Source organism: Pseudophryne corroboree, chromosome 11 (assembly GCF_028390025.1).
Source record: "Pseudophryne corroboree isolate aPseCor3 chromosome 11, aPseCor3.hap2, whole genome shotgun sequence".
Classification (NCBI taxonomy): Eukaryota; Metazoa; Chordata; class Amphibia; order Anura; family Myobatrachidae; genus Pseudophryne; species Pseudophryne corroboree.
This window is the reverse complement of record NC_086454.1, coordinates 42,149,405-42,437,762: the sequence shown is the minus strand read 5'-3', so window position 1 is coordinate 42,437,762 and position 288,358 is coordinate 42,149,405. Positions and strand designations below refer to the sequence as shown.

Here is a 288,358-nt window from a genome sequence, read left to right as displayed (position 1 = left end):
CACAACTATGCTTAATTACTGTATAAACATTAGCATCGGGTACCCAAACACACACAACCTGAATAGTGACCAAATGTTGCTTTTATACCTGTGCACAGGATTTTTGGATTGCAATCCTTTGATAACAACTTGATTTCCATGTAATATGTAGGGACTGGCAAGTATCGTGTAAATGTCACCAATTGCTGTATCTAGGAGGAGCCCCAACAGATCACTATTCAAATTGGAGATCCCAAACTGGTAGTCTGCTGAATTTCCTCTCTGTATGAGGGATATAGTCTTGTTAATCTCTATTTGTTCTCAGGTGGTGCCCGCAGTGTGGAGAATCACTTCTAAATGCTCAATGTATAATCAATGTCAGTTTCACTGAGATAGCAGTGATTTACCTTGTAAGGCAGTGTTCAGTCATTCGTGACCAGAGTCTCTCTCTTATATAGGCTGCCAGCCTTGTAGTCTACGGAGGGGCAGAGGGGGGCCTTTATATTACTTCACTCTTCTTTAGAGGCTAATTATGAGTCTTTACACCAGGACGCAGCTGTTTAGTATAGTGTATGCAGAGCCGGCCTTAGGCATAGGCAAACTAGGCAAATTCCTAGGGCATTTGGTATGCTTAGGGGCACCAGCAGGTTCTGCTGATTAAAATGATATGCAGCATGCCTATATTCTGTGTGTGACAGCTGCTGTATCTGCATACAAAATGCTACGTTGCAATGTATTCCTGGAAATCACTGAAATGTAGCATTTCGTATGCAGATACAGCCGCAGTAGCACACAGAATATAGGCATGCTGCATATTATTTTAAACAGCAGAAGCTGCTTGTGTATCCTAACCACATAGTAATGCAAATAAGATGCATTTTCATAAACAAAAGGCGCCCAACTTTAGCAGAGCTGCCAGCTGACTCATGCCAGGCATCTCCTGCAGAACTAGCGGCGGTGCTAGGGGGCACCAGCCAAAATCTTGCCTAGGGCATCATATTGGTTAGGGCCGGCTCTGAGTGTATGAGACTGTCCCAGTCATTAGGCTACTCCAGAACTCAGTGGCTAACTTAGCCAGACTCGCGTGTCCACTGTCCTATGACTGTAGTGATGATCTGTTTACTCCGGGGCTCCACCCCACACGAACTCCGTTGTCTCACCGTGCAGCGCTGTTTCTCCTCTGTGCATAAGAACTATTGCTGTCTCCGTATGAGCTGCAGTAAATCACAGCCTGTGGAATGTTTACTTCAAACCACGCTGATCACTGCTTGAATCTCTCAGACCCTCTACGTTTCACTTTGGCAGATGCAGGCTTTCTCAGCATACTGGCGTCTGACGTCACATCCCCCTCTGCAGCCTATAAATCCTCTGCCCTTTTGAAGATTTTTCATTGTTCTGGTGATCGGAGTGTGATTGACAGGATGTGGGTGTTTCTGGGCGGAAACTGACCGTTTTCTGGGTGTGTGCGTAAAAACGCAGGCGTGTCAGGGAAAAACGCGGGAGTGTCTGGAGAAACGGGGGAGTGGCTGGGCGAACGCTGGGTGTGTTAGTGACGTCAAACCAGGAACGAAAAGGACTGAACTGATCGCAGTGTAGGAGTAAGTCTCGAGCTACTCAGAAACTGCTAAGAAATTTCTATTCGCAATTCTGCTAATCTTTCGTTCGCAATTCTGCAAAGCTAATATTCACTCCCAATAGGCGGCGGCTTAGCATGTGCAAAGCTGCTAAAAGTAGCTAGCGAGCGAACAACTCGGAATGAGGGCCTTAGATTGGCTAAAAGTGTGAGCCCTCCTACCACGGCAAGGCAAACTTTTATCAGGTGGGTCCCTACAGCCCTAATATTGACACAGTATATAGTATATATTTATCCAGAACTTACCTTTCATAGTGTCCATTCTAATGTATAGACTGCTTTGCTCAGAAACCTTATTACTAATCCATGTTAAATTGTAGAGTTTATTATAATTATTCTGATTATCAGTAATCTTAGTGTTTCAAGTGTGCACCTGCATTTTTCTTTTTTCTTCTTTTTTTCTGCGTGGTTAAGTTTGATGTAAAGCTTACTGTGGGGTTTGTGCTTCTGTATCACAGGTTCCTGCAGTTACAGCATTCTCTGCAGTGGAATATACCCCACGTTTTCTTTGTAACTGAGGTTTGAACTAATTCTTTATTATTCCTAAAATGGCTCTTATCTGGTCTCTGTTTTAAATCGGGGGCTTACTACATCTGATTTTTGCTGGAAAGTTTCTGAGTTGTGTGTCCTTATGTAATATATGTCAGTCTTGGTTTTGTTCGCCAGTCATTGTGGATTGGATGCGGCACTGGTCAGGGCTGCCATCAGAAATTGTGGGGCCCAGGACAGCCTGATTGGGCAGTTCCCCCCATCATTTTCCTCACCCCCCACATCATCATCCCCACCCCACCGTCCAGGGCCGTAACTAGGTGTGTGCGGAGTGTGCACCGCACATAGCGCTGTAGGATAGGGGGCGCTGTTGGCAGGACTTGTCAATTATCTGTTTTCAATACTTTTACTTGCAGCTTCCCCCCTTTTTATACCCCAGCAACTCACTTAGAATTTACATAGAAAGATACAGAATTCTAACTAATTTAAGCTTACCTTGTACTTTGAAAATGTGATCAGCATTGCAGCTGAGCAGATCTATGTAGTGTGTGGCTGCTAGGGATTGGATGTGTGTCTGCACATTACATAGATCTGGTCAATTGCAATGCTGATTATTTTTTCACAAAGTACAAGTAGCTTCTTATTGTTAGAAATCTCATAGTTTCTATGCAGGATCAAATAGACCAATGAGCAGGGTGTTTGACTGGAATGCAACAGGTTATAGGTTTGAATCCTGGGTATGGCAGTATATTAAAATGTGTTATTTAAAAAAGGGTATTGTAACTAAATAACAGTGAGTTCTCAAGTTAAGTGCATGAATGTGGTGTAAAGAGGATTCGTATACAAATCCATTTTCTTGCACTGTTCCATACATGTGTGTGTATGGGTTGGGTTCGTTTCACTAGTCACCTTACCGACACCAGGATCCTGGTGGTTAGATGGCCGGCAGGGGTGGCGAGCGCAACGAAGCCCCTTGCGGGCTTGCTGTGCTCACCACAGGTTCTATTCCCACTCTATGGATGTCCACGATACCCATGAGTGGGAACAGTCCCTGTTGGTCGGCATGCCGACTGGTGGGCTGGTCACCGGCCAGGATCCCGGCGTCGGTATTGTGCATGGGCTTTGGGATCAATTTTGTCATGCCCCTTCCCCACGAGGCATGCGCCTTATGCCTCTATAGGAAAAATAGGTGAGGGAGGAGGCGCCAATTCAGTTTCTGACACAGGGCACCAAAAAGTCTGCTTACGGCTCTGCCGCCATCATTTCCCACGCCTCTTTCATCATCATCCTCCTCCCACAGCCCCTGACATCACATCCTCCCCACCCCACCATCACCTCCCCCCACCATCATCCCCTCCTCACCCCACCATCATCTCCAGCAAGCACAAACCTATGCACTTTACCGTTCACCCATTACTACATCTGTACATTCCTATATGGACATATATAGAAGCTGCCTAAGCGCACCTAAAGAAACGCTCTGCAGCTCCAGCCTCTCTTTCTACCCCTCCTCCCTTTGCAGCCCCCACAGCTTACTGTTCTGGGCACCAGTTGCCAGTGCTGGGAGAAAGTCACAGGAATGAGGAGGGATGCAGGCAGGATGCGGCGCTCAGTCCGGCTTTGGTAATAAGCATAGAAGTGAAATGATAGTCACCAAATAATATGTATCCAGGTGTAACGGACTCTAATGTAATTCTAGGGAATGTCATAGTGATTGGCAATTGTAGCACAGAATGTCTATACGTCCCGTACCAGTATCTTCTTATGTTGTACACTACAGTATACGGTGGTGATTATGTATACTCTCCTCACCCACTGTATCCAGCCAGACTGAATATTAATGGAAAATCCTTTTGGGGCCAAAATCTCCTCCTGGCCAATTCGGTTGTTCACTGTCACTTGCTATAAATCTCAAACCTTCAGGGTTACAGTCATGTTTCTCTGCATTATGTCGCTGAAATCCTTTTCTTATATTACTTATATGTTCCCCTGTTCTTTCTACCCATAGATCCTACTGTCCGCCCCGCGTGCTGCCAGTTGGAGCTGCATCCAGCAGATATACAGTGTTGTGTTGGTGGAGGCACAGGTCAGTCTCTGTCTTATCGTGTACGGCTGTTTGGTTTGGTTTGATGTGAAGCTTATGGTGGGTTTTGTGCTTCTGTGTCCCAGGTTCTTCAGGTTACAGCATTTTCCGCAGTGGATGATCCGCCCGTTTGCTCTGTAACTGAGGTTTGTAGTAATTCTTTATTACTCCTAAAATGGGGGTAATTCCAAGTTGATCACAGCAGGATTTTTGTTAGTAATTGGGCAAAACCATGTGCACTGCAGGGGAGGCAGATATAACATGTGCAGAGAGAGTTAGATTTGGGTGTGGTGTGTTCAATCTGCAATCTAATTTGCAGTGTAAAAATAAAGCAGCCAATATTTACCCTGCACAGAAATAAAATAACCCACCCAAATCTAATTCTTTCTGCACATGTTATATCTGCCTCCCCTGCAGTGCACATGGGCCCTCATTCCGAGTTGTTCGCTCGGTAAATTTCATCGCATCGCAGCGATTTTCCGCTTAGTGCGCATGCGCAATGTCCGCACTGCGACTGCGCCAAGTAAATTTGCTATGAAGATAGGATTTTTACTCACGGCTTTTTCTTCGCACCGGCGATCGTAATGTGATTGACAGGAAATGGGTGTTACTGGGCGGAAACAGGCCGTTTTATGGGCGTGTGGGAAAAAACGCTACCGTTTCCGGGAAAAACGCAGGAGTGGCCGGAGGAACGGGGGAGTGTCTGGGCGAACGCTGGGTGTGTTTGTGACGTCAAACCAGGAACGACAAGCACTGAACTGATCGCAGATGCCGAGTAAGTCTGAAGCTACTCTGAAACTGCTACGAGGTGTGTAATCGCAATATTGCGAATACATCGTTCGCAATTTTACTATGCTAAGATTCACTCCCAGTAGGCGGCGGCTTAGCGTGTGCAATACTGCTAAAATCGCCTTGCGAGCGAACAACTCGGAATGAGGGCCATGGTTTTGCCCAATTGCTATCAAAAATCCTGCTGCGATCAACTTGGAATTACCCCCATGGTTCTGATCTAGTCTCTGTTGTAAATCAGGGACTTTGGTGTATTATTGTATATAAGGAGCAAGGAGGTCACATAACTTGCAGCTCACTAGTATGTACTCTTCCAAGCTTGCTGATTTAGAATGTTAAGGACTTTGGACCTAATTCAGACCTGATCGCAACAGCAAACTTTTTCTCTAATGGTCAAAACCAAGTGGGGCAGATATAACATTTGCAGAGAGATTTAGATTTAGGTGGGTTATTTTGTTTCTTTGCAGGGTAAATACTGGCTGCTTAATTTTAACACTGCAATTAGATTTCAGTTTGAACACTACCCACCCAAATCTAACTCTCTTGGCACATGTTATATCTGCCCCACCTGCAGTGCACATTGGGGGTCATTCCGAGTTGATCGCTCGCTAGCAGTTTTTAGCAGCCGTGCAAATGCTATGCCGTCGCCCACTGGGAGTGTATTTTAGCTTAGCAGAAGTGTGAATGGTTGTATCGCAGAGCGCCTGCAAAAACTTTTTGTGCAGTTTCAGAGTAGCTCAAAACCTACTCAGCGCTTGCGATCACTTCAGACTATTCAGTTCCGGATTTGACATCACACACCCGCCCAACGTTCGCCCAGCCAGGCCTGCATTTTTTCTGCCACGCCTGCATTTTTCCGCACACTCCTTGAAAACGGTCAGTTGCCACCCAGAAACGCCCACTTCATGTCAATCACTCTGCGGCAAGCAGTGCGACTGAAATGCATCGCTAGACCCTGTGCAAAACTGCATCGGTCGTTGTGCCCATACATCGCACGCGTGCATTGCGCCGCATACGCATGCACAGAACTGCCGTTTTTTTTTGCCTGATCGCTGCGCTGCGAACAAATGCAGCTAGTGATCAACTTAGAATGACCACCATGGTTTTGCCCATTTGCTAACAAATTTGCTGGTGCGATCAACTCTGAATTAGGCCCGCTGATCGCCGCTTCCCCCCTTCAACAAGCAGAAATTGCGATCGCATCGCAATCTCTGCTTGTTAGCAGGAATTAAGGAAGCCTCTTGCAGGAGGCCCGCCGCCATGTTTCCGAATGCGGCGGATGCGTGTGACATCATGTAGCCACCGCGATCATGCCCCCATTTGTGCCGCACCCCCCCCCCCCCCATTTGGCAGCCTCTGCCCCGCAACGCTCCGTCTCCACCCTGGAAATGGAGTGTTGCCTCCCCAATCCCCCCCCCTCCCCCCGCGTGCGTGCTCCGCAACCTTCTCTGGCTGAATAACAGGCAGGGGCGGACGCATCTTCTGCGCCCCCCCCTCCGCAGAAAATGCGGGCGCATGCACAGGACGGGCGCTGTTCATGCGCCCACATCTTTTTGGTATTTTTTGCGGTTGGATTGTGATCTGCGATCAGACCTGAATTATGTCCTTAGAATGTTCAGGACTTACATCCTTATATACTGTACGATCATTGCTTTCTTGACATGTGGTTGTAGAAATTAATCGTTGTATTCTGATAGATTCGCTGTCAGTGAATTTATATGTGATGTAGGGGGTTCTCTCCAAATCCTTGTGTATTTTGGAAGAAATAAAAATCTGGGGTCACTTGTTGTGGGTTATTGAGGAATTCTGACAGGATTTCTCCACTGGGGTCACTTGGTGTGGGTTATTAAGGAATTCATACTCTTATTTGTTGAGGATACCTTCTTCCTTCACTACCTGGAGTGGACTATGAAGGACTTCCTGAAGTGTTGTTGCGGGGTCCTATTTCAATTTACATTATGTGTCTGTGGACCTCATTCAGTAAGGATTGCAGTCTGGCCGATTATCGAATGCAGCATTCTTATTGCACATGCACTAGCAAAAATAGCGACTAAAAAGGTGTACACGTCGTGATCGCAATGCAGCCACTGTTTGACTGACAGGAAGCCGGCGTTTCTGGGCGGAAACCTGCCGTTTTCTGGGTGTGTCTGAAAAAACCCAGGCGTGCCCGGGCATTTTTAAGGAGGACCTCTCACATCAGCGATGACCGCTTCCAGCCTCTTGTGTAACAAAAATTGTGGACGATCTTGCCTGGCGCAGATAGGTAATGTCTTTGAAGTTAATTGCATATGGTTTTGCAATCAGCCCGCATATTGCGATGCATTTGCAATTTTTACGATGGTCATTTTTTCTCTGTTTCTGGGCGGCAACTATTTGAGCGCAGAAACGGCTTCTAAGCAGAATTTGACATTATACTGAATAGGGTTCTGTATCTCCTAATGTCCAATGTGCTTCCTCTACTATTGGGACTTCTTCATCAGTACAATACCCCCTCCCTTCCTCTTCTAATGATTCTCTCTGATTTTGTTAGATTCAGACATTTTTTATATTTGCCAATGTCACCCAGCACCGCCTGTACACGTGTTGGCATAACGTTACCCAGCAGATGCCTTGGGCTTGATGCTAGCCCTGAGTTGGTGTGTGTGTGTGTGTGTGTGTGTGTGTGTGTGTGTGTGTGTGTGTGTGTGTGTGTGTGTGTGTGTGTGTGTGTTTTTGTAGCTTTGTTTGTAAAGAAATACTTTTTTTAGTGTTAACGTTCTTGCAAAAATGTTTCCATCGAAATATGTTTCAAAATAGTTTTTTTTTTATTGGTTGGTTCAAATTTTAGGGGTCAATTTACTAAGCCTTAGATGGAGATAAAGTGGATGGAAATAAAGTCCCAGCCAATCAGCTTCTAACTACCATATTACAGGCTGTGTTTGAAAAATGGCAGTTAGAAGCTGATTGGCTGGAACTTTATCTCCGTCCAAAGCTTAGTAAATAGACCCCTATTCCTTTGTTGAAACGTGAGATGTGGGATTCTGACAGGATTTCTCCACTTAATTGAAAGGTTCCTATTGGTTTAGTGTCAGATTTCTCTGTGATGAGTGTTTTGGATCCCTCTCCTCCCCAATCTCCTCTTCTAGTTTCCTTTTCAGTGTTGTGTTTGTCCCTCCTCCTGTTGTTCTCAGTTGTGTTGATATTGTTGGGTTCTGACTTGTGTCTGGTGTTTTATACACACCTAATTCAAAAAAATTGGGGTCTGTGCTTACAGTCTCCCCATTCCTCTGTGTAAGTTGCCCTCCTCAGTGTAGTCAGGTCTAGGTCCCACCATCCTTGTTCTAGTGATTGTCTGGGCTTGTTTATTTCTTTTGTGTAGATTTAAAATGATTTCATTTTGTCTTCACTCTCTGTGGATTCCTCTAACTACTCTTCCTTATGTGTATCATTTTCTTGTTGCGGCATCTTAGATACTGTAGTTTGCAATGTAGTTATTTCATATACTACAGGTAGTCCTTTGTGAATGTCCTCCTGTAGTTTGTTCCATTCTAAGCTGTAGATGTTTCACAGTAGTCTCATTTCTTTCTCTAGTATTTTGTAAATCCATCAGTGGCCCTATCTAATCTTCAGCGGCAAGAGTCCAACAATCCCATATGCGCTCCTTGTGTTATGCTGCAGGTGTTACTTCCCTGGGCTGCTATAGTCTAGTGCAGAGGTTCCCAGACACGTTCCTCAAGGCACCCAACGGTCCAGGTTGTAGGTATATCCATGGCTCAGCGCAGATGGTTGAATCAAATGGACTGAGCTACTTATTAGGTCACCTGTGGCCAAGCATGGATATACTTTAAACCTGGGCCGTTGGGGTGCCTTGAGGAACTTTTTTGGGAACATCTGGTCTAATGGGCTAAACATAAATGGTAATAGAAGGAGCTGACTTTAGCGCTCTGGATCAGTAACAGTCCGCATAGCGCCTCGTTGTGCCGCCCGCATGTGAGAGGGGTCCAGCCTCTGTGGTACATATAATAACAGAATGCATGCGGCGCTCAGTCCGGCTTTGGTATTAAGCATAGAAGTGAAATGATAGTCACCAAATAATATGTATCCAGGTGTAACGGACTCTAATGTGATTCTAGGGAATGTCATAGTGATTAGCAATTGTAGCACAGAATGTCTATACGTCCCGTACCAGTATCTTCTTATGTTATACACTACAGTACACGGTGGTGATTCTGTATACTCTCCTCACCCACTGTATCCAGCCAGACTGTATATTAAAGGAGAATCCTTTTGGGCCCAAAATCCCCTCCTGGCCAATTCGGTTGTTCACTGTCACTTGCTATAAATCTCAAACCTTCAGGGTTACAGTCATGTTTCGCTGCATTATGTCGCTGAAATCCTTTTCTTATATTACTTATATGTTCCCCTGTTCTTTCTACCCATAGATCCTACTGTCCGTCCCGCGTGCTGCCAGTTGGAGCTGCTTCCAGCAGATATACAGTGTTGTGTTGGTGGAGGCACAGGTCAGTCTCTGTCTTATCGTGTACGGCTGTTTGGTTTGATGTGAAGCTTATGGTGGTTTTTGTGCTTCTGTGTCCAGAGCCGGATTAAGAGGGGGGTCCCGGGGATAAGTACCCCGGGCCCCCTTTTTTTAAAGGGCCCCCCGTCGCCGCCGCAGATCGGAACAGAGATCCGATCTGCGGTATTGCGCTGCACTCCCGGGAGCTCAGCGATTGCTGCCCCTGGCGGCTCTGGCTCCCGGCTCCACTGACTGTCCGCTATCCGGATGGGCTGTGTGGTATGATTGGCATATATGCAACTTCCGCCAACCACGTCTGGGTTTCCGAGCACTTCCGGTGGCTGGAACCAGTGCTGTGGGGTTGTAAGTTTACCCCTGTGATCGGCGGTGCACACGGCGGATGTGGTGACGTGAGTTGCACCAGACGGTGTGCACATCCGGGGGCCGGAAACCAGCGCTGTGAGGCTATTATATTCTCAGCGTGTTCGGCGGTGCACAGGGTGGAAGTAGAGACGTCACTTCTGGTGATGTGGGCTATACGAGATTGATTTAATGAATACTTAAAGGGAAACACACAGTTGCCGGATGCGGAAGTCCATATATGGTATGTGTTGTATTTAGTATGCTAATGTTTTACAGATGTTTGGAGTCTCATCATGATTGCAATAGGTATATATACTCTGTGTGTTGGCATTTGCACTTTAGACAGCCCTGGAGGAAGGTGGCGAATACCACCGAAACGGTATCGTCGGCTGTAACATGTGGGCGCATGTAACCCTAAAAAAGTGATGGATTGGGTGACTATTTACTATACCCACTTTTGCTGTCTGAAAAATTATGGATTTATAGATTGTTCTGCTGAGACATGGTTTTTAAATTAATTAAAAACTGCATATAAATTTGATTGGTGTGCTGGCTACCCGTGCGTCATATTTATTATTATTTTTGACCTTAGGGCCCCCTTGTTTTAAGTACCCCGGGCCCCCCAAAGCCTTAATCCGGCTCTGTCTGTGTCCCAGGTTCTTCAGGTTACAGCATTTTCCGCAGTGGATGATCCGCCCGTTTCCTCTGTAACTGAGGTTTGTACTAATAACCTCTAAAGTGGTTCTGATCTAGTCTTTGTAGTAAATCAGGGGCTTTGGTGTATACTACATCTGGTTTTTGTGGTAAGTTCTCTTTGAATTGTGCGCCGTTATGTAATATATGCCAGTGTCAAGTAAGAATTATATGTATATCATACACATACCAACGGCAGAGTCCCACTCACACCACAGCCCATGGAGGAGCAGAGGAAGTGAGAGCAGCGACACGGGTAATGCACAGCTCATCTTCCACTTACCTGCCTAATAGCGTCTGTAAGAACTGATACTGTTCTCATTAGATAACGTAAGATGCTGTGTAAGAGGTGTGAGACATGGAGCATTGCAAACTGCGGACATTACCGTGTGCAGAATCCCCATATACTATATACAGTGTCAGTGTTTCTGTTACCACTAAGAGGACTTGATGTTGGTTCAGACCCGTACACAGTGCAATTTCCTTTACAGAATCTGGAAAGCGTTTGTGGTGTAAATCTAAATGATGAGGGGTCTCCCCAAAAGTACCTTTCCCCATCCCAGGAAAGAAAAATGAAAGGCTCATTTATTTTATTTACATACTTTTAAGCTACATCTCAACATAATCAGCATTAAGGGCTAAACACTTGTCATAACATGACGCCACTCTCCATGGATAGGAGCCACGATTTCACCTAAGCCTTGGCATTGTCCATGTTGCAATTCAGTTCATCACACAATATTGGTCCAGTTGATGAGCGGCTAATGTCCGCGTTCAAATGGTCCCGAATGCACTTTGCAGTCGGACTCGTTTTGCAGTGGCGGCTCCATAACGCAAGACCACACGTCACTCCAAGCCACAAGCTACTGTACTCGTGTAACCATTGTTATTCCCCTGCAATAGGGAAACTTACTTTTGAGAAACCCCTTGTAGATTAAAGCAATTGTGCCAGTTCCATGTATTTGGGATTGTAGTAAAGACACATTTGATGTGGCTTTTGCTTTCACAACCCTTGACATTGAAAAGGGGTGGATGGGGCGTGTAACTTCCAGGTAAGATCCCCGGTGGGCTGCGAGGACGGTGGGACCACCTGTCGCATGGGGTCCAGCCCTCAGTAGTGCTTCAGCTTTCTCGTATGCCAAGTAGCTCACCGGTGCCTGTCAGTGGCCCACCCAAGGAGAAGCACCAAGCTACTGTCATCGCAAGAAGAGGCTGTCTTCTCCTGAGACAGAGAGCTCCTCCAGTCCAAGACAGAAATATACAACAGACACGCATCGGAGGTAGAGCAGTCAGCGTCCAGTAGTCTGGTGTAAGTGACCTAGAGGGACAGGAGGTTGGAGTGACAGGGCAAGAGGATTAACTGACAGGGGGTAGGAGGTTGGAAAGACAGGGCAGGTGGCTGGAAAGACAAGGTAGAAGGCTGGAGTCACAGTCGGGAGGAGTGACAGGAGATAAGAGACTGGAGTGACATGGCAGGAGGCTGGAGTGTCAGGAGATACGAGACTGGAGACATAGGGGACAGGAGGCTTGAGAGATATGGGGCGTAGGAATTTGGAGTGACAGAGCAGGAGGCTGGAGAGACGGGACAGGAGCCTGCAGTGGCAGGAGGTTAGAGAGATGGGGCAGAAGGCTGGAGGAACAGGAAGCTGGAGTGACAGGGGGCAGGAGGCTAAAGTGACCTTGGGCAGGATGGTGAAGAGACACAGTAGGCTGGAGGGGGCACAGGGGACAGGAGGTGACACAGAGGCCACGAATCTGGTTGAGCCTCTGTTGTATGATCATGACATTGGATATATTTCTACACAAAGATACATCTCCCGACATGTGATGTACATGAATAGTGAATAGCGGCTGAAGACACTGTCTGCCCTGGGAGGATCAATTTCTTCAGAGGTTCCCTGCTGCAGAGAAACCACCATATACAGTAGGTAAGGTGTATTTATATATAGTGCACACAAAATACCAGTATATGGGGGTCATTCAGATCTGATTGCTGCTGTGCGTTTTCGCACAGCAGGCGATCAGGTACTAACTGAGCATGCGTATGCACCGAAATGCGCACGCACGTTGGACAACAACAACCTGCATCGCCGGTCAGCGACGGGATGGGGCAAAAATTCCATTTGCACAGGGCATTCGCAAGGTGATTGACAGGAGGAGGCCATATGTGGGTGGCAACTGACCCTTTTCATGGAGTGTCCGGAAATACGCAGGCGTGCCCAATCATTTTCAGGAAGGGTGTCTGACGTCAGCTCCGGCCCCGGTCAGCCTGATGTGATCGCACTGGAGGAGTAAGTCCGGGGCTGCGCAGAGACTGTACAAAGTAGATTTTAGCAGCTCGGCTACACATGCGATCGCACACTTGCACAGCGAATATACACTCCCCCTGGAGGTGGCAACTATCTGAACGCAGGACTGCAAAATTAGCAGCCCAGCGATCAGGTCTGAATGACCCCAAATGTATTTTTTTTTATGGGGGTGCTATTAGAACCTTTCACCCTGGTCCCTAATTGGTCTAAACCGGCCCTGCAAGGAGTGATACACTTGCATGACTGGCAGTCTGCCGACGCCTGCCATAGCAAGCAGAGTGACCCATGACCCCTGTCTGTCTACCCCTCCCCTTTAGAATATAAGCTCTCACGAGCAGGGCCCTCTTCCCTCATGTGCTTATCCTTTCTTACTTTAATAATCTTCAACTGCATCAACTCCAGCAGTCTTCTGCCACCTGATACTTATTCCAGTGTCATCTGCTGATGTAGCTATGTTTAGTTACCCTGTACTTGTCCTATACTGTCATCAACTGTAAGTGGCTGTTTTCCTGTTTGATTATTCATGTACTCTGTAATTGGGCGCTGCGGAACCCTTGTGGCGCCATATAAATAAAGGATAATAATAAATAATAATAATGAAGGATATCCTAACATCATGAGATCAGGCCATCCTTGTCATGTGGGGAAGAGCTCAGTGGGAGGGCGGACAGGGGTGGGTGGGTTTCGGAGGCCCCTGTCACCCACTGCTCTACCTAGCAGAGCAAGCGGTGAATAGATACCTTGCACAGCGTCTATTCCATGGAGAGACTGACTGGGAGTGGAGTGCTGGGCATGCCCTTAGTGTGGCTCGCAGGCGCTGTGCTTCACATGAGGCCATGCCCCCTTTTTCTGGCATGCACCACCGACATGTGTAAAGGTCCCAGCCGCTGCTACTAGAAGGTTGGGAGGTATGCTTTATAGCGTTTCCTGCAGTGCTATCAGCACTAGGGCTAATGGTCTGCAAACCTCACCAACATTTTCTCCTGGCCATGCCTACATATATCTTTACTGCAGTCACACCAAACAGCCCCTCTTGGCATGCCAGGTCACATGACAATCTCCTAGTGTCAGTCATCTTTTATGTCACAATTACAGGACGCACGAGGAGACTGTGCTGATTGATTTGATAAATGACACTGGTATATTGTGTGTGACGGAGTCTCTGACTGTACAATGTAGCAGCTGCAGCTTTCTTCCAATACAAGTTCCGCAGTGCTCTGTATACAGACTCAGTCACACACAATATACAAGTTTAATATATCACATTAATCAGCACAGTCTACTGCTATGTCCTAGTCACATTGCGTTGGTACTAAGGCTGGACCTACACCTACAGATTTATTGTCAGATCTGGCTGGCTGGAATGAAAATCTGTTAATGGATAAGAGCAAATGACAATGGGCCATTTGCTCCCAAACACTGGAAAACAGACAAAAATGGTGAAACAGACAAATTGGTTAAATCCACGTCCGTTTCTGACAATAAATCTTTAGGAGTATGGGCAGCATAAGATGCATTTTCAGCAAAAGAAAAGACGCCCAACGTTAGCAGAGTGGCACGGGACCTGGTGGCTCACTCACGCCAGGCATCTCAAGCTGCATGGAGTATTGAGGCTGGATGTATGAGGACACATCTGTAGGGCCAGTTTCAGAATTTTCCAGGGCCACTTTAAATTCCCAATCCGTCCCTGATGTCCAAGTAACTGTACTCAGAATTTCTAGATATTAAATGAACACAAAGGATCTTCTACTCCCAGTAACAGAAAACAGCCTCCTATTAAGTCTTTTGTGGCATCTTTGTGACCTTTGGGGGGTAATTCTGAGTTGATCGCAGCAGCAAGTTTGTTAGCAATTGGGCAAAACCATGTGCACTGCAGGGGAGACAGATATAACATTTGCAGAGAGAGTTAGAGTTGGGTGGATTATTTTGTTTCTGTGCAGGGTAAATACTGGCTGCTTTATTTTTACACTGCAATTTAGATTTCAGTTTGAAGACACCCTACCCAAATCTGACTCTCTCTGCAAATGTTACATCTGCCCCCCCTGCAGTGCACATGGTTTTGCCCAACTGCTAAAAAATGTCCTGCTGCGATCAACTTGGAATTACCCCCTTTATTTGGTCTTGAAAGCCTTAATATAAAAGCCATTTGAACATTAACAAGATGCCTCCCTCAGATCTCTCACTTATAGTACTGTTCTCTTACAGCGACCGCATCTGCTTGGGGAACTTAGTTCCTGAGGAGACTTTTCTAGACATTTATAAGGACAAAGTGGTGAGAACTAATCCTGCTTATTGACCTCAAGTAGTTTCTACTGTCCGTCTGTCCACAAACATCTAATAAGGAGAAATGATTTCATACTCTGGATTTTGTTACAGATGTTTATCATTCTAGAACTAAACAGATTACAGATGTTATTACATAGAATTATTAGGGGACCAGGTGTGAAGTGTCTCAATTACTAAAGACATATTCTATGAGAGTGGTGACATCTTCATGGATTGCTTCCTTCCTTTTGAACAATAAGTCTGGAGAAACCAGCTCCTTGTGGTCTTGTATGTCAATGTTCCATTGTGCTATGGATGGACATCGACCGTCACTGTTTCCAAAACATTGATGGTTTATGACCAATGGTGAATACTTTTGTCATCATTGGGGGAGAACCAGATGGTTTCCCACCATCAATGGTACAGAACCACCCAATGTTTTTTGTTTTTCTACAAGGTGCCAGGACCCGGCGCATAGCTCTGCCCGTGACACCCATAAAACCCCGCTCATGGGTTGATTGGCCCACAGGCAATAGTTGGCCACTTGTCGTTGCACCATCCATGGTAAACACACGGCTGACCATCCCTACATTGTGCCACCTTCACCAGGTCTAACCATTGTCTCAGAAGAGTCCTCAGTCACTTCTACCTCCCAGGAGGAAAGGTTTATGATACCTATGTCAGGAATCAGCGGTCAGCTGCATTTCACTTACCAGCGCGCTGGTGTGCAGGCCTCCGGAGGTCATGGCCCCAGTCGCGGCTGCATGGATGCGCTGACAGCGAGCGTCATCTCCCGTGCCGCTGAGTACCCCTGAGTCTGGTCCTGCGTATGTATTCCGCTGTGTGCCGGCATCCGGCCTGTATGGACGCTGCCATGACATCTGCACTCAGCTGATCCCGGCATCCAATCCAGCGCTGTGCTTTCAGCCAGAATCCTGTGACCAATCACTGCAGAGCAAGGGGTATAAGTTCCTGTCCGGGGCTCACTCACATCGCCTCGGACAACGAGTCACATACCCTGTGTCTAGTTCTCCCGGTTCCTGCGTTCCTGTTTCCAGCGTTCTCCTGTGCTTATCTTCATAGTTCCAGTTACCATCTCTACAGCTCTCCTGTTACTCCGGACTTCAGCTACATCCAGTTCCAAATCCATCAGCAGTAAGAGACTCTCCTCAGGTGTTCTTTCTCATTACCTTACCTGTGCATTCATTATCAGCATACCATCTGTGCAACTCAGCAGTAATAACATCTACTTGCTTAGAGACTGTCTCCTGCTTAAGCCTAAGTGTGGCTATATGGACTTGTGCTTTATAGAGACTGTGAGTTTCTCAAATATACCGGAGTTCTGCTTTTCCAACCGTTAACAGTTATCTCATCTTGTGTTATTCAGAGACTGTGGGGTATATTTACTAACATTCGTAATTCTCCCGATTTGGTGGGAGAATAATCACGAATGACATCGAAAGTGTAAAACTGCAACTTTTTGAATTTGTTACGACGGATTTACTAAGCTGTCGTATTCGGGTTTTTCTTTTGTTCCGATGTCGATGTCATTCGTGTTTTTTTTTTTTTTTTTTTTACGGCAGTGATTAGCAAAACACTGCCGACTTTTTTACAATGAATCTCGGCCGGATCTGTGTGATCCGTGCTGGGGTTCTTTTTTTTTTTTTTAAATTAAACACTGTAAAATCCACAAAAAAAAATTGCGTGGGGTCCCCTCTCCTAAGCATAACCAGCCTCGGGCTCTTTGAGCCGATCCTGGTTGCAAAAATATGGGGGAAAAATTGACAGGGGTTCCCCCATATTTAAGCAACCAGCATCGGGCTCTGCGCCTGGTCCTGGTTCCAAAAATACGGGGGATAAAAAGAGTAGGGGTCCCCCGTATTTTTAAAACCAGCACCGGGCTCCACTAGCTGGACAGATAATGCCACAGCCGGGGGTCACTTTTATATAGTGCCCTGCGGCCATGGCATCAAAAATCCAACTAGTCACCCCTGGCCGGGGTACCCTGGGGGAGTGGGGACCCCTTCAATCAAGGGTTCCCCCCCCCCAGCCACCCAAGGGCCAGGGGTGAAGCCCGAGGCTGTCCCCCCCCATCCAATGGGCTGCGGATGGGGGGGCTGATAGCCTTTTGTGATAATGAAAAGATATTGTTTTTAGTAGCAGTACTACAAGGCCCAGCAAGCCTCCCCCGCATGCTGGTACTTGGAGAACCACAAGTACCAGCATGCGGCGGAAAAACGGGCCCGCTGGTACCTGTAGTACTACTACTAAAAAAATACCCAAAAAAAGACAAGACACACACACCGTGAAAGTAAAGATTTATTACATACATGCACACAAACATACATACATACTTACCTTATGTTCACACGAGGGTCTGTCCTCTTCTCCAGTAGAATCCAAGGGGTACCTGTTGAATAAATTCTACTCACCAGATCCCGGGTCCCAGGGTCCTCGTGGCAACCATTTGTAATCCAGGTACTTGAATAAAATAACAAAACGGAAAGCCGAGCCACGAACTGAAAGGGGCCCCATGTTTTCACATGGGACTCCTTTCCCCGAATGCCAGAAACCCACTCTGACTGATGTCTAAGTGGGTTTCTTCAGCCAATCAGGGAGCGCTACGTTGTAGCACCCTCCTGATCGGCTGTGTGCTCCTGTACTGTCTGACAGGCGGCACACGGCAGTGTTACAATGTAGCGCCTATGCGCTCCATTGTAACCAATGGTGGGAACTTTCTGCCCTGCGGTTGACCTAAAGTGACGTCACCGCTGAGCAGAAAGTTCCCACCTTTGGTTACAATGGAGCGCATAGGCGCTACATTGTAACACTGCCGTGTGCCGCCTGTCAGACAGTACAGGAGCACACAGCCGATCAGGAGGGTGCTACAACGTAGCGCTCCCTGATTGGCTGAAGAAACCCACTTAGACATCAGTCAGAGTGGGTTTCTGGCATTCGGGGAAAGGAGTCCCATGTGAAAACATGGGGCCCCTTTCAGTTCGTGGCTCGGCTTTCCGTTTTGTTATTTTATTCAAGTACCTGGATTACAAATGGTTGCCCCGAGGACCCTGGGACCCGGGATCTGGTGAGTAGAATTTATTCAACAGGTACCCCTTGGATTCTACTGGAGAAGAGGACAGACCCTTGTGTGAACATAAGGTAAGTATGTATGTATGTTTGTGTGCATGTATGTAATAAATCTTTACTTTCACGGTGTGTGTGTCTTGTCTTTTTTTGGGTATTTTTTTAGTAGTAGTACTACAGGTACCAGCGGGCCCGTTTTTCCGCCGCATGCTGGTACTTGTGGTTCTCCAAGTACCAGCATGCGGGGGAGGCTTGCTGGGCCTTGTAGTACTGCTACTAAAAACAATATATTTTCATTATCACAAAAGGCTATCAGCCCCCCCATCCGCAGCCCATTGGATGGGGGGGGGGACAGCCTCGGGCTTCACCCCTGGCCCTTGGGTGGCTGGGGGGGGGGACCCCTTGATTGAAGGGGTCCCCACTCCCCCAGGGTACCCCGGCCAGGGGTGACTAGTTGGATTTTTGATGCCACGGCCGCAGGGCACTATATAAAAGTGACCCCCGGCTGTGGCATTATCTGTCCAGCTAGTGGAGCCCGGTGCTGGTTTTAAAAATACGGGGGACCCCTACTCTTTGTGTCCCCCGTATTTTTGGAACCAGGACCAGGCGCAGAGCCCGATGCTGGTTGCTTAAATATGGGGGAACCCCTGTCAATTTTTTTCCCATATTTTTGCAACCAGGATCGGCTCAAAGAGCCCGAGGCTGGTTATGCTTAGGAGGGGGGACCCCACGCAATTTTTTTTAAGAAAATAACCACTTTCCCACCCCTTCCCACTGATATACATGCACGGATCTCATGGATCCCTGCATGCCTATACAATCACGGATTAAAAAAGCAGGTCTGTTTTTTTTTAGCACTTTTCTACGAGTTGTAATTTTTCACGGCAGTGTTTGTTTTTTTTTTTTGCTTTGCACTTCTTAGTAAATTACCGAGATTCATACTTAAACAGCCGCGTTTTGACCGATGGTGTATTCATTTGTATTTTTTTTTGTTGGACTTCCAAAAAATTACGAATGCCCTCATCACTGCCGTGATTTGAGTTTAGTAAATTACCGAGATGACACTTTGATGAAAAAACGGCATCTCGGTCAAAATCGGGACCTTAGTAAATTTACCCCTGTGTGTTTTCAAATACTATTGGAGTTCTTTTATTTCACCTGCATTCAGTATCAAGTTATTTTACGTTCTGCTGCAAGAGACTTTTCAGTTGTTTGGATTCAGTTACCTGTCATTGTTTTCCACATTACTGGTTTTCAGTTTATTCAGTGTCATACCATCTGCTCTGTGTTAATAAACATCAGCGCTTATGCGCAGGACTTTTATATTGCCTCCCCGCTTTGTACATCGCACCAACACTGACCCACTAGCGCCCCCGCCGGGGACAGACAAAACCAGAGACCTGACAACCTATAAGGACTGGACCACTGTCATCAGCAACAGCCAGCAGCTTGACAGATGCATTACCAATTAAGATCCCCTCAAACACATGATAGGTTTGAAAGCCAAGATGTATCGGGTCATAGGCAATGTGGAATACATAGGGGCTGCTTCCGAGTCATACTCTGCTGCGACCACTGTTGCCTCTTTTGCCGTAGTCGCCTCTGCAGCTTTGTTAGTAATAGCCTTTTCCCTGATATGAGGGCTGATGCACCCACATTGATCGTCTTTGGACTCTGTTATACCACTCCTTGAGTCCATTGGTCGCACCATCAAACTGACCCCAGCCCTATGGTCAGTGCAGACTCTCAGTCAGAGTATGGCCTCCAATGTGAGCGATGAAGCATCTGAGGGGTTGATGTATCAAGCAGTGAAAAGAGTGGAGATGTGGACCAGTGGAGACGTTGCCCATGGGCTTGGGACGCATGTGCAGTGGCAAAACATTGCTTAACTGCATCCAACATGGACATAGCGTGGGGCTTACATGGTGTGGCCCTGGCGCATACCTCGGTTCACTGGCTCACTGCTACAACCATTCATCAGAAGCGACGCAGAAGGAGACAAGGATAACGGGCCAATGCCTTATACAGTAAAGTGATGTCGCAGAAAGCAGAAGAGAGAATATGCAGCATGACAGCGCAGCCAAATAATGCATAACAAATGCATGCAGGGTACAGTATACATACATGGGCACATAGAGAAAGTGCTATATGTTCCATATTAATGCAGGGCACAATATACCTAAAAGGGCACAGACATAATGTATGTACAGAGCAACAAAAAAAAGGATAAAGAGTATAGAAAAATCCTACATAGGGCTGGGATGTGTAGGATAATGGTGATCACAGTCCTTTACATAGATCTGTATTCCTAGGCTGAGCAATAAGTGGTCACTAGGTGGCAGCACTTGTACTATATATAGAAATGAATATGAATTATAATGCTCCAAAATAGTTGCAGTAGATAATAAAAATGTATCAGGACAGTAGTCAGATGTTCAGGTGCTCGGGGAAAGAGCGATAATTTGTGGTCCCCACTGACACATCCAGATCTCAACGCATCTCATTATGTAGATTATAATATGGGATGAAGGAGTGTAAAATAGGGTGGCCAGTTAGCAGCCATCGATTAAAAACAATTGAAGGGCCTAATGGTGGAGGTTTGTGCGGTCGGAAACCATCAATAGTAGAAACTTAGAGGTGTGTTCCCCAAAAGTCAATTTTTATTGCTTTGAAATTGATCTAAACCAAAGTTATGTTTCAGGGGCTAAAACATTTTTTATTAGAAATTTATATATGCTCTGCTCCTGGACTTCCCTCTTACTGTATGATTGCCATCACCTGTGCCGAATGACCTTTCTTATCCATTACCCTGTTGAACACAGGTGCCGGCAATCATAAATTAAGAAAAAATTCCAGAAGCAGAGCATTTTGTCCCTCCTGGAGAGGGTCATGTTGGGAGGTACGGTATACCCCCTAGAGTTCTCCAAGCTCCGCTATTACAGTCCAGGTTTTAAGGCTATAAAATTAAGTCACCTGTGATCAAGCATGGATATCCTTAAAACCTGGACTGTAATAGTGCAGTTTGGGAAACTCTGTCCCTAGTGCGAGGCAGGAAATAAAAAGGTGTAATTGCAGAAGGTGAGCACTAGGTGTCAGTGTGGTATTGTAAATGATAGTGAGCAATGCTGACGCAATCAAAGCAATAAAACAATCTTTGCACATGCCCCATAGGAGATGTAATAAAATGAAAGGAACCACTACTCTAGGGGGCATGGAGTATTATTATCTCACACCTCCCAACTGTCCCGAGTCCAGCGGAACAGTCCTGCTATTGGGACACTGTTCCGCTGTCCCACCTACAGGCATACCTCTCAAGTTTGTGAACAGGGGAACCGGGACTCTGGCACGGCATAGCCGTGCCCGCCCGGGAGAAGGGGTATGGTCTAAGTAAAGGTGCGTAACCTTGCTGTAATGCAATTCTCCGTCACTATGGGGGTATGGCCAGCGCTCTGTGAGCTGCTGGCATGCCTCCTCTCCCTCTTGCCTCTGTGAATAGACGCTGTGCACATAGCGTCTATTCACCGCTGCTCTAAGCAAAGCAGAAGTGACAGGAGCCTCCCAACTGCCCCACCACCACCGCAGGATACTGCGCCCCGCGGGTGGGACAGCAGGACAGTCCCCCCAAAAATGGGACTGTCCCGCGAAAATCGGGAGTTATGCCTTGGGGGGGGGGGGTCTGTGAACTCCGCTGCTCTGCAATGCAGCCAGTAATTACTGAATAGATGCTGTGCAGGGAGATGAGCTGGGGGATGCCCAGCTGCTCAAAGAGCGCTGAGCACACCCCCAAAATGACAAAAACGGGTTGTGCACTGAGGCCCCGCCCCCTCCACCCTGCCCTCTTTTCGGGCGCAACTCCGGAGTGCCAGGTCCCGCATTGCTGTCTTCTGAAGTTGGTAGGTATGTTATCCTGATCTCTTCCCAGCCGTGACGGCATCCTGAGAAGCGCCGGGTGCTTCACCCAGGTTCCTCCTTCATCCGTCTGGTCGCTCGATAGGCGTTTGCATCTTTAATCAGTAGGAAGTTTTATGGTTTGTGGATTTGGGGTGTGGATTACGGTTACCCATGGGCTATTACAGCATTTGTTTTTAAGATGTAATACATGATTGAGATTCCTTTAATTAATTTTATTACATCTTGGGGTGGCATCTGCATATGAGGATTCTTGTGTGCGCACATTGAGGCCGATTCTGAATTGGACACAAAGTGGCTGTAATTGCAGACGCCATGAAAGTCAGGATTACTATCTTATACTAAAGCGAGGACCCGTGCGCTCCAGGCTGTAAACTGCAGGAGTCAGGATTACTATCTTATACTAAAGCGAGGACCCGTGCGCTCCAGGCTGTAAACTGCGGGAGTTAGGATTATTACCTTATGCTAATGCGAGGACCCGTGCGCTCCAGGCTGTAAACTGCGGGAGTTAGGATTACTACCATATGCTAATGCGAGGACCCGTGCTCTCCAGGCTGTAACCTACGGGAGTCAGGAACAGGAGTCAGGGTTATTACGTTATGCTAATGCGAGGACCTGTGCGAGTCAGGATTACTACGTTAGGGGGGTTTTAGGACAAGGAAAAAAAGACAGGCTGGAGTTCAGTGTGACCTGAGAATTGGGAATGGAAAGCACAGGCTAAGTGTCCAAGGATGAGAGCCCATGCTAGGGCTGTGGAACATGCATGGTACTCCACAGTCCTTGGCGTTATGGAGCAGCATGTAGGTGCTGCTAGGAAGAGCAAAAGATATCCAGATTCGCAGTGTGAGAGCAGCAACAGCATGAGCAATCAGTGGAAGACACAAAGGGGATCCCCACTTGCAGGGGTACCCTAGAAGCAGGACAGGAGGTGTGAGCCTTCAGGAGACCCTGCAGCTCTGAGAACCAATGCCATCTGGGCCACACTGGAGCGACTAGAAGTGGTATTTCTCCTTCTTGTTTGAACTTCCGTAGTACCCTGGGCAGGAGTAACACTGGAGGGAACACGTAGGGCAGGCGAAAGTTCCATGGAATTACCAGTGCATCCACGAACGCTGCTTGAGGATCCCTAGTTCTTGATCCGAAGACCGGAACTTTGTGATTGTGTCGAGACGCCATCAGGTCTACATCTGGTAGGCCCGATTTGTCCACTAGGAGTTGAAAGACTTCCTGATGAAAACTCCACTCTCCGGCATGCACGTCCTGACGACTGAGGAAATCAGCTTCCCAGTTGAGAACTCCCGGAGTGGCATTCCACCCAACTAAGGATTTTTGACACTTACATCATTGCCATGCGGCTGCAAGTGCCTCCTTGATGGTTTATGGCGTTGTCTGACCATACTTGAACAGGCCTGTTCTTTAACAGAGGCAGGGCGAGAGACAAAGCATTGAACGCTGCCTGCAATTCCAGAAAATGTATCGAAAAGGAGTGATTCCTCCTGGTCCACCGACCCTGGAAAGAGTGTTGCTCCAACACCGCGACCCAGACCCTCAGACTGGCATCCGTAGTCAGTAAGATGGGAAAAAAGAATAAGGGTGTGCTAACAATAGCAGCTGGTAAGGGGGTGGTGATTCCCCTAAGTAGATAAAAACAAACAGAAAAAATTCACCAGTGCTGGCTACTCATGGATTACACCTGCTCCTGAAGAAGCTGGAATCTATCTACCAGCGAAACGCGTTGAGCCGATCAGCCTGCTACTGTCACATACCTTCTACTGGCACTTATTGGTCACTCCTTTGCAAACAAAACGGGACTTTCCTCTGCAGTTTCTACACCTTCCTGGATCTGTCCGATACTCCAAGGACATACAATACAACTCTTCCAGTGCTATTAAAGGTGGATGGTATCTGCATCTGGAACACTGGTAACAACCTCATGATTGCCTAATATCGGATACATGCAAAACTACCGATTAATGATGGTCCTATCCAGTGACATTGGTCCTCTCTGAGTGCTCCCTAGCCAGTATTGTGGAAATTTTAGACACAGGCTCTTCATGTGGTCAATTATATGTATTTTTAATTTATGGTCTTAAATTATGCAGTACTAATAAATGAGTTTATTTTATATAAGCCTTCAGAATTATTAATTCTATTTTTCCTTGTAATCCATGAGCAGCCAGCGCTGGTGAATTTTTTCCATAGTCAGTAAGACCCAGTTGGAGATCCAGAAGGGACAGCCCCTGTTGAACTGCTGGTCCTGTAGCCACCAGGTCAGTGATAGACGAACCTCCGGAATCAAGGGGATGAGACCTGATCCGATGAGGTAGGCCGTCCCACTTGGAAAGAATTAACCTCTGCAGAGGGCGGGAATGAAACAGAGCGTACTCTGCCATGTCGAAAGCCGACCCATCAGGCCTAGTACTTGCATCACAGAGTGTATCGGCACTCTTGGGCGAGAGAGGAAGTAGCTTATCCTGTCCTGAAGCTTCAGGACCGTCTCTAAAGACAGAAACAACCGTTGACTGTGTGTGTCCAGTAGTGCCCCCAGGTACACCATGCTCCGAGCAGGGACCAGCGAGGACTTCTTCCAAGTGATGAGCCATCTGTGGGATTGTAGGAAGGTTACCGTCAATTGCAGATAACTGAGGAGGACATCGTGGGAGTTTGCCAGGATCAGCAAGTCGTCCAGAGACGGCAGGATCCTAACTCCCTGGCGACGGAGATGAGCAGTCATCACGGCCATAACCTTGGTGAAGATCCGAGGGGCCGTGGCCAGTCCAAACGGCAGAGCCTGGAAAGGATAGTGAAGGTTGCCAATAGCAAACCGCAGATATTGCTGTTGCGCTATGGCAATAAGTATATGCAGGGAAGCATCTTGTATATCCAGGGATACCATATAATCTCCAGGTTCCATGGCCAGTATACTTGAGTGCAGTGTTTCCATACGGAACTTGGATACTCTCACAAACTTGTTCAGTGATTTGAGGTTGAGTATAGGCCGGAAAATAAGAATTTACTCACCGGTAATTCTATTTCTCGTAGTCCGTAGTGGATGCTGGGACTCCGTAAGGACCATGGGAATAGCGGCTCCGCAGGAGACTGGGCACAACTAAAAGAAAGCTTTTAGACTAACTGGTGTGCACTGGCTCCTCCCACTATGACCCTCCACCAGACTTCAGTTAGGATACTGTGCCCGGAAGAGCTGACACAATAAGGAAGGATTTTGAATCCCGGGTAAGACTCATACCAGCCACACCAATCACACCGTATAACTCGTGATACAATACCCAGTTAACAGTATGATAACAACTGAGCCTCTCAACAGATGGCTCAACAATAACCCTTTAGTTAAACAATAACTATATACAAGTATTGCAGACAATCCGCACTTGGGATGGGCGCCCAACATCCACTACGGACTACGAGAAATAGAATTACCGGTGAGTAAATTCTTATTTTCTCTGACGTCCTAAGTGGATGCTGGGACTCCGTAAGGACCATGGGGATTTTACCAAAGCTCCCAAACGGGCGGGAGAGTGCGGATGACTCTGCAACACCGAATGGGCAAACTCTAGGTCCTCCTCAGCCAGGGTGTCAAACTTGTAGAACTTAGCAAATGTGTTTGACCCCGACCAAGTAGCTGCTCGGCAAAGTTGTAGAGCCGAGACCCCTCGGGCAGCCGCCCAAGAAGAGCCCACCTTCCTCGTGGAATGGGCTTTCACTGATTTAGGATGCGGCAGTCCAGTCGCAGAATGTGCAAGCTGAATCGTACTACAGATCCAGCGAGCAATAGTCTGCTTTGAAGCAGGTGCACCCAACTTGTTGGGCGCATACAGGATAAATAGCGAGTCAGTCTTTCTGACTCCAGCTGTCCTGGAAACATAAATTTTCAGGGCCCTGACTACGTCCAACAACTTGGAAGCCTCCAAGTCTTTAGTAGCCGCAGGCACCACGATAGGTTGGTTCAGATGAAAGGCTGATACCACCTTAGGGAGAAACTGGGGACGAGTCCTCAATTCTGCCCTATCCATATGGAAAATCAGATAAGGGCTTTTACATGACAAAGCCGCCAATTCTGATACACGCCTGGCCGAAGCCAAGGCCAACAACATGACCACTTTCCACGTGAGATACTTCAATTCCACGGTTTTAAGTGGCTCAAACCAATGTGACTTTAGGAAATCCAACACCACGTTGAGATCCCAAGGTGCCACTGGAGGCACAAAAGGGGGCTGAATATGCAGCACTCCTTTAACAAAAGTTTGAACTTCAGGTAGTGAAGCCAGTTCTCTCTAGAAGAAAATCGATAGAGCCGAAATCTGGACCTTAATGGAACCCAATTTTAGGCCCATAGTCACCCCTGACTGTAGGAAGTGCAGGAACCGGCCCAACTGAAATTCCTCCGTTGGGGCCTTCCTGGCCTCACACCACGCAACATATTCTCGCCATATGCGGTGATAATGGTTTGCGGTTACTTCTTTCCTAGCTTTAATCAGCGTAGGAATGACTTCCTCCGGAATGCCCTTTTCCTTCAGGATCCGGTGTTCAACCGCCATGCCGTCAAACGCAGCCGCGGTAAGTCTTGGAACAGACAGGGCCCCTGCTGCAGCAGGTCCTGTCTGAGCGGCAGAGGCCATGGGTCCTCTGAGATCATTTCTTGAAGTTCCGGGTACCAAGCTCTTCTTGGCCAATCCGGAACAATGAGTATAGTTCTTACTCCTCTTCTCCTTATTATCCTCAGTACCTTTGGTATGAGAGGAAGAGGAGGGAACACATAAACCGACCGGTACACCCACGGTGTCACTAGAGCGTCCACAGCTATCGCCTGCGGGTCTCTTGACCTGGCGCAATATCTTTCTAGCTTTTTGTTTAGGCGGGACGCCGTCATGTCCACCTGTGGCCTTTCCCAACGGTTTACAATCAGTTGGAAGACTTCTGGATGAAGTCCCCACTCTCCCGGGTGGAGGTCGTGCCTGCTGAGGAAGTCTGCTTCCCAGTTGTCCACTCCCGGAATGAACACTGCTGACAGTGCTAACACGTGATTTTCCGCCCATCGGAGAATCCTTGTGGCTTCTGCCATCGCCGTCCTGCTTCTCGTGCCGCCCTGTCGGTTTACATGGGCGACCGCCGTGATGTTGTCTGACTGGATCAGCACCGGCTGGTTTTGAAGCAGGGGTTTTGCCTGACTTAGGGCATTGTAAATGGCCCTCAGTTCCAGAATATTTATGTGTAGGGAAGTCTCCTGACTTGACCATAGTCCTTGGAAGTTTCTTCCCTGTGTGACTGCTCCCCAGCCTCGAAGGCTGGCATCCGTGGTCACCAGGACCCAGTCCTGTATGCCGAATCTGCGGCCCTCTTGAAGATGAGCACTCTGCAGCCACCACAGCAGAGACACCCTGGTCCTTGGAGACAGGGTTATCAGCCGATGCATCTGAAGATGCGATCCGGACCACTTGTCCAACAGGTCCCACTGAAAGGTCCTTGCATGGAACCTGCCAAATGGAATTGCTTCGTAAGAAGCTACCATCTTTCCCAGGATCCGCGTGCAGTGATGCACCGACACCTGTTTTGGTTTTAGGAGGCCTCTGACTAGAGATGACAGCTCCTTGGCCTTCTCCTCCGGGAGAAACACTTTTTTCTGTTCTGTGTCCAGAACCATCCCCAGGAACAGTAGACGTGTCGTAGGGACCAGCTGTGACTTTGGAATATTTAGAATCCAGCCGTGCTGTTGTAGCACCTCCCGAGATAGTGCTACCCCGACCAACAACTGCTCCCTGGACCTCGCCTTTATCAGGAGATCGTCCAAGTACGGGATAATTAAAACTCCCTTCTTTCGTAGGAGTATCATCATTTCGGCCATTACCTTGGTAAAGACCCTCGGAGCCGTGGATAGACCGAACGGCAACGTCTGGAATTGGTAATGACAATCCTGTACCACAAATCTGAGGTACTCCTGGTGAGGATGGTAAATGGGCACATGCAGGTAAGCATCCTTGATGTCCAGTGATACCATGTAATCCCCCTCGTCCAGGCTTGCAATAACCGCCCTGAGCGATTCCATCTTGAACTTGAATTTTTTTATATATGTGTTCAAGGATTTCAAATTTAAAATGGGTCTCACCGAACCGTCCGGTTTCGGTACCACAAACATTGTGGAATAGTAACCCCGTCCTTGTTGAAGTAGGGGCACCTTTACTATCACCTGCTGGGAATACAGCTTGTGAATTGCCTCTATCACTGCCTCCCTGCCTGAGGGAGTTGTTGGCAAGGCAGATTTGAGGAAACGGCGGGGGGAAGACGTCTCGAATTCCAGCTTGTACCCCTGAGATACTACTTGAAAGATCCAGGGATCCACCCGTGAGCGAGCCCACTGATCGCTGAAATTTTTGAGACGGGCCCCCACCGTACCTGGCTCCGCCTGTGGAGCCCCAGCGTCATGCTGTGGACTTAGAGGAAGCGGGGGAGGACTTTTGCTCCTGGGAACTGGCTGTATGCTGCAGCTTTTTCCCTCTACCTCTGGGCAGAAAGGACGCGCCTTTAACCCGCTTGCCCTTATTGGGCCGAAAGGACTGTACCTGATAATACGGTGCTTTCTTTGGCTGTGAGGGAACATGGGGTAAAAATGTAGACTTCCCAGCTGTTGCTGTGGAAACGAGGTCCGAGAGACCATCCCCGAACAACTCCTCACCCTTATAAGGCAAAACTTCCATGTGCCTTTTAGAATCTGCATCTCCTGTCCACTGCCGAGTCCATAACCCTCTCCTGGCAGAAATGGACATTGCACTTATTTTAGATGCCAGCCGGCAAATATCCCTCTGTGCATCCCTCATGTATAAGAGTGCATCTTTAATATGCTCTACGGTTAGCAATATAGTGTCCCTGTCTAGGGTATCAATATTTTCCGACAGGGAATCTGACCACGCAGCTGCAGCACTGCACATCCATGCTGAAGCAATAGCTGGTCTCAGTATAACACCTGTGTGTGTATATACAGACTTCAGGATAGCCTCCTGCTTTCTATCAGCAGGTTCCTTCAGGGCGGCCGTATCCGGAGACGGTAGTGCCACCTTCTTTGACAAGCGTGTGAGCGCTTTATCCACCCTAGGGGATGTTTCTCAATGTGACCTATCCTCTGGCGGGAAAGGGTACGCCATTAGTAACCTCTTAGAAATTACCAGTTTCTTATCGGGGGAAGCCCACGCTTCTTCACACACTTCATTTAATTCCTCAGATGGAGGAAAAACAACTGGCAGTTTTTTCTCTCCAAACATAATACCCTTTTTTGTGGTACCTGGGGTAACATCAGAAATATGCAACACATTTTTCATTGCCTCAATCATATAACGTGTAGCCCTATTGGAAGTTACATTAGTCTCATCGTCGTCGACACTGGAGTCAGTATCCGTGTCGACATCTGTGTCTGCCATCTGAGGTAGCGGGCGTTTTAGAGCCCCTGATGGCTTTTGAGACGCCTGGGCAGGCACAGGCTGAGAAGCCGGCTGTCCCATATTTGGTATGTCGTCAAACCTTTTATGCAAGGAGTCGACACTGTCGCGTAATTCCTTCCACAGAACCATCCACTCAGGTGTCGACCCCGCAGGGGGTGACATCACATTTATCGGCAACTGCTCCGCCTCCACATAAGCCTCCTCATCAAACATGTCGACACAGCCGTACCGACACACCGCATACACACAGGGAATGCTCTGACAGAGGACAGGACCCCACAAAGCCCTTTGGGGAGACAGAGAGAGAGTATGCCAGCACACACCAGAGCGCTATATAACACAGGGATCCCACTATAAATGAGTGTTTTTCCCTTATAGCTGCTTATATTATATATACTGCGCCTAAATTTAGTGCCCCCCCCTCTCTTTTTTACCCTTATGTAGCTTGACACTGCAGGGGAGAGCCAGGGAGCGTCCTTCCAGCTGAGCTGTGAGGGAAAAATGGCGCCAGTGTGTTGAGGGAGATAGCCCCGCCCCTTTTCCGGCTGACTTCTCCCGCTTTTTCTGGAATTCTGGCAGGGGTATTTTTACACCTATATAGCCTTCCTGACTATATATGGTGTAGATTTGCCAGCCAAGGTGTATTATATTGCCCTCAGGGCGCCCCCCCCCCCAGCGCCCTGCACCCATCAGTGACCGGAGTGTGAGGTGTGCATGAGGAGCAATGGCGCACAGCTGCAGTGCTGTGCGCTACCTTGTTGAAGACAGAAGTCTTCTGCCGCGGATTTTCCGGAACACTTCTTGCTTCTGGCTCTGTAAGGGGGCCGGCGGCGCGGCTCCGGGACCGAACGATCGAGGTCGGTGTCCTGTGTTCGATCCCTCTGGAGCTAATGGTGTCCAATAGCCTAAGAAGCCCAAGCTGCCTCCAGTCAGGTAGGTTCGCTTCTTCTCCCCTTAGTCCCTCGCTGCAGTGAGTCTGTTGCCAGCAGATCTCACTGTAAAATAAAAAACCTAAAATATACTTTCTTTCTAGGAGCTCAGGAGAGCCCCTAGTGTGCATCCAGCTCAGCCGGGCACAAGATTCTAACTGAAGTCTGGAGGAGGGTCATAGTGGGAGGAGCCAGTGCACACCAGTTAGTCTAAAAGCTTTCTTTTAGTTGTGCCCAGTCTCCTGCGGAGCCGCTATTCCTATGGTCCTAACGGTGTCCCAGCATCCACTTAGGACGTCAGAGAAAGACCCATTGGGTTTCGGTTCTAGAAACAGGGTCGAGCACTATCCTCTGCCTCTTTTGGATAGAGGTACTGGCACTGCCACTCCTGTATCCAGGAGGGAACTCAAAACCATTTGTAGAGCTTGCGCCTGTATCGGATCTTAAGGGATAACCGTTGTGCAGAACTAGTGAGGGGGATGCCTCTTGAAAGAGACAACTTCTCGCACCCATGCGTCTGAAGCGGTCTTTAAGCAGACCTGGGTGAATTGCAGAAGTCGGCCTCCCACCCTGGGATCCCCCAGGGGGAGGCTTGTCCCTTCCCGCAGCAGGTTTGTGGTGTGTAGAAGCAGGCTGACGAGATGGGCAAGATTGTTTAGCCTTGGGCTTTGTAAGCACAAGATTGTCTCGGGTATGCCTGACCTTTTGCTTTCCCTTGAAGCCGAAAGGAGCAAAAAGTGGTACCTTTTGCCTTCTGTGCAGTAGGAGTAGTGTTAGGGAGAAAGGCAGTCTTAGCAGCCGCTAAGTCAGTCACAATGTTATTGAGGTCTTCCATAAACAGGATGTCTCCCTCTAAAGGGAGTACCTCCAAGGTCTTTTTGGAGTCCAGGTCCACCTTCCATGACCTCAACCACAGAATACTGTGAGCCAGGATGGACGTAGTCAATGCCTTGGCCACCAACTCACCTGCCTCAGAGGACGTCTCCTGACTGTAATAGGCGGCGGTGGTCATGTGAGACTAGTACTGTCTGGCAGTGTCAGATATATCCAGAGGCAGCTCTTCCTCTAATGCCTGAACCCACGCTTCATTCCTTTTCGCAGCCCAAGAGGCTGCTAAAATGGGTCTATGTACAGCACCTGCAAGGGAGTAAATAGAATTCAGGCATCCTTCCACGCGCTTATCGGTCGGTTCCTTCAGTGAGGCGACAGTGGTGCCAGGCAGAGTATACGTAGACGGGTGACATGGGAATCCACCAGTGGTGAATTTTTCGGGATATGGCCACTTAGGTCGACATGTACTAGGTTACCAGGTCAACATGAGTTTTTCAATTTTTCTCTTCGATTTTTGGACTTTTTCATACTTTACGATCCACGTGGACTACGATTGGGAATAGTAACCTGTGCCAAGTGCAGCGAGGCACCTTGCCCGAAGCATGGCGAGCGAAGCAAGCCATGCGAGGGGACACTGTGCACTAATTGGGGTTCCCCGTCACTTTACGAAGAACCCCCCCCCCCCCCCCAAAAAAAAAAAAAAACACCAAAAAAATCATGTCGACCATTTGACCTGTCGACCTATAGTGGTCGTCCTAATTTGTGTCAACCCAACAACCCATACCCAAATTTTGCCACTTGTTACACAACTCTGTAGGGAGAGGATAGCGAGCTACCATCCTTTTAGACAGGGAGAATTTAATTCCTGGAAAAGACCAGGGTTCTTGCCGTATGTCCAACAGATGGTCAGAAGTAATAACGTTTTAGTTACCTTTTGACGTTCAAACCTATTAGGTTTCTTCGACACCGTAGTGGAATCCTTATCCGTGATTTGTAGGATCTGCTTAATAGCAACCACTAAGTTAGGGACATCAACCTGAGTAGCGGATTCCTCGTCAGAAGCAGCTGTGTCAGTGTCTGACGGGACAGTATACTCCCCATACTCATCAGAAGAATCTTCTGAGAGATTAGTGGATTGAGGAGGAGAAAGCCCGCTTAGATGACGCTGTGACACGAGAGTGACTTGGGGCAGTTTTGTCTAACCAAGGAGTGACTGCTTTGCTGCAACTGGGAAGACAAATTATCCGCCCAAAGCGGGTTTACCATAGGGACAATATGTGGCCGTAATTGCACAGGAGGTCCCATAGGGGGCGTAAGGCGTGTAACAAGCGTATTGAGCATAGCTGAGAACGCCACCCAAAGTGGCTCCTGATTGGTTACAGGAGCCGCGGACTGACTGGGAGATGTATGGCACATAGTACACAGACAGTCATACAAAACTTCCCCATCAGGCAAATCCTTTGGGCATGCACAGCAGGAGCGTCCTCGGATGTCCCGCCCTTTGTGTTAGACAGTATTAGTGAATGCAACCGCAGAGCGTATTAGTACGATACAGCCAGAGTACAATACATGCGAAAAAATTCCCTAGTATGTGACTGCGTACACAATACACAAACACCAGAGAATAAATCCGGTATTAGGTGACTGAGTACACAGTAGAGTACACTTTAATCGGTAAATACTGTGAAGCACTATATACAGACCCTGACGCACCTAGGGGGTCATTCCGAGTTGTTCGCTCTCAAGTGGATTTTAGCAGATTTGCTCATGCTAAGCCACCGCCTACTGGGAGTGAATCTTAGCATCTTAAAATTGCGAACGATGTATTCGCAATATTACGATTACACACCTCGTAGCAGTTTCTGAGTAGCTCCAGACTTACTCTGCATCTGCGATCATTTCACTGCTTGTCGTTCCTGGTTTGACGTCACAAACACACCCAGCGTTCGCCCAGACACTCCCCCGTTTCTCCGGCCACTCCTGCGTTTTTTCCGGAAACGGTAGCGTTTTTTCCCACACGCCCATAAAACGGTCTGTTTCCGCCCAGTAACACCCATTTCCTGTCAATCACATTACGATCGCCAGAACGATGAAAATGCCGTGAGTAAAATTCCTAAGTGCATAGCAAATTTACTTGGCGCAGTCGCAGTGCAGACATTGCGCATGCGCATTAAGCGGAAAATCGCTGCGATGCGAAGATTTTTACCGAGCGAACAACTCGGAATGACCCCCCATGTCCCTTAGGGTACAGAATACAGCGATAGCTATAGCAGAGATACACTGAAAGTGAAATCCACACAGCAGATACAGGCACACACAGTGACAATGCAAACAATTATTTTAGTAATATGATAAAACTGTCACGGGCCCAAAACGTTGGTCACCCCATTCCATTACGGATTAAATAATTTTTGCACTTTATCTACTTTGAATGAGTCTCCTGAGTGCCGCTGTTTGTCTCCTCCTGGATAGATATACATATACACACAATGCACGGTCTGAGACCAGATGTATATATCAGAATACTCGTACAATATATTCTGGCACAGGTACACTTGTTCTTAATTAACGTTGTCTTAATATTGACATGTAGAATACTTAAGTGTTTGTAAAAATAGGATTTTAATACCTACCGGTAAATCCTTTTCTGAGTCCGTAGAGGATGCTGGGGACACCAAAAAAAACAAGGGGTATAGATGGGATCCGCAGGAGACATGGGCACTTTTAGACTTTCAAAGGGGCGTGACCTGGCTCCTCCCTATATACCCCTCCCCAGACTCAGTTTGGAACTGTGCCCAGAGAGACAGACATTTTGAGGAAAGGAATTTACAACAAGGTGAGCATAATACCAGCTCACGCCATAAACATGCCATATAACATGGCATTCAACTGAACACGTCAACGGACATGAACCAAAAAAGTTCAGCAACTAGCTGAAGAACAACAACACAACCTGTGGGCAACCAAAACGAAACTGCAGATACAATATGCACTGGGACGGGTGCCCAGCATCCTCTACGGACTCATAGAAAAGGATTTACCGGTAGATATTAAAATCCTATTTTCTATTTCGTCCTAGAGGATGCTGGGGACACCAAAAGAACCAAGGGGTTATACCAAAGCTCTATAGCGCGCGAGAGAGTGCGGATGACTCTGCAGCACCGATTGACCAAACTTTAGGTCCTCATCGGCCAAGGTATCAAACTTGTAAAACTTAGCAAACGTGTTTAACCCCGACCAAGTAGCAGCTCGGCAAAGCTGTAAAGCTGAGACACCCCGGGCAGCCACCCAGGATGAGCCTACTTTCCTAGTGGAGTGGGCTTTAACCGAATTAGGCAACGGCAATCATGCCGTAGCATGAGCCTGCTAACCAGTTTGACATATCCAGCGGGCAATGGTCTGCTTAGAAGCAGGACACCCAATCTTATTGGGAGCATATAGGACAAACAGAGCCTCCGTTTTCCTAATAGGAGCCGTCCTGACGACAAATCTTCAAGGCTCTGACCACATCCAGAAACCTAGACTCAACCAAAGAGCCAGTAGCCACTGGCACTACAATAGGCTGGTTGATATGAAAAGAGGAAACCACCTTTGGCAGGAATTGTTGCCGAGTCCTCAATTCTGCTCTATCCTCATGGAAAATCAAATAAGGGCTCTTGTGAGACAAGGCCGTCAACTCTGACACCCGTCTAGCAGATGCCAAGGCCAATAAAATGACCACCTTCCAAGTGAGGAATTTCAACTCCACCTTACGTAGAGGTTCAAACCAATGTGATTGAAGGAACGTTAACACCACATTAAGGTCCCAAGGTGCCACCGGAGGCACAAAAGTAGGTTGAATGGCAACACCCCTTTTACAAAAGTCTGAACCTCAGGAAGTGAGGCCAACTGTTTTTGAAAGAAAATTGACAATGCAGAAATCTGCACTTTTATGGAGCCTAATTTCAGGCCCGCATCAACTCCATTTTGTAGAAACTGGAGAAAACGTCCAAGGTCAAATTTCTCTACTGGAGCTTTCTTAGACTCGCACCAGGAAATATATTTCCTCCAAATACGGCGATAGTGCTTCGATGTTACACCCTTCCTAGCAAGGATCAGGGTAGGTTTGACATCATCGGGAATAACCTTTTTAGCTAAAATCTGGCGTTCAACCGCCATGCCGTCAAACGTAGCCGCTGTAAGTCGTGATAGACGAACGACCCCTGCTGCAGCAGGTCTTCGCGAAGAGGAAGAGACCAAGGCTCTTCTATTAGTAATGCCCGAAGATCCGGGTACCAAACTCTCCTTGGCCAGTCTGGAACCACAAGCAGTGCTGGAACCTTTGTTCTTTTCAAGATCCTCAGAACCTTTGGTATGAGAGGAAGCGGAGGGAATATGTACACCAACGGAAACACCCATGGCGTCGCCAGTGCATCCACTGCCGCAGCCTGAGGGTCCCTGGACCCGGAACAACACCTCAGAAGTTACTTGTTGAGGCGAGATGCCATCATGTCTATATGGGGAAACCCCCCCCCCAATGACTTGTCATTTGTGTGAAGACCTCTTGATGGAGGCCCCACTCCCCTGGATGGAGATCGTGTCTGCTGAGGAAGTCTGCTTCCCAGTTGTCCACTCCTGGAAGGAACACGGCCGACAGAGCGGCTGTGTGTTTTTCCGCCCAGCGGAGAAACTTTGTGGTTTCTGCCATTGCTGCTCTGCTTTTTGTACCGCCCTGGCGGTTTATGTACGCTACAGCCGTGACATTGTCCGATTGGATTAGGACAGGCAGATTTTGAAGATGTTTCGCTTGTAGAAGGCCGTTGTAAATGGCCCTCAACTCCAGAACGTTTATGTGAAGATGAGTTTCCTGATTTGACCATCTTCCTTGGAAGTTTCCCCCCCGTGTGACTGCTCCCCAACCTCGGAGACTTTCTTCCGTGGTTACTAGGATCCAGTCCTGGATCCCAAAACTGCGTCCCTCCAAGAGGTGAGAGCTTTGGAGCCACTACAGGAGTGATATTCTGGTGTGAGGAGACAGAGCTATTCTCTGGTGCATATGAAGGTGAGACCCTGTCCACTTGTCCAACGGGTCCCACTGAAATACTCTGGCATGGAACCTCCCAAACTGGAGGGCCTCGTATGCCGCCACCATTTTCCCCAGCAACCGAATGCATTGATGGATAGAGACCGTTGCTGGTTTCACGATGAGTTTTACCAAACTCTGAATTTCCAGAGCTTTCTCCACGGGAAGGAACACTCGCTGCTGGTCCGTGTCCAGTATCATACCCAAGAACGCCAACCGCGTCGTCGGGACCAACTGTGATTTTGGCAAGTTTAGGAGCCAACCATGCTGTTGAAGGATCGCCTGGGACAGTGAAATGTCCTGTAGCAACCGGTCCTGGGATCTCGCTTTTATCAGGAGATCGTCCAAGTACGGGATAATTGTGACTCCTTGCTTGCGAAGGAGAACCATCATTTCCACCATCACTTTGGTGAAAATCCTCGGAGCCGTGGACAGGCCAAACGGCAACGTCTGAAATTGGTAATGAGAGTCCTGGATTGCAAATCTCAGGTAACTTTGATGAGGGGGATAGATGGGGACATGTAGGTATGCATCCTTTATGTCCAATGACACCATAAATTCTCCCTCCTCTAGACTGGAGATCACCGCTCTGAGAGACTCCATCTTGAATTTGAATTTCTTCAGGTTGAAATTGAGAGATTTTAGATTTAGGATAGGTCTGACCGAGACACCCGGCTTCGGTAACACAAACAGGCTTGAATAAAACCCCTCCCCCTGTTGTGCCAGGGGGACCGGGACCACCACCTGATTGTGACACAATTTTTGTATCGCTCCACAGACGAGAGCCCTGTCTGGAAGCGAAACTGGTAAGGTTGATTTGAAAAACCGGCGAGGGGGAACGTCTTGAAACTCCAGTTTGTACCCTTGGGACACCATTTGCAAAACCCAAGGGTCGAGGCCCGAGCGAGCCCAGACCTGACTGAAGAGCTTTAGACGTGCCCCCACCGGCGTGGTCTCCTGTTGGGGAGACCCGGCGTCATGCGGTGGAAGTGGCAGAAGCCGGGGAGGACTTCTGCTCCTGGGAACCCGAGGAGGCGGGTGTTCTCTCACCTCTTCCCCTACCTCTGGTAGCAAGGAAGGAATTACCACGGCCTCTCCTATGTTTATTGGGCCGAAAGGACTGCATTTGATAGAGGGGTGTCTTCTTTTGTTGCGTAGGAACATAAGGCAGAAAAGACGACTTACCCGCGGTGGCCGTAGACACCAGATCAGTCAGGCCATCCCCAAATAGCTTACCAACTTTGTATGGAAAAGACTCCATATTTCTCTTGGAGTCAGCATCAGCATTCCACTGGTGAGTCCAAAGCGCTCACCTAGCTGCTACCGACATAGCATTGGCTTTAGCACACAAAAGGCCAGAATCTCTTGCAGCCTCCTTTAAGTACGCAGCCGCGTCTTATATAACTTTGCGTCACTAGGATTCTATCCTTATCAAGCGTATCTAAGTCAGAAGATAAACTGTCTGCCCACTTTTCAATAGTGCTAGTTACCCACGCTGAGGCAATGGTAGGCCTTAGCTGTGTACCTGTGGTTGTGTAAATAGCTTTTAAGGTAGGATCCTGCTTACGATCGGCCAGTTCTTTAAGGGCCGTCAACTGAGAGGCCCGGAGAGCTACCTGTTTAGATAAGCGCGATAGGGCTTTGTCTACTATGGGGGGCAGTCTCTCATGTTTCCCGATCAGCAAGGGGAAAGGCCACCATGATCCGTTTAGGAATCTATCAAAGAGAGCATTCAGTTCAAAAGAAGGCGGGAACGTAACGGACCCCTTCTTTTCTTTATACATAAGGAACCTTGTTAAAAGGAGTAATAGGGTCCTCTGTGACATGTAAAATGTCCTTCACTGCAACAATCATATACTGAATACTCTTTGCTAATTTTGGATCTAATCTAGAATCAACATAGTCGACATCGGTATCAGAGTCCGTGTCGGTGCCTGTGTCAACTAACTGGTCACTACCACGTTTGTGCGACCCTGAGGGGTCTCGGACCTGCAATAAAGCATCCTCCACAGATCTCTTCCACGCTAGGTTTTGAGATTCTGTCTGTTCCAACTTCTGATTAAGAAGGGAGACATTAGCATTCAAATTAGTCCACCAATCAAGTCAGCAGTGCCAACAGGGCCACCCCCATACTACTTGGTGTCCCTAACATATTATCCCCGAGAGGAATAATCTGCCTCAGACATGTCACCTATAGGGGACAAATATAAGCCTGTAGGGAACACAGAGGGAAAATAGGATTTTGGTACTTACCAGGTAAATCCTTTTCTTTGAATCCATAGGGGGCACTGGAGTACTCTTGGGATATGGACGGCGTAGCAGAACAAAGGCACTGAATATTTAAATTTAGAACTCTCCACCCCTCCATATCCCAGAGTTCCTCAGTGTACGAACCCAGTGTTTTTACTGAGCGAACTACTATAGAGAGGTTGACAATGGAGAATTCCTATAACATAACGGACAACAACAAAGTTGACCCATAACGTTAATGTCAACTAAACAGTTGACAGCATAACCGATAGACCTTTATAGTTTGAACCAATCGGTGAAAATGTGTTACCATAAGCTCCTTTGAGCTTAATACAAACCAGGTAAAACGTGTTACCCTAAGCTCCTCTGAGCTTAAAACAACCCAGGTAAAACTGCTCTGGGTGGGCGTCCAGTGCCCCCTATGGATTCAAAGAAAAGGATTTACCTGGTAAGTACCAAAATCCTATTTTCTTTTTCATCCACTAGGGGTCACTGGAGTACTCTTGGGACGTACCAAAGCTTCCCTCGTGGGCGGGAGAGCTGTTTGACACTTGTAACAGTAGGCAGCCAAAGCTAGATGCTGATGCCGCAACCATTCATAACGTGTAAACGTGCACAAACGTGGTGCACTGAAGGCTATGTAGCCGCGTCGTAGACGCTCCACGACCCGCTGGGTCTGACATTCCCACAGAACCTGTGGGATGAGCTATTACTGACGTAGGCGATTGTAACTTAGCCTTAAAGTAAGCCTGACTTGTAGTCATTATTATCCAACTGGATAATGTCTGCTGAGAAACTGGCTAACCCCAGTTGGCAGCATCCTAGAGAACAAACAACGTATCCGTATCACGTACTGTAGACGTTCGGGACATATATAAACGCGTAATGCGTGTACCACATTCAGAATTCTAGAATGTGCTGTCAACACAGGAACCACTATTGGTATATTGATGTGAAGAATAAGAAAGCGGAATTCGTCCGAAGATCTGCTTTGTCATGAGAAAACTCAAATACGGTGGCTTGGAATACAAGGCACCCAAATATGAAAACAAAACCCTTGCCGAAGCTAAGGCTAGAAGAAAAATGTTTTCCCAAGTGAGAAACTTAATCCCCATTTGTTGTAAGGGTTCAAAATATGAAAACTGTAAGAAATCTGAACCCAACCTCAAGTCACCTGGCGCTGTAGGTGGGATAAATGGAGGCTGCACTTTGATGACACCTTGTAGAAAGGTGTGTACAGACGCAATAGAGTCAAACGTCTTTGAAAATAAGAATTTACTTACCGATAATTCTATTTCTCGGAGTCCGTAGTGGATGCTGGGGTTCCTGAAAGGACCATGGGGAATAGCGGCTCCGCAGGAGACAGGGCACAAAAAAGTAAAGCTTTTACCAGATCAGGTGGTGTGCACTGGCTCCTCCCCCCATGACCCTCCTCCAGACTCCAGTTAGGTACTGTGCCCGGACGAGCGTACACAATAAGGGAGGCAATTTGAATCCCGGGTAAGACTCATACCAGCCACACCAATCACACCGTACAACTTGTGATCTAAACCCAGTTAACAGTATGATAACAGAAAGAGCCTCTTAAAGATGGCTCCTTAACAATATAACCCGAATTTGTTAACAATAACTATGTACAGTATTGCAGATAATCCGCACTTGGGATGGGCGCCCAGCATCCACTACGGACTCCGAGAAATAGAATTATCGGTAAGTAAATTCTTATTTTCTCTATCGTCCTAAGTGGATGCTGGGGTTCCTGAAAGGACCATGGGGATTATACCAAAGCTCCCAAACGGGCGGGAGAGTGCGGATGACTCTGCAGCACCGAATGAGAGAATTCCAAGTCCTCTTTTGCCAGGGTATCAAATTTGTAGAATTTTACAAACGTGTTTTCCCCCGACCACGTAGCTGCTCGACAGAATTGTAATGCCGAGACCCCTCGGGCAGCCGCCCAAGATGAGCCCACCTTCCTTGTGGAATGGGCCTTAACAGATTTAGGCTGTGGCAGGCCTGCCACAGAATGAGCAAGTTGAATTGTGTTACAAATCCAACGAGCAATCGTCTGCTTAGAAGCAGGGGCACCCAACTTGTTGGGTGCATATAGTATCAACAGCGAGTCAGATTTTCTGACTTCAGCCGTCCTTGAAATGTATATTTTTAAGGCTCTGACAACGTCCAACAACTTGGAGCCCTCCAAGTCGCCAGTGGCCGCAGGCACCACAATAGGTTGGTTCAGGTGAAACGCTGATACCACCTTAGGGAGAAAATGCGGACGAGTCCTCAGTTCTGCCCTATCCGAATGGAAGATTAGATAAGGGCTTTTATAAGATAAAGCCGCCAATTTAGATACTCTCCTGGCGGAAGCCAGGGCCAGTAACATAGTCACTTTCCATGTGAGATATTTAAAATCCACCTTTTTCAATGGTTCAAACCAATGGGATTTGAGGAAATCTAAAACTACATTTAGATCCCACGGTGCCACCGGAGGCACCACAGGAGGCTGTATATGCAGTACTCCTTTAACAAAAGTCTGTACCTCAGGAACTGAGGCCAATTCTTTTTGGAAGAATATTGACAGGGCCGAAATTTGAACCTTAATAGATCTCAATTTGAGACCCATAGACAATCCTGATTGTAGGAAATGTAGGAAACGACCCAGTTGAAATTCCTCCGTCGGAACACTCCGATCCTCGCACCACGCGACATATTTTCGCCAAATGCGGTGATAATGTTTCGCGGTGACTTCCTTCCTTGCCTTAATCAAGGTAGGAATGACTTCTTCTGGAATGCCTTTCCCTTTTAGGATCTGGCGTTCAACCGCCATGCCGTCAAACGCAGCCGCGGTAAGTCTTGAAAGAGACAGGGACCCTGTTGTAGCAGGTCCCTTCTCAGAAGTAGAGGGCACGGGTCGTCCGTGACCAACTCTTGAAGTTCCGGGTACCAAGTCCTTCTTGGCCAATCCGGAGCCACTAGTATTGTTCTTACTCCTCCTCACCGTATAATCTTCAATACCTTTGGTATGAGAGGCAGAGGAGGAAACACATATACTGATTTGTACACCCAAGGTGTTACCAGTGCGTCCACAGCTATTGCCTGTGGATCTCTTGACCTGGCGCAATACTTGTCCAGTTTCTTGTTGAGGCGAGACGCCATCATGTCTACCATTGGTCTTTCCCAACAGTTTATTAGCATGTGGAAGACTTCTGGATGAAGACCCCCCTCTCCCGGGTGAATATCGTGTCTGCTGAGGAAGTCTGCTTCCCAGTTGTCCACGCCCGGGAAGAACACTGCTGACAGTGCTATTACGTGATTCTCCGCCCAGCGAAGAATCTTGGCAGCTTCTGCCATTGCACTCCTGCTTCTTGTGCCGCCCTGTCTGTTTACATGGGCGACCGCCGTGATGTTGTCCGACTGAATCAACACCGGTTTTCCTTGCAGGAGTGGTTTTATGTGAAGAGACTTTTCCAGGTTCGTCCATACCCCCTGGAAGTTTCTTCCTTGTGTGACTGCTCCCCAACCTCTCAGGCTGGCGTCCGTGGTCACCAGGATCAAATCCTGTATGCCGAATCTGCGGCCCTCCAATAGATGAGCCTTTTGCAACCACCACAGAAGATATACCCTTGTCCTTGGCGACAGGGTTATTCGCAGGTGCATCTGAGGATGCGACCCTGACCATTTGTCCAACAGATCCCTTTGGAAAATTCTTGCATGGAATCTGCCGAATGGAATTGCTTCGTAAAAAGCCACCATTTTTCCCAGGACTCTTGTGCATTGATGTACAGACACCTTTCCTGGTTTTAGGAGGTTCCTGACAGGTCGGATAACTCCTTGGCTTTTTCCTCGGGAAGAAAAACCTTTTTCTGAACCGTGTCCAGAATCATCCCTAGGAACAGCAGACGTATCGTCGGAAAACAGCTGCGATTCTTGGAATATTTAGAATCCAGTCGTGCCGTCGAAGAACTACTTTAGATAGTGCTCTTCCGACCTCCAACTGTTCTCTGGAACTTGCCCTTTTTAGGTCGTGCAAGTAAGGGATAATTTAGATGCCTTTTTTCTTTGAAGAAACATCTTTTCGGCCATTACCTTGGTAAAAAGGCCCGGGGTGCCGTGGATAATTCAAACGGCATCGTCTGAAACTGATATTGACAGTTCTGTACCACGAACCAGAGGTACCCTTGATGAGAAGGACAAAATTTGGACATGGAGGTAATCCTTGATGTCCAGGGACACCATATAGTCCCCTTTTTTCCGGTTCGCTATCACTGCTCTGAGTGACTTTATCTCGATTTGAACCTTTTATGTAAGTGTTCAAAACATTTTAGATTTAGACTATGTGTCACCAAGCCGTCTGGCTTCAGTACCACAATATAGTGTGGAAAAATAATACCCTTTTCCTTGTCGTAGGAGGGGTACTTTGATTATCACCTGCTGGATATACCGCTTGTGAATTGTTTCCAATGCTGCCTCCCTGTCGGAGGGAGCCGTTGGTAAAGCAGACTTCAGGAACCTGCGAGGAGAAGATGTCTCGACTCTCCAATCTTTACCCCTGGGATAATACTCGTACGATCTAGGGGTCAACTTGCGAGTGATCCCACTGCGCCCGGAGACTCTTGAGACTACCCCCCCACCTTGAGTCCGCTTGCACGGCCCCAGCGTCATGCTGAGGACTTGGCAGACGCGGTGGAGGGCTTCTTTTCCTGGGAAAGGGCTGCCTGCTGCAGTCTACTTCCCTTACCTCTATGTCTGGGCAGATATGACTGGCCTTTTGCCTGCATGCCCTCATGGGAAAGGAAAGATTGAGGCTGAAAAGACGGTGTCTTTTTTAGCTGAGATGTAACTTGGGGTAAAAAAGGTTGGATTTCCCAGCTGTTGCTGTGGTCCCCAGGTCCGATGGACCGACCCCCAAATAACTCCTTCCCTTTATACAGCAATACTTCCATCTGCCGTATGGGATCTGTATCACCTGACCACTGTCGTGTCCCTGACATCTTCTGGGAGATATGGACAACGCACTTATCTTGATGCCAGAGAGCAAATATCCCTCTGTGCATCTCACATACATATATATAGAATGCATCCTATTAAATGCTCTACATGAATAAAATATTTTCAGTCAGGGAATCCGACCAAGCCAACCCAGCACTGCATCTCCAGGCTGATGGCGATCGCTGGTCGCAGTATAACCACCGTATGTGTGTATATACTTTTTAGGATATTTTTCCAGCTTCCTATCAGCTGGCTCCTTGAGGGCGGCCGTATCTGGAGACGGTAACGCCACTTGATAAGCGTGTGAGCGCCTTATCACCCTAAGGGGTGTTTCCCAACGTACCCTAATTTCTGGCGGGAAAGGGTATAACGCCAATATTTGCTATCGGGGTAACCCTACGCATCATCACACACTTCATTTTATTTTATCTGATTCAGGAAAAACTACAGGTAGTTTTTTCCACTCCCACATAATACCCTTTCTTGTGGTACTTGTAGTATCAGAAACACGTAACACCTCCTTCATTGCCCTTAACGTGTGGCCCTAATGAGAAATACGTTTGTTTATTCACCGTCGACACTGTATTCAGTGTCCGTGTCTGTGTCTGTGTCGACCGACTGAGGTAAATGGGCGTTTTTAAAACCCCTGACGGTGTTTCTGAGCCGCCTGGACCGGTCCTAATAGATTGTCGGCCGTCTCATGTCGTCAACCGACCTTGCAGCGTGTTGACATTCTCACGTAATTCTCTAAATAAGCCATCCATTCCGGTGTCGACTCCCTAGAGAGTGACATCACCATTACAGGCAATTTCTCCGCCTCCTCACCAACATCGTCCTCATACATGTCGACACACACGTGCCGACACACAGCACACACACCGGGAATGCTCTGACAGAGGACAGGACCCACTAGCCCTTTGGGGAGACAGAGGGAGAGTCTGCCAGCACACACCAAAAACGCTATAATTATATAGGGACAACCTTATATAAGTGTTTCTCCCTTATAGCATCTTTTATATATATACAATATCGCCAAAATCAGTGCCCCCCCTCTCTGTTTTAACCCTGTTTCTGTAGTGCAGTGCAGGGGAGAGCCTGGGAGCCTTCTCTCCAGCTTTTCTGTGAGAGAAAATGGCGCTGTGTGCTGAGGAGATAGGCCCCGCCCCTTTTACGGCGGGCTCGTCTCCCGCTATTTTTGAAGTTAGGCAGGGGTTAAATATCTCCATATAGCCTCTGTGGGCTATATGTGAGGTATTTTTTGCCTCTAATAAGGTTTTTATTTGCCTCTCAGAGCGCCCCCCCCAGCGCTCTGCACCCTCAGTGACTGTTGTGTGAAGTGTGCTGAGAGGAAAATGGCGCACAGCTGCAGTGCTGTGCGCTACCTTTATGAAGACTCAGGAGTCTTCAGCCGCCGATTTTGGACCTCTTCTCTCTTCAGCGTCTGCAAGGGGGCCGGCGGCGCGGCTCCGGTGACCATCCAGGCTGTACCTGTGATCGTCCCTCTGGAGCTAGTGTCCAGTAGCCAAGCAGCAAATCCACTCTGCACGCAGGTGAGTTCACTACTTCTCCCCTAAGTCCCTCGTTGCAGTGATCCTGTTGCCAGCAGGACTCACTGTAAAGTAAAAAACCTAAGCTAAACTTTCTCTAAGCAGCTCTTTAGGAGAGCCACCTAGATTGCACCCTTCTCGTTCGGGCACAAAATCTAACTGGAGTCTGGAGGAGGGTCATGGGGGGAGGAGCCAGTGCACACCACCTGATCTGGTAAAAGCTTTACTTTTTTGTGCCCTGTCTCCTGCGGAGCCGCTATTCCCCATGGTCCTTTCAGGAACCCCAGCATCCACTTAGGACGATAGAGAAAATAAGTTGACCACACAGATACCTGCACCCTCAGTGCAGATAAACGCAGTTTTCCATCCCACCCCGTTTAACAGAATACGGGTAACTTGAAGGATGATGTCGGAAACTTCCGAGCTTTACCACCTATATAAGCACACCAAATTTTGTAATAATGAGCTGCCTTAAGCGGCTTACTAGCTCGTAACATGGTTGGTATAACCGATACTGTAATGCCCTATTTCTTTTCTTAAGAGGGCGGTCTGAACCCCCACCCCGTCAACCGCAGCTGCGGTACATAGGTAATAGGTACATAGGTAACTATGGGTAAAAGAACGGTCCCTGTTGTAACAGGTTGGACGTATTATGAGCGGGCCAAGATCGTGTGCAAGTATTCCTTGGAGATTCGAGAAGCAAGCTCTCCGAAACCCATGAGATATCACTAGTATGACTGTGACGAACTGTCTTATGCTCCGTTTTGGCAACGGAGAGAGCAGCGGAAAATGGTGGAGCCAGATACACGATGCTGAATGACCACACGAATGTGAGAGACTCCACCGCCACTGCCCTTGTGATCTGTCGTTTTGTACACATACTGAGCTTTTGTAATTGTGGCGAGATGCCATCATGTATACCTGAGGGTAACCCCTTCTGTGGACTCACATATGAAACACCTCTGGATTTAATGTCCAGTTTTCAGGATATAAATCCTGACGGGTGAGATCATCTGTCTAACAGATGTCCACTCACGGAATGAACCCCGTTGACATCATCACATAATGGTGTTCTGGGCAATTGAGGATTCGAGTTACCTGCTGCATTGCCATGCGGCTTCTTGATTCTCCCTGGTTGTTGTGTATGCAACTCCCGTTGCGTTGTCTGACTGCACTTGGTCAGACTGAAAGCGAAGCATGTAGTGCATTGTAAATTGCACGGAGTTCCAGGACATTTATCGACAGCAATCTTCGTGATCCGTTTTAGAACCTCTGTCGCTGATCTTTTTTAACTACAACTCCTGAACCTCTGAGACTCTCGTCCAGAGTATATACACCCTCGCCCCTCTGTGGGAAACGCGAGTGAAGGCCGGCGAGCTAAAGCGCTTTGAAAACACATCATTATTCTTAACAGGCGAATACACCAATGTACCGCTAGTGTGCGTGGCTTTTGCACTACTTACTAGATGTACATTTGTTCTTGCTGGTGTAGTAGGTAAATGTCTTTGATTTACCGTATTTATAATCTTACCTAGGAATTGACGTCGTTCAGACGGAATTAGATGCGATTGTTTTTGAACTTGACCTGCCACGGCAGTATACATTAGTAGCGCAAGTTAGAGGAACTCTGTTGAGACAGAGTTCTTATGAGCAGATCGTCTAAGTTAGAGGAACTCTGTTGAAACAGAGTTCTTATGAGCAGATCGTCTAAGTATGGAACGATTGTCACTGTCAGGACTCTGAGATGAGCTATCATCACCAACATCACTTTGGTAAATACCCGAGGCGTTGACAAGAAACGGTAGACCTGAAATGGTTAATGGTTGTGGCGTTTTGCAAACGCTAGAACCTGTGATGACCAAACCGGAATGGGTAAATACGCATTGTGAAGATCAAGTGCAATTATGCAATTTTGTGGCTCCAATAAGCAAATACTAACCGCAGAAAATCCATTTTCAAACTGCAGTAAGTGACTTGCTGATTGAGATTGCGACGGAGCTGTCTGGTTTTGCTACCTCAAACAGAGGGGAATAAGTAACCCTGACGGTGTACTACTGCCTGGTTATAAAGACAGCTGAAAACCAGCAGAGACTAAATGGCAACCTGCCAAACCGTTCGACAGAGGCAGTCTTGTCCTTTAATCTGTAAATAGCTGAGACATCCATGAGTTGAAGTCTGGAAACCCCGCAAATGTAACATGTAAAGACGCGCTTCCACAATTGGAAAAGAGGTCATCAAGCCACTGGCTTGCTGACTGTAGCGTCCTGTCGTTACAAGGCGTGACTGTTTTGTACCACCGCCTTGAAAAAAACTGAAGTCTAAAGGGATTAAACGCCGGCACAAGTATTTCCGTTTTGATACTGGATGCGGTAATGGCTGAATATCAAATTTAGGACCAAACAAGCTCTGGCCTTGTCGTGCTGAAACTAGCGACGATGAAAAGTGAGAATCGAAGTAACCGGCGTTAGCAGAAGCTTTACAGATATACTCTGCAGCTTCTTTTAACAGTGATCTCATTGTTTCCATACATAGAGTCTAGTGACCCAAATGTATCTTGGGTCTTTATAATGTTTGACACAGACGCATTTACCAATGGCGGATCGCGTCATTTTGGAAACGATTAAATAGTGGTCAAAGTCTACTCAGTCTCTGTAAAAATGGAGACATTGACTCACTGGGATTTAGCAATGTATGTTGTCAAAAACCCTGCACTATCTGAGTGCTGGTCTAATGTACCCTTCGCACTCGTAGTTATCGCTGTGAGATTTGACATAGAATCGTGCATTAAATTATAAGACCAGTTAAATAAACACCCTGGTACCCAAAGGGAAATTGGCCCTTTGGAAAGACTGTCTTTTGTTAGAGCTGGCGGAGTAACTCCGAGACTCCGATGTTACCGCTCTTTTAATTTGAATTGCCCATGCTTATAGGATTTTTAAAATTATTTTTAGTCTGCGCTAGAGCCTTACTCGCTATGCAGACAGACACCACAATAGGCAACGGACAGACACTTGCACGACTTATTGAAGTTATTATGTGTCATATATATATTTTATTGTATATGAAACTCATGGTTGTTCCTCTCTACGGAAATCTTTAGTAAAAGGCGAAAGATTTATTCGATCTGAAGAGAAACCAGAGTATTCTTTATGTGAAAAGCAGTTCACATGGGCATGTGAAACCCGAACCAAATTCCCACTAACACCCCTGCGCCTCTGGTGGCTTAGAGATGTAGGGCAGGAATGTTCCAGAATTACAAACTGGAAAACAACAGGAAGCATGGTTAAAATGGCCCCTTTGCCATGCTGACCCTGATAATCACAGAACAAATTACAAATGTTTCCGTGTTAATATAGCCTATTATACAGTATAATCACAGGCCGGGTACAACACATGCTCTATGAATAAATATATATAAGCTCATAGCCTATGATAATTACAGACATTAATATATTTATACAGCATTAATATAGGCTCAATAGCCTATTATACAGTGATAACCACAGACCTTAATATAGGCTCCATAGCCTATTTACAGTGTTAATAACAGCCATTAATATAGGCTCAATAGCCTATTATACCGTGAAAATCACAGACAGTAAATAAGAATTTACTTACCGATAATTCTATTTCTCGTAGTCCGTAGTGGATGCTGGGGACTCCGTAAGGACCATGGGGAATAGCGGCTCCGCAGGAGACTGGGCACATCTAAAGAAAGCTTTAGGATCACCTGGTGTGCACTGGCTCCTCCCCCTATGACCCTCCTCCAAGCCTCAGTTAGGATACTGTGCCCGGACGAGCGTACACAATAAGGAAGGATTTTGAATCCCGGGTAAGACTCAAACCAGCCACACCAATCACACTGTACAACTTGTGATCTGAACCCAGTTAACAGCATGATAATAGAGGAGCCTCTAGAAAAGATGGCTCACTACAACAATAACCCGAATTTTTTGGTAACAATAATTATGTACCAGTATTGCAGACAATCCGCACTTGGGATGGGCGCCCAGCATCCACTACGGACTACGAGAAATAGAATTATCGGTAAGTAAATTCTTATTTTCTCTGACGTCCTAGTGGATGCTGGGGACTCCGTAAGGACCATGGGGATTATACCAAAGCTCCCAAACGGGCGGGAGAGTGCGGATGACTCTGCAGCACCGAATGAGAGAACTCCAGGTCCTCTTTAGCCAGGGTATCAAATTTGTAGAATTTTACAAACGTATTTGCTCCTGACCAAGTAACTGCTCGGCAAAGTTGTAAAGCCGAGACCCCTCGGGCAGCTGCCCAAGATGAGCCCACCTTCCTTGTGGAGTGGGCATTTTAAGATTTTTGGCTGTGGCAGGCCTGCCACAGAATGTGCAAGCTGAATTGTACTACAAATCCAACGAGCAATCGTCTGCTTAGAAGCAGGAGCACCCAGTTTGTTGGGTGCATACAGGATAAACAGCGAGTCAGATTTTCTGACTCCAGCCGTCCTGGAAACATGTATTTTCAGGGTCCTGACCACGTCAGGCAACTTGGAATCCTCCAAGTCCTTAGTAGCCGCAGGCACCACAATAGGTTGGTTCATGTGAAATGCAGAAACCACCTTAGGTAGAAAATTTGAGGACGAGTCCTCAATTCTGCCCTTTCAGAATGAAATATTAAGTAAGGGCTTTTATATGATAAAGCCGCCAATTCTGACACACGCCTGGCTGAAACCAGGGCTAACTCGTCACTTCCATGTGAGATATTTTAAGTATACAGTGGTGAGTGGTTCAAACCAATGTGACTTTAGGAAACTCAACACAACATTGAGATCCCCAAGGTGCCACTGGAGGCACAAAAGGAGACTGTATATGCAGCACCCCTTTTACAAATGTCTGAACTTCAGGCACTGAAGCCAGTTCTTTTTGGAAGAAAATCGACAGGGCCGAAATTTGAACCTTAATGGACCCTAATTTTAGGCCCATAGACAGTCCTGTTTGCAGGAAATGGAGGAAACGACCCAGTTGAAATTCCTCTGTAGGGGCCTTCTTGGCCTCACCCCACGCAACATATTTTCGCCAAATGCGGTGATAATGTTTTGCGGTTACGTCTTTCCTGGCCTTGACCAGGGTAGGGATCTTCAGGATCCGGCATTCAACCGCCATGCCGTCAAACGCAGCCGCGGTAAGTCTTGGAACAGACAAGGCCCTTGCTGGAGCAGGTCCTTTCTTAGAGGTAGAGGCCACGGTTCGTCCGTGAGCATCTCTTGAAGTTCCGGATACCAAGTCCTTCTTGGCCAATCCGGAACCACGAGTATAGTTCTTACTCCTCTCCTTCTTATGATTCTCAGTACTTTTGGTATGAGGGGCAGAGGAGGGAACACATACACTGACTGGTACACCCACGGTGTTACCAGAGCGTCCACCGTTATTGCCTGAGGGTCCCTTGACCTGGCGCAATATCTGTCTAGTTTTTTGTTTAGACGGGACGCCATTATGTCCACCTTTTGTTTTTCCCAACGGTTTACAATCAGGTGGAAGACTTCTGGGTGAAGTCCCCACTCTCCCGGGTGAAGGTCGTGTCTGCTGAGGAAGTCTGCTTCCCAGTTGTCCACTCCCGGAATGAACACTGCTGACAGTGCTATCACATGATTTTCCGCCCAGCTAAAATCCTTGCAGCTTCTGCCATTGCCCTCCTGCTTCTCGTGCCGCCCTGTCTGTTTACGTGGGCGACTGACGTGATGTTGTCCGATTGGATCAATACCGCCTGACCCTGAAGCAGGGGTTTCGCTTGACTTAGGGCATTGTAAATGGCCCTTAGTTCCAGAATGTTTATATGAAGAGATGTCTCCAGGCTTGACCATAAGCCCTGGAAATTCCTTCCCTGTGTGACTGCTCCCCAGCCTCGCAGGCTGGCATCCGTGGCCACCAGGACCCAGTCCCGAATGCCGAATCTGCGGCCCTCTAGAAGATGAGCACTCTGCAACCACCACAGGAGGGATACCCTTGTCCCTGGTGACAGGGTTATCCGCTGAAGCATCTGAAGATGCGACCCGGACCATTTGTCCAGAAGGTTCCACTGTGCGTGGAATCTGCCGAATGGGATTGCTTCGTAGGAAGCCACCATTTTTACCCAGAACCCTTGTGCATTGATGCACTGAGACTTGGTTCGGTTTTAGGAGGTTCCTGACTAGCTCGGATAACTCCCTGGCTTTCTCCTCCGGGAGAAGCACCTTCTTTCTGGACTATGTCCAGAATCATCCCTAGGAACAGAAGACAAGTCGTCGGAATCAGCTGCGATTTTGGAATATTGAAAATCCAATCGTGCTGCCGCAACACTACCTGATATAGTGCTACACCGATCTCCAACTGTTCCCTGGATCTTACCCTTATCAGGGAATCGTCCAAGTAAAGGATAACTAAAATTCCCTTCCTTCGAAGGAATATCATAATTTCGGTCATTACTTCAGTAAAGACCCGGGGTGCCGTGGACCATCCCTACGGCAGCGTCCGAACTGATACAGTTCTGTACCATAACCTGAAATACCCTTGGTGAGAAGGGTAAATTTTGACATGAAGGTAAGCATCCTTGATGTCCCGAGACATCATGTAGTCCCCTTCTTCCAGGTTTGCAATCACTGCTCTGAGTGACTCAATTTTGAATTTGAACTTCTGTATGCAAGTGTTCAAAGCTTTTAGATTTTAAAATCTGTCTCACCGAGCCGTCTGGCTTCGGTACCACAATAGTGTGGAATAATACCCCGTTCCCTGTTGCAGGAGGGGTACCTTGATTATCACCTGCTGGGAATACAGCTTGTGAATGGCTTCCAAAACTGCCTCCCTGTCAGCGGGAGACGTCGGTAAAACAGACTTTTGGAAACGGCGAGGGGAATACGTCTCGAATTCCAATTTGTACCCCTGAAATATTATCTGAAGGATCCAGGGGTCTACTTGCGAGTGAGCCCACTGAAATTCATTGAGAACGGGACCCCACCGTGCCTGAACTTGTAAAGCCCTAGCGTCATACTGAGGGCTTGGCAGAGGCGGAAAAGGGTTTCTGTTCCTTGGAACTGGCTGATCTCTGCAGCCATTTTCCTCTCCCTCTGTCACGAGCAGAAAAGAGGAACCCTTTTGTCCGCTTGCTAACCAGGACTGCGCCTGATAATACGGCGTCTTATTTTGAGAGGCGACCTGGGGTACATCCCCTCTTTTAAGGCAATACTTCCAAATGCCGTTTGGAATCCGCATCACCTGACCACTTTACTGGAATAATTGGACAACGCACTTATACTTGATGCCAGTCGGCAAATATTCCGCTGTGCATCATGCATATATAGAAATGCATCTTTTAATTGCTCTATAGGCAATAATATACTGTCCTTATCTAGGATATCATATTTCCAGTCAGGGAATCCGACCACGCCAACCCAGCACTGCACATCCAGGCTGAGGCGATTGCTGGTCGCAGTATAACACCAGTATGTGTGTAAATACATTTTAGGATACGCTCCTGCTTTCTATCAGCAGGATCCTTAAGGGCGGCCATCTCAGGAGAGGGTAGAGCCCTTGTTTTTACAAGCGTGTGAGCGCTTTATCCACCCTAGGGGGTGTTTCCCAACGCACCCTAACCTCTGGCGGGAAAAGGTATACTGCCAATAACTTTTTAGAAATTATCAATTGTTATCAGGGGGAAACCCACGTATCATCACACACCTCATTTTATTTCTCAGATTCAGGAAAACTACAGGAAGTTTTTCCTCACCAAACATAATACCCCTTTTTTTGGTGGTATTCATATTATCAGAAAAGTGTAAACTTTTTCCATTGCCTCAATCATGCAATGTGTGGCCCTATTGGAAATCACGGTTGTCTCTTCACCGTCGACACAGGAGTCAGTACCCTTGTCGGCGTCTGTATCTGAGGTAACGGGCGCTTTAGGGCCCCTGTATGAGACGTCTGGACATGCACAAGCTGAGTAGCCGGCTGTCTCATGTCAACCACTGTCTTTTATACAAAGCTGACACTGTCACGCAATTTCAACAGTACATCCACTCAGGTGTCGACCCCCTAGGGGGTGACAACACTATTTCAGACACTCTACTCCGTCTCCTCATCATTTTTCTCCTCATACATGTCGACACCAACGTACCGACACACAGCACACACACAGGGAATGCTCTGATAGAGGACAGGACCCCACTAGCCCTTTGGGGAGACAGAGGGAGACTTTGCCAGCACACACCAGAGCGCTATATATATATATATATATATATACAGGGATAACCTTATATAAGTGTTTTTCCCTTTATAGCTGCTGTTATACTGCGCCTAATTTGTGCCCCCCTCTCTTTTTTAACCCCTTTCTGTAGTGTAGTGACTGCAGGGGAGAGCCAGGGAGCTTCTTTCCAACTGAGCTGTGAGGGAAAATGGCGCCAGTGTGCTGAGGAGATAGGCTCTGCCCCTTTCTCGGCGTCCTTATCATCCTTTTTCTGTATGTTTTGGCAGGGGTTAAATGCATCCATATAGCCCAGGAGTTATATGTGATGCATTTATTTTAGCCATATAAGGTTTTTTTATCGATTTATTGCGTCTCAGGGCGCTGCCCCCCCCAGCGCCCTGCACCCTCAGTGACCGGAGTGTGAAGTGCACTACCTTATCTGAAGACAGGATCGTCTTCTGCCGCCGATTTTTCCGGACCTCTTCTGGCTCTGTAAGGGGGACGGCGGCGCGGCTCCGGTGACCCATCCAGGCTGAACCTGTGATCGTCCCTCTGGAGCTAATGTCCAGTAGCCTAAGAAGCCCAATCCACTCTGCACGCAGGTGAGTTCGCTTCTTCTCCCCTTAGTCCCTCGATGCAGTGAGCCTGTTGCCAGCAGGTCTCACTGAAAATATAAACCTAAACTAAAACTTTCACAAAGAGCTCAGGAGAGCCCCTAGTGTGCACCCTTCTCGTCGGGCACAGAAATCTAACTGAGGCTTGGAGGAGGGTCATAGGGGGAGGAGCCAGTGCACACCAGGTGATCCTAAAGCTTTCTTTAGATGTGCCCAGTCTCCTGCGGAGCCGCTATTCCCCATGGTCCTTACGGAGTCCCCAGCATCCACTAGGACGTCAGAGAAATATAGATTCAATAGCCTATTACTGCCAGGACAGGTAACAATACATTATAAATACCTGTGACATATATATATATATATATATATACACTGCTGTTCATATATTTGATCCGCCAGCTTCCACCGTGCCTCTTCCCCCCTGTAACGCTGTGTGTCTGCGGGAAGCCTGCACTGGCATGTCACCGTCTCTATACTGAGACTGAGGGAGCGTCTGCGGCCGTATGGCGCTGGGCGGCCGGACGGAGCTGGGCGGCCGAACTCTCTGCGGGAAGCCTGCACTGGCACTTGTGGGTGGATGGTGCTGGGCGGCCGGACGGAGCGGCGGTCATACTGAGACTGAGTAAGGCTTCCCCCCTGCTGGGCGGCCGGACGGAGCGCTGGGACGGGCGGCTTGCAGACGTAGCGGCTGGGGCTTGGCGGGCGTATGAGCGGCGAAGCAGCATATTAACCCCAACATAGCGGGGCGGCAGCCTGCGCTGACCGCCCCGTTCCCCAGCCTACCTTGCTTGCTCCTGATCATGGCTGCGACGGGGCTTCTTATGTGTAAGCTCCGTCCAGCTTCAGTGATGTAACTCATGGCTGTGATGGGGCTTCTTCTGTGTAAGCTCCGTCCAGCTCTGTAGTCCTGGCTGCGACGGGGCTTCTATGTGTAAGCTCCGTCCAGCTTTCAGTCAGCTTTCCAGTGATCTATGGCTGCGACGGGGCTTCTTCTGTGTAAGCTCCGTCCAGCTCTCTAGTCCTGGCTGCTCTTTGCAGGAGCAGTGGGCTGTCTGTGGCTGTGAGGGTGCTCTTTGTGAGGACCGACACGCCATGCGCTGCCCGTGCAGCGGCACTATCCCGGACCCATGTCTTTCTTGAAACTGGGAAGGGATGTGCTATTAAAAAAAAATTAAAAATAAAAATTAAAAATTAATAAAATCTTCCAACAAGTGTGGGAATCCCACAAGCCGATGTTAGTGCTTTGAGCACAGAAAAAACACTGGGTTCGTACACTGAGGTACTCTGGGATATGGAGGGGTGGAGAGTTCTAAATTTAAATATTCAGTGCCTTTGTTCTGCTACGCCGTCCATATCCCAAGAGTACTCCAGTGACCCCTAGTGGATGAAAAAGAAATAGCCAGTTCACACCCCAGCGCTAAATCACAGGTCTGTAAACTCTCTTGAGTGCCTCAGAGCTGCAGCGCTTTTATATATATATATTACTAAATGTGCCCCCCCCCCTTGTTTATTAGCCCCCTGGTACTTGATGAGCAGGACCAGCGTGGCTGCGGCTTGAGGGAGGAAATGGCGGAGTATAGTGAGCAGTGAGGACAAAGCCCCGCCCCCGTAATGGCACACTACTGTCCCGCTTTATTTAATAATTTATTCATCCTGGCGGGGGTTAGGACAGTGCCCCAGGCACTTAATGTCCCCTCTGGCCAGTATAGTGAGGTATATGCTCCCCCCCCCCCCCCCCCCCCTCCCCTCCAGCGCCCTGCACCCAGCGGAGGTGTCTGTGTGGGAGCATGGCGCGCGGTACCTCCGAATGCCATCAGTGTGAAGAGATGTCTTCTTTCTTCTTCTACTCACCTGTCTTCTGACTTCTGGCTCTGAAAGGGGGTGATGGCAGGCTGTGGGAGCGAGCATCCGAGCGTACCCGGCGTTCATCTCCCTTCAGGTGCAGGAGGCATCCTGTCAGCAGAAGCAGAGCCCTGGAACTCATCAGAAGTGGGTCTAACTTCTCTCCCCTAAGTCCCACGAAGCAGGGAGCCTGTTGCCAGCAGCCTCCCTGAAAATAAAAAACCTAACAGTCTTTTCTGAGAAACTCAGTAGAGCTCACCCGAGTGCATCCAGTCTCCTGGGCACATTTCTAAAACAGAGTCTGGGGAGGGATATAGAGGGAGGAGCCAGGTCACGCCCCTTTGAAAGTCTTAAAGTGCCCATGGATCCTGCGGATCCAGTCTATACCCCTTGGTTCTTTTGGTGTCCCCAGCATCCTCTAGGACGAAATAGAAACCATGGTGCTGATGTACAGGCAGGTTTACAAAGGAGACCTTGCCCTGCAGTCCTGGAGACTAGTTGCCTCTATTTTAGAAAATGGCGCCCAGCGTCTCAGCCAGGGAGTGAGGGAGACTGTGAGGCAGCTCCAGGGCGGGAACACCAGCAGTAGATGGCGCTCTGGGCCGAGGGAGAGGCTACAGGTCAAGCGCCGGTACCCCTATGCTGGACTTAACCACCTGGTACTATGGGGTCTTATTAAAATGGATATTAGTATATCCGACCTGTACCCCTATGCCCTGGTAGATATAGTGGGGTCCCAGCTCTGTTACAGTGTCCACGCCAGCGTCACAGTCAGTCTCCCTAAACTGCGACAGGAACGCGATTTAGTGGCGGGTCCCGCTTGGGGGACCCCCTTACCTCCTCCCCGTAGAAGCCACGCGACCCAGGAGAGCGTCTGCGACCATGTGCCTAGAGCCAGAGCATCTCCACCGCAAGTACCTGGGAACAGGCCGCGGGAGTATGCGACGCTGCTTAGGAGGTGATGGAGCTGCAGCACTGAAGTGTCACCATGACATACAGCGCTGACAGTCCAGTTTTGAAGAAAATTTCTGGCAGAAAAAGCTTTTTCAGTGCTGCCCTCCTGTGACTGCTTCTACAGGCACCAACTCAAAACTGAGCTCACAGTGCCTGGAGGCGAGGTTACAGAGCAGGCCCTAAGGCATCCTGGGACAGCTAAAGCTTTAGCCTGTTGGTGCCTCTCTGGATCAAGAGCCACTCTACACCCGATGTTTCCCTGTGGAAACCAATGTACCCTGCTGTAGAAATCTTATTTAGGAGTAGCAATATCCAAGCAGGAGACAGGTCTGGTAACACTATGACCATCGCTACTTTCTATGTATCCAGCAGTTTAAACCTCTCTAGAACCACATGTAGCAGTGCAGATGACCAGATGAATTTCCAATATTCTCCTCTTGTAGTTACTTACACCAGGAATAGTTGTTTATTGTGTAGTTTACACAATGACATTGCTTGCAATACCTTTTGGCAGTATCCTGTATTGGTTCTTTTGCAGTTACAGGAAAATAGATCACACTCAAATAAAATATGAAACCACGGGCAGAAAATAAACGGTTTTAATTGAAAATATTCACAATTCACTAACACTACTTCTGGGAGAGAGGCGAGCGGAGCTGATGGGAGACAAACTTAGAGGACGAGACATTAAATCACAAGGCCGATGGTGAATTTACATAATCTTACAAGAAGCCTCATTGCTTCAATACAATGTGACAAAGACGCTGGTGACATTCCAGGAACATGTACGGTCGGGGGATGAATATTCCCTCGCAATCCAGAACTGCGCATCAATAGAGGACACTGCGTAACGTCACTGTGGATCATTAGCAGCAGAATGGAAAATGGACAACAATGGATAAACATACCCTTCACTTTACTATAGTTTATATACAATGAGCCACATCACTTTACTATAGTTTATATACAACGAGCCACATCATCCAGTTGTAATGATCGCCGCATAATGTACTAACAATTGATTCAGGGGGAGATTCAGCTGAAGCCTTCAGTTATAACTGGACACAGTTCAGTTATCTGTATGGGGGGGGTACAGAACTAGGGGGCAGATGTATTAAGCCTGGAGAAGTGATAAGTGCAAGGTGATAACACACCAGCCAATCAGCTCCAATATGTAAATTGACAGGAGATGATTGGCTGGTGCTTTGTCACATTGCACCTATCACTGCTTTATCCTTTCTCCAGGCTTAACACACTTGAAAGCAGAACAGGTGTTTAGTGATATAATAGCCAAATCATAGGGTTCATTATACAGGAGCTGGAGGGTCAAATAGAGCACAGGACGCCACAGTGCAACCGTGGTGCACATACTTCTTATATGACGGAGTGGGCTGCATATCATGTATGCAAACTGATCAATGCTTGGAGCAATTCCAGGACTATATGTCTCTTACACTTTTGGCATTTGGAAAGTTTTATGTAAAACAAAAACAAACAAAAAAAAAAAACACATTCAATATTGTACAGAGCACACACAGGAAAGAAGACTACAACATCTCCGGCATATATAAAACAGAACAAAAAGAGAAGGTGCCTGGGACGTGATGAAAAAGGTCATGCCTACGGGGTCAGGCCGCTAACTCATCCAAACTCGGGGCATGTCTCACTAGCATGGTGCGACTAACGATGATTGTTTAATGCTACAAATTAATTTTTTATTTTTTTTATTTACAGGAAAACAAAAAAAGAAGAAGGGAAAAAAAAAAAAAAATAAAAAAAGACAAAAACTAATAGCAGCAAATGTCACATGGTAAATATATGGAATTTTCCACCCATTCACCTGGTGCTGAGAAAGTGCTCAAAGTTGTATATACAAAGAAAAAAATAAAATAAAATTACAATAAAAACTGTACCGGGGTACAAGTCAAACATTTGCTGGCGCCACGTTCCCCTCCCCCTCTACTCTTCCAATGTTCTATACACTGTAACTTGCCACAAAGCCAGAATATAATACACATTTACAAAAAGGAAACACCGTATTAGTACAATCCGTTGAATTTCAACTAAAGGAACGGCAAACTACTACAGTAATATTAGGAAGAGTCACATTATATGGAGCAGGGCGCTGCTTTTTGGCGCACCATGGTGCGAACAGAGCCAACTTCCATTAATCTAACAACTCTCTATTTAACTTGATTTCAAATCAGAACCTTACCCCTATAGAGGCTACAAATCTGGTCCTAGATGGACCGGAAACACTATCTTAACCTTTGGAATGCCAGACGTGTGGCATCGCAACCATAGGCCGGAACACAACAGGCTTTTTCTGGTGCCAAATTGGACCCTGGGGTATGAAGAACGAATGCTGTCCGGGTTATATTGGATTAAGCCAATAATACACCAAGGCCACGGAGCAAGTGAGCTGAACCATCATTCAGGACGATATAGAAGCTTATTAAAAATAAAACTTAAAAATCAGCAAAAATGCCCCAGATTACAGCCGTGTCCATTTATATCTACACTAGAAAGCAGGTCAACAGTCCATATACACACTAATATATAGTGAGGCTGACAGAGCGGTTCATTTTCTTTCCTATGAGACGGGTAGCTCTGTTACTCTGCGCAGTTGATCGTGTCGTCATCCTGTCAGGGAACAGAGCGCGCTCTTCTGCAGCGGCTTTCGCTATCTGTGCTTTCTTTAATTCCCTGTAGAGAGGAAACACAAGGATGGGTTAGATTTAAAGGTCAATGGTGGTCATTCCAAGTTGTTCGCTCGCTAGCTGCTTTTAGCAGCATTGCACACGCTAGGCCGCCGCCCTCTGGGAGTGTATCTTAGCAGAATAGCGAACGAAAGATTAGCAGAATTGCTACTAAATAATTCCCTGCAGTTTCTGAGTAGCTCCAGACCTACTCACAGATTGCGATCACCTCAGTCCGTTTAGTTCCTGGTTTGACGTCACAAACACGCCCTGCGTTCTGCCAGCCACTCCCCCGTTTCTCCAGACACTCTCGCGTTTTTCCCTGACACGCCTGCGTTTTTTAGCACACTCCCGGAAAACGCTCAGTTACCACCCAGAAACGCCCCTTTCCTGTCAATCATTCACCGATCAGCAGTGCGACTGAAAAGCGCCGCAGGAACACCAGCAAATCTACTAAGTTTTGTGTTAAATAACTTAGCGCATGCGCTCTGCGTACCATGCACATTTAGCAACAAATCGCAGCATAGCGAAAATCGGCAACGAGCAAACAACTCGGAATGACCCCCAATATCAGGCTGCTCCCTCACACCATCTATCTATATCTACAATTGTTTCAAGAGGAGCGATGTTGCAATCAGTGAATATTATAACACGCCCTTCTCACACATTACCAGAATGTGGCAGAGAACAGATTTGGTGAAGGGCCAGAGGGTAACATTAACGCAGGTGTATAAACCTCTTTATACCTCCTCCAATGCGGATATGAAAAGATGGACACTTACTTCTGTAGAAGGGCATTCTTAAACTTCTCGGCATTGAGTTCTATCCGCAGTTGCTCTGCGCTCTTTCGGGAAGCGGAGAGGAGCACGGAGTGTTTGACAAGGGCGGTGGAGGACGGCCTTTTCTCCGGATCTGGGCAGATCATCACCTAGAAGGATAAGAAGGGAACGGTTCACTTAGCATATAGAAACATAGAATTTGACGGCAGATAAGAACCACTTGGCCCATCTAGTCTGCCCCTTTTTTATTTTATCCTTTAGGCAATCTCAACCCTTTTTGAACCTTAATTCTTCGTAAGGATATTCATATGCCTGTCCCAAGCATGTTTAAATTGCTCTACAGTCTTAGCCTCTACCACCTCTGATGGGAGGCTATTCCACTTATCCACTACCCTTTCTGTGAAGTCATTTTTCCTTAAAAATTTCCCCTGAAACTCCCCCCCTCCAGTCTCAGTGTATGTCCTCGAGTTCTAATACTTCTCTTCCTTTGAAGAATGTTTCCCTCCTGAACTTTGTAAGACCCTTGATATATTTCAAAGTTTCTATCATGTTCCCCCTTTCCCTTCTCTCCTCCAAACTATACATGTTAAGATCTTTTAGCCTTTCCGGGTACGTTTTGTGATGTAGGCCATGCACCATTTTAGTTGCCCTTCTTTGTACACTCTCTAATGTATTTATATCCTTCTGGAGATATGGTCTCCAGAACTGGACACCGTATTCCAGATGGGGCCGCACCAATGACCTATACAGTGGCATTATCACTTCTTTTTTCCTGCTACTGATTCCTCTCCCTATGCAACCAAGCATCTGACTTGCCTTTCTCATTGTTTTGTTGCATTGCTTTCCTGCCTTCAAGTCACTTGAAATAGTGACTCCTAAATCCCTTTCCTCCTCAGTAGTTTCCATTATAGTACCCTTGATACTATATTTAGCCTTTGGGTTTTTGAGACCCAAGTGCATGATTTTGCATTTCTTAGCATTAAACTGTAGTTGCCATGTTCTTGACCATTTCTCAAGCCTAGCTAGGTCATCAATCATTTGTTTTACCCCTCCCGGTGTGTCTACCCTGTTGCATATCTTTGTATCATCTGCAAAAAGGCATATACTACTCAAGGCCGAACACTGGAGAGACCGCCACCACATACCGGACTACTACCCAGGAAGAGAGAAAATCCATCAGACACCAGCACTAAACACGATATAGAATGAGGAAATTATCTGGAGATTATCATCCCCCTCCTGTATCATCTTGGGCAGTTTTACAATGATAAAGGCAGGGCAAAGGGGAACAATAACAAAAATGGCCACAGGGAGAGGGCCACTAGTCTCTTCAATGTACAGAAAGTGTAATGATGCTATCACAAATGGCCCACTACGCTGCAGATTTTATAATATAATATATATACATATATATACATATACACACACACACACTAGACTAATTTACCTTTATGAGATCCACAAATTCCTGGGACAGTAACTGAGGCACGGTTGGCAGCTTCCCTTGGCGAATTTCATGCCACTGGTCACCATTGGATGGGAGCGGCTCAGTGCCAGCTGCACACCAGACAGTCAGCGCGAGGGCAAATATGTCCGCTTTCGCCAACTGAGAGTAATCCTAGTAAGGAGGTAAAATGATCAGATCCAGACTATAATGCTATGGGATTGTCTGTAAGGCAGACGTACGATCACCGAGGACATTGACACAGACTCCCAGGGGTGGGCGATAAGCGCCCCTCCAGCTGCTTTTGAACTACACACCCCAGCGTGCCCTGACCGTTTTAGAATGCAGAGCGCAAGTGTGGCAGGGCATGCTGGGACGTGTAGTCCCTCAGCAGCTGTAGGGCCGCGTATTGTCCACTTTTGAGGAACAAATGCGAGACCATCTGCAAGATCATTCACAAACGTATGACTGGTGAAAACAGACCACAGAAAATAAGATTTTACTTACCGATAAATCTATTTCTCGTAGTCCGTAGTGGATGCTGGGACTCCGTAAGGACCATGGGAAATAGCGGCTCCGCAGGAGACAGGGCACAAGAATAAAAGCTTTAGGATCAGGTGGTGTGCACTGGCTCCTCCCCCTATGACCCTCCTCCAAGCCTCAGTTAGGATACTGTGCCCGGACGAGCGTACACAATAAGGAAGGATTTTGAATCCCGGGTAATACTCATACCAGCCACACCAATCACACCGTACAACTTGTGATCTGAACCCAGTTAACAGTATGATAACAACGAAGGAGCCTCTGAAAAGATGGCTCACAACAACAATAACCCGATTTAGTTAACAATAACTATGTACAAGTATTGCAGACAATCCGCACTTGGGATGGGCGCCCAGCATCCACTACGGACTACGAGAAATAGATTTATCGGTAAGTAAAATCTTATTTTCTCTGACGTCCTAGTGGATGCTGGGACTCCGTAAGGACCATGGGGATTATACCAAAGCTCCCAAACGGGCGGGAGAGTGCGGATGACTCTGCAGCACCGAATGAGAGAACTCCAGGTCCTCCTCAGCCAGGGTATCAAATTTGTAGAATTTAGCAAACGTGTTTGCCCCTGACCAAGTAGCTGCTCGGCAAAGTTGTAAAGCCCAAGATGAGCCCACTTTCCTTGTGGAATGGGCTTTTACAGATTTTGGCTGTGGCAGGCCTGCCACAGAATGTGCAAGCTGAATTGTACTACAAATCCAACGAGCAATAGTCTGCTTAGAAGCAGGAGCACCCAGCTTGTTGGGTGCATACAGGATAAACAGCGAGTCAGACTTTCTGACTCCAGCCGTCCTGGAAACATATTTTCAGGGCCCTGACAACGTCAAGTAACTTGGAGTCCTCCAAGTCCCTAGTAGCCGGAGGCACCACAATAGGTTGGTTCATGTGAAAAGCAGAAACCACCTTAGGGAGAAATTGAGGACGAGTCCTCAATTCTGCCCTGTCAGAATGAAAAATTAAGTAAGGGCTTTTATATGATAAAGCCGCCAATTCTGACACACGCCTGGCTGAAGCCAGGGCTAACAGCATCGTCACCTTCCATGTGAGATATTTTAAGTCCACAGTGGTGAGTGGTTCAAACCAATGTGACTTAAGGAACCTCAAAACAACATTGAGATCCCAAGGTGCCACTGGAGGCACAAAAAGGAGGTTGTATATGCAGTACCCCTTTTACAAATGTCTGAACTTCAGGTACTGAAGCCAGTTCTTTCTGGAAGAAAATCGACAGGGCCGAAATTTTAACCTTAATGGACCCTAATTTTAGGCCCATAGACAGTCCTGTTTGCAGGAAATGGAGGAAACGACCCAGTTGAAATTCCTCTGTAGGGGCCTTCATGGCCTCACACCACGCAACATATTTTCGCCAAATGCGGTGATAATGTTTTGCGGTTACATCCTTCCTGGCTTTGACCAGGGTAGGGATGACTTCATCTGGAATGCCTTTTTCCTTCAGGATCCGGCGTTCAACCGCCCTGCCGTCAAACGCAGCCGCGGTAAGTCTTGGAACAGACAAGGCCCTTGCTGGAGCAGGTCCTTTCTTAGAGGTAGAGGCCACGGGTCTTCCGTGAGCCTCTCTTGAAGTTCCGGGTACCAAGTCCTTCTTGGCCAATCCGGAACCACGAGTATAGTTCTTACTCCTCTCCTTCTTATGATTCTCAGTACTTTTGGTATGAGAGGCAGAGGAGGGAACACATACACTGACTGGTACACCCACGGTGTCACCAGAGCGTCCACCGCTATTGCCTGAGGGTCCCTTGACCTGGCGCAATATCTGTCTAGTTTTTTGTTTAGACGTGACGCCATCATGTCCACCTTTGGTTTTTCCCAACGGTTTACAATCAGGTGGAAGACTTCTGGGTGAAGTCCCCACTCTCCCGGGTGAAGGTCGTGTCTGCTGAGGAAGTCTGCTTCCCAGTTGTCCACTCCCGGAATGAACACTGCTGACAGAGCTATCACATGATTTTCCGCCCAGCGAAGAATCCTTGCAGCTTCTGCCATTGCCCTCCAGCTTCTCGTGCCGCCCTGTCTGTTTACGTGGGCGACTGACGTGATGTTGTCCGATTGGATCAATACCGCCTGACCCTGAAGCAGGGGTTTCGCTTGACTTAGGGCATTGTAAATGGCCCTTAGTTCCAGAATGTTTATATGAAGAGATGTTTCCATGCTTGACCACAAGCCCTGGAAATTTTTTCCCTGTGTGACTGCCCCCCAGCCTCTCAGGCTGGCGTCCGTGGTCACCAGGACCCAATCCTGAATGCCAAATCTGCGGCCCTCTAGTAGATGAGCACTCTGCAGCCACCACAGAAGAGACACCCTTGTCCTTGTCGACAGGGTTATCCGCTGATGCATCTGAAGATGCGATCCGGACCATTTGTCCAGTAGATCCCACTGAAACGTTCTTGCATGGAATCTTCCGAATGGAATTGCTTCGTAAGAAGCCACCATTTTTCCCAGGACCCTCGTGCACTGATACCTGGCCTGGTTTTAGGAGGTTCCCGACTAGCTCGGATAACTCCCTGGCCTTCTCCTCCGGGAGAAACACCTTTTTCTGGACTGTGTCCAGAATCATTCCTAGGAACAGTAGACGTGTCGTTGGAATCAGCTGCGATTTTGGAATATTTAGGATCCACCCGTGCTGACGTAACACTACCTGAGATAGTGCTACTCCGACTTCTAACTGTTCCCTGGACCTTGCCCTTATCAGGAGATCGTCCAAGTAAGGGATAATTAAGATGCCTTTTCTTCGAAGAAGAATCATCATTTCGGCCATTACCTTGGTAAAGACCCGAGGTGCCGTGGACAACCCAAACGGCAGCGTCTGAAACTGATAATGACAGTTTTGTACTACAAACCTGAGGTACCCTTGGTGAGACGGGTAGATTGGGACGTGGAGATAAGCATCCTTGATGTCCAGAGACACCATATAGTCCCCTTCTTCCAGGTTTGCTATCACCGCTCTGAGTGATTCCATCTTGAATTTGAACCTCTTTATGTAAGTGTTCAGGGATTTCAGATTTAAAATTGGTCTCACCGAGCCGTCCGGCTTCGGTACCACAAACAGCGTGGAATAATACCTCTTTCCCTGTTGTAGGAGGGGTACCTTGATTATCACCTGCTGGGAATACAGCTTGTGAATGGCTTCCAAAACTGCCTCCCTGTCGGAGGGGGACTTTGGTAGAGCAGACTTCAGGAACCGGCGAGGGGGAAACGCCTCGAATTCCAGTTTGTACCCCTGCGATACCACCTGTAGAATCCAGGGGTCTACTTGCGAGTGAGCCCACTGCGCGTTGAAATTCTTGAGACGGGCCCCCACCATGTCTGAGTCTGCTTGTAAAGCCCCAGCGTCATGCTGAAGACTTGGCAGAAGCAGGGGAGGGCTTCTGCTCCTGGGAAGCGGCTGCATGGTGCAGTCTTTTTCCCCTTCCTCTGCCTCGGGGCAGGAAGGAATGGCCTTTAGCTCGCTTGTACTTATGGGAACGAAAGGACAGAGTTTGAAAAGACGGTGTCTTTTTCTGCTGATGTGAAGTGACCTGGGGTAAAAAGGTGGATTTTCCAGCCGTTGCCACCAGGTCCGATAGACCAGCCCCAAATAACTCCTCCCCTTTATACGGCAATACTTCCATATGTCGTTTGGAATCCGCATCTCCTGACCACTGTCGCGTCCATAACGCTCTTCTGGCAGAAATGGACATAGCACTTACTCTTGATGCCAGGGTGCAAATATCCCTCTGTGCATCACGCATATATAGTAATGCATCCTTCAAATGCTCTATAGTTAACAGTATATTGTCCCTATCCAGGGTATCAATATTTTCAGTCAGGGAATCCGACCACGCGACGCCAGCACTGCACATCCAGGCTGAAGCGATTGCTGGTCGCAGTATAACACCAGTATGTGTGTATATACTTTTAAGAATATTTTCCAGCCTTCTATCTGCTGGTTCTTTGAGGGTGGCCGTATCAGGAGACGGTAACGCTACTTGTTTTGATAAACGTGTGAGCGCCTTATCTACCCTAGGGGGTGTTTCCCAACGTGTCATAACCTCTAACGGGAAAGGATATAGTGCCAATAATTTTTTAGAAATTAGCAGTTTTTTTGTCGGGGGAAACCCACGCTTTATCACACACCTCATTTAACTCATCTGACTCAGGGAAAACTATTGGTAGTTTTTTCACACCCCACATAATACCCTTCTTTGTGGTACTTGTAGTGTCAGAAATGTTCAATGCTTCCTTCATTGCCGTGATCATTTAACGTGTGGCCCTACTGGACATTACGTTTGTCTCCTCACCGTCGACACTAGACTCAGTGTCTGGGTCGACCCACTGAGGTAACGGGCGTTTTAGGGCCCCTGACGGTGTCTGAGACGCCTGGACAGGCACTAATTGATTTGCCGGCTGTCTCATGTCATCAACCGTTCTTTGCAAAGTGCTGACATTATCACTTAATTCTTTAAATACGATCATCCAGTCAGGTGTCGACTCCCTAGGAGGTGACATCACTAACCCAGGCAATTGCTCCGCCTCCACATCATTTTCCTCCTCATACATGTCGACACACACGTACCGACACACAGCACACACACCGGGAATGCTCTGATAGAGGTCAGGACCCCACAAGCCCTTTGGAAAGACAGAGGGAGAGTCTGCCAGCACACACCAAGCGCTATATATATATATATACCGGGATAACCTTATATAAGTGTTATTCCCTTATAGCTGCTGTATAGTTTTTAGCTGCCAATAGTGCCCCCCCTTCTCTTTTTTACCCTGATTCAGTAGCAAGTCTGCAGGGGAGAGTCAGGGAGCCGTCCTTCCAGCGGAGCTGTGAGGGAAAATGGCGCTTGTGTGCTGAGGAGATAGGCTCCGCCCCTTCACGACGTCCTTATCTCCCGCTTTTTCTGTAAAAAATGGCAGGGGTTAAAATACATCCATATAGCCCAAGAGCTATATGTGATGTATTCTTTAGCCAATCTAAGGTATTATCTGTTATATTGCGTCTCAGGGCGCTCCCCCCCAGCGCCCTGCACCCTCAGTGACCGGAGTGTGAAGTGTGCTGAGAGCAATGGCGCACAGCTGCGGTGCTGTGCGCTACCTTAATCTGAAGACAGGATCGTCTTCTGCCGCCGATTTCACCGGACCTCTTCGCTCTTCTGGCTCTGTAAGGGGGCCGGCGGCGCGGCTCCGGGACCCATCCAGGCTGAACCTGTGATCGTCCCTCTGGAGCTAATGTCCAGTAGCCTAAGAAACCCGATCCACTCTGCACGCAGGTGAGTCCGTTTCTTCTCCCCTTAGTCCCACGATGCAGTGAGCCTGTTGCCAGCAGGACTCACTGAAAATAAAAAAACCTAAAATATACTTTTATTCTAAGCAGCTCAGGAGAGCCACCTAGCCTGCACCCTTCTCGTTCGGGCACAAAAATCTAACTGAGGCTTGGAGGAGGGTCATAGGGGGAGGAGCCAGTGCACACCACCTGATCCTAAAGCTTTTATTCTTGTGCCCTGTCTCCTGCGGAGCCGCTATTCCCCATGGTCCTTACGGAGTCCCAGCATCCACTAGGACGTCAGAGAAACTTAGGCTACCACCAACATTCACAGAAATTGCTCACACGGTTTACATAACGTACAGGTGAGTGCACTTCTAGATTGTATAAAATATCCCCAGCATCAGTTTCATCTCATTAAAGCTTGGTACACACTGTCCAATTTTTTTTTTTTGTTTTAATCGGGGCAACAAACGGGGCAATTATTCGTCAAATTAAAAGCCCCAATATCTGTGCTACACATAATGCAATTTTTTATTAGAAGCTGCTGATTTTCCACATGTCCGGCCAGGAGACAAATAGGAAGACCGTGTCATTTAAACATAGGAAATAAGGGCAGATTATTGAGAATGCGCACACTGCTTAATATCGGGAAACTGAGGCCGGGAATTTTCAGTCGTGACTGACCGATCGGACAATCGAAGGAATGCATTTATGCCTACACAATAAATGGGGCAATAACTATATACTGTAGTGTGTACCTAGCGTAAGACTGCTCAGCCTCCTATAACGAGGACAAAAGACACTGTGCCTCAAATCTAGACTCACCTCTTGTAAAACTTCGTTGGCCAAAAAACGACTATCGCCTTCTTCTACCTGCGGACTGGTCGTCCTGGTCACATGACCTAGATCACCTGTTGAAAGTGAACGGAAGTGTAATTACACAGGTTATCTTTATTATAGGTGGAATCTGCACAAAAGATGGCTACGTGTAATTAAGAACTGGGGGCTGTTTCCATGATATAAAGGAGGGCAGGAAGTCATACCTATCTTAAACGTCACTCTTCGAGGACAGCAATCCTCATCGTCAACTTCTTCTACCATTGTGCTGGGAACCAATGCCCGAGATATAAAAATGTTGCCTTGAAGAGGGAACAAACACAAAGCGATATACATTAAAAATAGATTACAGCAGTGAGGAGCGGCAGAACAGTGTGTGTCCATTAACCCCTTCAGTGGTATGCACAGAAATCTTCCACGGTAGCAGCGCTGGCCAACCAGGAAGATTTCTGTGCATACTACTGGCTGATTCCCTGGGGACAGCCGGCACCCGGGAATCAGCATAAGCCATTATGTGGTTAAGCCTGCCGCCGAACTCTCATTGGCCGGGGGACTGGCTTAACTGTATAATAGCAATGACACTGGTGATGCCCGCGGGTGTTCCCCTGCAGGCAATCGCCCCTCTGCACCCCCCCCCCCCCTGCACGCCCTTAAATTAAAAACCCACCATGGGAGGCGTGTATTTTTTTAATAAAACCCACCACTGAAGGGGTTAATAGGTTTCCAGATCAAAGACGACCGTGCTTTCCCACGCTGTCACAGACAATAACTTACTTGGTTTTATATCCATGTGCACCAGGGACATGGTGTGAATGTACTTGAGCCCGCGGGCCACCTGTAGAAGCAGGTCCTTTAGTTCCGGCTCTGTGAAGTAGCGCATGGCACGGTAATTATCACTGATGGCGTCTGCCAAGCTGCCACCTAGATAACAAACCGTGGAATAGGATAGGGATCATCATCAAGAGGCAGAACGCTACCTTTCCATATTTATAGCAGTCCTAACAGCCGCAGCGCCAGCCGTGATTACTCACCATTGCAATATTCATTCTGAATAAGCATGTGGTCATCTTCTGCCCAGGCTGAGTAGTAGCGTACTACGTGAGGGTGCTGCCCCAGTACAGCGTGGGCATACACTTCCCGTAATGCATTCTGCCTGCAATACAACAAAACACCCTCAGATACAAGTTACCCAGATGTACAGCAGATTCCTCTGACAGCTATAGCCAGTATTACACGTTCCCGATTACTGCAATTACCCACTGGTGGCATTCAGTCCTACACATAGGCGCTCGGCAACACTTACTCGTCAACTGAGCCGGCAAGAGGCTTCTTCGACCGTTTAATAGCATAGATGCAGCCATCGAGCCTCTTGACGCACTTATACACCGCGCCAAACTCCCCGGAACCAATCTTCTCCAGTTCATGGAACTCTATGGCGTATCGGGATTTCATGTTGCTCTCCGTTATGGTAATTCTCTGCAAATAGGGAGGGGAAAAAAAAAAAAAAAACAGCGGAAAGTGAGGGATCTGCCTTATACACCCACTTTATATGGGTAACAATAACTATGCATCTGAAATACAGCTGCAGACAACTGGGATTGAAAGGCTTTAGGAACACCAGATGCCAGAAAGGCGATACGCAGCTTCGTGTTAGCACATATATGTCGCTAGTGAGACCCGATCTGGAATGTGTGGTGCAGTTTTGGGCATTGGGGGAGTGTAGGGGGGGGAATGGAAGATTTCACCACAGGAAGTGGTCTTTACTGTAAGGGCAGTCAAGCTATTAAAATGGATTGGGCATTATGAGGGCAATTCATCCACGGCATCTATCAGTGAAGGAAGGAAGGCTCTCCTATACAGTGCTTAATGGGCCGCTATCAAGCCAGGAGTTTGTATAACCTTTCTAGTCCCAAAAATCAACATTTGCAATTACCTTAGCAGGTCTGATGCTTTCATCTTCTAATTCACCATCGCTGCCTTCCATCTCTTCACCATAGGAACTAGAGAATATACAGCAAACAGAGAAAGCTTGAACGATCTGAATCATTGTGAATATGAGACATGTTTGGTACATTACACAGTAACCAAGGGGCTGGAAGATGTGCAGAAGGTGCTGAACACTAACGGATTCTAAAGCAGGAAACTGCTGCATAACACCTGCATTTGATTGGCTGAGCGAACATTAAACGCATAATTTTTGTTTGACAGTCAATATATTGAGAATGATGGCATAAGGAAGAGGAAGCAGATGCTCACTTATTCCAGTGCGTCCTTTTTCTCCTCCGACAACCCCCAGTGGAGTCCTGTAGATCCACAGAAACTGGGGTGAAAGGGTTAATATTTACTTGGGGTGCTCGGTACACATACTCCGGCTTCTCGATTATCTCCACATCCCGAAACAGAGAGACTCCTCTGTTCTTTAGTCCACTGGAACCAATTCCACGAGCTTTGGACAATAAACTCTGTAGGCAGAGTAATAATAATAATGTTATTTATAGAGCACTTTTCTTCCAATAGGACTCATTACATTTGCATTTAACACAAGACAAGCTTAACGGGAAAGAGAAGTAAGCGTTTGGGTTGTGTTATTTTAGGAAGTAAAAAAGGGACATTAGTGAAATGTGTAACCAGGTGATTCCCGAGTCTGAGCGGAGACCTCTAGAACTGTGCGGGGCAGAGAGTTCCGATGCTGCACAGCTAAAAGCTCGACCCCCTGATGAATTAATCGCCTGCCTGGCACTAACGTATGGGATGCGGCCGCAGCCAGGAGTGCGTTACCAGACCAGGTCACATCCCATACGTTAGTGCTGTTCTGCTCCGCCCCCCTTGTATAACTGAGGAAATTCCTCCTCCTGCTCAGGCCCGCTGGGAGTGATGCTGCAGTATGTATGTATTAAAAATACATATCTAGTGACACATGGGGAGGGAAGAGGGACTAAACTGGGGTCCCACTGATACTGGAGGCTCTACCACAGCGATACATTAACACAAGGGGGTGGTTGCTGATAATGCGGAGGATCTCCTGCTTACGTGGGTTTTCACAATCCCAAAAATATACCAGTAGGCTCCCAAAGACATTAACCCTAGCGTGTGTGCGTGTACACGTGGTAAGTAATACGAATTGTAAACTCCAATGGGGCAGGGACTGATGTGAATGGCCAAATATTCTCTGTAAAGCGCTGCGGAATGCGTGTGCGCTATAGAAATAACTGGTAAGAAATAATACTGGGGGGAGTTTTAAACGGACAATAGGGGCCTATGGCTATGGGGTGGGGTGCAACCATCCTTTCCCCCAGGTATGTATATATTCAAATAAAATATTCAAATATTTGGAAAAATACTTTTTACACTACAATATAATAAATACAACAAAAATTTTAGCTTTTTTTTGCAAAAAAAAAAAAAAAGAAAAGAAAAAATTGTCAGTCAAGGGGCATTCTAGGTGCTGCTAATAGTGCATTTATAGACCCCAGTAAGGGAGCAGGGCACACAGGAATCAGGCTCCTGCAGGTACATGGGGCACTGGTTATATAGGGCTCTGAAAGTCAGTACACCGATCTTACAGAAATGTATCACTAGGATAATGCACATAGATCCTGCCACTGTATAGATTAGGCATAGATCCTGCCACTGTATAGATTAGGCATAGATCCTGCCACTGTATAGATTAGGCATAGATCCTGCCACTGTATAGATTAGGCATAGATCCTGCCACTGTATAGATTAGGCATAGATCCTGCCACTGTATAGATTAGGCATAGATCTTGCCACTGTATAGATTAGGCATAGATCTTGCCACTGTATAGATTAGGCATAGATCTTGCCACTGTATAGATTAGGCATAGATCTTGCCACTGTATAGATTAGGCATAGATCTTGCCACTGTATGGATTACATAGATCTGCCACTTGTCTCATCAACAGTACAAGTTTACATTGACGTCGGACATCAATTACATCGGCAGCAACTCCACCTCGTTGTACTCAATTTCCGGAAGTAAGAGATTAAATGGAGCGCGCAGCACTCGCTCATCTGAGACTGCGAACGTAAAATTTATTAAATAAGACGTAAAAGCCAATATGATCGTATTCCCTTAAAAGAAAATGACGCCGTTTCCCACCGCAATACGGCAAGCTACTCTAACTACTACAGGGAACAGAAGAAGTGATAGAACATCTGTCATTTCTTTATCATTCTTGGAATTTGAGGCTTAACGTCGCTTAAATCTGTAGCATCAAGACGCGATTTTATCCACACCGTCCCCTCACCTACTGGTGGTTTATAATAAATGACTGCGGGAAGTGCCCCTTGCAGACTCCATCACACTGCGCTTTAAATGAAGACAACACGTAGAAGCAGAGAGAGAATATGGATGCCTGTGATGGTCCCAGCCACACCCCGTGTTCCTCACACATCAGAATTATATTTAGAGGGTCAGGCCATGCCCTAATATTGGACTTTGTTCCTATTCTGAAACTGCAGCACTAGTGACTGTCTCTCAGCACTCCTCCTCTCCCAGCTCCAGTGGTAGGAAACCAGCCCCCCCCCCCCCTTCCCAATCTCGTCATCACATTCCAATGAGTGGGGGATGGGTCACAAGAGCCTCCGAGGTCCTATAGTAACACAGCTCACTCCCCATATTACCATGGTGCTTTTAAAGAGACACAGCCCCGGGATCAGCCACACGCCCAAAAGGCAATCCTCGTGTGTACACCACAATGTTTTATAAACGTCCCGTCGTGTGTTACATACATTTATACACACAGCTATATGCAGAGCACACTTGTACGCAGCTGTCCGCTATATAAATAATATCTGCTGCAAGCAACATCCAGGCTCATTCCGTAACAGCTATTATTCATCCGCGGTGTCACATAGAGGTGGCGGGGTCCTAAGTTCCCTTTCATATAAACTGCACATCACAGGCTTCATATTACACACAACCGGATTATATCACCATGGCCTGCCCCATGACGGAGCCCATCAGCATTCTGCAGTGACTCAACACTGCTATAGTCAGGACCCAGAACTACTACCACCTGGGGTGATATTATACAACAACATGATCCAGCCTCTTACGGTGCAGTGTCACAGCACGTGTCGTACACCCACACACGTCTACAGTGTATACAGACAGGGACTGTCCCCGACCTCTACAGCGCTGGAAACTCCCCTATATAATATACCAGTAAAATCTCCATCCACAGATATTCACTAACACAGTTCTGCAATGAGTGTAAGCTCTCAGGCCCAGGCAGCCATGCATTGCACTCCAAGCAATGTGATCAGGCCTTGATACAAATGTATCACTAATATAAAATATATATATATATATATATATATATATATATATATATATATATATATATATATATATATATATATATATATATATATATATATATATATATATATACATACACACACACACATAAGCTATGACATCATACACAATACATCAGCGGTATGTACATTATACAGTAAAGTAAGCGCGGTGCAGGCAGATATTGATGGGGGCCGCACAATATTATGGTGGTTTAACATTAGGGTGTTACAGAGTAGAATGTATGTATATGAGGGGGTGGTCTTCAGTTTGCCGAATGTCGGGATCCCGGCACACAGTATACCGGCGCCGGAATCCCGAAACCCGGCATACCGACATATATTCTCCCTCGTGGGGGTCCACGACCCACCTGGAGGGAGAATAAAATAGCGTGGCGCGCCACCGTGCCCGTAGCGTGGCAAGCGCAGCTCCTTTGCGCTCGCCACGGTGTCGGTATGCCGGCGGTCGGGCTCCCGGCGCCGGTATGCTGGTCGCCGGGAGCCCGGCTGCCGGCATACCATACTACACCCATATGAGGTGTGTCAATGAGTAACACTAAGGGGGTATGAGATACTATTAGGCTGCCACAGTACAGTATTGCTAAGCAGTAACTGAGGGTGTCCTCACCTCAGGGGTCTGCAGACTGTCAGGCAGTGACATTGGCTGTCAGAGAAGTAGCAGGGGGTGTGCGGGGTATCAGGCAATAACATTAGGTGGTCAGGCAGCTGTCACTAGCTTGGAGGTCTCAGGGTGTCATATGGTAATATCAGGGTGTCTTCACCTTGGGGGTAGTGTAAAGCGTCAGGCAGTAAGATTAGGGCATCACACAAGTAATATCCAGGGTGTGCAGGCTTCAGGCAGTAACGTTAAAAGAATACCGGGTGTACGGGTGTCAGGCAGAAGCATTAGGGTGTCACATGATATTAGGGTGTGCAGGAGTCAGGCAGTAATAAAAAAAAAAAAAAAAAAAAAAAAAAAAAGAAGAAGAAGAAAAGAAAAAAGGTAATATCAGCAGTAATATCAGGGTATCGTCGTCTTGGCGGTGAGCGGGAGTAACATAAGGCTGTCAGATAGAGGCAATAAGTGTCAGGCAGTAACATTGGGGTGTCACAGCAGTAATGTCAGGGTATCATCATCTTGGCGGTGAGCGGGAGTAACATCAGGCTGTCAGAGGCAATAGGTGTGAGGCAGTAACATTGGGGTGTCACACTGCGGTAATATCAGGGTATCGTCGTCTTGGCGGCGAGTGGGAAGTAACATTAGGGTGTCAGAACAGTAATACCAGGCGTCAGGCAGGAACATTAGGGTGTCACACACACAGAGACAATATCGGGTGTCATACAGCAATAATACACACTGTCAGGCAGTAACATTGGGGTGGGTGTCATACAGCGGTACTATTAGGTTATAACACAGCGGTAATACAGAATGTCAGGCAGTAACATTGGGGTGTCACACAGTGGTAATGCTGACTGTCAGGCAGTAGCATCAAGCAGTAACATTAAGTTATCACAAAGAGTAATACAGACTGTCAGCCAGTAACATTGGGGTGTTACAGGGTAATACCGGTGTCATACAGCAATAATACACACAGTCAGGCAGTAACATTGGGGTGCCACAGTGGTAATACCGACTGTCAGGCAGTAATATTGGGGTGTCACAGGGTAATACAGACGGTCAGGCAGTAACATTGGGATGTCACACAGTGGTAACACCGACTGACAGGCAGTAACATTAGGGTATCACAAAGGGTAATACCGACTGTCAGCCAAGTAACATTGGGGTGTCACAGGGTAATACCGGGTGTCATACAGCAATAATGCAGACTGTCAGGCAGTAACATTGGGGTGTCACAGGGTAATACCTGGTGTCAGGCAGTAACATTGGGGTGTCACAGTGGTAATACCAACTGTCAGGCAGTAACATTAGCGTCAAGCAGTAACATTAAGGTATCACAAAGGGTAATACCGACTGTCAGGCAGTAACATTGGGGTGTCACCAAGCAGTAATACCGACTGTCAGGCAGTAACATTGGGGTGTCACCAAGCGGTAATACCGACTGTCAGGCAGTAACATTGGGGTGTCACCAAGCGGTAATACCGACTGTCAAGCAAGGCAGTAACATTGGGGTGTCACACAGGGGTAACACCGAAAGCAAGGCAGTAACATTGGGGTGTCACACAGGGGTAACACCGACTGACAGGCAGTAACATTAGGGTATCACAAAGGGTAATACCGACTGTCAGCCAAGTAACATTGGGGTGTCACAGGGTAATACCGGGTGTCATACAGCAATAATGCAGACTGTCAGGCAGTAACATTGGGGTGTCAAAGGGTAATACCTGGTGTCAGGCAGTAACATTAGCGTCAAGCAGAAACATTAGGGTATCACAAAGGGTAATACCGACTGTCAGGCAGTAACATTAGCATTAAGCAGTAACATTAAAGTATCACAAAGGGTAATACCGACTGTCAAGCAAGGCAGTAACATTGGGGTGTCACACAGGGGTAACACCGACTGTCAGGCAGTAACATTGGGGTGTCACACAGGGGTAACACCGACTGTCAGGCAGTAACATTGGGGTGTCACACAGGGGTAACACCGACTGTCAGGCAGTAACATTGGGGTGTCACACAGGGGTAACACCGACTGTCAGGCAGTAACATTGGGGTGTCACGCAGGGGTAACACCGACTGTCAGGCAGTAACATTGGGGTGTCACGCAGGGGTAACACCGACTGTCAGGCAGTAACATTGGGGTGTCACACAGGGGTAACACCGAAAGCAAGGCAGTAACATTGGGGTGTCACACAGGGGTAACACCGACTGTCAGGCAGTAACATTGGGGTGTCACACAGGGGTAACACCGACTGTCAGGCAGTAACATTGGGTGTCACACAGGGGTAACACCGACTGTCAGGCAGTAACATTGGGTGTCACACAGGGGTAACACCGACTGTCAGGCAGTAACATTGGGGTGTCACGCAGGGGTAACACCGACTGTCAGGCAGTAACACTGGGGTGTCACACAGGGGTAACACCGACTGTCAGGCAGTAACATCGGGGTGTCACACAGGGATAACACCGACTGTCAGGCAGTAACATTGGGGTGTCACACAGGGGTAATACCGACTGTCAGGCAGTAACATCAGGGTACCACACATCAGTAAATATCGGGTGTCAGAAGGAACTTTAGGGTGTCCAACCTAGGCAATACAGACTGTCAGGCAATAACATTGGGATGTCACATGGAAGCAATACCGGGCGTCTGGCAGTAACAATCGGGTGTCACACATCAGTAACACCGGGTGTCGGGCAGGAACATTCGAGTGTCACACACCAGTAATACCGGGTGTCAGGCAATAATATTCGGGTGTCACACCAGTAATACCGAGTGTTGGGCAGGAACATAAGGATGTCACACATCAGTAATACCGGGTGTCAGGCAGGAACATTCGGGTGTCACACATCAGTAATACCGGGTGTCAAGCAGGAACATTCGGGTGTCGCACAGATAATACCGGGTGTCACAGCAGTAACATTCGGGTGTCGCACAGATAATACCGGGTGTCACAGCAGTAACATTCGGGTGTCCTCACCTTGGGGGTGTGCGGGGTGTCGAAGAGCCGCAGCTTGCGGAAGGTCTTGTGGGGCGGGGTGCCCGGGCAGTCGGGGATCGGGGAGCTGGAGCCCTCCCGCTGCTGTCTCCGGTAGTCTCCGGGTGATCGGGCTGGAGAGGGGCCGATCCCCTCCTCGTCCTCCTCTTCCTCCCAGGGCCGGATCCCGGGGCTCTCATGCTGCGGCCGGCAGCTGGGGGAGTCGGACTCCTGGAAGGCCGAGTCCTCGCCCGTGCTGTTGCCGTCCTCCTCCTCGCAGTCGCTGGGGGAGAAGAGCAGCTTCTGGCGGATTTCCGTTAAGCTCATGATCGCGGGGTGTGCGGGTCAACAGGCGGTGCAGATCACACGCCCTGGGGCGCTCACCATGGTCCAGGACCAGCGGCGGGTGTGACGGGTGAGACTCGGTGCAATCCGGGCGTCGTTCGCTGCGCTCGCGCTGCTACTTCGTCACCCAGGCGCAACCGTTAGTCACAGGGGGGTGGAGTACGGGGCGGGCCAATGGGAACGCGTCGGCCCGTGACCTAATCCGGGTGGGGCCAGAGCCGACCAATAGCATCACCGGACATCTTTCAAAATGTCTCCTCCAGCGGCTGCCCAAAGCCTCGTGCGCGCACTGCGGGATTTGGCGCGAAATCAGACAGCCTGGGGGCGTGGTTAGTGAGTCATGTGACTGCAGCAGTGTAATAATAAACACACACGGCCCGGCCGCTGCCTCCAGCCGGGACACGTATTATATCACGTGCCTCTGCCTGACCGAGGCCCCGCCCACTGCCTTACACAATACATCTCATTATCATATTCTCAGTCTCGTTACGGCGGCGGCTTTCTCGCTGATCCTATGCTGCGCTATGTGTCGCTATACGTACACAGCCGCCACACACATCACTGCGATACAGTTACAGCCGCCGACCGCAGCACTATGAAACACTGGGTGTACACCCACCGGTCACATGACTGCTGTAAACCACAGCGTACACCCTCATATTACGGTTGATTCTATGGTAGATGCTAGAATCAAGTGGGCTAAGGGACCTTTTCCGTCTGGGGGAGGAGTCACAACACAAGGGGGAGGAGCAAGGCCAGCGGGATAGTTCCTCTACTGTCCACGCCACCAACTATTACCTTTAGTAATCAGGTGGTGAGCGAAGCGTGGCGAGGGTACTAACTTTTCGGGTACCCTGTTCGCCTGTAGCTCCTCCCCCTGGTGACGTGTCTACTCCCCCAGATACGTCAGAAGGTCCCTTCTCCCACTCCGAAATAGAATCAACCTTGATTCTATATCGGAGTGGGAGAAGGGACCTTCTGACGTACCTAGGGGAGGAGACCCGTCACCAGGGGGAGGAGCTACGGCCGAACAAGGTACCCGAAAAGTACCCTCGCGGGCTCGCTTCGCTCGCCTGATTACTAAAGGTAATAGTTGGTGGCGTGGATACTAGAGCAACTGTCCCGCTGGCGTAGCTCCTCCCCCTGACGGGAAAGGTCCCTTAGGCCACTTGGATCTAGCCTCAACCCTCATATTACCTCTATATAGACACAACTGGGGCGTACTCTACCATGTGTCACTCCTATATACTGGGGTGTACCCCCTTATTATTTATATGTGTATATACTGGGGTGTACGCCCCCGTATATTACCTTTATACTAGGGTGTATGCTGCTCTCTTATATTACCTCTATATATATATATATATATATTTATTTCTCTAACGTCCTTGAGGATGCTGGGACTCCGTAAGGACCATGGGGAATAGACGGGCTCCGCAGGAGATAGGGCACTTTAAGAAAGCTTTGGATTCTGGGTGTGCACTGGCTCCTCCCTCTATGCTCCTCCTCCAGACCTCAGTTTTACACGGTGCCCAGAGGGAAATGGGTGCACTGCAGGGAGCTCCCTGAGTTCTCTGCCTAGAAAGCATTTTTGTTTGGATTTTTTCTACATTTTCACAGGGAGCACTGCTGGCAACAGGCTCCCTGCATCGTGGGACTGAGGAGAGAGGGGCAGACCTTCTTGTCAAAGATAGGCTCTGCTTCCTCGGCTACTGGACACCATTAGCTCCAGAGGGGGTGAAGGCAGGTTCTTACTGGGCATCTACCCCCGGAGCCGCGCCGCTGTTCTCCTCACAGAGCTAGAAGTACAGAAGACAGAAGTCGTCAGGCGGCAGAAGCCTTCAGAGCTTCACTGAGGTAACGCACAGCACTGCAGCTGTGCGTCAGTGCTCCCATACACCTCACACACTCCGGTCACTGTAAGGGCGCAGGGGGGAGCGCCCTGGGCAGCAATATAACACCTCTATTATGGCAATAGACAATATACATGTACAGGTGAGCTCTGTATATGTATATAAAAGAGCCCCCGCCATATTTTACTACGTTTGAGCGGGACAGAAGCCCGCCGCCGAGGGGGCGGGGCTTCTCCCTCAGCACTCACCAGCGCCATTTTCTCTCCACAGCACTGGTCATTGCGCTGGGGTGTGTGCTGGCATACTCTCTCTCTGTCTCTCCAAAGGGCCTTGACAGGGATACTGTCTTCAGGAAAGGGGTTCCGTGTGTGTGTGTGTGTGTGTGTGTGTGTGAAGTGTGTCGGTACGTGTGTGTCGACATGTTTGACGAGGAAGGCTCGCTTAATGTGGAGGGGGAGTGCTTGAATGTCAGGTCGCCGTCGGCAACGCCAACACCGGAATGGGTGGATATGCTGAATGTCTTGAATGCAAATGTCAATCTATTGCATAAAAGGTTAGACAAGGCAGAAGCTAGGGATCAGTCAGGTAGCCAGTCCATGCCTGTCCCTGGGGCGCCAGGACCTTCGGGGTCTCAGAAGCGCACCATATCCCAGATCGATGACACAGATACCGACACAGATACTGACTCTAGTGTCGACTATGAAGAGGTTTTGCATATTACTGAGGAACCCCCTGTCCCTGACACGAGGGTCCACATGTATAAAGGGAAAAAGCCTGAAGTCACTTTTCCATCCTCATTTGAATTAAGTGACTTGTGCGAAAAGGCTTGGGAATCTCCGGATAGGAGACCACAAGTTCCCAAAAGGATTCTCATGGCGTATCCTTTTCCACAAACTGATAGGATACGCTGGGAATCTTCACCAAAAGTTGACAAGGCGCTGACACGTTTGTCCAAAAAGGTGTCACTGCCTTCTCAGGATACGGCTTCCCTCAAGGAACCTGCTGATCGCAGGCAGGAAATTACCTTAAAGCACATTTACAATCATTCCGGTACTAATGCTCGACCGGCTATGGCGTCGGCCTGGGTTTGTAGTGCGGTTGTGGCATGGGCAGATTCCTTATCTACGGAAATTGACACCTTGGATAGGGATGCCATTCATATGACCATAGAGCATATCAGAGATGCTGCCTTGTATATGAGGGATGCTCAGAGAGACATTTGTTTATTAAGCTCCAGAATAAACGCTATGTCTATTTCTGCTAGGCGGCTCTTGTGGACCCGACAGTGGACGGGAGATGCTGATTCAAAGCGGCATATGGAGTCCTTGCCTTACAAAGGGGTGGAGTTGTTTGGAGACGGCCTCTCGGATCTTGTCTCTACGGCTACGGCTGGTAAGTCAAATTTCTTACCTTATGTCCCCCCGCAGCATACAAAAAAGGCACCTCATTATCAAATGCAGTCCTTTCGTTCCAATAAAAACAAGAAGGTACGTGGATCATCCTTCGTTGCCAGAGAGAAAGGCAGGGGGAAAAAGCTGCACACAGCTAGTTCCCAAGAGCAGATGTCCTCCCCCTGCGTCTGCAAAGTCCACCGCATGACGCTGGGGCTTCCCGAGGGGAGGCAGATCTGGTGGGGGCTCGTCTTCGGTTTTTCAGCCACGTCTGGGTTCACTCGCAGGTGGATCCCTGGGCATTAGAGATTGTTTCTCAGGGATACAGGCTGGAATTCGAAGACTTGCCTCCTCGCCAATGTTTCAAATCGGCTCTGCCGGCTTCCCCGTCAGAGGGAGCTAGTGTTGGCAGCAATCCAAAAATTGTATATTTAACAGGTGATTGTCACAGTTCCTCATCTCCAGCAAGGAGAGGGATATTACTCAACCCTGTTTGTGGTCCCGAAACCGGACGGTTCGGTCAGACCCATTTTAAACCTGAAATCTCTGAACCTGTACTTGAAGAGGTTCAAGTTCAAAATGGAATCACTCAGGGCGGTCATCGCCAGCCTGGAGGGGGGGGATTGGATGGTGTCCCTGGACATAAAGGATGCTTACCTTCATGTTCCGATATTCCCCCCGCATCAGGCGTTCCTGAGATTTGCAGTGCAGGACTGTCACTACCAATTTCAGACGTTGCCGTTTGGGCTTTCCACGGCCCCGAGAATTTTCACCAAGGTAATGGCGGAAATGATGGTGCTCCTGCGCAGGCAGGGGGTCACAATTATACCATACTTGGACGATCTCCTCATAAAGGCGAGATCTCGGGAGAGGTTGCTGGACAGCGTGTCTCTGTCCATGAAGACGTTGCAGATACACGGCTGGATTCTCAATATACCGAAGTCCCAGCTAGTCCCTACAACGCGTCTGACCTTTTTGGGGCTGATTCTAGACACAGACCAGAAAAAGGTTTTTCTTCCGATCGAAAAGGTTCAGGAACTCATAGCCATGGTCAGGAACCTATTGAAACCAAAAAAAGGTATCAGTGCACGCGGGTCCTGGGGAAGATGGTGGCTTCCTACGAGGCCATCCCTTTCGGCAGGTTCCATGCGAGGACTTTTCAATGGGACCTCTTGGACGAGTGGTCCGGGTCCCATTTACAAATGCATCAAAGGATCACCCTGTCTCCCAGGACCAGGGTATCTCTCCTGTGGTGGCTGAACAGTGCTCACCTACTAGAAGGTCGCAGGTTCGGCATTTAGGACTGGGTCCCGGTGACCACGGACGCAAGCCTCCGAGGCTGGGGAGCAGTGACACTGGGAAGAAATTTCCAAGGTCTCTGGTCAAGCCTAGAGTCTTGTCTCCACATCAACGTCCTGGAGTTGAGGGCCATATACAACGCCCTGCGTCAAGCAGAGGAATTGCTTCGGAGAAAACCGGTTCTGATTCAGTCAGACAATGTCACGGCAGTGGCTCATATAAACCGCCAGGGCGGAACAAGGAGCAGAATGGCCATGGCAGAAGCGACCAGGTTTCTACGCTGGGCGGAAGGCCATGTTAGCGCGCTATCAGCGTTGTTCATCCTGGGGGTGGACAACTGGGAGCCGGACTTCCTCAGCAGGCACGACCTGCATCCAGGAGAGTGGGGGCTTCATCAAGAAGTCTTCGCACAGATCACGGATCGTTGGGGACTGCCTCAAATCGACATGATGGCATCCCGTCTTAACAAAAGCTAAAGCGGTATTGCGCCAGGTCAAGGGACCCTCAGGCGGTAGTGGTAGACGCTCTGGTGACACCTTGGGTGTTCAGATCGGTCTATGTGTTTCCTCCTCTTCCTCTCATACCCAAGGTGTTGAGAATAATAATAAGAAGCCGGGTCAGAACAATACTCATTGTTCCGGATTGGCCACGGAGGACTTGGTATCCGGAGCTGCAAGAGTTGCTCGCAGGGGATCCGTGGCCTCTTCCTCTAAGGCAGGACCTGCTGCGGCAGGGGCCCTGTCTGTTCCAAGACTTACCGTGGCTGCGTTTGACGGCATGGCGGTTGAACGCCGGATCCTAGCGGAAAAAGGGATTCCGGAGGAAGTCATTCCTACCCTGATTAAGGCTAGGAAAGACGTGACGTTAAAACATTATCATCGTATATGGCGGAAATATGTTTCTTGGTGTGAGGCCAGAGCTGCTCCTACGGAGGAGTTCCATTTGGGCCGTCTACTTCACTTCCTTCAAACAGGAGTGACTTTGGGCCTAAAATTAGGGTCCATAAAGGTCCAGATTTCGGCCTTATCCATTTTCTTCAAAGAGAATTGGCCTCTATTTCTGAAGTACAGACCTTTGTGAAGGGGGTGCTGCATATTCAGCCTCCCTTTGTGCCTTCGGTGGCGCCTTGGGATCTTAACGTGGTGTTACGTTTCCTCAAGTCACCTTGGTTTGAACCACTCAAAACTGTGGAGTTGAAATACCTCACGTGGAAGGTGGTCATGTTGTTGGCGTTAGCTTCGGCAAGACGTGTTTCCGAATTAGCGGGTTTATCACATAAAAGCCCATACTTGGTTTTTCACGTGGATAGGGCAGAGTTGAGGACTCGCCCTCACTTTCTGCCAAAAGTGGTCTCATCTTTTCATGTGAACCAACCTATTGTCGTGCCTGTGGCTACACAGGACTTGGAGGATTCCGAGTCCCTGGATGTAGTCAGGGCTTTGAAGATTTATGTGACCAGAACGGCTAGAATTAGGAAGACTGAAGCTTTGTTCGTTCTGTATGCGGCCAACAAGGTTGGCGCTCCTGCTTCAAAGCAGACTATTGCTCGCTGGATCTGTAACACGATTCAGCAGGCGCATTCTACGGCAGGATTGCCGTTACCGAAATCGGTTAAGGCCCACTCCACTAGGAAAGTGGGCTCTTCTTGGGTGGCTGCCCGAGGGGTCTCGGCATTACAGTTGTGCCGAGCAGCTACTTGGTCGGGGACAAACCTGGCTGAGGAGGACCTCCTGTTTGCTCAATCGGTGCTTCAGAGTCATCCGCACTCTCCCGCCCGTTTGGGAGCTTTGGTATAATCCCCATGGTCCTTACGGAGTCCCAGCATCCTCAAGGACGTTAGCGAAAATAAGATTTTACTTACCGGTAAATCTATTTCTCGTAGTCCGTAGAGGATGCTGGGCGCCCGTCCCAAGTGCGGACTTCTTCTGCAAGACTTGTATATAGTTATTGCTTACATAAGGGTTATGTTATAGTTTTTCGGTTGAACCGTGGCTATGTTGTTGTTCATACTGTTAACTGGGTAAGTTTATCACAAGTTATATGGTGTGATTGGTGTGGCTGGTATGGATCTCGCCCTTAGATTTACAAAAATCCTTCCTCGTACTGTCCATCTCCTCTGGGCACAGTTTCCCTAACTGAGGTCTGGAGGAGGGGCATAGAGGGAGGAGCCAGTGCACACCCAGAGTCCAAAGCTTTCTTAGAGTGCCCTATCTCCTGCGGGGCCCGTCTATTCCCCATGGTCCTTACGGAGTCCCAGCATCCTCTACGGACTACGAGAAATAGATTTACCGGTAAGTAAAATCTTATATATATGTATATATATATACTGAGGTGCACACCCTCATATAATACATCTATACTAGGGTGTACCTTCTATATTACCTCTATATATGCTGGGGTGCACACCCTCATATTATCTGTATATATACTAGGGTGTACACCCTCCTATATTACTTTTATATATACTGGGGTGCACACCCTCCTATTTTACCTCGTTATATATATATATATATATATATATATATATATATATTGGAGTGCACACCCTTATATATTGCCTCTATATACTGGGGTGCACACCCTCATGTATTACCGCTATATACTAGGGTGTATGCCCTCTGTATACTGGGATGCACAGCCTCATACATTACGTCTATATACTAGGGTGTACTCCCTGCTATATTACCTTTATATATACTGCACTGGGGTGTACACACCCTCCTACATTACCTCTATATACTAATGTACGCCCTCTTCTATTACCTTTATATATACTGGGGTGTACACCCTCATCACCTCTCCATATATATGTTTTCTATAGCTGCACCGCCTGCAAATGCAGCTGTGGATATAAATCTTACAGATGCCATAAACTACAGCAATAATAATAGAAATATTCTGCATTATACAGAGAAACCCAGATTATACACTCAGTGTCCTGAGCCTACCCGGCAGCTGCTGCACAGTAAGTGAGAAGATTGCTCTAACTATAATACTTATCTAGTATAAACTGAGTCACATTAGTTACTGATCCATTTAAATCATGTAATATATAATGCACTCAGCAACTTGTCCAGACATGTTGCACACACTTCTCACCCCAGGACGACACAGCTGGAGAGCTCACTGTACTTACAGACTTATAATAGGCGTAATTACAGAACTCCATTGTTGCACTGATTTTATTCTATTTGCACCCAAGTTTGTGACGTGATTATCAAATGTGATGTCCCCTGTACAGTAGATAGTATATTCCAGTGACCTCTATACAATAAAGACCTATGTAGGCTTTATTGTACGGTGCCCCTAATATCTAGTGACTTTGGGGGTCATTCAGACCCGAATGCAGCCGCGCGTCTGTATTCAGAGAGTCTGCGCAAACGCATTGGCCGCAGTCTCTACACTTTGTGGCAAATGTGGCTGCAAGTTGATTGACGGGGGGGTGTCAATGCTGCATTTTGTGGGAGTGGTCGGGACAATGCAGGCGTGTCTGATGGTGGCTGCATGATGTCACACGCAGCCGCTCTGAGGGGAAAAAATGGCGTGGACCGCCTGTCAGTGCAGCCAGGCTGCGCAGGAAGGGGTCGACCTTAAATCGATGGGTCCGTAATTAAATTAATTAATAATGGACATATACAGTACCTGGAACAAAGGTGGCTTGGAGAAGACAAAAAGACGAGACACCACCAGTAAGGAGGTGTAGTAGGATTGTAGGAGAAGTGGCCTGGAGAAGGCACATAGAGTAGAGATGTGTAATAAGAAATCACAACAGAAGGAGAGAAGGACATACAATACAGGAGAGGTGGTTTGGAGAAGATACATTGAGGAGAGATGGGCAATAAAAAGACACAGGAGAAGGACATGTATACCTGGAGGAAAGAGGACTTGAAGAAAACAAGATTTGGGCAATAAGAAGACTCAAGAGGAGATAGATAAATACCTGGAGGATAAGTATCCTGGAGAAGACACATGGAGGAAACATGGGCAATAAAAAGGATACAGAAGGAGAAGGACATATACCTGGAGGAAATAGGGCTTGGAGAAAACTCGAGAAGATTTGGCCAATAAGACGTCTCAAGAGGAGATAGACATACGAGGATAAGTATCTTGGAGAAGACACAAGGAGGAAAGATGGGCAATAAAAAGATACAGAAGGAGAAGGACATATACCTGGAGGAAATAGGGCTTGGAGAAAACTCAAGAAGATTTGGCCAATAAGACGTCTCAAGAGGAGATAGACATACGAGGATAAGTATCTTGGAGAAGACACAAGGAGGAAAGATGGGCAATAAAAAGACACAGGAGGAGAAGGACATATACCTGGAGGAGAAGTATCTTGGAGAACTCACAAGAAGGAGTCAGGCAATAATAACAAACAAGATGTGAGGTGGCTTCTACAAGACACAAGGAGAGACGGTAATAAAAAAAGACATAGGGAAGAAAGACATATACCCAGAGTATAGGTATCTTAGCGAAGATACTAGGAGGAGTGACAGGCAATAATTACATACCTAAGAAGAGGTGGCTCAGAGAAGACACAAGGAGAGATGGGTAATAAAAAGATACTGGAGAAGGACATCTTGGAAAAGAGACCAGGAGGAGTGATGGACAGTGATAAGAAATAGGAGGAGAGTTAGCTTGGAGAAGACACAAGGATAGACATGTAATAGAAAGATACTGGCGGAGAGGTGGCTTGGAGAACCCCCGCGGAGGAGAGATGGGCAATAAGAAGAAACAAGGGAGAGGGCCATATAAGGAGGAGAGGTGGCTTAAGAGGATATGCAGTAAGGGTAATAATAGTACTGGAAGGAGAGGAAATGGAGTCATAAGTAATAGACATAAAAGAGAAAACAAAAAAGTGGCATGCAAGTGTAAAGAGAAGGCATAGAAATCACGGAACATTTGGTCATAATTGTCAACTGTTCCATTACCAGAGAACCAAGCAAAGACCTTTTAAATAAAATCCTGAACATCTAAAAGAAGTTAGTTGTCAGCACTAGATTAGTGGAAAGCAACCAGCATCTTTCCCAGCCACATTGCAGTGGTGATGTATAGGGGGGTCATTCCGAGTTGATTGCTAGCAGCTTTTGTTCGCTGCGCAGCGATCAGGCAAAAAAATGGCACTTCTGCGCATGCGTATGCGGCGCAATGCGCACACGCGTCGTACTAATACAACGAACGATGTAGTTTCACACAAGATCTAGCTAAGCTTTTCAGTCGCACTGCTGGCCGCAGAGTGATTGACAGGAAGAGGGTGTTTCTGGGTGTCAACTGACCGTTTTCAGGGAGTGTTCGGAAAAACGCAGGCGTGCCAGGAAAATTGCAGGCGTGGCTGGGCGAATGCAGGGCATGTTCGTGACGTCAAAACAGGAACTGAATAGTCTGAAGTGATCGCAAGCGCTGAGTAGGTCTGAAGCTACTCTGAAACTGCACAAAATTATTTTGTAGCCGCTCTGCGATCCCTTTGTTCGCACTTCTGCTAAGCAAAAATACACTCCCAGTGGGAGGCGGCATAGCGCTTGCACGGCTGCTAAAAACTGCTAGCGAGCGATCAACTCGGAATGACCCCCTATGTCTAAACAAGAAGGAAAATATAAACATACGTGGGTCAACCTCCCCAGTAGCTCCAAAATGCACTCATGGGAATTGGAGTTGGACAAGGCAGACTTTGAGTCTTTAAGACCTATGGGCCTTCACGTGCACAAATGTTATCTGTTGGACATTGAGTTGAATGCGCTCATGCTGTTCTCCAATGTAGATGGTTAATTCCAGACACAGATGTTGGCTTTCAGCTGGAGATAAAGAGCGACAAGTAGGAGGGACCTGGGATTCGGCGTGGAGTGACATATCTTCCAGGTGGGACCACATGTGTGCCTTGTGTCGTAACTATGCGCACACGTTCCTCATATATCACAAAATGCAGCAAATGTCGGACAAGTAGAATAAATGGGCAGCTCTAACAAACAATTACAAAATCTCCACCACACAGCCAAATACAGTGCTTTGCTAAAGTATTAACCCCCTTTGGCATTTTACCTATTTTGTTACATTACAACCTGTAATTTAATTTTTTTTTTATCTGAATTTTATGTGATGGATCTGCACAAAATAGTCTAAGTTGGTGAAGTGTAATGATCAAAATTTATATAAAAAATCATTTTTCTAAATAAAATTTTTAAAATGTGCATATGTATTCACCCCCTTTTCTCATACGTCCTAGAGGATGCTGGGGACGACATCAAGACCATGGGGTATAGACGGGATCCGCAGGAGACATGGGCACTCTAAAGACTTTTCATTGGGTGTAAACTGGCTCCTCCCTCTATGCCCCTCCTCCAGACCTCAGTTTTAGAAATGTGCCCAGGCTGACTGGATGCACTCTGAGGAGCTCTACTGAGTTTCTCTGAAAAGACTTATGTTAGGTTTTTTATTTCAGGGAGATCTGCTGGCATCAGACTCCCTGCTTCGTGGGACTGAAGGGGCAGAAGCAGAACCAACTTCCTAAAGAGTTTCATGGCTCTCTTTCTGGCTGACAGGACACCATTAGCTCCTGAAGGGAACTGAATGCTAGCCGTGTCTAGATGCTCACTCCCACAGCACGCCGTCACCCCCCTCACAGAGCCAGAAGTCAGAAGACAGGTGAGTATAAGAAGAATGATCTTCTATCAAGTAAGTGACGGCTGAGGTGCGGCGCGGCTGGCGGGAGCACAGCGCGCCATTGCTGCCGACACACACAGGCACTGCAGGGCACAGGGGGGGGGGGGGGCGCCCTGGGCAGCAAGAAAAATACCTCAAACTGGCTAAAAGGGGGCATAAGTTGCCGCTGGCACAGCCCTACTCCCGCCAGTATAAATATTACAGTGATTTTATGAGTGTAAGGACGCGCCATTGCGGGGGCGGAGCTTCTTCCTCAGGCAGCCAGCACACTACTCAGCGCCATTTTCTCTCTCTCCTTAGGCTGCAGAGAACATGCTGGTCCTCTCCTCCACTTCTGACAAGTACAGGGTGCTATTAAGGGGGGGCACAAAGCGATTGTGGTGCATTTGATAGTGTATATTACTATTTAAAAGCGCTGTTGGGCTGTGGACATACTGTGTTCACAGGCAATACTGGCGCTGGGATTGTGAACTGGCTGCTACCATCCTGTGTCCCTCTGACAGATTTTACTGTGGGTCTGTCCCCAAAATAAGTCCCAGTGTGTCTGTGAGTGTGCTGTACACGTGTGAGGCATGTCTGAGGCAGGGAGTTCCTCCCCGGAGGAAGCCATTTTAGAGACACAGAGTTGTAATCTGGTGGCGCTACCGGCACACCAAGAGCCTGCATGGATGAAAGAGTTACGTGACAGTATGCATCTGATTAACCGTAGATTAGATAAGTTTGAATCTAAGGCTGCATGCTGGAGAAAATCTGTGGAAGATGTGATTTTTCAGGATGCTGTTATTCCTTATGCGGGCCGCCCCCCTGGGTCACATAAGAGACCATTTGCAAATGTTGTAAACACTGATACCGACACGGATTTTGATTCTTTTGTCGACAATAGTGAATCCAGAGAGATAGATCATAAATTGGCAAAAAGTATACAATATATGATTGTGGCTATAAGGGATGTGTTGGAGGTTACAGAAAGCACTCCTGTACCTCAGGAGAAAGCTTATTTATGTAAGGAAAAGAAATCCAAAGTCACGTTCCCTCCTTCACACGAACTAAATGCTCTGTTTGAAGGGATGTGGGTGAATCCTGATAAAAAATTTCGTATTCCCAAAAGGATTCACATAGTTTATCCTTTCCCGGTTGAAGACAGGAAAAAATGGGAGTCACCCCCTGTGTTAGACAGTGCACTTTCCAGGTTGACAAAGAAGGTAATTCTCCCTGCTCCTGGCACGGGAGACCGCAAAATGGAAACGACATTGAAATCCATTTATGTTACCAATGGTACACTGCTCAGGCCCACAATTGCCTATTGGGTGAGTCGCGCTATTGAAAAATGGTCAGAAAGCGTGTCATCAGAAATTGGCACGATTGATAAAGATGATACTCCTTAAGTTAGGGAATATCAAGGACGCTGCCGCCTACATGCTGGAAGCAATGAAGGATATTGGACTCTTGAGTTCACAAGCCGCTACCATGGCAGTATCGGCTAGGCGGGCGTTATGGATTCGCAAGTGGAACGCGGATGCAGATTCCAAGAAAAACATGGAGGCTCTCCCATATAAAGGTGAGGCCTTATTTGGCGATGGCCTGGATGCATTAGTCTCGGTGGCTACCGCAGGTAAGTCGATATTTTTGCCCTCTGCACCTGCACCGGCAAAAAAAAACTATCACCCGCAAATGCAGTCCTTTCGGCCCAATAAATACAAATAGACGTGTGGTTCCCCCTTCTTTGCAGGTAGGGGAAGGGGAAAGAGACCACAGGGGCTCCAGGTTCCCAAGAGCAGAAGTCTACCCCTACTTCTGCCAAATCCCCAGCATGATGCTGGAGCTCCCTTGCGGGAGGCCGCTCGTGTGGGGGCACGTCTCAAACTCTTCAGCCAGGATTGGATTCTGTCTGGCTTGGATCCCTGGGTGTTGCAAATAGTATCCCAGGGATACAAACTGGAGTTTCAAGACGTTCCCCCATGCCGATTTTTCAAATCGACCTTGCCAGTTTCTCTGCCAGAAAGAGAAGCAGTAACAGCGGCAATCCAAAAATTATGTCAAGACCAGGTCATAGTTCTGGTACCGTTGTCACAACTAGGGAGGGGTTTTTATTCAAGCCTCTTTGTTGTTCCGAAGCCGGACGGCTCGGTCAGACCGATCCTAAATCTAAAAGATCTGAATTGTTACCTAAAAAGTTCAAGTTCAAGATGAAATCACTTCGGGCACTGATTGCCAGTCTGGAGGAGGGGACTACTTGGTGTCGGTGGACATAAAGGATGGTTACCTGCATGTTCCCATTTATCCTCTTCACCAGGCTTATCTAAGATTCGCGGTTCAGGATTGCCATTACCAATTCCAAATGTTACCTTTCGGTCTCTCCACAGCGCAGAGGGTATTCACCAAGGTGATGGCGGAGATGATGGTCCTCCTTCGTCAGAAAGGAGTCAACATAATTCCTTATCTGGACGACCTCCTGATAAAGGCGAGATCCAGGGAGCAGTTGTTACAAAACATATCACTCTCTCTGTCAATACTCCAATAACACGGGTGGATTATAAATTACCCAAAGTCACAGTTGGAACCGACGACAAGGTTGTCTTTCCTCGGGATGATTCTGGACACAGAAGTTCAGAGAGTATTTCTTCCGCTGGAAAAGGCTCTGGAAATCCAGAAAATGGTAAAACAGATATTGAAACCATCAAGTGTGTCGATCCATCAGTGCATTCGGTTGTTGGGGAAGATGGTGGCGGCCTACGAGGCCATACAGTTTGGCAGGTTCCATGCCAGAGTATTCCAGTGGGACCTGTTGGACAACTGGTCGGGGTCACACCTACACATGCACAGAAAGATTATCCTGTCGTCAAGAACCAGGATTTCGCTCCTGTGGTGGTTGCACAGCTCTCACCTGCTAGAGGGATGCAGGTTCGGGATTCAGGACTGGGTCCTGGTAACCACGGATGCAAGTCTCTGAGGCTGGGGAGCAGTGTCTCAGGGAGAAAACTTCCAGGGACGTTGGTCATATCAGGAAGCCTGCCTTCACATAAACATTCTGGAGCTAAGAGCCATTTACAACGGCCTTCAACAAGCGGTACATCTTCTTCAAGACCGTCCCGTGCAGATCCAGGCGGACAATGTAACAGCAGTCGCATACATAAACAGGCAGGGCGGAACGAAAAGCAGAGCGGCAATGGCAGAGGCGACAAAAATCCTCCGCTGGGCAGAAAAACATCTACAAGCTCTGTCGGCAATATTCATTCCGGGAGTAGACAACTGGCAAGCAGACTTCCTCAGCAGACACGATCTCCATCCAGGAGAGTGGGGCCTCCACCAAGAAGTCTTCGCAGAGGTGACAAGTCTTTGGGGAGTTCCTCAAATAGACATGATGGCGTTTCGTCTGAACAAGAAGCTTCAGAGATACTGTTCCAGGTCGAGAGACCCTCAAGCAGTAGCAGTGGATACACTGGTGACCCAGTGGGTTTTTCAGTCAGTGTATGTCTTCCCTCCACTTCCGCTGATCCCAAAAGTACTCAGGATCATAAGAAAAACAAGGGTTCGAGCAATCTTCATTGCCCCAGACTGGCCAAGGAGGGCTTGGTACCCAGATCTTCAGCAGTTACTCATAGAAGATCCTCGGCCTCTTCCTCCTCGAGAGGACCTGCTGCAGCAGGGGCCGTGCGTGTACCAAGACTTACCGCGGCTATGTTTGACGGCATGGCTGTTGAGCGCCGTATCCTAGCCAGGAAGGGTATTCCCAAGGAGGTCATCCCCACCCTTATTCAGGCCAGAAAGGGAGTAACGTCGAAACATTACCACCGTGTTTGGAGAAAATATGTGTCTTGGTGTGAATCCAAGAAAGCTCCTACGGAAGAGTTTCACTTAGGACGTTTTCTCCATTTTTTGCAGGATGGTGTGGAGGCGGGCCTCCGATTGGGATCAATCAAGGTCCAGATTTCGGCCTTGTCAGTGTTCTTCCAAAAACAATTGGCCTCGCTTCCTGAGGTTCAGACCTTCGTGAAAGGGGTTCTGCACAAGTTGTGTTATCTTAGTTTCAGCATGTTGCTGCAATTGGTTCATGCCTGTTGGCGTGTGTTATGTTGAATGCCATGTGTGCGGCATGGTTGAGGGTGTGAGTTGGTAGATATCTCACCACTAGTTAAGTAATTATTTTCCTCGAAATGTCAGTCTCCCTGGGCACAGTTCCTACAACTGAGGTCTGGAGGTGGGGCATAAAGGGAGGAGCCAGTTCACACCCAATGAAAAGTTTTTAGAGTGCCCATGTCTCCTGCGGATCCCATCTATACCCCATGGTCTTGATGTCGTCCCCAGCATCCTCTACGGACTAGGAAAAAAGGATTTACCGGTAGGTATCAAAATCCTATTTTCTATGAAGCCCCTCAAAAATTCTGGTGCAACCAATTACCTTCAGAAGTGACATAATTAGTGAAATGAAGTCTACCTGTGTGCAGTCTAAGTGTCACATGATCTGTCAGTATAAACATACCTTTTCTGGAAGGCCCCAGAGGCTGCAACACCACTAAGCAAGGGGCATCACACCATGAAGACCAAGGAGCTCTCCAAACAAGTCAGGGACAATGTTGTTGAGAAGTACAAGTCAGGGTTGGGTTACGAAAAAATATCCAAATCTTTGATGATCCCCCGGAGCACCATCAAATCCTTCAACTTCAAATGGAGAGAACATGCTCTCACAACAAACCAGCCAAGAGAGGGCCAGCCACCAAAACTCACAGACCGGGCAAGGAGGGCATTAATCAGAGAGGCAGCACAGAGACCAAAGGTAACCCTGAAGGAGCTGAAGAGTTACACAGCAGAGACTGGTGTATCTGCGCATGTGACCACAATAAGCCGTACACTCCATAGAGCTGGGCTTTATGGAAGAATGGTCAGAAAAAAACCATTACTTAGTGTTAAAAATAAAAAGGCACGTTTTGAGTTTGCCAAGAGGCATGTGGATGACGCCCCAAATGTGTGGAGGAAGGTGCTCTGGTCAGATGAGACTATAATTTAACTTTTCAGCCACCAAGGAAAACGCTGTGTCTGGCGCAAACCCAACACATCCCATCACTGCAAGAACACCATCCCCACAGTCAGGGCTGGTGGTAGGGTGTTCGGTTCCCTCCTGCAAACAATAAATTTGCGCCCTCCCACACTTTACAAAGTGATAGCGTGCTCATCTAAGACGCGTGTCATGAAAAGGGGCGAGAGAAAGACAGAGAGGAATGAGAGAGAGGGTTTCAGGAAGAAAGGGAAAGAGAGAGAAGGCATCAGGGAGCGAGAGGGTGTCAGAGAGAGGGGGTGGAGAAAAAGAGAGAGGGAGGGGAGTGGGAGAGAGAGAATGTCAGGGAGAGAGAGAGGGGAGCAAGAGAGAGTAAGAAAATGTCAGGGAGAGAGAGAGAGAGGGTATCATGGAGAGAAAAATTGAGAGTGTCAGAGAGAGAAACAGTGGCAGGGAGAGACAGAGTCGGAGAACGAGAGGGAGGCAGTGTCAAGGAGAGAGGGAGAGAAAGACAATGTCTGGGAGAGGGAGAGAGAGCTGGGAAGGGAGAGATGGGGAGACTGTCAGGGAGAGAGAGAAAGACAGTATCAGGGAGAGAGAGGGAGTGGGAAGGAAGAATGAGGGAGGGAGACCGCATTGTCAGGGAGCGAGAAAGAGAGAGAAAATAGCAAGAGAGTGTCGGGGAGAGAGGGAGGGAGGGGGAAGCAAGCACTACCTGACTCCAGCAGAGGTCTCTGATGAGGGCGGGCACTTTACGGCATTAGGCCCAGGTTTATACTAACGGTGATCGTCGTTCTCAGCTGGGGTGAAGGGGGGCTACTGCCTTGGAGGAAGCCCATGACTGAGTGCAGGGGGAGCAGTGGGTCCTTAAAGCAACCCTGGCCACATAGCAACTGCACCCCTGCACCCACAGTAGTTATGCCACTGATGGAGAGGGAGACAGATGGAAAGGGAGAGGTAAAGATAAAGAGAGAGGAAGGTAGATGGAGAAGGAGAGAGAGGGAAAGGGAGAGGGGAAGAGAGGGAGACAGATGGAAAGGGAGAGGAAAGATGAGAGAGAGGAAGGGAGATGGAGAAAGAGAGAGACACAGGGGGAGGGGGGAGAGGGAGACAGAAGGAGAGACTGAATGAGTGTGCCCGGGAGTCACATTTTTTCATTTTCAGAACAGAAACAAACATATTTTAAGACTCACAGCTGGCCTGGCTTTTGGCTTGCTCTCCACAGCGGTTGAGGCTCCGCAGCGACCCTTTCTGCAGCTGTTCACGCCTTCAGTGTGTCCCCCCTCTAAGCATGCAGTGTGTGTGAGCGGTCAGCTGAGAGAGGGGAAGTGGCGCTGACTTGTCTTGAAGGGTGATAAGGGGTGTGATCATCCTCTCATTACCCTTCATGTGAAGTGATAACAGCACTACGGCTCACATCCCCCACCACCACCTCCACCACCACTCCTCTCCTTAGGCTCCGGCATATTTTTTTTTTGTGGCCAGTGGCCAGTAGCGGATCTTGCTACGGGCAAGCAGGATTTTTGCCTGGAGCGCCTCCGCCGTCTGAAGGGCACCGCCACCGTGGCAAAATCCGCTACTGGTGCCGCCCGGTGCTGTGTAGATGCTGCTGTTGTGCGGTGCATTGTGGGAGCAGCACATAGACGCTAGGGGTCATAATTGACCTCTAGTGTCTATGCGGTGCTATGGGAGAGATGTCATGATGTCTCTCCCATAGATCCGAGGAGCGGCGCCGGTGGCCGGAGAAGCAGGGCAGCAGCGGTCGGGAAGCAGGAGCGGGGATTGTAAGTATTAATTTATTTTATTTTTTTTGTAATCGGCGCAACTAGGGGGCACAGTACTGTGGGCAATACTACTGGGAGCACAACTCTACAGGGGGCACAGTACTGGGGCCAATACTGCTGTGGGCACAGCTACAGGGGGCATAACTGAACACACCCCTTCTCCATGAAACCACGCCCCTATTTTTTCACCCTGGGCGCCACAAGGTCTAGATCTGACCCTGCCAGTGGCACAGCTATGGGCGGCATGTCATGAGTCAATCTGACTCATTGTAATGCCGCTGGTAACGGACCTCTTCATGGTGTTGGGCCCTGGTGCATTGCACTGGCGCTAGTTCTGCCACTGGCCCACACATGCACATTCATACACATACACAGATATAGAAGCACATACATACATACACACACACACACTTTCTTTCTCTCGCTCACTCACTTTTCATCCACTTACCGAGCTGTCTGGTCCTGTGTAGCCCCGCCCCTTAAGTCATGTGTAGCTCCGCCCCTTCAGCTCAATGTAGCTCCTCCCCTTTTCAGTGTGACAGGCACAGTAGCCGGCAGCAGCAGGGGGACAGGCGATGCAGCAGCTGAGCAGCGGGGATGCAGGGCAGGTAGAGCGCCTCTCCTACCTGGCGCCTACCTGCACTGCATCCCTTTGCTGAGCGGGAAGCGCCGTGCCTGCCCGCAGTGAAACATGGTGGTGGCAGCATCATGCTGTGAGGATGTTTTTCAGCAGCAGGGACTGGGAAACTGTTTTGAGTCGAGGGAAAGATGGATGGTGCTAAATACAGAGATATTCTTAAGCCAAATCTGTTTTAGTCTGCCTGTGATTTGAGACTGGGACGGAGGTTCACCTTCCAGCAGGACAATGACCCGAAGTATACTGCTAAAGCAACACTCGAGTGGTTTTAGGGAAAACATATAAATGTGTTGGAATGGCCTAGTCAAAGCCCAGATCTCAACCCAATTGAGAATCTGTGGTCAGACTTGAAGATTGCTATTCTCAAGCGGAAACCATCCAACATGAAGGAGCTGGAGCAGTTTTGCCTTGAGGAATGGGCAAAAATCCCAGTGGCAAGATGTGGCAAGCTCATAGAGACTTATCCAAAGCGACTTTCAGCTGTAATTACCGCATAAGTTGGCTCTGCAAAGTACTGACTTTATGGGAGTGAATAGTTATGCACGCTGATGTTTTCTATTTTGTTGTTTGCATCACAATAAAAAAAAAAAAAAAAATCTTCAAAGTTGTAGGCATGTTCTGTGAATGAAATGATGCAAACCTTCAAACAATCCATTTTAATTCCGGGTTGTGAGGCAACAAAACATGAAAAATGCAAAGGGGTAGTGAATACTTTAGCAAGGCACTGTATATTCATACATTGAAAAAAAAAAATTGCACTTAACTGACGAATTTTCCCTTCAAAATCGTTCCTAACATTGGCCCTCATTCCGAGTTGATTGCTCGCTAGCTGCTTTTAGCAGCAGTGCAAACGCTAAGCTGCCGCCCTCTGGGAGTGTATTTTAGCTTAGCAGAAGTGCGAACGAAAGGTTAGCAGTTCTGCTATTAAATATTTTCATGCAGTTTCAGCGTAGCTCGAAATTTACTCCTACCTTGCGATCACTGCAGACAGTTCAGTTCCTGTTTTGACGTCACAAACACGCCCTGCGTTCGGCCAGCCACTCCCCCGTTTCTCCAGGCATGCCTGCGTTTTCTGCTGACACGCCTGCGTTTTTAGCACACTCCCGGAAACGGTCAGTTACCACCCAGAAACTCCCCTTTCCTGTCAATCACTCACCGATCACTCGAGCAATAGAAAACACTCGTTCGGCCTTGTGTAAAACTTCAAAGTTTTGTGTGAAAGTACTTAGCGCGTGCGCACTGCGGCCCATACGCATGCGCAGAACAGCCGATTTTTAGCCAGATCGTTACGCTGTGAAAAACGGCAACGAGCGATCAACTCGGAATGAGGGCCATTGTTTTTTGAATATTTTTTATTTAAAATAGTTTTAAAAGTATTTTTTTTACAATATTGAAATACTATATTATGCACATCTGCAGAACGGATCTCCTCGTCAAAAACTGGGGGACACAGTGGGGTGACGCGGTTGCATGAGATCTGACCATGCCAGTTAAGTGGTTGCACATCACCATGAACAGAAAGGAACTGGGGATCTGTAGAAAAAGTGACTCCCAGGCAACGTGTAATATATTAAAAATGTGTTGGGGCCAGCGGAGAGACTTTAAAGAATAAAATAGGGGCTGGTTTATAAAAACTTAATTATGATAGATTCCTACAAGTAAAAGGACACTTTAACAATGAGCCCAGTTGGTGTTTAAAAAAAAAAACGTTTTCCTCTATTTGTTATTTCTGTAAGTTCTGTTCATTGTTTCTAGGTAATTGCTTTACGTCTAATGATTGGATGTAAATGACTGTGATTGTGTATTTCAGTGTCCGGCAATTTACTTATTGTGTATTTGTAAATTGCCCAAAACAAACATTGTGTGTGATGTAGATTGCGTCACGTATATTCCTGTCACTCACAGTAAGATCTCATCTTCTCTGGCCAGTTTTATTATTTCATTTTGTTGGTTCAGTATTGTCATTTCGGGAAAGTCTACGAACATTCAGACCCTGTTTAGGGATCCGGTCAGGATCTGCCCTGTCAAACGTCCCTGTGACTAATCTCTCACTGTCACTTAGCTGTCACTTACATCTCTCACTTACCTGTCTCATTTAAAGGTCACTAAGCTGTCAAATCATATCACTAACATTCCTGTCAAACTTCCTTGTCACTTACCTCTCTCACTTACCTGTCTCTTCTATGTCACCGGTCTCACATGTCACTTCCCTGACACACTTACCTTTCTATTACGTCTCTCACTTTACTGTCTCATGTATATGTCGCTTGTCTCATTGGGGCAAATGTATTAAGCCTGGAGAAGAGATAATGAAGTGATAAAGCAGTGATAAGCGCAAGGTGATAACGCACCAGCCAATCAGCTCCTGTCATTTTTCAAACCCGTAATGATTGGCTGGTGCGTTATCACCTTGCGCTTATCACTGCTTTATCACTTCTCCAGGTGTAATACATCTGCCCTACTGTTACTTCCCTGTCTTACACTCCTGTCACTGCCCAATCACATTTTCCTGTCTTACTTCCTTGTCAACCTCCCTGTCACTTACCTCTATTACACCCCCGTCACTTACCTCTATTACGTCACTATCACTTACCTCTATTACGTCCCTTTCTTTTACCTCTCTCACTTATCTGTCACTTCACTCACCTGTGTCACTTACCTGTCCTGCCCTGTCACTTCTGTCACCTGTATCACTTGTGATTTACCTTTCTCTGATGTCCTAGTGGATGCTGGGGACTCCGTAAGGACCATGGGGAATAGCGGCTCCGCAGGAGACTGGGCACAAAAGTAAAAGCTTTAGGACTACCTGGTGTGCACTGGCTCCTCCCCCTATGACCCTCCTCCAAGCCTCAGTTAGATTTTTGTGCCCGAACGAGAAGGGTGCACACTAGGTGGCTCTCCTGAGCTGCTTAGTGAAAAAGTTTAAGTATAGGTTTTTTATTTTCAGTGAGTCCTGCTGGCAACAGGCTCACTGCATCGAGGGACTAAGGGGAGAAGAAGCGAACTCACCTGCGTGCAGAGTGGATTGGGCTTCTTAGGCTACTGGACATTAGCTCCAGAGGGACCGATCACAGGCCCAGCCATGGATGGGTCCCAGAGCCGCGCCGCCGGCCCCCTTACAGAGCCAGAAGACAGAAGAGGTCCGGGAAATCGGCGGCAGAAGACGTCCTGTCTTCAATAAGGTAGCGCACAGCACCGCAGCTGTGCGCCATTGCCCTCAGCACACTTCACACTCCGGTCACTGAGGGTGCAGGGCGCTGGGGGGGGGCGCCCTGAGACGCAATAAAAACACCTTAGATGGCAAAAAAATACATCACATATAGCTCCTGGGCTATATGGATGCATTTAACCCCTGCCAGAATACACAGAAAAACGGGAGATAAGGCCGCCGAGAAGGGGGCGGAGCCTATCTCCTCAGCACACTGGCGCCATTTTCCCTCACAGCTCCGTTGGAGGGAAGCTCCCTGGCTCTCCCCTGCAGTCACTACACTACAGAAAGGGTTAAAAAAGAGAGGGGGGCACTAATTAGGCGCAGTATTAAAAATACAGCAGCTATAAGGGGAAAAACACTTATATAAGGTTATCCCTGTATATATATAGCGCTCTGGTGTGTGCTGGCAAACTCTCCCTCTGTCTCCTCAAAGGGCTAGTGGGGTCCTGTCCTCTATCAGAGCATTCCCTGTGTGTGTGCTGTGTGTCGGTACGTTTGTGTCGACATGTATGAGGAGGAAAATTATGTGGAGACGGAGCAAATTGCCTGTAATAGTGATGTCACCCCCTAGGGGGTCGACACCTGAGTGGATGAACTGTTGGAAGGAATTACGTGACAGTGTCAGCTCTGTATAAAAGACAGTGGTTGACATGAGACAGCCGACTACTCAGCTTGTGCCTGTCCAGACGTCTCATAGGCCGTCAGGGGCTCTAAAGCGCCCGTTACCTCAGATGGCAGATACAGACTCCGACACGGATACTGACTCCAGTGTCGACGGTGAAGAGACAAATGTGACTTCCAGTAGGGCCACACGTTACATGATTGAGGCAATGAAAAATGTTTTACACATTTCTGATAATACGAGTACCACCAAAAAGGGGTATTATGTTCGGTGAGGAAAAACTACCTGTAGTTTTCCTGAATCTGAGAAATTAAATGAGGTGTGTGATGATGCGTGGGTTTCCCCCGATAACAACTGATCATTTCTAAAATGTTATTGGCATTATATCCTTTCCCGCCAGAGGTTAGGGTGCGTTGGGAAACACCCCCTAGGGTGGGTAAAGCGCTCACACGCTTGTAAGAACAAGGGCTCTACCCTCTCCTGAGATGGCCGCCCTTAAGGATCCTGCTGATAGAAAGCAGGAGGGTATCCTAAAATGTATTTACACACATACTGGTGTTATACTGCGACCAGCAATCGCCTCAGCCTGGATGTGCAGTGCTGGGTTGGCGTGGTCGGATTCCCTGACTGAAAATATTGATACCCTAGATAGGGACAGTATATTATTGCCTATAGAGCATTTAAAAGATGCATTTCTATATATGCGTGATGCACAGCGGAATATTTGCCGACTGGCATCAAGTGTAAGTGCGTTGTCCATTTCTGCCAGAAGAGGGTTATGGATACGACAGTGGTCAGGTGATGCGGATTCCAAACGGCATTTGGAAGTATTGCCTTATAAAGGGGAGGAGTTATTTGGGGTCGGTCTTTCAGACCTGGTGGCCACGGCAACAGCTGGGAAATCCACGTTTGTACCCCAGGTCGCCTCTCAACATAAGAAGACGCCGTATTATCAGGCGCAGTCCTTTCGTTCCCAGAAGGGCAAGCGGGCAAAAGGTTCCTCATTTCTGCCCCGTGACAGAGGGAGAGGAAAAAGGCTGCAGAAATCAGCCAGTTCCCAGGAACAGAAGCCCTCTCCCGCCTCTGCCAAGCCCTCAGCATGACGCTGGGGCTTTACAAGCAGACTCAGGCACGGTGGGGGCCCGTCTCAATTAATTTCAGCGCGCAGTGGGCTCACTCGCAAGTAGACCCTTGGATCCTTCAGGTGATATCTCAGGGGTACAAATTGGAATTCGAGACGTCTCCCCCTCGCCGTTTTCCTAAAGTCGGCTTTACTGACGTCTCCCTCTGACAGGGAGGCAGTTTTGGAAGCCATTCACAAGCTGTATTCCCAGCAGGTGATAATCAAGGTACCCCTCCTGCAACAGGGAACGGGGTATTATTCCACACTGTTGTGGTACCGAAGCCGGACGGCTCGGTGAGACCGATTCTAAATCTAAAATCTTTGAACACTTACATACGGAGGTTCAAATTCAAGATGGAGTCACTCAGAGCAGTGATTGCGAACCTGGAAGAAGGGGACTACATGATGTCTCGGGACATAAAGGATGCTTACCTTCATGTCCCAATTTACCCTTCTCACCAAGGGTACCTCAGGTTTGTGGTACAGAACTGTCACTATCAGTTTCAGACGCTGCCGTTTGGATGGTCCACGGCACCCCGGGTCTTTACCAAGGTAACGGCCGAAATGATGATACTCCTTCGAAGGAAGGGAGTTTTAGTTATCCCTTACTTGGACGATCTCCTGATAAGGGTAAGATCCAGAGAACAGTTGGAGGTCGGTGTAGCACTATCTCAGGTAGTGTTGCGGCAGCACGGTTGGATTCTCAATATTCCAAAATCGCAGCTGGTTCCGACGACTCGTCTTCTGTTCCTAGGGATGATCCTGGACACAGTCCAGAAAAAGGTGTTTCTCCCGGAGGAGAAAGCCAGGGAGTTATCCGAGCTAGTCAGGAACCTCCTAAAACCGAGCCAAGTCTCAGTGCATCAATGCACAAGGGTTCTGGGTAAAATGGTGGCTTCCTACGAAGCAATCCCATTCGGCAGATTCCACACAAGAACTTTCCAGTGGGACCTGCTGGACAAATGGTCCGGGTCGCATCTTCAGATGCATCAGCGGATAACCCTGTCACCAAGGACAAGGGTGTCCCTCCTGTGGTGGTTGCAGAGTGCTCATCTTCTAGAGGGCCGCAGATTCGGCATTCAGGACTGGGTCCTGGTGACCACGATGCCAGCCTGCGAGGCTGGGGAGCAGTCACACAGGGAAGGAATTTCCAGGGCTTATGGTCAAGCCTGGAGACATCACTTCACATAAATATCCTGAAGCTAAGGGCCATTTACAATGCTCTAAGCTTAGCAAGACCTCTGCTTCAAGGTCAGCCGGTGTTGATCCAGTCGGACAACATCACGGCAGTCACCCACGTAAACAGACAGGGTGGCACAAGAAGCAGGAGGGCAATGGCAGAAGCTGCAAGGATTCTTCGCTGGGCGGAAAATCATGTGATAGCACTGTCAGCAGTGTTCATTCCGGGAATGGACAACTGGGAAGCAGACTTCCTCAGCAGACGCTCTGGTAACACCGTGGGTGTACCGGTCAGTGTATGTGTTCCTTCCTCTGCCTCTCATACACAAGGTACTGAGAATTATAAGATGGAGAGGAGTAAGCACTATATTCGTGGCTCCGGATTGGCCAAGAAGGACTTGGTAACCGGAACTTCAAGAGATGCTCACGGAGGATCCGTGGCCTCTACCTCTAAGAAGGGACCTGCTCCAGCAAGGACCCTGTCTGTTCCAAGACTTACCGCGGCTGCGTTTGACGGCATGGCGGTTGAACGCCGGATCCTGAAGGAAAAAGGCATTCCGGATGAAGTCATCCCTATCCTGATCAAAGCCAGGAAGGATGTAACCGAAAAACATTATCACCGCATTTGGCGAAAATATGTTGCGTGGTGCGAGGCCAGTAAGGCCCGACGGAGGAATTTCAACTGGGTCGATTCCTACATTTCCTGCAAACAGGAGTGTCTATGGGCCTGAAATTGGGGTCCATTAAGGTTCAAATTTCGGCCCTGTCAATTTTCTTCCAAAAAGAACTAGCTTCAGTCCCTGAAGTTCAGACGTTTGTAAAAGGGGTACTGTATATACAGCCTCCTTTGGTGCCTCCAGTGGCACCTTGGGATCTCAATGTAGTTTTTGGGTTCCAAAAGTCACATTGGTTTGAACCACTTAAATCTGTGGAGTTAAAATATCTCACATGGAAGGTGGTCATGCTGTTGGCCCTGGCCTGGGCCAGGCGCGTGTCAGAATTGGCGGCTTTATCCTGTAAAAGCCCTTATCTGATTTCCCATTCGGACAGGGCTGAATTGAGGACTCGTCCTCAGTTTCTCCCTAAGGTGGTTTCAGCGTTTCACCTGAACCAACCTATGGTGGTGCCTGCGGCTACTAGGGACTTGGAGGACTCCAGGTTGCTAGACGTTGTCAGGGCCCTGAAAATATATGTTTCCAGGACGGCTGGAGTCAGAAAATCTGACTCGCTGTTTATCCTGTATGCACCCAACAAGCTGGGTGCTCCTGCTTCTAAGCAGACTAATGCTCGTTGGATTTGTAGTACAATTCAGCTTGCACATTCTGTGGCAGGCCTGCCACAGCCAAAATCTGTAAAAGCCCATTCCACAAGGAAGGTGGGCTCATCTTGGGCGGCTGCCCGAGGGGTCTCGGCTTTACAACTTTGCCGAGCAGCTACTTGGTCAGGAGCAAATACGTTTGTAAAATTCTACAAATTTGATACCCTGGCTGAGGAGGACCTGGAGTTCTCTCATTTGGTGCTGCAGAGTCATCCGCACTCTCCCGCCCGTTTGGGAGCTTTGGTATAATCCCCATGGTCCTTACGGAGTCCCCAGCATCCACTAGGACGTCAGAGAAAATAAGAATTTACTTACCGATAATTCTATTTCTCGTAGTCCGTAGTGGATGCTGGGCGCCCATCCCAAGTGCGGATTGTCTGCAATACTGGTACATAGTTATTGTTACCAAAAAATCGGGTTATTGCTGTAGTGAGCCATCTTTTCTAGAGGCTCCTCTGTTATCATGCTGTTAACTGGGTTTAGATCACAAGTTATATGGTGTGATTGGTGTGGCTGGTATGAGTCTTACCCGGGATTCAAAATCCTTCCTTATTGTGTACGCTCGTCCGGGCACAGTATCCTAACTGAGGCTTGGAGGAGGGTCATAGGGGGAGGAGCCAGTGCACACCAGGTAGTCCTAAAGCTTTTACTTTTGTGCCCAGTCTCCTGCGGAGCCGCTATTCCCCATGGTCCTTACGGAGTCCCCAGCATCCACTACGGACTACGAGAAATAGAATTATCGGTAAGTAAATTCTTATTTTCACATACCTGCCTCACTTACCTATGATTTACCTATCGCTTAACCGTCTCACTTGCCTGTCTCTGCTGTCACTGCCCTGTCTCCCTTCCCTGTCATTTATCTCTCTCACTTGCAAGTCTCTATCATGTCTCACTTCCCTGTTACTGCCCTGTCTAACTTACCTGTCACTTACCTCTCTCAATTACCTGTCACTGCCCTGTCTCACTTTCTTGTCACCTGTACTCAGTTCCCTGACCCTCATCCCACCTACCACTTACCTGTAACTTACCTATCTTCACTTTCCTGTTACTGCCCTGTCTAACTTACCTGTCACTTACCTCTCTCAATTACCTGTCACTGCCCTGTCTCACTTTCTTGTCACCTGTACTCAGTTCCCTGACACTCATCCCACCTACCACTTACCTGTAACTTACCTGTCTTCACTTTCCTGTTACTGCCCTGTCTAACTTACCTGTCACTTACCTCTCTCACTTGCAAGTCACTATCATGTCTCACTTCCCTGTTACTGCCCTGTCTAACTTACCTGTCACTTACCTCTCTCAATTACCTGTCACTGCCCTGTCTCACTTTCTTGTCACCTGTACTCAGTTCCCTGACACTCATCTCACCTACCACTTACCTGTAACTTACCTGTCTTCCTTCCCTACCACTCACCTGTCTCAATAGTCTTACTTACCTGTCTCACTTCTCCTCTATGCACGACCTGTTTATCCTCACTTTGTTTGCCGCAGTGTTAGATATTCCCTCTCCCCCTGGTCGATGACAAAACCCACCTCACCTGTCACTACGTATCCTCAGCACCACTGCACCGAATAAATTGTGATATCTTCAGATTTTTCCCGTAATACAGTGGTTTCCAAACTTTTCTGAATCACGACACCCTAGAATATAAAAAAAAAATTCACGGCACCCCTAGGCCAAAAATTTCTGATTGAGAAATTTAGAAAGAACATTACATTAAGTAGATCGCGTTTATATGTCATCCTTAGGGTCAGTTGTGTAATGAGGGACAACATTTGCTTCTGTTTGGCCACATAGTTTATGACTGGCAGCCACCAGCACTGGTTTTGCCTATTATATTGACCATGAATAATTTGAATTGGTCCTGGACCACCAACCCAGGGCACCCCTGCAAGTGTCCCGAGGCACCCCAGGGAGCCACGGCACACAGTTTGGGAACCTCTGCCATAATACATTTCCATCTTCCTTACAACACTTCAGTTTAAGTGCAAATTAGTAATATTTTTGCACCCAAAACTCACAACCACAAATGCCTGGCGCTTATTTCAAAGAAAGTATATTCATATAATAATAAAAAACTGGTTGTACCAAATACCAATAAACTAATCAAATAGCAGCAGTGGAGTATTTGGCTTGCGATAAAAGCCAAAAATAGATTCACCTGAACTAACCAGGTGTGTATATCATAGAAAGAGCAGCGTTTTATCCCTGCGCTGTTAATCTATATGAAGCAAAAAGGCATGAATACACTTGACTCACACACTTAAATAAATTATTTAATTTTAATCAATAATGATTAGTCATATAAATTTAGAATCAATAAAATAGCATAAAACAATCTAATACACAATTATATTACACAATTAATTTCTAGAGGAGGTGGATCATATATAGTACTGAATATTGGATATATAGCTGTCCATATTCTGATTAAGCTATAATAAGCTACAACTTATACCCCTTTTCCACCTACTGAGCACGGGTTGCAGCCGGGAGCCTGACACGGGAGCTACCCGGCTGCGGCCCGTACTCAGCACCCTTTCCCTCTACACTCACCAACCCCGGCATATTGCCGGGTTGGTGACGCGGCAGGGGCGGTGCTGGGAGATCACATGATCTCCCAGTCCCGCCCTTCCATACACTGTGAACGGGAGCCGTGTCACATCGACACGGCTTCCGTTTACACTGCACAGCTTACCGGGTTGAACTCGTGTTCAACCCGGTAAGCTACCCGGGTAGGATTCCCGGATCACTTGATCCGGGATTTTGCAGAGGGACCCTTTTCCACTAGCAAAAAACATGGGTAAATGTGCGCCCCCCGTGCATTTACCCGTGTTTTTTGAGCTAGTGGAAAAGGGGTATCAGTTGTAAATATATCAGTCTCAATTGGATGGTCATCACCGGCACAATCGATATAAATTATACCTATGTAATGGTTTATATGAAACAAGCAACACTTTGCAATTAGAGATAAAGGGTGGTATTCAAATGCTATATCATGCACAATCTCCTTTCTAAAGTGATCCCCGTTATCGCGCATATTGCGCCCATAGCGAGCTGAAATGATTATACCACTCCCGTCAGCAGAAACAGAACGGGTGTGGAAGGGGGTGAAAAGAATTGAATACCGCCCAAAAAAAGTTATCCGTCAGCGGGAGTTTTCCGTGTATTCCCAGCGAGGTGTTGTATCTTAGAGGAGCGAGAGAGGTGTCCTTCAGACTTTGGAGGCTGTGTCCAGCAGCGGGACTCGGCACACTGCAGGAGCCTTTAGTTTGATGAGCTCCCGTTCCTTACTGCCGAGTATGACGTACTCCGCCTCAATAGCGCTCGCTCCTACAATTTTAAGATGCACGTCCTCGCGGCCGTGTAGCGATAGCAGCGGCAGGTATATATCGAATTTCGGGTTCCCAAATAGGTAGCTTCTGATGCGTTTCGCTCCAGCTGGTGCTTCCTCATAAATATTTTTGCACCCAATGTGTAAACGGATGACTGTCACACCGCATCACGCAGGAGCAAATGATCTCATTTCATTTATTATAAATCATATGGAACATAAAAACTGACTCTGAAATGAAGACCCCAATCATTCTGTGTACTGATAAGGGAATAGCCACATAGTGCCATATTCTAATCCATATGCTATTCCCTTATAGAACCTCCGCAGCTTCTGATAGTCAGTGCATCATCAAAGCATGTTATTTTCCAGGGACGGTTTGAAGTCCCGACGGTCAGAATGCAGACAGTGGCACCCGGCGTTCAAACTCCTGATTGATCCCTTTGAACATTTTAATCCTAACCGTAGTCTAACCCTACCCTCACAGGAACGCGCATGGGATCAGAAACACCTCCAAAATGCCCGATTTCACCCGATATATCAGGCCAAATGCCCGAAATCGGATGAAATCGGGCATTATCGTTCTAGTGTATGAGGCCCATAACCCCCCATACTTACCGTCAGGATTCTGAGCTTTGGAATTTCAACCACCGGGATGTGCATCCCAGTTTCCAGGCATACATGTAAACGTACACAATTGTAACTATGACTCACCATCTTACATACACGTACACTGATATATATTGCTTTAGATTTATCTTCATAACATTGCACAATATGTCTGCATGATACGTATTGGTCATAAACATCCTATTGTAACCTTATTAACACATGTCTGCCGTGGCTCAGTCATTGCCAGCTGCACTGAGTCACCCTATATATAAAAAGAGCAATTTCCTCTGGCACTCCGGTCACTCCAATGCTTTAATGTGGTGACGTTTCAGGGATTTCTCCTCTTCTTCAGAAGAAGGGGAGAAGTCCCCCGAAATGTCACCACATTAAAGCACACCCTATGGGGTATTTATGCAACCATACAGCTGAGTGTAAAGGGCCCTACACATTTAACGATCCGCCACCGAGCTGCCCAACAGCGGATACGGCCGACGGGCGACCCGGCGGTGGAGGGGCAGTGACGGGGGGAGTGAAGTTACTTCACTCCCCCCGTCACACGGCTCCATAGAAGTGCAGGCAAATATGGACAAGATCGTCCATATTGGCCTGCATGCACACGCGACGGGGCACCAGCGATGAACGAGCACGGGGCCGCGCATCATTCATCGCTGGTGCCTCCACACTCAAAGATATGAATGGTATCTCATTCATTAATGAACGAGATCGATATATATCGTACTCAATTGCCGTCCTAACATCTGCAGCGCCAGTTATGTAACATTGCTTTACAGATTAGCCTAATCGACACAACAGGCAATATTATTATTATTAATAATAATATTATTGTTGTTATTATTATTATTATTATTATTATTATTATTTCATATATATTTAATAATATTCCAACCACTTATTTCAGTACCAAAATATACCATGTATCATGTTTCCCTATAAACTCCAATTAATATTGTTTGTAACTAGATTTTAAATATAATCCCCTTTAACAAATGACTAAAGGTGAAAACGATAATTATTATGCCAGAGCAGGAACATAGGCACTGTGTCACATTACATAGGCAGTGTGTCACATTACATAGGCACTGTGTCACATTACATAGGCAGTGTGTCACATTACATAGACACTGTGTCACATTATATAGGCACTGTGTCACATTACATAGACACTGTGTCACATTATATAGGCACTGTGTCACATTACATAGACACTGTGTCACATTATATAGGCACTGTGTCACATTACATAGACACTGTGTCACATTACATAGACACTGTGTCACATTAGGTAAATTACAGGCCGTTAAGTAAATGTCTTTCGTTTTCATTGTCCTAGAATCCACAACTGGGCAGATCAGGGGATAATGAGCCTCTTTTGTCTAATTAAAGACGATATTACAGCTGGGCGGTCATTACAGGGATTAAAGGGCCCTTACTGAAGATCTCATTCTTTACAGGTGAAATGAAAACACGGCTGCTAATCAGATTTCATCAGTGCGGAATAGCATGGCAGACGCAGCAATGAGCGGTCCTGCGGATTGCTGCGATGGGACACAACCAGACAGGAAATACATGAGGTCAGCCTGAAGATGTAAGTGTCCCCTTATATAGCACTGATACAGATTGTTACAGAGATTGTTTCATCGTTCTCATCAGTGGTTTCTGCCAGTTGCATGTAGACGGAGCTGAGGGCTATGCAGAGGGGTGGTCTTCAGTATGCCGACTGTCAGGATCCCGGCGCACAGTATACCGGCGCCGGAATCCCGACAGCCGGCATACCGACACTTTTTCTCCCTCGTGGGGGTCCACGACCCCCTGGAGGGAGAATAAAATAGCATAGCGCGCCACCGTGCCCGCAAGGGGCTCATTTGCGCTTGCCACGCTGTCGGTCTGCCGGCAGACGGGCTCCCGACGCCGGTATGCTGGTCGCCGGGAGCCTGGCCACCGGCATACCATACTACACCCATGCAGAGTTGTGGATTCACGCAGAGACGCCTCTTTCCAGATGGCTTTCTTGCACCAAGGATAGTGCGCACGTTTTACATCTGCCCCACCTGCAGTGCAAAATTGTTTTCTCAAGGTGCAAATTGATCCTTTAGCAAACAGTTTTTGTGTTGCTCCTAACTATGAATCCTAACTCAGAATCAGGCCCAAATGAGCATATAGGAGCTGCGCCGTATTACTAGTGGCACAGGGCAACTGCCCGTATGGTAACACACAGCAATGGGAGGCGTCGTACAACCCAGTTCCCCATCACGACGAACACATCTAGGCCCTCATTCCGAGTTGTTCGCTCGCAAGCTGCTTTTAGCAGCTTTGCACACGCTAAGCCGCCGCCTACTGGGAGTGAATCTTAGATTATCAAAATTGCGAACGAAAGATTAGCAAAATTGCGAATAGACACTTCTTAGCAGTTTCTGAGTAGCTCGAGACTTACTCTGCCAGTGCGACCAGTTCAGTGCTTGTCGTTCCTGGTTTGACGTCACAAACACACCCAGCGTTCTCCCAGACACTCCTCCGTTTCTCCAGCCACTCCCGCGTTTTTCCCAGAAACGATAGCGTTTTTTCGCACACACTCCCATAAAACAGCCATTTTCCGCCCAGAAACACCCACTTCCTGTCAATCACATTACGATCACCAGAACGAAGAAAAAACCTTGTAATGCCGTGAGTAAAATACCGAACTGCATAGCAAATTTACTTGGCGCAGTCGCACTGCGGACATTGCGCATGCGCATTAGCGACTAATCGCTCCGATGCGAGAAAAAAATAACGAGCGAACTACTCGGAATGACCCCCCTGATTCTGAACAGCAAAGATACAATGATCCGTGAACTTAGCAAACTGAAAGGACCATATTGCCGCGTGTTGTGGTTGTTAGTCAGCAGGACTGGATTATCCACAAGACGGTACAGGCCTCCTAGGGCCCGGTGGTCTCTAGGGGGTCAATCTCTCAACTGCCATTGGCATATGGTAGAAATTAGTTTTTTAAAAATTATTATTAACAACTATAGTAATCGCCCAATTGGTACGTGTACACTAACAGCACAGTGATTGGTCCCTCCACGCGGGGCATGGTGTGGGCGGGGTGGGAGACAAGAGTGACGATGGGAAGAGGGAGCTGACAGTGATGTATTGCCCCGGCCATCATCTTTCTCCCCCCCCCCAACACTGCCTATGAGGATGGCGGAACAACATAAGAATTACGGGGGGTCATTCCGAGTTGATCACTAGCTGCATTCGTTTGCTGTGTAGCGATGAGGCCAAAAAACGGCACTTCTGCGCATGCGTATGCAGCACAATGCGCACGCGCGACGTACTATTACAACGGCCGATGTAGTTTCACACAAGGTCTAGCGAAGCTTTTCAGTCGCACTGCTGGCCGCAGAGTGATTGACAGGAAGAGGGCGTTTCTGGGTGTCAACTGACCGTTTTCAGGGAGTGTTCGAAAAAACGCAGGCGTGCCAGGAAAAACGCAGGCGTGGCAGGGCGAACGCAGGGCGTGTTTGTGAAGTCAAAACAGGAACTGAACAGTCGGAAGTGATCGCAAGCGCTGAGTAGGTATTGAGCTACTCTGAAACTGCACAAAAAAACTTGGCCGCCGCTCTGCGATCCTTTCGTTCGCACTTCTGCTAAGCTAAAATACACTCCCAGTGGGCGGCGGCATAGCGTTTGCACGGCTGCTAAAAACAGCTAGCGAGCGAACAACTCGGGATAACCACCACTGTTAAATGTTGAGCGGAGTCTGTATAATGGATATTCCTATATTGTTTCCCTGCTGTACAGAGCTGTGGGAAATGATGGGGATCAGTATGAATTACGACGGTCGGGATGCCGACCGTCAGCATACAGACAACGCCATTCCCGGCCGTCAGTATGCCGGCAGCAGGGCGAACTCTAGAAAGCTGCGCTCGCCACAGGGTCTATTTCCACTCAATGGGTGTGGTGGACCCCCACGAGTGGGAATAGACCCTGTGAGCCAGGATTCCGGCTGGCGTCAATGTCAGCAGTTGGGATTCCGGTGTCGCTATCCTGACCGCCGGCCATTTAACTGTATCCCGAAATGATGATGTTATATAAATAAATAATAATAATTTTTGCACCACATTAAATCTTTGTAGTTTATCTTAGTGGCAGCTCCTTAATATTCTTCAGTCGCCGTCATGGCGCAGCATCGTGAGGGCCTGTAACCTGAAGAGTTAACAATACCTGGAAGAAAAAAGCAACACGGGTACGTAAGGCAGGTACCACATGTACCAGCAGTGGGCCTCCTCCACTGTGTTACAGACACACCTTATCTGATGGACACTGGTGGAACCTACAGCAATTACCTGCCCTGTCTGTTCCTCCTGCAGCATTATCAATGTATCCCAGCCAGGAAATGTCACAATGTAGATCCCCTGCTACTCAATTCCTGGAAGTGTCTGAAAGACCTGTTCAAGAAAGGGGAAGGACGGGGGAAGGGGATTCCTTGCAACAATACACAAGGGAAAGAAAAGTTATCAGACTTTACTGACATATCTTACCACTGGATTGGAAGTATTGGGATGCAGTCAATTTACCTCCAATCAAAATCCCGACGGTCGAAATCCCGAGAGCAATTGACCGACGGTCAAAATCCTGACATGGACAAAATACCGACATTTAAAATACCGACAAGGACAAAATACTGACATGTAAAATACCGACAGGTCAAAATGCCGACATGCGTTTTTCATGATTTTTCCATTGAAACCGACTTGTTCATACTTTACCATCCCAGTGGACCTGGAGGGGGAATATAATAGTGTGCCGAGCGCAGCGGGGCACCGTGCCCGAAGCATGGCGAGCCCTGCGAGGGGACGCGGTACACTTATATGGTGTTCATGTCGACCTATGTCGACATACACACACAAAAACCCAATGAAAAATGCATGCCGGTATTTTGACCTGTCGGCATTTTACATGTCGGTATTTTGGCCTTGTCGGTATTTTAAATGTCGGTATTTTGTCCATGTCGGGATTTTGACCTTGCCGGGATTTTGACCGTCGGTCAATTGCTGTCGGGATTTTGACCGGAGGTAATTTATACCGATCCCGAAGTATTGATTGAAATAAATTTCTAAATAACGACTTCCGATCTATCTGTCCCACTCATCCGTAATCCAGGATCACAGGGAGAGGTTACCACACAAATCCGACATCAGAGAGGATCCACTTGTTTCATGGTGACTTGCTGGCACATTTCTGTTTGCCTATATGGATCATTACTATGTGGCTGCTCCAAGGTTATGTTTCATGCAGAAACATATCAGAAGAGCACAGCACAGGATGTAGATGTAGTCCTAAGAACTCAATATTTTACTGCAAACGGGCTGAACTTCCTGATGTTTTATTCATTCACATATAGAGCCTGATATAAAATGAAGGTAAAAATGACCCATGCACAAAATACTCTCTATTTGGCGTTATACCGTTACACTTAGGCGCCACCATAAATCTAGTAGTGTATGGATTGCGTCTGGACAAAAGGATATGACATTCATCATCATCATCAGCTCCAATACTCTGCAAGTTGTTGGTGAAGGTTTTACACCTTGTAGCTCACATTTATCAAGATCACACTGAAAATAGTCTGTGGCACAAAGGGGCCTCCTCATCCTTTATCTGCACTTGTGCTTGGTTCACCCCCTGATCTGTTTTCTAAGCACAAGGGCTGCAAGATACACGCCACTCTAGACACAGGTGGAAAATGTGCGCAGGTGCAGCACCAGACACCAGACATCTTTATGTCTGTTACGTGCAGTGGAATTTGCAAAAGTTTGGTTGCAGGCATTGAGCAACTTCAGAATGTTTTGTCGCAGAGACGAGTTCTTCCATCGATGGAAAGGTGAGACTGTACATGTTATCCCCTTGTGCAATAAGTAACATATTTTAAATTAGACAAGGGCCTACTGTATTGTTTTTTTTTTAATGTTTTTTATTGTAGTCTTTGGGCTATACATCGCAAAGTTAGCTAGGAGAGGATTTCCCCGGAATCTTCCTAGGCAATGGCTACCACACATGCAGAGCCGGTTTGAGGGCTTTCAGCGCCCCGGGCGGGCAATAGGGGCATGGCTTCATAAGGGGGCGTGGTCAGTTAAGCCCCCTGTACAGTAGTAGCACCGCTGAAATGATGGGCGGTGCGCGATGATGTCATCACGCACCGCACAGCAAAGGTCCTCTCCACGAAGGGAAACTAATGACGTCATCGCGCACCGTACAGTAAAGGTCCTCTCCACAAAGGGAAACTAGACGCGTCCCTTCACAGCGGGGGGCAGCGGCAGCGGGGGGCACAGCAGCAGCGGATCTTGCCATGGTGGGGCGCCCTCCGGAAGGCGGCGCCCCGGGCAAAAGTCCTGCTTGCCCGTGGCAAGATCCGTAATTGCACACATGCATGTTCAGCAGGACCGCACATACACAGGAGTCCCGATACCACTCAGAGCACATAACATTTTGGAGCCACTGCTCCTGTGGTCGCTCCATGATACATGGTTTTAGTGTAATCGCATACTGCAATGCGATTCCGAGCATTAATATCGTGCCCAGATGGCACTGAATATGTGATACATGATAAATAGACCCCAAAGACACAATGGGGGTCATTCCGACCTGATCGCACGCTGCCGTTTTTCTCTGCGCTGCGATCAGGTCAGAACTGTGCATGCAGATACAAAGCGGATCGTTGCTGGGCGATGGATTTAATGAAAAATCCATTCGCACAGCCGATCACAAGGAGATTGACAGGAAGATGCCGTTTGTGGGTGTCAACTGACCGTTTTCAGGAAGTGGTTGGAAAAACGCAGGCATATCCAAGCGTTTGCAGGGCGGATGTCTGACGTCAATTCCGGGACCGGACAAGCTGAAGTGATCGCAGCGGCTGAGTAAGTTCAGACCTACTCAGAAACTGCACAAACTATTTTTGTAGTGCTCGGCTGCGCAGGCGTTCGCACAATTGCAAAGCTAAAATACACTCCCCAGTGGGCGGCGACTATGCGTTTGCACGGCTGCAAAAAGTAGCTAGCAAGCAATCAACTCAGAATGACCCCCGTTGTGTAATACATTATGTCTCTTGGTTAGTCCAGTAGATATAACTTCCAAATCAGTAGGATGCCTAAATTGGACATATTGGGGTGTATTCAATAACAGTCGGAAGTTGCCGTCTTGTCGGAAAGACGGCAGCTTCCGTCAGAAATAGGTTGGAAGGGGTTCCGACCTATTCAATAGGGGCTGATTTTTTCCGACAAGTCAGGAATTCCTGACTTGTCGGAAAACACGTGGATCGACGGAATAGCCACCGATCCACGTGCTTCTGTCGGAAATGGGGCCAAATCCGACAGGTTTTGGCCCCCTTTCCGACAAACTCAATCCGACTTGAAAACAAGTCGGATTGAGGTGAGGAGACTAGCGGTGCTGCGGGCGGCTGGGGGAGTAGAGTTCGCCGTCCGGCCAGGCACCTCTCTCCCTGATGCACCTCCCCCCGCCGCCACAGACATGTCCCCCCCGCAGCCAGCTCTTCCCGCGGCCCGCAGGCCCCTCATTCCCTGCAGCGCCCCCGCCGCCCCAGACATGTTCCCCCGCAGCCAGCTCTGGCCGCCGATCACTGCTCCCCTCGCTGCCCAGATTACTCCCGCCGCCATCTGCACTCCTGGCCGCTGCTGTCAGCGCATCCGCTGACAGCAGGACAGGACCCTGTGTACGCCCAAATCCGACAGTCAGATTTGGCCGTCCACTGAATAAGGTTTGTCGGATCCATTCCGACAACTGCATGTCGGAATGGATCCGACTCTTATTGAATATACCCTATAGGAGGGATGTGGAAGAGCCCATTGCGGGGCAGTTGCGCAGCAGAACACAGCACAAATCTTAATCAGAGAGTTTTAACAATATTGTAGTTATATAACTATGTATTTGATAATCCTATTTATTAAAAGGCTAACGCTGCTCCTCATCTCTTTGGGGGGGAATTCAAGTGTTTTGCGCACCGGCGGCCAATAGATGGCGCCCGACAGAGCAATTCAATCAGGTGCACATTACTGTCATGTTGTTCCTTTCATTTTGACGGGCTGGTGACTAGTAAACAAATAACGGAATAGTCAATTGTGGGAAATATGTCTTAAGGCCCATATAGACGGGCCGATGCGGGGAGAGATGTGTGCTGAGCGTCTCTTGCCGATCAGCACAGCGCGATCTGTGCTGAGCCTGCGGGGGGAGACGGGGGGGCGCTCACTTCACCCAGCGGGTGAAGTGAGCGACCCGCTAGATTGGCCTGCTAGGCTAGGCCAATCTAGCAGCAGCGATAGCGATGCGCCGGGCTGCGCATCACTATCGCTGTAAGGGCTACACACGGAGCGATCAGATTTATATTCTAAGCAATCTAGTCAGATTGCTTAGAATATCGCTCCGTGAGTACCCCCCTTTAAGCAATCGTAACTATGAATTTGCAGGAGATACTGAGAGGTACATTCAGTCGAAGCAAAACCATCACTTAAACCCGGATTGTGATTCAGAGAAAGATACATAGAGGTGGAGGACAATTCTCCAAGTTGTGGTCGAGTTATAGGCCGGGCAGCACAGATAGTGGACAATAACGAGTATTGTGTTAAATGCTATGGAACAGAGAGAGCCTTGAAGAAGGCTAGGGGGTGGGATATCCGGGCTATAGGCTTGTTCTAAGGCGGTATTAGGAAACTCATCTGTGTCTCTAATCCAATCGACAGTAGCGTAAACTCAAAGACAGGGCAGATTAGCTCCACCTGAATGACGAGGTTGACTCAATTTGAACAAAGAAAACTGGCTTTTTTGTTAGCCCAGATAAACCTGCAAATGGCCCTGTTCAGTGTCTTTAAGTCCGAATCCGGCAACAGGTAGCATCTGAAGTCGGTAGAGTAATTACAGGAAGGAAATCATTTTGATCAATTGATATCTACATAAGTATGACAGTAGCAAGTGCTGCCACGCCTGAACACCTAGGAAAGTCCGACGGATAAGATCTGGGAAGTTAGTAGCAGCACGGAGTCCGGAGGAGTGAGCAGGAATATTAAGCCCTCTGAAAGGGACTGTATCACCCTCGGCCTCAGCAGCCTCAGACTGTAAAGCATACTTGCCTGCTCTCCCGAAACGGCCGGAGAACTCCTGAATCTTGGGTGCACTGACGTCTCCCGTTCCTGCAGCAGGTCCGTCTGGTGCTGCCCACTTCCCGTGTACAGTGGTTGGTCCGGGCAACCATGACGCTTTGCAATGCTTGCTAGTAATCTCAGCATTGTATAGCGGGGACGGGGAAACTTTGACGAGATCGTCACGCCCCGCACTGCCTGCTTATGCCTCTCAATGCTCCCTCCCCTTGTGTTGACCAGTCCTCCGTGACTGACTTTAAGCCTTAAAGGCCTATGTATTTTAATAATCGCAGCACTGCCGTAATTATTAACAGTCTGTATCGTGATGAGCATTTTAATTTTGAATGACAGTATCTCTGCTATGTACTAAAGAAAACTCTCAGGGACAGCGATAGCCATAACCACTGACCCTGTGAGTTACACCCTGGCCGCATCCGAAGAGTCCTTCACCTCTGTGAAAGATCCCCTGGGAGAATCTGACACCGTGCATGTGTAAAGTGTCAGTATCCGGGGCTGGCTGGTGGCTCTGGAAGAGGGATTGTAAGATCCCTCTCCTGTGATTATGCCTCCCACATCCCTCTCCTGTGATTATGCCTCCCACATCCCTCTCCTGTGATTATGCCTCCCACATCCCTCTCCTGTGATTATGCCTCCCACATCCCTCTCCTGTGATTATGCCTCCAACATCCCTCTCCTGTGATTATGCCTCCCACATCCCTCTCCTGTGATTATGCCTCCCACATCCCTCTCCTGTGATTATGTCTCCCACATCCCTCTTCTGTGATTATGTCTCCCACATCCCTCTCCTGTGATTATGTCTCCCACATCCCTCTCCTGTGATTATGTCTCCCACATCCCTCTCCTGTGATTATGTCTCCCACATCCCTCTCCTGTGATTATGTCTCCCACATCCCTCTCCTGTGATTATGTCTCCCACATCCCTCTTCTGTGATTATGTCTCCCACATCCCTCTCCTGTGATTATGCCTCCCACATCCCTCTCCTGTGACTATGCCTCCCACATCCCTCTCCTGTGATTATGTCTCCCACATCCCTCTCCTGTGATTATCCCTCCCACATCCCTCTCCTGTGATTGTCTCCCACATCCCTCTTCTGTGATTATGTCTCCCACATCCCTCTTCTGTGATTATGTCTCCCACATCCCTCTTCTGTGATTATGTCTCCCACATCCCTCTCCTGTGATTATGCCTCCCACATCCCTCTCCTGTGATTATGCCTCCCACATCCCTCTCCTGTGATTATGTCTCCCACATCCCTCTCCTGTGATTATGTCTCCCACATCCCTCTCCTGTGATTATGCCTCCCACATCCCTCTCTTGTGATTATGTCTCCCACATCCCTCTCCTGTGATTATGTCTCCCACATCCCTCTCCTGTGATTATGCCTCCCACATCCCTCTCCTGTGATTATGCCTCCCACATCCCTCTCCTGTGATTATGTCTCCCACATCACTCTCCTGTGATTATGTCTCCCACATCACTCTCCTGTGATTATGCCTCCCACATCCCTCTCCTGTGATTATGCCTCCCACATCCCTCTCCTGTGATTATGTCTCCCTGTGATTATGTCTCCCACATCCCTCTCCTGTGATTATGTCTCCCACATCCCTCTCCTGTGATTATGTCTCCCACATCCCTCTCCTGTGATTATGCCTCCCACATCCCTCTCCTGTGATTATGCCTCCCACATCCCTCTCCTGTGATTATGTCTCCCACATCCCTCTCCTGTGATTATGTCTCCCACATCCCTCTCCTGTGATTATGCCTCCCACATCCCTCTCTTGTGATTATGTCTCCCACATCCCTCTCCTGTGATTATGTCTCCCACATCCCTCTCCTGTGATTATGCCTCCCACATCCCTCTCCTGTGATTATGCCTCCACATCCCTCTCCTGTGATTATGTCTCCCACATCACTCTCCTGTGATTATGTCTCCCACATCCCTCTCCTGTGATTATGCCTCCCACATCCCTCTCCTGTGATTATGCCTCCCACATCCCTCTCCTGTGATTATGTCTCCCTGTGATTATGTCTCCCACATCCCTCTCCTGTGATTATGTCTCCCACATCCCTCACCTGTGATTATGTCTCCCACATCCCTCTCCTGTGATTATGTCTCCCACATCCCTCTCCTGTGATTATGTCTCCCACATCCCTCTCCTGTGATTATGCCTCCCACATCCCTCTCCTGTGATTATGTCTCCCTGTGATTATGTCTCCCACATCCCTCTCCTGTGATTATGTCTCCCACATCCCTCTCCTGTGATTATGCCTCCCACATCCCTCTCCTGTGATTATGTCTCCCTGTGATTATGTCTCCCACATCCCTCTCCTGTGATTATGTCTCCCACATCCCTCTCCTGTGATTATGTCTCCCACATCCCTCTCCTGTGATTATGCCTCCCACATCCCTCTCCTGTGATTATGTCTCCCACATCCCTCTCCTGTGATTATGCCTCCCACATCCCTCTCCTGTGATTATGCCTCCCACATCCCTCTCCTGTGATTATGCCTCCCACATCCCTCTCCTGTGATTATGCCTCCCACATCCCTCTCCTGTGATTATGCCTCCCACATCCCTCTCCTGTGATTATGCCTCCCACATCCCTCTCCTGTGATTATGCCTCCCACATCCCTCTCCTGTGATTATGCCTCCCACATCCCTCTCCTGTGATTATGCCTCCCACATCCCTCTCCTGTGATTATACCTCCCACATCCCTCTCCTGTGATTATGTCTCCCACATCCCTCTCCTGTGATTATGTCTCCCACATCCCTCTCCTGTGATTATGTCTCCCACATCCCTCTTCTGTGATTATGTCTCCCACATCCCTCTTCTGTGATTATGTCTCCCACATCCCTCTCCTGTGATTATGTCTCCCACATCCTTCTCCTGTGATTATGTCTCCCACATCCCTCTCCTGTGATTATGTCTCCCACATCCCTCTTCTGTGATTATGTCTCCCACATCCCTCTCCTGTGATTATGTCTCCCACATCCCTCTCCTGTGATTATGTCTCCCACATCCCTCTCCTGTGATTATGTCTCCCACATCCCTCTCCTGTGATTATGTCTCCCACATCCCTCTCCTGTGATTGTCTCCCACATCCCTCTTCTGTGATTATGTCTCCCACATCCCTCTCCTGTGATTATGTCTCCCACATCCTTCTCCTGTGATTATGTCTCCCACATCCCTCTCCTGTGATTATGTCTCCCACATCCCTCTTCTGTGATTATGTCTCCCACATCCCTCTCCTGTGATTATGCCTCCCACATCCATCTCCTGTGATTATGCCTCCCACATCCCTCTCCTGTGATTATGGGGTACATTTACTAAGCAGTGATAAGAGCAGAGAAGTGAGCCAGTGGAGAAGTTGCCCATGGCAACCAACCAGCACTGAAATAACATCTATAATTTGTATACTATAAAATGATACAGAGCTGCTGATTGGTTCATGGGGAAATTTCTCCACTGGCTCACTTCTCCGCTCTTATTACTGCTTAGTAAATGTACCTAAGTGTCTCTTATCGTTATCAAACAGTTTCCGCCATCTGAGGATGGTGTAAACAAAAAGAATTCACTTTTTAGAGATTGGTACATAGGGTTCGGACCATATTCCCCTTTGATAATAATGGGGACTGCAGCCTCTGGCTGGCTCTAGATACTGGGCCTGATTCAGATGTGGTCACAATGCCGACGCAGCGACACTTCTTTACGATGACAGAACTGCGAGGCATCGCAAGTGTAGTAGCCGCTCACAAGTGAACAGAGACGCCCACCGAAGCCATCTAAACAATCTCAGTAACTGCGTACTCCATAAGTGCCCCCATGTGCACGGGAGCTGCAACGCTGGCGCCATGTTTTTTTGCATACGAGTTCGCAGTTGCATGCCGACACAGTCAAACCCAATTTCTCTGACGTCCTAGTGGATGCTGGGAACTCCGTAAGGACCATGGGGAATAGCGGCTCCGCAGGAGACTGGGCACAAAAGTAAAAGCTTTAGGACTAGCTGGTGTGCACTGGCTCCTCCCCCTATGACCCTCCTCCAAGCCTCAGTTAGATTTTTGTGCCCGGCCGAGAAGGGTGCATGCTAGGTAGCTCTCCAGAGCTGCTTAGAGTAAAAGTTTTAAATAGGTTTTTTTATTTTCAGTGAGACCTGCTGGCAACAGGCTCACTGCATCGTGGGACTAAGGGGAGAAGAAGCGAACTCACCTGAATGCAGAGTGGATTGGGCTTCTTGGCTACTGGACATTAGCTCCAGAGGGACGATCACAGGTTCAGCCTGGATGGGTCCCGGAGCCGCGCCGCCGGCCCCCTTACAGAGCCAGAAGAGCGAAGAGGTCCGGAAAAATCGGCGGCAGAAGACGTTCCTGTCTTCAATAAGGTAGCGCACAGCACTGCAGTCACTGAGGGTGCAGGGCGCTGGGGGGGAGCGCCCTGAGACGCAATAAAACATGTTTTAAACGTTATATGGCTAAAGAAATGCATCACATATAGCTCCTGGCCTATATGGATGCATTTAACCCCTGCCAGTTTTCCTAAAAAAAGCGGGAGAAAAGGCAGCCGAAAAGGGGGCGGAGCCTATCTCCTCAGCACACAAGCGCCATTTTCCCTCACAGCTCCGCTGGAAGGACGGCTCCCTGACTCTCCCCTGCAGTCCTGCTACAGAATCAGGGTAAAACAAGAGAGGGGGGGCACTAATTGGCAGAAAATACATATACAGCAGCTATAGAAGGGAGAAACACTTATATAAGGTTATCCCTGCATATATATAGCGCTCTGGTGTGTGCTGGCAAACTCTCCCTCTGTCTCCCCAAAGGGCTCGTGGGGTCCTGTCCTCTATCAGAGCATTCCCTGTGTGTGTGCTGTGTGTCGGTACGATTGTGTCGACATGTATGAGGAGGAAAATGATGTGGAGGCGGAGCAATTGCCTGTAATAGTGATGTCACCCCCTAGGGAGTCGACACCTGACTGGATGGTCGTATGGAAGGAATTACGTGACAGTGTCAGCACTTTGCAAAAAACTGTTGACGACATGAGACAGCCGGCAAATCAGTTAGTGCCTGTCCAGGCGTCTCAAACACCGTCAGGGGCTCTAAAGCGCCCGTTACCTCAGATGGTCGACACAGACCCAGACACGGATACTGACTCCAGCGTCGACGGTGACGAGACAAACGTAATGTCCAGTAGGGCCACACGTTACATGATCACGGCAATGAAGGAAGCTTTGAACATTTCTGATACTACAAGTACCACAAAAAAGGGTATTATGTGGGGTGTGAAAAAACTACCCATAGTTTTTCCTGAATCAGATGAATTAAATGAGGTGTGTGACAAAGCGTGGGTTTCCCCCGATAAAAAACTGCTGATTTCTAATAAATTATTGGCATTATACCCTTTCCCGCCAGAGGTTAGGGCGCGTTGGGAAACACCCCCTAGGGTAGATAAGGCGCTCACACGCTTATCAAAACAAGTGGCGTTACCGTCTCCTGATACGGCCGCCCTCAAGGAACCAGCTGATAGAAAGCTGGAAAATATCCTAAAAGGTATATACACACATACTGGTGTTATACTACGACCAGCAATCGCCTCAGCCTGGATGTGCAGCGCTGGAGTGGCTTGGTCGGATTCCCTGACTGAAAATATTGATACCCTGGACAGGGACAGTATATTGTTGACTATAGAGCACCCTGGCATCAAGAGTAAGTGCGTTGTCCATTTCTGCCAGAAGAAGTTTATGGACACGACAGTGGTCAGGTGATGCGGATTCAAAACGGCATATGGAAGTTTTGCCGTATAAAGGGGAGGAGTTATTTGGGGTCGGTCTATCAGACCTGGTGGCCACGGCGACGGCTGGAAAATCCACCTTTTTACCCCAGGTCACCTCTCAGCAGAAAAAGACACAGTCTTTTCAAACTCAGTCCTTTCGTTCCCATAAGGGCAAGCGGGCAAAAGGCCACTCATTTCTGCCCCGAGGCAGAGGAAGGGGAAAAAGACTGCAGCAAGCAGCCTCTTCCCAGGATCAGAAGCCCTCCCCCGCTTCTGCCAAGTCTTCAGCATGACGCTGGGGCTTTACAAGCGGACTCAGGCACGGTGGGGGCCCGTCTCAAAAATTTCAACGCGCAGTGGGCTCACTCGCAAGTGGACCCCTGGATCCTGCAGGTAGTATCACAGGGGTACAAATTGGAATTCGAGACGTCTCCCCCTCGCCGGTTCCTGAAGTCTGCTCTACCAACGTCTCCCTCTAACAGGGAGGCAGTATTGGAAGCTATTCACAAGCTGTATTCCCAGCAGGTGATAATCAAGGTACCCCTCCTACAGCAGGGAAAGGGGTATTATTCCACGCTGTTTGTGGTACCGAAGCCGGATGGCTCGGTGAGACCGATTTTAAATCTGAAATCCTTGAACACTTACATAAAAAGGTTCAAATTCAAGATGGAATCACTCAGAGCAGTGATAGCGAACCTGGAAGAAGGGGACTATATGGTGTCTCTGGACATCAAAGATGCTTATCTCCATGTCCCAATCTACCCTTCTCACCAAGGGTACCTCAGGTTTGTGGTACAGAACTGTCATTATCAGTTTCAGACGCTGCCGTTTGGATTGTCCACGGCACCACGGGTCTTTACCAAGGTAATGGCCGAAATGATGATTCTTCTTCGAAGAAAAGGCGTCTTAATTATCCCTTACTTGGACGATCTCCTGATAAGGGCAAGGTCCAGGGAACAGTTAGAGGTCGGAGTAGCACTATCTCAGGTGGTGCTACGTCAGCACGGGTGGATTCTAAATATTCCAAAATCGCAGCTGATTCCAACAACACGTCTACTGTTCCTAGGGATGATTCTGGACACAGTCCAGAAAAAGGTGTTTCTCCCGGAGGAGAAGGCCAGGGAGTTATCCGAGCTAGTCAGGAACCTCCTGAAACCAGGACAAGTGTCAGTGCATCAATGCACAAGGGTCCTGGGAAAGATGGTGGCTTCTTACGAAGCGATTCCATTCGGAAGATTCCATGCAAGAACGTTTCAGTGGGATCTGCTGGACAAATGGTCCGGATCGCATCTTCAGATGCATCAGCGGATAACCCTATCTCCAAGGACAAGGGTGTCTCTCCTGTGGTGGTTGCAGAGTGCTCATCTTCTAGAGGGCCGCAGATTCGGCATTCAGGACTGGATTCTGGTGACCACGGATGCCAGCCTGAGAGGCTGGGGAGCAGTCACACAGGGAAGAAATTTCCAGGGCTTGTGGTCAAGCATGGAAACGTCTCTTCACATAAATATCCTGGAACTAAGGGCAATTTACAATGCCCTAAGTCAAGCAAGGCCTCTGCTTCAGGGTCAGTCGGTTTTGATCCAATCGGACAACATCACGGCAGTCGCCCACGTAAACAGACAGGGCGGCACAAGAAGCAGGAGGGCAATGGCAGAAGCTGCAAGAATTCTTCGCTGGGCGGAAAATCATGTGACAGCACTGTCAGCGGTGTTCATTACGGGAGTGGACAACTGGGAAGCAGACTTCCTCAGCAGACACGACCTCCACCCGGGGGAGTGGGGACTTCACCCAGAAGTCTTCCACGTGATTGTAAACCGTTGGGAAAAACCAAAGGTGGACATGATGGCGTCTCGTCTCAACAAGAAACTAGACAGATATTGCGCCAGGTCAAGGGACCCTCAGGCAATAGCGGTGGACGCTCTGGTAACACCGTGGGTGTACCAGTCAGTGTATGTGTTCCCTCCTCTGCCTCTCATACCCAAAGTACTGAGAATCATAAGAAGGAGAGGAGTAAGAACTATACTCGTGGCTCCGGATTGGCCAAGAAGGACTTGGTACCCGGAACTTCAAGAGATGCTCACGGAGGACCCGTGGCCTCTACCTCTCAGAAAGGACCTGCTCCAGCAGGGACCTTGTCTGTTCCAAGACTTACCGCGGCTGCGTTTGACGGCATGGAGGTTGAACGCCGGATCCTGAAGGAAAAAGGCATTCCAGATGAAGTCATCCCTACCCTGGTCAAGGCCAGAAAGGATGTAACCGCAAAACATTATCACCGCATTTGGCGGAAATATGTTGCGTGGTGTGAGGCCAAGAAGGCCCCTACAGAGGAATTTCAACTGGGTCGTTTCCTGCATTTCCTGCAAACAGGACTATCTATGGGCCTAAAATTAGGGTCCATTAAGGTTCAAATTTCGTCCCTGTCAATCTTCTTCCAAAAAGAGCTGGCTTCAGTGCCTGAAGTTCAGACGTTTGTCAAAGGGGTACTGCATATACAGCCTCCTTTTGTGCCTCCAGTGGCACCTTGGGATCTCAATGTAGTGTTGAGTCTCCTAAAATCACATTGGTTTGAACCACTCACCACTGTGGAATTGAAATATCTCACATGGAAAATGGTCATGCTGTTAGCCCTGGCTTCAGCCAGGCGTGTCTCAGAATTGGCGGCTTTATCATATAAAAGCCCTTACCTAATTTTTCATTCAGACAGGGCAGAACTGAGGACTCGCCCTCAATTTCTCCCTAAGGTGGTTTCAGCGTTTCACATGAACCAGCCTATTGTGGTACCTGCGGCTACTAGGGACTTGGAGGACTCCAAGTTGCTGGACGTAGTCAGGGCCCTGAAAATATATGTTTCCAGGACGGCTGGAGTCAGAAAATCTGACTCGCTGTTTATCCTGTATGCACCCAACAAGCTGGGTGCTCCTGCTTCTAAGCAGACGATTGCTCGTTGGATTTGTAGTACAATTCAGCTTGCACATTCTGTGGCAGGCCTGCCACAGCCAAAATCTGTAAAAGCCCATTCCACAAGGAAAGTGGGCTCATCTTGGGCGGCTGCCGAGACTTTACAACTTTGCCGAGCAGCTACTTGGTCAGGGGCAAACACGTTTGCTAAATTTTACAAATTCGATACCCTGGCTGAGGAGGACCTGGAGTTCTCTCATTCGGTGCTGCAGAGTCATCCGCACTCTCCCGCCCGTTTGGGAGCTTTGGTATAATCCCCATGGTCCTTACGGAGTTCCCAGCATCCACTAGGACGTCAGAGAAAATAAGAATTTACTTACCGATAATTCTATTTCTCATAGTCCGTAGTGGATGCTGGGCGCCCATCCCAAGTGCGGATTGTCTGCAATACTTGTATATAGGCCCTCATTCCGAGTTGATCGGTCGCAAGGCGAATTTAGCAGAGTTACACACGCTAAGCCGCCGCCTACTGGGAGTGAATCTTAGCTTCTTAAAATTGCGACCGATGTATTCGCAATATTGCGATTACTAACTACTTAGCAGTTTCAGAGTAGCTCCAGACTTACTCGGCATCTGCGATCAGTTCAGTGCTTGTCGTTCCTGGTTGACGTCACAAACACACCCAGCGTTCGCCCAGGCACTCCCACCGTTTCTCCGGCCACTCCTGCGTTTTTTCCGGAAACGGTAGCGTTTTCAGCCACACGCCCCTGAAACGCTGTGTTTCCGCCCAGTAACACCCATTTCCTGTCAATCACATTACGATCGCCGGAGCGATGAAAAAGCCGTGAGTAAAATTACTTTCTACATAGCAAAGTTACTTGGCGCAGTCGCAGTGCGAACATTGCGCATGCGTACTAAGCGGATTTTCATTGCGATGCGATGAAAAATACCGAGCGAACGACTCGGAATGAGGGCCATAGTTACAAAAATCGGGTTGTTTATTGTTGTGAGCCATCTTTTCAGAGGCTCCTACGTTTATCATACTGTTAACTGGGTTCAGATCACAAGTTGTACGGTGTGATTGGTGTGGCTGGTATGAGTCTTACCCGGTATTCAAGATCCTTCCTTATTATGTACGCTCGTCCGGGCACAGTATCCTAACTGAGGCTTGGAGGAGGGTCATAGGGGGAGGAGCCAGTGCACACCAGCTAGTCCTAAAGCTTTTACTTTTGTGCCCAGTCTCCTGCGGAGCCGCTATTCCCCATGGTCCTTACGGAGTTCCCAGCATCCACTACGGACTATGAGAAATAGAATTATCGGTAAGTAAATTCTTATTTATGTCCCTCTTTCTGTCAATCACTCTGCGACCAATTCCTTACTGCAAGCAGCATCGCAACGGTAACATGGTGCATGCGCATTGCGGCCGCAACGCATTTGAGTCTACTGATAATCTCTCAGTTGCGACACCATCGATGTTGTCGCCGCATCTGAATCAGACCCCTGTGCTCATGTGCAGCGCCAGATTTCCCCGGAGGGGACCTACTCCCAGGGAGAGCAGCTGTGCCTGGGAGTTACCTTTAGTAAATAGAAGCTTGTCATACGGACTGTTAATGATGATGGTATTGCCACTATTATAAATCTCACAGACAAAACAATGGTGACTGAGTGGACACCGGAGAATTCCGTGCATGTACGCCTGGTGCAATTATACGTAAATAATAGCTTACACGTACTAAATAGGATCCTGGCGGAATGCTGACGCCGGAATCCCGACACCACTTGCAACGCTGATGCCAGCATACAGACATTGATAGAAATGCCGACGCCGAGATCCTGAACCCTGGAAACCCGATCGAGCTCTAGGGTTAGGCTGCGAGGGAAGGGGGAGGGGGGGTGTTAGCCTAGGGCTAGGCTGCGGGGAGGGGGGGGGGTTAAGCACCCCAGGGGATGGTTAGGCACCCCAGGGGAGGGTTAGAGTGTGGCTGCAGGGAAGGGTTAGGCACCCCAGTGGAGGGTTAGGGTCAGGCTGTGGGGAGGGAGGGTTAGGGTTAGGCACCCCAGGGGAGGGTTAGAGTGTGGCTGCAGGGGAGGGTTAGGCACCCCAGTGGAGGGTTAGGGTCAGGCTGTGGGGAGGGAGGGTTAGGGTTAGGCACCCCAGGGTAGGATTAGGGTGTGGCTGCGGGGAGGGAGGGTTAGGGTTAGGCACCCCAGGGGAGGGTTAGAGTGTGGCTGCAGGGGAGGGTTAGGTACCCCAGTGGAGGGTTAGGGTCAGGCTGTGGGGAGGGAGGGTTAGGCACCCCAGGGTAGGATTAGGGTGTGGCTGCGGGGAGGGTTAGGGTTAGGCACCCCAGGGTAGGATTAGGGTTCGTCTGCAGGGGACGGTTAGGGTTAGGCACCCCAGGGTAGGATTAGGGTGTGGCTGCGGGGAGGGTTAGGCACCCCAGGGTAGGATTAGGGTGTGGCTGCGGGGAGGGTTAGGGTTAGGCACCCCAGGGTAGGATTAGGGTTCGTCTGCAGGGGACGGTTAGTGTTAGGCACCCCAGGGTAGGATTAGGGTGTGGCTGCGGGGAGGGAGGGTTAGTGTTAGGCACCCCAGTGGAGCGTTAGGCCAGGCTGCAGGGAGAGAGGGTTAGGCACACCAGAGGAGGATTAGGGTAAAGCTGCAGGGGTGGGAGGGTTAGGGTTAGGCACCCCAGGGTAGGATTAGGGTTCGTCTGCAGGGTAGGGTTATTCTGACTTTCGGGATCCCGATATCATCCCCACCAAATAACTATGGAGCCTTTTCACCCGTATATGCAGGATATTGTCACAGCGTGAGTTGGGCTCAGGTGTCAGGAGGCAGCGCGCGTACTGTGTACTCTGTGTAACTGTGCAGCCGTTTGGGTGCAGACTGAAAATATTTATAAAGGGTTGGGCTCTGCCTCAGGGCTCACAATCCGTCTCTTTATTCCACAGACATTAATATATAGAGAGGTTACTTCCGAAGCTTTATTCTTCCTCAGGGTTTAATTGAACCTAGAAACCAGGAGATTTTCCTGCCACGTTTTACAAAGCTCCTCACTCGTAGCTGCAGATAATCAGGTTTAAAGGTAGGACCAGACTAACCGGTTCTGCAGATTGCTGGCTGGCCGGGGAAATAGGTTCCACTCCATTTACATGACAAACACAACACTGTGATGACTGCTAAGAAAACTGAGGAGGGGGTTTACTAGTGCTTCTGAAAATGAAAAGTGGAGGTGTAGCAACCAATCAGATGCAATAGAGAAATGAAAGTTGGAATGGGATTGGTTGCTATGGCGACGCCTGCACTTGATTTGATACCTCTCCCCCTGAGTGACGGTTGATGCTAAAGAAATCTGAAATATAAACACGGCACAGCTCATAAATAATAATACAGAAATATATGTTATTTACCTAGGGCGGAGCCGCTTTATAAAACTCTCCCAAGTTCCAAATAACTTTGTTGAAATAAAAGTGCCATTGAGTTCTCCAGACAATTCCGCCACTGTTAGCTATGCAGTGCCGGATCTTAATCGCTTCTCAGGCAGTCAGGTAGGAAAGGCAGGGTGTGAGACTGCTATGCGGGGTTCAAAGAGTTATTTCTACGTCCTACTAAAGAGTGGAAATACCTGAATGGCTGTCTGTCTCATGGTAGGTGTAATATCCTGCTACTCAGCTGTACAGGCCTATGTTTTTATACACCCCCCCCCCGCTATGTGTAAGAGGGATATTAGAGGAATATGAAGTATTAAGTTGCTAATTGCATTATTGTGACACGTTCCCACCCAAGGCGCTGGCAGGCCAGCGTCCTTGTGGGAGATAGGCCTGCTCACCCAGGTGTCTAAGCAGGCAGCCACGACTAAAGGGGATCCGGTCTGAAGATCGACACTGTCTAGGTCGACAATGTTTAGGTCGACCACTATAGGGCGACAGTCTCTAGGTCGACAGGGTTGGAAGGTCAACAGGGTTTCTAGGTCGACATGTGCTATGTCGACAGGTCAAAAGGTCGACATGAGTTTTTCACATTTTCTTTTTTTTTTACTTTTTCATACCTAACGATCCATGTGGACCACGATTGGAACGGTAATCTGTGCCGAGCGAAGCGGAGCGAGGTACCTTGCCCGAAGCATGGCGAGCGAAGCGAGCCATGCGAGGGGACACGGTGCACTAATTGGGGTTCCCGGTCACTCTACGAAGAAAACGACACAAAAACACACACACAAAAACTCATGTCGACATTTTGACCTGCCGACGTAGCACATGTCGACCTAGAAACCCTGTCGACCTTCCACCCCTGTCGACCTAGTGGCTGCCGACCTATAGTGGTCGACCTAAACATTGTCGACCTAGACACTGTCGATCTAATGATCCAGACCCGGCTAAAGGTACGAGCATTTATCAGGGGAAAGCCCGTGCGCACCTTAGTGGACACCCCAGGCCCTAAAAGAGATTGCACCAGCGCGGAAATCCTGACCACTGGCATCCTGATCGGAAGCATGCAGGGACTGTCAGTGTTATCCCGCAAGGAGGGGGGGGGGGGGGGGTTAGGCTTAGGCACCTTTGGGGTGGGGGTGATTAGGCACCACTATGGAGGGTTAGGATTAAGCTGCCGGGGAGGAAGGGTTAGGTTTAGTCTATGGGGAGGGGGGAGTAGGTTTAGGTACCACTGGGGAAGGTTGGGGTTTGGCTGGGGGGTTAGGGGGAATTGGGGGAGGGTAGATATACTTACCTAGCCCCTGTCAGGATTGTCTCCATCGGGATGCCGCGGACTTCTGAGCGCCGGAATCCCGAACGCCGGGATATCATATCACACCAGGGCAGATATTTTTGTGTGTTTTCAAAACGCCCCCTCCTGTCCCCTTCCCAAAACAACAGGTGTCTAGATTGTGGGAATACAGGGCCATTTTAACCCCCTACTCCGAATGAGCCCACACCATGGCATTTAGTGTGTCTCTGCCCCATCCTCTGCTTCTCAATGGGGCTGGCCATAGATGTCTCTGCTATCGATGGTTTTGAGCCTGCACATGCGCAGACCATGGCTAATACTAGCCATAGGGACTATGCATCATCGGTGGCCTCCCATCAATGGTAAAACTAGCTATCATCACCATCAGACTATAGATGGTTGCTAATTATCATAGATCGATGGCCATCCTTACTTCTCAATACCCAACGATCAGTCAGATACCATGAATGACTGGACACCAGGGGCCACAGCGCCTAATTCAGAGATGTATGTTAACACTAGAGATGTGCACCAGAAATTTTTCGGGTTTTGGTTTTGGATTCGGTTCCGCGGCCGTGTTTTGGATTCGGCCGTGTTTTGGCAAAACCTCCCTGAATTTTTTTTGTCTGATTCGGGTGTTTTTTAAAAAAAAAAAAACCTCAAAAACAGCAAATCATAGAATTTGGGGGTAATTTTGATCCTATAGTATTATTAACCTCAATAACCATAATTTCCACTCATTTCCAGTCTATTCTGAACACCTCACAATATTATTTTTAGTCCTAAAATTTGCACCTAGGTCGCTGGATGACTAAGCTAAGCGACACAAGTGTGTGTTATGATTCCAGCACTCTGGTCAGAGGAGATCTTATGGCAAGGACCGGAGCACTGGAACGGAATGCTGGGGAAGGGAGCAGGACAGGAAAATAGCCCCTGGCGCCCTAACTCTGTTGTCTCACCCGTGTTGTCAGAAATCCCCTGCGAGACTATGGTTTCTTGAGCCCTTGGCAGCCGCGTTTGAAGGGCGGATTATGTCTGCCCAACTTCGATGCCCCCCGGTCTTAATGAGAGACAAAGGGAAACCCGGGACAGGGTGATAACAAGAGGCCCTCTAGCTAAACAACCAGGCCAGGGGCTAAGCAAACTCAAAACTATAATATGTGCGGAGAAACCGCCAGGGAAAAGGACAACCAAAATATCCACTTGTCCAATTCTCCTACCCGGCACCGCCGAGTACCAGAGAGGACTTGTGGAAGCGGAACCCTCCGCAAATGCTCCAAACACAAAATATAAAAGGTAAAGCGGCTGAGCCGCAACACACGGCAGAGCCGCTACTCACGAACACCACTGGATATAAAACGGTGATCAGTCAGGACTCCAGGGAACCAAACGACCTCTTGGGATGAGATGACAACTCCCGAATACCGGACTTCTGAGGACTGGAATGACCGGATACAGCAGGACTGGAAACAGACTCTCAGCAAACAAAGACAGCATGCAGGAAGCTATTACCGGCGTCTGTGAGAAGCCCTGGGAGTGTATTTAACAAGGAGTCCTCCAATCAGCTGCTAAAGGCTGATTAGAATAAATGCCGTGCAGCTGCCTTGCTGCACGGCCAGAGAGCAGGTGAATATCTTAATTTCCTAAAGCCTAGCAACGGGGAACGCGGTCCGCCAGTGGCGTCCCCGTTGCTAGGGTCCGTGCGGCTCAGCGCGCCCGGCGTCTAGCGTTGCTAGGGAGCCGGCGGCTGTACGCGCACGGCGTCTCTAGTTGCTAGGCGCCAGGCCGCGCAGACAAGCGGACCCCGGCGCCTAACAGTACCCCCCCCCTTGAGGAGGGGTCAAGGAACCCCTAAAGCCAGGTTTCTGAGGAAATTCCCGAAAAAATGCCCTCTTGAGCCTCGGGGCATGAAGATCCTTATCCAGGACCCAAGACCTTTCCTCCGGACCATAGCCTTTCCAGTGAACTAGAAAATACAGCCGACCCCGGGACAATTTGGAATCGAGAACCTTCTCTACCAAGAACTCCTGTTGTCCCTGTACATCCACTGGAGATCTACCCTGAGAGATCTTCCGAGGAAATCTACTGGAAGAAACGTATTGTTTCAACAGGGAACAATGAAACGTATTTCCAATCCTGAGAGATCTTGGTAAACGTAACCGAAAGGCAACTGGGTTGACTCTTTTAATAATAAGAAATGGCCCAATAAATTTGGGTCCCAGTCTAGCCGAGGATTGTCGAAACCTGATGTTGCGAGTCGACAACCACACCCTATCTCCCACCTTAAAAGTGCAAGGACGTCGGAGCCTGTCAGAACATTTCTTCTCTCGAAAGGCCGCTTTTCTGAGAGCAAGGTGCACCTTTTTCCAAATGGCTCTGAGATGGGAGGTTAAGGTTAGCGAGGAGACTGAGGAATGATGAAAAAAAAGAATTAGCTCTGGGGTGAAAACCAAAAACTGAAAAGAATGGAGACTCTTTAGTGGAGGAATGACAAGAATTATTGTAAGCAAATTCAGCCAACGGAAGAAACTCGGACCAATCATTCTGGAGTTTGGCTGAATACAAGCGCAAATATTGTTTCAATGATTGGTTAACTCGTTCGGTTTGCCCGTTGGATTGTGGGTGGTAACCGGATGTTAACGACAATTTCATCTTCAATGAGGCACAAAAACATTTCCAGAATTGTGCGATGAATTGTGGACCCCGATCAGAAACAATATCAGTAGGCAACCCATGAAGCCTGAATACATGGCGGAGAAACAAAACTGCCAACCCTTGGGCAGAAGGCAATCGGGGAAGAGCAATAAAATGAGCCATTTTACTAAAACGGTCCACTACCACCCATATGACTCGGAATCCGGCTGAAAGGGGAAGGTCAACCACAAAATCCATGGAAATATGAGACCACGGCCTGAGAGGAACATTTAAGGGCATAAGTTGCCCGATGGGCAAGGAACGGGGAACCTTATGCTGTGCACAAACCTGACATGAATAAACAAATTCCTTGACGTCTTTAGAAAGACCAGGCCACCATACTGAGCGAGAGACTAACTCCAATGTCTTAGAGACTCCTGGATGCCCTGAAACTTTGTTATCATGGAATTCCGTTAAAACAGTAGCTCTCAAAAACTCAGGGACGTAAAGACGACCAGCAGGAGTAATTCTAGGAGCTTGGTGTTGAAGCTGTTTTAACTGGGTAAATAAATCTTGTGTGAGGCCCGCCCAGATGACCGAAGATGGAAGTATGGGGGTAACAGGATTGTTATTGTGAACCGGAAGAAAGCTACGTGACAGGGCATCAGCCTTAGTATTCTTGGAACCAGGCTTGAAAGTGATTATAAATTTGAAACGCGTAAAAAATAATGCCCAACGTGCCTGCCGGGCATTAAGCCGCTTAGCCGATTCAATGTATTGCAGGTTCTTATGGTCAGTCAATACCGAAATAGTATGTTTTGCTCCCTCCAGCCAATGCCTCCACTCCTCGAAAGCCCACTTTACCGCCAGTAACTCCCGATTACCAACGTCATAGTTGGATTCAGCGGAGGAGAATTTCCTGGACATAAAGGCACAAGGATGTAACTCCAGAGACTCCGGATCCTTTTGAGAAAGGATAGCCCCCACTCCAACCTCCGAGGCATCAACCTCCACCACAAAGGGCAATTCCGGATTAGGATGTCTGAGGACTGGAGCCGAGACAAAGGCTTGTTTCAAGGCCCGGAAGGACAACTCAGCTTCACGCGACCAGTTGGTAGGATCCGCTCCTTTCTTTGTCAGAGCTACAATGGGAGCAACCAGGTCAGAAAAAGAATGAATGAACCTCCTGTAATAATTCGCAAACCCTAAAAAGCGCTGAATTGCTTTTAAATTGGTGGGTTGCGCCCAACTAAGGATGGCCTGGAGTTTCTTTGGTTCCATGGAAAATCCCTGAGGGGAAATTATGTACAAATGGGTTTAGTATCTGCACACTCAATACAATTTCCAGGTTTTATGGATGTGTGGGGTTCATCACCTCACATCCATTAGAATGGAGCCCCTCTTATCAAATAACAAATAATATCCTATATTTACAGGGGGTGCTGTCAACTACAGTGTACATTCATTGAGGTTTGTGGAGAAAAAGAAACAGAGGAATCTGTAATATTGACGCACTAAGTAGAGGTATTATTAAAATATAACTTTTATTAGATATACATTAAATTATATTCTGAATCATTGGTCCAGACTACAGTGAAACATAGAGTTAAAAAAATATAGACAGTACTAACATATATGTGAATAAAGAAATGAAAAATGTGAATAAAGATTTTTTTAAAAATGTGTCCACGTGTGTTTTAGTATAAGGTCTTATTTAGTAACCGTATGGGCATACTGGTGCCAAAATCTATGATCTTTATTGTCCCAAATGGTCTATCCCCACTGAATCCGTATTCCTAGATCATAGGTCACTGAACTATTGTTTAAGAGTATATTGATTCTATTTTTACATATACATTTTTGTTAGGATCCTGAGATTGAAGTGATATTTCTTCACTTAGAGCTGATGGGAATATGGCAGTTCCCGTGTTTTAGTTTCACAGCTCACAATTATCTCTGTACTAGGCTAATATTCAATTATGCTGGAGATATCAGCACTATATATTGCTTTCCTTAGAGGTATGCCAACCCCAATTATATTGGAAAGCCCACTATTTATCAGTACAGGACATCACTTGCATAGCCCGCACTGTTAAAGGGAGTGACCCTTATTTTTTACAGTGTGATTGGGCTGCCCCGTAGGGATATAGTGATCCAACTTCTTATATATATGTATATGTATAGTGATATTGATCTTGGTTCAGTGGTAAATGATATGGATAGAATCATTCATTAAATGGCAGCATATGCCCTCCCACTTATGTGAATGAGGAGGATTTGTTTTAATTTATAATGCCAGGTAATTCGAATCTATGCACATTAAATATGATAATATGTGGAAAAAATTGATCTAACCTATCAAGAAGGATTTATTAATATGGATGGAGACAAAACACAGCACAAGGTCTTCAATTTCAAACTTTGTTATGGCACATAGATTAAACTGTGCTGTCTCACTGACAGTGAGTGTAATTATTCAGCTGCCAGCTGGCTTATTGATGTTGCCAGTGAGATTGTTACAATGTATTGAATTAAGTATGGCTGTGGAGTATGTTGCAATTCTCCTGTTCTCATATGTTTTCAGTCGTGTTTGTTACAAAATATGACATTCCACTTAGAACAAGAGACTGCTAACATCACACTGATAAGATGGTACAGATATTGCAATTAGCACAAATGCTTAAGTAGCTGGTGCTGTTCCAGTGTGTTATATCATATATAGCACTTAGCAGCTATCTATTGCATATTGTATATGTTCCATCCAAGACTATTATGGCATACACATTCATTTATTTAATTTTAGTTTGTCTTTTAATTTTTAATATGTAGCTTAAAATCCTATAGTACTCTGTTAGATCAATCTAATGTGAAACACTCACATTGGTATCTATTCCTCCTGTGTCAGTGGTCCGTTATCCACTGGCATTATTGGCATGCACTAATCACTATATGCCTTCTCATGCCTTCACTAATAAGGAAGCCTGGTCTCATTCATAAGTGGAAACAGTTTTAGCAGTTTTAACAGTTATAGATATTAAGCATTTCTATATGTTGCACACGTGGACACACTGTGCCCAACACGCGTGTTTCACTGCGCTATTGCAGCTTCGTCGGGGAGCTTCGCCGACGAAGCTGCAATAGCGCAGTGAAACACGCGTGTTGGGCACAGTGTGTCCACGTGTGCAACATATAGAAATGCTTAATATCTATAACTGTTAAAACTGCTAAAACTGTTTCCACTTATGAATGAGACCAGGCTTCCTTATTAGTGAAGGCATGAGAAGGCATATAGTGATTAGTGCATGCCAATAATGCCAGTGGATAACGGACCACTGACACAGGAGGAATAGATACCAATGTGAGTGTTTCACATTAGATTGATCTGACAGAGTACTATAGGATTTTAAGCTACATATTAAAAATTAAAAGACAAACTAAAATTAAATAAATGAATGTGTATGCCATAATAGTCTTGGATGGAACATATACAATATGCAATAGATAGCTGCTAAGTGCTATATATGATATAACACACTGGAACAGCACCAGCTACTTAAGCATTTGTGCTAATTGCAATATCTGTACCATCTTATCAGTGTGATGTTAGCAGTCTCTTGTTCTAAGTGGAATGTCATATTTTGTAACAAACACGACTGAAAACATATGAGAACAGGAGAATTGCAACATACTCCACAGCCATACTTAATTCAATACATTGTAACAATCTCACTGGCAACATCAATAAGCCAGCTGGCAGCTGAATAATTACACTCACTGTCAGTGAGACAGCACAGTTTAATCTATGTGCCATAACAAAGTTTGAAATTGAAGACCTTGTGCTGTGTTTTGTCTCCATCCATATTAATAAATCCTTCTTGATAGGTTAGATCAATTTTTTCCACATATTATCATATTTAATGTGCATAGATTCGAATTACCTGGCATTATAAATTAAAACAAATCCTCCTCATTCACATAAGTGGGAGGGCATATGCTGCCATTTAATGAATGATTCTATCCATATCATTTACCACTGAACCAAGATCAATATCACTATACATATACATATATATAAGAAGTTGGATCACTATATCCCTACGGGGCAGCCCAATCACACTGTAAAAAATAAGGGTCACTCCCTTTAACAGTGCGGGCTATGCAAGTGATGTCCTGTACTGATAAATAGTGGGCTTTCCAATATAATTGGGGTTGGCATACCTCTAAGGAAAGCAATATATAGTGCTGATATCTCCAGCATAATTGAATATTAGCCTAGTACAGAGATAATTGTGAGCTGTGAAACTAAAACACGGGAACTGCCATATTCCCATCAGCTCTAAGTGAAGAAATATCACTTCAATCTCAGGATCCTAACAAAAATGTATATGTAAAAATAGAATCAATATACTCTTAAACAATAGTTCAGTGACCTATGATCTAGGAATACGGATTCAGTGGGGATAGACCATTTGGGACAATAAAGATCATAGATTTTGGCACCAGTATGCCCATACGGTTACTAAATAAGACCTTATACTAAAACACACGTGGACACATTTTTAAAAAAATCTTTATTCACATTTTTCATTTCTTTATTCACATATATGTTAGTACTGTCTATATTTTTTTAACTCTATGTTTCACTGTAGTCTGGACCAATGATTCAGAATATAATTTAATGTATATCTAATAAAAGTTATATTTTAATAATACCTCTACTTAGTGCGCCAATATTACAGATTCCTCTGTTTCTTTTTCTCCACAAACCTCAGGGGAAATTATGTACCCTAAAAAAGATACTTCCGTGACATGAAACTCACACTTCTCCAGCTTGGCATATAAATGATTCTCGCGTAACTTTTGAAGAACCAGACGCACCTGGGTAACATGTTGTTCCATTGATTCAGAAAAAATCAGGATGTCGTCTAAGTAAACGACCACGAATTTCCCTAGGAAGTCACGGAGCACATCGTTAATGAGGTCTTGAAAAACTGCCGGAGCATTGGACAGGCCGAACGGCATCACCAGGTATTCGTAGTGACCCGACTGAGTACTGAAGGCCGTTTTCCACTCATCTCCAGATTTAATTCGGATGAGGTTGTACGCTCCTCTAAGGTCAATTTTAGAAAAAATCACAGCAGAACGTAACTGATCAAAGAGTACAGAAATCAACGGCAAAGGATAGGTGTTTTTAACTGAGATCTTATTCAGGGCTCTAAAATCAATGCAAGGCCTAAGCGAGCCATCCTTTTTCTCCACAAAGAAGAAGCCTGCACTTAAAGGATATTTTGATGGTCTAATAAATCCTTTCTCAAGGCTCTCCTTTACATAATCATTCATAGCCGCAGTTTCTGGCCCGGATAATGCATATAATCTTCCCTTTGGCAATGCGGCACCAGGAATTAACTCAATAGCACAATCATAAGGCCGATGGGGAGGCAGAATGTCCACATTGCCTTTGGAGAAAACATCAGCAAACTCCTGGTATTCCACCGGAATAAGTTCTGGAATGATAGCTGCTACTCTGACTGGAAACGTGATACATTCCTTATCACAAAAAGCACCCCATTGTGAAATCTCCCCCGACCGCCAATCAATGGTGGGATTATGAAAGGCCAGCCAAGGGTGACCTAGAACAACTGGAACTGCTGGGCAATGTGTAAGAAAGAACTCGATTTTCTCGGAATGTAGAGCTCCTACTGTAAGTAGTACAGGGGGTGTATGGAGAGAAACAATCCCATTAGACAGCGGACTCCCATCTAAGCCATGCATGGTGACACACCTACCCAAAGGTAACTGAGGAATGCCTAAGGCCTTAGCCCAAGTTAAATCCATAAAGTTTCCTGCAGCTCCACTGTCAACAAAAGCCGACACCGAAGAACTGAGGCTGCCAAAGGAAACTTTAACTGGGACTAAAAGGGAGTTATTCGAGGAGATAAGCTGCAGACCTAGGTGAACCCCCTCACAATTCACCTGGTCAAAGCGTTTCCCGACTTGTTCGGACAATTACGAGCAAAATGTCCCTTACCCCCACAGTACAGACAAAGACCAGAATTTTGCCTTCTGGCTCTTTCTTCAGGAGACAGCCGGGAGAGACCCATCTGCATGGGCTCCTCTACGTCTTCAGGAATGGAATATACACACGGACTTGACCTTACAGGTGCTCCTTTTTCAGCCCTCCGCTCTCTGAGACGACGATCAATCTTAATAGAAAGCTCCATGAGTTTATCGAGAGTCTCAGGAGCGGGGTACTGAAGGAGACTGTCTTTTATAGACTCTGATAAGCCGAGGCGAAACTGACTGCGCAGGCCTGGGTCATTCCAGCCACAGTCGTTCGACCAACGGCGAAACTCCGTACAATAAACCTCAGCAGGATTTCTACCCTGTCTGAGAGCGCGCAACTGACTTTCAGCGGACGCCTCTCTATCAGGGTCATCATACAAGAGCCCTAAAGACTCAAAAAAAGCGTCAACTGACAACAATGCCGGATCCTCTGCTCTTAAACCAAATGCCCAGGTCTGAGGATCCCCCAGGAGCAAAGAAATAATAATCCCGACCCGCTGAGATTCAGTACCCGAGGAAGTCGTCTTAAACGAAAATAAAGCTTACAGGATTCTTTAAAATTAAAAAACTCTTTTCTATCACCAGAAAAACGGTCAGGCAAATGCATCTTTGGTTCAGGGACTACCCTTGGGGAAGCTCGCAAAAGATCTTCCTGCGACTTCACCCGAAGAGAAAGATCCTGAACCATCTGAGTAAGTTCTTGAATCTGGCTGACTAAGAGCTGACCAGGATTTGGCCCTAAACCTGTTGGATTCATGAGGCCGATAAACTCTCACAAAACTGAATGAGAAAAAATTAAACCCCGTTTAATTTTAAGTTTTGGTATGGCCGGTAATAATGTTATGATTCCAGCACTCTGGTCAGAGGAGATCTTATGGCAAGGACCGGAGCACTGGAACGGAATGCTGGGGAAGGGAGCAGGACAGGAAAATAGCCCCTGGCGCCCTAACTCTGTTGTCTCATCCGTGTTGTCAGAAATCCCCTGCGAGACTATGGTTTCTTGAGCCCTTGGCAGCCGCGTTTGAAGGGCGGATTGTGTCTGCCCAACTTCGATGCCCCCCGGTCTTAATGAGAGACAAAGGGAAGCCCAAGACAGGGTGATAACAAGAGGCCCTCTAACTAAACAACCAGGCCAGGGGCTAAGCAAACTCAAAACTATAATATGTGCGGAGAAACCGCCAGGGAAAAGGACAACCAAAATATCCACTTGTCCAATTCTCCTACCCGGCACCGCCGAGTACCAGAGAGGACTTGTGGAAGCGGAACCCTCCGCAAATGCTCCAAACACAAAATATAAAAGGTAAAGCGGCTGAGCCGCAACACACGGCAGAGCCGCAACTCACGAACACCACTGGATATAAAACGGTGATCAGTCAGGACTCCAGGGAACCAAACGACCTCTTGGGATGAGATGACAACTCCCGAATACCGGACTTCTGAGGACTGGAATGACCGGATACAGCAGGACTGGAAACAGACTCTCAGCAAACAAAGGCAGCATGCAGGAAGCTATTACTGGCGTCTGTGAGAAGCCCTGGGAGTGTATTTAACAAGGAGTCCTCCAATCAGCTGCTAAAGGCTGATTAGAATAAATGCCGTGCAGCTGCCTTGCTGCACGGCCAGAGAGCAGGTGAATATCTTAATTTCCTAAAGCCTAGCAACGGGGAACGCGGTCCGCCAGTGGCGTCCCCGTTGCTAGGGTCCGTGCGGCTCAGCGCGCCCGGCGTCTAGCGTTGCTAGGGAGCCGGCGGCTGTACGCGCACGGCGTCTCTAGTTGCTAGGCGCCGGGCCGCGCAGACAAGCGGACCCCGGCGCCTAACAGTGTGCGGCACAAACACCTGGCCCATCTAGGAGTGGCACTGCAGTGGCAGACAGGATGGCACTTATAAAAATTGGCCCCAAACATCACATGATGCAAAGATAAATAAATAAAAAAAGAGGTGCAAGATGGAATTGGCCTTGGGCCCTCCCACCCACCCTTATGTTGTATAAACAGGACATGCACACTTTAACAAACCCATTATTTCAGTGACAGGGTCTGCCACACGACTGTGGCTGAAATGACTGGTTGGTTTGGGCCCCCACCAAAAAAAGAAGCTCCTTGCTCAAACTGGCTCTACAGAGTCAAGATGTCAACCTCATCACCATCCTCCGATTCCTCACCCCTTTCACTGTGTACATCCCCCTCCTCACAGAGTATTAATTCGTCCCCACTGGAATCCACCATCTCAGGTCCCTGTGTACTTTCTGAAGGCAATTGCTGGTGAATGTCTCAACAGAGGAATTGATTATAATTCATTTTGATGAACATCATCTTCTCCACATTTTGTGGAAGTAACCTCGTACGCTGATCGCTGACAAGGTGACCGGCTGCACTAAACACTCTTTCGGAGTACACACTGGAGGGGGGGCAACTTAGGTAAAATAAAGCCAGTTTGTGCAAGGGCCTCCAAATTGCCTCTTTTTCCTGCCAGTATACGTACGGACTGTCTGACGTGCCTACTTGGATGCTGTCACTCATATAATCCTCCACCATTCTTTTAATGGTGACAGAATCATATGCAGTGACAGTAGACGACATGTCAGTAATCGTTGGCAGGTCCTTCAGTTTGGACCAGATGTCAGCACTTGCTCCTGACTGAAAGAAAAAGGAAAAAGACAAACGGCTGGGCTGGATGTCAGGAATATAAATATACTGTACAGAGAGCCAACGTAAAAAGTAGCAATATTTATTATAAATGAAACATTATATACCGGTAAATGATTAAGAACAGTCACTAATAGTGAACTAAGGGTAACTTGTAGTAGCTCAGGATCAGTATAATAACCTTGAAGGAAAAAGTTCCGTATTCCACTTGATAGGATAAGTAATTAATGGAGAACAGGATGCACTGGTATTATCCCAATGGGATGTAAGTTCCTCAGTTAGAATGGATCTCAATACCTCTCCGGTGGGCTGGTCAAAACCGAGCGTCCTCGGCGTGTGTGTCCTGCAATGCCCACATACGCTGTGCAGCGGAGGGGAGAAGACCGTCTTTTTCACAACCTGGCTGTGGCGGCGTGTATGTTAAAGCCGCTGATGACGGAAGCTGTGAACGGAGGGTGCAGTAGGGATCGATGTGCACCTTGTAGTTACACCTGAGCTGGGTGTGAGTGGGGGCGGGTCCTGACGCGTTTCGTCACGCTCCACGTGACTTTTTCAAAGGTAGATTGCTCCTGACTGCCCTGCATCACCGCCAGCGGGTGGTTTTGGAAATCTGATCCTTTTCCTGGCAGCTCCAGTGGCGGGAGAAAATGAAGGAGGAGCTGTTGGCGGGTCACGTTCTGCTTGACTTGACAAGTGTCTCACCAGCAGGTTTTTGAACATGTGCAGACTTGTGTCTGCCGGAAAGAGAGATACAACGTAGGCTTTAAACCTAGGATCGAGCACGGTGGCCAAAATGTAGTGCTCTGATTTCAACATATTGACCACCCGTGAATCCTGGCAAAGCGAATGAAGGACTCCATCCACAAGTCCCGCATGCCTAGCGGAATCGCTCCGTTTTAGCTCCTCCTTCAATCTCTCCAGCTGCTTCTGCAAAAGCCTGATGAGGGGAATGACCTGACTCAGGCTGGCAGTGTCTGAACTGACTTCACGTGTGGCAAGTTCAAAGGGTTGCAGAACCTTGCACAACGTTGAAATCATTCTCCACTGCGCTTGAGTCAGGTGCATTCCCCCTCCTTTGCCTATATCGTAGGAAGATGTATAGGCTTTAATGGCCTTTTGCTGCTCCTCCATCCTCTGAAGCATATAGAGGGTTGAATTCCACCTCGTTACCACCTCTTGCTTCAGCTGATGGCGGGGCAGGTACAGGAGTATTTGCTGGTGCTCCAGTCTTCGGCACGCGGTGGCTGAATGCCGAAAGTGGCCCGCAATTCTTCAGGCCACCGACAGCATCTCTTGCACGCCCCTGTAATTTTTTAGAAAAATTCTGCACCACCAAATTCAATGTATGTGCAAAACATGGAACGTGCTGGAATTTGCCCACATGTAATGCACGCACAATATTGGTGGCGTTGTCCGATGTCACAAATCCCCAGGAGAGTCCAATTGGGGTAAGCCAATCTGCGATGATGTTCCTCAGTTTCCGTAAGAGGTTGTCAGCTGTGTGCCTCTTATGGAAAACGGTGATACAAAGCGTAGCCTGCCTAGGAACGAGTTGGCGTTTGCGAGATGCTGCTACTGGTGCCGCCGCTGCTGTTCTTGCTGCGGGAGGCAATACATCTACCCAGTGGGCTGTCACAGTCATATAGTCCTGAGTCTGCCCTGCTCCACTTGTCCACATGTCCGTGGTTAAGTGGACATTAGGTACAACTGCATTTTTTAGGACACTGGTGACTCTTTTTCTGACGTCTGTGTACATTCTCGGTATCGCCTGCCTAGAGAAGTGGAACCTAGATGGTGTTTGGTACCGGGGACACACTACCTCAAGAAATTCTCTAAGTCCCTGTGAACTAACGCCGGATACCGGACGCACGTCTAACACCAACACAGCTGCCAAGGACTGAGTTATCCGCTTTGCAACAGGATGACTGCTGTGATATTTCATCTTCCTCGCAAAGGACTGTTGGACAGTAAATTGCTTACTGGAAGTAGTACAAGTGGTCTTCCGACTTCCCCTCTGGGATGATGATCGACTCCCAGCAGCAACAACAGCAGCGCCAGCAGCAGTAGACGTTACACTCAAGGATCCATCGGAGGAATCCCAGTCAGGAGAGGACTCGTCAGTCTTGCCAGTGACATGGCCTGCAGGACTATTGGCTTTCCTGTCTAAGGAGGAAATTGACACTGGTGGTGTGGTTTGCAGGAGCTTGGGTACAAGAGGAAGGGATTTAGATGTCAGTGGACTGCTTCTGCTGTCACCCAAAGTTTTTGAACTTGTCAATGACTTCTGATGAATGCGCTCCAGGTGACGTATAAGGGAGGATGTTCCTAGATGGTTAACGTCCTTACCCCTACTTATTACAGCTTGACAAAGGCAACACACGGCTTGACACCTGTTGTCCGCATTTCTGTTGAAATAATTCCACACCGAAGAGGTGATTTTTTTTTGGTATTTTGACCAGGCATGTCAATGGCCATATTCATCCCATGGACAACAGGTGTCTCCCTGGGTGCCTGACTTAAACAAACCACCTCACCATCAGAATCCTCCTTGTCAATTTACTTCTCAGCGCCAGCAACACCCATATCCTCATCTAGGTGTACTTCAACAGTGACATCTACAATTTGACTATCAGGAACTGGGCTGTGGGTGCTCCTTCCAGCACTTGCAGGGGGCGTGCAAATGGTGGAAGGAGCCACTTCTTCCCGTCCAGTGTGGGAAGGTCAGGCATCGCAACCGACACAATTTGACTCTCCTTGGGGATTTGTGATTTAGAAGAACGCACAGTTCTTTGCTGTGCTTTTGCAGCTTAACTCTTTTCATTTTTCTAGCGGGAGGATGAGTGCTTCCATCCTCTTGTGAATCTGAACCATTAGCCATGAACGCAGGCCAGGGCCTCAGCCGTTCCTTGCCACTCCATGTCGTAAATGGTACATTGGCAAGTTTATGCTTCTCCTCAGACGCTTTTAATTTAGATTTTTGGGTCATCGTTTTACTGAACTTTTGCTTTTTGGATTTTACACGCTCTCTACTATGACATTGGGCATCGGCCTTGGCAGACGACGTTGATGGCATTTCATCGTCTCTGCCATGACTAGTGGCAGCAGCTTCAGCACTAGGTGGAAGTGGATCTTGATCTTTCCCTATTTTACCCTCCACATTTTTGTTCTCCATTTTTTAATGTGTGGAATTATATGCCAGTAATATTATTATATCAATAGCAATGGCCTACTGTACTGTACTACTATATACTGCTCACAACAATGCAGCACAGATATGGATACTTGCAGTGACACGGAGCTGCAAGATACAGCAATGGACTACTGTACTGTACAACTATATACTGTTGGTCACCAAAAATGCTGCACTGCACTACTATATACTGCTCACAACAATGCAGCACAGATATGGATACTTGAAGTGACATGGAGCTGCAAGATACAGCAATGGACTACTGTACTGTACAACTATATACTGTTGGTCACCAAAATGCTGCACTGTACTACTATGCTGCTCACAAACAATGCAGCACAGATATGGATACTTGAAGTGACACGGAGCTGCAAGATACAGCAATGGCCTACTGTACTCTACTACTATATATATGCTGGTGGTCCCCAAAATGCTGCACTATACTACTATACTGCTCACAAACAATGCAGCACAGATATGGATACTTGAAGTGACACGGAGCTGCAAGATACAGCAATGGACTACTGTACTGTACAACTATATACTGTTGTTCACCAAAATGCTGCACTGTACTACTATATATACTGCTCACAACAATGCAGCACAGATATGGATACTTGCAGTGTCACGGAGCTGCAAGATCCAGCAATGAACTACTGTACTCTACTACTATACTGGTGGTCACCAAAATGCTGCACTGTACTACTATATATAATATATAGTATATACTGGTCACACAACAATGCAGCAGATATTGAGCACTGATGATCAGGATACTGTCTAGAACTGAGTCTGACACGGAGCTGCAAGATACAGCAATGGCCTACTGTACTGTACTACTATAATTATATACTGGTGGTCCTCAGTCCCCACAATGCAGCACACTGAGCACAGATATTTGCAGCACACTGAGCACAGATATTTGCAGCACACTGAGCACAGATATTTGCAGCACACTGAGCACAGATATGGAGCTTTTCAGGCAGAGAACGTAGCCACGTCCTCTCCGTTCAATCTCCAATGCACGAGTGAAAATGGCGGCGACGCGCGGCTCTTTACATGGAATATGAATCTCGCGAGAATTCGACAGCGGGATGATGAAGTTCGTCCTCGTTCGGGTTAACCGAGCAAGGCAGGAAGATCCGAGGCCATGTAAAATAGGTGAAGTTCGGGGGGGTTCGGATCTCGACGAACCGAACCCGCTCATCTCTAGTTAACACACATGTCCAATGTTTTTATATCTGCGTATGGGCACAGTCCACACACTACACATATGTAGATCTGGGGCTGCAGTGTCGCTCTCAGTGCTCTCAAGTGGATGGAGATAAAGGGGTATATTTACTAAGCCTTGGATGGAGATAAAGTCCCGGCCAGTCAGCTCCTGTTATTTTTCAAACACAACCTGTAACATGGCAGCTATGAGCTGATTGGCTGATACTTTACCTCTCTCCACTTTATCTGTCTTCCAAGGCTTAGTACATAGACCCCTGAAAAATGCTAGGACGAAGCCTGAAAGAAAAGAAATCCCCAATGTATTTAGTAAAAGTTGTGTGACCCCCACCCCCGTTAATGTGCAGTGGGTTCCTGGGCGTGGAAATACATCCCCCATAAATAATATATCTATGTATGATGTACACATGGGGTGGGTGAGTCATGTTTCTGCTTAGCAGGTCTCTGGAGGGTTTACAAGGGTCTAACATCAGGGGAAAAGTCATCTGAAAAAGAGGAACTGTGAGGTTCTGCAGCGTGCGATAGTAACTATATATATATATATATATATATATATATATATATATATACACACATTCACAATGAGGTAACAGTAATACATCTATCCTCCGCATGTCTGATCTGAACCTGCACTCACAGGGGATGTTTTAGTCACGTGGAAAATACAAATGAGGGAGAGGGAAAGCTGAGACTAGTGAAAGCTTCGGCCTGTGTTATGGGAAGTGTTACCCACATAGCGGCAGACAGGCACTTTCTGCCCCCTCCCTCCTTCCCTCAGACAGATGATAACAGAGCCACTGAAACCAGACTAGATGCCAGGAGTGCCTGGGACAATACAACCCTGTAAAACAATTACAGATTACAGGACAATGCTTCTTTCTCAGGACATTAGTCTGTATTTGTTATTCCAACGAGGCTCAGCTTTTACAGAGGAAATACACACTTCAAAATAAGGTGTCATTACATGTACACAAAACAAATACTTTTGCCCTAAATGTTTATTCTGGGAAAGTACAATTTAGTGCCCTTTTAGGGTAAATGCCTGCTGCTTGTGGCAAGGCACCTTTATTTCTTCACTGCAAATGAAACGAGGGAGTGTGATCCAAAAAACCTGAGGGCGGGGTGCTGGCAGTCATAAGACTGACACTGGCATCCTGATACTCAGAATCCTGTCAGGGGTTGGGTAAATAATATGCTTACACTCCCCCCCCCCCCCCCCTTACTTCTTAACCCCCTCCTTTCCGCAGCCTAAAGCCCTGTACACACAGGGGAGATGTATGCTGAACCAACGATCTAGCACAGACCGCTCAGCACACATCTCTCCCCTGGCTCAGCACACAGCGCGATGTGTGCTGAGCGTTGGGGGAGGACGGGTGGGGGGGACGCTCAATGAGTGATCTCACTAGATTTGGCATGCATACCAAATCTAGAGTCAGCGATAGCGACCCACAGGACCGCACATCGTTGTCGCCGGCACCCTACATACGGAGAGATCCATGCTTAATGTCTAAGCAATCAAGTCAAATTGCTTCGAATTTGAGCACGGATCTCTCCGTGTGTACCCCCTTAACCCTAACCCTCCCCTCCCCACAGCCTAACCATAACCCTCCCTGGTGGTGTCTAAACCTAACACTCCCCACAGCTTAACCCTCCGTTCCCCGCAGCCTAACCCGAACCCTCCCCGGTGGTGCCTAAACTTATCCCCCCTCTCCCCGCAGCCTAACCCTAACCTTCCCTACCCCGAAGCCTAACCCTCCTTGAGGGTGCCGAATCCTAACCTCTCCTCCCCACAGCCTAACCCTCCCTTCCTCGAAGCCTAACCCTCCCCGAGGGTGCCGAATCCTAACCTCTCCTCTCCTCCCCACAGCCTAACACTGTCCCTTCCTTTCCCGCAGCCTCTACCTAACACACACACACACACCACAGCCTAACCCTCACCCTTCCTTTCCCGCAGCCTAAACCTAACACACACACCCCACAGCCTAACCCTGTCCCTTCCTTTCCCGCAGCCTAAACCTAACACACACACACACCCCACAGCCTAACCCTCACCCTTCCTTTCCCGCAGCCTAAACCTAACACACACACACACCCCACAGCCTAACCCTGACCCTTCCTTTCCCGCAGCCTAAACCTAACACACACACACACCCCACAGCCTAACCCTGACCCTTCCTTTCCCGCAGCCTAAACCTAACACACACACACACCCCACAGCCTAACCCTGACCCTTCCTTTCCCGCAGCCTAAACCTAACACACCCCACAGCCTAACCCTGACCCTTCCTTTCCCGCAGCCTAAACCTAACACACACATACACCCCACAGCCTAACCCTGACCCTTCCTTTCCCGCAGCCTAAACCTAACACACACACACACCCCACAGCCTAACCCTGTCCCTTCCTTTCCCGCAGCCGAAACCTAACACACACACACACCCCACAGCCTAACCCTGACCCTTCCTTTCCCGCAGCCTAAACCTAACACACACACCCAACAGCCTAACCCTGACCCTTCCTTTCCCGCAGCCTAAACCTAACACACACACACCCCCCCACAGCCTAACCCTGTCTTCCTTTCCCGGAGCCGAAACCTAACACACACACACACACACCCCACAGCCTAACCCTGACCCTTCCTTTCCCGCAACCTAAACCTAACACACACACCCCACAGCCTAACCCTGACCCTTCCTTTCCCGCAGCCTAAACCTAACACACACACACACACCCCACAGCCTAACCCTGTCCCTTCCTTTCCCGCAGCCGAAACCTAACACACACACACACCCCACAGCCTAACCCTGACCCTTCCTTTCCCGCAGCCTAAACCTAACACACACACCCCACAGCCTAACCCTGACCCTTCCTTTCCCGCAGCCTAAACCTAACAAACACACACACACCCCACAGCCTAACCCTGTCCCTTCCTTTCCCGCAGCCGAAACCTAACACACACACACCCCACAGCCTAACCCTCACCCTTCCTTTCCCGCAGCCTAAACCTAACACACACACCCCACAGCCTAACCCTGACCCTTCCTTTCCCGCAGCCTAAACCTAACACACACACACACACACACCCCACAGCCTAACCCTCACCCTTCCTTTCCCGCAGCCTAAACCTAACACACACACCCCACAGCCTAACCCTGACCCTTCCTTTCCCGCAGCCTAAACCTAACACACACACACCCCACAGCCTAACCCTGTCCCTTCCTTTCCCGCAGCCGAAACCTAACACACACACACACCCCACAGCCTAACCCTGACCCTTCCTTTCCCGCAGCCTAAACCTAACACACACCCCACAGCCTAACCCTGACCCTTCCTTTCCCGCAGCCTAAACCTAACACACACACACACCCCACAGCCTAACCCTGTCCCTTCCTTTCCCGCAGCCGAAACCTAACACACACACACACACCCCACAGCCTAACCCTGACCCTTCCTTTCCCGCAGCCTAAACCTAACACACACACCCCACAGCCTAACCCTGACCCTTCCTTTCCCGCAGCCTAAACCTAACACACACCCCACAGCCTAACCCTGACCCTTCCTTTCCCGCAGCCTAAACCTAACACACACACACACCCCACAGCCTAACCCTGTCCCTTCCTTTCCCGCAGCCGAAACCTAACACACACACACACACCCCACAGCCTAACCCTGACCCTTCCTTTCCCGCAGCCTAAACCTAACACACACACCCCACAGCCTAACCCTGACCCTTCCTTTCCTGCAGCCTAAACCTAACACACACACACACACCCCACAGCCTAACCCTCACCCTTCCTTTCCCGCAGCCTAAACCTAACACACACACACACCCCACAGCCTAACCCTGACCCTTCCTTTCCCGCAGCCTAAACCTAACACACACACCCCACAGCCTAACCCTGACCCTTCCTTTCCCGCAGCCTAAACCTAACACACACACACACCCCACAGCCTAACCCTCACCCTTCCTTTCCCGCAGCCTAAACCTAACACACACACACACCCCACAGCCTAACCCTGACCCTTCCTTTCCCGCAGCCTAAACCTAACACACACACACCCCACAGCCTAACCCTGTCCCTTCCTTTCCCGCAGCCGAAACCTAACACACACACACACCCCACAGCCTAACCCTGACCCTTCCTTTCCCGCAGCCTAAACCTAACACACACCCCACAGCCTAACCCTGACCCTTCCTTTCCCGCAGCCTAAACCTAACACACACACACACCCCCCACAGCCTAACCCTGTCCCTTCCTTTCCCGCAGCCGAAACCTAACACACACACACACCCCACAGCCTAACCCTCACCCTTCCTTTCCCGCAGCCTAAACACACACACCCCACAGCCTAACCCTGACCCTTCCTTTCCCGCAGCCTAAACCTAACACACACACACACACCCCACAGCCTAACCCTGTCCCTTCCTTTCCCGCAGCCGAAACCTAACACACACACACACCCCACAGCCTAACCCTGACCCTTCCTTTCCCGCAGCCTAAACCTAACACACACACCCCACAGCCTAACCCTGACCCTTCCTTTCCCGCAGCCTAAACCTAACACACACACACACACCCCACAGCCTAACCCTCACCCTTCCTTTCCCGCAGCCTAAACCTAACACACACACACACACCCCACAGCCTAACCCTCACCCTTCCTTTCCCGCAGCCTAAACCTAACACACACACCCCACAGCCTAACCCTGTCCCTTCCTTTCCCGCAGCCTAAACCTAACACACACACACACCCCGCAGCCTAAACCTAACACACACACACACCCCACAGCCTAACCCTCACCCTTCCTTTCCCGCAGCCTAAACCTAACACACACACCCCACAGCCTAACCCTGTCCCTTCCTTTCCCGCAGCCTAAACCTAACACACACACACACCCCACAGCCTAACCCTCACCCTTCCTTTCCCGCAGCCTAAACCTAACACACACAACCCACAGCCTAACCCTGTCCCTTCCTTTCCCGCAGCCTAAACCTAACACACACACACACCCCACAGCTAAAATCTAGGAGACCCCAGCATACGTACGTTTGGGATGTCAGCAGTCAGGATTCCGGCATCTGGATTCCAAGGAATGTTGGAGTTTTGGCGTCGGGATTTTGGTCGCGTGATGGGATTCCGGCGCCAGTATTTCAAGCGCCAGCATCCCAACCACCGGCATCCTGACCGCATCCTGAAACAGGGGCTGATGGTGGAAGTAAATCAGGCATGCACGGTAATATGCAGATGTTTGCCCACATGCTGAAATGTATGCTTCTGGAGAATCCACTGACTCTGGCTTGCTGTAAGTCATCAGTACGCACTTACACCTACCCTCCAAACAGTCGCCATTTACACCCAGGTCTGCTCAGCCCACATTGTGTGATTTGCCTATGTGAGTACATTACACCATTTACGTGTCATTAGTGGTATGAAAGCGCAATGCGTGCTACTCTTTATCACCCGCTATTGCATGCACCGATTTATGAGCATGCGCAGTACGAATTCATGCTAGATGGCCGTATGTACAGACCGGCATCAGATCCTTAGTTTGTATGTAAAAACATACTTGCCTTCTCTCCCGAGTGGTAGACGAACGCCTTCCAGCCACGGGTGCCCACTTCACTCGGTAACAGGCGGCTGATGACAGGATTCGTGTTGAATCTCATCATTGTGGCTCCGCCCCGTTTCAGAATACCAGTAATCGCAGCATTGTGTAACAGGTGGGGCCACAATAATGCGTTATCAAGCTCCTAGCACCGCCTACTTCTGTCGCGCCAGGCTCTCCTCATTGCCAACCTGGAGCAGCCCAAAGGTTGGCAAATATGTGTATAAATGCCTATATTGAGTACTAACTAGGGATGGCCATTGGTGTTTTTGCTATCGATGGTTGCTATTGATGGTAAAGCTGTGCGTGGTCATCAATGGTAACCAACTATGGGATGGGAGACCATCAATGGTTTCACCCACTGATGGTCATCCCTGTTTTTTCAGTGACTGGCCCGTGAACCAGTCACAGCCTGGGGGTGGGGCTTAGCGGATGTCGGGGGCAGAGCTCTGTGTCCTGACACCTTGTGGAAAAAAATATATATATTTGGTTATGCTATGCCATCGATGGAGGGAAACCTTCTGGTTCTTTCCCATTGATGGCAAAAGTATTAAACATCGACCATAAACAATTGATGATTATGAATCATCGATGGTCGATGGCCATCCCTAGTACTAACAGACAATTCTGCAGCTGGATGATGCAGCAACATTTTGAAAAGCGTTAGCATTGTGTGATAATCTTATATTTGAAAAATGTGAATAATAGGATGGGAATGGTTAATGTAGATGCTGTTATTGATGGATGTGTCTTAATTCTCCCGTCAGGGCTCAGCTCTTCAGGAAATGTCACATCCACTGTACATGTAGTCAGCATACAGGCCAGTGACTGATGATTGCAGACAGGTCACAATTTCAAAGGGTGTGTGATGTGGGATACGCCCCTCTGACTCAGGGCCTAAGTCAGTGTCTCTCAAACGGTGTGTCAACACACCCTGGGGTGACTGAGGACACTTGCAGGGGTGCTCTGGGTTGGTGGTCTAGGACCAATTAAAATTATTTCTGGCCAATGTAATAGACAAAATTAGTGCTGGTGACTGCCAACCATAAACTATGTGGACAAACAGAAGCAAATCTTGTCATCAGCACATAACAGAACCTAGGGATGACATACAGTATAAACACAATGTACTTAATTTAATATTTCTTTCTAACTTTCTCAATAAGAAACTTTTGGCCTAGGGGTGCTGTGAAAAAAATTCTGATACCTTAGGGCGCCGTGACTCAATCAAGTTTAGGAACCGCTGGCCATGTTTGTAAGGAACCGCACAGCCTCAATGAAGCAGCTGTGCCCTTCCGTGTAATTAAAATTCAAATGCAGCAGGAGGCCTCTGTGGGAGATAGACGCCCTTGTATGCAGCAAGAAGTGTGCACAGAACGGCACCATGTAGCCAGTATAGCTGCAGCAGGACCCTGCCGTGTTTACAGCTGCCCAGAGCGTCTTCAGGACTCTTCAGGGACTGCTGCAGTTCCGGGTGCGATTGGGTCTTGCGCCTGTGCAGCTCCACAACCATGAGATCTGTACGTACAGTAGCGGATCTTGCTACGGGCACACAGGATATTTGCCCGGGACGCTGCCTTCCAGAGGGCGCCACCGCCGTGGCAAGATCCGCTACTGGTGGTGTTCCCCGGTGCTGTGCGGTGCGCGATGATGGCATTGCGCACCGCACGGCATTGTGGGACCGGCACATAGCCGCTAGGGGTCATAATTGACCTCTAGTGTCTATGCTGTGCTATGGGAGAGACGTCATGACGTCTCTCCCATAGATCCGAGGAGGAGCGGCGCCGGCGGCCGGAGACGCAGGTCAGCAGCGGCCGGGAATCAGGAGCGGGGAGTATTAATGAATTTATTTTTGTTTTATTTATTTTTTTTGTAAACGCGCAACTCTACTGGGGGCACAAACGGGGGCTCAGCTCTACTGGGGGCACAAACGGGGACACAACTGTACTGGGGGCACAAACGGGGGTACAACTCTACAGGGGGCATAACTGACCACGCCCCTTTATGAAGCCACGTCCCTAATTTCGCCCGGGGCGCCACAAGGGCTAGAACTGGCCCTGCGTACAAAGCTGAATTAAGCCCTCAGTCACTTAATACTTTTCCAGTATCTGAACCATTTAAAGTTCCTACAATGATAATAATGTTATGCAGAAACGTTCCAAGTCAGTAGGATTCTCCTATTTCTGTTTCTCTGATAACCACGTGTTTTCCTCATGGTGAATGTGTTGTCTTTGCATCACCGTGGAAACCTGGTAAATGGAAAAAATGCGTCATCACCGTCACTGCAAGGATGAGAAGTTCAAAGCCACCGTCAGTGTATATACAAAGCCTCCGTTATTATGAAGGAATTACATTTAATTTAGGAAAAATATGCTATTTTAAAAAGTGCTTTGACTTATTTTATTTTCCTCCGTATGCACTTTACAAGAAATGTACAGCAGGGATGTATGATGTAGGTGTGTGTGTGAATGCAAGGAGATACATGTATGTAACAGCAAATCTTAGGTCTCATTTTTTTAAATGGAACATAGACATAAGTAGTATGTCATGTGTGCTGAGAAAATTCATTCTCCTTGCCAGTGGTTCTAATGGGTTAAACTCTCACTCCTCATAGAGGAATAGACAGATAATGAAATGACCAACAGAGCAAATGTTCATACACATTGTAATCAAGATCCCTTTCTGATTGGAACATATACATCATGGTATCACCGTTTGCTCCACCCTCCCCTGTATCGTCATCTTCAATTCATTTTCAGAGAATGGCTTTTCTCACGGAGATGTATCAAACCTTAGAGAGAGGTAAAGTGGAGAGAAATAACGTACTAACCAATCAGATTCTGACTGTTATTGTTTTAAACACAGTTGTAAAAAAATAATAGAAGCTGATTGGTTGGCACCAGCGCTGTAACTAGTGCTCTGAGAGCCCTCTGATGGCCACACCCCCTTTGTGCATGATGTCATGCATGGGAAGCAGGGCCACTGGCACCCGGAACTGCAGCAGTGCCTGCAGACTCTTGAAGACACTTCAGGCAGCTGTAAACCCAGCAGGGTTCCTCCAGCGGCACTGCTGCAGTGATACTGGCTGCAGAGAGGTGTTCCAGGCACACTTCGGGTCAGAAGCAAGGGCATCAGGCGCCACTGCCCACAGAGCACTGCGCATGATGCAGCAGGAGTTTTCACTCTCTGCTCACCTGCAAGGGAGCAGTCACAGGTATTGTGTATTCTACAGTGCCTTGCTAAAGTATTCACCCCCCTTTGCATTTTTCATGTTTTGTTGCCTCACAACCTGGAATTAAAATGGATTGCTTGAAGGTTTGCATCATTTCATTCACAGAACATGGCTACAACTTTGAAGATGTTTTTTTTTTTTATTGTGAAGCAAACAACAAATAGGACAAAATAACAGAAAACTTCAGCGTCCATAACTATTCACCCCCCTAAAGTCAGTACTTTGTAGAGCCACCTTTTTTGGCAATTACAGATGCAAGTCACTTTGGATAAGTCTCTATGAGCTTGCCACATCTTGCCACTGGGATTTTTGCCCATTCCTCAAGGCAAAACTGCTCCAGCTCCTTCATGTTGAATGGTTTCCGCTTGTGAAGAGCAATCTTCAAGTCTGACCACAGATTCTCAATTGGATTGAGATCTGGGCTTTGACAAGGCCATTCCAACACATTTATATGTTTTCCCTTAAACAACTCGAGTGTTGCTTTAGCAGTATGCTTCGGGTCATTGTCCTCCTGGAAGGTAAACCTCCGTCCCAGTCTCAAATCACAGGCAGGCTGAAACAGGTTTTGCTCAAGAATATTCCTGTATTTAGCACCATCCATCTTTCCCTCGACTCAAAACAGTTTCCTAGTCCCTGCTGCTGAAAAACTTCCCCATTGCATGATGCTGCCACCACCATGTTTCACTGTCGGGATGGTGTTCTTGGGGTGATGGGATGTGTTGGGTTTGCGACCAGACATAGCGTTTTCCTTGGTGTCCGAAAAGTTCAATTTTAGTCTCATCTGACCAGAGCATCTTCCTCCATACATTTGGGGAGTCGTCCACATGCCTTTTGCAAACTCACAACGTGCCTTCTTATTTTTAAAGTAATGTCTTTTTTTCTGGCCACTCTTCCATAAAGCCCAGCTCTATGGAGTGTACGGCTTATTGTGGTCACATGCGCAGATATACCAGTCTCTGCTGTGGAACTCTGCAGCTCCTTCAGGGTTACCTTTGGTCTCTGTGCTGCCTCTCTGATTAATGCCCTCCTTGCCCGGTCTGTGAGTTTTGGTGGGCGTCCCTCTCTTAGCAGGTTTGTTGTGGTACCATGTTCTTTCCATTTGAAGATGATGGATTTGATTTGTGCATCGGGGGAACATCAAAGATTTGAATATTTTTTTTTTACAACCCAAACCTGACTTGTACTTCTCAACAACTGTGTCCCTGACTTGTTTGTCGAGCTCCTTGGTCTTCATGGTGTGATGTCTCTTGCTTAGTGGTGTTGCAGCCTCTGGGGTCTTTCAGAAAAGGTGTGTGTATAGTGACAGATCACGTGATACTTAGATTGCACACAGGTCGACTTCATTTCATTTATTATGTGACTTCTGAAGGTAGTTGGTTGCACCAGAACTTTTGAGGGGCTTCATAGCAAAGGGGTGAATACACATGCACATGCCAATTTTCAGATTTTTATTTATAAAAATTATTTTTTATTTACATTTTTCTCATTTCACTTCACCAACTTAGACTCTTTTGTGCAGATCCATCACATAAAATACAGATTACATTTTTTTTTTAATTACAGGTTGTAATGTAACAAAATAGGTAAAAGGCCAAGGGGGTGAATACTTTAGCAAGGCACTGTATGTATTTATATAATAACTCCATCTTTTGAGCTTACAACATACTCTGCAGAATGCTTTCAGCTTACATTCATTCACGCGTCTAGATGGTCTGACCTCCAGGTAACACTTACTCTCATGTGCCTAGATGGCCTGACCTCCAGGTAACACTCTCATGCGCCTAGATGGCCTGACCTCCAGGTGACACTAACATGCGCCTAGATGGTCTGACCTCCAGGTAACACTTACTCTAATGCGCCTAGATCAGTGGTTCTCAAACTCGGTCCTCAGGACCCCACAAAGTGCACGTTTTGCAGGTAACCCAGCAAGTGCACAGGTGTATTAATTACTGACATTTTAAAAGGTCCACAGGTGGAGCTAATTATGTCACTTGCGATTCTGTGAGGAGACCTGCAAAACATGCACCGTGTGGGGTCCTGAGGACCGAGTTTGAGAACCTGTGGCCTAGATGGTCTGACCTCCAGGTGACACTTAGTCTCAAGCGCCTAGATGGTCTGACCAACAGGTGACACTTACTCTCATGCGCCTAGATGGCCTGACCTCCAGGTGATACTCACTCTCACGGGCCTAGATGGTCTGACCTCCAGGTGACACTTACTCTCATGTGCCTAGATGGTCTGACCTCCAGGTGACACTCTCATTCGCCTAGATGGCCTGACCTCCAGGTGACACTCTCATGCGCCTAGATGGTCTGACCTCCAGGTGACACTTACTCTCATGCGCCTAGATGGTCTGACCTCCAGGTGACACTTACTCTCATGCGCCTAGATGGTCTGACCTCCAAGTGACACTTACTCTCATGCGCCTAGATGGTCTGACCTCCAGGTGACTCTTACTTATATGCTCCTAGATGGTCTGACCTCCAGGTGACACTTACTCTCACGCGCCTAGATGGTCTGACCTCCAGGTGACACTTACTCTCATTCGCCTAGATGGTCTGACCTCCAGGTGACACTTACTCTCATGCGCCTAGATGGTCTGACATCCAGGTGACACTCTCATGCGCCTAGATGGTCTGACCTCCAGGTGACACTTACTCTCATGCGCCTAGATGGTCTGACCTCCAGGTGACACTTACTCTCATGCGCCTAGCTGGTCTGACCTCCAGGTGACACTCTCATGCGCCTAGATGGTCTGACCTCCAGGTGACACTTACTCTCATGCGCCTAGATGGTCTGACCTCCAGGTGACACTTACTCTCATGTGCCTAGATGGTCTGACCTCCAGGTGACACTTACTCTCATGCGCCTAGCTGGTCTGACCTCCAGGTGACACTTACTCTCATGCGCCTAGATGGTCTGACCTCCAGGTGACACTTACTCTCATGCGCCTAGATGGTCTGACCTCCAGGTGACACTTACTCTCATGCGCCTAGATGGTCTGACCTCCAGGTGACACTTACTCTCATGTGCCTAGATGGTCTGACCTCCAGGTGACACTTACTCTCATGCGCCTAGCTGGTCTGACCTCCAGGTGACACTTACTCTCATGCGCCTAGATGGTCTGACCTCCAGGTGACACTTACTCTCATGCGCCTAGATGGTCTGACCTCCAGGTGACACTTACTCCTATGCGCCTAGATGGTCTGACCTCCAGGTGATACTTACTCTCATGCGCCTAGATGGTCTGACCTCCAGGTGACACTTACTCTCATGCGCCTAGATGGTCTGACCTCCAGGTGACACTTACTCTCATGCGCCTAGATGTTCTGACCTCCAGGTGACACTTACTCCTATGCGCCTAGATGGTCTGACCTCCAGGTGATACTTACTCTCATGCGCCTAGCTGCTCTGACCTCCAGGTGACACTTACTGATATGCTCCTAGATGGTCTGACGTCCAGGTGACACTTACTCTCATGCACTTCTATGGTCTGACCTTCAAGTGACACTTACTCTCATGCGCCTAGATGGTCTGACCTCCAGGTGACACTTACTCTCATGCGCCTAGATGGTCTGACCTCCAGGTGACACTTACTCTCATGCGCCTAGATGGTCTGACCTCCAGGTGACACTTACTCTCATGTGCCTAGATGGTCTGACCTCCAGGTGACACTTACTCTCATGCGCCTAGCTGGTCTGACCTCCAGGTGACACTTACTCTCATGCGCCTAGATGGTCTGACCTCCAGGTGATACTTACTCTCATGTGCCTAGATGGTCTGACCTCCAGGTGACACTTACTCTCATGTGCCTAGATGGTCTGACCTCCAGGTGACACTTACTCTCATGCGCCTAGATGGTCTGACCTCCAGGTGATACTTACTCTCATGTGCCTAGATGGTCTGACCTCCAGGTGACACTTACTCTCATGCGCCTAGATGTTCTGACCTCCAGGTGACACTTACTCTCATGCGCCTAGATGGTCTGACCTCCAGGTGATACTTACTCTCATGCGCCTAGATGGTCTGACCTCCAGGTGATACTTACTCTCATGTGCCTAGATGGTCTGACCTCCAGGTGACACTTACTCTCATGCGCCTAGATGGTCTGACCTCCAGGTGATACTTACTCTCATGCGCCTAGATGGTCTGATCTCCAGGTGACACTTACTCTCATGCGCCTAGCTGGTCTGACCTCCAGGTGACACTTACTGATATGCTCCTAGATGGTCTGATGTCCAGGTGACACGCACTCTCATGCACTTATATGGTCTGACCTTCAAGTGACACTTACTCTCATGCGCCTAGATGGTCTCTCCAATCTTGGGGGAAAGATTTCTGCAAGCTAGAAGTGCGCCTGGGTGAGCGGAGAGGCAGATCAATTGGAAATGTCACAACAAAGTGCAATTATATTACATTAGTACACGTGGTACCTGTTTTAAACCATGTAAAGTGTGACTAGATACGCGCTTCTGTGCCGAGGTGCAACTGGAAGGCACAAGGGGGCCCATTTATCAATAGATATTTGTGGCTTATTTCCCGAAAAAAAAACACCTATTTTCAGGGGTTAACCACAAATACTTAGCATCCCCTAAATGTATCACAGACGGACCGCAGGAGATACCTCTGACACCTGCTGCAGCCCCAGTAGGTTTCTATGGGGAATGTGATGCTGCCAGATTTACCAACTTTCAGAATGCAAAGACTGGTCCCCGCAGCTAGATGGAGGTAGCCCGATCTAGCCTATGGGTTACACATCGCAAATGTAGCCGGTGGAGGGCAGGCCCGCCATCAAGAGGGGACGTTGGGGACTCCAGTCCCGGGCCCTGATTGAGATAGGGCCCGGGTGGCAGCAGTGAGGATCAATAGGGCAGGGGGCAGGTCACCTGCCTGGGCAACGGCAGGGCAGACAGCCACGGAGGGACGGGGGTTGAGCTGCAGCTGTATTCTTTCTATAGAGCCAGCTGTGAGCCAATCGGAGCTCACGGACTGGCAGGAAATCAGGAGCTGCCACTCAGCAGCTCCTGATTGGCTGCCGGTCCGTGAGCTCTGATTGGCGCACGGCCAGCTCTATAAGAAGTAAGAATACCACCGCCCACGGCTCTGTCCCTATGTGGCTGCCTGCCCTGACGGCTCCCAGGCAGTGGCCTGGCCCCCGTTGAGCCTCACTGCTGCCCTCAAATGGTAAACTATGGGGCAGTGTGTACGGTGGTGGTGGGGCCTGGGGGGGAATTTGTCAGTTCCGGGCCTCATCATTTCTGATGGCAGCCCTGGTGGAGGGTTCTCCTGGAACCCACCCTGGCAATGGCCGCTATGCATGTGCAGTCAGTGGGGCCGCACATGCACAGTAGCCCTGGAACCACACTGAGCACATCGCCGAGACCCCTCCTGTTCCTGTGAGTGCTGCTCAGTACATGCCACTGGTAAAATCGCATCCTGCAATGTGATCTTGGGAGCTAACATTGTCCCCAAATTGCATTGGAAATGGATTTTTTTTATAAATGCCCCCCAAGATATGTCCCATTAAACGTATATAGGATGAGACCAGGGCCGAAACCATCTGCAGGCAAAAAGCTTCCTCAGTAAGTGCCCACTTACACTACTTTTTCAATAATCTTGACGTTTTGTATCTGCACTGCTCTCCAGTGGGTGCAGTGGGTGTTTCCAATTATATCGGTAACACAGCTATGAACAGTTTCTCGGCCATATCCCAAAACCCCACCGGTCAGCTCTCGGATTGATCTATGCTGCTGTTGTCATGTAACATGGGAGCATTATTTCTTATAAGGGTCGCTCCAGGGTCACCTGTGTTTTCTTTTTTTCAGTCTGGAAGAAGCTGAGAGATAGTCGGACTTGATAAATTCTGTGCACCCGCGGCCTCTGATCTTGGGCTTCTAATGACATCTGTGGCAGAGAACACAGGGCCGCAATGGGGGTAATTCAGATCTGATCACTGCTGTGCGTTTTTGCACAGTGGGCGTTCAGATCCGAACTGCGTATGCACCGCACTGCGTCGGTGCACCGCACAACTACAACGGGCATCGGCGCCTTGCGAAGGGATGGTGCAAAGAATCCATTCGCATGGGCATTCGCAAAGAGATTGACAGGAAGAGCCCATTTGTGGGTGGCAGCTGACCGTTTTCAGGGAGTGTACGGGAAAACGCAGGCGGGCTCAAGCGTTTTCAGGGAGGGTGTGTGACATCAGCTCCGGCACCAATCAGCCTCTTCTCATTGCACTGGATGAGTAAGTCCTGGGCTGCGCAGACACTGCACAAACTGATTTTTGTGCAGCTCTGCAACACAACCGATCGCACACTTGCACTGCGATTATACACTCCCCCTGTAGGCGGCGACTATCTGATCGCAAGGCAGCAAAAAACGCGGCCCAGCGCTCAGGTCTGAATTACCCCCAATGTTCATATCTTCTCCCACCTGCTCTGGGTCCAGGAGGCGGCATAGCAGAAAAAAAACCTTTCCCTGTTAACATCCTGTTATGCAGCCAATGAATACAAATGGTGTGGTTCTGAGTCAGATGCTGCAGAGTCCGTGTGGGCGTCTTTTGACGGTCTTGGGTATGCAGAATTATGCTAATGCAAGCCCTACCCTGGGGTACAGCCGTGTGTCGGAGACGCCCACTTTGCATTTCTTTAGCCACTGTAATACTGCTCGTTGTGTCTTTTGGTCACACTTGTAACAGCCCCACGCTAGGTCATTCAGTACTGCGACAGGACACATGCATAGTGACATTTTATTTAGAGAATTAGACGCATGCACAGTAGAATTTTTTTTCCGCTGAACTGCTTGAACATCGACATCACATCTGACCCAAAGCGGCTTACGTTGTCCCATGCACTATGTATAAATACTATCACACGATATGGCCCTGTGGTGTAAGACTAACATAATTGTAAGACTTAAAGGCCCTCATTCCGAGATGATCGCACGTAGCAACTTTTTGCTGCTCGTGCGATCAACTTGACACCGCCTATGGGGGAGTGTATTTTAGCATAGCAGGGCTGCGATCGCTTGTGCAGCCCTGCTATGCTAAAAAAGTTTCCTGCAAAACAAGACCAGCCCTAGACTTACTTACCCTGTGCTACGGATCCAGCGCCGAAGGTCCCGGAATTGACGTCAGACATCCGCCCTCCAAACGTCTGGACACGCCTGCGTTCAGATCTCCACGCCCGGAAAATGGTGAATATCCGCCCCGAAGAACCGCTGCATGCGAACGGGTCGGAATGACCCCCAATATTTCAAAGACAGAGTTAATTATATTTACCACCGGCCAATAGCAGTTACCAACCTGATATCTCTATCACTGTTGAAAACTATACAATCTGCCCTACCCCACAAGCTCGCTGCCTAGGTGTCATCCTTGACTTTGATCTGTCCTTTGTTCCCCACATTCAATCTGTATCAAAATCATGTTACATACATCTATAAAACATATCCAAAATACGACCATACCTTACACAAGACACAGCTAAAACTCTAATCCATGCTCTCATTATCTTCCGCATTGATTATTGCAATAGTCTCCTGACTGGTCTTACCAAAACGAGACTCTCACCACTACAATCCATTCTGAATGCAGCTGCAAGGCTAATCTTCCTTGCTAGACGTTCATCGTCTGCAGAGCCACTCTGTCAGTCCCTCCATTGGTTACCTGTATTCTACTGTATTCAATATAAAATACTTTTACTCACACACAAGGCCATTAACCAAACTACACCAACGTACATCACTTCGCTTATCTCAAAATATCTCCCAACCCGACCACTTCACTCTTCACAAGATCTGCGTCTCTCATCCACACTCATTACTCGCTCCCACTCACGATTGCAGGACTTTCTTCGGTCTCTGTGGAATGCCCTACCACACACAATAAGACTCTCCTCTAGTATCCAAACCTTCAAGCATTCCCTGAAAACTCACCTCTTCAGGCAAGTTTATCACATTCCAGAACCGCCCACATAACTTTCATAAACTTTCCTATCAAATTGCATTCGCTCTGCACAGTCCACACACATCCTCACATGTCTTCTCATTCTTCTTCTAGACCCCGGTTCATCATTGCTGTGTGACCATATCATACAGCCTACCAGGAACAATTGCAATCTGGTAGACAACTATGCAATAGATAGCATCTATCCTTGTGTATCAATGCCTATTTCTCCCTATAGATTGTAAGCTTGCGAGCAGGGCCTTCCTACCTCTGTGGGTTATTACCCAGTTTTGTTATAGCATTGTTTTGTTATATCATTGTTATTTCCAATTGTAAAGCGCAACGGAATTTGCTGCGCTATATAAGAAACTTAATAAATAAATAAACAGGACATTCCTTAGTTAAGCCTCATTGTTTATATGAAGCAAGCCCCCAATTAGAGCCTGAAGGGTATAATGAAAGTGTGCAGCACATAAATTATTTACTGTAAGTGCATTTGGGAAGGGCCCTGCCTCAGGCTGCATAACTGACACACGTTTATAATGTATAATTATACCGTACATGTCATTTCTGCCTTGTCTCAGGTTTCTTCTCCAAAAATAATATCAGCAGACACACAGGCGTAACAAATCAAATGGCTGAAACCACTGATGACCCGGCGGCTTTGAAAAGTGGCGCTTAGTAGAAGGAGGGAGTTAATACAATATCTATGAACATTGCAGAATTAGGAGCCATAAGGGTTTTTCCACTGATGCCACACCATCAAAGTTGAGAAAACATCAGTGGCTTCCGTCCAAAGGCCGAGCTCTGTGAATGCGATTCTACCGATGGCCATTACGATTATGAATAAACTTGAGGCGGAAGTGTTTTTCCGTTGCCTGCTGTTATGTTTTTTCAGACCTTTGGACCTGACAATGGGGCAAGTTCAGAAGTGGTTGGAGTAGCTATCACGCACTTCGTCCGTCGCAGATCCATGTAAGAGGTCAGAAAATCTCTGATCAGCGACGGGGGTCCTGGCCTCTTCCCTCCCTCTAAACGGTGGCGTCACACCTCCATTTTCACCCGCCTCCAAACAGCATCAATCACTGACAGTCTGATGCCGCATTGCACCCTGTGTCGCTCACCATCGGAATATAACGGCAGTTCTGCGCATGCGTGACGTACGGGCACAACAAACGATGTAGTTTTGCACAGGGTCTAGCCAAGCATTTCAGTCGCACTGGTGGCCGCAGAGTGATTGATATGAAGTGGGCGTTTCTGGGTGGCAACTGACCGTTTTCAGGGAGTGTTCGGAAAAACGCAGGCGTGCCAGAAAAAACGCAGGCGTGGCTGGGCGGGTGTGTGACATCAAAACAGGAACTGAACAGTCTGAAGTGATCGCAAGCGCTGAGTAGGTTTTGAGCTACTCTAAAACTGCACAAAAATACTTTGTAGCGGCTCTGCGATCCTTTCGTTCGCACTTCTGCTAAGCTAAAATACACTCCCAGTGGGCGGCGGCAAAGCGTTGCACGACTGCTAAAAACTGCTAGCGAGTGATCAACTCGGAATGACCACCTATGCCTGCTCAGAAGGAGCTTTGGGGAAGGGGTGGGGGGTTAGAGCAGCATCCCATATTTTGCAGTTGGACCTGCACTGTTCTACCCCTTCAGTTAAAATACAGCGCAACAAAGCCTCTTGCAGGCTCGGTAGCTCGCCACAGGTTCTATTCCCAATCTATGGGTGTCATGGACACCCCCGAGTGGGAATAGAACCTGTGGATCAGCATTCCAGCTGCCGGCATTCTGAGCGTTCAGTATTCCAGGGTCGGCGTGGTGACCGCTGGGATCCCGAGCAGCGGTCACATGACCACATCCCCTTACAACACCTGAATAAACTTTGCAGGAGAATCTTAAGACAAATGAATGGGACAGAAGACAAAAAAGAACAAAGACGGTTCTGCAGACTGAGCTATCTGAGCAGGCTTGTAACACATTGATAGAGCTAGGTCATATATGGCAACATGAATGTTATGCATCTCTTCATATTTATTTTAGACAAATAGAAATAAAATATAAGTACGGTTCGTAGAGCACCTTCAGTTTTCGGCGACATTTAGATATATGTGTTTGCTGCGCTTTCACCGAGCACAAACAAAACATACAGGAGCAAACACAGAGCAGTCAGCCAGATATTATCAGCAAGCTGAATGGTAACGTACAATGGAGGGCAGGCCATAGGGAATAGTGTTTTTACAAGTCTGGTTTACGCGTGGTTTAAGCGTGTTTCGCCAGCAGTGAATGTCAAATATACAGAATCATTTCTGGACCTTTATTTTTTTAGCGTCAATTTTTGTAAGCAGCACTTTGCAGATCATTGCTCATTCTTTTTCTTTCACGTCAGTCATTGCCCCAGTGATTCTAGGGCAGACATTCTCTACCACACACACGCGCACGCACGCACGCACGCACGCACGCACGCACGCACGCACGCACGCACACACACACACACACAGATTAGGGTGAAACACAAGGTATATTTTTGGACTGCTTATGTAAAAGTATCCCTAGAAATGTTTTCCCCATGTTGGGCTACACTACAGACACGGGGTGATTCTGAGGCGATCACTGCAACGGCAGCGATTGCACTCTGAAGGCTTTTGTGGCGTGCACTTGCGCAGCGGGCACACTGCATGGGCGCACTGCGCGTTCGCGCCCAGTAAGTCACAGTGAGATGCTAAAAGCATCTCACTGGTGCAATCTCCTCTGCCTGATTGACAGGCAGAGGCGGTGGCAGGGCGAGAGGGGGTGTGTCCGGACTGCTACAGGGCGGTCCGCGGCGGCTGCGTGACATCACACGCAGGCAGTGGGTAGCCGCCTGCCAGGGCTGCGCAGGCAGGGAGCTACTTGGCGGATGCGAAAACATCACCATAGTGCGATGCTTTTGCACCCGTGCAGGGGGGGAGGGGCCTGACATGCGGGGCGGACTAGCCCTGTGCTGAGCGTACCCCCACATGTCAGGGAGACTGATTGTAGATGTGCTAAATTCAGCACATGTACGATCAGCTCTGAATCACCCCCACAGTCTGTATTTATGCAGTGAAGCAGCACTGTGGTGTAGAGGTTAGCATTACTGTCTCACAGCATTGAGTTCATAAGATCAATTCCTGGTCATGATTATTGTTATTCCAAGTAATTTATATAGCGCACACATATTCCGCAGCGCTTTACAGAGAATATTTGCCCATTCACATCAGTCCCTGTCCCAGTGGAGCTTACAATCTATATTCCTTACACGCATTCACACTAGGGTTAATTTTGGGAGCCAATTAACCTACCAGTATATTTTTGGATTGTGGGAGGAAACCGGAGTACCCGGAGGAAACCCATGCAAGTACGGGGAAAATATACAAACTCCACACAGTTAGCGCCATGATGGGAATCAAACCCGTGACCTCAGTGCTGTGAGGTAGTAATGCTAACCATTACACCATCCGTACTGTCCAATCTGTGTAGAGTTTGTATGTTTTCCTCATGTTTGTGGGGGTTTCCTCTGTGTTCTCCGATTTCCTCCCACAATCCAAATACTAGCTGGTAGGTTATTTGGCTTGACAAAAAAAAAAACCCATGTGTAAATGTTGTAGGGAAAATAGATTGTAAGCTGTACCGAGTCAGGGACTGGCGTGGATGACTAAATATTCTCTGCATAGCGTTCCAGAATATGTGAGCGCTAATGAATAAGTCTACAGTTTAAAAACAAATAAGGGCATCAGGTAGTGACGGAGTAGGAGCGCTCTCCTGATATACCCAGTTGCGGGCTTCCCTTCAGTTACTTTCATTCTGCCATATTTAGTGGTACACTTACTAAGTGTTTGGCCTTTGCAAGACGCTGCTTCTCGGCGGGTTTCACCCCGAACAGCAATGATATTAAAATAAAAGCATGGCATGTTCTATTTTTAATATTATTGCCATTTTAAATTTTGGGGTAAAACCTGCCAGGAAGCCTGTAACAGGGCGCCCTTCTTACGGCCCACTCCTCACACGACGGCATACATACTGTATGTATTCTTGACAGTAAACATATCATCAATAGAATGCCGGTATTGTAACACAGAGACAGTAAAAATGTTACAGCGGTTTAATGGTGTTGGCATTATAACTTTATACACGAACGTTAAGCATCAAGTTATATAAAAGTAATAATGCCAAAGCAGTTCAAATGTTGTAACATTACAACCGTGTCTGCATGAGGTTGTCTGTCTGGTGTCCAGATATTTACTGTCAAGATATAGATTGTCAAAAAAGACCACTTCCCCACCAAGCTTATCACCTCTAGAAGTCGGATCTATCCAGTAACCTTCGCGTGAGTTATCTGTCCAGTGGTCGGAGGTGGCTGATGATTACGGTGGACCAGTGGCAGAGGTGGCTGATGTTTATGGTGGAGCAGTGGCAGAGGTGGCTGATGTTTATGGTGGACCAGTGGCGGAGATGGCTGATGTTTATGGTGGACCAGTGGTCGGAGGTGGCTGATGTTTATGGTGGACCAGTGGCGGAGATGGCTGATGTTTATGGTGGACCAGTGGTCGGAGGTGGCTGATGTTTATGGTGGACCAGTGGTCGGAGGTGGCTGGTGTTTATGGTGGAGCAGTGGCAGAGGTGGCTGATGTTTATGGTGGACCAGTGGCGGAGATGGCTGATGTTTATGGTGGACCAGTGGCGGAGATGGCTGATGTTTATGGTGGACCAGTGGTCGGAGGTGGCTGATGTTTATGGTGGACCAGTGGTCGGAGGTGGCTGGTGTTTATGGCGGACCAGTGGCGGAGATGGCTGATGTTTATGGTAGACCAGTGGTCGGAGGTGGCTGGTGTTTATGGTGGACCAGTGGCAGAGGTGGCTGATGTTTATGGTGGACCAGTGGCGGAGATGGCTGATGTTTATGGTGGACCAGTGGTCGGAGGTGGCTGATGTTTATGGTGGACCAGTGGCGGAGATGGCTGATGTTTATGGTGGACCAGTGGTCGGAGGTGGCTGATGTTTATGGTGGACCAGTGGTCGGAGGTGGCTGGTGTTTATGGCGGACCAGTGGCGGAGATGGCTGATGTTTATGGTGGACCAGTGGTCGGAGGTGGCTGGTGTTTATGGTGGACCAGTGGTGGAGATGGCTGATGTTTATGGTGGACCAGTGGTCGAAGGCGGCTGTTGTTCATGGTGGACCAGTAGTCGGAGGTGGGCGGCTGTTGTTCATGGTGGACCAGTAGTCGGAGGTGGCTGGTGTTCATGGTGGACCAGTGGTCGGAGGTGGCTGGTGTTCATGGTGGACCAGTGGTCGTAGGTGCCTGGTGTTTATGATGGAATTATGATCTTATTGTGTCAGTGTGAAAACAGATTTTGGGTTCTAGAAGGTTTCATAGTAAATAAATCTGACTTTTACCTGAAGGTTCAGATAAGAAGGGAGATAATCAGTAGTTTCTCCATGGGGACTGTGTAGTAATATTTACACTTTGTACTGCAGTAAAGTCGAGTCCTATTTAACTTAAATCTCAATAAACAAAAATACAAAGCTATGTTCCTCAGTAGTATCAGGACAAAGTATTATGTACATAGATAGAGTAAATAAGACTAAAGCAGAGAACGACTGTTGAAATGCATTGTTTTAAAATGTGTCAAATGAATGTTAATAGATTATTAATATTATAATAATAAAATCATTTGAACGCTGCAAATTGTTTCATTAGATAAGCGCGCCAGGATGTGCGTCACAGAGGCCACTGGTACCAAAAAAATGTATAGGCGGTATTCTTATGAATATTGGTTTGAGAGGCTGCCTCTACTAGGGGCTGTTTGTGGAGAGCCCTGGTATGCGTATAACGACAGCCGGTCACAAGGTCAACAGTTGACAGGCACCATGTCAGTATCCTCAGAATGTCGATATATTCACAGAATTGCCATGTCAAATGTTAACTCTCAGAATGCTGAAGGTCAGGAAGCATTTTTTTTGTGTTCGCACTGGGAGCCAAATTGGCTAGAAACAGCCCTGAGTAACATTATGCTGTGATACAGTGAAGAGAGGCAGAGCTGTGATACAGTAAAGAGAGGCAGAGCTGTGATACAGTAAAGAGAGGCAGAGCTGTGATACAGTAAAGAGAGGCAGTGCAGTGATACAGAAAAGAGAGGCAGAGCTGTGATACAGTAAAGAGAGGCAGAGCTGTGATACAGTAAAGAGAGGCAGAGCTGTGATACAGTAAAGAGAGGCAGTGCAGTGATACAGAAAAGAGAGGCAGAGCTGTGATACAGTAAAGAGAGGCAGAGCTGTGATACAGTAAAGAGAGGCAGAGCTGTGATACAGTAAAGAGAGGCAGAACTGTGATACAGTAAAGAGGCAGAGCTGTGATACAGTAAAGAGAGGCAGTGCAGTGATACAGAAAAGAGAGGCAGAGCTGTGATACAGTAAAGAGAGGCAGAGCTGTGATACAGTAAAGAGAGGCAGAGCTGTGATATAGTAACGAGATGCAGAGCTGTGATATAGTAACTAGATGCAGAGCTGTGATACAGTAAAGAGATGCAGAGCTGTGATATAATAAAGAGATGCAGAGCTGTGATACAGTAAAGAGATACAAAGCTATGATACAGTAAAGAGATGCAGAGCTGTGATGTAGTAACGAGATGCAGAGCTGTGATATAGTAACGAGATGCAGAGCTGTGATATAGTAAAGAGAGGCAGAGCTGTGATACAGTAAAGAGATGCAGAGCTGTGATATAGTAACGAGATGCAGAGCTGTGATATAGTAACAAGATGCAGAGCTGTGATATAGTAAAGAGATGCAGAGCTGTGATATAGTAAAGAGATGCAGAGCTGTGATATAGTAACTAGATGCAGAGCTGTGATATAGTAAAGAGATGCAGAGCTGTGATATAGTAAAGAGAGGCAGAGCTGTGATATAGTAAAGAGATACAAAGCTATGATACAGTAAAGAGATGCAGAGCTGTGATGTAGTAACGAGATGCAGAGCTGTGATATAGTAAAGAGAGGCAGAGCTGTGATACAGAAAAGAGAGGCAGAGCTGTGAAACAGTAAAGAGATGCAGAGCTGTGATACAGTAACGAGATGCAGGGCTGTGATACAGTAACGAGATGCAGGGCTGTGATATAGTAAAGAGATGCAGAGCTGTGATGTAGTAACGAGATGCAGAGCTGTGATATAGTAGAGATGCAGAGTTGTGATACAGTAAAGAGATGCAGAGCTGTGATATAGTAAAGAGATGCAGAGCTGTGATACAGTAAAGAGAGGCAGTGCTGTGATATAGTCAAGAGATGTAGAGCTGTGATACAGTAACGAGAGGCAGAGCTGTGATACAGTAACAAGAGGCAGAGCTGTGATACAGTAAAGAAATGCAGAGGTGTGATACAGTAACGAGATGCAGGGTTGTGATACAGTAAAGAGAGGCAGAGCTGTGATATAATAAAGAGAGGCAGAGCTGTGATATAGTAAAGAGATGCAGAGCTGTGATACAGTAACGAGAGGCAGAGCTGTGATACAGTAAAGAAATGCAGAGCTGTGATACAGTAACGAGATGCAGAGCTGTGATACAGTAAAGAGTGGCAGAGCTGTGATACAGTAAAGAGATGCAGCGCGGGGATACAGTAAAGAGAGACAGAGCTGTAATACAGTAAAGAAATGCAGAGCTGTGATACAGTAAAGAGAGGCAGAGCTGTGATACAGTAAAGAGAGGCAGAGCTATGATACAGTAAAGAGAGACAGGGCTGTGATACAGTAAAGAGAGACAGGGCTGTGATACAGTAAAGAGAGCCAGGGCTGTAATACAGTAAAGAGAGGCAGTGCTGTGATATAGTAAAGAGAGGTAGAGCTGTGATATAGTAAAGAGAGGCAGGGCTGTGATTCAGTAAAGAGATGCAGAGCTGTGATACAGTAAATAGAGGCAGTTCTGTGATACAGTAAAGAGAGGCAGAGTTGTGATACAGTAAAGAGATGCAGGGCTGTGATATAGTAATGAGATGCAGAGGTGTGATACAGTAAAGAGGTGCAGGGCTGTGATACAGTATAGAGATGCAGAACTATGATATAGTAACGAGATGCAGAGCTGTGATACAGTAAAGAGATGCAGAGCTGTGATATAGTAACGAGATGCAGGGCTGTGATACAGTAAATAGAGGCAGAGCTGTGATACTGTAAAGAGAGGCAGAGCTTTGATACTGATAATGCTGATTTTGATTACCTTATAACCTTCACTATATGGGTAAGAGACTCAGTACGCAATTGGCGTATGGGGTACCGTAAGGGTACGCGCTTAGCGTAGCATACGCTCGGCCGTGATCGAGACGCACATGCGGCACGCTCGCTCACAGCTTAATGCGTGGTGTCGAGCACGCTATAGGCGGGCGACTACCGTAATGCTACGCTACCAGCGTAGCGGACGCTCGAGACCACGAGGAGATCACGAGCGGCGCAGATGCTCACAGGATGACAATCAGTAAACCTTGAATGTAACACACAGAAAGGATACTCTTATGCTGTAAACCTTGTACTGAAATACTGCAGCGATATAACGCTGCTTAACCTTGTTAATCCTAAAGCTGTTTGAGCGATCGAGACGCTCCTATTACCCTTTGCAATGTAATGAACACACGATACCGTGCTAAGGTTCCAACACCTTTACTAACAATATTTAACTAAGTAAAAGGGAAAAGAAAACAGTGAACAGTTCATACACTACAGGCTAACATTAAAATCTAACAGAATAACTAAACAGAAATATACACAATAGCGAACGATCGCAAACACTAATACAACAAATAAGAATGAATGACTAACATTTAAACGGGTAACAAAGTGGCCACAGAGTAACATACCATACGGGGAACACTCGCAAGCGCAACCGGAATCCAGTCCTCCAATTATCTGAGATAAATGTTGAAGAGTGAGAGTACTGGCCGGTCTGGGGACAGTGACCCTTATATACACAACATACAGTGTACTACAAAGGGCCCTACAATCTTATTGTTCATTGGACACAGGAATGTCTCTCTGCACTGTAACAAAAGGTCATAGGTGGATTTGACAGGTGGGCTGTGGCTATTACAAACTGCTCAGGTGGGAGGGAATCGCCGGATTCCCGCCGCATGGATAATGAACTGCAAATATATGAAATGTCCAGAAACTACTAATGGCCATAACTACACGCAGGAGCGATTAATCTTTACCTAACCAACACCGGATTATTGCTATTAAAATACTCTTCGGTTAGGTACCAGACACCACTGTTCAACCTTAGACAGACCCTTTGTATCATGAAAAGAGGGATTCCTATGTCCATGAACAAGTCACATTAAACAAACTTACAGTTATCACTAAGGGGAACATTATCTATAAAACATACTATTTGGTTTTATTATTTAATGATTGAGTCGCCCGCTAGACGCACACAAACTCTACCGTAAATGCACATACCACGCGCCAATGCGCACGGCCGTAGAAGCTCCATTACGCAGCTGCGAGTATCCGCACGCACGGGAGAGAATGTGCACGTGCAGCAGGCACGCGCATGAGGTGAATATATGGCAACGTGTAGCATGATATTTTTCTGACTTTGACAGTCCACCCTTTGGCAGTCATCAATAACTGCCATTTCCTAAAACAGTTAAAAAAAGAAAAATATATGTCATGTGTAAATACATTTCTATGGTTGGGTAAGGGAGAAGAGGATCAGATGGGAAAAAAAAAAAGTATGACCTAGTGAGATAGTAGAAGCATGTGTGTATGAATCCATGTTTGAGGGGTCATGTATCATCGTGCCGTACGTGTTTTAAATCAAGCTTCGAGGTATTGTGAAGTATACATTTGAATTCCTTCTTATCCCGTATTACGGGTCTGTGGATGGGCTGTCAAACTTTACCGAGCTCTTTTCGGCTTTTGGTTGCAACAAAATGGGGGAGCACATTTTAGTTGATGATACATGAATGGGGGGATATGTGAGTGCTGATATCTGTGCCTATATTCCCTATCGACTATGTGTGTCATTACCTGAAGGTTGTAGTGGTGAAGATAAGACGCAATTATGGTAAATGCAGTCATAAACTATGTGAGTTTAATATACATTTGTTGATTGAGGTCTTGTCTGATGTCTTGTCTCGATGTACATGTTGACTGTAGTCTCCCGATGCTTTTGCTATAAATGCTGAGCAAAAAGCTTTCTCAATGTCCATAGACTTACAATCTTTAAAGTATTGGGCTATCGTAAAAGTTAAAGTCACTAGGGAAAATGGGGGTCTATGGCATTGTCCATCAATGGTCTGTGTAAAAGGTTGTCAAATTCTTCTTCCAAGCGGATGTCTTTGTACCTTGGAGGAAAACAAAGGAGAAACGGGTGAAAGAAACGGACCGTGGAATCACATTTTCATCACAACATTGTCTCTATCGTTGGGTCATAAATCAAATTAGTCGTTGTTAGTACAGTGTCCTCGCTCCTTAGACTCATCACCCTGGTACTGCTTTTACGCTTCGCTAAAACCCGAACACATCTAAATATCAGGCCAACCAATATGACGACCCCCAGAATACACAAAAGAAATTTCCCTACATCCATAATAATATCTTGGGCCCATTCTCCTAAACCCGAGAACCAATTTCGTGGGTTCAACCATGACACCCAACTGGTCAGCTCATTACCCACAGTAGCGAGTGTGAGATTGTGTTTCCTTCGAAACTCCCATTTTAATTGTAAAATGGGGGTAATTCCAAGTTGATCGCAGCAGGACATTTTTTAGCAGTTGGGCAAAACCATGTACACTGCAGGGGGGCAGATATAACATTTGCAGAAAGAGTTAGATTTGGGTGGGTTATTTTATTTCTGTGCAGGGTAAATACTGGCTGCTTTATTTTTACACTGCAATTTAGATTGCAGATTGAACACACCACACCCAAATCTAACTCTCTCTGCACATGTTAAATCTGCCTCCCCTGCTGTGCACATGGTTTTGCCCAATTGCTAACAGAATTCCTGCTGCGATCAACTTGGAATTACCCCCAATGTCATCCATCTTTTGGCCTATGACCTCGGCTGGGTCCTCCGTGCTGTTTGTAATGTACGTGCAGCACTTTATTCCATATTGAGTCGCTAGGGTAACACAATACCCGCCTGTCACAGCTGTGAGGTAATTGAGAATCATCCTATGCTGAACCAGTTCTGTTTTGTAGGCTTGTAACTCTTTCCCAGTGTACCTGAATGTGTCGTCATACATTTCGGTGATATTGTCTAATAAATTTGCAAGCGCAGATATATATTTATAATTTATCACTCCTCTGGCAGTACGAGTGATATCTAACGCGAGTAAGAATTGAATCCCGGTGGATTCATGGATCAGGTCAGAGGCCGGATGCTCTGATCTTTCTATCAGGTGCCGTTTAACGATGTGCTCGTAATGAGTGTGAGTATAAGGAGCTTGGGCACCACGGTGAATATCTTTCATTTTAGTGTGGGATACAGTCATTACCTCAGGCAGTACTTTTCCAATATAACACAATCCCTCTGAGTTTGGGGCAAGCCACTTATACGCCTTCCTCCCGCATATGAAATATGCATCATCGGGGAGAACATATGGGACGGAGTATGACATTACCATGTTACAAATTTTCCATGTGAAATCTCCTAACCCTAATTCTCCCATCTGTTTAGTACACGTATCAGTTTGTACGATCTGTGCACAGTATCCTGGTGATACTTCTCCAACTCGCATGATCCTACTTCCTAAGGTGTACCTATACCGAAAGAATTTCCTATGGTCGGCTATCTGGTGTATAAGTTCTGTGTCTATGGGCATTCTGTCGGCTCTGTGTGAAAATGTCATGGTTTGGTTACTCCATGACACTTCCCAATTTCCCGGCTTTCGGGGATTGGAAATGTTAAAGCACACTAAGGACCTATCCACATGATATGGGTGGAGCTTCAAACTAGGAGGACTAGAGATATTAAACCTCTTGTCCACCGGCCTCCCACCACTTAGCTCAAGCACCTCTCCTACAGTTAATGGGAATGGTACTAGTCCTGATTTGCTATGACCTTGAGGTACTTGAGAGCATACCCAACAGTCTGTCTGATTTAACACTTTACCCACTAAGGAGTGATAGTCACTCAATGGATGCCGGTCCATGTGGACATTAAAACTGGACTGACATTTCTTTATGCACCCATCCTCAACTATATTGTCACAATGCCTACAGATGCAGTTCTCTTCAGCTAACAATCCTTCACAATTCCTTCTGTTGTCAATGCTACCAGATCGTTTTCTGATACTCGCCTTTACTCGGAGATTATGTTGTTCTTGGAAATCTACGCCTGCATCCTGGTCATCAGAACCCATTCCAGATCCTTTCTCGACCTCCATGGTACTCTCACCGAAACAGACTGCTCTGGTCAACATCATGGTCAACAGGAAAATCCAGATCACAGTCTCTTGGGGCAAGTCCATCTTAGAGGAGTAAAAGGAGAAAAATAAGAAGGGGGAAAGGAAATAGGAGGGAGGTGGGAACTGGAGAAAATATCAAATGGGAAAAAAGAAATCTGGTTCGACAAGCTTCCGGTCTTATTATTCTCGGCGCTCAGGTGTTGTCTCAATCCTCCCTGAACAGACACTTTAGTGATACAACCTCTACCGTCTGTTCTTTATCACGGGACCTCTCTGGGTCAGTGACCTTTTTACAATGAGACGAATGGACCCAAGTCTCTCTCTCGGCAACCTTCAATGCTGTTGTGCTGGTCAATAAGACTTGATATGGTCCTTCCCATCTGTCAATAAGGCAACCTGAGCGTAGAAAATTCCGTATCATTACATAATCCCCAGGTTCAATGTCATGACAATTACTGTCTGGCAGATCAGGAATCACCAACTTTAGATTATCATTCTGATTCCTCAATTGCTTACTCATCTTAACCAAGTACTTTACGGTTACTTCATTGTTACATTTCAAATCATCCTGGGGGTTAATCATAACATGGGGTTGTCGACCAAACAGAATTTCAAAAGGAGACAGATTTAGAGGGGACCTGGGTGTGGTTCTGATGCTGTATAGTACGATTGGCAAAGCTTCAGACCATAACAGTCCTGTTTCAGTCATTACCTTGCTCAATTTATTTTTAATAGTGCTGTTTACTCTTTCCACCTTCGCGCTCGCCTGGGGGCGGTACGGAGTATGCAGCTTACTATTAATTCCCATCAATTTACACATTGTTTGAAAGACTTCACCGGTGAAATGGGTACCCCTATCACTCTCAATTATTCTAGGGATACCGTACCTACACACAAATTCCTGCACAATTTTCTTTGCAGTAAATACAGCGGTATTTGTGGCCGCGGGAAATGCTTCAACCCAATTTGAGAACACATCAATACAGACCAATACATATTTTAAATTTCTACAAGGTGGCAATTGTATGAAGTCAATCTGTATTACCTGGAAAGGACCATCTGTCGGAGGGATATGGGATGGCTCTGTCGGTATTGCCTTTCCGATATTCTTCTTCAAGCAGGTGAGACATGTCATTGCTCTTTTGCCCGCATGGGAGGAAAATCCTGGGGCGCACCAATAAGCTCTTACTAACTTACACATCCCTTCTTTGCCTAGATGAGTCAGCCCATGTGCTGCTTCCGCTAGACTTGGAAGGTATGCTCTGGGTGCCACTGGTTTACCATGTCCATCTGTCCAGAGTCCTGAGGACTCCTGGCCATATCCTTTTGACCTCCAGACTGCCTTTTCCTGTGGGGAACACAAATTTTGCATTTCACACAATTTTTGTGTGTTTACAGTATTAAATACCATCAGTCGTGTACTGTCTGTTTGTATGGGGTTACCGGCTGCTGATTTAGCAGCTTTGTCTGCTCGGCTGTTACCAAGTGATACCGGGTCTTGGCTATATGTGTGAGCTTTACACTTGATAACAGCCACTCTGTCGGGTTCCTGTATCGCTGTTAGAAGTCTTTTGATGTGGGCTGCATGCGCTACGGGTGTGCCAGCTGCTGTCATGAAATTTCTGAGGCGCCATAGGGCTCCGAAATCATGGACTACTCCGAATGCGTACCTAGAATCTGTGTAAATATTGGCTGACTTGCCCTTAGCCAATTCACATGCTCTGGTTAGGGCAACCAGTTCAGCAACTTGTGCTGAGTGAGGTGGGCCTAGCGGTTCTGCTTCTATGGTATTTTGGTCATCAACGACTGCGTATCCAGTACACAAGTCTCCCGAGTCCGTCTGTCTGTGACAACTACCGTCAGTGTAGAAGGTAAAATCTACATCTTCCAGTGGGTTGTCACTGATGTCAGGCCTTGCCGTGAAATTTTGGGTCAAATATTCCATACAATCATGCGTGTCATCCCCTGTATTAAATCCTCCTTCACCATCACTCTCATCCTCCACCCTTTGTGCCTGTCCAGGCACACCTGGGAGATACGTTGCAGGATTTAATGCGCTGCATCTCCTTATGGTGATGTTTACGGGGGCCATCAATGCCAATTCCCATCTTGTAAACCGCGCTGATGAGACGTGTCTGGTTTGGGCAGAATTCAGCAAGGCTGACACTGCATGTGGTGTATGAATTGTGAGGTTGTGTCCTAGCACTACATCTTCGCTTTTTGTAACTAGCAATGCTATTGCTGCAACACTTCGCAAGCATGTGGGGAGGGATCGCGCTACCGTATCTAGCTGAGCGCTATAGTAGGCTACCGGCCTGCTGGCATCACCATGCTTCTGGGTTAAGACACCTGCTGCGCACCCAGCACTCTCTGTTCCGTACAGCTCAAAGGGTTTCCCATAGTCTGGCATACCTAATGCCGGTGCATGCGTTAGGCACTGTTTGAGTCTCTCAAAGGCCATCTCGGATTCGTCTGTGTGCGAAATCCGATCAGGTTTGCTTGATGAGACCATCTCCTGCAAAGGTAGGGCCAGTATGGAAAAACCTGGGATCCAGTTACGGCAATACCCACACATTCCTAAAAACGTTCTAATCTGTTGCTGGGTTTGTGGCAGGGTCATGTCACGAATTGCTTGAATTCTATCAGCGGTGAGGTGTCTCAGTCCTTGTGTCAGACAGTGTCCCAAATACTTCACCCGGGCCTGGCATAATTGTAACTTATCTTTGGAAACTTTGTGTCCTGTGTCTGAAAGATGAAACAGGAGTTGTTTCGTATCTCTCAGGGACGCTTCCAGTGAATCTGAACACAGTAGTAAATCGTCCACGTACTGGATCAATACTGATCCACTCTCTGGTTGGAAAGACTGTAAACAATCATGCAGGGCTTGTGAGAAGATACTTGGACTGTCTATGAAACCTTGTGGTAAGCGAGTCCATGTATACTGAACTCCTCTGTATGTGAATGCGAATAAGTATTGACTGTCAGGGTGCAGAGGTACCGAGAAGAAAGCCGAGCAGAGGTCAATCACAGTGAAAAATTTGGCAGTGGGAGGGATTTGCATAAGGATAACAGCTGGATTTGGCACTACAGGGAATTGACTCTCAACTATTTTGTTGACCCCTCTTAGATCCTGTACTAATCTGTAACCCCTCCCCCCACTCTTTTTAACAGGGAAGATGGGACTATTGGCAGTGCTGGACGTCCTTACCAGAATGCCCTGTTGTAGCAAGCGCTCTATTACAGGGTAAACTCCTAACTCCACCTCTGGCTTCAGAGGGTATTGTGGGATTTTTGGAGCTATCCTACCATCTTTTACTTGCACAACTACTGGGGCTACATTTGCCATCAATCCAGTGTCTTGTCCGTCCTTGGTCCAAAGTGATTCCGGTATCTGGGAAATCATTTCTTCTACCTTGGACGGACACCTATTTACAACAACAGTGTGTGACATTAATCTTGTTGGGGAGTCTAGCATATCCTGCGCTTCCTGAGCGTGGTTTTCGGGTATGTCCAAGAACACACCTTCAGGAGTACAGTATATGACGCATCCCATTTTGCACAGTAAATCTCTCCCTAGGAGATTAGTCGGAGCCGATGCAGCCAACAGAAAAGAATGCTTGGTATGCAAAGGCCCTATCGTAATCTCTGTTGGTTTGCTTAAAGGGTATTGTCGCACTACTCCTGTTACTCCCATGGCTGGAATTGTTTTACCAGTGGTTCTCATGCCCACGGTCGAATTTATCACTGACTTGGCCGCCCCCGTATCTACAAGGAAATTTAGAGATTTACCAGCTACATCAATTGTGACCTCGGGTTCACTTCCAAGGCTCGCAATTAATTTCACTGGCTGCAGACTACAGGTGTGGCCCCGCCCCTATGGTGCGTGGTGACCCCCCTGCATCGTACTGGCAGCTATTACCTGTGAAGGAGGTAAATGGGAATTATCAGAGACTTGCCAGTCTCTTCTTGGGGGATACCTTCTTGTTTCCCCTGCGTGTGGCTCATAACTCCGTCTCTGCGGTCCTTGATCCCAATCTCGTATGTCATGTCGTTGTCTAGGGTTTTTATATGCATTGTGTGGATTACTGGTGGAGTTACGTGCAAAATGACCTTCCCTATTACAATTGTAACATTTTATCGTATGTGGCTTACCACCAGGGGTCTGAGATTTAAACTGAGGTGGCCTTGTTGTAAGGGCTTGGATACTTATAGCCATCAGTTTATCACTCTGTGACTCCCTGCGTCTTGTGATGTTCCTGTCGTGCCCAACAGCAGTCTCTCTTAAGGCGGCCACCGACATACCTCTCCAGTTAGGTTGAGTGGTTTGTACCCTATTCCTTAATACCTCCTTTAAACCGTCCATCAAGACGGACACCGCTACCTCTCTATGGTGTATATTTGCCTCAATTTCCACGATCCCAGTGTATTTAGCCATTTCCTCCAGTGCCCGGTGGAAATAGTCAGCGGCAGTTTCTCCTTCCATTTGTTTGATGGAGAAAATTTTGTTCCATTTTACCACAGCTGGGAAGTATACTCCCAGCTGCAGATTGATCCTGGTTACATTATCTTGATTATACTCATCCGTAAGGGGTACTTCTTCATCTAATTTACAGTCAGCTAAAAATTTCACAGGGTCAATACAAGAGGGCAGGCATGCCCTAAGTAGTGTCCGCCAATCTTTGTTATTTGGTTCAGTGGAGTTACCCAGGTCCTTAATGAACCTCTGACATGCGGCTAAATCTTTTCTGGGATCAGGAAATTCAGACAAAATTGTTCTTAATTCTGCTCGGGACCAGCGACAGTGCATTGCAATATTCCTGATGGGTGTGACCCCATTTGTGTCGGTCTTCCCATTGGGGACCGCTATCACTCTAACAGGATTAATATTAATTACTTCACTCTCGGTTGATTCTACAGTGGGTGGTGCAACAGTTTCAGCATATTGTACAGTGCCGTACTTACCTTTAGATACAACCTCACCTGTCCCTGAACTATGTGCCTTTGATACCAATCTTACTGGTTGGGCGATGCCTACTGAAGTATCGTTTATGGTGGCCGCTAGAGAGAGAGCTGAAATCGTAGTGGGCTCATCTTCCTGGTCATATTCATGGGGAAAGTTTAAAATGGGATACAACTTGCATGGGTTAGCGTTAGTCTCAACATTTGCATTAACTTTCATTTTATTCTTATCATTACTACATTGGTTAAGTGCACCCTTATCGTACACCCGCATGTCATTCTCTGTAGCCACTTTGTCCCCTACTATATACGGTGGTGGTGCCGTTGCTATCAGACCCCTACCAGGATTTGAATTTGCTTTCTGAGCTAATTCCTGTTGTATTTCACTTTCCTGTTGCCATACCTGTAAACAATCATAATGTCTAATCCTCTGCTTTGCAGATTTTATTAGACCTATCCTTTTTCTTAGGTTCTGCAATACCTCAGGGTTCAAACTGCCTACCCGGGGAAACTGTTCCCCATCATCCTCTGTCATTCGTTCCCATTCTTTGCAAAATACCTGTGTGTGTGATCCGTATTTTTCACACATTATATACCGTGCTGACCCTTTGGGCCAACAACTACCAACGTGAACCCTTGTTGGACGTCCCTTCTTTGAACAACTGGCCCCCATTGTTTGCAGATATTGCTGTCTCAGCAAATTCTTACAAAACAAACCACGTTGCCCGCGGTAAGGCGACGGTGAAAGTTCCACTAGTGCCTTCACCACTCTGCGCCCCAATTGGCCAATCCAATCCGTGGGATCTTTTGTAACCTCTATTAACTGGGGCGCGTGGGAGTATGCTACCCTCCCCACTAAGTATTGGTTGTTTGGAGATTTCCTGAGTGAACAGCGAAACTCCCTTAAAATAACAAAAACCTACACAAATCACGTTAGAATGTACAAATAGCGTTTATGATCCCACAGTAAATTTTAATGGGTATCAAGGTAACAAACTAATGCACACAATTACGTGCGGTCCAGTCGCACTGCGCATAAGTAACTTAATATTTATACGCTGTACGACCAACGGAATCAGTTGTTTAGGCTGCGAAACCTTCAGCCGGAGCTCAATCTATATGGGTAATACGCAAAACCCCCCGGGCTGCGCTTAAACCTTCGCAGTCGTTTTGTCTGCGGATACTACTTGCTCCTTTTACCTTGTATAATGTTAACGCGGGCAAGCCAGTCCCACGCCACCAAGTGTCCACTCACCTGATGTGGTCTCCGACGGGATCCCGATTTGTGGGTTCACAGAAAATAATACCTTTATTTCCACACTCACTCCTACTCACTCATATACACTGATCTTTCTGTACAGAAATTCCTTTCATACAGGCAGTAGTTCGATCCCTGAGTATTGCAATGGAAAAGGGTTCTCTTTTAACTAAGCTTTTTGGAAAACTGAACAAACCTGTGCTATTATCAGGTGGCTATACTATACCGCCCCCACTAAAACAATGTTATCGTGTGATTTGAGTCTCGGTGGGCGTATCCGTACGCTCCGCTGCGTAAACACGCCACGTGCGTATGCCTTTGTGTTACGTACGTAATCTCGCACGTTGCCCGAGACACGTATGCACAAAGTCCAGATATGCCCACAGCAACGCAACCAACACGCTTCTATCAATGTAAACGATGTTCAACTGTAATCGCTTACCGTACACCACACAGTATTTGCTATGCTGTGTGCGTGTCCTTTACAACTATTTCCTTAAAAAAAAATTATCCTTTATAATCTCAACTAAATAGCACCAGATTTCCTCAGCACGTTTCTAATGGCAACAAGAGAGTGAGCCGCAACAATGCAGGTGTGTGCGTGCGTGTGTGCGTACGCAAAACCAGAAATAAACAGTTTTAAAAGATAATAGCGTATTGTTCTTACCTCCGGTTCCGGATTCCACCAGCACTCCTACAACGTAGCGAAACAGACGCTTATCTAGCCAGCACTACTGCCTTCCCGCCCTTGCTGGCAGATAACGTTTTGTTTTCGTTAGTGTGGATATGTGGAGGACGGACGAGCCCTCAATTGATAATGCTGATTTTGATTACCTTATAACCTTCACTATATGGGTAAGAGACTCAGTACGCAATTGGCGTATGGGGTACCGTAAGGGTACGCGCTTAGCGTAGCATACGCTCAGTCGTGATCGAGACGCACATGCGGCACGCTCGCTCACAGCTTAATGCGTGGTGTCGAGCACGCTATAGGCGGGCGACTACCGTAATGCTACGCTACCAGCGTAGCGGACGCTCGAGACCACGAGGAGATCACGAGCGGCGCAGACGCTCACAGGATGACAATCAGTAAACCTTGAATGTAACACACAGAAAGGATACTCTTATGCTGTAAACCTTGTACTGAAATACTGCAGCGATATAACGCTGCTTAACCTTGTTAATCCTAAAGCTGGTTGAGCGATCGAGACGCTCCTATTACCCTTTGCAATGTAATGAACACACGATACCGTGCTAAGGTTCCAACACCTTTACTAACAATATTTAACTAAGTAAAAGGGAAAAGAAAACAGTGAACAGTTCATACACTACAGGCTAACATTAAAATCTAACAGAATAACTAAACAGAAATATACACAATAGCGAACGATCGCAAACACTAATACAACAAATAAGAATGAATGACTAACATTTAAACGGGTAACAAAGTGGCCACAGAGTAACATACCATACGGGGAACACTCGCAAGCGCAACCGGAATCCAGTCCTCCAATTATCTGAGATAAATGTTGAAGAGTGAGAGTACTGGCCGGTCTGGGGACAGTGACCCTTATATACACAACATACAGTGTACTACAAAGGGCCCTACAATCTTATTGTTCATTGGACACAGGAATGTCTCTCTGCACTGTAACAAAAGGTCATAGGTGGATTTGACAGGTGGGCTGTGGCTATTACAAACTGCTCAGGTGGGAGGGAATCGCCGGATTCCCGCCGCATGGATAATGAACTGCAAATATATGAAATGTCCAGAAACTACTAATGGCCATAACTACACGCAGGAGCGATTAATCTTTACCTAACCAACACCGGATTATTGCTATTAAAATACTCTTCGGTTAGGTACCAGACACCACTGTTCAACCTTAGACAGACCCTTTGTATCATGAAAAGAGAGATTCCTATGTCCATGAACAAGTCACATTAAACAAACTTACAGTTATCACTAAGGGGAACATTATCTATAAAACATACTATTTGGTTTTATTATTTAATGATTGAGTCGCCCGCTAGATGCACACAAACTCTACTGTAAATGCACATACCACGCGCCAATGCGCACGGACGTAGAAGCTCCATTACGCAGCTGCGAGTATCCGCACGCACGGGAGAGAATGTGCACGTGCAGCAGGCATGCGCATGAGGTGAATATATGGCAATGTGTAGCATGATATTTTTCTGACTTTGACAATACAGTAAAGAGATGCAGGGCTGTGATATAGTAAAGAGAGACATAGCTGTGATATAGTAAAGAGAGGCAGGTCTGTGATATAGTAAAGAGAGGCAGAGCTGTGATACAGTAAAGAGAGGCAGAGCTGTGATACAGTAACGAGAGGCAGAGCTGTGATACAGTAAAGAGATGCAGGGCTGTGATACAGTAAAAAGATGCAGAGGTGTGATACAGTAAAGAGAGGCAGGGCTGTGATACAGTAAAGAGATGCAGAGCTGTGATACAGTAAAGAGATGCAGAGCTGTGATACAGTAAAGAGATGCAGGGCTGTGATATAGTAAAGAGAGGCAGAGCTGTGATATAGTAAAGAGAGACAGAGCTGTGATTTAGTAAAGAGAGGCAGAGCTGTGATATAGTAAAAAGATGCAGAGCTGTGATACAGGAAAGAGGCAGAGCTGTGATACAGGAAAGAGATACAGAGCTGTGATACAGTAAAGAGATGCAGAGCTGTGATATAGTAAAAAGATGCAGAGGTGTGATACAGTAAAGAGAGGCAGAGCTGTGGAGCTGTGATACAGGAAAGAGAGGCAGAGCTGTGATATAGTAAAAAGATGCAGAGGTGTGATACAGTAAAGAGAGGCAGGGCTGTGATACAGTAAAGAGATGCAGAGCTGTGTAACAGTAAAGAGATGCAGAGCTGTGATATAGTAAAAAGATGCAGAGGTGTGATACAGGAAAGAGAGGCAGGGCTGTGATACAGTAAAGAGATGCAGAGCTGTGATACAGTAAAGAGAGGCAGAGCTGTGATACAGTAACAAGAGGCAGAGCTGTGATACAGTAAAGAAATGCAGAGCTGTGATACAGTAACGAGATGCAGAGCTGTGATACAGTAAAGAGCGGCAGAGCTGTGATACAGTAAAGAGATGCAGCGCTGTGATACAGTAACGAGAGGCAGAGCTGTGATACAGTAAAGAAATGCAGTGCTGTGATACAGTAAAGAGAGGCAGTGCTGTGATACAGTAAAGAGAGGCAGGGCTGTGATACAGTAAAGAGAGGCAGGGCTGTAATACAGTAAAGAGAGGCAGTGCTGTGATATAGTAAAGAGATGCAGAGCTGTGATATAGTAAAGAGAGGTAGAGCTGTGATACAGTAAAGAGAGGCAGGGCTGTGATTTAGTAAAGAGATGCAGAGCTGTGATACAGTAAATAGAGGCAGTTCTGTGATACAGTAAAGAGATGCAGAGTTGTGATACAGTAAAGAGATGCAGAGCTGTGATACAGTAAAGAGAGGCAGAGCTGTGATATAGTAAAAAGATGCAGAGCTGTGATACAGTAAAGAGAGACAGAGCTGTGATATAGTAAAAAGATGCAGAGGTGTGATATAGTAAAGAGAGGCAGGGCTGTGATATAGTATAGAGATGCAGAGCTGTGATATAGTAACGAGATGCAGGGCTGTGATATAGTAAAGAGAGACAGAGCTGTGATATAGTAAAAAGATGCAGAGCTGTGATACAGTAAAGAGAGACAGAGCTGTGATATAGTAAAGAGAGACAGAGCTGTGATATAGTAAAAAGATGCAGAGGTGTGATACAGTAAAGAGAGGCAGAGGTGTGATACAGTAAAGAGAGGCAGGGCTGTGATACAGTAAAGAGATGCAGAGCTGTGATATAGTAAAAAGATGCAGAGGTGTGATACAGTAAAGAGATGCAGAGCTGTGATACAGTAAAGAGATGCAGAGCTGTGATACAGTAAAGAGATGCAGAGGTGTGATACAGTAAAGAGAGGCAGGGCTGTGATACAGTAAAGAGATGCAGAGCTGTGATATAGTAAAAAGATGCAGAGGTGTGATACAGTAAAGAGAGACAGAGCTGTGATACAGTAAAGAGAGACAGAGCTGTGATACAGTAAAGAGAGGCAGAGCTGTGATACAGTAAAGAGAGGCAGAGCTGTGATACAGTAAAGAGAGACAGAGCTGTGATACAGTAAAGAGAGACAGAGCTGTGATATAGTAAAAAGATGCAAGTTTCTGGAGTACTCGGTTTAGGGGATTACATACGTATTCGCGGTGGGCCGAATGCCGGCCGCCAATATCCAGACATTGGCATCCATCCTGGCAGAATGCAGCAGCGGGGCGAGTGCTATGAGTCCCCTTGCGGACTCGGACTATGGTTGTCGTGGACACCCACGAGTGGGAACAGACCTGATGCGCAGGTATTTCGGCTGTTGGCATTGCCGGCTGTCGGGATTCAGGTGTTGATATCCTGTCCGCCGGCAACTTGAATGGATCCCGGTTCAGCAATGTAGGAAGCCTGGAGGCCTGCTGAGGTAACAGTACCAGTTGGTGAACAGTGAGGAAGGGCAACAATCCTGCACACAGTACTGGATGGATATAGGGTATGCAGTCAAAATACAGACAGCAGGATCACAAAGGTCAGAATCCCAATGGATCCCAGAGGTAAGTATGGGCACCCACCCTCACTGCTCCCTACACTCACCCTCACTGTTCCCTACACCCGCTCTCTCTGCTCCTCATACTGCTCCCTACACCCACCCTCACTGTTCCCTACACCCACTCTCTCTGCTCCCCTCACTCACTGCTCCCTACACCCACTCTCTCTGCTACCCTTTCTGCTCCCCTAGGCATAGGCAAACTAGGCAAATGCCCAGGGCATTTGGAATGCCTAGGGGCACAAGCAGCTTCTGCTGATTAAAATGACATGCAGCATGCCTATATTCTGTGTGTGACTACGGCTGTATCTGCATACAAAATGCATTACTAATGTGCAGCATTATGGGTATAAGGTGTACTACAGTACCTTGTGCCGTAATGTATAGAAAGGGCACTACTGTGTGGTCTAATGTGAACAATAAGCAATATGGATGGTCATTCCGAGTTGTTCGCTCGCTAGCAGTTATTAGCAGCCGTGCAAACGCTATGCCGCCTCCCACTGGTAGTGTATTTTAGCTTAGCAGAAGTGCGAATGAAAGGATCGCAGAGCGGCTACAAAAAAAAATTGTGCAGTTTCAGAGTAGCTTCAGACCTACTCAGCACTTGTGATCACTTCAGACCATTCAGTTCCTTTTTTGACGTCACGAACACGCCCTGCGTTCGCTCAGCCACGCCTGGGTTTTCCTGGCACGCCTGCGTTTTTCCGAACACTCCCTGAAAACAGTCAGTTGACACCCAGAAACGCCCACTTCATGTCAATCACTCTGCGGCCAGCAGTGCGACTGAAAAGCTTTGCTCGACCTTGTGTAAAAATACATCGGCCGTTGTGAAAGTACGTCGCGCGTGCGCACTGCGCCGCATACGCAGAAGTGCCATTTTTTAGTTATCGCAGCGCAGCGAACATTTTCAGCTAGCGATCAACTCGGAATGACCCCCATGGTGTGGTGTAATGTGAATAAGGGGCACTACAGTGAGGAGTAACGTGGTACTACTATGTGATGTAACGTGAATAAGAGACATGATATAATTTGAATAAAGTTGCAGCACTGTGTGGCATAACTTCATGCCCCTTCCCAGCAAGAACACGCCTCATTTTGGGCTGCGCACCGAATGTGCACACTGTTCCTATTTAAAATATAGGGGGTAGGAGCACCAAAATGAGGACTGTTACTGCTACAAGGTCAGAGGTGGAACTAGCGTCTGTGCAAGGGGGCACCAGCCAAAATCTTGCCTAGGGCATCATATTGGTTAGGGCCGGCTCTGGGTATGGGAGATAAAAAATAAGATTTTAAACCTACCGGTAAATCTATTTCTCCTAGTCCGTAGAGGATGCTGGGGACTCCGTAAGGACCATGGGGTATAGATGGGCTCCGCAGGAGAAAGGGCACCTAAAAAGAACTTTGACTATGGGCGTGCACTGGCTCCTCCCTCTATGCCCCTCCTCCAGACCTCAGTTAGAGAACTGTGCCCAGAGGAGATGGACAACACAAGGCAGGATTTAGCAATCCAAGGGCAAGATTCATACCAGCCCACACCAATCATACCATGTAACCTGGAACATACATAACCAGTTAACAGTATGAACAAACGACAGTAACGATCCAAGACCGATGTCAACTGTAACATAACCCTTATGTAAGCAACAACTATATACAAATCTTGCAGAGTTTCCGCACTGGGACGGGCGCCCAGCATCCTCTACGGACTAGGAGAAATAGATTTACCGGTAAGTTTAAAATCTTATTTTCTCTTACGTCCTAGAGGATGCTGGGGACTCCGTAAGGACCATGGGGTTTATACCAAAGCATCCAATCGGGCGGGAGAGTGCGTATGACTCTGCAACACCAACTGAGCAAACGCTAGGTCCTCATCAGCCAGAGTATCAAACTTGTAGAACGAGGCAAAAGTGTTTGACCCCGACCAAGTCGCCGCTCGGCAAAGTTGTAAAGCCGAGACGCCTCGGGCAGCCGCCCAAGAAGAGCCCACCTTCCTAGTGGAATGGGCCTTAACCGAATTTGGTACCGGCAATCCAGCCGTAGAGTGAGCCTGCTGAATCGTATTACAGATCCAGCGAGCAATAGTCTGCTTTGAAGCAGGAGCGCCAATCTTATTGGCCGCATACAGGACAAACAGAGCCTCTGTTTTCCTAATTCTAGCCGTCCTGGCTACATAAATCTTTAAGGCCCTGACTACGTCTAGGGATCTGGAATCCTCCAGGTCACCGGTAGCCACAGGCACCACAATAGGTTGATTCATATGGAACGACGAAACTACTTTAGGCAAAAATTGCGGACGTGTCCTCAATTTAGCTCGATCCACATGAAAAATCAAGTAGGTGCTCTTGTGTGAGAGAGCCGCCAATTCTGACACTCGCCTTGCTGATGCTAAGGCCAACAACATGACCACCTTCCAGGTAAGAAATTTCAACTCAACCTTGTTAAGCGGTTCAAACCAGTGTGATTTTAGGAACTGCAACACCACGTTCAGGTCCCATGGTGCCACTGGAGGCACAAAAGGGGGCTGGATGTGCAGCACTCCCTTTACAAACGTCTGTACTTCTGGAAGAGAAGCCAATTCCTTCTGACAGAAAATCGAGAGGGCCGAAATCTGTACCTTAACCGAGCCTAATTTCAGGCCCATATCCACTCCTGTCTGTAGGAAGTGGAGAAAACGACCCAGATGAAAATCTTCCGTAGGTGCATTCTTGGTCTCACACCAAGACACATACTTTCGCCAGATACGGTGATAATGTTTTATTGTCACCTCCTTCCTAGCATTTATTAAAGTAGGGATGACCTCTTCCGGAATCCCCTTTTTTGCTAGGATTCGTTGTTCAACCGCCATGCCGTCAAACATAACCGCGGTAAGTCTTGAAATACACAGGGCCCCTGCTGCAACAGGTCTTCGCTCAGAGGAAGAGGCCAGGGGTCTCCTGTGAGCATCTCTTGTAGTTCCGAGTACCAAGCCCTTCGAGGCCAGTCTGGGACAACGAGTATCGTCTGTACTCTTCTTCGTCTTATGATCCTCAACACTTTCGTGATGAGAGGAAGAGGAGGGAACACGTAGGCCGAGTCGAACACCCACGGTGTTACCAGTGCGTCTACTGCTACTGCCTGAGGGTCCCGAGACCTGGCGCAATACCTCCAAAGTTTCTTGTTGAGGCGTGACGCCATCATGTCTATTTGAGGAGTTTCCCAAAGACGTGTTACGTCTGCAAAGACTTCTTGATGAAGTCCCCACTCTCCTGGATGGAGATCGTGTCTGCTGAGGAAGTCTGCTTCCCAGTTGTCCATTCCCGGAATGAAGACAGCCGACAGAGCGCTTACATGATTTTCCGCCCAGCGAAGGATCCTTGTGGCTTCCGCCATTGCTACTTTGCTTCTTGTCCCGCCTTGGCGGTTCACATGAGCCACTGCTGTGACATTGTCTGATTGAATCAGAACCGGAAGGTTTCGAAGAAAACTCTCCACTTGTCGAAGGCCGTTGTAAATGGCCCTGAGTTCCAACACATTGATGTGTAGACAGGACTCCTGGTCTGACCAAAGACCCTGAAAAGTCTTTCCCTGTGTGACCGCTCCCCATCCTCGGAGGCTCGCGTCCGTGGTAACCAGGATCCAGTCCTGAATCCTGAACCGGCGACCCTCCAGCAGGTGAGCACTCTGCAACCACCACAGGAGGGACACTCTGGTTCCTGGGGACAGAGTTATTTTCCGATGTAAATGCAGATGGGACCCGGACCACTTGTCCAGAAGGTCCCATTGAAAAGTCCTTGCATGGAACCTTCCGAAGGGAATGGCCTCGTAGGCCGCCACCATTTTCCCCAGAACTCGAGTGCATTGGTGAACTGACACCCTTTTCAGTTTTAGCAGGTCTCTGACCATGATCTGGATGTCTTGGGCTTTCTCTATTGGGAGGAAAACCTTCATTTGTTCCGTATCCAGTATCATACCTAGGAACGGTAGACGAGTTATCGGAATCAACTGTGACTTCGGTAGATTTAGAATCCAACCGTGTTGCTGGAGCACTCTCAGAGAGAGCGCCACACTGCTCAGTAATTTCTCTCTTGATCTCGCTTTTATCAGGAGATCGTCCAAGTATGGGATAATTGTGACTCCATGCTTGCGCAGGACCACCATCATTTCTGCCATTATCTTGGTGAAAATCCTCGGGGCCGTGGAAAGTCCAAACGGCAACGTCTGAAATTGGTAATGACAATCCAGTACAGCGAATCTCAGGTATTCCTGATGGGGGGCATATATGGGGACATGAAGGTACGCATCCTTTATGTCCAGAGACACCATAAACTCCCCCTCCTCCATGTTGGCTATTATCGCTCTGAGTGTTCCATTTTGAATTTAAATCTTTTTATGTACAGGTTTAGGGATTTCAGATTCAAAATCGGTCTGACCGAACCGTCCGGTTTCGGGACCACAAATAGGGTTGAGTAGTAACCTCTTCCCTGCTGGTGCAGGGGAACCTTGATTATCACTTGCTGTATACACAGCATTTGAATTGCAGCTAACACTACATCCCTTTCCGATGTGGAAGCTGGTAGGGCCGATTTGAAAAATCGGCGCGGGGGCACCTCCTCGAATTCCAGTTTGTAACCCTGTGAAACTATTTGCAACACCCAAGGATTCAGGTCTGAACTGACCCAGGCCTGACTGAAAAGTCGAAGACGTGCCCCCACCGATGCGGACTCCCTCAGGGGAGCCCCAGCGTCATGCTGTGGGTTTCGGAGCAGCCGGGGAGGACTTTTGTTCCTGGGCACCTGCCGAAGCAGGTGCTCTCTTGCCTCTGCCCTTACCTCTGGCGAGGAAAGAGGATCCCCAACCTCTTTTGGACTTGTGCGACCGAAAGGACTGCATCTGATAAGGTGTTGCTTTCTTTTGCTGTTGGGGAATATATGGTAAAAAATTTGATTTACCTGCTGTAGCTGTGGAAACCAGGTCCGTCAGCCCATCCCCGAACAATACATCACCCTTATAGGGTAGTACTTCCATATGTTTTTTGGAATCCGCATCACCCGTCCATTGGCGAGTCCATAAGGATCTTCTCGCAGAGATAGACATGGCATTGGCCCTAGAAGCTAGCAATCCAATGTCCCTTTGAGCATCCCTCATAAACAAGACTGCGTCTTTTATATGGGCTAGAGTTAGGAATATAGTATCCTTATCCATAGTATCAAATTGATCTGTCAGCTCATCTGTCCAAGCTGCAATTGCGCTACACACCCATGCCGATGCAATTGTCGGTCTTAGCACAGCACCCGTATGAGAATAAATACCCTTTAAGGTAGTTTCTTGCCTGCGATCTGCAGGGTCCTTAAGGGCCGCTGTGTCAGGAGACGGTAGCGCCACTTTCTTGGACAAGCGCGTCAGGGCCTTGTCCACAGTGGGGGGTAATTCCCAAATCTCCCTGTCCTGCCTAGGGAAAGGGTATGCCATAAAAATAATTTTGGGGATCTGCGGTCTTTTATCCGGAGTCTCCCAAGCTTTTCCAAAGAACTCATTTAATTCATGAGATGTGGGAAAATTAATAATCTGTTTCTTTTCCTTAAACATGTGTACCCTTGTGTCGGGGACCGAGGGTTCATCCACAATATGCAACACATCCCTTATTGCCACAATCATACACTGAATAGTTTTAGTCACCCTAGGGTGCAATTTTACTTCGTCATAGTCGACACTGTTAAGGGACGCTTTTGAGACCCCAACGGGCCCTGTGAGTCGGTCCAATCTGAGGATTGACCGCCTGATGTCCCCCCTAAACCAGCCTTATCAAGCCTTTTATGTAAAGATGTCACACTTGCATGCAACGTATGCCACGTGTCCATCAAATCTGGAGTCGGCACAACCGACGGGGACACACCACTCATTTGCTCCACCTCCTCCTTGGAGAAGCCTTCCGCCTCAGACAAGTCGACACACACGTATCGACACCCCACACACACAGGGAGTTACCTATAAGGGGACAAAACACCAACCAGGCCCTTAGAAGAGACAGAGAGATAGAGTATGCCAGCACACACCCAGCGCTTAAAAACACTGGAATATATGACCAGATAGCGCTGTTATATGTTTATAATTGTAATCTCCACTCACTGCGTCGCCAAAGTGCCCCCCTCCTCTTTTTTCCAGCCTGTGAAGTACAGCAGGGGAGAGAACAGGGAGCCAGCGTTTTCTCATGCAGCCTCTGTGGAGAAAATGGCGCTGATTAGTGCTGAGGATCAAGCCCCGCCCACTCGACGGCGGGCTTCGGTCCCATCATCATATACTAATAAAATGGCGGGGGTCCGCGGATTTACTGTCCCACAGCCTAATCCATCGTATTTATGGCCAAATTTAGGTTTATTGCTGCCCAGGGCCCTGCCCAGGGTTTATTGCCCCCCTGCGCCCTGCACCCTCCAGTGCCTTTTGTGTGTGTGTGACTGGGAGCAATGGCGCGCAGCTTACCGCTGCGCGCTTACCTCATGAAGATCTGATGTCTTCTGCCGCCTGATGTCTTCTTGCCTTCTCATACTCACCTGGCTTCTATCTTCGGCATCTGTGAGGAGGACGGCGGCGCGGCTCCGGGACGAACCCCAGGTGAGACCTGTGTTCCGACTCCCTCTGGAGCTAATTTTGTCCAGTAGCCTTAGAAGCAGTGGGTGAGACCTGTGTTCCGACTCCCTCTGGAGCTAATGGTGTCCAGCAGCCTTAGAAGCAGTGCCCAACTTGACAAGCCAGCTCTGCTTCTCTCCCCTCAGTCCCACGATGCAGGGAGCCTGTTGCCAACAGGACTCCCTGAAAATAAAAAACCTAACAAAATTCTTTTTCCACAGAAAACTCTGGAGAGCTCTCTGCAGTGCACCCGTTCTCCTCTGGGCACAAGATCTAACTGAGGTCTGGAGGAGGGGCATAGAGGGAGGAGCCAGTGCACACCCATAGTCAAAGTTCTTTTTAGGTGCCCTTTCTCCTGCGGAGCCCGTCTATACCCCATGGTCCTTACGGAGTCCCCAGCATCCTCTAGGACGTAAGAGAAATTAAGGTTAGGCACTAGGTGGTGGGTTGTTTAGGCAATGTAGGTGTGTGTGTGTGGGGGGGCGGTTAGGGTTAGGCTGGGGGGGGGGGGGGGGGAATTAAGGTTAGGCATGCCTGGACTGGTACACAGGGGTACGGGGGGGGGGGGGGGGGGGGGAGGGAACTATCCCCACCTCTTCCTCTAGGTTCCAGTTCACTTGAATTATTCTTTCTACATATGTTACCTTATACTTCACAGGACTATGGTGCTTACTTTACAGTGCATTGCTGTTATTAATCTGGTACATTATCATAATGCACTAGCAGTGTTTACTATATACATTTATCATGCACTCGCTAATGGTTAGCCAAACCTCTGTGGTGGCTGGCCACACCCCCTCTGGAGTGGCCACACCCCTAAACATGGGCCCCTACCACTGCATTTCCCTGGTGGGTCCTTCATGCCCCAGTCCAACACTTGGGTTAGGCTGCGGGAGGGGGAGCTTAGGCATAGGCTGCGGAGTGGAGGTTAGGGTTAGGCTGCAGGAGGGGTGAGTTAGGGATAAGATTAGGGGTAGGGTAAAAATACTTACCGGTATATGCCTAGATTCCGCTGTTGCCAGGATTTTGTATCCAACCCGGATATAGAACTGGTATAGAGGCACTGTATAAAGTTGATTTAGACCAGGGGTGGGCAATTATTTCAGCTGGGGGGCCGCTTAACACTTCCAGCGAATATTCGAGGGCCACACACAAAATACTCAAAGAGAGTCCCCTTTTTTACACATTACGGCAGACAGCGTCCCCCTTTTTACACATTACGGCAGACAGCGTCCCCTTTTTTACACATTACGGCAGACAGCATCCCCTTTTTTACACATTACGGCAGACAGCGTGCCCTTTTTACACATTACGGCAGACAGCGTGCCCTTTTTACACATTACAGCAGACAGCGTGCCCTTTTTACACATTACAGCAGACAGCGCCCCTGTTTTTACACATTATGTCAGACAAGAAAGAAAGAAAGAATTATACTTACTCTCTCTGCTGGCTCAGGCTCCTCGGTGCAGCTTCTGCAGAGATCCCGGGCAAGGAGGAGGAGGAGGAGGGAGTCGCAGCAGCACTGTGTAATTGGTGGAGGCGCTGCTGCTGTCCCTCTGCTTCACCATAGGCTGTTCTCCGCCGCTGTGAATGCTGGGATGCGCTTCCCAGCATTCACAGCGGCAGAGGGCAGCCTATGGTGAAGCAGAGGGACAGCAGCAGCAGCACCTCTACCAATTACACAGCGCTGCTGCGGCTCCCTCCTCCCCCTCCTTCTCCCCCGTGCGCTCTTCTCCTCAGTCACTGGCCGCTGCCAGGGCTGGCAACAGAAATATTGGGGCCCGGTACACTGATATATCTGGGGGCCCCCCTTGTCATACCCCCCTTACCCTTGACCCCCAACCTTAGCGGTAAGCACACCCCACCATCACACACAGCAGCCGTCCTACACAACCCCCGTCTTCCAAACTCACAGCAGTGGCCAACCTTACCTCCCCCTCCAGTACAGAGCAGTGGCTGGAGTCACAATCACAATACACCCCCCTTCCTCTCCCCCACAGCACACAACAGGCAGCATCCAGCACCCCAATCCATCATCCCTCCAGTACATAACAGTGACCAAAGAGATACCCCCTGTCAGTATAGCTGCAGCCAGAGAGACCCCCCACCCACTGCATTTGACAGCCCCCTCTCCCACTCCACATACAACAGCCAGCATCCGACACCCCCTCCCCCACTCCATACACAGCTGCCGGCATCCGACACCCCCCTATACACACACAGCCGGCATCCGACACCCCCTCCACATACAGCAGCTGGCATCCGACACCCCCCTCCACACACACACCAGTCGGCATCTGACACCCCCTCCCCACACACAGCAGCCGGCATCCGACACCTGCCTCCCGCGCTCCACACAGAGCAGCCATCCACAAACCCCCTCTTGCCCATCCCACCCCACAGTAGCAGCTGCCGGCTGCAGATACATCCATATGTGCCCGCAGCCTGCCCCAAACAAACTCCTGGAGAACCGAGCGCGCCTGCAGCGCACATACTTACCAGCAACACACAGCCGCTGCTAATCAGGCTCCTTGTGACGTCTAAGAAACAAGCTGCCAGCCTGCCTGAGTCCCGCTCCTCCTTGGCCACTCATGCTCCTCACACTGAAGGGGAGGACTCGGAGAGGTCAGGATGCAGGGTCGCGAGTGACTAGAGCTCCGTCACACGGGGACTGGCTGTCAGCCTACCAGAGTTCCGGACAGCTGACCCCAGCGCATAACAACAGAGGAAATCCCGGTCAGCTGACCCTGTGACGTGACCGGGATTTCCTTAGCAGCGCCTCGTCTGGGAGCAGGGTAGCGCAATGACAAGCGGCTCAGCCTGTCGGGCTGCTTGTCATTGCACTCTGATGGGGCACAGCGGGCCAGGCAGAATCGGTCCGCGGGCCGCATGTTGCCCACCCCTAATTTAGACACTTGCAGGTGGATAGTTCCTCACACTGTTGCAGAGTATTGGAGGAGTGCACAGTATGCATAGTTACTGATAGTCACAGACTGAAGTTCACCACAAGGAATGAATATTGGTTCTAGCAGACTGTAGTACCATGCGTGGCATGGCTGCTGGAGCTTGCAAGTGGCATGCACTGCATATAAAGGATTCTAGTGATTGTAAATGGAAGTGCACGGCCTAAATGGATACTGATGATTGCAGACTGAAGTGCACAGTGTAGAATGAATGCTGATACTTACAGACTGAAATGCACTGCATAGAATGAATGCAGGTGATTGCAGACTAAAGGTCACTGTACAGAATGAATGTAGGTCATTGCAGGCTGAAATGCACTGTGTATAATGGATACTGGTGTTTGCAGTCTGGAGTGCTCAGTGTAGAGTAAACGCAGGTGATTGCAGTCTGAAGTGCACTGTGTAGAATGGATACTGGTGTTAGTAGTCTGGAATGCACAGTTTATACCGAATACAGATTCTTGCTGATTAAAGTCAGGAACAGCAACAGGAATTTATACTAGGAACCGGGACAGTACGAGGAGTAACAATGGAGCCAGTAGCAGACCTTAGGAGTGACGTTGTTCTGGCAATGATCTGTACTCCAGAGCAGTCTTAAATAGGCAGCAATCTACCCTGATAGGCTGCTAGAGTCAGCTGATCTCAAAACAGCTTGCGATTGGAGAACGGAGTGTCAGCTCATAGGAATCAAGGTGGTGGCGCCCATGCACTGCTGACTTGAGAGAAGAACCAGGAGACATGCCAACCACCTGGCTGATATATGCCACATATGTTTACTGATAGAATTGTCACATACAGTAGGGCCTGATTCTGAGTTGGGAATAAAGTTTGAAAGAGCAACTAACTGAGCCCCCTGGTAAAACCATGTTGCACCGCAGGTGGGGCAAATGAAAATTGTGTAGAAATGTCTGATTCAGAGTAGTATGCAAACTCGCTGGTTTGCGCACTATGATGGCGGGTTGACTGAGCATTCGCAGGACCCACATGTGCAGAATGGATCCTGCATTGTTGCTTGAGTGGTAGGGGGACCATTCTACAAAACGGGGGGTGCCATGGTCAGGGTCTGTGTCGACTCCCTTGCCCTGGCAGAGTGAAAACACCGACCATCCAATGGTAACTGAGAATTACTCAGATGGGCGATGTTTTCGCAGGTTCGACGACGCAGCAGCGGATCACAGAAGAAGACAGTAGGGCGTCCACTAACACAAGACACGTCCTGTAGCATTAGCACATTCATACACAGAATCTGCATCCATCTCTAAATAGTGACGCACGGTCAGAGGAGGCAGAGCCTCTCCTGTCATACTCCAGAATACTCCAGACTTTTGCTATAAAAATTTAAAATAATACAAATAAGATATTTATAACTTATAAATATCATCTTTGTATTATTGTAATCATTGCTATAGTCAAAACTCACCGATTCTCCAGCCCTCTGCAGGAAATACAGGGAGTGTCAGGGAGAGATAAGAGGTGAGGCAGCTGTGAGCTCAGTCTCCCCTCTAGAGCTGAGGACGGGGCTGCACCATGGCCAATAATACTGCTAGAAAGACAGCACGGGGGGGGGGGGGGGGGGGAATTGCTCTCAGAACTACCTCACGGTGGGTATACTTTGTGTTAGATGAGCTATCCATGAACTTCCCCAGCGCTCACCCGGGAGCAGCCAACTTGATGGAGTAGCTGATCATCAAGACAGCTAAAATGCAGGGGAAGGTGAACTAAACTGAAATAAAGGCCAGGATGTAATAAAGTTCGAATGCAGGATGACGGCCAATCGCTGAAATTTTTTTTTTAAAGGGGCAATCATTTAGGTGTCATGGTTTAGCCTTGTAAAAGATTGCCCCTTTAAAAAAAACTTCAGAGTTCGGCCGGCATCCCGCACACCCGCCGGAATCGGACTTCGTTACGTACCGGCCAAAATCTAAATTGCAGTATAATAATAAAGCTTTCCAGCATTTGTGGGCTACATGCAAAAGCAGCCAGTATTTACCCTGCATGCATAAAAATGCATGTATTTGCTCTCCTTGCATTGCAGCTTGGTGTGTCCAGGTGCACAGTTACTTGCTCTTTACTTTATTCCCCACTCAGGCCCATTGTCAAGAGATGAGACACGGATGGGCATGAACAATTTTTGTTGCCTTCCCACCCCTTATGCTAGGCATGTCCAAACTGCGGCCCTTCAGCTGTTGAGAAACTACACATCCCAGCATGCCCTGACACAGATTTAGCATTCTCTGACAGCAAAACTTTGTCAGGGCATGCTGGGATATGTAGTTTCACAACAGCTGGAGGGCCGCAGTTTGGACATGCCTGCCTTCTGCAAACTACATTAACTTTCACTGTAGTATTTGTCTGCTTATTAAAATAAAAAAACTGCAGCACTTTTAGCACAACTAGCAAGCTATAGCCACGGATCTAGGGGGTGATCCGACCTGATCGCTAGCAGGCTACTTTTAGCACTGCTGCGATCAGGTAGTCATCGCCTACAGGGGGAGGGGGATTCGCTGTGCAGGGCTGCAAACCGCTGTGCAGAGAGCTGCACAAACAAAAGCTTGTGCAGTTTCCGCACAGCTCAGGACTTACTCACCCGCTGCGATGCTCTTGTCCGGAGCTGACGTCAGGATCCCTCCCTGAAGACGGCTGGACACAAATGCGTTCGCCCGGACACGCCTTCAAAACGGGGAGTAGGCACCCCCGGCCGGCCTCTTCCTGTCAATCTTCTAGCATTCGCCGCTGCGAACGCTTTCCTCGTCCATTTCGTCGCTGCACGGCGACGGCAGTCATCGGGCAGCGACCCGCATACGCAGTTCTGACCCGTTCGCACAGCTGAAAAAAATTGGAGCGTGCGAACGGGTCGGGAATGACCCCCCTTAATCTTTAACAAGGAAATTTCCTACATTTTTCATTTCCTACATTTTTCTGCCTCCGGAAAACTTTCTTCCCCAGGTAGCCTCACTGTGGGCACGGGTGGTCTTCAGGTTGCCGGCTGTCAGGATCCCGGCGCACAGTATACCGGCGCCGGAATCCCGACAGCCGGCATACCGACACTTTTTCTCCCTCGTGGGGGTCCACGACCCCCCTGGAGGGAGAAAAGATAACGCGCGCCAACGTGCCCGCAAGGGGCTCATTTGCGCTCGCCACACTGCCGGTATGCCGGTGGTTCGGGCTTCCGGCGCCGGTATGCTGGTCGCCGGGAGCACGGCCGCCGGCATAACATACTACACCCTATGGGCACATCCTGGAGACGTGACAGGTCAGGAATACAATCGAATACGCTGATCCCCAGTTATCACAGTAATGGGTCTGTGTATTACTGTGAATATTAGTTAATTAGTCTAGTAACAAATCCAGAATTAGTTTTCTTTTACGATTTCTAGTATCGATCAAGCACCGTAAATGTCTTATGACCTTCATACTATTTGATTCCAGCTCACAAAGCTTTGAAACTCAGTGAAGCAAATATAAGACCCTTTTTTCCCCAACTTCAATCACAACTTAATGACAGCTTAGCTCCCCGCCGTGAACAGAGCTGCGTTCCGTTCAGCACCTCTGAGTAAGGGAACCATTGTCTGTGTTTTGCTGGGGGGCTGTGAAAGTTCATTGTAAAATAAATAACAGACAACTGCAAGTCGTCTTCTATTCTCACTTATTATATTTAGGGGTTATTTATAATAAACCTTTTATTATGTTTGTATACTTTTTCATACATTAATTTTTTTTGTGCTACTTTGAGACAATTAATACTTTTTATGCCCCGCGATGCAGCCCCTACCACCAGCATTTCATCCCATTACAGTTTAACAGTTTATAAAGCCATTGAGTACATCATGCAATCAGACTTCCTCAATTGTAACAAATGTATTTCCATAGGCCCTCATTCCGAGTTGTTCGCTCGGTAATTTTCTTCGCATCGCAGCGATTTTCCGCTAATTGCGCATGCGCAATGTTCGCACTGTGACTGCGCCAAGTAAATTTGCTAAGAAGTTTGGTATTTTACTCACGGCATTACAAGGTTTTTCCTCGTTCTGCTGATCGTAGTGTGATTGACAGGAAGTGGGTGTTTCTGGGCGGAAACTGGCCGTTTTATGGGAGTGTGTGAAAAAACGCTGCCGTTTCTGGGGAAAAACGCGGGAGTGGCTGAAGAAACGGGGGAGTGTCTGGGCGAACGCTGGGTGTGTTTGTGACGTCAAACCAGGAACGACAAGCACTGAACTGATCGCACTGGAAGAGTAAGTCTCGAGCTACTCAGAAACTGCATAGAAAAATCTTTTCGCAATATTGCGAATACTTAGTTCGCAATTCTGCTAAGCTAAGATACACTCCCAGAGGGCGTCGGCTTAGCGTGTGTAATGCTGCGAAAAGCGGCTAGCGAGCGAAAAACTCGGAATGAGGGCCATAGTGTTTTCTTTTTTTGTCGATTCAGCCGATCAAATAAAATTGAGTGCTCACTACAGCCATATATGGTGAAGGGAATGATTACCAAATTTGTTATATTTGGAAACTTTGACGATCACAGCCATCACACACAGGAGATCCCTCTGTGAAGTCTGTGACCTTTGTCCACAGCATTTGCTGCTTATACACCAAGGTCATTTAACAAGTGAGTACACAGAAATAGCTCTGACTGGGGGCTTCTAAATATATACATTTTGTGCTCACCCCCTTTCGGTCGTTTAAAGTAAGGGGTCTATTTACCTAGCCTTGGAGAGAAAGAGATAAAGTGGATGGAGATAAAGTACCAGCCAACCATTATTTGGAGCAGCACATTTACAATGTAAAGGAATTTGGGTTTGGTCCAGTTTTACAGAATAAACCATCCTGAAGTTTGCGAGACAGCCAGCAGTCTCTCGTGCCAGCTGTCCGCATACTTGATGCACACTTATTGCTGCACACTAAGCACTCCAGAAACCCATGGAGTCAGCCTGAATGATTGTCACTGAGCTCAGGGTGGCTCTTTAAAGAGAACAGGACACAAGTCGGTGAGGATTCTGGTAAACTGGCTGCGGTAATGGGTGAAGTCATTTCACCTTTGCCCTACAGCCAACACATTCACTGCACGTCTTCTGTAATCCTCCAGGAATGTGGAGCCTATAGACGTGACTCACGCTTATATTACTGAGACAATCAGTGAGTCTCTGAAGACAATACGTGGAACAGGGCATTTAAATGAGGTTCCCTCAAAAGGCCCCATCTATGACCACGTGTACATTTACATGCCGATGCTACTGCAAGGAACAGTGTGCAAATTGCTAAGTACCCCCCCCCACCACCACCCCACACACACCTTCTCACAAACACCCAATCCCACGTGTAGAAACTTGAACAGCCTCAGTCTTCTACATCTTTGGAAGCTGGGGAGACTGGGCCACAAACTACATCCAATGGTAAATCTATCTTGGGTCCAGGGTGTGCAGCACCAGGTCCCCTGTCCCCATCCGATACGCCACTGGCTGCCCTCCCTATACTCAAATGGCCACGCCATCTTTCTGGTGATCTATTCAGAAAGACGGCTCTACACGGGAGCAACAAAGCACCGTATTTCAGAATATAGCACCCGAACGATGGCACCACCAGGAAGGGGAGTGGGGTGCGGTTGGGTGGCCGAATATGGTTGGAGGCACTGCACATTGGACCTCCCAGTGTTTAAATTGGTTCTTAAACAAATTGTGATTACTGGTGATACCATTGTGTGGTATTTCACTTACATGTATGTTCAAGGAAGAGGGCATCTGGCAAAAATTGTCCAGCCCCAGGCCAGTGTAGGGGCCGAGCAGTGCAGCGGAGGCATAAGCCCCAGGCCAGTGTAGGGGCCGAGCAGTGCAGCGGAGGCATAAGCCCCAGGCCAGTGTAGGGGCCGAGCAGTGCAGCGGAGGCATAAGCCCCAGGCCAGTGTAGGGGCCGAGCAGTGCAGCGGAGGCATAACAAAGCTGGTGCTGACTGGTGATTTCTTTGCCACTTGGACATATAGGGACACGATATCACCCAGACTTCACCTCAAACCCCCTAGGTCTGCACAGGAAAATATGTGAAGTGGAGGAGAAGCTGGGGTGAAGACCATTCAATGTAACATCACCTGGCATGGAACTGCCCCCATAGTATACTTCTGAGAGCATGGGTAAGCAAAACTAGATTTTTGTACATGGCATAGGGAATTGTTTCTGCTGTACTAGAGGTTTTAGCAGTATTAGGGGTATATTAAATTGAAGTCGAAAACTGCCGTCTGTCGAAAAGACGGCAGTTTTCGACTTTTTAAGGTCGAATCCTGATTCGACCTATTCAATATTTCCCTAAATTTTTCGACAAGTCGATGAATTCAACTTGTCGAAAAGCACGTGTATCGGCGGAATAGCTGCCGATCCACGTGCTTGTGTCGACAACGGTTTTGGCCCCCTTTTCGACCATCCCAGTCCGACATCAAAATGATGTCGGACTGAGATGCGGACCCAGAGGAGGAGAGCTGCAGGGAGACGGGGGGACAGCCGGCGGGCATACAGGGGAGATCAGCGCTACAGTAGCGCTGCAGCAGGGTGTCACACAGCCACCCGACCTCACAGCAGTGTCCACCCGGCTCCAGCACGCTTGCTGGAGCCGGGTGGACACTGCCGTGAGGTCGGGCGGCTGTGTGACACCCTGCTGGCAGAGCTACTGTAGCGCTGATCTCCCCTGTATGTCCGCCGGCTGTCCCCGCAGCTCGCCCCCCCTATCCTCCACTGCTTTCCTCATCTCAATTCGACTTGAAAAAGTCGAATTGAGATGGGATTGAATAGGGGTTGTCGGATCCATTCCGACAAATACATGTCGGAATGGATCCGACTTTAATTGAATATACCCCTTAGTGATGCTTATTGGTGAATGTTGAACTGGTGGCACAAGTGCGCATTTGACGGATATCGACCAGGTGCATATACTATCAGAGCTCTTTCTTAATTTATGCACATTGCATCTGTAACCAGGCTCAGAAGTCCCTTTACATGGAGCATATTGCAAATCTCTGCTCTCTCTTAATTACAGTTCTGCTTAGCCCTGAAGGAAGACGACGATCTCTCAACACATTTCTTGAAGATTAAACTGACTCCCAATAAAGAGTATCTCTTCATTTTCCATACTCATCAGTACAACCAGACGAGTACAACTATGTTTTCAGATTTTGGGACAATTCTGTGTATAGAGGCGTCTAGCCAAGTGCAGGTGGTATTTCATGAAGGTCAAAGTGAAGGTGGAGGACGCAAATTACAGGAGAATTTGACACATCTGTTCTGGAGGATGAAAGCAGCTGCCACAAGGCGGTGTATGCAATTATCACACGGGAAGATGCAAACAAGCCGCTTCTCTACCTGTGTGACCACGGCAATAACAAATCACTACTGTCTGCGTCTACCAGTCACACAGGTGTTCCCTATAAACTGCATAAGTGCACGGGAAGACAACAACGCATGAAACCGCATCGTTAGAAGTTGCAAGCAAGCTATATAATTAGCACACGCAGAGATAGAGGAGTTTGCCTGAAAATTGAAAGTCTACATAAAAAAGTGGTTTATTCACATGTAAACGAAAGACGCTAAAACACGAAAGAATGATTAAAGTTCAGTAAAAAAAAAAAAAAGCAAAAGTTTATTGCATCATTGTACATATAAAACAGTGTCTATAAATAAATTGAAGTTTGTGTTTGAGATCTCAGACGCAGCCCAAAACATGACCAAATTACCTGGGCAACAAACCCCCCCAAAAACATAAATAGAGAAACTGGCAAACACCCGTAGGCATGGGGTATTATTGATGAAATTCTCAGACGGCTGCATCCTCTCATCTGTGTGTTATCCGAGTAACATCTAGGCATGACGGATGGGACACGACTTCCCAAGAGATTATTTGGATCCTTATCATGTAAAGGTCACAAGAGTATTGTCAGGAGATAATATTATAGGCCGGACAGTGACCGCCGCGGACCACAAGCTATACCCAGCGCCCTCCGCTTGTCTGTCCTCCGAGATTCCCAGACATGCTCAAAAATGTCAAAATAATTCAATATTTTCTTTGATGACATACACAAAATATATACAGAAATTACAGGAACAGGAAACATTCAATTCCTTTAATATTCCACAAAACGGGCTTTTGTACATAATTCTTCTCAAAGATAAAATAGTATTAACACTTTTAGTATTAACAGTCTCTATTTACAAAAAGTACAGGTCCAGAGAGCCGGAGACTTACTGAGGCAGACAAAGGTGCGTCATCTCCGAATACTTATCCTGATATAGAGGGGGCCGCAGGGAGAGGCAGTGCCAGTACTGAAATGTATCAGGCTTCATTCATAGTCCTGGAAAAGATTAATTATCTTACAAATCCATATATAAAATACTAGGCTTAAATATCTGTATTGGTTGATGAATTCCTCATGTACAAGACTTTGATTGGACCGAGGTGGGTACAGTACGCAGGGTTGTAGGGGTGGGTGGAAAAGTGTTCACAGGTTAATCGTCCATGCCAGGGGATTCCCCCTGCTGTATCCGAGAAGCTATACGGATGGCTTCCTCCAAGGACTGCTGCTCGCCCAGCTAAGAGGGAAAGAGAGAGGGATGGAATCAGACTACGGGACCCTGAATCTCTGATTGATAAACATTGCATGATGACAATAAACCATTATTAAGGGGCATGGACTGACTAATGACCAGCCTTCTGGTGTCTACGTACTATTATCTCCTATATACGACACAAGGGGGTCATTACGAGTTGTTCGCTAGCTGCAGTCGGTCGCTGTGCAACGATGAGGCAAAAAAATGGCACTTCTGCGTATGCGGCACAATGCGCACGCGCAAAGTAAAATTCCAACGAACGATGTCGTTTCACACAGGGTCTAGCAACGCTTTTCAGTCGCACTGCTGGCCGCAGAGTGATTGACATGAAGTGGGCGTTTCTGGGTGTCAACTGACCGTTTTCAGGGAGTGTTCGAAAAAACGCAGGCGTTGCTGGCCGAACGCAGGGCGTGTTTGTGACGTCAAAACAGGAACTGAACAGTCTGAAGTGATCGCAAGCGCTGAGTAGGTTTTGAGCTACTCTAAAACTGCAAAAAAAAAACTTTGCCGCCGCCGCTCTGCGATCCTTTCGTTCGCACTTCTGCTAAGCTAAAATACACTCCCAGTGGGAGGCGGCATAGCGTTTGCACGGCTGCTAAAAACTGCTAGCGAGCGATCAACTCGGAATGACTACCAAGGAGGCTTTTATCTACAAATACATGAAGTTGGTAATAGGCATGAAATACTACACATGGAACAGATTTTAACCAACTGATATACCCCCTGTGACACGTTTTCCCTGACAGCGCCCCCTGGTGTACAGTGGGTTATAGGGGATTCTATGACGCATCAGTGAGCTGGAAGCACAGAGTGTTTCAGTGATTGCTGTACCTATGTACTGTGCACATTTTCTGCACTTGTTTTGGCTGTAATAAAAGGAGTGACAATAAAGCAAGTGGACACGTGGGTCCCAGCAATTACCTGCACCGCGATCTGTGTGCCATTTGACGTGGCCAGCAGGGTGACCGGCCTGGTTTCCGTGGTGATCAGATGGTGCTGTTGACCCATTTCTGCGGAGGCTGCGTGGAATGCGGATAAGTCTTGTGCAACTATCGCTACCTGCAGCGGAATAAGGGAGGCCGAGACTTAAGCGGAATTAACACCGATATTTACAAGATTCCTAAACGGTTATATTTATTACGGGATGTAGTCAGGATCCCAGCGGTCAGAATACCGGCGCTGGGATCCTGACCGCCAGAATGCCGGCAGCGGCGCCATAGCTATTCCTACTCGTGGGTGACCACCCACAGAGTGGGAATAGATCCTGATCCTGAGCCATCTAGCCTGCAGCGCGGTGAGCGCAGTGAGCCCACAAGGGGCTTTGTTGCGCTCGCCCCCCCTGCCGGCATTTTGGCGGCCGGGATCCCGGCGTCGGTATGCTGACTGCCGGCATCCTGTACCCAATGCATTTATTACAGATCATACAATTCAGTATTCTCATGTGCACGGCCTATTCCTGTACACATATGGTGATGTCACAATCGTCACACTCACGTGTTGTGTGCCGTCCTGGGATATAAGTGCCAGCTGTTGTCCGGACTGGGTCACCGCTGTCGGTAACCCGTCCTCCGTCTCCATGCCTGTCACATACGCTATCTGTGAGCCTTTCAGGACATCCTCCGCTGTAGCGACACAACATAATAGACAATACAGCATTAGTGCGCTGTAATAAAACATTTCCTAGCTATGTTCCCAGTTATTAACATTTATAAACTTTTTGGATAGAACCTATAACAAAAAAAGGGGCAATAGCTTCAAATAAACTACCTACTGGGCATCACTGCACACCGAAGCCTGAGTATTATGTATCCCTAATGCTAATAGTTGCCATCCTTAAAAAGCTCTTACAAACGGTTGAGCTTCTCTGTCTTGCATCACTGGGTTAAGAAGAAAAAGTGATTGGTCTGCAGCCTCATAGGTAAAAGACAAGTGTACACACTGGTGAATCCACACAGGTGTGGCCAATGAATTCCATGAAGCATAACTGACATGCTATGCTTTTCTGTTTGACCCCTTTGTCCTACGCAATGCGTCTGTTTTTGTTGTTGTGGTGAAATCATTTGGTACAGCATTACATGGTGGAAAATCAAAATAGCATTATTCTTTAATGCTTCATATATGTATAATTCCGCATCAAACTGCAAGAATTGTGCCAACGTAGTACTAATTAGAACAAAGTCAATGACTTCTTGTATTAACTCTGCATGATAAGAAACTTAGGAGATGTGTCCTGTGCACCGAACGCATGCCACGCACACGTGGTAATGTATTGGGGGAGAGGTATCCAGCTTTGGGCAGAGATAACGTGGAAATGTACCCCCCTGTTAGAACCTGGAGCTGGCACCGCTACAACAACCCAAAGGGCAAAGATGAGACAGACACGAAGGACAGAACTGAGATAGTCAGATGAGTGGGGCAGAGATGAGAAAGACATAGATGGGCTGGGGACAGAGATGAGACAGACAGGTGGGGGGGGGGAGTAAGGGGACAAAGATGAAAAAGGGAGACTGAGGAAGAAACATGAGAGACGAGGAGACAGATGGGAAAGACAGACGGAAATGAGAGCGAAGCAGACAAGGAAGGGGACAGAGATGAGAGAGAGCTAGAGGAAGAGGGGGGCAGAGATGAGTGAGACAGGTATGGGGAGGTGGGGACATAAAATAAGATTTTACTCACCGGTAAATCTATTTCTCGTAGTCCGTAGTGGATGCTGGGAACTCCGTAAGGACCATGGGGAATAGACGGGCTCCGCAGGAGACTGGGCACTCTATAAGAAAGATTTGGTACTATCTGGTGTGCACTGGCTCCTCCCACTATGACCCTCCTCCAGACCTCAGTTAGGATACTGTGCCCGGAAGAGCTGACACAATAAGGAAGGATTTTGAATCCAGGGTAAGACTCATACCAGCCACACCAATCACACCGTATAACTCGTGATACTATACCCAGAACAGTATGAAATATAACTGAGCCTCTCAACAGATGGCTCAACAATAACCCTTTAGTTAGGAAATAACTATATACAAGTATTGCAGACAATCCGCACTTGGGATGGGCGCCCAGCATCCACTACGGACTACGAGAAATAGAATTACCGGTGAGTAAATTCTTATTTTCTCTGACGTCCTAGTGGATGCTGGGAACTCCGTAAGGACCATGGGGATTATACCAAAGCTCCCAAACGGGCGGGAGAGTGCGGATGACTCTGCAGCACCGAATGAGAGAACTCAAGGTCCTCCTCAGCCAGGGTATCAAATTTGTAGAATTTAGCAAACGTGTTTGCCCCTGACCAAGTTGCAGCTCGGCAAAGTTGTAAAGCCGAGACCCCTCGGGCAGCCGCCCAAGATGAGCCCACTTTCCTCGTGGAATGGGCTTTCACTGATTTAGGATGCGGCAATACAGCCGCAGAATGCGCCAGCTGAATTGTGCTACAAATCCAGCGAGCAATAGTCTGCTTAGAAGCAGGAGCACCTATCTTGTTGGGTGCATACAGGACAAAAAGCGAGTCAGTCTTCCTGACTCCAGCCGTCCTGGAAACATAAAGTTTCAAGGCCCTGACTACATCCAGTAACTTGGAATCCTCCAAGTCCCTAGTAGCCGCAGGCACCACAATAGGTTGGTTCAAGTGAAAAGCAGATACCACCTTAGGGAGAAACTGGGGACGAGTCCTCAATTCTGCCCTATCCATATGGAAAATCAGATAAGGGCTTTTACAAGACAAAGCCGCCAATTCTGACACACGCCTGGCCGAAGCCAAGGCCAATAACATGACCACTTTCCACGTGAGATATTTCAGATCCACAGTTTTAAGTGGTTCAAACCAATGTGATTTTAGGAAACTCAACACCACATTGAGATCCCAAGGTGCCACGGGAGGCACAAAAGGGGGCTGAATATGAAGCACCCCCTTTACAAAAGTCTGAACTTCAGGCAGTGAAGCCAGTTCTTTCTGGAAGAAAATCAATAGGGCCGAAATCTGGACCTTAATGGAACCCAATTTTAGGCCCATAGTCACTCCCGACTGTAGGAAGTGCAGAAACCGACCCAGCTGAAATTCCTCTGTTGGGGCCTTCCTGGCCTCACACCACGCAACATATTTTCGCCAAATACGGTGATAATGGTTTGCGGTTACTTCTTTCCTGGCTTTTATCAGCGTAGGAATGACTTCCTCCGGAATGCCCTTTTCCTTTAGGATCCGGAATTCAACCGCCATGCCGTCAAACGCAGCCGCGGTAAGTCTTGGAACAGACAGGGCCCCTGCTGTAGCAGATCCTGTCTGAGCGGTAGAGGCCATGGGTCCTCTGATATAATTTCTTGAAGTTCTGGGTACCAAGCCCTTCTTGGCCAATCCGGAACCACGAGTATCGTTCTTACTCCTCGCCTTCTTATTATTCTCAGTACCTTTGGTATGAGAGGCAGAGGAGGGAACACATAAACCGACTGGTACACCCACGGTGTCACTAGAGCGTCCACAGCTATCGCCTGAGGGTCCCTTGACCTGGCGCAATATCTCTTTAGCTTTTTGTTGAGGCGGGACGCCATCATGTCCACCTGTGGCCTTTCCCAACGGTTTACCAACAGTAGGAAGACTTCTGGATGAAGTCCCCACTCTCCCGGGTGTAGGTCGTGTCTGCTGAGGAAGTCTGCTTCCCAGTTGTCCACTCCCGGAATGAACACTGCTGACAGTGCTAAGACGTGATTTTCCGCCCATCGGAGAATACTTGTGGCTTCTGCCATCGCCATCCTGCTTCTTGTGCCGCCCTGTCGGTTCACATGGGCGACTGCCGTGATGTTGTCTGACTGGATCAGTACCGGCTGGTTTTGAAGCAGGGGTTTTGCCTGACTTAGGGCATTGTAAATGGCCCTCAGTTCCAGAATATTTATGTGCAGGGAAGTCTCCTGACTTGACCATAGTCCTTGGAAGTTTCTTCCCTGTGTGACTGCTCCCCAGCCTCGAAGGCTGGCATCCGTGGTCACCAGGACCCAGTCCTGTATGCCGAAACTGCGGCCCTCTAGAAGATGAGCACTCTGCAGCCACCACAGTAGAGACACCCTGGTCCTTGGAGACAGGGTTATCAGTTGATGCATCTGAAGATGCGATCCCGACCACTTGTCTAAGAGGTCCCACTGGAAGGTCCTTGCATGGAACCTGCCGAATGGAATTGCTTCGTATGAAGCCACCATTTTTCCCAGGACTCGTGTGCAGTGATGCACCGATACCCGTTTCGGTTTTAGGAGGTCTCTGACTAGAGATGACAGCTCCTTGGCTTTCTCCTGCGGGAGAAACACTTTTTTCAGTTCTGTGTCCAAAATCATCCCCAGGAACAGTAAGCGAGTGGAAGGAACCAGCTGTGACTTTGGAATGTTTAGAATCCAGCCATGCTGTTGTAGCACTTCCCGAGATAGTGCTACTCCGACCAGTAACTGCTCCCTGGACCTCGCCTTTATAAGGAGATCGTCCAAGTACGGGATAATTAAAACTCCCTTTTTTCGAAGGAGTATCATCATTTCTGCCATTACTTTGGTAAACACCCTCGGTGCCGTGGACAGTCCAAACGGTAGTGTCTGGAATTGGTAATGGCAATCCTGTACCACAAATCTGAGGTACTCCTGGTGAGGAAGGTAAATGGGGACATGCAGGTAAGCATCCTTGATGTCCAGGGATACCATGTAATCCCCCTCGTCCAGGCTTGCAATAACCGCTCTGAGCGATTCCATCTTGAACTTGAATTTTGTTATGTATGTGTTCAAGGATTTCAAATTTAAAATGGGTCTCACCGAACCGTCCGGTTTCGGTACCACAAACAGTGTGGAATAGTAGCCCCGGCCTTGTTGAAGTAGGGGCACCTTGACTATCACCTGCTGGGAATACAGCTTGTGAATGGCCTCTAGCACAGCCTCCCTGCCCGAGGGAGTTGTCGGTAAGGCCGATTTGAGGAAACGGCGGGGGGGAGGCGCCTCGAATTCCAGCTTGTACCCCTGAGATACTACTTGAAGGATCCAGGGATCCACCCGTGAGCGAGCCCACTGATCGCTGAAATTCTTGAGTCGGCCCCCCACCGTACCTGGCTCCGCCTGTGGAGCCCCACCGTCATGCGGCGGATTTGGAAGAAGCGGGGGAGGACTTTTGGTCCTGGGAACCTGCTGTGTGTTGCAGCTTTTTCCCCCTTCCTCTGCCTCTAGACAGAAAGGACCCGCCTTTTCCCCGCCTGTTTTTCTGGGGTCGAAAGGACTGTACTTGGTAATACGGTGCTTTCTTAGGCTGTGAGGGGACATGGGGCAAAAATGCAGACTTCCCAGCTGTTGCTGTGGAAACAAGGTCTGAGAGACCGTCCCCGAATAACTCCTCACCCTTATAAGGCAAAACTTCCATGTGCCTTTTAGAATCTGCATCTCCTGTCCACTGCCGAGTCCATAAGCCTCTCCTAGCAGAAATGGACAATGCACTTATTCTAGATGCCAGCCGGCAGATCTCCCTCTGTGCATCTCTCGTGTATAAGACTGAGTCTTTTATATGCTCTATGGTTAGCAATATAGTGTCCCTGTCTAGGGTGTCAATATTTTCCGACAGGGAATCTGACCAAGCAGCAGCAGCACTGCACATCCAGGCTGAAGCAATAGCTGGTCTCAGTATAACACCAGTGTGTGTATATATAGACTTTAGGATAGCCTCCTGCTTTCTATCAGCAGGTTCCTTTAGGGCGGCCGTATCCGGAGACGGTAGTGCCACCTTTTTAGACAAACGTGTGAGCGCTTTATCCACCTTAGGGGGAGTTTCCCAACGTGACCTATCCTCTAGCGAGAAAGGGAACGCCATTAGTCATTTTTTTTAAATCACCAATTTTTTATCGGGGAAAGCCCACGCTTCTTCACACACATCATTCAATTCCTCAGATGGGGGAAAAACTATTAATAGTTTTTTCTCCCCAAACATAATACCCTTTTTTGAGGTACCTGGGTTTATATCTGAAAGGTGTAATATCTCTTTCATTGCCTCAATCATGCCACAAATGGCCCTAGTGGACATTAAATTTGACTCATCGTCGTCGACACTGGCATCAGTATCCATGTCGACATCTGTGTCTGCCATCTGAGGCAGTGGTCGTTTCAGGGCCCCTTAAGGCCTTTGAATCATCTGGGCAGGCACGAGCTGAGAAGCCGGCTGTCCCGCATTTGGCATGTCGTCAAATTTTTTTATGTAAGGAGTCGACACTTGCACGTAATTCCTTCCATAAGTCCATCCACTCAGGTGTCTGCCCCGCAGGGGGTGACAACACATTTATAGGCATCTGCTCCACCTCCACATAAGTCTCCTCCTCAAACATGTCGACACAGCCGTACCGACACACCGCACACACACAGGGAATGCTCTTAAAGGAGACAGGACCCCACAAAAGCCCTTTGGGGAGACAGAGAGAGAGTATGCCAGCACACACCAGAGCGCTATAATAATGCAGGGACTAACTGAATTATGACCCTTTATAGCTGCTTATTGTATTAAACTGCGCCTAAATTTAGTGCCCCCCTCTCTTTTTTACCCTTTCTGTAGTGTAGACTGCAGGGGAGAGTCAGGGAGCTTCCTTCCAGCGGAACTGTGAGGGAAAAATGGCGCCAGTGTGCTGAGAGAGATGGCTCCGCCCCTTTTTCGGCGGACTTTTCTCCCGCTTTTTTCTGTATTCTGGCAGGGGTAATTACCACATATATAGCCTCTGGGGCTATATATTGTGGTTATTTTGCCAGCCAAAGTGTTTTTTATTGCTGCTCAGGGCGCGCCCCCCCCCCCAGCGCCCTGCACCCTCAGTGACCGGAGTGTGAAGTGTGTATGAGGAGCAATGGCGCACAGCTGCAGTGCTGTGCGCTACCTTGGTGAAGACTGAAGTCTTCTGCCGCCGATTTTCCGGACCATCTTCATGCTTCTGGCTCTGTAAGGGGGACGGCGGCGCGGCTCCGGGAACGAACACCAAGGACGGGTCCTGCGGTCGATCCCTCTGGAGCTAATGGTGTCCAGTAGCCTAAGAAGCCCAAGCTAGCTGCAAGCAGGTAGGTTCGCTTCTTCTCCCCTTAGTCCCTCGATGCAGTGAGCCTGTTGCCAGCAGGTCTCACTGTAAAATAAAAAACCTAATTTAAACTTTCTTTCTAGAAGCTCAGGAGAGCCCCTAGTGTGCAACCAGCTCGGGCCGGGCACAGAAATCTAACTGAGGTCTGGAGGAGGGGCATAGAGGGAGGAGCCAGTGCACACCAGACAGTACCAAATCTTTCTTATAGAGTGCCCAGTCTCCTGCGGAGCCCGTCTATTCCCCATGGTCCTTACGGAGTTCCCAGCATCCACTAGGAAGTCAGAGAAATAAGAGATAAGGAGAGACAGAAGGGACAGAGATGGGGGGGAGGGAGACAGAAGAAAAACAGCTCATGCAATAGACATTTAAAATATATCATTAGTGTTCTATATCATTCTATCCCATCATCTGCAGTAACCTGAACTCTCAGTCTGTGTAAATTTAGGTTACACCTTGCACAATGCAACCAAGAAGACTCAATTCTGAATCCATCATAGAAAGAAAACAGCAATATGTTACATTTTAACCCATGGTGCAATAATGCACTAACATTCTGGTTACTCAGCAGAAGACACCACTAAACCTCTGATGGGGCTGTTCATTCCAGTCCTTACACAATGGCAGTACTGTTTACATGGTGAGGTCATAGTTAATCATTCACAGTGCGCAAACGCACACTTATGGATAAGGACCATTGATAGGATGAATGGTATTATCCTGCAGAATCAGTCTACAAAGCTCCGACAACTATAATTAGCAGCATACACGGAATATTGTTGTATGCTGCACCTAGTAACACTCCAAAGTTGGCTTTGGAACGATTTATGCCTCATTAAAGCGCCCGCTAGTCACCTGCGTGATTTCATTTTTTGATACTTTAAAGCGGTGTCTTAAAGAGTGTAACATAAGACCTTTACTCTAGCACCCAGTATTACCTCACACCGCTATGAAATAATCTGATTTTATTAGTTTGTTCTTACTACAGCAAGCTGGAGAAGAGATAATGGTCTCCCTCTACTGGTAGAGAAGAGAACTACATTTAAATTATACATTCTCTCACAGAGGATTTATAGTGCGCCCTTCGTCTATATACACTGACAGACTATTTGTGGGCAAGATGCACAATGCAAACTCACTATGAACCAGTAATATCACAGAGGCAGGAGGTACTCTGTGCCACATGTCTCAGATGTGTCACAAGCTCCTAGTGAATTGCAGGGATGGATGCTAAATTGGTAAATGACAGACTGTGTCCATAATGCGTACATAACATGTTTAACAGCACATGACACGCATGTATTACTTTTATCTAACCCGTTTATGGCCATTGTCAGTGTGCGGAGAATGTTACACTAGCTGTGAGGGAAAATGATGTGTGTTTATGGCAGCGCGTCCGGTAGCAGGCTGGAAGTTATGGCTGTTACAGCACAAACAATGGAAGCAGCAAATCTTTCTGAGCCCGCCAGCTGTTCCGGATCACTGGGCCTAAACGGAATGAATGAGTGTGGGGCTCCCGCGTGTGTGAGAGCTGATCCAATGCCAGGTATGGCTGGAGACAAGTGCATACGAAGCAACGGATGCTTCCTGGGTCTCTTTGTTTGCCCAGGATTGGAGGTGCGACGCTCTGGTCTGGCACGCACCCAAAATATGCTCGCCAGGTGTCCGGGACCAACAAATCTGGTATGTGTGCAAAAGCTTTGTTCTTAAAACGGACACCTCTGTGATCCAGGTATCAATGACAACTCAACCACCAGCTGGTTGAGAGATTATCCGGGGTGACATTTACCCAGGACAGACGGGAGGGCTTTACTAACATGACACCTTCATCAGCCATTGTGGCAAATACCATACCATGTTGCAGTGTAAACCTAGCGTCTATTGGGGCGGAGTCAGAAGTGGACGCTATATCGAGTATTTCGCAGCTGGCCGATGGTTGTGGTTCTGCACATGCTGCTACCATTTAGGGGCGGCGATGCTGAGCGCCCCAGAAAACGAGGGGACGTTGACCCCATTTTCTGGCTTCACTGGCTCAGACAGTGTGATTTGGCCAGACATCCTGAGTAACTCAGATGTGATCCGATCGGACGCAGCAGCCAATCAGAGAAGCCGACAGTGGGCGTCTTATAACTTAGGATGCCTCCTTGGCTTTAGCAGAATTTTGCACAGCCGCTGCGTACAAAGGGCCTTATTCAGCCCCTGCGTTCGCATGCAGCGGCCGCGTCCATCGGGTTTGCGCACGTGCACTGGCCATAGTGCGCACGCACAATCTTTCACAATGCGGCCACATCCAGAAAGGATGTGACCGCAAGGTGACTGACAACGGCGGCCGTCGGGGTTGGGGGGTGTTGACGCAGCATTTTGTGGGAGTGGTCCGGACAATGCAGGCGTGTCCGGGGCTGTTTTCAGGGCAGTTGCGTGACGTCATACGCAGCCGCTCCGAGAATAGAAATGGCGCTGGAACACCTGAAGGCACAGCCAGGGGTCGACCTCAAATTGATTAGTTCGCATGCTGATCATCCCCCAGCATGTGAGTAGATGGATGCAGATCTCTGCGGAAGCAATATCTGCGACCGTCTCTGAATAACCCCCAGAGACCCAGCGGCTGTGCTATAGCGTCCACCTCCCATTATCGCTTTCTACAAATGCACAGTATAACATCCTTTACATATTTATCTACTGCGCCCCCCCCCCACAAATTGAAAGCAACTAGATGAGATTGGGGGGGGGGGGGGGGGACGACACACTTACGTGGCTGGGGTACGAAGAAGCTCTCCTGCTCCTCTTCGATGGGCTCAGTGTCGTTGTGTGCCGTCCTCTTGTGCATGGCTAGCGTGGAGATCTGTTTATAGGTTTTGCCGCAGTGATTACAGTTGTACGGTTTGGAGTGGGTGTGGACCACATGGTGTTTGTACAAGCTGGAATATTCCGTGAAACGTTTATCGCAACCCGGCACCGTACACACATATGGCTTCTCACCTGCCCAGGGAGAAGAAATAAATAAGAGTCATGGATTTATATTTTCAGTGGAATGTTTATTTGTGGAAGAAATCCTGTCCCCTATGTCCGGGCACCCGCTTGGGGCAGTTGCCCCTGCTGGCCCTTGCTGTATTATTCTGCACCACGGCTCACAGGCTGGAGCTTGGGACTACTGCAGGTGTACTCGTTGGGCGGAGAGGGGATTATTACACAAATAAATAGAAAACCAAGACGTTTGGTGAAGTTATTCTTTAATTACCCCATTCATTTTAGTATTCTAGGTTTTAAAAGCTGTAGCCTGCAGTGAGGTCCATGGCACCCTTACTAGGACAGATGGCCGGAACGGTGGGTGTGGCTAACTGGCCTCATCTCACACAGGGGTCTATTTACTAAGCCTTAGATGGAGATAAAGTGCATGGAGTCCCAGCCAACCAGGGGGTAAATTTACTAAGATGGGAGTTCTATTTAAGATGGGATGTTGCCCATAGCAACCAATCAGATTCTACTTCTCATTTATCTAGCACCTTCTAGAAGATAATACCTGGATTCTGATTGGTTGCTATGGGCAACATCCCATCTTAAATAGAACTCCCATCTTAGTAAATTTCCCCCCAGCTCCTAACAGGGCCTTCCTACCTCTATGTCTGTCTGTTTTTACCCAGTTTTGTTCTATTACTGTTGTTCTAATTGTAAAGCGCAACGGAATATTCTGCGCTATATAAGAAACTGTTAATAAATAAATAACTAACCCACCATGTGACATGATAGTTAGGAGCTGATTGGCTGATACTTAGGGGTATATCCATTAAGTGTCGGAAGCTGCCATCTTGTCGGAAAGACGGCAGCTTCCGACAGATTTAGGTCGGAAGCGGTGCCGACCTATTCATTAGGGGGCCGTTTTTTCCGACAAGTCGGGAATTCCTGACTTGTCGGAAAGCTGTCGGAATACACATGGATCGGTGGCTTCGGCAGAACGGCGGCCAAACCAGACAGGTTTAAGCCCCGTTTCCGACAATGTCAATCCGATTTTTTTTAAAAGTCGGATTGGCAGTGTCAGAACGGAACAAACCTGTCGGGTTTGGCCGCGGCACTGAATACTGACCTGTCGGATCCTTTCTGTCGGAAAGGATCCGACAGGTATTGAATACACCCCTTTATCTCCGTCCACTTTAATTCTGTTTAAGGCTTAGTAAATAGAACCCACAGTGTTTTAGATCTGTAGGCTCAGTACAGTTCTACAGACAGCAATGGCTGGGGAAATGGGTCTGAGTTATTCTACGTTGTGTTAATGTGGGGGGTCCAAAGAAACAGGACAATTTCTTAAAGACACGGTTGTGATCCCCCAAATTTTCCATTCTGTTTAAAATGTTAATACAACTACTTTATCCTAATTTAAGTAGGATCAAATGTATCTTCATTTTATTGCAAATAAATATATAGGTGCTAATTACTATGCATTTGTGTTAGTGGGGGTCACCTGACTGAAGGTAAACAAATCTTTGCCACAGGTTACAATAGAACAGTGCCTCTAGTGGCCACATGACCATGGAACAGAGCAGAGCACTTGCTAGTTCTCAGCCTCATTTATATGTGGATGTAAAAGATACGCAGGAAACGTACATTCAAGAATGTGTCTGGACATTGCACAATTTCCAGTATATATTTATACTGTAGTTGCATGTATGTTATGTATGTATGACCTAAAACAGGGCACATACTATACGTGTATCCAAAGCAGAGACGCTTGCAGCTCTGAATAGAAAGTGCATAATGGATTCGTCCCATATAACTGTACAGCGAGGTGCCGGGTACCTGTGTGTATCCGAACATGGTTCTTGTAATTGGTTGCGCTGGCGAACGCTCTACCGCAGCCCGGTTCTGAGCAGTAGTACGGCCGCTCCCCGGTGTGAGTGCGGATGTGGACTTTCCGGATGTTGGACGTGGTAAACGATCTTCCGCAGCCTTCAAACGGACATTTAAACGGCCGCTCTCCTGTAGTCAAATAAACAGAACACGACTCAACAAATCACCATTAACTCTCTGAAACAAATTGTTTATATGGCTGGGTGGAAGCTGAACAGGTCCGGCCATTCCACCAGATCACAATGGCTGCCCAGATCTTGTTGCTTGGCAACCAAGGGGATCTCATGTAAGGAGATTGGCGGACGGCTGTACAACTGTGTCTTTCACTGGTCTTACGTTTGGAAATAATTTTGTCCTGACACATCCTGCAGACTAAGGGGGAGATGAACCAAGCCTTGGAGTGAGATAAAGTGCAGAATTTTTCCAAAGCAACCATTCACCTGGTAAATGATATTTAGTTATTTAGATATTTAGTTATTTAGTTATATAGATATTCAGTCTATGAAACAACAGTTTGAAGATGATCGGTTGCTATTGGCAACGACTTGATACAGTATCACTGTAGATGTGGCCAACAAAATACCACCAACCTTGTACCAATAAACACTTTTGTACTTGACTTTTAAGTACTTCATTTTGCTTAAAAAAAGAAAAAAAGGTCCTGGTTTATCCATAACATGGGTTCCGGAACTCGATCCACAAAGCCCCCTTACAAGCCAGGATTTAAGGATATCCACGCTCGAGTACAGATAATTAAATCAAAACAAGGCAAAGAAACTAATAAAGCCACCTGTGCCCACTTGTGGCTACCCCTAAACCAGGACTGCCAGGGGCTTTGCGGATCGAGTTTGGCAAACACTTTCACTTTATTATTAAGCACAGGGACTCTGTTGAAAATGGGCCAATTTTTTGATCCACTGAAACAAAATAAAACATATACACAACAACAAAACGCTGCCCCCCAGTCATAATATCATGGAAAATGTCAGAGTACTCCGTGGCTATAGCAGTAACTTTTACATGTACTGTAGCTTCTTGCTCTTATTACATTCCGTAAGATTGGCTGTACGCTGCTCAGCGGTCTGGCTGCCGAAAGGTTAAAAACTAATCTGATGCAACCCATCTGGTTACAGCTGTGCAGGAAAGAGAGATTTGTACCCGATATCGCTGTGACATCAGCAGACAGCCAATCACATTCCCCTCAGTCTTTTTAAATCTGATCGGAATGTTTATTTCTAGATGCTCCCACTGGTGTCTGATCCCCGTCTGCTTTCTAAGGACAGCAACTTCCTTGGCAGAGGACACGATGTTCTGTTCAGCGGCTGAGCCTCCCCGCCCAGCACTCGGAAACCTGCATTCCCTGCCAAGCCGCCGTCTGTTAGAGAATGTTATGTAACGACACGATGCTAAGGCAACAGGAACGCCCATAATACACAGTCTGACTACGTCGTGGCGGGATCTACTCCGCAGCACAGGAGAAGTAACGGCAATACTGACACGCCTGAGAGCTGCAGACCAGCCAAATAGTACAACGCGTTCCACCTCCCTTCCAGCTTTATAGCAGAGTTGTAGAAAACATGCAGAATAATATTGTTACATTACGCATCCTCATGATGTGGAAGAGAAGGTAACCGATCGGTACACCTTGTAATATGTCAGTTTGGAAGGAACAATAATAAACCAGGTGGATGCAGCGGGGTATAGTACCAGCAGGTAAATTTATATTTGAGGCCTAACCCTGACTGGCCCCTTCCACGGCCTAACCTTAACCCTCTCCCAAGTGCTCTGTCGAACTTAGCCCATGGCGATCATTTAACGGTCAACCTTTTGACCCTGGTGACCTACGTATGTACGGTCTATCTACCATCCGGATACCTTTATCCACATTGTATAGTTAGTGTTACTACGGGGCTGCTTCCGAGTCTGACGCAAAGTAGCTGTATGTGCGCGATGTGGCGGAAGCCTGACCGTTATGCTAATGCCACTTTCTATAAAGCTAATGAGAGGATTAGTGCGGCTTCAGGTAGGCAACCGCTCCTCCCGCTGTTTTTCTGTTCACAGTCGAAACCGGAGTGGTTCGTATTGGCACCTGCACCACGCTAGGTGCAAGAGATCTGTCAGAAACAGGATTCCCTTCCCCATAGAGACGGAACTGTAGGGGTACACCCTCCGACATTCACACAAGACAGAACAGTTTTATGCTATTACACTGTCAGAGCAGATCATTTTAATACAAGTGACACAGAAGAGCAGCATGTGCTGGGAGCTGGTCGTTATAATACATGCGACACAGAGGAGCAGGATGTGATGGGAGCTGGTCATTATAATACATGGGACACAGAAGAGTAAGATGTGGTCGAAGCTGATTATTACACATGTGACACAGAAGAGTAGAATGTGTTGGGGCCTGATCATTATAATACTCAGGACACAGAGGAACATTTTAAACTGGTGGTAGCTGATCATTATAATACATGCAACACAGAAGAGTAGGATGTGGTGGGAGCTGGTCATGTCACATGTATTATAATGACCAAGAGGTGGTTGAAGCGGATTATTATACATGTGACACAGAAGAGTAGAATGTGGTGGGACCTGATCATTATAATACTCAGGACACAGAGGAACATTTTAATCTGGTGGGAGCTGATCATTATAATACATGTAACATAGAAGAGTAGGATGTGGTGGAAGCTGATCATTATAATACACGTGACACAGAAGAGCAGGCTCACGTGACACAAAAGAGCAGGATTTGGGGGCAGCTGATCAGTATAATACATGTGACATAGAAGAGCAGGGTGTGGTGGAAGCTGATCATTATAATACACGTGACACAGTATAGCAGGATCACGTGACACAGAAGAGCAGGATTTGGGGGCAGCTGATCAGTATAATACATGTGACATAGAAGAGCAGGATTTGGGGGCAGCTGATCAGTATAATACATGTGACACAGAAAAGCAGGGTGTGGTGGGAGCTGATCATTATAATACTCGTGACACAGAGGAACATAATGTAGTGGGAGCTGATCATTATAATACATGTGACGGATTTGGATGTCGCTGATCACTATAATAAACATGACACAGAAGGGCAGGATTTGGAGGCTGCTGACCATTATAGTACATGTGACACAGAAGAGTGTAATATGGTGGGAGCTGATCATTATAATACACAACACAGAAGAGAAGGATTTGGGGGCAGCTGAACATTATAGTACACGTGATAAAGAGGAGCAGGATGTAGTGAAAGCTGATCATTATAGTACACGTGACACAGAAGAGCAGTATTTGGGGGCAGCTGATCATTAATAGTACACATGACACAGAAGAGCAGTATTTGGCTGTAGCTGAACAGTAGAACACACGTGATAAATAGAAGAGCATAGAACAGTTACCTGTATGAGTTCTGATGTGTTTCTGCAGGTCTCCTGATGTCTTGAAAGACTTTGTGCAGTTCTCCTCCGTACACCTGTAGGGTTTCTCCCCGGTGTGCGTCCGTACATGGCTTTTAAGGCCATAACCTGCCGAAAAGAAAAAGTGAATTAATTCCAAACCTTTGTACATGGGTAACTCTATAGGTAGACAGCAGCGAGTGTATCAGCTGACGGGGATTTTGTGGGATGTGACCATGTCTCAGCTTCCGTGTCAGATCTCCAGGGAATTTCCTGGTGCAGGTTAGTACAACACTCACTGTGCTTACTAAATATTTCCTGTGCCACTTCTGACACAGACCAAACAGACAGAAGGCGATTCCTGGCAGATGCCCAGGTAATGAGTACTATGCAGGTAGAAGGTTCCCCCCATCATGATGTTAGGAACAGAGAAAAGGAGATTTATGGTAGATCTACCATAGTTAAATCTCTTTCTGCGAATTACACTGGGTTCCACAGGGAATACCTCGGGGCGTAGAGCTGGATCCAGATCCAGAGGCACCTACAGCCTAAAGCTTTGACTGTTCCCAGGATGCATTTAATAGCCTCCTCTATAACCCTGCCTCCGGACACTGGAACTCAGTTTCGTTAACCAGTCCAATGCAGTAGCAGGTAAAAGAGACGGTAGATGTTAGTCACATAGAACCACATTCTCACGACAGGAGAAGGTACCAGCGGCTAATGCCATACAAACGAGCAGCTAAGTGCATCAGGGTGGGCGCCCTGTGGAACCCAGTGTACCTCGCAGAAAGATAGTTAACTATGGTAGGTCTACCATAAATCTCCTTTTCTGCAGCGGAGTACACTGGTATTCCACAGGGACTACATCGGGGATGTCCTAAAACAGTTCCTCATGGGAGGGGATGCACCGTAGCGGATACAAGAACCCGGCATCCAAAGGAAGCATCCTGGGAGGCAGAAGTACCAAAGGCATAAAACTTAATGAAGGTGTTCACTGAGGACCACATAAACGCCTTGCACAATTGTTCAGCGGACGCGCTACGGCGGGCCACCCAAGAAGGTCCAACAGACCGAGTAGAATGGGCCTTGATAGCAGCAGGAGCTGGAAGACCATCCTGTGCATATGCTTGTGTAATCACCATTCTAATCCATCTGGCCAAGGTTTGCTTATTCGCAGGCCGGCCATGTTTGTGAAAACAAAAAAAGTACAAAAAGGGTATCTGATCTCCTGATAGAGGCAGTCCTCGCCACGTAATTACGGAGAGCCCGTACCACATCCAAAGACCGCTCTTTGGAGGACAAACCAGAAGAGATAAAAGCCGGAACCACAATCTCTTGGTTAAGATGGAAAGATGACACCACCTTAGGTAGATAAACGGGGCGAGTTCTAAGAACTGCCCGGTCACGGTGAAAAACCAGAAAGGGTGGACGACAGGACAAAGCGCCTAAGTCAGACACCCTCCTAGCAGAGGCAACAGCCAGCAGAAACACTACCTTAAGCGTAAGATATTTAAGGTCCACAGACTCAAGAGGTTCAAATGGAGACTCTTGTAGGGCATTCAAGACAACAGACAGATCCCATGGAGCGACATGAGGGAAATAGGGAGGCTGAATCCGTAAAACGCCTTGAGTGAGAGTATGAACATCAGGAATAGACGCAACCTTCTTCTGAAACCACACCAAAAAGGCAGAAATATTAACCTTGAGGGAGGCCAGACGAAGGCCTAAGTCTAGGCCTGGTTGTAGAAAATCCAAAAGTCTGGAAGCTCTGAAATTGTATGCATCGTAATTCTTAGCAGCACACCATGTGAAGTAAGAATTTCAGACCCTGTAATAAATCCGTGCAGAAGCCGGTTTGCGGGCCTTTAGCATAGTTTGGATAACCGCCTCAGAGAATCCTTTGGCCCTCAGGAGTGATGCTTCAAGAGCCACGCCGTCAAAGCCAGTCTGGCCAAATCTGGGTAGACCCAAGGGCCCTGAACGAGGAGGTCTGGGCGTCGAGGAAGTAGAAGAGGACGCCCGATCGATAGACCCTGCAGGTCTGAGAACCAATGCCGTCTGGGCCACACTGGAGCGACTAGAAGTAGTTTTCCTCCTTCTTGCTTGAACTTCCGTAGTACCCTGGGCAGGAGTGACACTGGAGGGAACACGTATGGCAGCTGAAAGTTCCATGGAATTGCCAGTGCATCCACGAATGCTGCTTGAGGATTCCTTGTCCTTGATCCGAAGACAGAAACCTTGTGATTGTGTTGAGACGCCATCAGGTCTACATCTGGTAGGCCCCACTTGTCCACTAGGAGTTGAAAGACTTCCAGATGAGGACTCCACTCTCCGGCGTGTACGTCCTGATGACTAAGGAAATCTGCTTCCCAGTTGAGGACATCGGGAATGAACACTGCCGATATTGCTGGCAGATGGCGTTCCGCCCAACAAAGTATTTTTGACACTTCCATCATTGCCATGCGGCTTCAAGTGCCGCCTTGATGTTTTATGTATGCCACCGTGGTGGTGTTGTCTGACTGTACTTGAACAGGCCTGTTCTGTATCAGAGGCAGGGCAAGAGTCAAAGCGTTGAACACTGCCCGCAATTCCAGAATGTTTATCGGGAGGAGAGATTCCTCCTTGGTCCACCGACCCTGGAGAGTGTTGATCTAGCACCGCGCCCCAACCCCACAGACTGGCGTCCGCAGTCAGTAGAACACAGTTGGGTATCCAGAAGGGACGGCCCCTGCTCAACTGTTGGCCACCAGCTCAGTGACAGACGAACCTCCGGAGTCAAGGAGATCATTTGAGACCTGATCCGATGAGGCAGGCCGTCCCACTTGGAAAGTAGTAACCTCTGCAGAGGGCGGGAATGAAATTGAGCGTACTCTACCATGTCGAAAGCCGACACCATGAGGACTAGTACTTGCATCGCCGAGTGTATCGACACTCTTGGGCGAGAAAGGAAGTATCTGATCCTGTCCTGAAGTTTCAGGACTTTCTCTGAAGACAGGAACAGTCTTTGGCTGTGCGTGTCCAGCAGTGCCCCCAGGTGCACCATGCTCCGAGCAGGGACCAGCGAGGACTTTTTCCAGTTGATGAGCCACCCGTGGGCTTGTAGGAATTGGACAGTCAGTTCCAGATGATTGAGGAGAACATCTTGGGAGTTCGCCAGGATCAGCAAGTCGTCCAGATACGGTAGGATCCCGATTCCCTGACGGCGGAGAAGAAGCCACACGATCCAGGAGAGCGTCAGCGGTGGTGTGCCTGGGAACCGGAGCGCCTCCACCGCAAGTACCCGGGAACAGAGCCAGCGGGAGTAGGCAGCGCTGCTGGGGAGGTGATGGAGCCGCAGCACAGTATGTCACAATGATATATAAAGTGCTGCAGCCCTTGAAGTCTTCTAAAAGCTCTTTTCAGGGCTGCCTAGCGCAGCCCCCCCTCCTGTTAAGTGTCCGGAGGCGGGGTTATAGAGGAGGCCATGCAATGCACCCTGGGAACAGTCAAAGCTTTAGCCTGTTGGTGCCTCTGGATCAAGATCCAACTCTACACCCCAATGTATTTCCTGTGGAACACAGTGTACCCCGCTGCAGAAAAAATAATTACTACACCTGTTGCAAAAGCTTTTCCACAGCCTCCATGTTCGCACTGGTACGGCCGGTCCCCAGTGTGAGATCTTTCATGCACCTATGAGAAACAGACTTTAACATCCTGAGAATGGCTAAAGTTCAACAAACGGAACATAATTTGGGAAAAAACGAGGCGATAAATAATAACCATCTCTACAACATGTCAGCTCTCAGCTACACACAACGTGACCCGATACACTGCCCTCGTTCTCTACCCATCATTGTACCATACACAACAAAATGCAACCTCAGAGACAGGAGTTGCGGGAACATGGGTGTGGCCAGAGACAATTACAAAAAGCACCAGTCTCTCTCAATGGGCCTACATGTTCTCTTTACCTTTGTGTTTTTCTCTGGGTCCTGATTGCACAAGTGATTCTCAGGGTCTCCAACAGCTATCTAGTTTGGAAAACAATTCATGCAGGATAATATATGTTTTGGGGTATGGCTTAGTGAATTTAGCACTTTAATAATGCCCCGTTGCGATAATACTGGGGAGAGTGCCAATAATAAGATTTTAAACCTACCGGTAAATCTTTTTCTCCTAGTCCGTAGAGGATGCTGGGGACTCCGTAAGGACCAAGGGGTATAGCTGGGCTCCGCAGGAGACATGGGCACTATAAAGAACTTTAGAATGGGTGTGCACTGGCTCCTCCCTCTATGCCCCTCCTCCAGACCTCAGTTAGAGAAACTGTGCCCAGAGGAGATGGACAATACGAGGAAAGGATTTTGTTAATCTAAGGGCAAGATTCATACCAGCCCACACCGTATAACCTGGACTATGCGCAACCAGTTAACAATATGAACAAAACAGTATCAGCGAAAGACTGATCTCAACTGTAACATAACCCTTATGTAAGCAACAACTATATACAAGCCTTGCAGATTTTGTCCGCACTGGGACGGGCGCCCAGCATTCTCTACGGACTAGGAGAAAAAGATTTACCGGTAGGTTTAAAATCTTATTTTGTCTTACGTCCTAGAGGATGCTGGGGACTCCGTAAGGACCATGGGGTTTATACCAAAGCTCCAGACCAGGCGGGAGAGTGCGGACGATTCTGCAGCACCGACTGAGCAAACGCAAGGTCCTCATCAGCCAGGGTATCAAACTTATAGAACTTTGCAAAAGTATTTGATCTTGACCAGGTAGCTGCTCGGCAAAGCTGTAAAGCCGAGACGCCTCGGGCAGCCGCCCAAGAAGAGGCTACCTTCCTAGTGGAATGGGCCTTTACCGAACTTGCTAACGGCAATCCTGCCGTAGAATGAGCCTGCTGAATCGTGTTACAGATCCAGTGAGCAATAGTCTGCTTCGAAGCTGCATACAGGACAAACAGTGCTTCTGTTTTCCTAACCCGAGCCGTCCTGGCTACATAGATTTTTAAGGCCCTGACTACATCCAGGGACTTGGAATCCTCCAAATCACCCGTAGCCACAGGCACCACAATAGGTTGGTTCATATGAAATGAAGAAACCACCTTAGGCAAAAATTGAGGACGAGTCCTCAACTCTGCTCTATCCACATGGAAAGTCAAATAGGGGCTCTTGTGAGAGAAGGCCGCCAATTCTAACACCCGCCTTGCAGATGCCACGGCCAACAACATGACCACCTTCCAAGTGAGAAACTTCAATTCAACTGTTTGAAGAGGTTCAAACCAGTGAGACTTCAGGAACCGTAATGCCACGTTAAGGTCCCAAGGTGCCACTGGAGGCACAAAAGGAGGCTGGATGTGCAGCACTACCTTTACAAAAGTCTGGACTTCCGGGAGAGAAGCCAATTCTTTCTGAAAGAAAATAGACAGGGCCGAAATCTGTACCTTAATGGAGCCTAATTTTAGGCCCATATCCACTCCTGTCTGTAGAAAGTGGAGAAAACGGCCTAGATGGAAATCTTCCGTAGGAGCATTCTTGGCTTCACACCAAGAAACATGCTTCCTCCAGATACGGTGATAATGTTTTGCCGTCACCTCCTTCCTAGCCTTTATCAGAGTAGGGATGACTTCCTCCGGAATACCTTTCCAAGCTAGGATTCGGTGTTCAACCGCCATGCCGTCAAACGTAACCGCGGTAAGTCTTGGAACACGCAGGGCCACTGTTGTAACAGGTCCTCCCTGAGAGGAAGAGGCCATGGATCTTCTGTGAGCATCTCCTGAAGATCTGAATACCAGGCCCTTCGAGGCCAATCTGGAACAATGAGTATTGCTTTCACTCTTTTTTGTCTTATGATTCTCAATACTTTTGAGATGAGAGGAAGAGGGGGGAACACATAGACCGACTAAAACACCCAAGGTGTCACCAGGGCATCCACCGCTACAGCCTGAGGGTCTCTTGACCTGGCACAATACCTCCGAAGCTTCTTGTTGAGGCGTGACGCCATCATGTCTATGTGAGGAATTCCTCAAAGACTTGTTATCTCTGTAAAAACTTCTTGATGAAGTCCCCACTCTCCAGGATGGAGATCGTGTCTGCTGAGGAAGTCTGCTTCCCAGTTGTCCACTCCCGGAATGAAGACCGCTGACAGAGCGCTTACGTGATTTTCCGCCCAGCGAAGAATCCTGGTGGCTTCCGCCATTGCCACTCTGCTCCTTGTCCCGCCTTGGCGGTTTACGTGAGCCACTGCTGTGACGTTGTCTGATTGAATCAGAACCGGTAGGTCGCGAAGAAGAGTCTCCGCTTGTCGAAGGCCGTTGTATATGGCCCTCAATTCCAGTACGTTGATGTGTAGACAAGCCTCTGGCTTGACCATAGCCCCTGAAAATTTCTTCCTTGTGTGACTGCTCCCCATCCTTGGAGGCTCGCGTCCGTGGTCACCAGAACCCAGTCTTGAATGCCGAACCTGCGACCCTCTAGAAGGTGAGCACTTTGCAGCCACCACAGGAGAGACACCCTGGCCCGGGGGGACAGGCTTATCTTCTGATGTATTAGTAGATGGGACCCGGACCACTTGTCCAGGAGGTCCCACTGAAAAGTCCTTGCATGAAACCTGCCGAAGGGGATGGCCTCGTAGGCTGCCACCATTTTCCCCAGAACTCGAGTGCATTGATGAACAGACACTCTTTTCGGTTTTAGCAAGTCTCTGACCATGTTTTGGAGGTCCTGGGCTTTTTCCATCGGGAGAAAAACCCTCTTCTGTTCCGTGTCCAGAATCATGCCTAGGAATGATAGTCGAGTCGTTGGAATCAATTGTGACTTTGGCAGATTGAGAATCCAACCGTGTTGTTGTAGCACTCTCAGGGAGAGCGACACGCTCTTCTGCAATAGATCTTTCGATCTTGCTTTTATCAGGAGATCGTCCAAGTATGGTGGGATAATTGTGACTCCCTGCCTGCGCAGGAAGACCATCATCTCCGCCATCACCTTGGTGAAAATCCTCGAGGCCGTGGAAAGCCCAATCGGCAACGTCTGAAACTGGTAATGACAGTCCTGTACAGCGAATCTCAGGTACGCCTGATGAGGAGGATATATGGGGACATGAAGGTATGCATCCTTTATGTCGAGTGGCACCATAAAATCCCCCCTTCCAGACTGGAGATCACAGCCCGGAGCGATTCCATCTTGAATTTGAACTTTCTCAAGTACAGGTTTAGGGATTTTAGATTTAAAATGGGTCTGACCGAGCCATCCGGCTTCGGGACCACGAACAGGGTCGAATAGTACCCTTTTCCCTGTTGGACCAGGGGAACCTTGACAATCACTTACTGTTGACACAGCTTTTGAATTGCAGCTAACACTACTTCCCTCTCTGGGGAAGAAGCTGGCAAGGCCGACTTGAAAAATCGGCGAGGGGGCACCTCTTCGAATTCCAGTTTGTAGCCTTGGGATACAATATCCATCGCCCAAGGATCCACGTCTGACCGAACCCCGACCTGGCTGAAGAGTCGAAGACGTGCCCCACCGGTGCGGACTCCCTCAGTGGAGTTCCAGCGTCATGCGGTGGATTTAGTAGAAGGCGGGGAGGCCTTCTGCTCCTGGGAACTAGCCGAAGCAGGTGTTCTCTTCCCTCTACCCTTACCTCTGGCGAGGAAGGATGAGCCCCGACCTCTTCTGGACTTATGCGACCGAAAGGACTGCATCTGATATTGTGGAGTTTTCTTTTTCTGTGGGGGAACAAACAGCAAAAAAGTAGATTTACCCGCGGTAGCTGTGGCAACCAGGTCCGCGAGACCTTCCCCAAATAAAACTTCACCTTTGTATGGCAAAACCTCCATATGCTTCTTTGAGTCGGCATCCCCCGTCCATTGGCAGGTCCACAGGGCTCGCCTAGCAGAAATCGCCATGGCGTTGTCTCTCGAACCCAGCAGCCCAACGTCTCTTTGAGCGTCCCTCATATATAAGATTGCGTCTTTAATGTGGCCTAAGATCAATAAAATGGTATCCCTATCTAGGGTATCAAGTTCAGCTGACAAGGTATCTGTCCAAGCTGCAACCGCACTACACACCCATGCCGATGCTATTGCCGGTCTGAGTAAAGCACCCGTATGCGCATAAATAGATTTTAAAGTAGTTTCCTGCCTGCGATCAGCAGGATCCTTGAGGGCTGCCGTGTCCGGAGACGATAGCGCCACCTTCTTGGACAGGCGCGTTAAAGCCTTGTCCACCCTGGGTGAGGATTTCCAACGTACCCTGTCCTGTGTAGGGAAAGGATACGCCATAAGAATCCTTTTGGGAATCTGCAGTCTTTTATCTGGAGTTTCCCAAGCTTTTTCAAATAACTCGTTAAGCTCATGAGATGGGGGAAAGGTTACCTCAGGTTTCTTTTCCTTATACATGCGCACCCTCGTGTCAGGGACAGAGGGGTCATCTGTGATATGCAAAACCTCTTTTATCGCAATAATCATATAATGAATACTTTTGGCCACCCTTGGGTGTAACCTCTCATCATCGTAGTCGACACTGGAGTCAGAATCCGTGTCGGTATCAGTGTCTGCAATTTGTGATAGGGGACATTTTTGAGACCCAGAGGGGCCCTGTGATTGACCCTCTGCCTTTTCCCTGGACTCTGCTTTGTCCAGCCTCTTATGTAATAAGGTCACATTTGCATTTAAAACATTCCACATGTCCATCAAATCATGAGTCGGCGTTGCCGACGGAGACACCACAATCATCTGCTCCACCTCCTCCTTAGCTGAGCCTTCCGCATCAGACATGCCGACACACTCGTACTGACCCCCCCCCCCCCACACACACACAGGGATATAGTTATAGGGAGACAGTTCCCCAATAAGGCCCTTTGGAGAGACAGAGAGAGAGAGTATGCCAGCACACACCCAGCGCCAACTGACACCGGAAATTAAACTCCCAGATAATAGCGCTTTTATATTAATTACTGTGTTAATACACTCACTACGCCTTACAAGTGCCCCCCCTCCTCTTTTCAGCCCTGTGTCACCGTGTTCAGCAGGGGAGAGACCGGAGAGCCAGCTTCTCTGCAGATCTCTGTGGAGAAAATGGCGCTGGCTTCGGTCCCGCTCAAAGTATCTCAAACTGGCGGGGGATTCAAAGAAATACTGCCTCTGCAGTGTCCAACCTAATAATGCCAGATATAGAGGTTTATTGCTGCCCAGGGCGCCCCCCCTGCGCCCTGCACCCATCAGTGCCCGCTAGTGTGTATAGTGTGTGGGAGCAATGGCGGAAGATCTGAAGTCTTCTGCCGCCTTGAAGTCTTCTTTTCTTCTTATACTCACCCGGTTTCTATCTTCCGCCTCTGCGAGGAGGACGGCGGCGCAGCTCCGGGACGAACAGCGAAGGGAGACCTGTGTTCCGACTCCCTCTGGAGCGAATGGTGTCCAGTAGCCTAAGAAGCAGAGCCTATCATTTAAGTAGGTCTGCTTCTCTCTCCTCAGTCCCACGATACAGGGAGCCTGTTGCCAGCAGTGCTCCCTCAGAATAAAAAAAACTAACAAAATTCTTTATCAGAGAAACTCAGGAGAGCTCCCCTGTAGTGCACCCAATCTCCTCTGGGCACAGGATCTAACTGAGGTCTGGAGGAGGGGCATGGAGGGAGGAGCCAGTGTACACCCATTCTAAAGTTCTTTATAGTGCCAATGTCTCCTTCGGAGCCCATCAATACCCCTTGGTCCTTACGGAGTCCCCAGCATCCTCTAGGACGTAAGAGAAAATAAGAATTTACTCACCGGTAATTCTATTTCTCGTAGTCCGTAGTGGATGCTGGGAACTCCGTAAGGACCATGGGGAATAGCGGGCTCCGAAGGAGGCTGGGCACTCTAGAAAGATCTTAGACTACCTGGTGTGCACTGGCTCCTCCCACTATGACCCTCCTCCAAGCCTCAGTTAGGTACTGTGCCCGGACGAGCGTACACAATAAGGAAGGATTTTGAATCCCGGGTAAGACTCATACCAGCCACACCAATCACACCGTACAACTCGTGATATGAAACACAGTTAACAGTATGAAACAATAGAGCCTCTCAACAGATGGCTCAACAATAACCCGATTTAGTTAACAATAACTATGTACAAGTATTGCAGATAAACCGCACTTGGGATGGGCGCCCAGCATCCACTACGGACTACGAGAAATAGAATTACCGGTGAGTAAATTCTTATTTTCTCTGACGTCCTAGTGGATGCTGGGAACTCCGTAAGGACCATGGGGATTATACCAAAGCTCCCAAACGGGCGGGAGAGTGCGGATGACTCTGCAGCACCGAATGAGAGAACTCCAGGTCCTCCTCAGCCAGGGTATCAAATTTATAGAATTTTGCAAAGGTATTTGCCCCTGACCAAGTAGCAGCTCGGCAAAGTTGTAAAGCCGAGACCCCTCGGGCAGCCGCCCAAGATGAGCCCACCTTCCTTGTGGAATGGGCATTGACAGATTTTGGCTGTGGCAGGCCTGCCACAGTATGTGCAAGCTGAATTGTACTACAAATCCAACGAGCAATAGTCTGCTTAGAAGCAGGAGCACCCAGCTTGTTGGGTGCATACAGGATAAACAGCGAGTCAGATTTTCTGACTCCAGCCGTCCTGGAAACATATATTTTCAGGGCCCTGACAACGTCTAGCAACTTGGAGTCCTCCAAATCCTTAGTAGCCGCAGGCACCACAATAGGCTGGTTCAGGTGAAACGCTGACACCACCTTAGGGAGAAACTGGGGACGAGTCCTCAATTCTGCCCTATCCATATGGAAAATCAGACAAGGGCTTTTACATGATAAAGCCACCAACTCTGACACTCGCCTGGCTGAAGCCAAGGCCAATAACATGACCACTTTCCACGTGAGATATTTCAGATCCACGGTTTTTAGTGGCTCAAACCAATGTGATTTTAAGAAACTCAACATCACGTTGAGATCCCAAGGTGCCACAGGAGGCACAAATGGGGGCTGAATATGCAGCACTCCTTTCACAAATGTCTGAACTTCAGGTACTGAAGCTAGTTCTTTTTGAAAGAAAATTGACAGAGCCGAGATCTGTACCTTAATGGAGCCCAGTTTTAGGCCCATATTCACTCCTGCTTGCAGGAAATGCAGAAATCGACCTAGTTGAAATTCCTCTGTTGAGGCCTTTTTGGCCTCGCACCATGCAACATATTTCCGCCATATGCGGTGATAATGCTTTGCCGTAACATCTTTCCTGGCTTTAATAAGCGTAGGAATGACTTCCTCCGGAATGCCCTTTTCCTTCAGGATCCGGCGTTCAACCGCCATGCCGTCAAACGCAGCCGCGGTAAGTCTTGGAACAGACAGGGGCCCTGCTGCAGCAGGTCCTGTCTGAGCGGCAGAGACCACGGGTCCTCTGAGATCATCTCTTGAAGTTCCGGGTACCACGCTCTTCTCGGCCAATCCGGAACCACGAGAATTGTGTTTACTCCTCGCTTTCTTATTATTCTCAATACCTTTGGTATGAGAGGTAGAGGAGGGAACACATAAACTGACCGGTACACCCACGGTGTCACTAGAGCGTCCACAGCTATCGCCTGAGGGTCTCTTGACCTGGCGCAATACTTCTCTAGTTTTTTGTTTAGGCGGGACGCAATCATGTCCACCTGTGGACGACCCCATTGATTTACAATCATTTGGAAGACTTCTGGATGAAGTCCCCACTCTCCCGGGTGGAGGTCGTGCCTGCTGAGAAAGTCTGCTTCCCAGTTGTCCACTCCCGGGATGAACACTGCTGACAGTGCTAGTACATGATTCTCCGCCCATCTGAGAATTTTTGTGGCTTCTGCCATCGCCGTCCTGCTTCTTGTGCCGCCCTGTCGATTCACATGGGCGACTGCCGTGATGTTGTCTGACTGGATCAGCACCGGCTGGTGTAGGAGCAGGGATTTTGCTTGACTTAGGGCATTGTAAATGGCCCTTAGTTCCAGAATATTTATGTGAAGGGCAGTCTCCTGACTTGACCATAGTCCTTGGAAATTTCTTCCCTTTGTGACTGCCCCCCAGCCTCGTAGGCTGGCATCCGTGGTCACCAGGACCCAGTCCTGTATGCCGAATCTGCGGCCCTCCAGAAGATGAGCACTGTGCAGCCACCACAGAAGAGACACCCTGGTTCGTGGAGACAGGGTTATTAAACGATGCATCTGAAGATGCGATCCGGACCACTTGTCCAACAGGTCCCACTGAAAAATTCTGGCATGGAACCTGCCGAATGGAATTGCTTCGTAAGAAGCTACCATCTTTCCCAGGACCCGCGTGCAGTGATGCACCGATACCTGTTTTGGTTTTAGGAGGTCTCTGACTAGAGAAGACAACTCCCTGGCTTTCTCCTCCGGGAGAAACACTTTTTTCTGGGCCGTGTCCAGAATCATTCCCAGGAACATTAGACGTGTCGTGGGGACCAGCTGTGACTTTGGGATATTCAGAATCCAACCGTGCTGGCTCAGCACTTCCTGAGATAGTGCTACTCCCACTAACAACTGTTCCTTGGATCGTGCCTTTATTAGGAGATCGTCCAAGTATGGGATAATTAAAACTCCCTTTTTTTGAAGGAGTATCATCATTTCCGCCATAACCTTGGTAAATACCCTCGGTGCCGTGGAGAGTCCAAACGGCAGCGTCTGAAATTGGTAATGGCAATCCTGTACCACAAATCTGAGGTACTCCTGGTGAGAATTGTAAATGGGGACATGCAGATAAGCATCCTTGATGTCCAGGGATACCATGTAATCCCCCTCGTCCAGGCTTGCAATAACCGCCCTGAGCGATTCCATCTTGAACTTTAATTTTTTTATGTATGTGTTCAAGGATTTCAAATTTAAAATGGGTCTCACCGAACCGTCCGGTTTCGGCACCACAAATAGTGTGGAATAGTAACCCCGGCCTTGTTGAAGTAGGGGTACCTTGATTATCACCTGCTGGGAATACAGCTTGTGAATCGCTGCTAGCACCGCCTCCCTGTCTGAGGGAGCAATCGGCAAGGCAGATTTTAGGAACCGGTGGGGTGGAGCCGCTGCCTCTGCCTCTTGACAGAAAAGACCCTCCTTTTCCCCGCTTGTTTTTCTGGGACCGAAAGGACTGAACCTGATAAAATGGCGCCTTCTTAGGCTGTGAGGGGACATGGGGTAGAAATGCTGACTTCCCAGACGTTGCTGTGGAAACTAGGTCGGAGAGACCATCCCCAAATAATTCCTCCCCCTTATAAGGCAAAACTTCCATGTGCCTTTTGGAATCTGCATCTCCAGTCCACTGGCGAGTCCATAAGCATCTCCTAGCAGAGATGGATAATGTACTTACTTTAGATGCCAGCCGGCAGATTTCCCTCTGTGCATCTCTCATGTATAAGACTGAGTCTTTGATATGGTCAATTGTTAGCAGGATCGTGTCTCTGTCTAACGTGTCAATATTTTCTGACAGCTTATCTGACCACGCAGCGGCAGCACTGCACATCCATGCTGACGCAATAGCTGGTCTGAGTATAATGCCTGAGTGTGTATATACAGACTTCAGGATCGCCTCCTGCTTTCTATCAGCAGGTTCCTTAAGGGCGGCCGTATCCTGGGACGGTAGTGCCACCTTTTTAGACAAACGTGTGAGCGCTTTATCCACCCTCGGGGGTGTTTCCCAACGTAACCTATCCTCTGGCGGGAAAGGGAACGCCATTAGTAGCTTCTTAGGAATTACCAATTTCTTATCAGGGGAAGCCCACGCTTCTTCACACACTTCATTTAATTCATCTGACGGGGGAAAAACTACAGGTAGTTTTTTCTCCCCAAACATAATACCCTTTTTTGTGGTACCTGGATGTAAATCAGAAATATTTAACACCTCTTTCATTGCCTCAATCATGCAGTGAATGGCCTTAACAGGCATTAAATTTGACTCATCGTCGTCGACACTGGTGTCAGTATCCGTGTCGACATCTACTTGTGCCACCTGAGATAGCGGGCGTTTCAGAGCCCCTGATGACTTTTGAGACACCTGGACAGGCACGAGCTGAAGACTCGGCTGTCCCACAGTCGGCATGTCGTCAAATTTTTTATGCAAGGAGTCTATACGTGCACTCATTTCCTGCCATAATACCATCCACTCAGGTGTCTGACCCCCAGGGGGTGACATCCCTGCTAAAGGCATCTGCTCCCCCTCCACATCATTATCCTCCTCAAACATGTCGACACAGCCGTACCGACACACTCCACACACACAGGGAATGCTCAAACAGAGGACAGGACCCACAAAAGCCCTTTGGGGGGACAGAGTAAGAGTATGCCAGCACACACCAGAGCGCTATATATATACAGGGACTAACTGAGTTATGTCCCTAATAGCTGCTTTTCAATATAATATACTGTATACAGTGCCAATTTTAATGCCCCCCCCTCTCTTTTCCCTCTTACTGTACTGTAGAATTGCAGGGAAGAGCCAGGGAGCTTCCTTCCAGCCGAGCTGTGAGGGAAAAATGGCGCCAGTGTGCTGAGGAGATAGGCTCCGCCCCTTTTTCGCGGCGTATTCTCCCGCTTTTTATGGGATTCTGGCAGGGGTATTTACCTCATATATAGCCCCAGGGGCTATATATTGAGGTATTTTAGCCAGCCAAGGTGTTTTTATTGCTGCCTCAGGGCGCCCCCCCCCCCAGCGCCCTGCACCCTCAGTGACCGGAGTGTGAAGTGTGTATGAGGAGCAATGGCGCACAGCTGCAGTGCTGTGCGCTACCTTGGTGAAGACAGGATGTCTTCATGCCGCCGATTTTCCGGACCATCTTCTTGCTTCTGGCTCTGTAAGGGGGACGGCGGCGCGGCTCCGGGACCGAACATCAAGGCTGGGCCTGCGGTCGATCCCTCTGGAGCTAATGGTGTCCAGTAGCCTAAGAAGCCCAATCCGGCTGCAAGCAGGCGAGTTCGCTTCTTCTCCCCTTAGTCCCTCGTTGCAGTGAGCCTGTTGCCAGCAGGTCTCACTGAAAATAACAAATTCTAAGACTATAACTTTCTAAGAGCTCAGGAGAGCCCCTAGTGTGCATCCAACCTCGGCCGGGCACGAAATCTAACTGAGGCTTGGAGGAGGGTCATAGTGGGAGGAGCCAGTGCACACCAGGTAGTCTAAGATCTTTCTAGAGTGCCCAGCCTCCTTCGGAGCCCGCTATTCCCCATGGTCCTTACGGAGTTCCCAGCATCCACTAGGACGTCAGAGAAAATAAGAATAACCAGCAAGGTGTGAAGGAACCTGAAGAGAGTGGTCACTCATGTGGGTGTCAAAACTGGGCAGTGTCCAGATGTTTGGTCTCTAATGCCAGGGGCCTAGATAATGTCCATCTAAAACATGACCAAAGACATAGCACTTTTGGAACGATCTTCCGTACCCAATAATGACCCATCTGCATTAGCTCATACATGTAGCAATTCCACATGAGCGGAGCTACTGACTGGCAGTGCCCAGGCCAAACTAATATCCTATCATTTCATATGTCTTGTGGATGGACAGCTGAAGACGGTTCTACACAGGAATGTACTGATGACCTTATGGCGGGCTATGGGACAGGCCGCTAATAATGTGACAGGTTTACCTTGAGATGATGAGCCGTAGTGTAAAGCTTCCCGCAACCATCATAGTCACACCGAAACGCTTTCTCGTTCGTCTGCGGAGGTTTCACCGTTACCCGGGGCGCATGCCCTTGCAAGACAATCTACCAAATAAGACAGGCAATGATGGTGAGCCTTTCCCAGCAACAAATGCAGACATTACAGACTGTGGAGAGTTATGGGACAGACAGAGGATATTGGGCGGGGGGGGATTTGCTGATCAGCTGAGACATCCATCAAACTCCTCCAACCCCCTCGAGTTTGGCCGGAGGCTTCATGCTTACAGGAATGGAGGACGGGCACAAACCTGCATCTTCTTCTCTGGCTCGGGCTCGCTGATCATTGCATTACTGCCCACATTCTCCCCACCTTCAATCGACACCTGAAACAAAAGCAACAATCTGTAACACTGTCCCGGCACAAGCGCCGTGTTTCGTGGCCGCTCTGAAACGTTGCATGCTGTACCTTAGCAGCGTACTGCTCTAAAGCGGAGATTGTGTCGGGGTCAATGGTGGCTTCTCCAGTGTGCAGCCCGGCCACGGTGCCGTCGGCCTGGATCGCCAGGATGGTGTCCTGCTGCGGAACCTGTACTGTATGGTGAATGTATGCTGTTGTACCATCCTCCAGCTGCACCGCCTGCACCGAGCTCTGGTCGTAAGAATCTGCCAGAAGAAGAGGACTGGATGCATAACTATCTGATCTGTGGACTGAGAACATTTACAGATGGAGTAGAGCTTGTTGCAGTGAATGCTGAGAGAAGGATCAGGAATCTGTGCTATGCTAGGGAGGAGACGCATTGTGCTAATTCATACTATTAGTGGAAATACGCTTCGCGTTACTCGCATCTTCCACAATAAAAACCCCCCATAAAATAAGAATTTACTTACCGATAATTCTATTTCTCGGAGTCCGTAGTGGATGCTGGGGTTCCTGAAAGGACCATGGGGAATAGCGGCTCCGCAGGAGACAGGGCACAAAAGTAAAGCTTTTACAGGTCAGGTGGTGTGTACTGGCTCCTCCCCCTATGACCCTCCTCCAGACTCCAGTTAGGTACTGTGCCCGGACGAGCGTACACAATAAGGGAGGATTTTGAATCCCGGGTAAGACTCATACCAGCCACACCAATCACACCGTACAACTTGTGATCTAAACCCAGTTAACAGTATGATAACAGAGGAGCCTCTGAAAGATGGCTTCCTAAACAATAACCCGAATTAGTTAACAATAACTATGTACAAGTATTGCAGATAATCCGCACTTGGGATGGGCGCCCAGCATCCACTACGGACTCCGAGAAATAGAATTATCGGTAAGTAAATTCTTATTTTCTCTATCGTCCTAAGTGGATGCTGGGGTTCCTGAAAGGACCATGGGGATTATACCAAAGCTCCCAAACGGGCGGGAGAGTGCGGATGACTCTGCAGCACCGAATGAGAGAACTCCAGGTCCTCCTTTGCCAGGGTATCAAATTTGTAAAAATTTACAAACGTGTTCTCCCCTGACCACGTAGCTGCTCGGCAGAGTTGTAATGCCGAGACCCCTCGGGCAGCCGCCCAAGATGAGCCCACCTTCCTTGCGGAATGGGCCTTAACAGATTTAGGCTGTGGCAGGCCTGCCACAGAATGTACAAGTTGAATTTTGTTACAAATCCAACGAGCAATCGACTGCTTAGAAGCAGGTGCACCCAACTTGTTGGGTGCATACAGTATAAACAGCGAGTCAGATTTTCTGACTCCAGCCGTCCTTTAAATGTATATTTTTAAGGCTCTGACAACGTCCAACAACTTGGAGTCCTTCAAGTCGTCTGTAGCCGCAGGCACTGCAAAAGGCTGGTTCAGGTGAAACGCTGATACCACCTTAGGAGAAAATGCGGACGCGTCCGCAGCTCTGCCCTATGTCGAATGGAAAATTAAATAAGGGCTTTTATAAAACAAAGCCGCCAGTTCAGATACTCTCCCGGCCGAAGCCAGGGCCAGTAACATAGTCACTTTCCATGTGAGATATTTCAAATCCACATTCTTTAGTGGTTCAAACCAATTGGATTTGAGGAAATCTAAAACTACATTTAGATCCCACGGTGCCACCTTAGGCACCACAGGAGGCTGTATATGCAGTACTCCTTTGATAAAAATCTGGACCTCAGGGACTGAGGCCAATTCTTTTTGGAAGAATATTGATAGGGCCGAAATTTGAACCTTAATAGATCCCAATTTGAGACCCATAGACAATCCTGATTGCAGGAAATGTAGGAAAACGACCCAGTTGAAATTCCTCCATCGGAGCACTCCGCTGCTCGCACCACGCAACATATTTTCGCCAAATACGGCGATAATGCTTCGCGGTGACTTCCTTCCTTGCCTTTATCAAGGTAGGAATGACTTCTTCTGGAATGCCTTTTCCTTTTAGGATCTGGCATTCAAACGCCATGCCGTCAAACGCAGCCGCGGTAAGTCTTGGAAAAGACAAGGACCCTGCTGAAGCAGGTCCCTTCTCAGAAGTAGAGGCCACGGATCGTCCGTGACCATCTCTTGAAGTTCCGGGTACCAAGTCCTTCTTGGCCAATCCGGAGCCACTAGTCTTACTCCTCTTTGCCGTATAGTCCTCAATACCTTTGGTATGAGAGGCAGAGGAGGAAACACATATACCGACTGGTACACCCAAGGTGTTACCAGCGCGTCCACAGCTATTGCCTGCGGATCTCTTGACCTGGCGCAATACCTGTCCAGTGTTTTGTTGAGGCGAGACGCCATCATGTCCACCATTGGTTTTACCCAACGGTTTAATAGCATGTGGAAAACTTCTGGATGAAGTCCCCACTCTCCCGGGTGAAGGTCGTGTCTGCTGAGGAAGTCTGCTTCCCAGTTGTCCACGCCCGGGATGAATACTGCGGACAGTGCTATCACGTGATTCTCCGCCCAGCGAAGGATCCTGGCAGCTTCTGCCATTGCCCTCCTGCTTCTTGTGCCGCCCTGTCTGTTTACATGGGCGACTGCCGTGATGTTGTCCGACTGGATCAACACCGGTCTTCCTTGAAGCAGAGGTTCCGCCTGGCTTAGAGCATTGTAGATTGCTCTTAGTTCCAGAATGCTTATGTGAAGAGACTTTTTCAGGCTCGACCACACTCCCTGGAAATTTCTTCCCTGTGTGACTGCTCCCCAGCCTCTCAGGCTGGCATCCGTGGTCACCAGGATCCAATCCTGCATGCCGAATCTGCGGCCCTCCAATAGATGAGCCTCCTGCAACCACCACAGAAGGGATACCCTTGTCCTCGGCGACAGGGTTATCCGCAGGTGCATCTGAAGATGCGACCCTGACCATTTGTCCAACAGATCCCTTTGCATGGAATCTGCCGAAAGGGATTTCTTCGTAAGAAGCTACCATTTTTTCCCAGGACTCTTGTGCATTGATGTACAGACACCTTTCCTGGTTTTAGGAGGTTCCTGACCAGGTCAGATAACTCCTTGGCTTTTTCTTCGGGAAGAAAAACCTTTTTCTGAACTATGTCCAGAATCATCCCCAGGAACAGCAGACGAGTTGTCGGCATTAATTTGGATTTTGGAATATTCAGAATCCATCCGTGCTGCTTTAGCACCTCTTGAGATAGTGCTAAACCCATCTCTAGCTGTTCTCTGGACCTTGCCCTTATTAGGAGATCGTCCAAGTATGGGATAATTAATACGCCTTTTCTTCGAAGAAGAAATATTATCTCGGCCATTACCTTTGTAAAGACCCGAGGTGCCGTGGACAAACCAAACGGCAGCGTCTGAAACTGATAGTGACAGTTTTGTACAACGAACCTGAGGTACCCCTGGTGTGAGGGGTAATTGGAACGTGGAGATACGCATCCGTGATGTCCAAGGATACCATAAAGTCCCCTTCTTCCAGGTTCGCTATCACTGCTCTGAGTGACTCCATCTTGAACTTGAACTTCTTTATGTACAGGTTCAAGGACTTCAGATTTAGAATAGGCCTTACCGAGCCATCCGGCTTCGGTACCACAAAAAGAGTGGAATAATACCCCTTCCCTTGTTGTAGAAGAGGTACCTTGACTATCACCTGCTGAGAATACAGCTTGTGAATGGCTTCCAAAACCGTCTCCCTTTCTGAGGGGGACGTTGGTAAAGCAGACTTCAGGAAACGGCGAGGTGGCTCTGTCTCTAATTTCAACCTGTACCCCTGAGATATTATCTGCAGGATCCAGGGATTTACCTGCGAGTGAGCCCACTGCGCGCTGTAATTCTTGAGACGACCGCCTACCGCCCCCGAGTCCGCTTGCGAAGCCCCAGCGTCATGCTGAGGCTTTTGTAGAAGCCGGGGAGGGCTTCTGTTCCTGGGAAGGAGCTGCCTGTTGCTGTCTCTTCCCTCGTCCTCTGCCTCGTGGCAGATATGAATAGCCCTTTGCTCTCTTATTTTTAAAGGAACGAAAGGGCTGCGGTTGAAAGGTCGGTGCCTTTTTCTGTTGGGGAGTGACTTGAGGTAGAAAGGTGGATTTCCCGGCCGTAGCCGTGGCCACCAAATCCGATAGACCGACCCCAAATAACTCCTCTACGCATCGCCTGTCCACTGTCGTGTCCATAAAGCTCTTCTGGCCGAAATGGACATAGCACTTACCCGTGATGCCAGTGTGCAGATATCTCTCTGTGCATCACGCATATAAAGAAATGCATCCTTTATTTGTTCTAACGACAGTAAAATATTGTCCCTGTCCAGGGTATCAATATTTTCGATCAGGGACTCTGACCAAACTACCCCAGCACTGCACATCCAGGCAGTCGCAATAGCTGGTCGTAGTATAACACCTGCATGTGTGTATATACCTTTTTGGATATTTTCCATCCTCCTATCTGATGGATCTTTAAGTGCGGCCGTCTCAGGAGAGGGTAACGCCACTTGTTTTGATAAGCGTGTTAGCGCTTTGTCCACCCTAGGAGGTGTTTCCCAGCGCTCCCTAACCTCTGGCGGGAAAGGGTATAAAGCCAATAACTTCTTTGAAATTAGCAGTTTTTTATCGGGGCACCCCACGCTTCATCACACACGTCATTTAATTCTTCTGATTCGGTAAAAACTACTGGTAGTTTTTTCACACCCCACATAATACCCTGTTTAGTGGTACCTGTAGTATCAGCTAAATGTAACATCTCCTTTATTGCCAAAATCATATAACGTGTGGCCCTACTGGAAAATACGGTTGATTCGTCACCTTCACCACCGGAATCAGTGCCTGTGTCTGGGTCTGTGTCGACCGACTGAGGCAAGGGACGTTTTACAGCCCCTGACGGTGTTTGAGGCGCCTGGACAGGCACTAATTGAGTGTCCGGCCGCCTCATGTCGGCAACGACTGCTTAAGCGAGTTGACGCTATCCCGTAATTCCACAAATAAAGGCATCCATTCTGGTGTCGACCCCCTAGGAGGTGACATCCTCATATTTGGCAATTGCTCCGCCTCCACACCAATAACGTCCTCATACATGTCGACACACACGTACCGACACACAGCAGACACACAGGGAATGCTCTATACGAAGACAGGACCCACTAGCCCTTTGGGGAGACAGAGGGAGAGTCTGCCAGCACACACCAAAAAGCGCTATATATGACAGGGATAGCCTTATGATTAAGTGCTCCCTTATAGCTGCTTTTATATTAATATATTGCCATTTATTTTGCCCCCCCTCTCTGTTATACCCTGTTTCTGTAGTGCAGTGCAGGGGAGAGACCTGGGAGCCTTCCTGACCAGCGGAGCTGTGACAGAAAATGGCGCCGTGTGCTGAGGAGATAGGCCCCGCCCCTTTTCCGGCGGGCTCGTCTCCCGCTATTTAGTACATTTAGGCAGGGGTAAATATCTCCATATAGCCTCTGGGGCTATATGTGAGGTATTTTTAGCCTTTTTAAAGGTTTTCATTTGCCTCCCAGGGCGCCCCCCCCCCCAGCGCCCTGCACCCTCAGTGACTGCCGTGTGAAGTGTGCTGAGAGGAAAATGGCGCACAGCTGCAGTGCTGTGCGCTACCTTAAGAAGACTGCAGGAGTCTTCAGCCGCCGATTCTGGACCTCTTCTTGCTTCAGCATCTGTGAGGGGGCCGGCGGCGTGGCTCCGGTGACCATCCAGGCTGTACCTGTGATCGTCCCTCTGGAGCTTCATGTCCAGTAGCCAAGAAGCCAATCCATCCTGCACGCAGGTGAGTTCACTTCTTCTCCCCTCTGTCCCTCGTTGCAGTGATCCTGTTGCCAGCAGGAATCACTGTAAAATAAAAAAACCTAAGCTAAACTCTCTAAGCAGCTCTTTATGAGAGCCACCTAGAATTGCACCCTTCTCGGCCGGGCACAAAAATCTAACTGGAGTCTGGAGGAGGGTCATAGGGGGAGGAGCCAGTACACACCACCTGACCTGTAAAAGCTTTACTTTTGTGCCCTGTCTCCTGCGGAGCCGCTATTCCCCATGGTCCTTTCAGGAACCCCAGCATCCACTTAGGACGATAGAGAAAACCAGTTACGTCTTTCCTCAGTTATAATAAGACAGAGAGTGGTACCTTTTGTAGAATGATGAATGTAGGCTGTGGTGCCATCTTCCAGCTGTACCGCCTGTCCATCCTCCAGGCGTAGACTATCTATGGGGGAAACGTATAGCACTGTTACCATATCACCCTTAATCCACGTCTGCCGCAGAGACAAGTCATTTAGGGGGGGATGTACAGATAGAGCCACGATTATCTTGGCTTCTCTGCTGCACCTACGTGCACCATGGTTTATTAGCATAAGCCTTTCATCTATTGTTCTTAGCTGCAATACAATACAGAGAGAACAATACAGCAGGGGATTAAGTCATTACAGCAGGGGATTAAATCTGACTGCCCTAGCTCAGTTATTCCTATTAAAGGCCAAGATAAAGATGGCTCTATCTGTATTAAGGCTGTTAAAGAGTTCAGAAGTTGCACATAGAAACCAATCAGCATCCACCTAACACTTTATAGAATGTATGTGATGAATGCTATCTTAAAGCGGATTGGTTACTATGGCAACTTCTCCACTCTTTATAAAGCTCAACACAACCCCCCCCCCCCACTCCACACACACAAACGTGTGATGCTTGAAAAGACTTTCGAGTTTGGCCGGAGTCTCTGAGCTCTGGCCGTCTCACAATCCAATACATCCAGCCCCTAGTTACATGAATAAAGTGATAGACATATGTGGCATACTGGAATGTTAGGAGACGAGAGATATTGGAAGTTCCAAGAGCCATTTGATTCTTATCAGTGAGTGGGGGAGTTTATGGCCCCAAAACCAGTTAAACCAGTTCTGACAGACTCATGTAGGGGGTTAGGATACGAAGTGTAGGGGGTTTTTAGAGGACAAGGAAAAAACACAGACTAGGGGTCAGTGTGAGCTGAAGACTGAGATGGAGGGCACAGGCTAATACCCCTTTTCCACTAGCTTTTTAAACACGGGTAAATGCGCGGGGGCGCGCATTTACCCGTGTTTTTCCCTAGTGGAAAAGGGTCCCCCTGTAAATTCCCGGATCAAGTGATCCGGGAAACCTAACCGGGTAGCTAGCCGGGTTGAACATGTGTTCAACCCGGCTAGCTGTCTAGTGTGAACGGGAGTCGTGACGAGGTGACACGGCTCCCGTTCACAGTGTATGGGAGCGCCGTGATCTCCCAGCGCCGCCCCTGCCGCGTCAGTAGCAGCGTCACCAACCCGGCAATATATCGGGATGTGAGCGCTGTGGGAGGGGGGCTGTAGCATGGGTCGCAGCCATGTCAGGCGATACGGCTGCGACCCGTGCTACAGAGGTGGAAAAGTGGTATAAGTGACCAGGAGAAACACAGTCTGGGGACTGTGGAACAAGCATGGTACTCCACAGTCTCTGGCAATATAGAGAGAAGAGCAGCATGTGGGTGTTGCTATGAAGAGAGGGAGAGCCCATATCTGCAGTGTAACAGGAGAGAACCACTGCATGCAGAGTACAGTGGAAGGAACTAGGAACAAAGGGGATCCCCACTTCAGGGGTACCAAAGTAGCAGGACGGGAGGTGTGAGTCTTCGGGAGAGGACTATCTGGGTGAGTGGTAGGAAACCACGTGTGGCGGAAGGCCCCCAGTGACGTGTCCATGAGATATCCCGTTTAGAGCCCCCAGCGAATTGGGGAGAACGCACCGAAATGAATCTCAGTTTGCGAACGCCGCACTACTGATTCCCAGAGACTCAGAATCAGCTTTATTGGCCAGGTATACTTACGTATACTAGGAATTTGTCTTCGGTTTGCTATACAACAGTCAAGTAGGTAACAGGTAAGCAGGTGTGTGTGTGTGTGGGGGGGGGGGGGGGCAAGTAAAGTTACACAGATAGGTATACCGTAGGGACACAAGTTAGTTACATGTACGTCTAGTCAGTCAATGTTCAGGAGTTCAGCAGGCGGACAGCTTGGGGAAAGAAACTTTTGAGGCTTCTGGTGGATCTGGCGGGGACAGCCCTGTAACGCCTGCCTGAAGGAAGCAAGTTAAACATGCTGTGGCTGGGGTGTAGCTGGTCTTTTACTATCTTCATTGCCCGCTTTTTAGCTCTGGACAAGTACAGGTCCTGGACTGAGGGAAGGTCGGCCCCGATGATCTTCTCTGCGGTTCTGACCACCTTTTGGAGCCTGCATCTGTCCCTCGCGCTGGCGGAGCTGTACCATACGAGTATCGAGGAGCACAGTACCGACTCCACAATCGCGGAGTAGAAGAGGAGCAGGAGCTTCTGTGGGATGTTGAACTTCCTTAGTTGCCTGAGGAAGAACAACCTCTGCTGCGCTTTCCCAACAGTGGCGTCAGCGTTGGACCCCCATTTAAGGTCCCTGGAGATTGTGGTCCCTAGAAACTTGAAGGAGTCCACTAGCGATACCACACTGTCAGCAATCGTTAGCGGAGGTGCACTAGATGACTTCTTCCTGAAGTCCACTATCATCTCGACAGTTTTGAGGGGGTTGAGGTCAAGGTTGTTGTGGATGCACCACTGGGCCAGCCGGTCTACTTCCCGTCTATAGGCCGATTGGTCCCCATCCTTGATGAGGCCGATGACGGTGGTGTCATCGGCGAATTTGATGATCCTTACTGATTGCGCCTCTGAGGTACAGTCATTTGTGTACAGGGAGAAGAGCAGGGGTGAGAGGACACAGCCCGGAGGGGCCTCTGTACTAATGGACCGCGCTTGAGAGGTGAATTCCCCCGCTTTCACCACCTGTGTCCTATCTGTCAGGAAGTCTATTATCCAGGAATAGGTAGCTTCTGGGACCCCTAGGCGAAGTAATTTGGGGTGGAGGATGCTGGGGACGATTGTATTGAAGGCTGAGCTGAAATCGACAAACAGGACCCTCGCGTAGGTATCGGGAATGTCTAGGTGTTGTAGAATGTAGTGCAGGCCCAGGTTGACTGCATCCTCGACACACCGATTCGAGCGATAGGCGAACTGCAGGGGGTCCAGTTGGGGGCCAGTCACAGTTTTCAGGTGATTCAAAACCAGACGCTCGAACGTTTTCATGACCACAGACGTCAGTGCTATCGGCCTGTAGTCGTTCAGGTTAGTGATAGTGGGTTTCTTGGGGACCGGGACGATAGTAGACCTTTTGAGGCAGGATGGGACTTTCTGTAGCTCCAGCGATTTATTGAAGATCTTGGTGAATATGGGGGCGAGCTGACCCGCACATGCTCTTAGGGCAGATGGTGACACTCCGTCAGGACCCGGAGCTTTCCTGGTTTTGGTCCTTTTGAACAATGCCTCCACCTCTTCTTGGGTGACTTGCAGTGCCTGGGGTTGGCCGTAGGTGTTCGGGGCATCATAGAGGTGATTGTTTGGGTTGCAGGGGACTTCTTTTGCGAACCTGCAATAAAAGTGGTTCAGTTCATCTGCAAGGTCTTGGTGCATGGCGGTGGACTTTGATGTTTTCCTATAGTTGGTTATGGATTGCATACCTTTCCATACAGATACGGGGTCATTGGTGGAAAGATCGTTTGTCAGCTTGTCCGAGAACCGCTTTTTTGCTAGCCTGATTCCTATAGTCAAAGAGTTCCTAGTACGGTTGTATAGTGCTCTGTCACCGCTGCTATAGGCCTCCTCTTTGGCTCGACGAAGTTGCCTGAGCTGGGCATTGAACCAGGGCTTGTTGTTGTTGTAAATGCGGTAAGTCTTGGTAGGTACACACATGTCCTCACAGTAGCTGATGTAGGATGTGACAGTGTCTGTCAAGTCATTCAGGTCGGTTGCCGAGGCTTCAAAGACCCCCCATTCCGTGCAGTCAAAGCAGGCCTGGAGCTTCAACTTGGCCTCATTGGTCCATTTCTTGACAGTCTTAACGACAGGCTTAACTGCTCTCAGCTTCTGTGTATAGGTAGGGAGTAGGTGGACGAGGCAGTGGTCAGATAGGCCGAGTGCAGCACGAGGGATAGACCGGAAGGCAGACTTGAGGGTAGTGTAGCAGTGATCAAGGGTGCGCCCTTCCCTAGTGGGACACGTGACTTGTTGTTTGTACTTAGGTCGCTCCTTGCTCAGGTTAGTTCTGTTGAAGTCACCCAGTACTATAAGCAGAGAGTCTGGGTGTTTTTGTTCTATGTCGGATATACATATGGCCAGGTGGTGCAGGGCTTCGTTCGCGCAGGCGAGGGAGGGGATGTATACTCCCACAAGGACAATTGAGGCAAATTCCCGGGGGGAATGGAAGGGGTTGCAGTTGATACTCAGCATCTCCAGGTGAGGGCTGCGCTGGTATGTACTGTAATTCTGTCCCATCATTGTTAATGCTGTTATTGCCAGTGAAGCGAATTAAAAAAAATGTAACCTGATGTAACCCATATAAATATTATGCTGGAGAGAGGAGAACAAGGAATCAAATGTTATTGTTGTGATAACCCTGTGAGAACTGTGAATAAAATGCTTGCTTATGTGATGAGATGGCCTGGCGTGCAATGCTTTAAAATCACTGAGTGACCTGGCTCCGCCCGGCTATCACACATATAAATAGCTGTCATTTCTGACACCCGTGATGTGCCACAATTTTATCTATTTATAGTGTAATCAGACATAGGGGCTTTGGGGGTCATAATTTAGTGTTAGTGTCCTGAAATTTCAGATCGTTATTCGCATTAGACGTATACTTGCGCATTCATGCCGACGCGTACATGGTTATACCAAGTGCAGGAGATCTATCAGAGATCAGAAGGATCTCTGTGAATGGACAACTCAGCATAGACAGCAATTCCGCCTACACTGCCTATACTATGTCCTAACATCCTGTGCTATTCCCATTCATCTGGAAGTGGAGATGTGACAGAGTTGCCTACAGTTGCTGAGAGTTGCCTGCAACCTGCCATGGACCTTGCACAGAGCCAACAATCTCAAGAACCCTGTATAAAAAGGAGCTGCATGCAATTCTGCACCCGCCCCTGAATCTCCGGCTAAGAAGAGACAGGCACGTGTCAATGGCAGCAAGTGTTTCCGCATAGTGGCATCACTTACTCTCCGTGGATTGTTCTGACATTATCCATACATAGGAGGTGTCTCCCAGGCCAGACATTACAGCTACAAAGGGTCATTTTCAGGAAACGTTCTGCATATGCAGGAAGACACTTAGGGGGAGATGTACTAAGCAGTGAAAAGAGTGGAGAAGTGAGCCAGTGGAGAAGCTGCCCAGGGCAACCAATCAGCTGCTATGTATAATTTTATTGTATGCAAATGATAAATTTACGACAATGCTGATTGGTTGCCCTGGGCAGCTTCTCCACTGGCGCACTTCTCCACTCTTTTCACTGCTTAGTACATCTCATCCTTTGGGGGTCTATGTGCTGAGCCTTGGAGACAGATAAAGTGGACGGAGATAAAGTACCAGCCAATCAGATCCTAACTGCCATGTCACAGGCTGTGTTTGAAAAATGGGGGTCATTCTGAGTTGATCACTCGCTGGCTAGTTTTAGCAGCCGTTCAAACGCTATGCCGCCATCCACTGAGTGTATTTTAGCTTAGCAGAAGTACGAACGCCTGTGCAGCCGAGCTCTACAAAATCAGTTTGTGCAGTTTCAGAGTAGCTCTGAACCTATTCAGCGCATGCGATCACTTCAGCCTATTCGTGTCCGGATTTGACGTTTTACACCCGCCCAGCCACACCTGCGTTTTTCAGACACGCCTGCATTTTTGCAAACACTCCCTGAAAACGGTCAGTTGACACCCAGTAACACCCTCTTCCTGTCAATCTTCTTGCGGCCGCCAGTGCGAAGGAAAACTTCGCTAGAACCGGAGGACAACCACAAAGAGCTTTGTACCCGTACGTCGCGCGTGCGCATTGCGGGGCATACGCATGCGCAGAAATGCTGATTTTTCACCTGAACGCTGCGCTGCGAAAATCGGCAGCGAACGATCAACTTGGAATGACCCCCAAAGACAGTTAAGAGCTGAATGGTTGTTACTTTATCTCCGTCAGACCCCTTTAACACTTACAGACAGGAGGACAATTAAGCCACTGCATGCAGGGTTAGTGCTAAACAACAAGGCAATCTGGTAACTGCGACGTGTTGCAGGCTCCGCTGGCAGCGCAGGGGTTAATACAGCCCTCTTCCTGCTGGGTGACGTTTAAGGACACAGTTTAACAGCGCTTACCACTTTTAGAGACATGTTGAACGTAGGCAGCAGAGCCGTCCTCCAGCTGAATGACTTGTCCTTCCATTAATTTACCATCTACAGACAGAACACACACAAGTCACAGAGGTCTGGAGATTAGCATTAGCCCCGTCTGCTGCCGCGGAGTCTACAATCTGCTGTGAGCGGAGGCGCTGGGGTCGTACCTTTGGCGCTGTGCTGGATGTACGCTGTGGAACCGTCTGCCAGCGTCACGGCTTGTAGGCTGACACCCTCCATGGTATCCATGCTCTCTCCATCTGTAGGGTGACAGATCTCATTATATAGCTGCCTGCGGCTAATAATCTGCATAACATTCTCTGTTTTATCACTAATCGCCACAAAAATAAGAGAGGGCTTCAGAGATGTACATAACCCTGGTGTTCTTTAGAAGCCGCACTGCGTATGTACAGATCTGGGCCTGCAATATCGCTCCCAGTGCCCCAAAAGCCGCAGCGTGATTGACAGGTGTCAAATGATGGGTGGCTTTCCTGGAAAGCCAAGGTTGGTATTTCATTTGATCTTTAAGTCCAACTTCCAAGTTACTTGCAAAAGTAAAGTCCCCTCTTTGAAACAAGGGGTGTCTCGTCTTCCAACGACACCAGCGTAATATAAATATCCTTTTACACCTCTTTAGTCCAAAGTCCATTACAAAGAAGTCTCAAGGCCATTTCCCCTCACTTCTATGCATCAATACAGAGGACTGAAGACGGAGAAAGGTCACAGTTACCTGTCACAGCCTCGGTGAGACACAGAGTGACGTGTCCGCCGTCCCCGCCTCCACCCGTGAACTCGGTCATTCCTTGGGAATCGCGGTTTATCTGGGCTAGCAGCATGTTTTTACCTGGAAGGAAACAGGAACATTCTGGTCACCGCTGTAGCGTAAGCATGAATTCAGGCCAGATAGCCACAATTCTATTCATTCCAATATAAATAAATGATACAGCTCCTACGGAACAGAGACGTGTTTTATCTTGGGAAAGATTCAACAAAACAAAAATGCACTCTTCTTCAGTAGCGGAAGCACAGAGGGTCTGGTTCTGAGTAGCAGGCTGCGGCGCCTGCTTTGCCATCTTTTGCCCCTTGGTGTCTGCCCCTCTTCCCTGCCCAGGAAATGTAATCCACAGACTGCCACGGGGACAAGACTCACTGTAGCACTGGCCAGTCTGGGGGTGCCATCATTTTCCCCAGTACATAACTCACTGTCAGTGCCCTAAATTCAGCAAATAAAGAGTGCCATCCGTTCAAACTTCTGTTACCCCTGATCAACTGGAAATGCTGGGCAATGTCAAATATAAGAAGTTGTTTTTCATAATCAGCGACACAGAGGTTTTGATTACATAGGTGTGCGCTCCATTTGCCAAGATACACTTATATAAACACTGATACAATGAGTTGTCTTCAGAGGCCACGTCTTACTAGATTAGACTCCACCTGTGCACAATCAGCGTGTAACAATGGATTGCTGTATCAATACATTTATTTGCGCGAGGCCCACACATGGTTTGTGCAGCAAGAGCTATCCCTGGACCAATGTCATGATGTAACAGAGAGAATATTGCACAACTGTGGGTATGTGTAAATCCGGCTGTCCTTTATGGCTCAGCAATAATACTGGGGGGGGGGGGGGGGGAAGGAGTTTTCTGTATTCGGGGCTAGAAAACCTCTCATGGTAGAGATACGGCGCAAGATATGGACCAGCGGTAGACTATGACACCTGCCGTAGAATTATAAATCCCAGCATGCCTGGCTGCAGCTTTAGCATGCCTCAAACAGAAAAACTGCAGCAGTGCATGCTGGGATGTGTAGTAACAAAGCAGGTTGCCTGTCGTGGATATAAACAACCATGCCTCAGTCTGCCATAGACACGATGGGAGGGATTAAACGCATTAGAATAAACTAAAATTCAATGCAGAGTTATTCCTGGATCTATGCACTCAGATGACTGTTCTAGTACAGTCCCCTAACTCAGTGCAGCAATTGCAGAATTAATCATCTATTAATAGGTCCAAATTATTTTCATTGGCTGGTGTGAAAATATCACATGCACATAATGTGGTGAAATTCCTAATAGAACACAGAGAAATTAGAACCTGGACTATATTAAGACAGTTAGGAATTGTATTTACCCCATTTACAAGCACAATTCATTTGTGTTCACTTTCAGAGAATTGGGGATCCTAATTTCTCTACAGACCCACTGTATGTTTCATAGATAAAGTCTATATACATAGACTGCATTCAGATTTCAATGAAACAGCGCCACCAAGTGGCTGTGCTATGCAAACGGCAGGTAATGACAGCAGCAGCTACCAATATGGTTTACTGACAAACCTTGAAACGTGTGCTGGCAACGGGGGTCATTCCGAGTTGATCGCACGTAGCAACTTTTTGCTGCTCGTGCGATCAACTAGACGCTGCCTATGGGGGAGTGTATTTTAGCATACCAGGGCTGCGATCGCTTGTGCAGCCCTGCTAAGCTAAAAAAGTTTCACTCAAAACAAGAGTAGCCCTGCAGCTACTTACCCTGTGCGACGGATCCAGCGATGAAGGGCCCGGTCCTGACGTCAGACATCCGCCCTCCGTTCGCCTGGACACGCCTGCATTCTTCTTACCACTCCCCGAAAACGGCGAGTATCCGCCCCGGAACGCCTCCCGCCTTTCCATCTTCTTGCGATCGCCACTGCGATCACATTTGTCGGTGGTGTCGTCGTTGCCCAGCTATGATCGCCAGGCAATGATGCGCGCGCAATGCGCCCGCAGCGCATGCGCATTTCCTACCCGTTCGCACCACAGCGAAGAACCGCTGCGTGCGAACGGGTCAGAATGACCCCCAATGATTCTCTATGGGCCCAAGTTCCCCTATTTTTCCGTTCAGGAGACATTATTGGTACTAAATTTGTCACTTTTCTTTATTTTATGTACAAACTTGTGAAAATGCGACTACAAATGCACTTTTCTGTAAAAGTGTGACTGGAAGATGCAAAATGCATCCAATTACAAGTGAAGGCTGAGATCCAACCTCAGAGGAGCTGGAAAAAGGAGATTATGGTAAGACTTATCACTGTTAAATCTCTTTCTGCGAGGAACACATGATTCCACAGGGAATAACATCGGGGTGATTCGAGGAACAAACAGGCTAAAGCTTTGACTGTTTCCAGGATGCACTGCACCGCCTCCTCTATAGCCCCGCCTCCAGGCAATGCAGTAGCAGGTAAGAGAGACGATAGTCGTTAGCCACAGAGAACCACATTCTCACGACAGGAGAAGGCACCAGCGGCTAATGCCATACAAACCCAAAGAAGCTAAGTGCGTCAGGGTGGGCGCCCTGTGGAATCCAGTGTACCTCGCAGAAAGAAATTTCACAATGGTAAGTCTTACCATATATCTCCTTTTCTGCAGAGGGGTACACTGGTATTGCACAGGGAACATAACATCGGGGATGTCCTAAAGCAGTTCCTCATGGGAGGGGACGCACTGTAGCGGGCACAAGAATCCTGCGTCCAAAGGAAGCATCCTGGGAGGTGGAAGTATCAAAGGCATAGAACCTGAAAAACGTGTTCACAGAGGACCACGTAGCCGCCTTGCACAATTGTTCAAGGGTCGCACCATGGGGGTCATTCCAAATTGTTGTTCGCTAGCTGTTTTTGTTCACAGCGCAGCGATTAGGCAAAAAAGCGGCACTTCTGCGCATGCGTATGCGGCACAATGCGCTTGCGCGACGTACTGTCACAACAGCCAAAGTAGTTTCACACAAGGTCTAGCAACGCTTTTCAGTCGCACTGCTGGCTGCAGAGTGATTGACAGGAAAGGGGCGTTTCTGGGAGGTAACTGACCGTTTTCAGGGAGTGTGCTGAAAAACGCAGGCGTGTCAGATACAAACGCAGGCGCTTTGATGGTAGCAGGAGCTGGAAGGCCAGCCTGTACATAAGTTTGTGCAATCACCATTCTAATCCATCTGGCCAAGGTTTGCTTATTCGCAGTCCAGCCACGTTTGTGAAAACCAAAAAAGGACAAAGAGAGAATCAGACCTCCTGATAGAGGCAGTCTCTCCACATATATATGGAGAGCCCGTACCACATCCAAAGAACGCACTTTGGTGGACAAACAAGGAGAGATAAAGGCCGGAACCACAATCTCTTGTTTAAGGTAGAAAGATGACACCACCTTTGGTAAATAACCCGGGCAAGTTCTAAGAACCGCACAGTCACGATGAAAAATCAGAAAGGGTGAACGACAGGACAAAGCACCTAAGTCCGACACCCTTCTAGCAGAGGCAATAGCCGGCAAAAACAAGACCTTAAACGTAAGCCATTTAAGGTCCACAGACTCAAGAGGTTCCAATGGAGACTCTTCAAGGGCATTCAACAACAGACAGATCCCATGGAGCCACAGGAGGGACATAGGGAGGCTGAATTCGTAAAACACTGAGTGAAAGTATAAACGCCAGGCAGACGGAATTTTTCTCTGAAACCACATCGACAAGGCAGAAATGTAAACCTTGAGGGAGGCCAAGCGAAGGCCTAAGTCCAGGCCTTGTTGCAGAAAAGCCAAAAGCTTGGCAGTACTGAACTTGCATGCATTGTAATTCTTATTAGCACACCAGGTGAAGTAAGAATTACAGACCCTATAATAAATCAGAGCCGAAGCCAGTTTATTGGCTTTCAACATAGTTTGAATGACCGCCTCAGAGAAACCTTTGGCACATAGGAGTGAAGCTTCAAGGCCCACACCATCAAAGCCAGTCGAGTCAGATCCTGGTAGACACAAAGGCGCTGAACAAGGAGGTCTGGGCGTTGAAGTAGAAGAAGACGCTCTATCGAGAGACCCTGCAGGTCTGAGAACCAATGCCGTCTGGGCCATGCTGGAGCGTTTAGAAGTAGCATCACTCCTTCTTGCTTGAACTTCCGAATTACCCTTGGCAGGAGTGACACTGGAGGGAACACGTATAGCAGCCGAAAGGTCCATAGAATTGCCAGTGCGTCCACAACCGCTGCTTGTGGGTCCCTTGTCCTTGCTCCGAAGACCAGAACCTTGTGATTGTGTCGAGACGCCATCAGGTCTACATCTGTTAGGCCCCACTTGTCCACTAGGAGTTGAAAAACTTCCGGATGAAGACTCCACTCTCTGGCGTGTACGTCCTGACAACTGAGGAAGTCCGCTTCCCACTTGAGGACCCCGGAATGAACACTGCCGATATTGCTGGCAGATGGCGTTCCGCTCAACAAAGGATTTTTTACACTTCCATCATTGTCATGCGGCTTCGAGTGCCTCCTTGATGGTTTATGTACGCCACAGTGGTGGCGTTGTCTGACTGTACTTGAACAGGCCTGTTCTGTACCAGAGCCAGTTTCAGAGCATTGAACACTGCCCGCAACTCTAGAATATTTATCGGGAGGAGAGATTCCTCCTTGGTCCACCGACCCTGTAGAGAGTGTTGCTCCAACACTGCGCCCCAACCCTGCAGACTGGCATCCGTTATTAGGAGGACCCAGTTCGAGATCCAGAAGGGATGACCCCTGCTCAGTTGTCTGTCCTGTAGTCAAGGAGATCCAGTGAGGCAGGCCGTCCCACTTGGCAAGGATTAGCTTCTGCAGAGGGCGAGAGTGAAATTGAGCGTGCTCTACAATGTCAAAAGCCGACACCAAGAGGCCTAGTACTTGCATCGCCCAGTGAATCGACACTCTTGGGCGAGAGAGGAAGCATCTTATCCTGTCCTGAAGTTTCAGGACCTTCTCTGGAGACAAGAACAAACGTTGGTTGTGTGTGTCCAGTAATGCCCCCAGATGCACCATGCTCTGAGCAGGCTCCACGCGCTTATCCATCGGTTCCTTCAGAGAGGTGATGGTGCTGACAGGCAGAGTAGATGACACAACAGGACAGGCTACATGTGAGTCCACTGGTGGTGAGGTTTCCCACTTGTTACTTAACTCTGCAGAGATAGGATAACGAGCAAGCATCTTTTTAGACAGGGAAAATGTATTTACTGGAGACTCCTAGTATTCTTGACATATGTCAATTAAGTGGTCAGAATATGGTAAGACTAATTTAGTAACCTTCTGATGTTTGAACTTATCAGGTTTCTTAGACGTATCAGGAGGGTCAATCTCATCATCACTCTGAAGAATCAGTTTGATAGCCTCCAATAGGTCAGGAACATCAACCTGTGTTGTAGATTCCTTATCAGAAGCATCTGCATCAGTGTCTGAGGGATCAGTAAATTCCCCATCTTCATCGGATGAAGTATCCGAAACATGAGTGGATTGCGAGGAAGAAATGGCCCGCTTAGAAGACCCTTAGGTCCTAGGAGGGCAATGGTTAGGTTTTTGTTTAACCAAGGACTGATTTAATTGCTGTAACTAAGTTGACAGAGTATCTGCCCATGGCGGAATAACTACATGGACAGTATGTGGCTGTAATGGCACAGGAGGTCCCACAGGGGGTGCAACTCTTGTTACCAGTGTAGTCAGCATATTAGAAAAAGCAGCCCAAGGTGGTTCTTGGTGTGTCACCAGTGCTGCAGGCTGACTGTGGGGTGCAGAACACCCAGTACCTGGACCCTCAGCTGAAATATTTTCCTCAGGTAAATCCATGGTGACAGCACTGCATGATGCAGGAGCGTCCACGGATTTCCCGCCCTGTGCAGCAGACATTATTGGAAACATAGCCTTAGGGAGTAACAGTACAATATAGCCAGACAAATCCAGTACCGGACAAAAACCCCCTGTGTAATGTAACTGCAATTGCAGAGCACAAACAATAAGATTTTACTCACCGGTAAATCTATTTCTCGTAGTCCGTAGTGAATGCTGGGAACCCCGAAAGGACCATGGGGAATAGCGGCTCCGCAGGAGACTGGGCACAACTAAAGAAAGCTTTTAGGTCACCTGGTGTGCACTGGCTCCTCCCACTATGACCCTCCTCCAAGCCTCAGTTAGGACACTGTGCCCGGACGAGCTGACATAATAAGGAAGGATTTTGAATCCCGGGTAAGACTCATACCAGCCACACCAATCACACCGTATAACTCGTGATACTATACCCAGTTTAACAGTATGAAAACAACTGAGCCTCTCAACAGATGGCTCAACAATAACCCTTTAGTTAACAATAACTATGTACAAGTATTGCAGACAATCCGCACTTGGGATGGGCGCCCAGCATCCACTACGGACTACGAGAAATAGATTTACCGGTGAGTAAAATCTTATTTTCTCTGACGTCCTAGTGGATGCTGGGAACTCCGAAAGGACCGTGGGGATTATACCAAAGCTCCCAAACGGGCGGGAGAGTGCGGATGACTCTGCAGCACCGAATGAGAGAACTCAAGGTCCTCCTCAGCCAGGGTATCAAATTTGTAGAATTTTGCAAACGTGTTTGCCCCTGACCAAGTAGCAGCTCGGCAAAGTTGTAAAGCCGAGACCCCTCGGGCAGCCGCCCAAGATGAGCCCACCTTCCTTGTGGAATGGGCTTTTACTGATTTAGGATGCGGCAGTCCAGCCGCAGAATGCGCCAGCTGAATTGTGCTACAAATCCAGCGAGCAATAGTCTGCTTAGAAGCAGGAGCACCCAGTTTGTTGGGTGCATACAGGATAAATAGCGAGTCAGTTTTCCTGACTCTAGCCGTCCTGGAAACATACATTTTCAAGGCCCTGACTACGTCCAGTAACTTGGAATCCTCCAAGTCCCTAGTAGCCGCAGGCACCACAATAGGTTGGTTCAAGTGAAAAACTGATACCACCTTAGGGAGAAACTGGGGACGAGTCCTCAATTCCGCCCTATCCATATGGAAAATCAGATAAGGGCTTTTACATGACAAAGCTGCCAATTCTGACACACGCCTGGCTGAAGCCAAGGCCAATAACATGACCACTTTCCACGTGAGATATTTTAGATCCACGGTTTTAAGCGGCTCAAACCAATGTGATTTTAAGAAACTCAACACCACGTTGAGATCCCAAGGTGCCACTGGAGGCACAAACGGGGGCTGAATATGCAGCACTCCTTTCACAAACGTCTGTACTTCAGGTAGTGAAGCTAGTTCTTTCTGGAAGAAAATCGACAGAGCCGAGATCTGTACCTTAATGGAGCCTAATTTCAGGCCCATAGTCACTCCTGCTTGTAGGAAGTGCAGAAATCGACCTAGTTGAAATTCCTCTGTTGGGGCCTTTTTGGCCTCACACCAAGCAACATATTTCCGCCATATGCGGTGATAATGCTTTGCAGTTACATCTTTCCTGGCTTTAATCAGCGAAGGAATGACTTCCTCCGGAATGCCCTTTTCCTTCAGGATCCGGCGTTCAACCGCCATGCCGTCAAACGCAGCCGCGGTAAGTCTTGGAACAGACAGGGCTTCTGCTGCAGCAGGTCCTGTCTGAGCGGCAGAGGCCACGGGTCCTCTGAGATCATCTCTTGAAGTTCCGGGTACCACGCTCGTCTTGGCCAATCCGGAACCACGAGTATTGTTCTTACTCCTCGTTTTCTTATTATTCTCAGTACCCTTGGTATGAGAGGCAGAGGAGGGAACACATAAACTGACTGGTACACCCACGGTGTCACTAGAGCGTCCACAGCTATCGCCTGAGGGTCCCTTGACCTGGCGCAATATCTCTCTAGTTTTTTGTTTAGGCGGGACGCCATCATGTCCATCTGTGGCCGTTCCCATCGATTTACAATCAGTGTGAAGACTTCTGGATGAAGTCCCCACTCTCCCGGGAGGAGGTCGTGCCTGCTGAGAAAGTCTGCTTCCCAGTTGTCCACTCCCGGAATGAACACTGCTGACAGTGCTAGTAGGTGATTTTCCGCCCATCGGAGAATCCTTGTGGCTTCTGCCATTGCCATCCTGCTTCTTGTGCCGCCCTGTCGATTTACATGGGCGACTGCCGTGATGTTGTCTGACTGGATCAGTACCGGCTGGTGTAGAAGCAGGGATTTTGCCTGACTTAGGGCATTGTAAATGGCCCTTAGTTCCAGAATATTTATGTGTAGGGAAGTCTCCTGACTCGACCATAGTCCTTGAAAGTTTCTTCCCTGTGTGACTGCCCCCCAGCCTCGAAGGCTGGCATCCGTTGTCACCAGGACCCAGTCCTGTATGCCGAATCTGCGGCCCTCTAGAAGATGAGCACTCTGCAGCCACCACAGCAGAGACACCCTGGTTCTTGGAGACAGGGTTATTAGGCGATGCATCTGAAGATGCGATCCGGACCATTGGTCCAACAGGTCCCACTGAAAGATTCTGGCATGGAACCTGCCGAAAGGAATTGCTTCGTAAGAAGCCACCATCTTTCCCAGGACCCGCGTGCAGTGGTGCACCGATACCTGTTTTGGTTTCAGGAGGTCTCTGACTAGAGATGACAGCTCCTTGGCTTTCTCCTCCGGGAGAAACACTTTTTTCTGAACTGTATCCAGAATCATACCCAGGAACAGTAGACGTGTCGTCGGAACCAGCTGTGATTTTGGAATATTCAGAATCCAACCGTGCTGGTGTAGCACCTCCTGAGATAGTGCTACTCCCACCAACAACTGCTCCTTGGACCTCGCCTTTATTAGGAGATCGTCCAAGTACGGGATAATTAAAACTCCCTTTTTTCGAAGGAGTATCATCATTTCCGCCATTACCTTGGTAAACACCCTCGGTGCCGTGGACAGTCCAAACGGCAGCGTCTGGAATTGGTAATGGCAATCCTGTACCACAAATCTGAGGTACTCCTGGTGAGGATAGTAAATGGGGACATGCAGGTAAGCATCCTTGATGTCCAGGGATACCATGTAATCCCCCTCGTCCAGGCTTGCAATAACCGCCCTGAGCGATTCCATCTTGAACTTGAATTTTTTTATGTATGTGTTCAAGGATTTCAAATTTAAAATGGGTCTCACCGAACCGTCTGGTTTCGGTACCACAAACAGTGTGGAATAGTAACCCCGTCCTTGTTGAAGTAGGGGCACCTTGATTATCACCTGCTGGGAATACAGCTTGTGAATTGCCGCTAGCACAGCCTCCCTGTCTGAAGGAGTAATCGGCAAGGCAGATTTTAGGAACCGGTGGGGTGGAGACGCCTCGAATTCCAGTTTGTACCCTTGAGATACTATTTGCAGGATCCAGGGATCCACCTGTGAGCGAGCCCACTGATCGCTGAAATTTTTGAGGCGGCCCCCCACCGTACCTGGCTCCGCCTGTGGAGCCCCACCGTCATGCGGCGGACTTGGAAGAAGCGGGGGAGGACTTTTGCTCCTGGGAACCTGCTGTTTGTTGCAGCCTTTTTCCCCTACCTCTGCCTCTGGACAGAAAGGACCCGCCTTTTCCACGCCTGTTTTTCTGAGTCCGAAAGGACTGTACCTGATAAAACGGCGCCTTTTTAGGCTGTGAGGGAACATGGGGTAAAAATGCTGACTTTCCAGCAGTTGCTGTGGAAACTAGGTCCGAGAGACCATCCCCAAATAACTCCTCACCCTTATAAGGCAAAACTTCCATGTGCCTTTTTGAATCTGCATCCCCTGTCCACTGGCGAGTCCATAAGCCTCTCCTAGCAGAAATGGATAATGCACTTATTTTAGATACCAGCCGGCAGATCTCCCTCTGTGCATCTCTCATGTATAAGACTGAGTCTTTTATATGCTCTATGGTTAGCAGAATAGTGTCCCTGTCTAGGGTGTCAATATTTACTGACAGGGAATCTGACCACGCAGCGGCAGCACTGCACATCCATGCTGACGCAATAGCTGGTCTAAGTATAATGCCTGAGTGTGTATATACAGACTTCAGGATCGCCTCCTGCTTTCTATCAGCAGGTTCCTTGAGGGCGGCCGTATCCGGAGACGGTAGTGCCACCTTTTTAGACAAACGTGTGAGCGCTTTATCCACCCTAGGGGGGGTCTCCCAATGTGACCTATCCTCTGGCGGGAAAGGGAACGCCATTAGTAACTTCTTAGAGATTACCAATCTTTTATCAGGGAAAGCCCACGCTTCTTCACACACTTCATTTAATTCTTCTGATGGGGGAAAAAATAAGAATTTACTTACCGATAATTCTATTTCTCGTAGTCCGTAGTGGATGCTGGGAACTCCGTAAGGACCATGGGGAATATCGGCTCCGCAGGAGACTGGGCACAAAAGTAAAAGCTTTAGGACTACCTGGTGTGCACTGGCTCCTCCCCCAAGCCTCAGTTAGGATACTGTGCCCGGACGAGCGTACACAATAAGGAAGGATATTGAATCCCGGGTAAGACTCATACCAGCCACACCAATCACACCGTACAACCTGTGATCTGAACCCAGTTAACAGCATGATAACAGAGGAGCCTCTGAAAAGATGGCTCACAACAATAATAACCCGATTTTTGTAACAATAACTATGTACAAGTATTGCAGACAATCCGCACTTGGGATGGGCGCCCAGCATCCACTACGGACTACGAGAAATAGAATTATCGGTAAGTAAATTCTTATTTTCTCTGACGTCCTAGTGGATGCTGGGAACTCCGTAAGGACCATGGGGATTATACCAAAGCTCCCAAACGGGCGGGAGAGTGCGGATGACTCTGCAGCACCGAATGAGAGAACTCCAGGTCCTCCTCAGCCAGGGTATCAAATTTGTAGAATTTAGCAAACGTGTTTGCCCCTGACCAAGTAGCTGCTCGGCAAAGTTGTAAAGCCGAGACCCCTCGGGCAGCCGCCCAAGATGAGCCCACTTTCCTTGTGGAATGGGCTTTTAGATTTTGGCTGTGGCAGGCCTGCCACAGAATGTGCAAGCTGAATTGTACTACAAATCCAACGAGCAATAGTCTGCTTAGAAGCAGGAGCACCCAGCTTGTTGGGTGCATACAGGATAAACAGCGAGTCAGATTTTCTGACTCCAGCCGTCCTGGAAACATATATTTTCAGGGCCCTGACAACGTCCAGCAACTTGGAGTCCTCCAAGTCCCTAGTATCCGCAGGCACCACAATAGGCTGGTTCAAGTGAAATGCTGAAACCACCTTAGGGAGAAATTGAGGACGAGTCCTCAATTCTGCCCTGTCCGTATGAAAAATTAGGTAAGGGCTTTTATAGGATAAAGCCGCCAATTCTGAGACACGCCTGGCTGAAGCCAGGGCTAACAGCATTACCACCTTCCATGTGAGATATTTTAAGTCCACAGTGGAAAGTGGTTCAAACCAATGTGATTTAAGGAATCCCAAAACTACATTGAGATCCCAAGGTGCCACTGGAGGCACAAAAGGAGGTTGTATATGCAGTACCCCCTTGACAAACGTCTGTACTTCAGGAACTGAAGCCAGTTCTTTTTGGAAGAAAATCGACAGGGCCGAAATTTGAACCTTAATGGACCCTAATTTTAGGCCCATAGACAGTCCTGTTTGCAGGAAATGCAGGAAACAACCCAGTTGAAATTCCTCTGTAGGGGCCTTCCTGGCCTCGCACCACGCAACATATTTACGCCAAATACGGTGATAATGTTGTACGGTTACATCCTTCCTGGCTTTGATCAGGGTAGGGATGACTTCATCCGGAATGCCTTTTTCCTTCAGGATCCGGCGTTCAACCGCCATGCCGTCAAACGCAGCCGCGGTAAGTCTTGGAACAGACAGGGTCCCTGCTGGAGCAGGTCCTTTCTTAGAGGTAGAGGCCACGGGTCCTCTGTGAGCATCTCTTGAAGTTCCGGGTACCAAGTCCTTCTTGGCCAATCCGGAGCCACGAGTATAGTCCTTACTCCTCTCCTTCTTATGATCCTCAGTACCTTGGGTATGAGGGGCAGAGGAGGGAACACATACACTGACTGGTACACCCATGGTGTTACCAGAGCGTCCACAGCTATTGCCTGAGGGTCCCTCGACCTGGCGCAATACCTGTCTAGTTTTTTGTTGAGGCGGGACGCCATCATGTCCACCTTTGGTTTTTCCCAACGGTTCACAATCATGTGGAAGACTTCTGGGTGAAGTCCCCACTCCCCCGGGTGGAGGTCGTGTCTGCTGAGGAAGTCTGCTTCCCAGTTGTCCACTCCCGGAATGAACACTGCTGACAGTGCTATCACATGATTTTCTGCCCAGCGAAGAATCCTTGCAACTTCTGTCATTGCCCTCCTGCTTCTTGTGCCGCCCTGTCTGTTTACGTGGGCGACTGCCGTGATGTTGTCCGACTGGATCAGCACCGGCTGACCTTGAAGCAGAGGTCTTGCTAGGCTCAGAGCATTGTAGATGGCTCTTAGCTCCAGGATATTTATGTGAAGTGATGTCTCCAGGCTTGACCACAAGCCCTGGAAATTTCTTCCCTGTGTGACTGCTCCCCAGCCTCTCAGGCTGGCATCCGTGGTCACCAGGACCCAGTCCTGAATGCCGAATCTGCGGCCCTCTAGAAGATGAGCACTCTGCAACCACCACAGGAGAGACACTCTTGTCCTTGGAGACAAGATTATCCGCTGATGCATCTGAAGATGCGACCCGGACCATTTGTCTAGCAGATCCCACTGGAAGGTTCTTGCGTGGAATCTGCCGAATGGGATTGCTTCGTAAGAAGCCACCATTTTTCCCAGAAACCTTGTGCATTGATGCACTGAGACTTGGCCTGGTTTTAGGAGCTTTCTGACTAGTTCGGATAACTCCCTGGCTTTCTCCTCCGGGAGAAACACCTTTTTCTGGACTGTGTCCAGGATCATCCCTAGGAATAGAAGTCATGTCGTCGGGATCAGCTGCGATTTTGGAATATTGAGAATCCAACCGTGCTGGCGCAGCACTATCTGAGATAGTGCTACCCCGACTTCCAACTGTTCCCTGGATCTTGCCCTTATCAGGAGATCGTCCAAGTAAGGGATAACTAAAACTCCCTTCCTTCGAAGGAGTATCATCATTTCGGCCATTACCTTGGTAAAGACCCGGGGTGCCGTGGACAATCCAAACGGCAGCGTCTGAAACTGATAGTGACAGTTCTGTACCACAAACCTGAGGTACCCTTGGTGAGAAGGGTAAATTGGGACGTGTAGGTAAGCATCTTTGATGTCCAGAGACACCATATAGTCCCCTTCTTCCAGGTTTGCAATCACTGCTCTGAGTGACTCCATCTTGAATTTGAACCTTTGTATGTAAGTGTTCAAGGATTTCAGGTTTAAAATTGGTCTCACCGAGCCGTCCGGCTTCGGTACCACAAATAGTGTGGAATAGTACCCCTTTCCCTGTTGTAGGAGGGGTACCTTGATTATCACCTGCTAGGAATACAGCTTGTGAATGGCTTCCAATACTGCCTCCCTGTCTGAGGGAGACGTCGGTAAAGCAGACTTTAGAAAACGGCGAGGGGGAGACGCCTCGAATTCCAATTTGTACCCCTGAGATACCACCTGAAGGATCCAGGGGTCCACTTGCGAGTGGGCCCACTGCGCACTGAACTTCTTGAGACGGCCCCCCACCGTGCCTGAGTCCGCTTGTAAAGCCCCAGCGTCATGCTGAGGACTTTGCGGAGGCGGGAGAGGGCTTTTGTTCCTGGGAACTGGCTGTTTGTTGCAGCCTTTTTCCTCTCCCTCTGCCACGGGGCAGAAATGAGGCGCCTTTTGCCCGCTTGCCCTTATGGGGCCGAAAGGACTGCGCCTGATAGTATGGCGTCTTCTTAGGTTGAGAAGCTACCTGGGGTAAAAATGTGGATTTTCCAGCAGTTGCCGTGGCTACCAGGTCTGATAGACCTACCCCAAATAACTCCTCCCCCTTATAAGGCAATACTTCCATGTGCCTTTTAGAATCCGCATCACCTGACCACTGCCGCGTCCATAAACCTCTTCTTGCAGAAATGGACAGCGCGCTAACTCTTGATGCCAGTCGGCAAATATCCCTCTGTGCATCACGCATATATAGAAATGCATCCTTCAAATGCTCTATAGTCAATAATATACTGTCCCTATCAAGGGTATCAATATTTTCAGTCAGGGAATCCGACCACGCCAGGCCCGCACTGCACATCCAGGCTGAGGCTATTGCCGGTCGCAGTATAACACCCGTGTGAGAGTATATACATTTTAGGATATTCTCCAGCTTTCTATCGGCAGGTTCCTTTAGGGCGGCCGTATCAGGAGAGGGTAGTGCTACCTGTTTAGACAAGCGTGTGAGCGCTTTATCCACCCTAGGGGGTGTTTCCCAACGTGCCCTATCCTCTGGCGGGAAAGGGTACGATGCCAATAACCTTTTAGGATTATCAGTTTTTTATCGGGGGAAACCCACGCCTCATCACACACTTCATTTAATTCCTCGGATACAGGAAAAACTACAGGCAGTTTTTTTTTCTCACCAAACATAGGCCCTCATTCCGAGTTGATCGCTCGCAAGGCGATTTTAGCAGAGTTACACACGCTAAGCCGCCGCCTACTGGGAGTGAATCTTAGCTTCTTAAAATTGCGACCGATGTATTCGCAATAATGCGATTACTAACTACTTAGCAGTTTCAGAGTAGCTCCAGACTTACTCTGCCTGTGCGATCATTTCAGTGCTTGTCGTTCCTGGTTGACGTCACAAACACACCCAGCGTTCGCCCAGGCACTCCCACCGTTTCTCCGGCCACTCCTGCGTTTTTCCCGGAAACGGTAGCGTTTTCAGCCACACGCCCCTGAAACGCTGTGTTTCCGCCCAGTAACACCCATTTCCTGTCAATCACATTACGATCGCCGGAGCGAAGAAAAAGCCGTGAGTAAAAATACTATCTTCATTGTTAAATTACTTGGCGCAGTCGCAGTGCGAATATTGCGCATGCGTACTAAGCGGAATTTTACTGCGATGCGATGAAATATACCGAGCGAACGACTCGGAATGAGGGCCCTAATACCCTTCTTAGTGGTACTTGTATTATCAGATATATGCAATACATTTTTCATTGCTTCAATCATGTAACGTGTGGCCCTAGTGGAAGTCACGTTTGTCTCCTCATCATCGACACTGGAGTCAGTATCCGTGTCTGTGTCTGCCATTTGAGGTAACGGGCGTTTTAAAGCCCCTGATGGCGTTTGAGACCCCTGGACAGGCACAAGCTGATTAGCCGGCTGTCTCATGTCGTCAACTGTCTGTCGTAAGGAGCTGACACTGTCACGCAGTTCCTTCCACAAGCTCATCCACTCAGGTGTCGACTCCCTAGGGGGTGACAACTGTATAATAAGCAATTGCTCCGCTTCCATCTCATTTTCCTCTTCAAACATGTCGACACAATCGTACCGACACACCGCACACACACAGGGAATGCTCTGATAGAGGACAGGACCCCACTAGCCCTTTGGGGAGACAGAGGGAGAGTATGCCAGCACACACGAGAGCGCTATATATATACAGGAATACCACTATCAAGTGTGCTTTTCCTTTATAGCTGCTGTTAATATAAAACTGCGCCAAATTAGTGCCCCCCCTCTCTTTTTTACCCTTTTCTGTAGTGCAGGACTGCAGGGGAGAGTCAGGGAGACGTCCTTCCAGCGGAGCTGTGATGGAAAATGGCGCCCGTGTGCTGAGGAGATAGGCTCCGCCCCCTTCTCGGCGGCCTTTTCTCCCGCTTTTTTGGTAATTCTGGCAGGGGTTAAAATACACCCATATAGCCCTGGGGGCTATATGTGGTGTATTTATGCCAGCCAAGGTGTTTTACATTGCTGCTCAGGGCGCCCCCCCCTAGCGCCCTGCACCCTCAGTGACCGGAGTGTGAAGTGTGCCTGAGTAACAATGGCGCACAGCTGCAGTGCTGTGCGCTACCTTGTTGAAGACTGATGTCTTCTGCCGCCGATTTTTCCGGACCTTTTCTTGCTTCTGGCTCTGTAAGGGGGCCAGCGGCGCGGCTCCGGGACCGAGCTCCGAGGCTGGGCCTGTGTTCGGTCCCTCTGGAGCTAATGGTGTCCAGTAGCCTAAGAAGCCCAATCCACTCTGCACGCAGGTGAGTTCGCTTCTTCTCCCCTTAGTCCCTCGATGCAGTGAGCCTGTTGCCAGCAGGTCTCACTGAAAATAAAAAACCTAAAACTAAACTTTTCACTAAGAAGCTCAGGAGAGCCCCTAGTGTGCACCCTTCTCGGCCGGGCACAAAAATCTAACTGAGGCTTGGAGGAGGGTCATAGGGGGAGGAGCCAGTGCACACCAGGTAGTCCTAAAGCTTTTACTTTTGTGCCCAGTCTCCTGCGGAGCCGCTATTCCCCATGGTCCTTACGGAGTTCCAAGCATCCACTAGGACGTCAGAGAAACCACGGGTAGTTTTTTCTCCCCAAACATAATACCCTTTTTAGTGGTACCTGGGTTTATATCAGAAATTTGTAACACCTCTTTCATTGCTTCAATCATGCAACGAATGGCCTTAGTGGACATTAGACTAGACTCATCGTCGTCGACACTGGTGTCAGTATCCGTGTCGACATCTGCATCTGCCATCTGAGGTAGCGGGCGTTTTAGAGCCCCCGATGGCCTTTGAGACGCCTGGACAGGCACGAGCTGAGAAGCCAGCTGTCCCGCATTTGGCATGTCGTCAAATTTTTTGTGTAAGGAGTCGACACGTGCACGCAATTCCTTCCATAAATCCATCCACTCAGGTGTCAGCCCCGCAGGGGGTGACATCCCTTCTATAGGCATCTGCTCCGCCTCCACATCATTATCCTCATCAAACATGTCGACACAGCCGTACCGACACACCGCACACACACAGGGAATGCTCTAACAGAGGACAGGACCCACAAAAGCCCTTTGGGGAGACAGAGTGAGAGTATGCCAGCACACACCAGAGCGCTATATAATGCAGGGACTAACTGAATTATGTCCCCTATAGCTGCTGTTATATATACTGCGCCTAAATTTAGTGCCCCCCCTCTCTTTTTTACCCTTTTTCTGTAGTGTAGACTGCAGGGGAGAGCCAGGGAGCTTCCTTCCAGCGGAGCTGTGAGGGAGAAATGGCGCCAGTGTGCTGAAGGAGATAGCTCCGCCCCTTTTTCGCTGACTTTTCTCCCGCTATTTTATGGATTCTGGCAGGGGTAATTATCACATATATAGCCTCTGGGGCTATATATTGTGATATTTTTGCCAGCCAAGGTGTTTTTATTGCTGCTCAGGGCGCCCCCCCCTAGCGCCCTGCACCCTCAGTGACCGGAGTGTGAAGTGTGTATGAGGAGCAATGGCGCACAGCTGCAGTGCTGTGCGCTACCTTGGTGAAGACTGATGTCTTCTGCCGCCGATTTTCCGGACCTCTTCTTGCTTCTGGCTCTGTAAGGGGGACGGCGGCGCGGCTCCGGGACCAAACACCAAGGCCAGTTCCATGCGGTCGATCCCTCTGGAGCTAATGGTGTCCAGTAGCCTAAGAAGCCCAAGCTAGCTGCAAGCAGGTAGGTTCGCTTCTTCTCCCCTTAGTCCCTCGCTGCAGTGAGCCTGTTGCCAGCAGGTCTCACTGTAAAATAAAAAACCTAATTATATACTTTCTTTTTAGAAGCTCAGGAGAGCCCCTAGTGTGCATCCAACCTCGGCCGGGCACAAAATCTAACTGAGGCTTGGAGGAGGGTCATAGTGGGAGGAGCCAGTGCACACCAGGTGACCTAAAAGCTTTCTTTAGTTGTGCCCAGTCTCCTGCGGAGCCGCTATTCCCCATGGTCCTTTCGGAGTTCCCAGCATCCACTAGGACGTCAGAGAAAGAGGATTTAAGCGGTATGAGGTGACTGAAACACACAGAGAAAAATACAAACCAGTATATCCTGAGGAACACTATATAAGATTTGGGACCCTGATGCACTTAGCCCCTCACAGGGTACAGAATAAAGTGATAGCAATGTGTGAGAGATACACGTAATGGAAACCACACAGCAGCTATTGGCACACACAGTCACATGTACAATGCAGAAATTATTACATATAACAATAAAACTGCACTGGACTAGCAATACTACATAGCTATGTATGTACACAGATATAACAATGCACAGTAAACACTGGATGTATATCACAGAATACTTGGACTAAATATTCATATAGCAGTGCACTTGTTCTTAAGTAACACTGTCTAAACGACATGTAGAATACTTACGTGTCCTGTAAATGCACAGCGCTGATGAAGCAGGCGGCTTTACAGAGGAGACAGTGCCCAGCAGTCCCAGGATCAGCGCAGCTCTGTGTAATGGCGCCCAAACGCTGACAGGGAGTGAGGGAGAGAGAGAGATGCAGCTCCAGGGTAGGAACATCTGCTGTAGATGGGGCCTGGGGCTGGGGGAGGAGCTACAGGTCAGCACCTTATCCCCTCTGCTGGACTTCAACACCGGGTACTATGGAGCCTATGTGAAACGGATTTTAGTAAATCCGACCTGTGCTCCTTGCCCTGGTGTATATAGTGGGGTCCCTGCACGGCCACAGTGTCCACGCCAGCGGCGCGGTCCGTCTCCGGAGACCGCGACCAGATCACGATTTCGTCGGGTCCCACCTGGGGTACCCTCTTACGTCCTCCCTAACGAGCGGCCACGCGATCCAGGAGAGCAGTGGCGGTATGTGTGCCTGAGATGACCGGAGCGCCTCCGCTGTAAGTACCCGGCAACCAGGGTGCGGGAGTATACAGCGCCGCTGGGGGAGGTGATGGAGCCGCAGCACGGAATGTCAGTGACATCCAGCAACTAGTGCCTGTGCTGTGTCCCTTGAATTCTTCTTTTTAGGGTTGCCTAGAGCAGCCCTCCCTGTTAGCTGCCTGCACTGCAGGCACCAACTTACAAACTGAGCTCCAGTGCCTGGAGGCGGGGATATAGAGGAGGCAGTGCAGTGCATCCTGGGAACAGTCAAAGCTTTAGCCTGTTGGTGCCTCGGATCAAGATCCAACTCTGCACCCCAATGTTATTCCCTGTGGAATACCAGTGTACCCTGCTACAGAAAGTCATGTCCTTTTAAGGATGAAAAAAGGTAGCCCCCTTCCCCTGTAAATGTGCACTCTCTGCCCCTCTGGGCTCGATTCAATTCAACGTGATCTGAACAGCGTCGGGAAAGAGGTCCCGGAACTATTCAATTGTCCCCTTCACACCCTGCTCTTAGTCGGGAAATGATGGTTACCACGCCTTACACCAGGTGTTTAGTCGCTGTAATCAGCATTCTCCAACTTAAATGCCTGTCGCAATGCTGCCGGCACCGTGCTAAAGGCAGAAAACAGTATCACGGCACTAGATTAGTTGGATTACTGCTCGCACCTCCGGAGGGGAGCAAGCAGGAATCCTCTAGCCAGGCTTAACAGCGCAGTCAACTTAACAGCTCCAGGACCACCTCGCCGGCCCTATTCCTATTGTACTGAATTTCATTGAGCCCTTTATTTATTTAAACGAGTGGTTCCCAATCTGGGTGCTGCAGGGCACTTGCAGGGGTGCCACGGGCTGGTGGTATAGGCCAAATAAAGTTATTTATGGTCCATTTGATAGGCAAAAACAGTGCATAAAGTATGTAAACACACAGAAGCACTGGCCACCACCACATGCTTAAAGATAGCACAATTTACTTAATTTGATAATGTTTCCCGAATTTCTCAATAATACCCCTTTCAGGCCGCCAGCTTGTAACTGGGTTGCTGTGCGGTCTAAAAGGGCCCAAGGAAAATATCCTGGATAGCAACCGGGGTTAAATATGGCTTCAACCAGGGTCGCTGTCCTGTGTGAACGGATTGCGGGGTTGATGTGACTCGTTTCCCGTTCACACTGTATGGATGGGCAGTGCTTGGAGATCATCTGATCTACAAAGGCCCGCCCCCGCTCCGCTGACGTCATAAGCTGGGGACAGCGGTGTGAAAGAGGCTCAGGGGGAGGGTCGCACCCGGGAAGCACCCGTGCGCGGCTCCCGGGTGTGATCCGCCAATAGCGGTCTGAGAGGGGTATAAGAAACTTTTGGCCTAGGGACGCTTTGAAACGAAAGCTGATACTCTAGTGCGCTGTGATTCAAGGAAGTTTGAGAATCACTGATTTAAACAATCTCTGGTTGTTGCAGTTCCCGAACGAATCCACAGTCACAGCAAGCAGCGACCCAATCCACTAAACTCCTCCCACTAATGGGTGTAAACTGTTGTACCCTGACAGACACTTTCATCTTGGCACGCACATCTGCGCACTTGCCCATGAAATATTAATGTACACATCTACTTTACTTTTCATAGTACACCCCACTGGAATGAACCCAAAGCAGAGCGCACACACACACACACACACACACACACACACACACACGCTACATGATTATTAAGCAGCCATAATGCAATCATTTTTTTAAAGTAGTAATCCTATTTTTTTCTTTTTTTATAAGTACCTTTTAAGCATGCAAAGTATATGTATTTGTATCCTACAAATCATTATCTTCTTTTGAAAAGATCTCTGGTTGGCAAATAAAATAAAAATTGCTGCCAGACACACACAGTCACAGATCTGAGCATGTCATGGGGGGGATCCGGTCTGAAGATCGACACAGTCTAGGTCGACAATGTTTAGGTCGACCACTATAGGTCGACAGTCACTAGGTCGACAGGGATGGAAGGTCAACAGGGTTTCTAGGTCGACATGTGTTAGGTCGACAGGTCGACATGAGCTTTTCACATTTTTTTTCTTTTTTTGAACTTTTTCATACTTAACGATCCAGGTGGACTACGATTGAACGGTAATCTGTATCGAGCGAAGCGGTAGCGGAGCGAGGCACCTTGCCCGAAGTGCGAGGGGACACGGTGCACTAATTGGGGTTCCCAGTCACTCTATGAAGAAAATGACACAAAAAACAACAACTCATGTCGACCTTTAGACCTAGAACATGTCGGCCTAGAAACCCTGTCGACCTTCCATCCCTGTCGACCTAGTGACTGTCGACCTAGATACTGACGATTTGATGATCCACACCAGTCATGGGATGGCAGAGGAGGAAGAAGGAGGGGGAGAATATCACAGTGCAGATAGAGCTCGGAGGGTCATTCCAAAATATCTCTGCACACTACATCATGTGACTGTGGTTGCCTTGGTAGTACAGAATCAGAAATTAATAGGGTGGAGGGGGTGTCTCGGCGGCGTTGGGGGCGCAGTCTGGACAACGCAGGCGTATCTGGTCCGTGGCAACTACGTGACGTCACACGCAGACGCTGCAACCCGAAACATGGCGGCCAACTGTCTGCCTTAGCAGCTAGGCTGCGTAGTCAGAGGGCAACCCTAAACATGTGTGAGCATGGCTGTCTTGCGATGCGCTTGCATGTTTGAGGGAGGCAGGACCCGGCCTATGGGGCAGACTTGTCTCGTGCTGGGCGTCCCCCCGCACGTCAAAGTAAACAGTTGTAGGTGTGCGATATTTCGCACATCTACAACACATGCTAAATTAGGCCCACTGTTCCATCAATCATAGAGTTGGGTCCAAGAATTCCTATTGCTTTTACCAGTTTCCAACCATTCTGATCAATTTTTGGAAACTTTGCTAGACCCCAACTCAATTTATATAAGAAATGTAGTTACGAAAGATGTGTTCTCTATGAGGAGCTACTGCAGCAATGTGCCGCTATAGTTACACTACACGGCCAGAAGTATGTGGATACGTGACCATAGCACCCATGTGTGCTTGTTTCAAAACTACAGGCACTAATATGCAGTTGGTCCCCCTTTGGAAAGACTCCATTGTCCTGGGTAGGCTTTCCAGTAAATTTTGGAACATGGCTGTGGGGATTCACATCCATTCAGCCATCGTAGCAGTAATGTTGGGTGATTGAGCCTGGCTTGCAGTCAGCATTTCAGTTCATTCCAAATGTGTTCGATTGCGCTGAGGTGCCTGCAGCTAAAGAGGAGCTGTGCTGCTAGGGACCCTGCTCCTCCTCCTGTATAACTCTCAGTCTGTGGCTTTCTGCTATATCCATTCCCCTCCTCATATCATGTCACTGTCCCTGTCACATGCAGCCCTGACCTCACTGACACATCACTCATCTCCTGATATACTCTGTGCTGCTGGAGACCCTGCTCCTCCCACTATATAACTCTCAGTCTGTGGCTTCCTACTGCCTCCATTCCCCTCCTCACATCATGTCACTGCCCCTGTCACATGCAGCTCTGTCCTCACACATCACTCATCTCCTGATATACTCTGTGCTGCTGGGGACCCTGCTCCTCCCATTATATAACTCTGTCTGTGGCTTCCTGCTGCCTCCATTCTCCTCCTCACATCATGTCACTGCCCCTGTCACATGCAGCCCTGTCCTCACACATCACTCATCTCCTGATATACTCTGTGCTGCGGTGGGGCACTCCTCCATCCTCTCTATAACCCTCAGTCTGTGGCTTCCTGCTGCCTCCATTCCCCTCCTCACATCATGTCACTGCCCCTGTCACATGCAGCCCTGTCCTCACACATCACTCATCTCCTGATATACTCTGTGCTGCTGGAGACCCTGCTCCTCCCACTATATAACTCTCAGTCTGTGGCTTCCTACTGCCTCCATTCCCCTCCTCACATCATGTCACTGCCCCTGTCACATGCAGCTCTGTCCTCACACATCACTCATCTCCTGATATACTCTGTGCTGCTGGGGACCCTGCTCCTCCCATTATATAACTCTGTCTGTGGCTTCCTGCTGCCTCCATTCTCCTCCTCACATCATGTCACTGCCCCTGTCACATGCAGCCCTGTCCTCACACATCACTCATCTCCTGATATACTCTGTGCTGCTGGGGACCCTGCTCCTTCCACTATATAACTCTCAGTCTGTGGCTTCCTGCTGCCTCCATTCCCCTCCTCACATCATGTCACTGCCCCTGTCACATGCAGCCCTGTCCTCACACATCACTCATCTCCTGATATACTCTGTGCTGCTGGAGACCCTGCTCCTCCCACTATATAACTCTCAGTCTGTGGCTTCCTACTGCCTCCATTCCCCTCCTCACATCATGTCACTGCCCCTGTCACATGCAGCTCTGTCCTCACACATCACTCATCTCCTGATATACTCTGTGCTGCTGGGGACCCTGCTCCTCCCATTATATAACTCTGTGTCTGTGGCTTCCTGCTGCCTCCATTCTCCTCCTCACATCATGTCACTGCCCCTGTCACATGCAGCCCTGTCCTCACACATCACTCATCTCCTGATATACTCTGTGCTGCTGGAGACCCTGCTACTCCCACTATATAACTCTCAGTCTGTGGCTTCCTACTGCCTCCATTCCCCTCCTCACATCATGTCACTGCCCCTGTCACATGCAGCCCTGTCCTCACACATCACTCATCTCCTGATATACTCTGTGCTGCTGGGGACCCTGCTCCTCCCATTATATAACTCTCAGTCTGTGGCTTCCTGCTGCCTCCATTCTCCTCCTCACATCATGTCACTGCCCCTGTCACATGCAGCCCTGTCCTCATTGACACATCACATCTCCTGATATACTCTGTGCTGCTGGGGACCCTGCTCCTCCCATTATATAACTCTCTGTCTGTGGCTTCCTGCTGCCCCCATTCCCCTCCTCACATCATGTCGCTGCCCCTGTAACATGCAGCCCTGTCCTCACTGACACATCACTCATCTCCTGATATACTCTGTGCTGCTGGGGACCATGCTCCTCTCACTATATTCAGTCTGTGGCTTCCTGCACCGGAAGATAAACAAAGATTGCCTGCCACAATAAGCAGTAATCTAGGCAGCCAGGCAGTGATTTCCGGTGGCCTGCAGAGGGCATAGACCTGGGCAACTAGATTCTGGTTTTCAGAAGTCTTCTCTGAAGAAGTGAAACTTATTGGTTTGTATAATAATGTGAACAAAGGACACCCTCTTTCAGATCGTTTAATCTGTCAGACAATCGTTCAGTTTGTGTGATCTGATGAGAGCTTAAATCCTAAAATCTGATAAATACAATCTTACATAACATATGACCCATAACGAACTTTAGTTTGTCATTATTTATTCAGCGAAACATAATCCAACATGAAGATGCCACGTGTGAAAACATAAGGACGCCCTTAGTGCTGCAGTATCAGGGTCACATCATTGTCTGAGCATCAGAGTGTACCCCTAACGCTACATTAAAGCAGACCCTTAGGCAGTTCTGGTGCAGTCAGGTCTGTGTTATCATCGTGCCAAGGAGAAGGGCCATCTGCAGTGGTCTTAGAGAAGGAACTATTATTGCTCAGCCATGTGGAACCAGTTATAAGGACATTTCCATGCAATCTAATAGGAGATTTATGGTAGACTTATCACTGTTAAATCTTTCTGCGAGGTACACTGGATTCCAGAGGGAATAACATCGGGGTGTAGAGTTGGATCTTGACCCGAGGCACCAACAGGCTAAAGCTTTGACTGTTCCCAGGATGCACTGCACCGCCTCCTCTATAACCCCGCCTCCAGGCACTGGAGTTCAGTTTTGTTAACCAATCCAATGCAGTAGCAGGTAAAATAGAGACGGTAGTTGTTAGTCACATAGAACCACATTCTCACGACAGGAGAAGGGACCAGCGGCTAATGCCATACAAACCCAAAGAAGCTAAGTGCGTCAGGGTGGGCGCCCTGTGGAATCCAGTGTACCTTACAGAAAAATGTAACAATGGTAAGTCTACCATAAATCTCCTTTTCTGCAGCGGGGTACACTGGTATTCCACAGGGAATAACATCGGGGATGTCCTAAAGCAGTTCCTCATGGGAGAGGATGCCCTGTAGCGGGCACAAGAACCCGGTGTCCAAAGGTAGCATAGAACCTGATGAACGTGTTCACGGAGGACCACATAGCCGCCTTGCACAATTGTTCTGCGGACGCGCCACGGCGGCCGCTCAAGAAGGTCCAACCTACAGAGTAGAACGGGCCTTGATAGCAGCAGGAGCTGGGAGGCCAGCCTGCGCATAAGCTTGTGCAATCACCATTCTAATCCAACTGGCCAAGGTTTGCTTATTCGAAGCCAGCCACGTTTGTGAAAACCAAAAAGTACAAAAAGGGAATCTGACCTTCTGATAGAGGCAGTCCTTTACACACAAATACGTAGAGCCCGTACCACGTCCAAAGATCTTTCTTTGGAGGACAAACCAGAAGAGATAAAGGCCGGAACCAGAATCTCCTGGTTAAGGTGAAAAGATGTTACCACCTTAGGAAAATAACCGGGGCGAGTTCGAAGAACTGCCCGGTCACGGTGAAAAATCAGAAAGGGTGGGCGACAGGACAAATTGCCTAAGTCCAACACCCTCCTAGCAGGAGCAATAGCCAAAAGAAACGCGACCTTAAGTGTAAGGCATTTAAGGTCCACAGACTCAAGAGGTTCAAATGGAGACTCTAGCAGGGCATTTCAGACTACAGACAGATCCCATGGAGCCACAGGAGGAACATAGGGAGGCTGAATCTGTAACAAAAAAAGGGGTTTTTGTCTTTTTCTCTTTTTCCAATTGTAGTATAACCTACAAAATTCCTGGGAGCACCGCCAATCAATAGCAGTTTAAGATTTACTTTATAACTGTATATACATTGGTTTCTTTCATTTCATTTCTAATGAGGTACTTTAACAAAATTATTTGACTAGTGCGGCTCCACACACAATACTCATTCGTATGAATCTGTAACATACCCTGAGTAAAAGTGTGAATGTCAGGAAGGGACGCAATTTTTCTCTGAAACCACACCGACAAGGCAGATATATGAACCTTGAGTGAGGTCAGACGAAGGCCCAAGTCTAGGCCATGTTGTAGAAAAGCCAAAAGTCTGGATGTTTTGAAAGAACATACATCATAATTCTTAGCAGAACACCATGGGGGTAATTCTGAGTTGATCGCAGCAGGAATTTTGTTAGCAGTTGGGCAAAACCATGTGCAGTGCAGGGGAGGCAGATATAACATGTGCAGAGAGAGATAGTTTTGGGTGTTGTGAGTTCAATCTGCAATCTAAATTGCAGTGTAAAAATAAAGCAGCCAGTATTTACCCTGCACAGAAACAAAATAACCCACCCAAATCTAACTCTCTCTGCAAATGTTGTATCTGCCCCCCCTGCAGTGCACATGGTTTTGTCCAACTGCTAAAAAATTTCCTGCTGCGATCAACTTGGAATTACCCCCCATGTGAAGTAAGAATTCCAGACCCTGTAATAAATACGAGCCGAAGCTGGTTTATGGGCTTTTAACATAGTTTGAATGACCCCCTCAGAGAATCCTTTGGCTCTCAGGAGTGATGCTTCAAGAGCCACGCCGTCAAAGCCAGTCTGGCCAAGTCCGGGTAGACACAAGGGCCCTGAACAAGGAGGTCTGGGAGTTGAGGAAGTAGAAGAGGACGCTCTATCGAGAGACCCTGCAGGTCTGAGAACCAATGCCGTCTGGGCCACGCTGGAGCGATTAGATGTAGTATTCCTCCTTCTTGCTTGAACTTCCGTAGTTCCCTGGGCAGGAGTGACATTGGAGGGAACACGTATAGCAGCCGAAAGTTCCATGGAATTGCCAGTGCGTCCACAAACGCTGCTTGAGGATCCCTTGTTCTTGCTCCGAAGACCGAAACCTTGTGATTGTGTCGAAATGCCATCAGGTCTACATCTGGTAGGCCCCACTTGTCCACTAGGAGTTGAAAGACTTCGGGATGAAGACTCCACTCTTCGGTGTGCACGTCCTGACAACTGAGGAAGTTCACTTCCCAGTTGAGGACTCCCGGAATGAACACTGCCGATATGGCTGGCAGATGGCGTTCCGCCCATTGGAGGATTTTTTACACTTCCATCATTGCCATGCGGCTTCGAGTGCCACCTTGATGATTTATGTACGCCACTGTGGTGGCGTTGTCTGATTGCACTTGAACAGGCCTTTTCTGTACCAGAGGCAGGGCCAGTGTCAACGCACTGAACACTGCCCGCAATTCCAGAATGTTTATCGGGAGGAGAGATTCCTCCCTGATCCACCGACCCTGGCTCCAACACCGTGCTCCAAACTACGCAAACTGGCATCCGTTATTAGGAGGACTCAGTTCGAGATCCAGAAGGGACGGCCCCTGCTCAACTGTTGGTCCTGTAGCCACCAGCTCAGTGACCGACGAACCTCCGGAGTCAAGGAGATCATTTGCGACCTGATCCGATGAGGCTGCCGTCCCATTTGGAAAGGTTTAACCTCTGCAGAGGGCGGGAGTGAAATTGAGCGTACTCTACCATGTCGAAAGCCGACACCATGAGGCCTAGTACTTGCATCGCCGAGTGTATCGACACTCTCTGTCGAGAGAGGAAGCATCTGATCTTGTCCTGAAGTTTCAGGACCTTCTTCGGTGACAGAAACAGTCTTTGGCTGTGTGTGTCCAGCAGCACCCCCAGGTGCATTATGCTCCTAGCAGGGACCAGCGAGGACTTCTTCCAATTGATGAGCCACCCGTGAGCTTATAGGAATTGGACAGACATCTCCAGTTGGCTGAGGAGGACATCTTGGGAGTTGGCCAGAATCAGCAAGTCGGCCAGATATGGCCGGATCCTGATTCCCTGACGACGGAGGAAAGCCGTCATCAAGGCTATGACCTTGGTGAAAATCCAAGGTGCCGTGGCCAGTCCAAACGGCAGAGCCTGGAATTTTAAATGAAGGTTGCCAATAGCAAACCGCAGATATTGCTGATGCGAAATGGCAATAGGTATGTGCAGGTAAGCATCCTGTATGTCCAGGGATACCATATAATCCTCAGTTCCATGGCCAGCACAATAGAGCGCAGGGTTTCCATATGGAATTTGGACACTCTCACAAACTTGTTCAATGATTTGAGGTTGAGGATAGGCCGGAAAGACCCATCCGGTTTCGGATCTAGAAACAATGGGGGAGGTGATGGAGCCGCAGCGCAGCATGTCAGAATGACATAAAAATTGCTGCGGCCCTTGAAGTCTTCTTAAAAAGCTCTTAACAGGGCTGCCTAGCACAGCCCCCCGTTAGTAACCTGCATTGCAGGAACCAACTTACAAACTTAGCTCCAGTGCCTGGAGGCGGGGCTATAGAGGAGGCGTTGCAGTGCATCCTGGGAACAGTCAAAGCTTTAGCCTGTTGGTGCCTCGGATCAAAATCCAACTCTACACCCCGATGTTATTCCCTGTGGAATACCAGTGTACCCCGCTGCAGAAAACCTAGAATTCTACAGAGATGGTAATGGAGAAGACAGCAGTCAGCCTTCCCGTCGCGGGGAAACCCTATAAATGCAAGTAATCTTCAAGCCATATTTTGCGCCATGAAATTGCAGGGAATCCAAAAGCTACATCCAGCAATCCACAGGCTCCTGCAAACACTGATAATGTTAATGATCCGGATGTCTATGGTGTTATGTTAATGTCCTCAGGTAAAGACTGGACAAGTACACCTGTGAAAGTGGCTGTTTGTCAGTGCTGAACGATGGCTGATTACATGATGATATATAAAAAGACACGTGAAAGACAGGGCACTTTCCCTTTCACATAACTGGAAGTTACTGCTCTGTATAATATTGCAGCTATATTGGTAAATAAGCTAGTGCAAGTAAGGCTAGATTAACGCAGGCTCCATGTGACTGCTTGCAACTGGATTGGATTTGACTCCTATGTCTATAATGGAATACATACGATACGCCGGCGGTCATATAACCGACACAGGCATCCCAATGCCGAGAATCCAGACAGGGGTCGGATATGTTTACCCTCCAGCCAAACCCTAACCCTCCGCGCCCCCCCCCCCCACCTCTCCGAGCAGCTTAAACCTCCCCCCCGTGCGCGCTCCCAGCAGAGATTAATCGGGATTCCGGCATTCGGGATTCCATCGCTGTCATTTCCATCCATGTCAGGATGCTGGTGTCGGCATTCCGACTATGTGTTCCCACATATTAATCTATATAGCCCATTACAGCTCTTTAGATATGCGTATGTGCAAGGGTGGTTCAACAAGTAAGGTAAACAGACCTCTCACGTGTGTAATGTTCTCTACCTCATTCTAATACCCCGTCAGGCCAGAGCAGGTAGCCCAATGCTTCTCCTCTCGGCCACAGCACTGCGTTCTCATATCAGTCATACTGTCCCAATATCAGTTGTAAGATGACCGTCACCTCTCTTCTACCCTGGTCACTGCATCCCATGCACGAAGCCGAGATTTTGCCCGTGCTGCCCACTTCACTGGAATGAGCTCCCTCGCTCTGTTACACTCTCCCCGACCTTGCAAAGCTTCAAACGGGCACTAAAACCCCACATTCATCAAAGGGAATCCTTCCGTTGCATAACCTAGTCTCCAGGCCGCTCTCCCACTGCCATCAGGCCACCTTCCGCTTGCTCATGCCTCACGTCACCTGTCTGTCTCCCCCTCCCCGTATATTGTAAGCTCCTTAGAGCAGGGCCCTCTTCCCTTCTGTTCTCTGGCACTTCTATTACAGCTCTCTCCTCCTCAGTGACTGTCTATACCCGCATCTCCTCTCGCTCATTATTATTTATCTCTTCCAGCGGCCTCCCGCCCCCAGTATTACGCAGATTACTCCTTTGCTTCCTGACATCTCAGCTGTGTTGTGTACTAAGAATTGTGGTGCTGATTGTTACCTGTGCTCCGTTTTAGTTTTTCAGTTATTGTAATGTAACGTTCTGTATACCCTGTATTCTTCTAATGTCTGCCGTATGTACAGCGCTGCGAAACACTTGTAGCACCTTATATAAAAATGTAATAATAATGGCAGGGCTGGCGGAAACATGGTCACACATTGAGGTGCGTAGTGTGATCAGATTTCTGTGTCTAAAGGGCACGTCAGCAGCTAAAAATCATTACCAACTTGTCCAGGTGCACGGTGATAACGTCATAGAAACAGGTTTGGTGCGCTGCCTTTGGTTAACGGCGGGACAGACGTTCAAGATGAGCAGCGATCCGCCGGCCTGGCACGTCCACCACAGGCAGTGCATCACCCTCGTACATAACAGTATTAGAGAGGAGTCTCAGAGCCAGGTGCTGTGTACTATAGATTTATATATTCATACAGGATAAATATTTATAACATGGTGTGCTATAATGACAGAAATCACACTAACATGATTGGACAAACTAGACAACATAGACGTGCATATTCCCACCGACCTCACACCTCCCAGTGTAACCACACACTTCAACTACTTTCAACTGTCACCCAAACCTCAACATCACTCACAGCAGGGGGATGCACGCCAGCAACAGCACCCGAACCCACCCCTTTTACGCCCCCATCTAGTGCCATACTCGCACATTTTGAGTCTGGTGTTAACGTAAGTGCTGCTCACACCTAATTGGATTCCCCCCACAGAAACACTACTCACTGACAGCGGCACATCCCCCCGCCTCACTGACAGCGGCACATCCCCGCCTCACTGACAGCGGCACACCCCCGCCTCACTGACAGCGGCACCCCCCCGCCTCACTGACAGCGCAACACCCCTGTCTCACTGACAGCGCAACACCCGTCTCACTGACAGCGCTACACACCCGCCTCACTGACAGCGGCACCCCCCCGCCTCACTGACAGCGGCACACCCCCGCCTCACTGACAGCGCAACACCCCTGTCTCACTGACAGCGCAACACCCGTCTCACTGACAGCGCTACACACCCGCCTCACTGACAGCGCCACACCCCGCCTCACTGACAGCGCCACATCCCCGCCTCACTGACAGCGCTACACCCCCGTCTCACTGACAGCGGCACACCCCCGCCTCACTGACAGCGCAACACCCCTGTCTCACTGACAGCGCAACACCCGTCTCACTGACAGCGCTACACACCCGCCTCACTGACAGCGGCACCCCCCGCCTCACTGACAGCGGCACACCCCCGCCTCACTGACAGCGCAACACCCCTGTCTCACTGACAGCGCAACACCCGTCTCACTGACAGCGCTACACACCCGCCTCACTGACAGCGGCACCCCCCCGCCTCACTGACAGCGGCACACCCCCGCCTCACTGACAGCGCAACACCCCTGTCTCACTGACAGCGCAACACCCGTCTCACTGACAGCGCTACACACCCGCCTCACTGACAGCGCCACACCCCGCCTCACTGACAGCGCCACATCCCCGCCTCACTGACAGCGCTACACCCCCGTCTCACTGACAGCGGCACACCCCCGCCTCACTGACAGCGCTACACCCGTCTCACTGACAGCGCTACACCCGTCTCACTGACAGCGCTACACACCCGCCTCACTGACAGCGCCACACCCCGCCTCACTGACAGCGCCACATCCCCGCCTCACTGACAGCGCCACACCCCCGTCTCACTGACAGCGGCACACCCCCGCCTCACTGACAGCGCAACACCCCCGTCTCACTGACAGCGCTACACCCGTCTCACTGACAGCGGCACACCCCCGCCTCACTGACAGCGCAATACCCCTGTCTCACTGACAGCGCTACACACCCGCCTCACTGACAGCGCCACACCCCGCCTCACTGACAGCGCCACATCCCCGCCTCACTGACAGCGCCACACCCCCACCTCACTGACAGCGCCACATCCCCGCCTCACTGACAGCGGCACATCAGTGCCTCACTGACAGCGCCACCCCCCCCCGCCTCACTGACAGCGCCACATCCCCCCTCACCGACAGCAGCACATCCCCGCCTCACTGACAGCGGCACCCCCCCCCCCGCCTCACTGACAGCGCCACATCCCCCCTCACTGACAGCAGCACATCCCCGCCTCACTGACAGCGGCACATCCCCTCCTTACTGACAGTAGCACATCCCCGCCTCACTGACAGCGGCACATCCCCGCCTCACTGACAGCAGCACATCCCCGCCTCACTGACAGCAGCACATCCCCTCCTTACTGACAGCAGCACATCCCCGCCTCACTGACAGCGGCACATCCCCGCCTCACTGACAGCAGCACATCCCCGCCTCATTGACATACACATTTCTGACAGAAAATGTTCAACTGTTTTATTCCTTCACACTGTTTTCCATTAAAAATAATTCACATTAAACAGCCTATAGCTCTATACTTAACTATTCGTTCCTCCTATTCTATACCTGTTTCACCCTATTTTGTCATAACAGGGGCCTTTTTATAAGATAGATACCACTCTTGTCTGTGGTCGCACTGTGACATACGCACGCTTTGGGTGGTGAAACACACTCGGCCTTCGACTTTGTGCCCAACAATGAACGCCAAGCGCACACCTAAGAGTAGTACATCTACTACATGTATTACAGTATAAGAGTCTCAAAGATGGGTGCTGTGTACTATGGGCAGTATAACATTCGTTTCACCCCCTTCAACATCCGTTCTGTTTCTGCTGACAGGTGTGGTATCATCATTTCAGCTCACTACCCCCAGGGAAGCGAGGCGCCCAACCCTTTACACAGCTAAACCTGATTACTATGGGCGCGATAACGGGGATCACTTTAGAAAGGAGATTGGGGCGTGACATATCATTTGATTACCGTCCGTATATATATATTACGGCGTAAGGGAAGATGGGTCAGTGTATTATACATGATGACTTGTATAATCAGAATGTATAGTCACACAGTATATATATATATATATATAGATGGATGTTGTTACCGTATAAGAGTCGAGGTGCTGTGTATCATATATAGTCAATCAGAGTGTATTAGTATGTCTATTACAGTATGAGTGATGATGGGTCAGTGTATTACACATGTATACTGTCACTCAGTGTATTAGTATGTATATTACAGTATGAGAGATGATGGGTCAGTGTATTACACATGTATACTGTCACAGTATATATTAGTATGTATATTACAGTATGAGTGATGATGGGTCAGTGTATTACACATGTATACTGTCACTCAGTGTATTAGTATGTATATTACAGTATGAGAGATGATGGGTCAGTGTATTACACATGTATACTGTCACACAGGGTATATATTAGTATGTATATTACAGTATAGTAGAAGTGTGTGTGTGGGTGTATATATATATATATATATATATATACACACACACACACAATTAGTATTATTACCACCAGTATATAAAGATGTATACATTAGAGGGATATCTACCTGTGAACCTGGTGCTGTGTATTATATATGTATATAGTCACAGGGTATATATTAGTATGTATATTACAGTATAGGAGATGATGAGTGAGTTTTATATATGTATACTGTCACACAGGGTATATATTAGTACGTATAGTGTATATATTATAGTTTAGGAGATGATGGGTCAGAGTATTATATATGGTATATATTAGTATGTATATATATTACAGTTTAGGAGATGATGGGTCAGTGTATTATACATGGTGTATATTACAGTATAGGAGATGCATGCCTATAAATATATATGCACACATAATGAATGCAGTGACCAGTATACAGATAAGAAGGTATATATTGGGGTACGTGTGTGTGTGCTCGGTCTGGGTGCCCGAGGACTGTGCTAGGCTCAGGGGACACCAGGGGACACCAGGGCCCTGGGCGGCAGCGGCCTAGCTGCAGGCCTGAGTATGGCGGGCGGCCTGGGAGGAGCAGCACTGTGTGGAGCCGCCGAGTCGGAGCGGCAGATCCAGCCGGCCGGCGGTAGGAGAGGCTCGGGGCCGCTGGCGGGGATGTGGCGGCGGGAGAGCGCTGGATGGGCCCGGTCTCCCCGGCCCAGCACCGCGCTCCCCGGGATGGCTGCTAGAAACAAGGCACACTGGGTAAGAACACATTTATATACCAACCTCCGACACAATTTTCCAACAATTCCTCCGTTCGACCACCATGCATCAGGGCAGGAAACAGCCGCGCACTGCCGCCCTGCGCCCAGGATAGCCGCATAACAGAGCGGGGAGGAGGGGCGCTCGGCTGGTTCAGACACGCTACTGTCCTGCCGATTGGTTGACATGTGGAATCGCGCCAGGATACATCACGCTGATAGGTGGGCTCAGCCCTTCAGCGGAAAGTTATGGCCCTGCTGTTTTCCTGCCTATACAGGGCGCAGGGCTCCTGCGAGGAGACTGGAGAACCTGCCCACCCCGAGGGCTCACTCATCTCGCACCGTATAGGCTGAATCACGCGTGACGTCGCCTCAGCTCGCCTGCTCATTGGGCCGCAGCACTGTCTGGTGATGCGGGGCTCCGCCCAACAGCGCTCTGGTAGATGCTGGTTCTGGGGCTGAGGAGGTGAGAGCGGCCGCCATTTTGCGCCGTGTGCGGAGAGCCCGCTGCCGGGGAATGGCACCGCTGGGCCCCGGGGACCGCAAACTGACGGAGGCAGAGTGTTTGTCCTGGTTCCAGGCGGTTATCTCACTGCTGACTGCCCAGTCCCCTCTTCTACGTGCTGGGTGTAATACACTATGCGGTGTATGTACAGTACTGCCCTCATAGCGTAGTATGTGTGACACGGAGCTTAGTGGTAGAAGACGCGGACTGCTGTCTGTTACTGACATCCAATTATTACACAGTACCTGATACTAACACGTCTATCTACCGCTGACATCCATCTATCTGTTACTGACACCCGTCTGCCTCTTATTACACACGATCTACCTGATATACTGACACCTATGTGCCCCTTATTACACACTATTTACCAGTTACTTACAACAGTCTACCCTTAATTATACATTACCTACCACTGACAGCTATCTACCTGTTACTGACACCCATCTGCCTCTTATTACACACCATCTACCTGTCACTGACATTTATGTGATCATTATTACACACTATTTACCAGTTACTTAAAACAGTCTACCCTTAATTATATACTATTACCTGTTACACCTATCTACCTACCACTAACACCTATCTGCCCCTTATTGCGTACTGCCTACCTGTGACTAACACCTATCTGCCCCTTATTGTGTACTACCTGCCTGTGACTAACACCTTTCTGCTCTTCATTACACACTACCTGTTACTGACACCGTTCTGCCCCTTATTGCACACTTTCTACCTGTTAATGCACACTACCTGCCTCTTATTACAAATAATTACACATGCGATTTAGGGGCTACCATAGGTGCGGCATAGAGGTGAACTATATTTTGGGCATCACCCTTAATTGCATCATATCAACTAGCTTGTGTCCTTGCCCAGATAGGAGCGTGGACCAGTCAAGATGAACTTCAATCTTGGGTCAGATTACTGAACCCGTTCCCATTGGACGATGTGCTATGGCTCCTGGCATCTGAGGTGAAATGAAACCACTAGGTCGAGTACCGTACATTCCACGCGTGGCTTGAGCTAGTATCTAAAATGAATGCGGTCTCCCTTCCTTCCACACACCTTTCACTGCGGGGTCTGGCATGTTTAATACCGGACCTCCGTTTTGAATCATGGCTGTCCAAAGGTGTGGTGTCTCTCCGAGAGGTGACCGTGGGAGGCTCTCTACTACCGTTTAATCAAATACAATCTCGATTCTCCTTATCTCATAAGGACATTTACAAATGTCTCCAATTGAGACATTGGTTGTCGGCAGCCGCGCGATCTCCCTATGGATTATCCACTATACCTAAAAATGTTTGTGATTTAATTGCTAAAAAGGATAGCAGAGGAGTATAACTTTGTGATCGGATCTCAAACCCCCAAGAAATTCACCTCCCAGGTTAAATGGGAAGCTGATCTAGCCTGTGCTCTTGCAGACGAGGACTGGAAATCAATATTTCAAACTAGTTTTCGACTGTCGAGATGTATGTCCCATGCTGAGTTGGTTTACAAACGTATCCACCGATTATATCTAACACCTGCTCGCTTACACGCAATGCAACCCTCTACTCCTAACATGTTGGAGATATTGTGGCAATGTGGGAACGTTGCATATGTTTTGGTCGTGTCCCGCAATTACTAGCCTATGGAACTCTGTGTTCACTCTAATCACGAAAGTCCTAGGACTTCCGGTATCCCCCCCATCCAAAATTAGTTCTTCATATCTATTTAGATGACCTTGCATCAAACGATCGTTACATACTGGGTCATATACTTATCGCTTCTAAACTTCTGATAGCCCGTCACTGGCGTACAACCACTGTTCCCGCTATTGAAAATATGGTCCAATCCCACTATGAGTTTGAAACAGCAGGGGCTACTTATTATTCTTCAGCCACATGTAGCTAGCTGCGCTGGATCTGGTGAAGCAACTATTAGCAAGTGAGAGCTCATGAGACAGCCGATAGAAATACCTCACCGAATATGGGGGGGTCATTCCAAGTTGATTGCTAGTTGCCGTTCGCAGTGCAGTGATCAGGCTAAAAATCAGCATTTATGCGTAAGCACCGCAATGTACACGTGCGTCGTACGGGTACAAAGGCCGTTGTGGTTGTGCACAGGTTCTAGAAAAGTTTTCAGTCGCACAGACGGCCACAAGAAGATTGACAGGAAGGGGGCGTTTCTGGGTGTCAACTGACCGTTTTCAGGGAGTGTTTGCAAAAACGCAGGCGTGGCTGAAAAAACGCAGGCATGGCTTGCGGGGTGTATGACGTCAAATCCGGACACAAATAGGCTGAAGTGATCGCAAGCGCTGAATACGTTCAGAGCTACTCTAAAACTGCACAAACTTTTTGCAGAGCTCGGCTGCACATGCGTTCGTACTTCTGCTAAGCTAAAATACAATCCCCAGTGGGCGGCGGCATAGCGTTTGTACGGCTTCTAAAACTAGCGAGCGATCAACTCGGAATGACCCCCATGGACCCGTAATTGTATATCCTTCTGGGTACATATGGGCTCAAGCCAGTAACTTGACATTTTCTTGTATTACCATATTATTATTTCTGCTGCGGGGTACACTGGGCTCCACAGGGAACGACATTGGGGTGTAGAATAGGATCTTGATCCGAGGCACCAACAGGCTAAAAGCTTTGACTGTTCCCAGAATGCATAGCGCCGCCTCTATAACCCCGCCTCCATGCACAGGAGCTCAGTTTTGTAGTTGGTGCCATGCAGTGCAGGGATACAACAGGTGGGCTGCCCTCAGAAGAGCTTTTTTAAGTGAAAAATGAAGACTGCAAGGGCTGCAGCAGAGACAGTCTTAGATGTCAGTCAGACATCTGCTGCAGCTCCGTCACCCCCCCCCCCCCCCCCAGCGGCGCTGTATACTCCCGCGCCCTGGTTACCGGGTACTTATAACGGAGGCTACGGTTTTCTTCGGTCAGGCGCACACACCACCGCAGCTCTCCAGGATCGCATGGCCGCATTCAGGAAGGAGGTAAGTGGGTCCCCCGGCCGGGACCCGCTGTAAACCGCGATCCGGCGCTGGCAGTACAGGGACCCCACTAGCCCACCAGGGCAAGGGCTCAGGTCGGATTCTCTCAAAAATTTGTTTACTAAGGCCCACAGTACCCGGTGGTGAAGTCCAGCAAGGGGATAAGGCTCTGACCTGTAGCCCCTCCCCCAGGGCACCATTTAGAGTAAGTGGAATATCTTAAATCACAACTTACAGGATCCAAAACAGCATGGATTTACTGGTGGGAGATCATGCGAAACAAATCTTATTGTCTTTTCTCTGACGTCCTAGTGGATGCTGGGACTCCGTCAGGACCATGGGGATTAGCGGCTCCGCAGGAGACAGGGCACAAAAATAAAGCTTTAGGATCAGGTGGTGTGCACTGGCTCCTCCCCCTATGACCCTCCTCCAAGCCTCAGTTAGGTTTTTGTGCCCGTCCGAGCAGGGTGCAATCTAGGTGGCTCTCCTAAAGAGCTGCTTAGAAAAAGTTTTTAGGTTTTTTATTTTCAGTGAGTCCTGCTGGCAACAGGCTCACTGCATCGAGGGACTTAGGGGAGAGAAGTGAACTCACCTGCGTGCAGGATGGATTGGCTTCTTAGGCTACTGGACACCATTAGCTCCAGAGGGATCGAACACAGGCCCAGCCATGGAGTCCGGAGCCGCGCTGCCGACCCCCCTTGCAGATGCCGAAGATTGAAGAGGTCCAGAAACAGGCGGCAGAAGACTTTTCAGTCTTCATGAGGTAGCGCACAGCACTGCAGCTGTGCGCCATTGTTGTCAGCACACTTCACACAGCGGTCACTGAGGGTGCAGGGCGCTGGGGGGGGGCGCCCTGGGCAGCAATGTATAATACCTTTCTTATGGCTAAAAATACATCACATATAGCCCTTGAGGCTATATGGATGTATTTAACCCCTGCCAGATCTCACAAACTCCGGGAGAAGAGCCCGCCGAAATAGGGGGCGGGGCTTATTCTCCTCAGCACACAGCGCCATTTTCCTGCTCAGCTCCGCTGTGAGGAAGGCTCCCAGGACTCTCCCCTGCACTGCACTACAGAAACAGGGTAAAACAGAGAGGGGGGGCACTTTTTTTGGCGATATTACTATATTTAAGCTGCTATAAGGATACAACACTTATATAGGGTTGTTCCCATATATATTATAGCGCTTGGGTGTGTGCTGGCAAACTCTCCCTCTGTCTCCCCAAAGGGCTAGTGGGGTCCTGTCTTCAATAGAGCATTCCCTGTGTGTCTGCTGTGTGTCGGTACGTGTGTGTCGACATGTATGAGGACGATGTTGGTGTGGAGGCAGAGCAATTGCCGGTAATGGTGATGTCGCCCCCCAGGGAGTCGACACCGGAATGGATGGCTTTGTTTATGGAATTACGTGATAATGTCAGCACATTACAAAAATCAGTTGACGACATGAGACGGCCGGCAAACCAGTTAGTACCTGCCCAGGCGTCTCAGACACCGTCAGGGGCTGTAAAACGCCCTTTACCTCAGTCGGTCGACACAGACCCAGACACGGACACTGAATCTAGTGTCGACGGTGAAGAAACAAACGTATTTTCCAGTAGGGCCACACGTTCTATGATCACGGCAATGAAGGAGGCTTTACATATCTCTGATACTGCAAGTACCACAAAAAGGGGTATTATGTGGGGTGTGAAAAAACTACCTGTAGTTTTTCCTGAATCAGAGGAATTGAATGATGTATGTGATGAAGCGTGGGTT

The 288,358-nt window shown here is 48.3% G+C and overlaps 2 protein-coding genes, 2 long non-coding RNA genes and 1 other non-coding gene across 11 annotated transcripts in view; 2 read left to right on the top strand and 3 right to left on the bottom strand.

The window, feature by feature from the left end:
• The window catches only part of LOC134969889 (uncharacterized), a 16,753-nt gene extending 7,280 nt beyond the window's left edge, over positions 1–9,473 (top strand). The window contains exons 2-5 of one of the 2 annotated variants that reach the window (XR_010189549.1): positions 2,071–2,131; positions 4,110–4,187; positions 4,271–4,330; positions 9,395–9,473. This is a non-coding gene — a long non-coding RNA (uncharacterized LOC134969889). The remainder of the gene's footprint in view (positions 1–2,070; positions 2,132–4,109; positions 4,188–4,270; positions 4,331–9,394) is intronic. The other variant, XR_010189550.1, reaches the window with a different exon arrangement.
• A 38,705-nt stretch (positions 9,474–48,178) lies between these two features.
• LOC134971056 (U5 spliceosomal RNA) lies at positions 48,179–48,291 on the bottom strand. The gene has a single exon (XR_010190207.1). It is a non-coding gene; the product is annotated as a U5 spliceosomal RNA (small nuclear RNA).
• A 9,037-nt stretch (positions 48,292–57,328) lies between these two features.
• Positions 57,329–77,901, bottom strand: WEE1 (WEE1 G2 checkpoint kinase). Its single transcript, XM_063944080.1, has 11 exons — positions 77,247–77,901; positions 70,581–70,786; positions 70,258–70,324; positions 69,628–69,800; positions 69,356–69,477; positions 69,099–69,245; positions 68,531–68,626; positions 68,313–68,398; positions 61,673–61,843; positions 60,229–60,374; positions 57,329–59,453 (listed from the first exon to the last, which is right to left on the bottom strand). The coding sequence occupies exons 1-11, from the start codon at positions 77,568–77,570 to the stop codon at positions 59,300–59,302; spliced, it is 1,692 nt and encodes a 563-aa protein (XP_063800150.1). The 5' UTR covers positions 77,571–77,901; the 3' UTR covers positions 57,329–59,299.
• Positions 77,902–78,552: 651 nt separating this feature from the next.
• Positions 78,553–203,120, top strand: LOC134968584 (uncharacterized). 4 transcript variants are annotated; one of them, XR_010189334.1, is made up of 5 exons: positions 78,553–78,623; positions 109,075–109,208; positions 111,749–111,848; positions 201,496–201,642; positions 202,539–203,120. It is a non-coding gene; the product is annotated as an uncharacterized LOC134968584 (long non-coding RNA). The 4 variants fall into 4 exon arrangements; XR_010189331.1 differs by having other exon boundaries at positions 78,559–78,674; XR_010189333.1 differs by lacking the exon at positions 78,553–78,623 and adding an exon at positions 85,038–85,096.
• On the bottom strand, positions 203,116–283,410 carry ZNF143 (zinc finger protein 143). 3 transcript variants are annotated; one of them, XM_063944077.1, is made up of 15 exons: positions 283,143–283,409; positions 249,344–249,457; positions 248,781–248,873; positions 248,596–248,673; positions 242,506–242,583; positions 236,444–236,685; positions 236,286–236,360; positions 235,963–236,082; positions 223,990–224,065; positions 220,400–220,525; positions 216,949–217,128; positions 214,909–215,136; positions 205,598–205,725; positions 205,025–205,162; positions 203,116–204,085 (listed from the first exon to the last, which is right to left on the bottom strand). In XM_063944077.1, the coding sequence occupies exons 1-15, from the start codon at positions 283,237–283,239 to the stop codon at positions 204,002–204,004; spliced, it is 1,857 nt and encodes a 618-aa protein (XP_063800147.1). In that variant the 5' UTR covers positions 283,240–283,409; the 3' UTR covers positions 203,116–204,001. The 3 variants fall into 3 exon arrangements, with proteins under 3 accessions (XP_063800147.1, XP_063800148.1, XP_063800149.1); XM_063944078.1 differs by having other exon boundaries at positions 236,444–236,640; positions 283,143–283,407; XM_063944079.1 differs by lacking the exon at positions 248,596–248,673 and having other exon boundaries at positions 283,143–283,410.
• Positions 283,411–288,358: the final 4,948 nt, after the last annotated feature.

Excerpts from the sequence above, each read along its gene's own strand:
- WEE1 (XM_063944080.1), bottom strand. The coding sequence starts at position 77,570 with ATGAGCTTAACGGAAATCCGCCAGAAGCTGCTCTTCTCCCCCAGCGAC. Across the intron at positions 69,478-69,627 it reads CTTGCCGGCTCAGTTGACGA|GCAGAATGCATTACGGGAAG; the intron begins GTAAGTGTTGCC and ends GTTGTATTGCAG. Across the intron at positions 69,246-69,355 it reads TCAGAATGAATATTGCAATG|GTGGCAGCTTGGCAGACGCC; the intron begins GTGAGTAATCAC and ends TTTGTTATCTAG.
- ZNF143 (XM_063944077.1), bottom strand. The coding sequence starts at position 283,239 with ATGCGGCTATCCTGGGCGCAGGGCGGCAGTGCGCGGCTGTTTCCTGCC. Across the intron at positions 249,458-283,142 it reads GTTGGAAAATTGTGTCGGAG|GTAAAAACATGCTGCTAGCC; the intron begins GTTGGTATATAA and ends GTTTCCTTCCAG. Across the intron at positions 236,083-236,285 it reads AGCCAGAGAAGAAGATGCAG|ATTGTCTTGCAAGGGCATGC; the intron begins GTTTGTGCCCGT and ends CTTATTTGGTAG.